The 288,358-nt window shown below is 52.2% G+C and overlaps 1 protein-coding gene across 1 annotated transcript; it reads right to left on the bottom strand.

Moving 5' to 3' along the window:
* Positions 1 to 55,212: 55,212 nt before the first annotated feature.
* On the bottom strand, positions 55,213 to 258,816 carry EPHB2 (EPH receptor B2). The gene is made up of 16 exons (XM_065421228.1): positions 258,708 to 258,816; positions 214,693 to 214,757; positions 202,706 to 203,390; positions 129,014 to 129,169; positions 125,331 to 125,666; positions 90,690 to 90,814; positions 81,085 to 81,247; positions 80,615 to 80,723; positions 80,076 to 80,191; positions 76,701 to 76,823; positions 75,775 to 76,022; positions 74,143 to 74,358; positions 67,344 to 67,493; positions 61,255 to 61,448; positions 58,742 to 58,897; positions 55,213 to 55,321 (listed from the first exon to the last, which is right to left on the bottom strand). Exons 1-16 carry the CDS (start codon positions 258,814 to 258,816, stop codon positions 55,213 to 55,215), a joined length of 3,060 nt encoding a protein of 1,019 aa, XP_065277300.1.
* Between the last annotated feature and the right edge of the window lie 29,542 nt (positions 258,817 to 288,358).

Genomic DNA, 288,358 nt, shown 5'->3' with positions numbered 1-288,358 from the left:
CATGCAAGAGTTTTAAAAGAGCTGGTTGAGGAGCTCATGGGACCATTAATGTTGATTTTTCAATAAAGCTTGGTGAACTGAAAGACTGAAATAAAGAAGACTGAAAGAAAACTAATGTAGTGGAAATTTTTAATAAGGGTAAATAAGATGACCAGGGTATAGGAGGGTAATCTAATTAATGCAAATAACATGGTTTAGGGGTTTATGGAGAATGGATCCTGTCTAACTTGATATCTTTTCTGATGAGATTATAAGTTTGATTGATAAGGTAATCGGGTTGATTTAATATACTTAGACTTCTGTAAGGCATTTCACTTGGTACTGCATGTCATTTTGATTAAAAAGCTAAAATACTATAAAATAACACAGCACACATTAAATGGATTAAAAGCTGGCTAACTGATAGGTCTCAATGTAACTGCAAATGAGGAATTGTCATCGAGTGGGTGTGTTTCCAGTGCGATCCCACAGACATTGATTCTTGGCCCTACACTATTGAATTGTTTTATCAATGACCTGGAAGAAAACATAAAATCATCCCTGATAAAGTTTGCAGATGATACAAAATTGGGGAATGGTAAATAACAAAGATAGTAGGTCACTGATTCAGAGCAATCTGGATTTCTTGGTAAACTGGACACAAGAAAACAATATGCGTTTTAATTAGCTAAATGCAAATATATGCATCTAGGAACGAAGAATGTAGACCACATTTACAGGATTGGGGCCTTTATCCTGGGGATGGATAATCTGCTGAACATGAGTTCACAAAGTGACACTGTGGTCAAAAGAGTTAATATGATCCTGAGATGCATAACAGGGGATTGTTAAGTCGGAGTAGAGATGTTATTTTACCTTTGTATTTGTCACTTCTGTGACTGCTGCTGGAATACCGCGTCCAGTTCTGGTGCCCACAATTCAAGACAAATTCAAAAGTTGGCGCAAATGATAAACTGGAGAGGGTTCAGCGGAGAGCCACGAGAATTATTAAAGGATTGGAAATCATGCCTGACAGTGATAGAGTCAAGGCATTTAATCTAGTTAACTTAACGAAGAGAAGGTTAAGGGGTGACTTGAGCAGTCTATAAGTATCTACATGGGGAACAAATATATTTGTTTACTAATGGGCTCTTCAGTCTAGCACAGAAAGATATTGTCATTCTGCCTTGTATGGGAAAAAGCTAATCTCAGGTCAGACTGCCATAACTCCGGGCATGTACCCCAAACCAGTGGTATATTCTATCATAAGATTTCACCAAGCCAATACCAAACGTGTGCTTCCAAAATACTATACTAGTTATTATGAAGCCCCAGACAGTCCCCTTCAGGCACTCTAGCCCCTCACGTACCACCCAGACAAACCACACTTCCGTGATACATGATTATTAAAACCAAGAATCACATCTATTAGGTTCTTCCAGTTCCAAAGAATGAGATGCACAGCCCAGGTCAAAATATATTAAAGAGCTTACCCAAAACCCACGTTAGTAGCCAATCCTTTAGTAACTGAAATCTAAAGGTTTATTAATATTAAAAAAGGGAAGTGTGTTATTAAGAGGTTAAAATGAATCCTATACATTACAGTTGATTTCAGAGTTTGAAAATCAGCAGTGAAGTTAAATCTGCCCGTTTGTAATAAGTCTCTCTAGATCATCCCAAATATTGGGGTTCTCAGTCCATTCTTCAAAGCTCTTTTGTTAGAAATCACAGTCCAGAAATGTGGAGCAGGAAAGAGGCAAAAAATAATGTCACAGTCTCCACTTTTATATCCTCAGCCCAGGTGCGTGGAAAGTTACTGGCACAAACATGGAGTCTTGGATCACATGTCCTTCCATGCCATTCCTGAGTCGTGGGGCATCCAGTGTCTCTCTGCTCTCTGAGACATCTTCAGGAGGGGCTCACTGAAGAGCTGATTCTCCTTAATGGGCCATCAACACATGGCCGACCAGCCTCGATGCAAATGTGTCTTGTGGGCGTTACTCAGGTGCGTAACATACTTGAGATGCAAACATATAGCAAATATTCACAACTTCATATACAATGATGATACATGGATTTAAAGAGGATGTTCATACTTAGCAGACTACCACGTTTCCATTGATACCTTACAAGGAATACAGTGTACAAGATTTATTGCAATTGTATAACAGTAATTGCCACAATAATATAGAGAGGGTCACAGCAGCACAGATATAACAGAATGCAATGGATGAAAGTGGAAACTAGACAAATTTAGCCTGGAAACATGGCATAAATTTGTAACAGTGAGAATTACTAACCACTGGAACAATTTACCAAGGGTCACGGTAGATGCGCCATCACTGGCAATTTTAAAATCAAGATGGGGTGTTTTTCTCACAGATCTTTTCTAGGAATTACTTTGGGGAAGTTCCGTGGCCTGTGTTATACAGGAGGTCAGACTAGATGGTCCCTTCTGGCCTTCGGCTCTATGAATCAGCACTACAGTGCTTCTGTCAAGGTAGCAAATGTCACTCAGGGAGGTGGTGTTCCTACACTTGCAGAAAAACTCCTTCGGTCAACATGTGTCTCTTCTACAATAGGAGGATATGCCAGCACAGCTCTACCAGCATATGCCAGCGTAGGCTCTGTATCATAGCCATAGCCGTATGGATGCCTCTTCCGGGGTCACCTACCAGGACGGAAACTGTGGCCTCTGGATGTAAAAGTGCAAGCCTCTACGCCTGCAGCTAAGGGATCCCTTCCATTGTTCTTGTGGCAGTAGCAAACTCATAAACTCTGTATGCAATCAAGCAAGACAGCCGCAGTCTGTTAGCGCAAGTGACAGAAGCACATAATTTGACAATGTTTTCGGCAAAGCAGAGTGGCAAGATGGATGAGGTGTGGGTCTGACCCATCAGGGAGCTGTTGTCTCTCTGCAGACAGTGACCCTGTGCAGTCTTTCACTTCTCTTCCTTGTAAAAGGAGCAAATGAGGAGTCCGAGGCATGGTTAGGAATAAGGGCTGTGACGTGTACAGAAACAGTCACCGCAGTTAGTAGAAGAGCAGGGACTAGAACTCACAGCTATCTTGTAGGTCTGTGACCCCTTTCTGGGGCTGTAGAATATTGGGGGAGGTGCAGTCATGTTTGTAACAATTATGTGCTAGGTCACTAGTTCTTTGGAGATTCCTGACATCACCCCCTGCAGGGCAGACCAAACCAGGGCTTTGGTGTGGTCACCTGACCTTCAATAGCCAGTCACCTCGCTCTCTATCGCTTTCCCGAACAAAGGGGTGGCTTGAGTCTGCATGTTAAATGGCAAACGCTGCAGCTTCAAGAGATGGTTCACTGAACTGGAATGAATGGCTACATGTGTGCGTGGTCAGCATTCCCCCCCCCCGCCCCCACTATGTGACGCATTGACCATGCTTATCATTAATTCCATCACAGCCACACTACTTGCTATAAGCAACCCACATGGCCGGGGTCACAGCCACGTGTGGGGAGTCTCTGTGGACCCAGGAGACCATAAACAGCCTCACCTGAGACCAAATCAGAAGAACTCAGTGGATATCAATCTGCCAGGAGTGCCCACTCTCACAATCAAAAGGGGACCAGCCACAGCTGACTTGGCTTATCCACAAAGAACGTTTTAAATGCTGCCCCAGTGATCAGCCGAATGAACTGCTAGCTGAGGGAGTCAGTCTGAAGCAATCGGATTGCTCACTGCTTGTGGTATGTCTGACTGGTGACAGGCAACATTTCTGGTTTCAGTCAAAGCTTTCCTGTGTGTCTGCATCAGCTCTCGGCACAAAAGAAGATCCAATGCCCAGCCAGCTCCTCTCCAGTCTATGCTCAGCAATTTCAAAGATCACTATTAGACCGCGGTGGCCTGCAGGTACCAAAGATGACCAAGTTACAGCAAGAAACCCGGAACTTGAAAGCCTTTTATAAGCCCTAGTGATAGCTGTCAGAGATGGGGTCAACACCAAACTGGAGGTTGGACGTATGCCTCAGCACCAGTGAGCAGACCACAGAGATCCATCGCGTTCATAAGCCTCAAGGAGTAACCCAACTCTGGCTCTGAGATGGGTGTGGGTAGCCCTGTATTTACAACAATGATGTGATGGTCAGCCCATCCCACAGGAATGACCCAAATATCTGAAACACCAAACCAGACCCAAAGGTGAGACTGTGCATATGGACATTTTCAAAGCTCTCGGCCTTCTGACCAATCCAAGCTAAGTCCTCATTCATATTAAAATGCCCAAGAACAATAATCCGTCACAACTCTAACAGCAGCACTGACACCAGCTTAGGGAAGTCAGCTGTGAAATCCTTCATGAAACCTTTTGGTCTGTACCCCAGAAGAGCTGTACACTTTTGCTCTACCTCAAGGGCACAGGAAATGGCCAGTAGTCGAATGAACCCAGGTCTTCACAAACAGATGCCAGTTCTGAACACATTACTTTTTTCCACCTGTCCCTGTGGGTCTGAACCCCCAGCTGGCATCACATAGGAGTCTGGAACAGTTAGGTGAAAGTTATACCTGGGTCCTGGAGCAGGGGACTCCCACTAAATAGTTGTGCAGTGGTCCCCAGATCTTCTTGACCTAGCTTTGACTTCTGCCATGCTCAGAGCTTTCCTTCAATACAGAGAGGGGTTCATATGGGTATCGTCAACCCAGCAGCTCAAATTCCTCATCCATCCACTTCATCAATCCCGTATCCTCTCCAGGTGGAATTATCTGCACCAACTCCAAACAGAACCAAAAACGTAAGGACTAGGAAGCCCCAAATCAAACAGCACATAGTTTGTCATATGGGTGTGGACTTCGAGCTTCCTTTAATAATTTAGTTCTACAGGCTGACTGAATGTGATAGAAAAGTCACGGAGAGAATGAATATGAAGATAGCTATAACTGCTAAGCTGCAAACGGGAGATAAGGAGGACAGAGAGAGAATACAAAGCATAGATGTCCAGAGACGCCAAAAAGAAGAATGTGAAAGCTAATCAGACTTTGGAAGCAGGAAGACTCTTGTGAACAGAGGACCTTAGGAGAAGGTGCAAGGAAAGAGAATGGTGAGATAATAATAAGCAAACACATTCATTTAATATCCCACATACTTGTTATTACTCTATGTAGGGATGGGGAAATCTTTGCTCTACAACTGCTTTTTATAGGAAAGAAGAGTGTGACCTTCAGACTAGTAGAAGTCTTTAAGAAGGAGAAAATAGTTAAGGACATTGAGTTTAATGGTAATTGGGACAAAATACAACATGGTTTTACAAAAGGTAGATTGTGCCAAACCAACCCGATCTCCTTCTTTGAGAAGGTAACAGATTTTTTAGACAAAGGAAATGCAGTGGATGTAATTTACCTCGATTTCAGTAAGGCATTTGATACGGTTCCACATGGGGAATTATTAGCTAAATTGGAAAGGATGGGGATCAATATGAAAATTGAAAGGATGAGGAATTGGTTAAAGGGGAGACTACAATGGGTCATACTGAAAGGTGAACTGTCAGGCTGGAGGGAGGTTACTAGTGGAGTTCCTCGGGGATTGGTTTTGGGACCAATCTTATTTAATCTTTTTATTACTGACCTTGGCACAAAAAGTGGGAGTGTGCTAATAAAGTTTGCAGATGACACAAAGCTGGGAGGTATTGCCAATACAGAGAAGGACCGGGATATCATACAGGAAGATCTGGATGACCTTGTAAACTGGAGTAATAGTAATAGGATCAAATTGAATAGTGAAAAGTGCAAGGTCATGCATTTAGGGATTAATAACAAGAACTATTGTTATAAGCTGGGGAGGCATCAGTTGGAAGTAACAGAGGAGGAGAAGGACCTCGGAGTATTGGTTGATCACAGGATGACTATGAGCCACCAAAGTGATATGGCCATGAAAAAAGCTAATGCGGTCTTGGGATGCATCAGGCGAGGTATTTCCAGTAAAGAGAAGGAGGTGTTAGTACCGTTATACAAGGCACTGGTGAGACCTCATCTGGAATACTGTGTGCAGTTCTGGTCTCCCATGTTTAAGAAGGATGAATTCAAACTGGAACAGGTGCAGAGAAGGGCTACTAGGATGATCAGAGGAATGGAAAACCTGTTTTATGAAAGGAGACTCAAAGAGCTCGGCTTGTTTAGCCTAACCAAAAGAAGGCTGAGGGGAGATATGATTGCACTCTATAAATATATCAGAGGGATAAATACCAGGGAGGGAGAGGAATTATTTAAGCTTAGTACCAATGTGGACACAAGAAGAAATGGATATAAACTGGCCCTCAGGAAGTTTAGACTTGAAATTAGACGAAGGTTTCTAACCATCAGAGCAGTGAAGTTCTGGAACAGCCTCCCAAGGGGAGCAGTGGGGGCAAAAGACATATCTGGCTTCAAGACTGAGCTTGATAAGTTTATGGAGGGGATGGTATGATGGGATAGCCTAATTTTGGCAATTAATTAATCTTTGACTACTAGCGGTAAATATGCCCAATGGCCTGTGATGGGATGTTAGATGGGGTGGGATCTGAGTTACTACAGAGAATTCTTTCCTGGGTGTCTGGCTGGTGAGTCTTGCCCACATGCTCAGGGTTTAGCTGATCGCCATATTTGGGGTTGGGAAGGAATTTTCCTCCAGGGCAGATTGGCAGAGGCCCTGGGGTTTTTCACCTTCCTCTGCAGTGTGGGGCACGGGTCACTTGTTGGAAGGTTCTCTGCACCTTGAGGTGTTTAAACCACGATTTGAGGACTTCAATAGCTCAGACATAGGTTAGGGGTTTGTTGCGGGAGGGTTGGGTAAGGTTCTGCATTGTGCAGGAGGTTGGACTAGACGATCATATTGGTCCCTTCTGACCTTAAAGTCTATGACTCTATGACTCTAACAAAGCTATGGAGTAACGTAAGAAACACAGAGCTCTGCTTCACCAGGACTGGAGGGGATTTCTCCATAGGTTCTAAAGGAACTAAAGACACAAAATGGCAGAGACAATGAGGAATATAAGAAATGTTTTTGAGTCTTTCCATTGACTTCCGTGGCCTTTGGATCAAGCCCTATATCCTTAATAACAGCAACTGTTCCAGGAGATTAGAAAGTTGCTCACCCAGTGTCTAAGAGAGAATAACAGTCTCAGAGAAACTGGCTAATTAAGAATAAAATAATACAGTTCTTAGATGAGTGCAGTGTAACCTGACTGGGTCAAACCAGCTCAGCTTCTGAAAGGGAAACTTGTGCCTAGCTGACCTGAAAAAGTTAATAAAACTGTAGATCAAGGTGACCGAAGTGGATGTAATTTACTTGGATTTTTGAAACACTGTTGATAAGGGTCCTCATAAAAGACTATTAAGGAAAATAAATAGCTGCAGGATAAAGAGGAAGGCCTGCTGGATTAAGAACTGATCTCATTAAGAGATAGGAAAGGAAGAACTGTAATGAAACTCTGCTCCTCAGAGTGGAGAGAGGTGAGGAGAGGGCTGCCCCAGGAAGTCAGTGTTATTTCATATATTTATTTATTACATACAAAGATGAAGTTAAAAATATTGGTATTGCAAAGTCAAGCCCTCAAAAGTTAGCAAATGGCAGTATTCAGGTTGCCCGTGCAAGCTTAATTCGGTCTCCTTGTGCATATGCATTCTGAGCGTCTTGAATTCCTGATCTCGTATTACTGTTTCCACAGAATCCCTCCTCAGTCAGTGCACAGGAGGGAGGTGTTTGGGGGAATAAGGCAGCTGCTCAATATTACTTTTTACTTTTTACTCTCATTGTTCAGCGTGTGTTCATTTCCTCCTGGGCTATTCGCTGGGACTCATCACAGTAGTATCTGAGAATCTCACAGACATGAATGAGTTTGTCTTTGTGAGACCCCTGGGCGGTAGGGAGAGTTTTCACAGTCAGGAAAATGAGGCACAGGACAATTAAAATCGACATTTGTAAAAGTCTCCACTGATGTGGGGTGCCTCAAGGATTGAGCACTCAGCTTAAGACATGTCAAGCCTGATTTTTCATTTGTTTTACAGTAGTTTACCTGTTCAAAGCCCTGTGCAGACACTAACTGATTGATCCTCACAACACTCCTGTGAGGTAAGTGGATCCATCTCAAAAAGGATACTTACAAAAAGGCAGCCAGTTGCCAACCTAGCAAGTAGCAAACAGAGGGAGTTTGCCTGGGAGATTTCCTAGGGGGGAGAGTCCACAGAGTTTTTGCCTTTCAGGCTTCTGCGAGCAATAAATACATTATCTGAAGAGTCTCTTGATACATTACAAGGGAGAAAATATGGATAGTGAGGAATCAGCTATTGTGACCCACACAGGATGTGCCATGTTTGTCTTTCTCCAGGAGGATAGGAGAGACTTTGTCTGTACGAAGTGGAAGCTGGTTTCCATGCTGGAAGAAAAAGTTAAAGGACCAGAGACTGAAGTATCAACCCTGCATTGCAGCAGGGAAAATGAAGACTTCCTGGATAGAAATCAGGATTTGGTGCTGTGGGCACAGCATGCCAAAGAATGGGCAGCGCAGGGGGGACTGAAGAACAAGGAAGAAAGTTGGCAGCATGTGTCCTCCAGAAGGAAGAGGAGGAGAACCAATATACCCACAACGCAGATAGAGGTAAGCAACCACTTTCAGGCTCTCAGCACAGGTACTACTGCTGAGAATGCCTTGGAAGAGTCATCTGAGGGAAGGGATCAGAAGGAGACCTGTTGACCAAAGGCCTGGGATACATTGTCCTAGGGATGGGGGTTCCATGACCACCGCTCCCAAGAGGCTGGTGGTAGTCGGGGACTCCCTCCTAAGGGGAACAGCGTCATCCATCTTCCGTTCGGACCAGGAATCCAGAGAGGTGTGCTGCTTGCCTGGAGCTAGAATTCAGGATGTGACTCAGAGTCTGCTGAGACTCATCCAGCGCTGGGACCGCTACCCCTTGCTACTTACCCACGGGGGCATCAGTGATACTGCCAAGAATGACCTTGAGCAGATCACTGCAGACTATTTGGTTCAGGGAAGAAGGATAAAGGAGTTTGGGGTGCAAGTGGTGGTCTCGTCCATCCTCCCTGTTGAAGGAAAAGGCCCTGGCAGGGACCGTCGAATCGTGAAAGTAAACGATTGGCTACATAGGTGGTGTCAGCAAAATGGCTTTGGCTACTTTGACAACGAACTCATGTTCCAGGAAAGAGGATTGCTCTGCTGGGATGGGCTCCATCTGTCAAATACTAGGAAGAGCATCTTTGGACATCGTCTGGCTAACCTGATAAGGAGATCTTTAAACTAGGTCCTATGGGGCATGAAGACAAAAATCTGGCCAATGCGCATATAGGCTTAAGTAAGGAGGACAAAGGGAAGGGGCTGATTTCTGGAGAAGGGACTAGAAATCACAACTGCATTAAAAAGGCAAGAAGAAAAGCAACAGGGCAGTCTGCAAAATATCTTTGATGAATATATGCAAATGCAGGGAGTATGAGGAACAAGCAGGATGAACTGGAAGTCATGGTATACAAAGAAAATTATTAATTGGTGTGACAATGTATCCCATAATGCTTTATGGGAATATGACATAATAGAGTATGTTTTATGCTACATGTGCCATGTAACTTATCTCTGTAAAGGTTATGGTCTACTGAATGTATTCATCCTATTTGTACACATATATCATTTTGTACTTGAAGTTATGAATATTGGCTATATACTTGCTTGATTTCTAAGTAAGCTTTGTAAGGCATTTGGTCAACTTCTTTAGAAAGGAATTTGCAAAGTTAAGTGCCCAATCAAGAAGCACTTAAGGAACAATGCATCTTGGAATGCTCCAATCCACATAAGAAGTCTTCCTGGAGCCATTCAAAATACCATGTGGGCAATGGCTTCTGCCTGTAAAAACTGTGAGTCATGCATGGACATGTGACTTGCCCAGGTGACTTCAGAACTCCATCTTGGAGCTGGACTTTGCATAGGAGTGAGGAGGGGGGTCTCCACCCACAAGAGAAAGTCTATTTAAGCCCGTGGGAGACCCCTCTATTTGGTCTTCAGCTGGCTAAAGAGAGAGCCTCTCCACCCCCCAAGGATACCTGAAAGAAACTGGAACAAAGGACAGTCACTACAGGGGGTGTGAGTGATTGCTGGACCCAGACTAGCAGGAGACTAATCTGTAAAAGGAAGCTTACTGGAACTAGTGAGATGTTATTAATACTTGGGGGGGCAAACAGCTGTGCATATCTCTCTATCAGTGTTATAGAGGGCAAACAATTTATGAGTTTACCCTGTATAACCTTTATACAGGATAAAACGGATTTATTTAGGGTTTGGACCCCATTGGGAGTTGGGCATCTGAGTGTTAAAGACAGGAACACTTCTGTAAGTTGCTTTCAGTCAAGCCTACAGCTGTTAGGGGACGTGGTTCAGACCCTGGGTCTGAGTTTGCAGCAGGCTAGCGGGTTTGGCTCAAACCAGGCAGGGCACTGAAGTCCCAGGCTGGCAGGGCAGGAAAGCAGGGGCAGAAGTAGTCTTGGCACATCAGGTGGCAACCCCCAGGGGGTTTCTGTGATCCAACCCATCACAATTGGCATTACAGCGACTTGGTGGGACAACTCCCATGATTGGAGTACCAGCATTGAGGGGTATCGCTTGTTCCGGAAGGATAGGTACGGGGAAAAAGGAGGCAAGGATGTGTACAGTTTCTCCAAGGTCCAAGGGGAAGTGAGCCACAGACCTACTTAGAGTGTCTGGGTGCCAAAAAGGGAAAAACAGTAGCGATGTTATGGTGGGGTCTATTATAGACCAGCAAATGAGGAAGAGGAAGTGGATGAGTCATTCTACAAGCACATCAGTACCCAATGTCTGCTAGCGATCCATGAACTGACAGAAGATCGGCGCTCCTCTGCCTAACGTGTGCAGGACCCACTCCAGTAGCTGTGCTCAGAGGTGGCCTAGCTCCACACAAACCAGCCTGGGGCGGGGCGTGGAGGGGAGGGAGATGTTCCTTACAGCCTTTAGAGGTTAGGGCACTCAGTTGGGACGTGGGAGAGCACTGGGTGCCCTAATCTCTGGGCTATAGAGTCAATCTCATGTTTTCACTGGCCCAATTAATATTAAATTAGTTCATTAAAGTGGAACAACGTCAATAGAGGACTTTGAGGGAGCTTTATATCACAGTAGCCTAGAGCCCAGTGGTTAGGGCCCTGGCCTGAACAGTGGCAGAACTCTGTTCAAATCCCTTCTCCCCATCAGGCAGAGTGGGGACTTGACTGGGGTCTCCCACACACAGGTGAGTGCCCACACCACTAGGCTATGGGGTATAAGGAAGCCCCGCTGCTGGCTCTTATGTGTGGCGTTAGGTAGCCTCTGAGCATGCCTATAGGACTGGGCCCTGCACATGAGTTAGGTGGCTGAACGCCTGTCTTCCCCTGGTTGTGGATCACTCTGGGGCTTAGGCAGCAGATAGGCATCCAGATGCCCAGAGGGAGGCAGCAGTGCACATGCCCACAGGCACCTAGGGAACTTGAACTGCAAAAACGTAGGTGCTCAGGGAGTGTAGGCAACTCCAGGGATAGGCAGCAGCTGAATGGGGGCTTCTGGATTGCAGTGAAGCCTAAATTCTTTGAGTGTGTCAACAAGCACGTGGCCCAGGGCAATCCAGCAGATACAGTGTACCTGGACTCCCAGAAAACCTTTGACAAGATTCCACACCCAAGGCTCTTAAGCAAAGTGAGCAGTCATGGGATAAACGGGGAGATCCCCTCATGGATCAGCAACGGGTTAAAAGACAGGAAACAAAGGTTAGGAATAAATGGTCGGTATTCACAGTGGTGAGAGGTAAATAGCGGTATCCCCCATGGCCCTGTACTGGGACCAGTGCTGTTCAACATATTTATAAATGATCTGGGGAAAGGGGTTAACGGTGAGGTGGCAACGTTTTGCAGATGATACAAAATTACTTAAGAAAGTTAAGTCAAAAGCAGACTGTGAAGAGTTACAAAGGGATCTCACAAAACTGGGTGACTGGGCAACAAAATGGCAGATGAAATTCAATGTTGATAAATGCAAAGTAATGCACATTGGAAAACATCATCCCAACCAAACATACAAAATGATGGGGTCTAAACTAGCTATTTCCATTCAAGAAAAAGATCTTGGAGTCACTGTGGATAGTTCTCTGAAAACATTCATTCAACGTGCAGTGGCAGTCAGAAAGGCAAACAGAATGTTAGGAACCATTAGAAAATGGATAGATAAGAAGACATAAAATATCATAATGCCACTCTATAAATCCGTGGTACAACCAAACCTTGTACATTGTGTGCGGTTCTGGTCACCCCATCTCAAAAAAGATATATTAGAATTGGAAAAGGTACAGAGAAGGGCAACAAAAATGATTAGGGATTTGGAACAGCTTCTATATGAGGAGAGATGAAAAAGATTTGGCCTGTTCAGCTTAGAAAAGAGACGACTAAGGGGAGATATGATGGAGGTCTATAAAATCATGACTGGTGTGGAGAAAGTAAATAGCCAAGTGTTATTTACACCTTCACATAACACCAGTACTGGGGTCACGCAAAGAAATTAACAGGCAGCTGGGTTAAAACAAACATAAGAAAGTACTTCCTCACACCACACACAGTCAACCTTTGCAACTCGTTGCTGGGGGTGTTTGAAGGTCAAAAGTAAAACTGGGTTCAAAAAAGAACTAGATAAGCTCATGGAGGACAGGTCCTTCAATGGCTATTAGACAAGATGGTCAGATGTGCAACCCCATGCTCTGTGCCCCTAAACCTCTGACTGTCGGAAGTTGGGATTGGACAACGGGGGGGGGGGGGGGGGTTACAGGGCAGCATACGTTTCCTTCTCCTTGTCCCTGAGCCCTGTGCTTGGGCTGGCCAAAGAAAGGGTCTCAGATGCCTCTTGCAGGTGCGTCACCTGTGTTCTTTTATTAACGGTGGCTGTGCAATCCCAATCCCCCCAAAACCTGTCCCTGCTCCGACCCCTCACTGGGTCCTCTGGCCTTTGAGGCTTGTGTCAGCCCCCCCCCCCCCCCCCCCCGAGACAGAGCCTCAACCCTCCTATCCTCCTGTCTGGCTCCCCCCACCCCCGAGCTTTTCCCTGGGTTTATATGCCAGCTGGTTCCACTAGGCTCAGCAGATCACCCTGAGCCTGCCCTTATTAGGGCCTGCAGCTGGGCTCCTGCTAAGGGTCTTGGCCCATACACCCGGCCACCCTACAGGGAAACGGGGAAGCCGGCTCTTTAGCAGGGCACCCAAAGGTTTTATACCTCTGCCCTGCGACAGGGGGATAGATCAGTCAATAATTGTCCTGTCCTGTCCTGTTAATTCCCTCTGAAGTATCTGGCACTGGCCACTGTCAGAAGACAGGATACTGGGCTGGATGGTCTGATCCACTAAGGCCATCCTTAGGTTCTAAAACAGCGACTTAGACACCTTTGCCAGACCTACTAATATAGTAGAACCTCAGAGTTATGAACACTTCGGGAATGGAGGTTGTTCGTAACTCTGAAATGTTCGTAACTCTGAACCAAACGTTATGGTTGTTCTTTCCAAAGTTTACAACTGAACATTGACTTAATACAGCTTTAAAACTTTACGATGCAAAAGAAAAAAATGCTACTTTCCCTTTCTTTTTTTAATCGTGTACGTTTAACACAGCACTGTACTGTGTTTCCTTTTTGGTCTCTGCTGCTGCCTGACTGCACATTTCCGGTTCCAAATGAGCGGTGTGGTTGACTGGCCGGTTTGTAACTCTGAGGTTCTACTGTATCTTGTTATCCAGTCACAGGCGGAAGGGGGCAGAGACACTGTGTAACTGGGTGATGTGTAACAGTTTTGTTTTTACTCCATAGTAGCAAAAAATATTTAGAAGACTTTTTGACTCCTGCAGAAAATTCTTTTTTTAGGCTATCGTAATTGAATTAAGGGATTCTTCATCCAATCCACTTCACACTTGGCAGAACAATTCTTCCTAAAATACAGATCCAAGCCCCCAAATTGAGGCCAACATTTCATTGCCTGTGGAATTCAGATGGGGTGGGGTGGGATATGTGCCAGATCTGGTTTACAAAAAAAAACCCTCAGCTACAACCTTAACTCTGGAGTCCCTGATACCAAACAATAAGTAATTATAGTAATGAGACAAAATTCAAACTGGGGAGAACAGTTCATGGTGAAATTATCAGCTCCTGAAACAAAGGGATTGTATGAAAAACTGACCCTGGTATTGAAACATCCTCTCCAGTTTTACAAGTCTATCATCACCCTCAACCTGCTAATGGAGGATGTAATGCTAGTTGGGGCCCCAAAAGAAAACACTCCAGTCTTGAACTACCCTTAATGTCCCAAAGCAGTCTGCAAATGTTTGAAAGCAACAGAACAAGGGCCCAAATGTATGCTAGGAACACTCGGTGATCAATCTGGAGGGCCCGCTACATAGTTGCGATTAAGCTCTGAAAACAGGAGATGGTTTTAAGTTTAAAGAAAAATAGAGCTAGCTGAAAACTGGGGAAATCGTTCTGCAAAAAAATTCCAAAGGTTGAAACTTTCCATGTCATCAGGTTCACAACGGAGCCACTTTCTGTATTTTACAATATTTTATAACAAGTTTTATTGAAATATTTATCAGAAAAAATTCAAAATCCTTATAAATTGTTCAGTTCACTGAAAACTGCATTTTCTTACTGACAACTGTCTTCTGTAAAGAAAACAAATCAATGATTTTGAAAATAAATTTGATAAACATGTCAATACAATTTTGATTAAAATATTGACTTAAAATATCAAACAATTCTGGAAAACAGACGATGTCAATATTATCAATGATGTTTTTCATGAAACAGTTCCATTTTTGACAAAAGAACATTCTTCAGCCACCCCCCCCTCTTTTATTTGAAGAATTCTGATCAGCTGTGTTAGCAATAAACGCAGTGCAGAAGATGCATGAGTGAGTGACCCACATAACAGGATGAAAAGGATAGGGGCGTTGGGAAGGGGACACGGTCCTAACCTATGAAATAACCCAAACTATTCAGACCAGCATGGACTGTTGGTGTTAGTGGTGTGAGCTGAACACCAGTGCACCAAGTTGGCTGTACAAGGCTCACGGGACCTTTCTACAGAATGGACAAAGATGAAGGAGCAAGGCAGGGGATGACCCAGGAACACAGCGTAGGCAACCAAACCAGTAACAGCAGCTACAGAGGAACAGGCCTGCCATTTACAGGGCTATAAAGCAAAGGAAGCACAAGCATCTCCATCCCAGTGGCGGGGACTGGGTCCATCCCAGTGGGGCATCAGGAGGCTCCAAGGCAGGAATGAATCCACATCGTAAGGGTCATAGCAGAGTAGGAGGAACCGGAGGCTCCCTGAGCAATTTCCTGTTCAAATGGAGGTTTAATTGCCCTGGGGTAATCTAAGTTGGGGAGCCCTTCTGGGAGGGGAGAAGAGGATGGATGAGATGATTGTTCTCACCCACTCCCCTGACTGTACATGGTCAGAGGCTAACCAATGCACTGCAGAGTGTGGCTGTGCCTTCCCTCCACCCTCTAAGCTGCTTCAAAAACCATCAGAGACATGATAGAAGATGAAGTACTCGAGTTAGACTCCACAGTGGGTCACTGAGAATGCCCAGGAGTTCAGCTGGGACCCCACTCTGTCATCCAGTGTCCCTACTCCTTGCCAAATTTCCAGCTGACGCAAGTGAATGTACAGCCACCAATCCCTGTATCGCCCTGCTCAGTGATCCCTGGGAATCTGCCGGACGGCATTAACGACTGAGGGCCTATGCTGTTCAGTTCCATCCACCTTCGGGTTTCTATAGCGCCCGTCACTGTAATATCTAGGTGTCATACAGCTGTGGCAGTCAGCACTATAGACATCGGAAAAGGAATAGTCAGTAATCAATTACCCAATATCTTGGGGAGAATTTCCTCTCCCTACTGTTAATATTCCCTTAAGCACAGAACTAGAGAGCCTGTGTAACGTTACACTGTCAGCTCAGAGAGGGACAGGCAGGTTTCGATGGGCTTGTTCTGATGGTTAAACAGGGCGTGAAGATGATGCTGGCAATGTCAGAGCCGACACTTTTCTCATGGTGACCTTCAGCCCCCACCAACCGTTGCCCCCGGAAAAAAACTGTGCCCCTCAGTACCGTGGTGTGAATCAGTGCCTTTCTCTGGAGCTCTCCAATTAAGATTCAGCACTGCTTAGAGGGCAGCAGTCAGCCCGCACTGGACTAATTAATTTTTCCTGCCTGAGTAATTACAGTCCAGAGGCAACCATGAAAGCCAAGCAAATCAATTTGTGTTCTACTGAGATCCCCATCAGTCACGGAGCACTAACCAAGAGGGAAAAAATGACCAGCGACAAAGCTGGCCCCCAGCACAACAAACCACAATAACTGCACTGAGCTGCTGACTTGCCCACCAGAGCCAGGGGTCCTAGCCCGCAGAACCCAACCCAGAGCAGGAGGCTGTTGTGTTCACCCGCGTGACAACTGATGCTCCAGCTTTCAATGGTGCTCCTGCCCCTTGAAACAGATTAATGTTCCAGCCAAGAACACTGCCGATAGCAGCTTAGAAGGATGAGTACGATTGTTTGTCAAGATTTGCAGCACATCACCCAGCGCTGAGAGTGACTTTTCTAGCCTCAGTGTCAGTGGGGACCTGGCTGCTCTGCTGGGGTCTAGGCACAGTGGCCAATATCTCAGTAATTATCCCCCAAACATGCTGGGGATCTCTGAGGCAGCTAGCTCCCCTCTGCCCAGGAATGTTCTGCCCAGATTTTAATAGGGGACTTCCTGAGAAAACGTTCTCCCTCACTTGGTGACACAGGAGACAACCCCTCAGTAGAGGAGTCTTCCAGACTCCCTATTCCCCTCAAATCGAATGGTTCCATGCGCTTTCCCCCCACTCCAGGCAGGGGCTGCTGGGTGAGGGACTGGTTGTCTCTTGCCGGAAGTGGGGCATAGAGAGGGAGCAGGTTTCCCCTGAGTGGTGGAGGGACATAGCAGGAGTGGGAATTCAGGTTTCTCCCAGTGGCTCCAGGACTTGAATTCAATGCACCAACACCATAGCCCTGCCTCCCTCCCTTCAGGTGCTGCTGGAACAGTTGTCAAACTGAGAGGGGAGTTCCCCTGGCACCAGCTGCCATGTCACTTGCAAGCACATCTGAGCCCTGGTCTACATTACGGAGTTAGGTCAATGTAAGGCAGCTGACGTCGACCGATCTCTGTAAGCGTCTGCGCTAACATATTGCTCCCGCCGATGTGACTCGCCCGCTACGCCGACTGTATAACTCCACCTCCGCGCGAGGCGCAGCACGTAGGCCGATGTGCTTAGGTCGACGCAGTGTCAGTGTCGATACTGCATTGCTTACATCACCTATTGCAGCCTTTCAGAAGCCGTCCCACAATGCCCCACACTGACCGTTAAATTGGTGCAAGCGCTCCTGGTGAGAACACGCACCGCCGACACGAGGAGCGTGGTGCAGACATGCAAAAGCGATTTCGTGGCTGTACGTTGAGGTAACCTAGGTCAACTTAATTTTATAGTGGCAACTTGCCCTGAGTAAGGAGCCACCAGCACACCCCCAGCCTTGGGGAGGGTTATGAAGTGGCTCCATGCAGCTTTGTTATCACTCTGTGGTTCCTACCCCAAGCGCTTGTCTACGAGGGAATGTTATACTGGTATAAGCCAAGGTGTGAATTTAAACCAGTCTAGTTATACCAATGTAACTCCCGTGTGGACACTTATTGAAGTATAAGAGGCATTTTTTTAGTTTATGTTGCTAGGGAAGGGGTTTTAGCTAAACTGAATAAAGTGGTTTGCCTTCTGGTTTCTGATTCATCAGGCTGCACTCAGGGCCGGCTCCAGGCACCAGGCAACCAAGCTGGTGCTTGGGGCGGCACCTGGAGGGGGGCGGCGCGGCGCTCGGGCCGCCGGGGAGAGCGGGGCCACAGCCGGGCTCGCCGCCCTCCCCCCCCCCGCGCCCTGCGCTCTGGCCGCCCGGGGGAGAGCCGAGCCCCAGCCGGGGCTCGCCGCCCTCTCGCCGCCCTGCCCCCGGCGCTCTGGCCGGGGGGGGAGAGCCGAGCCCCCGCCGGGGCTCGCCGCCCTGCCCCCGCCGGGGCTCGCCGCCCTGCGCTCTGGCCGCCGGGGGGAGAGCCGAGCCCCAGCCGGGGCTCGCCGCCCTCTCGCCGCCCTGCCCCCGGCGCTCTGGCCGCCGGGGGGAGAGCCAAGCCCCCGCCGGGGCTCGCCGCCCTGCCCCCGACGCTCTGGCCACCGGGGGGGCGGGGGGGAGAGCCGAGCCCCCGCCGGGACTCTGGCCGCCCTCCCCCCGGCTGCCGGGGGGAGAGCCGAGCCCCAGCCGGGGCTCGCCGCCCTGCCGCCGGGGCTCGTCGCCCTCCTCCCAGGGCTCCGGCCGCCCTCCCCTCCCCTCCGGCGCCCTCCCCCCGGCCGCCGGGGAGAGAGCGGAGCCCCCGCCGGGGCTCGCCGCCCCCCCCCCGGCTCCGCCCCCCCTCCGCGGGGGGGGGGGGGGGGGGGCGGCCGGAGGCTTTTTTGCTTGGGGCGGCAAAAAAGCCAGAGCCGGCCCTGGCTGCACTAGCTTCATGTTTCCAGATTTTCTCTCCAGACACCAAGGGCAGAAACTGACGTGGTTTAATTCTCCTCCAGTCACTTGACTCCAGGTGCTGGGCTCTACGAAATACACCAGAAATCACAAGACTCACGATAAAATTGAGGAAGATGGCAACACTGTATGTGTGCTTTAAGGCTCCAGTCCTGAAAGAACAAATAAAATGGAGAACCTCCAAGATTGGCTGTTTGCTTCTGAAAGATCTGCCTGAGTTCTGCTAAAAGTTATGGACCAGATGCAGGGATCCTGGTGACCCTTTCTGGCCAGGGCTATGCAGGAGGTTAGCCTCAGGGATCAAGGACAGAAAGGAACATCATGAACTCCATGAATATATGGTCCTGTAGGGTGTTCCACAGGGCAGACCCTCCTATACTGAAGTCAATCAGCTGCTCAGAGTCTAGCCCGCTCATTGAAAGACAGGCCTCAATTTGGACCAGGAGCAGGTGATAAAAGAGCAAGTACATCAGATGTGGATTACAGCACTGGCCCGCTGCTACCTTGGAAATACGAAGGTCAAAAGAGAGCTGGTCAGAAAAATGCAGAAGAATAAAAGTTTTACCAATGATATTAACTGAAATTTTTATTTTGAAAAAACGTTAGCCACTCCCAAAGCTGGTCAAAAATGGAAAACTTTTTGCAAAAAAAAAAAAAAAGTGTTAAAATTTTGAATAGTCAAACATTTTCATCAGCCGTAGGCTAAAGCGTGTGAGGCCACATGTGTTGAAACAAAGATTTGGCTGAGCTATAAGTAGCGCAAGTATTGATGACATTAGAATCGGTGGATCAATTAGCCAACAACTACTGCAGTCCAAATCTGACGATATGAATGTACGCCCACTGCAAAGAACAAGTGGCTTCTGCTGACGTGTATTGCTGGGAGAAAAGGCCTCCGAAGTCGGTACCAGGTTTGGAACATGCTTTGGAAAAAATAATCAAGTAAAGCAAAAAAGGAATGTCAACAACCAGAGCCGACCTGATCCGTGAAAACTATCAGCTGAACTTCCTATCAAACGTAACTGAGTGCAGCCCCCTGCAATCCCGTGGGCTTGGGAAAGGAAAATCATTCTTCTTCAAGTCACTCAGCTTCTCTGAGCAGAAGAACCTGTTGCTATAATTAATTTGGACTTTCACAAAACCCACTAACCCCCTCTTTCTGTCCTATGACTGCAGAGGTGTTAACGGGCAACTCTACCTGGACTGGTCCCTTACAATATGTGCTAACTATTTACGCTAAACATTCTGCTCCACCTGGCTGTTAGCTATCAGGGGGTAGCCGGGTTAGTCTGTATCTACAAAAACAACAAGGAGTCTGGTGGCACCTTAAAGACTTAGGCTATGTCTACACTACGAGAGTAGTTCGATTTTACTTAAATCGAATATGTGGAATCGATATTGCAAAGTCGAACGTGTGTGTCCACACTAAGGACAGTAATTCGACTTTGTGAGTCCACACTAATGGGGCAAGCGTCGACATTGGAAGCGGTGCACTGTGGGCAGCTATCCCACAGTTCCCGCAGTCCCCGCTGCCCATTGGAATTCTGGGTCGAGCCCCCAATGCCTTCTGGGGAAAAAAATGTGTCCAGGGTGGTTTTGGGTAACTGTCGTCATCCAACCGTCACTCCCGCCCTCCCTCCCTGAAAGCGCCGGCGGGAAATCAGTTCGTGCACTTTTCTGGTCAGTGACAGCGCGGACGCCACAGCACTGCGAGCATGGAGCCCGCTGCGACCATCGCTGCAGTTGTGGCCGTTGTCAACGCCTCGCAGCTTATCATCCACCTTTCCCAGAGGCAGATGCAGATAAATCAGGCGAGGAGGCTACGGCACCGCGGTGAGGGCCTGAAGTCTGAGAGTAGCACAGACCTGTCAGAAAGCACGGGACCCAGCGCCGAGGACATCACGGTGGCAATGGGTCATGTGGATGTTGTGGAACGGCGATTCTGGGCCCGGGAAACAAGCATGGACTGGTGGGACCGCATAGTGCTGCAGGTCTGGGATGAATCCCAGTGGCTGCGAAACTTTCGCATGCGGAAGGGGACTTTCCTTGAACTTTGTGAGTTGCTGTCCCCTGCCCTGAAGCGCAATGACACCCGGATGCGAGCAGCCCTGACTGTCCAGAAGCGAGTGGCCATAGCCCTCTGGAAGCTTGCAACGCCAGACAGCTACCGGTCAGTCGCGAACCACTTTGGTGTGGGCAAATCTACCGTGGGGGTTGTTGTGATGCAAGTGGCCAACGCAATCGTTGAGGTACTGCTCTCAAAGGTAGTGACCCTGGGAAACGCGCAGGCCATCATAGATGGCTTCGCCGCGATGGGATTCCCAAACTGCGGTGGGGCTATAGATGGAACTCACATCCCTATCCTGGGACCGGACCACCAGGCCAGCCAGTACATCAACCGAAAGGGCTACTTTTCAATGGTGCTGCAAGCACTGGTGGACCATAGGGGACGTTTTACAAACATCAACGTCGGATGGCCGGGCAAGGTTCATGACGCTCGTGTTTTCAGGAACTCAGGTCTGTTTAGACGGCTGCAGGAAGGTATTTACTTCCCGGACCACAAAATAACTCTTGGGGATGTGGAGATGCCTACAGTCATCCTCGGGGACCCAGCCTACCCGCTAATGCCCTGGCTCATGAAGCCCTATACTGGCGCCCTGGACACTGAAAAAGAACTGTTCAACTACAGGCTGAGCAAGTGCAGAATGGTGGTGGAGTGTGCTTTTGGCCGTCTCAAGGGGAGATGGAGAAGCTTACTGACTCGCTCTGATCTCAGCGAAACCAATATCCCCATTGTTATTGCAGCTTGCTGTGTGCTCCACAATCTCTGTGAGAGCAAGGGGGAGACCTTTATGGCGGGGTGGGAGGTTGAGGCAAGTAGCCTGGCTTCTGATTACGCCCAGCCAGACAGCCGGGCGATTAGAAGAGCCCAGCGGGACGCGCTGTGCATCCGGGAAGCTTTGAAAGCTAGGTTCCTGAGTGAGCAGGGTAACCAGTGACTTTTCAGTTTGTGTACAGAGAAGCTGAACCTGCCCCCGTTTCTTTACCCACTAAATGTTCAGTATCCTCTCCAGTTACATACCCCGTTCCCCCCCTTCCAACACACGTTTAAAAATAAAATCACTTGAATTTTGTTAATGAACACCGTTTTCTTTATTACTGTTTTCGTGGGAAAGTGTTGAACCTGGGACGCAGACTGTGGTGGGGAGCGGGTGTAGTGTAGTGATGCAAATGATGCTTCCAAACTCCAGGAATGACAGGCTCCGCGGTGGTGGACTGGTGGTTTCAACGGAGCCTGCCAGCCCTCCTGTTTGGGACTCTGTGTGTGTGGGGGCTATGTGACTTTGTGGCAGGGGGAGGATGGTTACAGATCCCCTGCTGCGTGGCTCTGTGATCCAGGATAAGGACCGCCGCATAAGATCTGTAACTGCCCTCCCCCACCACAAAGTCACAGAGCACCCCCCACCCCCCACAGAACACTAAAACCACCTCCCAGACTGACCAGGGTAACTAGTGACTGCAATGTGTGTGTGCCCTGCTGCTGAACCTGCCCCCGCCTCTGTACCCTGGTAAAGGTGACTGTTCTGTCCAATTACCAACCCCCTTCCCCCCCTTCAGACAGACTCTCCTCTAAAGATCATGATGGAAACAGTAATTAACAGAAACGTATTTTTTATTATCAACTACACATGAAACTGGGGGGTGAAACTGGGACGGGGGCTTGGGTGAGGCGGGAAGGAAAGGACTTGTCAAATTTTGGGGAATGAGAGCCTTCTAGTAGTAGAGCAGTCTGCAGGGGTGGAGTGAGAGTTTTCACGGACTCTGCCGCCCCTCCTTCTTTGGACTTTGGGTGAGGGGGGTATGGGACTTGGTGGCTGGGGAGGGCGGTTAGAGATACACTGCAGCGGGGCTCTGTCCTCCTGCCTCCGGTCCTGCAGAACATCCACAAGGCGCCGGAGCGTGTCCGTTTGCTCCCTCAGAAGTCCAAGCAGCGTTTGAGTCGCCTGCTGGTCTTCCTGCCGCCACCTCTCCTCCCGTTCCATGTGTGAACGGTGCATTTGGGACAAGTTCTCCCTCCACTGGGTCTGCTGGGCTGCCTGGGCTCGGGAGCAGCCCATAAGTTCCGAGAACATGTCCTCCCGTGTCCTCTTCTTCCTACGCCTAATCTGCGCTAGCCTCTGGGAGTGTGATGCCAGGCTGGGTTGGGAGACAGTCGCAGCTGTGGGAATGGGAAAAAGGGAGTGAATTCCTCAGAAAGATAAATTTAGTTGTGAACAAATAACATAGTCTTTCTCTGTAAAGAAGACCATGCACAGCACCTATCACATGCGCACTCAGGACAAGGTCGAATTTTCGGCCTTCGCATTCAGTGCCTGGGGTCTTGCAGCGCAGATCAGAGAAGCGGGGCAGGACACTGGAATTTGTGTAGCAGGCCGACATGGTAAGCCATAGACTTGTGGCTGCTTAAAACTTTAATAGTTGCACTGGCCTCCTTTCACATTGAAAGCAATGCCAGTCCCTGCTGCCAGCAATCCGGCAAGCATGAGCTCTGCCCCTGTCCCACCCCCTCGCGGCTGTCCCAGGGAAAGATCCCTGTATGCTGCCCCTCTCCCGCCTCCACCGCGTGGCTGTAAACCGCCGGTTACAGTTCTGTAAAGGAACGGGCAAGCAGTCCCAATACTAACATTCCCCTACCTAATTCAAAGCAGGTCACCATGAGCGACATCACCCTGATGAGGATCTCAGACACGGAAAAACAAAGAATGCTTCGGGAAAGCCTGCAAAGACCAGGGCCGTATGCCGCCATGCTCTGCAGGGCAATGATCCCGGAGTACTTGCTTGTCTCCTGGCGCGGAAATGTCTGCTATTACGGAGGACCCAATAAGGCCGCTCTCCCCAAGAACCTGATGCAAAGGCTTTCCAATTACCTCCAGGAGAGCTTCGTGGAGATGTCCCAGGAGGATTTCTGCTCTATCCCCGGACATATAGACCGGATTTTACTGTAGCTGCACTGGCAGGGACTAAACAGTAGAGCGGCTTGGGCAGAACAATCATGCAAAACCGGACATTGTTAGATTTTTTTTCAATAGTTGCACTGCCCAGGACTGAAACGTTAAGCGCCTAGGGCAAACTAATCATGAGAAACCCATTGTTGTTATTGTTAATATTCCTGTTCTGTTAAAAATAAATGTTTAGATGTTTAAAACACTTACTGGATGATCCTTCCCCTGATTCTGTGTCCGGGTTAACGGCTGGGGACGGTTGGTAGGGGATCTCTGTAAGGGTGATGAAGAGATCCTGGCTGTCGGGGAAATCAGCGTTGTAAGCGCTGTCGACTGCCTCGTCCTCCTCATCTCCTTCCTCATCTTCCCCGTCCACTAACATGTCCGAGGAACCGGCCGTTGACAATATCCCATCCTCAGAGTCCACGGTCAGTGGTGGGGTAGTGGTGGCGGCCGCACCTAGGATGGAATGCAGTGCCTCGTAGAAACGGGATGTCTGTGGCTGGGATCCGGAGCGTCCGTTTGCCACTTTGGTCTTCTGGTAGCCTTGTCTCAGCTCCTTGATTTTCACGCGGCACTGCGTTGCATCCCGGCTGTATCCTCTCTCTGCCATGGCTTTAGAGATCTTCTCGTAGATCTTTGCATTCCGTCTTTTCGATCGCAGCTCGGAAAGCACGGACTCATCGCCCCACACAGCGATCAGATCCAAGACTTCCCGATCAGTCCATGCTGGGGCCCTCTTTCTATTCTGAGATTGCATGGCCATCTCTGCTGGAGAGCTCTGCATCGTTGCCAGTGCTGCTGAGCTCGCCACGATGTCCAAACAGGAAATGAGATTCAAACTGGCCAGACAGGAAAAGGAATTCAAATTTTCCCGGGGCTTTTCCTGTGTGGCTGGTCAGAGCATCCGAGCTCGGACTGCTGTCCAGAGCGTCAACAGAGTGGTGCACTGTGGGATAGCTCCCAGAGCTATTAGCGTCGATTTCCATACACACCTAGCCTAATTCGACATAGCCATGTCGAATTTAGCGCTACTCCCCTCGTTGGGGAGGAGTACAGAAGTCGAATTTAAGGGACCTCTATGTCGAACTAAATAGCTTCGTGGTGTGGACGGGTGCAGGGTTAATTCGATGTAACGGCGCTAAATTCGACATAAACGCCTAGTGTAGACCAGGCCTAACAGATTTATTTGGGCATAAGCTTTCGTGGGACTACCTTTCCCAGACCTCAAGAAGAGCTCTGGAAGCCAATGGGGGAGAGGTATTAAAAGATATCACCTCCCCCACCTTGTCTCTCTAATATCCTGGGACCGACACGGCTACAACTACACTGCATACTATCATGTATGTGATAGGTACAAGCTACCTGTGCCCTGATAGAACTACTGGAGGGAATCATTTGAACTCTTCATACGCACGGCTGGATCCCTAACTGTAACCACTTGGACAGAAAGATGTGGATGTCACTTCAGACAGCTCAATGGAAAATTCTGCTTCCTGTGCAGCAGCAGCTGTGTATAAGGGACTGGGAGAGGAAAGTAATGCTAAAAATATTCTAATGCTGTCATACAAACCAATGGTTCATCTTCACCTGGATACCACGTGCAGTTCTGATCACCCTGTCTAAAAAAGTCAGATAGCAGAAAAGGGGGCTTCAGAGGCAGGTGGCAAAGTGATTAGGTGCAGAGAGACTGCCATGTCAGGAGAGATTGACAAGATTGTGCCTCTTTAGTTTAGAACAGAGACAAAAAAGGAATGAAATGTTAACTGATACAGGGAGGGTAAATCGGGTATTTCCATCGACTGCCTCAGAACACAGGGATCGTCAATGAAATGGAAAGGTAAATACAGTCACAAGGAATGAAATGCTGTTGAAATACTTTGTCGCATGATGTATCACCACCCTGTGAAACTCGCTGGCACAAGATACAGAATTAGAGACAAGGGGTGGGGGAGGGAATATCTTTTACTGGACCAATGTCTGTCAGTGAGAGAGACGAGCGTTCAAGCCACACAGAGCTCTTGTGCAGGTCCCACCTCGCAGGACCTAGAGCCCGGCTCAAGCCCACAGCCAGATGTCTACACCGCAATAAACAGCCCCTGAGCCCGAGCCCTGTGAGCCCAATTAGCTGCCATGGGCCAGCTATGGGCTTGCAGAATACAGGCCACCTAAAGCTCTGAACAGGGCTGGGCCACTGATTCGGAGGGCAAGCCCCATCTTAATCGAATCCTTTCATATAAAGATGGCAGGGGGTCTTCAGGCTTCCCAGTCCCAGCTTCCAGTTGCAGGTGCTGGTTCCTTTTAGCTCTCGTGGCCTTTTTACATCAGTTGTGTTTTCAAGGTTCTTGGGCCAGAAGAGTGCTAAAACGATGGTGTATTTCCGCCGACACTGATCTCTGTTCTGAGGAGCTGCACATACCCCTGCCCTACAGCGCACCCAGCCTGCTCCACACAGCACCCCCTACTCTGCTGCCTCCCCTGCTCAACAAGGCTGCTGCCAGGTGCTTGCGGGTACATTCTGGTGCACGTGAATACCACTGGCTCTGACCACGTCACTACAGAATGCCAAGGAGCTAGCGGACAGGGGCATAAGGGCTCAAACCATCCCCCTCCTTCCTTCCCCAGGTTTACAGAGACGTGGGGCGTCTGCCAGGGAAATCCAATACAGTCAAGGAGCATGAATCACCTCCATGATCATGGACCTAAACGCTGCATATGGATTTGCTTCCCCTGATCTCATTGCTATGTTGCTCACACTTGTCCCTGCATCATCCGCTGGCAGAGCCAGGCTCTCCCTCTTTCTAGCTGCTGTGAGGTTTGCTCATTTATTCGTTCTGTCTCTCACCTTTTCTTTCATAGAATCATAGAATCTCAGGGTTGGAAGGGACCTCAGGAGGTCATCTAGTCCAACCCCCTGCTCAAAGCAGGACCAATCCCCAACTAAATCATCCCATTCCTGTGTTCTACCTCCCTGTCTTCTCCTCCTTTGCTTTGCCTCCTTCATATTTTCTCCCTGTCCTCTGCTGTTCTCCTTTGATTGCCCCCACCCCCTGGGGAGTAACTGCGCCCATTGCTGTAGGAATGAGGGTGCTAGATCAGCTGTTTCTCTAGCTCCCCAAAATTGGAGGCCTGCAGCCGCAGCTTCAGGAGCCAGAGAAGCCAGCCCCACTGACACTGTCTGTGATTCGCAGCAAATAAGCTAGCTAAGCACCCGCGCAATCTGCAAGCCCTTCTGCCCTCCCGCTGAGTCCTCTGCTCCGGCCGCTCACACCGACCGGGGGCTCTGCAGTCAGGGGAGCTAAGCAGAAGGATCCTTTCAGCTCTCGAGAGACATGAGGAGTGCGGGGCAGTTTCCTGGGTCAGGGAACCCCTTAACAGGGGCACACTTAGAGATTAGCTGTCAGTGAGAAGCAAACCCCTGGAAATAGGCTAGATCAGCTCTCCAGTGGCTGGCCTGGCGGCCTGCCCAGGGCGGGCTGTTACTGAGAGGCAAGCTGCTGTGTGACGTGCATGCTGCTCTCGTCTTTCCTCTCCCTTGTTAGCAGCAAGGCCACAGGCTGTGCGCAGAGGGGAGGGGCGCTCCTAGCCAGGGCTGACAGCAAGGCGGGGAAGGGTGGGGGGCAGGACTGCTTGCCAGGGTTTATTTTGGGCTTTTCTGCCGACTCACTGTGTAACCTTGGGCAAGTCACTTAACCTTCCCTGCACCTCAGGTTACTCAACCAGAAAATGGGGAGCATTATACAAGCCTGTCTCGTGGCGGGCTGGGAGCTCTGCAGGGCTCTCCTAGGGAAGCTAAGTGAGGCAAGTTAAAGTCCTGGGAGGCACAATGGCGGAGTGTATGCGTTTCCAGGAAAGCACTGGGGACGGGAGCTCCTGGGGCTGAGGACTCAACGACCCAGGGCGGAAGGATTGAAAACTGCCGAGAGGCAAGTCAGGGACCAGGGCAGAGTAAGAGAAGAAAGTCTGTCCTTTGTCTCCGTCTCCATCTGTCCCTGCTGTGTTTTCCTGACCAGCACATGCCCCCCAGCAGCTCCAAAGCAGCATTCCCTGGGCAAACAGACGGCATCCGTTGGAAATACTCCGCAGTGCCCTGAAAACAGAGACGCTGGTGTGGAGACGAATGCCCCTCGCCCTTGGGAACTCTGCTGCAGAAAGCTGGAGTAGTTTTCCTGCTCTCCCCCTGAGGACACAGAACAGCATTAAGGAACGGCTGTGTGACAATAAAGCCGAGCCATCAGTGTTTCTCTGCCCGGTAGTCGTGTGGCTCAGTGCTCCATTTAGCCCCTTGGCCTTTCATTCTGAGACAGCCATTTACTTTAAAAAGCCTTTCTCTGTAACTAGCGAGGAGGGGGTTTTCCATGCACAGAAGTGGGTTTGGTTTTTCTTGACCACCTGACATGATGGCTCCTTTCCACAGTAGACCGGTGTTGCCAGCACACTCATTTTCAGACTTAATGGCCTTTCTGCTGCCTTGTGTGAATCTGGGTGGAAGGCAGTTGGAACTTGGGAAGGTCCCAGCCCTGAATTTTTTGTGAGAATTCCTGGAGAAGGCTGGAATTCGTGGGATTTCTCACGTCACTCTCCTTCCTTTGCCCTCCCCCCATCGCTCCCAACAAAGGCCCTTGTTTTTTGGTTCTACAAACCTCAGCAATGTGCAGACCAAGGGGACCCTGAGGCGATGCTAATGCACTGGATGAAATGATGAGAGATTCCTGCTTTCGCCATGAGCTCCTCACGGCACGGTGAGCCATCGCGGTGGGGTGCCAAGGTTGCAGCAAGTCATTTTCCAAACGCAGGGGGTCGTGAGGCTGGCCAAGGGCGAGAATTCCCAAATTTGTGTCCCAGAATAATTATCTTCCCTCAGCTATAAAGCCCGCCCTGAAAGCCCCCCGCCCTTCACGCCTCGGCGCCGAGAAGCTGATGCCTCTTGACGCGCGCTGAACTTTTGAACCCAGGGAAAAAAAACTTTCGGTTTTTTTTTAGTTATACAAGAGAGTCATCGAAAGTTCAGTGCCCTTTCTCACGTTCGCACCACCAAAGGGACAGAAGGAAAGACATCAAGTATAATATCCATCAACGTAAGCGAGGCATTCAGAACACATCACCGATGCATAAATAACCCAACCGAAACTCCAGCAGCGGGAGGAGGTTCTGGAAGAATGGACTTACACAACAATATTTCATGATAAATTGCATCAGCATGATCGCCCAGGGTTCTTGAGTCTCACCAAAGGTTTCTCTCAATCCATCCTTTGGTTCCGATGCAAGTTGGAAAATCCTGGGCACCCAAGATCCCAAAGCTCCGGATTTCTCTTGGTTCACTGGCTGCTCCTTCCTGCCAAAGCTCATAAAAATCCAGACACCAATTTACTTAACATGTGAGGGGCGTGAAATTCCCAGTCAGAGCAGGTGAAGTTAATTGGAAAAGAAAAAATAACCCCAAGCCCCTCAGAGATTTCAGTTAGCAAGCTCTGCAGTGACCTCCAATTTTTCATGAATTTTTTTCCCCAACTCCAGTTGGATGGAAAAATCTCTGCCTTAAAATACTCAGGCGTTGGATTTTTCTCTTTCCTAAGGCAAGCACTGGGCCTGGCGGCCATATCCTACTACCTTAGCAGCTGATTATTCAAATATGTGCAGAGTTATAACTCCTTAGTGCTTCACCCTGCTAATCTCCCCCCCGAAGTCCAGAGGCTAGCGGTCTGAGGAAGCTTTGATAGGTGTGTTATAGAACTGAAGAGCTGTTAGATAATGCAGCCCATGTCTCTGCTAGGGCAGGGTGGGTCTCTGCTCTGCAGTCACTAGTGTTTTCTCCAGCCTGGTTTGAATTGGTTCTAATGACAGGGATTCCACCGGGTCACAGCAGACCTGACTGTTCTGATATTTTTCCTGGCTAAGCTGTCTCAGCCCAGTTCATCCCTGGTGTAAGTATTGACTCCAGCAGAGGTGTGCCAGGGATGAATTTGGCCCTGCGACGTTGGTTTCTTTATGACGGCGTGTGGTGGACCGTTGCTTTGGAATGGGTAGAACCTGTTCTGTGAATTGTCCACAAAATGACCCTACTCTGTGGGCATCTGTATAAGAATCAAAGAAAGAGATTTTTCATGCTTCCAGACTAAACGGCCCTTCGGTCAGTTCCATCCCCAGGCACCTATCTGCACCCACCCCCTTAGCACCCCAAACCATTCCTCTCCCTGTCCGTGTTTGGCCGTGGTTATCATTGTCGCACCCATTGGCCAAGCAGTGCATCTTCCCTCCGTCTTCTCCACCTTTGTGAGGTCAATGGCTCAGCCCTGCCAATGACAGTGCAGTGACCAGACCTGCTGGGGTCAAAGGAGCTCCTCCCAGCAGTCAGCGCTACCTGCCGAGAAATGCAGTACTGAGCGTTCGCAGGATCCGAGGGGTGCAGGGAATGGAGATCAAGTTGTGATTTTGGAAACCTCGCTCCAAAGGGCCTGAGTCTGCTTCCCTTGCTCGTCCCCAGGCCTCTCTCATTGGCTACAGACAGTACCGGAAGGGGTACACACAACTCTTGCCGGTGGCCGCTCTGACACTTTTTCCTAAAATACTTTATTAACTTTAGGAAAAAACAAATAAATATGCACATAGACACATCCAGCTCATTGTAACTTATTTATGTAGGGTTTTTTGCAGAGTCAATAATAAAAACAATGCTGTGAAAAGTGATATTTGTATGTTTGTTAATATTACTTTTCACAGCAAGTCCTGGCAATTTCAGACCTGGATGGCGGGGTGGGAGATGAGGCAGAGGGGGCCAGGGGCAATGGATGGGGGGCCACTGCGTGGTCAGAGGTGGGGGTCGGTGCCCTGGGCCAGCACCCACTGGAGCCCAGGGGCGGCGCCCATGGTTGCAGACCCTGGGCTGGGGATCGGTGCCCACTGCCATGCAGCTGGGGGTCAGCACCTAGAGCTGGCACCTGCTGCTGTGCGACAGGGTCGCTGCTTGGGAGTCTTCCAGAGTCTTTCAAATGGTACCAAAGAGCAGAGCGTGACAGCTTCACTTTTCCTTTTACTTGTCCAAAGGGGGACAAGTTTTGAAAAGTTACAGAGGGGGAAAAGGAAGAAAGAAATATTGAAAAAGTGCAGCCCACAGTTCTTAGTCATTTAGTGTGGGAAATAACAGAAAAGGAGCAGCAAAAGGGAAAAAAACCAAACTCCCTTATTTGGACTGCATTTTGGTTTTTGCACACCAAAGTGAAATTGGATTGCCAAATAAAACGAAATCAGTGTGACGGGTTGGGTCAGAGAACCCCCCTTGGGAGCTGTCACCCAATGTGCCAAGATCACTTCTGCCCCTGCTTTCCCTGCCAGTTCGGGACCCCAGCACCCTGTCTTGTTGAGCCAGACACGCCCGTCTGCTTCCACAAAGATCCAGGGTCTGAATTACTTGCCCCAAAGCTGCAGGCTTGACTGAAAGCAGCTTACAGAAGTGTTCCTGTCTTTAACACTCAGATGCTCAACTCCCAATGGGGGCTAAACCCAAATAAATCTGTTTTACCCTGTATAAAGCTTATACAAGGTAAACTCATAAATTGTTCGCCCTCTATAACACTGATGGAGAGATATGCACAGCTGTTTGCCTTCCCCAGGTATTAATATATACTCTGGGTTAATTAATAAGTAAAAAGTGATTTTATTAAATACAGAAAGTAGGATTTAAGTGGTCCCAAGTAGTAACAGACAGAACAAAGTAAGTCACCAAGCAAAATAAAATAAAACATGCAAATCTATGTCTAATCAAACTGAATACAGATAAGATCCTCACCAGTTCCAGAATGCTCCCTTTTACAGGTTAATCTCCTTTTAGCCTGGGTCCAGCAATCACTCACAACCCTCGCAGTCACTGTCCTTTGTTCCAGTTTCTTTCAGGTATCCTGGGGGGTGGAGAGGCTCTCTCTTTAGCCAGCTGAAGACCAAATGGAAGGGTCTCCCATGGGCTTAAATAGACACTCTTTTGTGGGTGGAGACCCCCTCCTCTCTCCTATGCAAAGTCCAGCTCCAAGATGGAGTTTTGGAGTCACCTGGGCCAGTCACACGTCCATGCATGACTCACAGTTTTTACAGGTAGTACCCATTGTTTACATGCTACCTTGAATGTCCTCAAGTAGACTTTTTATGCAGACTGGAGCATTCCAAGATCCATTGTCCTTTAAGTGTTTCTTGATTAGGTACTTAATTTCAACATTCCTTTCTCCAGGAACTGACCAAATGCTCTACTAAGATTATTTAGAAATCAAGCCAGTACACAGCCAACATTCATAACATTCATAACTTCGAATACAGAAATGATACATTCATACAAATAGGATTAACACATTCAGTAGATCATAACCTTTACAGAGATATGTTACATGGCATATGTAGCATAAAACACATTCTAGTTATCTTATATATATAAATTCATAAGCATATTTCCATAAAGCCTTATGGGAGGTACCGTCACAATCAGTATTTGAATTTTGTTTCATTTTGCAATTTACAGTAGAAAAACTGTTAATTGAAAATGAAATTTTCTCATGAAAAAATTCATTTATGATAAAATCCCATTTTTACAGGTTTTTTTTTTTTTTTAGCAAAATGTGTCCAGCCATGCTGTTTATTAGTGCATTTTGTCTATGGTCCTTCAGGCTTCGCTCATTCCATGTGGCAACGCTCACACCTCAGCTAATTGGCAGTTACTCTCCAGGTAGTACAGGATGAGGTACATGGTGCTGTACTTTATAGCTCAGTCACACCTTGCAGCCTCTCATATTGCAATTGCCTCGAAAATGACCAGGTTTGTCAGCCGGGATTTAATAAATGGAGATATACCTATCTCATAGAGCTGGAAGGAACCCTGAAAGGTCATTGAGTCCAGCCCCCTGCCTTCACTAGCAGGACCAAGTACTGATTTTGCCCCAGATCCTCTAAGTGGCCCCCTCAAGGATTGAACTCACAACCCTGGGTTTAGCAGGCCAATGCTCAAACCACGGAGCTATCCCTCCCCATTTGTTGGGTATAATCCATGTTGCTTGTTGCTGGTTGTGCTTTTATCCTTTGGCTCTTTAGAGTTTTGTTTTCCTGTTAGTATTTGTTCCAATTTACAAGGAATTGAGATTGGATTTAGCAATGGTAATTGTTGGGATCGCTCTTTTTTTCAAAGAGGAAAAAGAGAATTTGTCCAGCTTCAGCTTCCCGCCATTGGCTCATGTGATCCCTGTCTCTGCTAGACCGAAGAGCCCATTATTAAATATTTGTTCCCCTCCAGGTACTTACAGACTGTGATCAAACCAGCCCCAACCTTCTCGTCATTAAACTAAACAAATGGAGTCTCTCGACTCTATCACTATAAGGCAGGTTTTCAAATTCTTTTATCGGTCTTGTATCAGAGGGGTAGCCGTGTTAGTCTGAATCTGTAAAAAGCAACAGAGGGTCCTGTGGCACCTTTAAGACTAACAGTCTTGTGGCTCTTCTCTGCACCAGTGCCCAAACCAGAGGTAAAATAGCCTCTTTACTCCTACTTCATCTTCCCATTTATGGATCCCAGGATCCCATTCGCTCTTTTAGCCACAGCGTCGCAGCGAGAGCTCATCTTCAGCTGATTATCCCAAGTCTCTTTCAGAGTCACTTCTTCCCAGCAGAGTATTCCCCTATCTTGTGTGGCCTGCATTCTTTGTTCCTAGGTGTATTCATTTGCATTTACCCATATTAAAATGGATATTGTTTGTTTGTGCTCAGTTTACCCACGCAATGCAGATCGCTCTGTATCAGCGATCCGTCCTCTTCAGTATTAACCATTCACCCGATTATTATATTATCTGTAAACTTTATCAGGTCATTGATAAAAATGTGAAACAGCATAGAGTCAAAAACTGATCCCTACTGTACCCCACTGGAAACACACTCACTCATTCCCTACAGTATTCTTGCCAGCAAGTTAAAGAAGTATGGGCTGGATGAATGGACTATAAGGTGGATAGAAAGCTGGCTAGATCATCGGGCTCAACGAGTAGTGATGAATGGTTCCATGTCTAGTTGGCAGCTGGTATCAAGCAGAGTCCCCCAAGGGTCGGTCCTGGGACTGGTTTTGTTCAATATCCTCATTAATGATCTGGAGGATGGCGTGGATTGCACCCTCAGCAAGTTTGCTGATGACACTAAACTGGGAGGAGTGGTAGATACGCTGGAGGGTAGGGATAGGATACAGAGGGACCTAGACAAATTAGAGGATTGGGCCAAAAGAAATCTGATGAGGTTCAACAAGGACAAGTGCAGAGTCCTGCACTTAGGATGGAAGAATCCCATGTACTGCTACAGACTAGGGACCGAATGGCTAGGCAGCAGTTCTGCAGAAAAGGACCTAGAGGTTACAGTGGACGAGAAGTTGGATATGAGTCGACAGTGTGCCCTTGTTACCAAGAAGGCTAATGGCATTTTGGGCTGTATAAGTAGGGGCATTGCCAGCAGTTCGAGGGATGTGGTCATTCCCCTCTATTCAACATTGGTGAGGCCTCATCTGCAGTACTGGGTCCAGTTTTGGGCCCCACACTACAAGAAGGATGTGGAAAAATTGGAAAGAGTCCAGCGGAGGGCAACAAAAATGATTATGGGGCTGGAGCACATGACTTATGAGAAGAGGCTGAGGGAACTGGGATTGTTTAGTATGCAGAAGAGAAGAATGAGGAGGGGGTTTGATAGCTGCTTTCAACTACCTGAAAGGGGGTTCCAAAGAGGATGGATCTGGACTGTTCTCAGTGGTAGCAGATGACAGAACAAGGAGTAATGGTCTCAAGTTGCAGTGGGGGAGGTTTAGGTTGGATATTAGGAAAAACTTTTTCACTAGGAGGGTGGTGAAGCACTGGAATGGGTTACCTATGGGGGAGGTGGTGGAATCTCCATCCTTAGAGGTTTTTAAGGCCCAGCTTGACAAAGCTCTGGCTGGGATGATTTCGTTGGGGATTGGTCCTGCTTTGAGCAGGGGGTTGGACTAGATGACCTCCTGAGGTCCCTTCCAACTCTGATATTCTATGATTCTATGATTCTATATTACATTTTGAGATCTATCAGTTAGCCAGTTATTAATCCATTTAATGTGTGTTGTGTTAATTTTATATTGTTCCAGTTTTTAATCAAAATGGCGTGTGGTACCAAGTCAAATGCCCTACAAGAGTCTAAGGCTCTTATATCAACACTAATACCTTTATTAACCAAACTTGTAATCTCATCAAAAAAAGATATTGTTATCTTGACGGGAGTCTCCCACAGGTCCCCATCTGGAAGGAGCAGAGGTCTGGGACAGGGTGGGTGCATAGCAAAGATCCTGCCCAAGGGCTTGAGTCATGGATTTACTCTGACCACCAAGGGCAGGAGGCTGCTTTTTGTGTGGCCACTCTGGCTATCTGTATCGTAGCAGCCCCCACTGAAGTGATGGACAGGCCTAAACTACTAAGAACCAGGCCCAAAAACCAATACTGCCAACTTGTCAGTCCCTATTCAGATAAATGGGGGCCAATGTGACAGGTCTTGTTGACTCAGGGTCTGGTCAGACCTTAGTGTGGGACCGCTTAGTACCAGCTAGGGACCCCTTGGTGAGACAATTTACTTAGAATGCATCCATGGAAGACTTAAGTCTTACCCTACTAAACACAGGCGAACATGTGGGGTTCCTAATTGTAGGACTAGGCCCAACAGTGGCCTCCCCCATGATTCTGAGCCAGAACTGGGAATAATCTGTGAGATGCTGGGACAATTTGGAGATCCATCAGAGGCTCCAGCTACACTGTTCTCAGACAACCCAGAGGAAGGGGTTGAATGGCCTGTGAGTTGGGTGGAGGTAGGCAAGGAGGCAGACCCAGGGGAAGGAGGGTCAGATCAGCCAGAGGCTCTCCCAGTCTCCCTCCCAGGTGAAGAGGCGGGGGCACCCCTCCTACAGGAGACAGATGTTCTGTCCAGGTTTCCTGGTTTCATTGGAGAACAACAGTCAGATGAGACCCTGGGCTGGGCCTATGACCAACTGAGTGTTGTGAATGGGGAGCAAGCCAGCCTGGGTTTGAACTCCAAGCGGAGAGACTCTATCGCTTTGAGAAAGGTGACCAGCCCAGAGAAGTTTGAACACAACTCCTGGCCCCGTGACCAGACTGGCAGGTAGTCCTGAGGCTGGCCCATGCTGTCCCCTTTGCAGGACAGCTCGGTAAGGAGAAAACCTTCACCCAAATCTGGAGCCAGTTTTTCTGGCTGGGAATATATAAAGTGGCAGTAGACTTTTGTGCCTCTTGTCCCAAATACCAACTCATTGCTCCTAAAGGAATGGCACAGGCTCCTTTAGTCCCCTTCCACTGGTGGATACCTACTTTGATAGGATAGGGGTGGACCTGTAGCGCCCTTGAGACAAGTGCAGCGAGATGCTGCTCTATACTGATCACCGTAGATTATACCATCCAGTACCCGGAGGCAATGCCTCTGTACTCAGCTAATGCAAAGACCATCTCAACTGAGCTGGTAAAAGTTTTCACTTGGGAGATCTTAATGGCTGAAGGATTAACTTCCTGCCACGGGTCATGAAGCTGCGTGGAGTGTTAAAAATTAAAGCTATTGGACCTCCGTGCACCACCCACAAACAGAAGGGCTGCCTGAGCATTTTAGTCAGGCTTGGAGAAGTATGCTGAAGAAGCTCATTGTGACGGACCTCACTGGGACAAGCTGCTCCCCCCGTTGTGTTTGCTGTGAGGGACGTTTCCCAATCATCAACTTGTAAGGGGTCTGGTGGCCCCTTACTGAAACTTAGTGGGGTGTTTGGTTGTCCCTCTCCCAGTACCAGGAGAAAGGGGAAGGGCTAAAGAGGAGCCAGGATCCTGAGGCTGACAGTCCCCAGCACTGACAGGGAAAGGCCAGTGCCCTGGCTTGAAAGGGCAGGCAGGCCAGTGAGGAAACAGAGACCCCAGGGCCCATCCTCCATGTGAGCTGGGGCTGCCAGGGCAGAGGAGGCAGAGCCAGGGAGCGAGCAACCGGCCAAAGCCTGAGAGCCCGAGTAGCAGACGGAGCCAGAGGAGCATCAGAGCAGTACTGGGGCGTGAGTCTCCCGTTCTCACAGCAGGATCGTGCGCACTGGTCTAGGAAGAGATGGGCCCTTTTCCAAAGTCTATTGAGATGGCAGCAAGTTCCAGAGCCAGAGGCGGACGAGGCCTGACAGGGAGCCAGGACTGAAGGTGGAGAACAGGTTCGGTCACATAGAGGCCAAACCCACCCTGAGACCCACGCTGGGACGCACATGTTCAAATGGCTCCCAGAGTTTCAGTATGACTTTATTATTATTAAACAGAGGGGGAAAGAGGCGCAGCGACTTGTCCAAAGTCACAGAGCAGGTGAGTGGCAGAACCAGGATCAGACCCTAGGGCTCCTGACTCCCGGCCCAGCAGCCTAGCCACTAGACCAGTCTGTCTCCCCTAATTGCTGAGGCAATTGAGAAATCCATGATACGTCGGAACCTAGCAACAAGAAGTGTGCTAGCAACAAGAAGTGTGCTAGCAACAAGAAGTGTGTTAGCAACAAGAAGAAGGTCAAGGAAAGTGTGGGCCCCTTACTGAATGAGGGAGGCAACCTAGTGACAGAGGATGTGGAAAAAGCTAATGTGCTCAATGCTTTTTTTGCCTCCGTCTTCACGAACAAGGTCAGCTCCCAGACTGCTGCACTGGGCAGCACAGTATGGGGAGGAGGTGACCAGCCCTCTGTGGAGAAAGAAGTGGTTCAGGACTATTTATAAAAGCTGGACGAGCACAAGTCCATGGGGCCGGATGCGCTGCATCTGAGGGTGCCAAAGGAGTTGGCGGATCTGATTGCAGAGCCATTGGCCATTATCTTTGAAAACTCATGGCGATCGGGGGAGGTCCTGAAAAAGGCTAATGGAGTGCCCATCTTTAAAAAAGGGAAGGAGGAGGATCCGGGGAACTACAGGCCAGTCAGCCTCACCTCAGTCCGTGAAAAAATCATGGAGCAGGTCCTCAAGGAATCAATTCTGAAGCACTTCGAGGAGAGGAAGGTGATCAGGAACAGTCAGCATGGATTCACCAAGGGCAAGTCATGCCTGACTAACCTAATTGCCTTCTATGATGAGATAACTGGCTCTGTGGATGAGGGGAAAGCAGTGGATGTGTTATTCCTTGACTTTAGCAAAGCTTTTGATACGGTCTCCCACAGTATTCTTGCCAGCAAGTTAAAGAAGTATTGGCTGGATGAATGGATTATAGGGTGGATAGAAAGCTGGCTAGATTGCCAGGCTCAACGGGTAGTGATCAATGGCTCCATGTCTAGTTAGCAGCCGGTTTCAAGCGGAGTGCCCCAAGGGTCGGTCCTGGGGCCGGTTTTGTTCAATATCTTCATTAATGATCTGGAGGATGGCGTGGACTGCACTCTCAGTTTGCAAACATCAAGTTTGCAGATGACACTAAACTGGTAGATATGCTGGAGGGTAGGGATAGAATACTGAAAGACCTAGACAAAATAGAGGATTGGGCCAAAAGAAATCTGATGAGGTTCAACAAGGGGAAGTGCAGAGTCCTGCACTAAGGATGGAAGAATCCTATGTACTGCTACAGACTAGGGACCGAATGGCTAGGCAGCAGTTCTGCAGAAAAGGACCTAGGGGTTATGGTGGATGAGAAGCTGGATATGAGTCAACAGTGTGCCCTTGTTACCAAGAAGGCTAACGGCATTTTGGGCTGTATGAGTAGGGGCATTGCCAGCAGATTGAGGGACGTGATCATTCCCCTCTATTCGGTATTGGTGAGACCTCATCTGGGACACTGTGTCCAGTTTTGGGCCCCACACTACAAGAAGGATGTGGAAAAATTGGAAAGAGTCCAGCGGAGGGCAACAAAAATGATTAGGGGGCTGGAGCACATGTTTTATGAGGAGAGGCTGAGGGAATTGGGATTGTTTAGTCTGCAGAAGAGAAGAATGAGGGGGGATTTGATAGCTGCTTTCAACTACCTGAAAGGGGGTTCCAAAGAGGATGGATCTAGACTGTTCTCAGTGATACCTGATGACAGAACAAGGAGTAATGGTCTGAAGTTGCAGTGGGGGAGGTCTAGGTTGGATATTAGGAAACACTATTTCACTAGGTGGGTGGTGAAGCACTGGAATGGGTTACCAAGGGAGGTGGTGGAATCTCCATCCTGAGAGGTTTTTAAGGCCTGGCCTGACAAAGCCCTGGCTGGGATGATTTAGTTGGGGATTGGTCCTGCTTTGAGCAGGGAGTTGGACTAGATACCTCCTGAGGTCCCTTCCAACCCTGACATTCTGTGACTCTACACTTGTCACTGTGCACCACCATCATGCACCGACAGCCCAATTCTCGGCTGTGCTAAGCATCATCTTCAATCCGAGTTGAGTGCAATTAGCACCTCCCACTGCCTACTGTACCCCTAAGGGAAATGCAGGGCAGCCCTCCCTTACTCATTCCAGCCTCTTTAACGACACTGACATGTTCACAAGAAAAATCTCCATTTTCCTCAACATTTGGGGGGGGGGGGGGTCACTGAAAAAGCAAACTCCACAAAACCAACCATTTTCCAGTTCTGCAGACTGTTCGGTGTTGAGATTTGGATGAAAAAGTGAAAATTCCATTAAAAACATTCACTGAGAGAACACGATTTCCTTTTCTTCCAAACATTTCGTGGGCAATAAAATCAATGCAGAGCAGCGCTCGTTACAATAGCCAGCGTAGAAATGGGGAGAGACACACCTCTGCCGGGGGGGGGGGGGGGGGCGAGGGGTGTTTGGGGAACCGGCGGTGGGTGGGAGGCAAAAGACCCCAACAGTCAGAAACCCGCCTTAGGATGGCAGGTGGGACATTACTGGTTTGGAATGAAATGTCTTTCCACAGGCTTCTCGCATTGTGGGCGCTGGACTGGGCCTGGTTTCTTGTATGGACTGTCGGCATCTACTGGGGCTGCGTGCGACGGGAGCTGGTCCCAGTTACCCTTCACTGACGCCGGTCTCTTTACTGGGTGGTAGGGTCCAATGCTAATTTGTGCCCCTCTTCCCTCCTCCCCTAGAGTGGCCATTGCTTTTCCTAATTGTTCTCCAAGGCACTGGGAGCAAACCTAGTCCCTGGCCCTATTTAGCGCCTTGACGTTTTCTGGTAGGAGAAGGGAAGTGGCCTGTAGCAGCCGCAGCCAGTTCAGCACGTCAGTGGCCAAAGCTTTATGTGCTGAAAGCCCCTAGCAGTACGTGCACTGATGCGTTTTAGTGGCTCAGCTGTAAGCTGATTTCCTTTTACTACGAGGAGACTTTAAGGCCTGGACTAGGGTCATGGGGGAGCTGCTTAGCCCCACAGGGCCCCTAGGTTACTTGGGTGCCCGGCGTATTGGAGAGCTGGGGGCAGGGAGAGAAGCTAGGTATCCCAGGGCACTAGGAGCTGGGGGAAGCACTGGCCCTATTTAGCTCTTAAAGGTTTGTGGTACCGGACAGAGCAGCTGATCCAGTAGCCAAACAAAGACCTTCAGCGTTAGCTGCACAGTCTGTGAGATGGAGGCTTCTTGGAGGGTGATGAGGGCAGTAACAACGCACGTCGCAAACAGCTCCAGTGCTTCAAAGCCAGCTCTCTGCTGAACGCTGTGGTGCAGGAGGGAGAGTCGAGGGTCTGGCCGTGGTGCTGTGGTGAGGGAGGCAGGGCTGTGAAATCAGGCGACACGGTTTCAAAATATTTTAAATGGTCATTTCTTGTTATTGCAAAACTCTTTACCTGGGAAATGTGCAATGCTGGGAGAACCGTTCTGCCCCAGAGCCCTGCTAACGGTATAACCAAGAAGAACGTAGTCCTTTGACATCTGAGAAGTGGGGTGACAAAAGTAGGCTGGTAATGGATATATGGCTATGAACCTAATTACTGAAAACCTTCGTTATCTCCTTTCAGTACAAGCCAATGTGTCTTTATTGCTGCTGTATGTTGGAACAGGCATTTGAACATCAGGTCACTCAATATACCTACAGCCTCTTCCTCTGCAGTATTAGCCAGTTTACTGCCCTCTCTAAATATTGTGACAGATCTGCAGAGCAGGGGCCTTGTATCAGCCACTTCCCCGCTGCACACACCTTCCCCATGCCAGGTAGGGGAGAAAGTGCTGAACGAGAAAGAGGCCGGGCTCTGTTTGAGAGCAGCAGCCGCCTGGAGAGCTGAGGGCAGCAGTGGAGGCACACCGGCCTGCAGACCCCGCTGGGACCACGTGGGGCAGGGTCTGTATGAGACGTACGGGGGAGCAGCAGGGGCTGGGAAGGGAGTCAATGGAGACGGGCCCCAGGATAGCTACTAACTGCGCCTGGCCTGGAAACCTGCAAGTGCCTGATTGCTTGGAACAGAGACTGGAGTAGAGAGGGCACCCCAGGCACTACCCTGAAGAGCCCTGACCCTTGACTGGCCTGCCCCAGGGGCCCAAATGGGAACTGAACTCACGCACTTTGAACTATAACTGGGGTACTGGCAACCTTCCCTTTCTGGCCAGCCCCAGTAAACACCCGTTCCCTGAGCCATGTGCCCGGGTGGCTATCGGGACCGACTAGGCCTAGCTGCTGAGGCACATACAGTGTTTGCCCCTGAGTCATGTGGCACATGGCCCATTACAGGCACCTGAGGGTTTGATGTACTCAGCACTGAGCGGCAGCAGTAAGTACCCTGGGGCAATGGTGGGATGCCAACTGGCAAATGTGGCGGGCAGAGTTTGTGGGGCAGGCGGCAGAGGAATGAGGGTTCTTGGTGGACAGAAATGAATAACTCTGATGAGCTAAGAGTTCCCTGAGCTCCAAAAGCAGCAATAGACAGGGCAGTGCAGGCAACGAGAGGTGGCGGCGCATCTTCATGCCCAGAGCTAAACCAGAGGAATCAACTATTGTGCACAAGCTGCCCAAAAAAGTGTCTGGGATGAGGCCATGAAGCTGGATTTTCTTGGCCGGCCACCCCATGGCTAAGCCTAGGAGGTGTTTGAAGGACACGTGATACTGCAGGGGAATATGCCTTGTCCGGGATGCCTACAGCAGTCTCTGGCTCAGACTCATAGACTTTAAGGGCAAAAGGGACCATCATGACCATCTAGTCTGACCTCCTGCACACTGCAGGCCACTGAACCTCACCCACCCACTGCTGTAACAGACCCCTGACCTCTGGCTGAGTTACTGGAGTCTTCAAATCATGATTCAAGACTTTAAGTTACAGAGAATCCACCATTTGCTGTAGTTCAAACCTGCCAGTGACCCGAGCTCCATGCTGCCGAGGAAGGTGAAAAACCTCTAGGGTTTCTGCCAATATGACCTGGGGGACAATTCCCTCCCGACCCCAAATATGGCAACCAGTTAGACCAGGGGTGGGCAAACTATGGCCCATGGGCCGGATCCGTCCCTCAGGGCTTTGGATCCAGCCCGCGGAATCGCCCCCCATGGCACCGTGGGCCCGCGCCGCTCTCAGAAGCAGCCGGCACCACGTCCCTGTGGCCCCCGGGCAGGGGGGCAGAGGGCTCCGTGCGTTGCCCTTGCCTCCAGGCACCACCCCCCACAGCTCTCATTGGCCAGGAACAGGGAACTGTGGCCAATAGGAGCTTCAGGGGAGGTACCTGGAGGAGCGGCAAGGGCAGCACACATGGAGCCCTCCGCCCCTGCCTCCCCCAGGGGCCGCAGCGCTTCCAGAAGCGGCGCGGGGCCGGGGCAGGGCAGGCAGGCAGGGAGCCTGCCCTGGCCCTGGTGCGCACCGCTGCCACCCCGGAGCCCAAACCCCTCCTGCACCCCGCCCCCCAACTCCCTGCCCTAAGCCCCTTGCCTTCACCTCGCACCCCTCCTGCACCCCAACTCCCTGCCCTGAGCCCCCTCCTGCACCCCGCACCCCTCCTGCCCCCAACCTCCTGCCCTGAGCCCCCTCCCGCACCCCTCCTGCCCCAACCCCTGCCCTGAGCCCCCCCGCACCCCTCCTGCACCCCAACCCCCTGCCCTGAGCCCCCTCCCACACTCCGCACCCCTCATGCACCCCGCACCCCTCCTCTGCCCCAATCCCTTGCCCTGAGCCCCTCTCTGCACACCGCACCCCCTCTCACACCCCGCACTCCCTCCCGCACCCCAGCCCTCTGCCCTGGCCCTGCATACAATTTCCCCACCCAGATGTGGCCCTCGGCCCAAAAAGTTTGCCCACCCCTGAGTTAGACCCTGAGCATGTGGGTGACACTCTCCAGTCAGACGTTCCGGCCGTTGGAGATATTTGCTAATAGCAGCTGCGGCTGGCTCATATGCCATTGTAGGCAGTCTCATCATACCATCCCCTCCATAAACTTATCACGCTCAGTCTTGAAACAAGTTAGTTTTTTTGCTCCCATTCTTCCCCTTGAAAGGCTGTTCCAGAATTTCACTCCTCTGTTGGTTAGAAACTTTTGTCTAATTTCAAGCCTAAACTTATTGATGTCCAGTTTAAATCCATTTGTTCTTGTGCCAACATTGGCCCTTAACTTAAATAACTCCTCCCCCTCCCTGGTTATCACTCTGATGTATTTATAGAGAGCGATCATATCACCCCATATCTTTGTTTGGTTAGGCTAAACAAGCCAAGCTCCTTAAGTCTCCTCTTATAAGCTAGGTTCTCCATTCCTCAGCTCATCCTAATAGCCCTACTCTGCACCCGCTCCAGTTTGAATTCAACTGCCTTAAACATGGGAGACCAGAATTGCACACAGTATTCCAGATGAGGTCTCACCAGTGCCTTGTATAATGGTAATAACACTTCCCTGTCTCTACTGGAAATACCACGCCTAATACATCCTAGGACTGCATTAGCCTTTTTCACAGCTGCATCACATGGACGGCTCATAGTCACCCTTTGATCAACCAATACACTGAGGTCTTTCTCCTCCTCCATTGCTTCCAAATGATAAGTCCCCAGTTTATAGCAAAAAATATTGTTATTAGTCCTTACGTGCATGACCTTGCACTTTGCATTTATTACATTTCATCCCTTTTCTATTACTCCAGTTTCCAAGATCATCCAGATCTTCTTGTATATTCCAGTCCTCCTCCATATTGGCAATACCTCCCCGCTTTGTGTCATCTGCAGATTTATTAGCACACTCAAGTTTTGTACCAAAGTCATTAATGAAAATGTTAAATAGCAGTCCTTGAGGAAATCCACTACTGACCTCCCTCCAGCCTGGCAGTTCACCTTTTAAAATGACTCTTTGTAGTTCCCCTTTAACCAGTTCCTTACCCACCTTTCAATTCTTGTATTAATTCCAACTAGTAATTCCCCATGTGGAACGGTATAACATGCTTTCCTGAAATCTAGGTAGGTTAGATCTACTGCATTTCCTTGGTCTAGAAAATCACTTATCTTCCCCAAGAAAGAGATCAGGTTGGTCTGGCACAATCTACCTTTTGTGAATCCATATTGTATTTTATCCCAGTTATTATTTACCTCTATGTCCTTAACTACTTTCTCTTCCAAAATTTGTTCTAAGACCTTGCATATAATTGAGGTTAACCTAATGGACCAGTAGTTTCCCAGATAATGTTTTCCCTTTCTTAGATATAAGAACTATATTTGCAATTCTCCAATCATAGGATACAACCACAACTCAGTGCCTGTTTCCCGAGCCCAGTACCGACAGTCCACCGTGTGCAGCTGCTCCGTGAATGCCAGCAGCAATCTTTGTTTCTTTCCATTGACACAGCAGGACAGGCAACACAGATTCACTTTCCGTTTCCTAGCTCACGAAATACTGCAGGACCAGCCGCGTTGTGGTCATAACGCTCATCACCAGACTGGCCAGCAGTTCAGGATCCATGCTTTCAGGCAGAGATGGCAGGTGCACAGTTTACAGGGACTGTTATAAAATGGTGCAAAATGAAGTCGGAAGTCCATAGAATGATGGCACGGAAAGAACTGCATCATGGGACAGTGAGTGCGCTCCCATGATGCACTGCGATCCGTTCCCAGATCTCCCAGCGGCCACAGGTGGCGAGTTGCACAGTGGGGTAGCTACCCACAATGCAACACTCTCTCTGTTGATGCAAGAGCACCGACTGTGGACTCACTCCACCGACACAAGGAGCGTTGTGTGGATGTGTACAACTGATGTAATTAAAGCAGCATATGGGTGTCGATGTAACTTAAGTCGACTTAACTCTGTAGTATAGACAAGGCCTTAGTGTGTGCATTATTTCTCCCCATGTGCATCAATTTTAGAGTTGGCTAAGCACTGCAGAGAACTATTTGTGAGCATTCATTCAAATAAAAACAGTGAATTCACTTCTGTTAAATTTGTGAACCTGTCATTAATTTACTGTGAACTTACAAGCCACTTTTGTTGATTACAGGGATGTTGATGGAAAGTGAAATCTCATGAACGCGCATGTAGCCCTTTTCATGTGGAGGTTCATGTCAGACGTGTCCGCTCAGACCTCTTGGGCTCTCCTTGATTTTCCTCCTGCTGTTTATAAATGTTTCAGTCATCCCAGCAGGAAGCAGAACCACCACGTGACTTAAATGATCAGTCACATACCAGGAATAATGAACAGTGAGCTGTCAGCTCACTAGTTTACAAACAATCCATTGACTCAAACTCTCAAAAGGGTTTGTGGCCCATTCCAGAGTAACAAACAAATTTGTGAAAATCAAAGTCTGTTTGTGGAAAAGTTGCAGCGAAAATAGTAGAATTTGTAAAATTAACAGTTTACGTCGTCACTTTACACGTAGCAGAGGGCATGGTGCTCTAATCTATCTATCTGTTGATCATATTTCCCAGGCATGTCATGTGCTGTCCTTCCGTCTGTGTCTCTCTAATGGACCAATACCTTTTGTGTTTCTCTAGTGCAGCATTTACACTGCAGCCATATTGCTGAGGAGGGAAAAGTTGGAAGAGGCAGCAAGGAAGGAAAACCACAAGCAAATGCTTCAAACGTTACAATTCACATTTATTTTGAAAAAATGTTTTGTTAAAAATACTCCTACAAAGGCATTGGAGCAGCAGGTTTCTGTTTCGTTTATAAATACATCCGATTTATTTTATTTTATCTGAGTAACATCCAAAGATGTTTGACGACGCCAGGGGAAGCCCTGGTCGGAATGGAAGACACACACCCCTGCGTTACAAGGACCTGCACGCTATCTCCCCATTCACGTTTAAAAAAATACAAATACTGTCATGAAAAGCATCACATTGTCCACAGGGCCACAGCCAATGTACAGGGCAAGACAGAGCAGGTAATCAGGATTGGGACCCTCCTTGGGCCCACCAGATAACCAGGTCAATCCATGAGGCAAATGTTGGGTGGCTAATGAGCAGATGGAACACTGATTAGTTACTTGTCTTGGGCAGTCAAAGGGTCCCTTTCCCTCCCAATGCGGGCTTCACACACCGAGCCATGAGGGTCTGTGATGAAACGAAGGCTATTAACCACCTTGTGAGCCAACAGATGAACTAGGAACACAGCAAAACGGGACTTTCAGCCACAAACACCTTATTCCGGACTAATGCCAGCACCTCTTCGTAAGCCTTTCAAACATATCACGGGTTAGAGCTACTCAGCACCTCTTTGAAAGGGAAAATCTCCAGCACAGTATGGACCATATTGAAGCATCTCCTGAAGGCAGATGCTAACAGGCAAGCAGAGGCATTGCCATTACACTCAGCCATCCTTTCCACTACTGTGTGGCTCTTCGCCTCCCTACGGTGTTATCTAGATGTGCATTGAAGGATTTCTTTATGTGAGGGCCGGTCGTTTCCCCTCTCCATTGCTGACCCTGGCTCTGGGCGCAGAAGTCCAGCAGCAGATTCTGCTGGAGTGATATTGGTTGCAATAGCTGCCTTTCTGGTAAATGGAGAGCGACGTTTGCTCTCTGCGGTTTCTCAGGCGCGCACCGAGACATGAGACTGGGTCTAGTGCTGTAGAAAAGGACGCTGAGTCGCCCAACCCAGCCTCATCTACGTTACACCGAGGTCTTGAGGCTCATAATTATTGCTCACCTTCACTGAGCCCCTCACCTGTATCCCAGAGAACAATGATGCCCTCTGGAGCCCACAATACTGGCTGGGGACCATTCAAGACAAGTCTGACGGCCTCACCCTGAGAGGCGCATTGAAACCCAGCTCTCATCGGCGTCAGCAGGAATTGTGGCTGCTCAAAGTAAGGTGCTCGTGTCTAGAAGACGGTTGCTACAAAGCAAGTCAAGGCTCTTAGTACAATATTCTGCCTTTCTAAAGCATCTAATGGAGGATGGCGAAGAACATTATTAATTAACTACGCTCAATGCACTCTTGAGGCACAGGGAGGAGAAATGACTTGCATGAGGTCACAGAGCCGAGACAAGACCCAGGGGACCTAACACCTATCCTAGGTTTAACTACTAAATCACTCTCACTCCACCCCACTCTCCTGGGCTCAGGGAACTGATTGCATCACTTCCAGAAAATACACTCAGATTGTGCTTCTTTGCTCGACCTGCAAGCTGCCCTTTCCACTGACCAATCCCACAGTAAAGAGCATGCAGGGCCTGACCCCAGGGTTGGAATTGCAGATCTCCTTCACGCTGGGACTAACCAAGTCCTGCTGCACGTTTGCTCCCCACACACTGCTCCTGACTGAGTGGTGGGGAAGCAAGAGAGCTTAACTGTGCTGTGGTCACATAGGAGAAGCCCATGTTACAGAGCTGGGAGTGCTCAAGGATTCACCCCCCGAGAACACGGGTCACTGTTTGCAAGTTGGCTGGGATAGCACTGGCTGGGAAGGGCCCACAGGTGCATATTTAAAATAATAATAAGCTGCATCAGCCCTGCTATCCCGACACCCCTTTGGGCTTCCTTGCAGACCCGTCCTCCAGGGCAACTTGCTCCCAGAGAGGATGGGCACGCAGGGAGCTGGGGCATGGACGCTACTATGGTTCAGGGGTAAAGCAACCTGGCTTCACTCTTCCATCTGCTTTCCTAGCTGTGTGCATCAACACCGGTGTGCTCTGTGGTAGCTCTAGAAAGGGAGGAGAGGCCACAAAGAGCAATGGACCAAGGCAGAGAGAAGTTTGGAGCTGGTTCCAGAGCTGCAGTGAGCTCAGTGCCAGAGGATCAGCCCCAGAGAAGCCAGACTCATGTTTAGCCTCAGACACTGGGCTGGCCAGAAAACCACTCCGCTTTGCAAGACATTTTGAGGGTTCGAATTTTGGTTTCATTCCAATTCTGACTGTAGATAAGCCCCTTCTAAAATGGCAGTTGGGGACTTGATTGGGCTGTGGAACAGCTGTTTTCAAACCCCAGTTCTGCCTGATTCTCCCGGCTGCTAGATGAGGGGTACTGGCTGCTCTGGGGTAGGTCTCTCACTCGCTTTCAGATCTAGCTACACCCTGGAGCCGAGAAATCTTCCCAACAACATTTCAATACGTTTCCTTGGAGCATTCGATTATTCAATGGAAAAAAGTTTAATTGAATGTTGTTGTCCGGCTTTACCCAGCCTGGGAGAGCACAGCAGCCCCTTGCATAGTTCGAACAGACACGTCAGAATGGCTGGGGGTGGGGAGTGCCACTCTGAATTGCTCGCCCCTTCCCTGACTGGGAGCCCACCCCCCACGCTCAGACTGGCCCTCTCGGTCCTCACCCCTTAGAAATTCTTTCCTTAAAAACATAAAATAAAAACCCTTTCCTACCAGACCCACTTTATGCCTGCTTGGGGGCCCCGGGCTACCCGCTCCCTGGGCTGGTGCCCCACCCTCCCTGCCCAAATCCCTTGGGCACTATGGTCCCAGATGGAGCTCACCTGTCCCAGTTGCTGGTGTAGCATTGCCAGTCCCAAGTGGTCAAAGTTTATGAGATGGGCCCTAAGCAATCCTGAGATTAGAATAAATGCTCAGTGCTGGGTCTGTCTCTGCCTGCTAGCAGGGCGCCTTTGAGGTCCCCTTTCACAGCTTTTTGGGGTCTCTCTCCATGGCTTTAGGGTGACCTGTCACAATGCTTCTCCACAGATAAGAGCTAGGAATTGCACCTTTGTTTTTGGTTTTGTTGTTAGGAAAGCCCAGATTCTCTCATAATCCCAGCACTCCAGAAGCTGGGGCTTTAAAAAAAAACACCCGATATTGTGAGACTCGCAATGAACTCATGAGCTGGCAACACAGTTTAAAGCTCGAGGTTTGTTCCCACCCACGGCTCCCAGCGCCAGGCCCAGCAGAGGCAGACTCCGCAGGACCTCAAAGGGCTTTGCAGCATTACTGAAGGAGGGCTCCCCACCCAGCTCTGTAGCACCTCAGGCCCCTGGCTGGCTGGAGTGACGACAGGGGCAGATGGGGACGGGGAGTTCACTCTGCCCAGCAGCAGGACCAGTCAAAGCTAAAAGGAAATGCAGGAAAGTGCCTGGGGATGTAACGCCACCAGCCTTCACCCTGGAGGAGGAGGAGGTATGCAGCACCAATTCCCTGCTCTATCGCACAGCACCTGGCAGGGTGCTGCAGATGGGATCTGGGAGAAGTGACCCCCCACGAGGAGTCCCCTAACTCCTCCTTCCCAGTCCCACTGGCTCCTCCCCCACGACACGAAGGGATGATTTGTTCTCAGGTAACCAGGAACTTTGTTCCGAGCAGTCGGCAAACCCAGGTCCAGATTGCTCTGGGGGCAGGGGTAGATCAGAGCTCACAGCTCCACCCCAGCACTCACCACCGCCCAGCATCCAGGCCTGGAGCCTTCAAATCTCCCCGGCTGGCAGGGTGAGCCTGAGGCACACTGAGCCCATCGTGTCCTGCAGGATAGCGCAGCATTGCCTGCGTGAACCAGCCAGACAGGGGCACTGCCTGCAGCTGGTTCGCTACGTGGAGCTCGCGGGACGTTGTTTGTGGGCTCTCTGATGCTCCCCCGCATGGGGTCTCTGCACAAGCACACCCAGAGCTATTCCAAAGGAAAATATTTGTGTGCAGCAATCAGAGACACAATGATAATACAACCCCCCTCCTCACCCCTCTGGTGCTTCACTCAGGAATTCCGCCAAGGCCTCACTTTGCATTTCCATGCCCTGAGCTGCAGGTTACGACAGGACAGAGGCAAACATGGGCTCATGCCACCAACCCACGCCAGGGGCTGCGCTTTGATAGTCTCTCAGGCACTGGCGATACTGTGTGATGGATGAAGGACAGGCTTTGCCTCCTCGACCATCTTTCATCCCTCCACTCCCCAGAGACGACCTAGGAAATATTCCAAATCGCTTGTCACCCTGCCCTGGAGGTTTCCTGTAGTTCTCTCCCCGCATTATTTGTTACTAAGGACAACAGCGTGAGAGAGAATCTTGCATCATCATCATTCACCCCACTCCCCCAAGTCAGCAGCAACTTTCGCGCCGCAGCACCTGCTGGTTGCTGGGGAGATGATTATGATGCCCCAGATCGGCTGATGCCCGATCTCAGGCAGGGAATCAGGAGCAGGTACAGCTACGCTCTCCAAATGCAAGGATCTGGCTCCACACAGGCGTCCTTCGGCATACAGAGCATAGGAGAGGAACGGAAAAGCTGCCCCTCCTCAGCCTCTCTGGGATGTTTCCCAGGAACGGCCAATGAAGGTAACCTCCACAGCAGACGTGATCCATTGTTGCTGGCAGAGCAGCCCAGACCCAAGAGATGGACTGCAGTATGGGTGGATGCGTTCCTGCCACATTTAGGACCAAACATTGATAAAACAGCCCCTTCCCTTCAGCTGTAAAAATGCCTCACCTTTGGAACAACCCTGTATTGGTGATTTCCTCCCTCTTCCCCGGCTCTGTTTTACACTCTAGATGGGTCCAGCCTCACGGGTGACTCCTGCCATCTCAGCTAGACTGTGATCTTCTACAATAGTTTCCCATGCAATGACTGTGTAAGTGACAAGGTGATCACTGCTTTCCTCTTTGCCTTGCACTGGTGATTATGTTATATGCTCTACTGCAAATGGTTCTCCTCTTGCTTACGCTGGTGTAAATCTGAGCTAGTCCAGTGAAGCCACCAGGACTACCCTAGTGTACAAGTGTAAGGGAGAGCGGGAACAAGCCCTTTTACTTGTGCACTACGACAATTAGCTGCTACCACTATACAATGAATTGATGCTGTTGTGAGCAACAGGCACCCAGCTCCTGGGGGTGCCCCATGTAGGCTGCACTAGTACTGAAAGTTACTGGTCACTACTTGTGGGTGAGTGCTCAGAATACATAAAAAACCTAATTGAGCAGCTCCCCAGCTGGTGTAAGTTGGCACAACCCCTTTGATTTCAATGGTGTTTGGGCTATTGATAGCAATTGAGGCCCACAGTTTCTTATCTTTGAGACATGAGACAAAAAGATGAATCCCTGAATGGCGAACCCCAACGGCCCCTATATCTCCATCCTCCACTGCGGCAGAGAGGAAGCAAGTGTTCATGGCAGAGCTATAATGAAAGAGCTTCCGAGTTTATTTTTCTTTTACTCCAAAGTAGCTCTTGGCCATTAATTCGACTTACAGGGCTGGAGGTGAAAGCTATGAGTTACTTGTTAAATATGACACCCTTAGGATTCTGGTATGCTGCCACCGACACCCTCCATCCTACTCTTTCTGGTCCTTGCTGCTCAGTCGTGGTATCTACACCACAGGTGGGTCATTGCTTGACTTTTTTATTGCTATTTTCAACATAACTTTGGAATGCCAACTTAAGTTCTCCTGCCAGACACCATCATTACTGATGCAAGGTGGGCTGTAGCAGCCGGAAGATGGACTGTAAAAAGCTGGAGGAAGAGAACCCTAGATCTGGAAGCTGGGCTGGACGGCTGGAGGGGAACAGCCAAAATTGCAACAGGCTGACTGACAAACTCAGCAAGATGAAATTGCTAAAAGACACACACACACACACAGACCCCCCACATTGTGTCACAGTGTCCACATTACTTTTTCACTTGTTACCTGCTCTCTGTATGAAGCTGATTTTTGCCACTAGAAGAATGTTTCATAAGAGTATGTTTTACACCCATGAAATGCAATTGTTTTGAAATCACCCCAGTGGCTCTCTGCTTTCCTAGGAGCAGACCCTAACTCCAGAAGCATTACCAGGCAAAGGGAGGGTGAGGAACATTGGACAGTGGCTCCTCACGTCCTCAGGAAGAGCTGGAGAGCTGCAGAGAGAAGTGGTGCATTATTAGTTCTTTCCATTTCTGTCTCATTCTCCGCTAGTCCCAGGTAAGCTGTCACAGTGACGCTTGGTATTAACAGACTAGAAAACATGCTCTTCTTGGATTGACGACGTGTGATTTTTGGTCTGGGGAAGATATGAAGATGCACCTTTGGCTGCCACAGCCCATGCCAACTACGGGATCCACTGCTCTGTACAATCCCTTCTTTCACAGTGGGTGGGGTCAGGCAGTTAGATGCGTATAACGCCAGTTGGCTGGCGAAGAGCAGGTTTAGTGCATCAAGACAGAACATTGCCCAGTGGACACGATCATAAGTTCTTCCCAGAGCCCTGTCCGAAGGTCACCGACTGTGAGGGCTGCAGCATGGCCACCACTCCTACTGAGTTCATGGAAGCATGTAATGGGTGGCACAGAACAGTCAAGCATTGTCTGGGAAAGACCATGCAAGCGCATCATGTGATCATTCCAGATGGTTGCCCCATTGGAATTTGCTGGTGGGTTTTCTACAGAGGCAGCTCTCCTCGCACTCAAAAGCTTTCCTTGTGCACAAAGCAGCTGGTTGGCTATGGCTATACGACGCAGTACAGCCCTGTGCGCCCGTCCCCTGGGGCTGGCACTGAGCAGTCTCGTCCGATACCCTTGGGCGACACTGAGGAGCTCTCCCGTGTTAAAATGTAGCACTTGCAGTGGAAGAGAGAGATGCAGCATGAAAGCATTTCTCTCTGCTGCTCTGCTCACCCATCTATTATAGACTGTCTAGGGAGGCCTCCATTTTCCCAGTACGCTCCCGGCAAACACTAGGAATGCTCCAGCTGACACCACTGTCTCTTGTGTGCCAATCCTGTACAGCTAGACCACACCATTATCAGGTACGGTGCTTGTCAAACACAGGGCCAGTTTACACACACCGCAGTGGAATACACACATAAAGACTGACTTGACTGTGCGTCAGAACGCAGTGCGGCCAGCTGACACCCCCGGGCTCCCAGGAGCCTACAGAACGCCTGGCGTTTCTCACCCCAATCATCAGAGACTGGGCCAAATTCTGCTCTCAGTGAAATCTGGAGCAGTGCCATTCATTTCAGAGTGCTTGCTCTGAATGGACACTGAGGCCACTGAGAACTATGGACCCCAGGCCACAGCACGGCCCAGTTATAGAGGTCCCCAGAATTCCAGTGACTGTTTGGCCATCAAGCCATGTAAAAACCAGGCCCAGTATCTAGACACATTTCAGACGAATGGACCCTTGAGAGGCAGACTTGGCATTTCAGGCTCCTGCTGCGGTAGCTGTGCACCGAACACACCAGAGAGAACAGAGCTAAGCAGAGGGGTGACCCAAAGCTCACCGCGACCTGTCTCTCAGCCATGTCTTGTCTCCCGGTCAAATCTTAAGGGGAAAACGTTAAGTATTTTGTACAGGGCTTGACATATTTTATAAAGACTCCGGTATAAGCCTGCGTGGCCCAGGAGGGTACGCCGCACATAGGGTTCTATCCACAGCACATGCTTTGCCCTTTTGGCGTTAGCCTCTGGAAAATAACCAACAGCAGCTCCCTGCGAACACGTCTTCAAGGCCCTGTGCCACTGCCAAGCAAAGGTGTTCCTGTTCGAATGACGTGGCGACCCTGGGTGCAGCCCGAGGAACGCCGAGTGACACCGCACATGCCCAGAAGGACACAGGGTGATGAGAGCTACAAGAGCAAATCCAAGCGTTTGCTCTCTTGCACTGCCCTCCGATTTGTCCAGTGGTATGTCCAAGTACCGGGGATTGTTCTGTAACTAAAGCCTTTATGTCAGTTCTTTATAAACCCCCTGACTGCCTGGTCGGCTGGTTTGGCCTGGGGAGGGACCTGCCTGCTGTGGCGCCCTTGGCCAGACAGCTTTTGCTGTTTTGGCCTCCCCTAGATGTGGCAGCTGAGAACGAAACCTTTGGCACATGAAGCACCTCCTGAGGCAGGGGGTGAGCATCTGAGTGCATGGCGTTAGGTATCACAGTGAATGATTTACATCCTGGCCTGGGACAGCGTCCCTACTCTGAGAAACCTTACGCAGGATACTGGCTGCTGCCCGTAGTGCATCCCCCCTCCCTTTCTCTGCTGCATGCACCACATCTTCTTTTGTCACAGCTGGTAGGACCGGTTCTCACCTCTCTAAACAGTCCTGGGTCTCCAAAGGGCTCTGATCATGACCTGTGGAATGACCCCTCTTTCTCCATCCACAAAACCTTCCATAACCCTGCCCCGCCCTGCAGCAGCAGGCCCAGCTGGGCAGGTGGTTATTTCAGCCAGACACACGGCAGTTATAAACAGCTGTCAGGCAATGGAAATTACAAAATAACAAACGAGCAAAGAGGAGGAAACATGAATATAAAAACTCTTGCCCTTGGCGTATTGTCTAGTCGGTAAGCTGCAATTCTCCTTCCACAGGGAGAAGGTTCAAGTTCTTGAGAGATCCGAAGCCTGGAAATGTCAGTTCCTTTTCATAAAAAAACCCAACCAACCAACCAAAAAACAAAATCCATCCCCCAAGCCACAAATTGTTGTAAACAAACAAGGTCAAAGGACAAATCTCCAAACAACGACAACAGAAAAATAAATGGACACGTCAGCATTTGTAATCAAAAACTACTACATACTGTACTTGGGAAGTCTTCTGAGAAAAGGTCATTGGCAACTAGTGAGGCGATCACTAAAAGTCTTGTGCATATGATATGTATGAGACAATGATGCCATTGGAGGGCTGGATGGGCAGACCCCTGGAAAACGCGTCACTCACTAAACCGTTCCATGGCAAGAGAAAATAAGAGCTCTAAAAAGGATTGTTTTCCCCATCCCCCACTCCCAAGGGGTTCAAGGTTCCTTCGCATCTGCAGGAAAAAAGACTCTTCTCGTCTCAGTTTGTTTATTTTACAAAAATCTTCAGCTTTGCAAAAGTTTGCCACTTTACAGATGCGCTTGGTCCATTACACGGCAAGAACTTAGCTCTCTCTCCCCCTGTGATTCGCCAGCTGGGGGCTTTCGGGGACGACTGCTGGCTGCAGGATGTCCCCAGAGTCACCATCCCAAGGGAGAAAAGGAGGAGCGCTTCCCGTGTCTTCACTTGGCTTTCATCTCCTTGACAAAGTCTCTTTGCTCCAGAGGTGTCTGAGGCCTGCTGAAGCAGCCTTGTGCAAGAAGGAAATGAAAGGATCTGCTCTTGTATCTCCCTTTGGAGACTCCTGTGGATCTCAGAGCCCTTTTCGAAAATGCCATTGCTTTATTATTATTATTTTTAAAAAATATTTCATAGTTTTCCCAAAATATTTGTCTTCCTTGTTCCCTTTTTTCCATTGCTTAAATTCTAGAAGCTCTTGGCAACTTTTTGTTGTCAGGATGTTGCTTCCTGTTGCCACGATCCTTAGAGCAGCTGCCTGTCTCTGGTGAATGCAGAACACTCAAGAACTGGAGCTTGGACATACAGGGGCAAAGGGGAGAAGGGCCTTGAGGAAGAGGAGTGTGAGGACGTGTGAACATCAAACCTCCACAGATTGGATCTGATTCATCTGTGCTCGCATCACTTGGATACTGTTCAGAATTTTCTTCTGATGGCCTGCTAAAGTGACCCCGACTCGCAGAATGTCCCTTTGGAATAAAAACAAACACACAAGAAAGGCCAGTAAGGAACCCTGTTCAGACACAGAACAAACCCATACGCTGAACATGCATCTGCAGCGCTTTCTTGAGGAAGCTGGGAGTCTTAGGGTTGCTTCTATTAAACTATTACTACAGAAATGTAACAGCTTAAACTGGATTTGGTCTCTCACTCAGGGCCCCAGGTCTTTGTGTGTTTCTAAGTCTCTCCCTAGCCTACTTCTCCTAGCCTCTGCACTTCCTCTTAGATAGCGGCACTATGCCCAGGATGGTCTATGCCACACAATATATTCAGAACTGACGACTAACAGCTCATTCCCATGTTCAGAACTCTGCAAATCACTGAACCGCAACAAAGGACGTGAATTTGTTGCTGATGAAAGGTGGAGGACTGACAGCCCTGGAGGATAGGTCCAGCAATGGCTATTAGCCAAGATGGTTGGGGATGTAACTCCATGCTCTGGGTGTCCCTATGCCTCCGTTTGCCAGAAGCTGGGAGTGGACAACAGGGGATGGATCACTTGATAATTGCCCTGTTCTGTTCATTCCCTCTGGGGCATCTGGCATTGGCCACTGTCGGAAGACAGGACACTGGGCTAGATGGACCATTGGTCTGAGCCAACGTGGCCGTTCTTATGTCCTCTCTCTCTCTCTCATCACATTTCTGTCCTTCAGTTTTCACATCCATAACATGGGGATCATGACACCGACCTTTCTTTGCAAGGCACTTTGAGGTCTCTGTATGGAAAGCATTACATTATTATTCATTGTTATTATCGTCCGGGTATTTTTATGGGTCCCATTGCCATACCGTGCATGAATCCGACGGAAGCTGCCTGTGCTGCCCCTATTACTGTACCTCAGCTCCATCCCCAGCTGGTCTTTTGCTCGTTCGCGTCTCTAAGGAGAGTGCCAACAAGGATGGCAAATTAGTGCCAGCGGTGGAGATCTTGTGTGTGGGCACCCAGGACCTTCCCACTAGGACTGGGGCCTGCAGCTCATTTCACACAAGCTGCTGCAACAGCAATCGGACAGTAACCACCTGGGGTCACTGCCAAGCTGCTGCATCCCGAGTCGGGCAAGGAGGCTCCTGTCCCCCGGCTAATCCTGTATATTTCTCCTGGCCAGGATTTCCACAGCCTGAACCATTGGCTATTAGGGGACTGGTTTTATCAGAAAAAGTCGTGCTTGTGAATTCGATGCCCTAGGCCCTAAACAAGTCCCAGTGACGCAGGGGGCTGGCACTACGAAGGACGTATTACTGTAGGCGGGGAATTCACCGTTGTAAATCAGAGGCTCTCCATTTGACTGTTGTCACACCACCGCCTGGACACGTAGGGGCCCAACACGAGTGACAAGGGACTGCAGGACAATTCCTCCAGCACAGGAGCCATGGAGGGCTGCTTGCATTGGCCCTTTGCTACCGCCAGTCACAAGCCAAGGGTGGGGGGGCAGGAGAGTCATGTGCCAATAGCAGAGAACGGAGCAGGCTGCCCCACGTTAAAGCAGCTCTGTGCCTTCTGAGACAGCCCTATGTGTGAGACCCCAAGGCCCCAGCAGCCCTGGTATTCCCCAGACTCTCAGGCAGCATCCTCTGTGCTAACCTCCAGAAGGAAAACTGGCTTCCGGGTGGTGGGCTCCGCATGGACCTTCCCTCCCTTCTTGCACTGACAGGTACTGATGCTCAGACTCCCAGCCCCCTTTATTGCACCACAAGACCCAAAACTGGCATCTCTAAAACCCTCAGCTCCCAGCCCCCCCAGTCTTTGCTCTCCTGCAGGAATCTGTGGGGTGGGCAGACTTGCTCAGGGAACTGTCCGCTCCCACCTCTGCTTTCCAGCTGACGTGTTGATGAGCAATCTCATTTCCTGCCGTGTTCATAGGGAGAGAAAGGGTGTCCCTCTCACAGCGCATTTTGATATTTCAACCTGTGGTTTCATTCTGATTACAAACCAAACTCCAACATTTTGAAATTCTCCACAAAAGGGAACGGAGCCACGCTTGCCGCATGGGCTGCTCTACAGCCCTGGACCCTGGGGCTCCGGCTAGGATGCAGTGGGTGTGCCAGGCTTTCCTGGAATCTGGAAGCTGCTGAGGACCCAGGAGGGGAACCTGGGGGGGAACTCGGCAGGTTTCAAAACCTGCCTGGGCAAAGTCAGAACTTTGGCAAAACTGAACCATCCCCATGAAACGTTTCAAATTCACTGCATCAGCGACCAGCTCTGTATATACGGTCACCTGCAGCTTCCCTGCCCAGAGACGTGGAGAAGGCTGAGTTTGGGTCTGTTTTTATTGGACACGCTGCAAACACCAGTCACCTGTTTGGCAGAGCTTTGGGGTCATAGTGCTGACATTGTGTTCCCTGGCTTGTGGACCAGAGCTCCTCCCCTCCCCAGAGCCTCCCTCTCGCCCTCCTTCTGCTGCTCTGATTGTCCTAGGGCACCTTTACTGTCGTTTCTAAGCTCCGCCTGGAGGCTTCATAAGCCATCTCTAGCAGCCCGTGGAGCTGCTGTGGAGACACGGACACATTCGGAACGGTCCTATGGCTATTTCCAGGCAAAGAACAAAACAAAAAAACCCCAAACAGAAAAGGTCAGTTTGGCTGGTTTTGACTGAGCTCACCTGCAGGCTGCCCTGCCCCAGACCCACAAGAAAACAAAGCATTCCCGTGCTTCCAGATGGCTTTTCCGCAAGGGTCATTCATTCCACTGTCTCCGGCAGGGCCTCCAAAGTTCAGTGCACCTAGCCACAAATCTTTTAATAGACGCATCGAGGCCCTAAGGGATTCCAGCAGCCCGCAACCCAGTGGAGCTGGCATTTCAGCAGCCTGCTCGTCCCTGGAGGGCCTGCTACATTTTTGTGACTGTTGGATGGGTGAGGAGCATACCCTTGTTTCAAATGTGTGCAGGGTTATTTGGAACGAACGGGAGACCATCCTGGCTCTCAGAGTCCTTTTTCAGGCAGCGACTTGTATGCAATGTGCAAGTGCTTGTCAGCAATGGATCCACTGGGGTCATGACATCCCAAAGTGCCCTCCAGTGGCAGGGGAACTGCCTGGTGCCCGCCTGTAATCTTTACTGTTCCCCCTTGACATTGTTGGGCTAGTTACGGGGCTTGGAGAACCTCATGCAGAACTGCATCTTCATAGGAGGGAGAAAACCATGGAGATGAATGGTGTAGAAATATCTAGTAGACAGATACTCAGCCCATGGATTAAAGAGGAAAAGCGGGACTGGAAAAGATTAGAAATGAATGGGGGGATTCTTTTCTTTTTCTGGCACAAAATTATTAATATTACCTAACGATAAGATTAATATAAAGCTCAGAAACCTCAAATCTGATAATGGCCAATTGTTGCAAGGTCCCTGAGGTCTTTGCTTCGGTTTTGTGACTACTGCTCTTGGCACTTACTCCATGGTCATCTGTGACACCACGTCAAAGGTGGCAAAGCCGGCGCTGGCAAAGCTCTCCTTGTACTGGCCCATCTTGATGGCATCCAGCCATTCATCCACTGTGTTGAAACTGGTGTAATCGGGGATTGTGCGGTCCAGTAAAGGGAGGTTAATCCTGAAAAAGAGAGACAGAAAATGAGCAGAAGTTAGTGGCAGCCTGTGAGGGGCTTTCTTTACCCTTTGCTGGCTGTGGAAGATGGGGCAAACCCTGGAATGCACCTGCAGGAAGTCCATTCACCGTCTGTCCCTGTGTAGATGACTTTACCCAAGTGTGGACTAACACTAGAGTGAGTTTGCGGGGCTGGATAAAAATTTACCCTTGCCTCCCCCTTCGCAGTTCAAATCTAGATTGATCATAGGGAACAAATATTTAACAATGGCCTCTTTAATCTAGCAGAGAAAGATATAACATGTTGGAACATAATGGCTGGAAGCTGAAGCTAGAACAATTCAGACTGGACATAAGGTGTAACAGTGAGAGTAATTAACCCCCACTGGAACAATTTACCAAGGGTTATGGTGAATTCTTCATCACTGACCCTTTTAAAATCAAAACTGGATTTTTGTCTACACAATGTGCTCTAGGAATTATTTTGGCAATGACCTATGATCTGTGTTATACAGAGGGTCAGAGAAGATGACAGAACAAGGAGCAATGGTCTCAAGTTGCAGTGGGGGAGGTCTAGGTTGGATATTAGGAAAAACTTTTTCACTAGGAGGGTGGTGAAGCACTGGAGTGGGTTACCTAGGGAGATGGTGGATTCGCCTTCCTTAGAGGTTTTTAAGGCCCGGCTTGACAAAGCCCTGTCTGGGATGATTTAGTTGGGGATTGGTCCTGCTTTGAGCAGGGGGTTGGACTAGATGACCTCCTGAGGTCCCTTCCAACCCTGATATTCTATGATTCTATGATCACAGGGGTCTCTTCGGGCCTTGAAATCAATGACTCTATTAATCTAAGCATATGATGGGGATCTGTGTGCTAGCCCCAGTTCTACCACTGATTTACTATGTGGTCGTGGGTATATTGCTTCCCTTCTCTTTCTCAATTTTCCCATCTGTGAAATGGGGACAATAGTACTGAACTCCTGGGGGGGGAGGGAGGGGTGTCGAGAGGCATGTCTGCACAGGGCTCTGGGGAGCTCAGCTCAGAGGAGCAGTAGACATGAATACAATCGTTATACCCCTAAAGGGGATCCCTAGTTTTAGTTGTAACAAAGCAGACCTGTGGGGACAACAATTCATAATGACAAGTCAGTAGCATCTGCAAAGTCACTCACAACCTACTGCCTACCCACACTTCCGTCTCCTGTCTACACAGTATCCTGTGGCTCCAGCACCCTCTTTCTAGCTCTTCACAGATGTATTTGTCAGAGCAGCACTTGACTGGATACTGGTGCCAGCCCGTAATGCTATCTGTGGGGCTGCGGCTGCGTTTAAGCGAGCTCCCCCAGGCCAATCACTAATGAGGACTGATGTTGCAGAGCTGCAGATGTCCTCAGCTCATTAAGGCCTTACTCCCTTTGTTTTGCTCTGAGAAGGGGCCAAGTGCCTGTGAAGTCCGTATTGTTACTGGCAAACAGATCTGCCTGGGAAGTGCCAAAGTCTATTTGCTCCTTCAGAGAGCCTGGTGAGGTTAAGTGGCTAGGTGGCCCTGAGCAGGGCTAGCCAAGCACTTCCTCCCAGGGACGGGAGCTGGGGGCTCTTGGGGCACAGGGAAGAAGGAAAAAACGAAAGTGAGGGAGCTGCAGAAGTCCCAAATGGCAGCTGGAACGCTCCAGCTCCTCGACTGAACCAGCTCAGGTTTCCTCCTGGTTCTTGCCCAGCTCAGACCTCCGTGCCAACCTCCCTCTCCTCCCCAAACAAGACATCCAGCCCCAATACCAGCTGCTCCCTCATGACACAAAATCGGAGTCGGGAAAGTTCTGTTATTTCTGTAAAAGAAATGAACCCTCCCTTTTCCTTTTCAGCTTTTTGCAAACCCACCCCGTTATCAAGGGCCTTTTGTCTTACACCTGGGCCGGGACAGGTTGAAAAGGCAGCACGCTGTCACGAACGGCATCTGGATTCCTGACACTGCACGTGTCTCCTCCCCAGGATATCTTCTACACATGCTCACCAGGAACTCGAGCTGTGTAATGGATCCATTGCTTGGCAAAGGCCAATGTCTGGACTAGAACCTGGGTCCTTGGTTTTCTAAGAGAGCTTAAAAATGCTGCCCAGTGAGCTGAAGCCTGTGGAAACCTCTTTCTATTCTCCCAGTTTTCTTTAACGCATGGCTCAGGACATGTTACAGAGGAGGACGCATCCGCTCCCATCACCGGAAGGCACCGCTACCCGTAGATAATGGAAATGGCCAGGCATACTTTCAGCTGAATGCCTGAGATTTCACAGTCTGGTGTGGACACACGGTACCTGCCATTGATGGAGTTCCCTTTGAAAGAGAAGCTCCAGGGTGACAGAAGAAATACCTACCCGGAGGAGAGGGGTGCCATGGCTTTCAGGCTATTGGGGTTCCGGATCATTTTGTCCAACGTGTTGACAATCTGCCCGAATTTGGGCCTGTGGTTCCGGTCCTTCTGCCAGCAGTCGAGCATTAGCTGGTGCAAGGCGTTGGGGCAGTCCATGGGAGGGGGCAGCCGATAATCCTGCTCTATTGCATTTATCACCTGCAAGACAAGCCGCAGCGACAAGGTCAGTGCAGTGGGAGTAGCTAGGAGGAGTGGGACAGCACAAATATCACGTGCCAAAGAAGTGCCCGTTGAATTGGCATTGTTCATCATCTCGGCTTCAGGGAGCATGGACAGCCTTCGACCACAGGGACCTTGTCCCTCTGTCGCACTGAATCGCCTGTGATGTACCTCTGCTGGCACATGCAGGCCAGTTATTTTCATGGTAATGACACCCAGGGTGGGACGGAAACACCTGGTTTGCTCCCTGGCCCCATCCATGGAACGGAGCCTGAGGCGCAGACCTGGGCTACTAATGGGGCAGCTCTGGCACATGGCCCCTCCCCCCCGGCAGTGTTTTCTGCTCCCTCCAGCCGAATGGTCCCCAGCCTGGGCTGTGCTGACCACTGCCTCCCACTCAGCTGGGTGCACTCAGGGTATGTCCGCACTGCAGCTAGACGCCCATGGCTGGCCCGTGCCAGCCGACTCAGGGGCTGCAGGGCTGGCTTGCGGGGCTCTTTAATTGCAGTGCAGACTTCCAGGGTCAGGTTGGATCCCGGGCTCTAGGACCCTGTGAGATGGGAGGGTCCTAGAGCAAGGGCTGCAGCCTGAGCCTGGCAGTGTACACTGCAATGAAACAGCCCTGCAGCCCAAGTCCACTGGCACGGGCCCGCCGCAGTGTAGACACACCAACGTGGGTAACAGAATGGGGAGGGGGAGGAAGCAGTGGGTCACCCATGGAGCGGAGGCTAGAAAACCTGTCACAAAAGCCTGCAAGAACACAGCTGGCATATAGGCTCGTGCTTAGGAGCTGCTGCTCGGTTGCCTCTTTGGCTTCTCCATGCGCCCATGTATGCCTGGGGGATGCTGGGCCTCTCCATGCATATACTGTACCTACATGCATCCCCAGGCCCAGCCGGCCTTCCCCTAGGGACATCCTGCCCCTTTCCTCTGCCACCATTGGCAGTGTCTGGCACCTGCAGCTGCCGCCCTGGCCAGGGTGACGCGGGTGCGCAGGAGTAAGGAGGCTGCTCTAAGACGGTATGGTCTGCTTAGAGGGCAGCCTGTTCCTCTCACAGCCGTGCAGTGAGGAAGGCTTCTGGGAAGCTCTCCTATCATCCCCCCGGGCATCCCCTGGGCTGTGCTCTGGGGCATGGCACTGGCTGGTCACCGACACGACAGGAAGAGGAGACAAAGCAGTGGGCACTACAGAGCAGGCTGTTCTGGCTCCGGACAAGAGCCCCTGGTGCTGACCAGAGACTGCAGTCAGCTACTGCACTTGCCTAGCAATGAGAGAGAAGGAAGAGCTCACCCCAGAGAAGGTGACAATGGAAAGGTCACACACCTAACGCTAAGGATTGTTTAGCTGCATGAGAATAGCAACTCACCATATGCAATGCAGCACAATACAATACAACTCATTCCCTGCTGTGGAGAGAGACCCTGAATGAGAACAACAGGGATACAGCAAGTCAGGATTCAGGCAGAGACGTGTGGGGAGCCCAGAACTGGAGTAGCAGTGGAAGGGTGGGAGATCAGGTCCAAGGTACAGGGTCAAATACGTGTGTGCATGCACTGACCTGCAAGGTGAGGCTTGGAAGAGCAGGGGGCTGCCAGTCATAACTGAGGGGCATTGGCAGAGCTGGGGGTGTGTAATGGGAATCCAGAGCTGGAGTAGCAGGCAAGCTACTGGTCAGGATGGAGGGGTACCACGGAGCTGCACATCTCTGTGTTGAGCCAAGGACTGGAATAGCAGGGGAGCTGCCAGTCAGCACTGAGGGGCATTGGCAGAGCCCCGGGCTGGGTGCAGGGTGGGGCTGAGGTGCCCGGACAGGGCTGCATGCAGGGAGAGCTCAGCACTCACTACAACGCTGCTGGGAGCCGCCTTCCATCCTCACAGGTGCTAACCTGTGTCTGGACCCACAAGCCCCTCGCCCACCAATCCAGGAAGCAGCATTGGCCAGTGGGAGGAGGTGCCTGCTCAGCCTGTCCGGGTCTAACCTGAGGAATCGCTACTGGGCTTTGTGCGGCTCTCGGCTCCTGGTCAGAAGAAAACCCTCTCCTGAGAGATGTGACCTGTCCCCTCTCCCCACGGCTGGCGGATCCAGCCGAGACAGCAAGGAGGGAAGGGGGCACACAGGGGGAGTGGGGCTGGGGACATCACACAGGCAGCAGGCATTGACCCAGCAAATCCCTAGTAAAGCACCGGCCCATCTGCCAGCCCTGAGCTCTCTGCTCAGCTCCTCTTCCTGCTCCTCCCGGCTCTCACACCCTGGACTCAGGAGGCTAATCTGCAGCGAGCAGACAGCGCGTCTGCAGCTCGCGTGAAGGACCTGGAGCAATTTGGGGCAACGTCTAAGGTTCTGAAGTTTGTTTCTATCTGCACTGGAATGAAAGCCAGGTCTTTTGACTGGAGCTGCGGAGTCTCGCTTTGGGAAGATTTTTTGGGTACAGGGCTCTGCAGTCACTTCTGACCAGATGGACACTAACTAGGGCACTGGCCTGGGATGTGGCAGACCCAGCTCCAAAGGCCTACTCGCCCTGGTTCAAAGCAGAGCTTCTGTCACGGATTATGCTGAGTCGGGCTGAGCAGGGACTCAAGCCTTGGTCTCCCACGTCCAAGGCCAGTGCCCTAACCACAAGGCTATAGCCTGGTCAGAAGTGAGCCACCTCTGACTGCCAGAAGCTGGGACTGGACGACAGGGGTTGGCTCACTCAACAATTGCCCTGTTCGGTTCATTCCCTCTGAAGCACCTGGCATTGGCCACTGTCAGAGACCAGATACTGGGTGAGATGGACCACTTGCCTGACCCAGCCTGGCCGTTCTTAAGTTCTTATAGCGCTCTGGACTGGTGAAAGCTGACACGCCTCTGAACAATGTTTTGGCTTTGCCAAAAATATTCCGACCAGCTCTGTGCCCATTGCTCAGCAGGTGAGAAGCGGGGGAGGGAGCTGGGGTCTCTCCCTGGGAAGGAGGGCTGTGGCCTCCAGACATAACGGAGTTCTTGTGAGCACCTACACTGAGGAGGAGGTTCCTACGCACTCTCCAGGCTGGTTGTGGCCCAGGGAGAGGGAAATGCTGGGCACAGAAGGATGCATTGGATCGGTGCAGTGGGACGCTGGTTACACCAGTGTTAACTAGGAAGCCATTTGCAGTGCACAACAAATACCACTTTACCAAGCCCGACTTATGAACAATGCTACGTATCCTTAAGTGCCGCTTGTTGGTGCTCTTTCTATTAGCTAATTACACGTTCCCATTCTACAGATAACCCTCCTTCCTAGAGCACTCCTGGGACACCCCAAAGGGGTAGAGTTTGAACTATTCTGTCCAGAAGAGAGGAACTGGGGGAGTGGCTGCATTTCCACGATGAGGAGGTGTAAAAAGCAGCTATGTGCCTGCACTGCAGAGCCCAGGGGAATCTCCAGGTCCCAGAGTAAGTGACACACTCACTGGGGCCTGCATCTTGCACTAATGCCCGTTTGCCCCCCAAGGATGGAAGCAGCTGACTGCATACATCAACCTTCCGTCACCAGCCAGAACCACGCCCAGCTCTTGGACAGCGCAGGGTATAGGAACGGCTCTGCGAATGGGTTCCAGCAGGGAAAGGACGGGTCTGGGGCTCTCACAGAAGGCCGGCCGAGTCCTGATGCTCGCGGTGAGGGAACGTCCCAGGCTAGAAGGCCTTTACAGTGGAGAATATTTCCATTCTCCGGTGCTCTGTGCAGGGGATCTCCTGATCTTCAGCGTCATTGCCTGGCAGTGACTGTCCCCAGCTGCAGATCCTTCACAAGGCACAGCTTTATTGCTAAGCCCATGCTAGTTCCATTGAGCTGATGGGTCTCAATAGCGGGTTAGACTTTGCTGCACCTCCCAAGAGGGAAGAAGGGGCAAGGCGGCTGTGATGGGGTTTAAGGTAAGAGGAGTGGTGGAGTAGTATGGGCCAAGAAGACCTGGCCCTCAGCAGCTGACCGGCATGTTCCCTAGGGAGGACCTGCTCACAAGGGAGCTCCGGCATGGGGGAGGAGAGTCTGCCTGCAGCTACTGAGGCAGAGCTAGCTACAGGGGAAGGATAGGGTTGCCAACTTTCTAATTGCACAAAATCGAATGCCCTCGCCCCTCCCCCTGCCCCACCCCTTCTCAGAGGCCCCGTGCCCACTCCCTCCATCGCATGTTCTCCCTCATCCTCACTCTCTTTCACTGGGCTGGGGCAGGGGGGTGGTATGCAGGAGGGGGTATGGGCTTTGGGGTGGGACTGGGGGTGAAGGCTTTGGGGTGCAGGAGAGGGTGCAGGGTGCAGGCTCCGTGAGAGAATTTGGGTGTGGGAGGGGGCTCAGGGCTGGGATTGGGGTGCAGGAGGGGATGCGGGCTCCAGGAGGGAGTCTGGGTGCGGGAGGGGCATCAGGGCTGGGGCGGGGGTTGGGGTGTGGGCTCTGAGGTGGGGCCAGGGATGAGGGGTTTGGGGTGCAGGAGAGGGTGCAGGGTGCGGGCTCCGTGAGAGAATTTGGGTGTGGGAGGGGGCTCAGGGCTGGGATTGGGGTGCAGGAGGGGATGCGGGCTCCAGGAGGGAGTTTGGGTGTGGGAGGGGCATAAGGGCTGGGGCAGGGGGTTAGGGTTCCGGAGGAGGTGAGGGGTGCAGGTTCTGGGAGGGAGTTAGGGTGCGGGAGGGGGTTCTGACCTGTGGCAAGGGTTCAGGGTGTGGGCTCCAGCTGGGTGGTGCTTACCTCAGGTGGTTCCTGGTCAGCAGTGCAGCAGGGCTAAGACTGGCTCCGCGCCTGCCCTGGCTCCGCGCGGCTCCTGGAAGCAGCCACCATGTCCAGCTCCTAGGCACAGGGCAGCCAGGGGCTCTGCGTGGTGCCCGCACCCACAAGCACCGCCCCCGCAGCTCTCATTGGCCACAGTTCCCAGCCAATGGGAGCTCAGGGCAGGGGCAGCACGCGGAGACTCCCTGGCCACTCATGCACCTAGGAACGGACATGGCGGCTGCTTCTGGTAGCTGCACAGAGCCAGGAGAGGCAGTGAGCCTGCCTTAGCCCCGCTGCACCGCCGACCGGACTTTTAACGCCCCCCCCCCCCGACTGAAGCCCCGAACTAATGAGATTGTGTAAGCAGAAGGCTGGGGCCACGCCCCACACTGAAGGGAAACTGAAGGGAGGGTAGGAAGCAGCCCAGGGGACGCTGATCTGGCGTGGCAGCCACAAGGGACGGAGCCACCTCTCTCCCCGAGGGCCCTGGGCCAGCACCTGGTGGAGGGGGAGGGCCTGGATTCCGCTTTCCTTCCCTCTTCCTCCGGCTGCCTGAGAGATCATGGAGGACACCATGGGGGCAATGAACTCTGACCTTGAGCCTGGGGGCCCAGCAGCCAAGAGGCTGTGGGCTGTAGCCTGACCACTAGGCCTGCTGGCGCCTGAGTGAAGCGTGCTATAGTATGTCACCGTGGCACCCCCCATATCCTGTGCTGCAGCAGGGACTGAAACCCTCCCCAGTGCCCTGGGGGCCACTTGAAGGATGGCAGCCTCCTTTGTACTGCCTATGGGAGATCCCCCCGCACCCAAAGTGCCCCCTCTCACCTCTGACATGCTCCCTACCCTAGAGCTTGCAAGGGGCAGCAGTTTAGGCTGCTTTTGTCAGCCCTATGCTACTTCTGAGCTGGAGGAATCCTCCTCTATGGCCCCTTCACCTAGCCCCAGAGACAAATATGGGCCTGAGTGAAGGTCAGAGCCAGCCCTATTGTCTCTACCAGAGGATTTGGCCATGAAGATAACTCTCATGGCCAGAGAACCCCCCCAGCATGCTACAGGCTGAGTTCAGCCAGAACCATGCAGGGAGCCTTTGCCTTTTCCATGCCCACGGCTGATTTCAATGTTTCCACCACATCTCTCTTGATAACTCACATCTTGATTGGTCATATCCCAGTAGGGCCGCTCCCCATAGGACATCACCTCCCACATGACTATGCCGTAGCTCCACACGTCGCTGGCTGAGGTGAATTTCCTATACTGAATTGCTTCAGGCGCCGTCCACCGGATCGGGATCTTCCCACCCTGCAGGAAAGGAACAGAGAGAAGGAGAGAGTAAGAGAGAAGGATGAGATCTGGAGTATTTGCATACAATGAACCGGTGAAATGGAGCCGCTGGGCCAGATAACTAGAATTCTGAGCAATGAAATTACTAATGTGCCAGAGGTCCTTGACCAGAATTTACCCCTCTCCACACTTACACAAATCAGTGCTTCTATGCAGGGTTAGACAAGGACTGGCCCTTTTGGAACCAGTGGACATGAATCAATGTATTCCTCCCTGTCGTGCAAGAAGGATGAAGCCCTGAGCTGCTCTGACGCTGCAGGCTGCCTACAGACTGGGTTTATATGAAGTACCCTCCTCCTACAAACTGCTGTGATCTCTGCTGTGAACTCCTGCAATACCTACGGCCTGTTGTGCCAATAGATTCATTTGAAGAAAAATTAGTATGTAAAAATATAGAACAGGGGTCGGCAACCTTTCAGAAGTGCTGTGCCGAGTCTTCATTTATTCACTCTAATTTAAGGTTTGGTGTGCCAGTGATACATTTTAAGGTTTTTAAAAGGTCTCTTTCTATAAGTCTATAATATATAACTAAACTATTGTTGTATGTAAAGTAAATAAGGTTTTTTAAATGTTTAAGAAGCTTCATTTAAAATTAAATTAAAATGCAGAGCCCCCCAGACCGGTGGCCAGGACCCGGGCAGTGTGAATGCCACTGAAAATCAGCTCACGTGCCGCCTTTGGCACACGTGCCATAGGTTGCCTACCCCTGATATAGAAAATCCTGACTCTTCTCTCTTGAGTTTCTCTCCATCCTCTTGCTGTCAGCTAGTTATCCCAGTGGAAGGATAAACGCAGAGATTTCAAAGATGTCCTGTTTAATTGTTCAAGCTTTGTGGGATGCATGATACTCCTGGGGCTAGAGTTCCCATGCTGGAAGATTTGTGGCTATCTTTTTATTATACAGGCTCATATAGGCCCCGGTTCTGCTGTTACCCTCATGTAAACAGAGTAAATGCATTGGAGTCACTATTGGTTTAAGCTGGTTGAAGTGAGACAGATCTGGCCCACGTGAAGAATTACCTATTCCCTCTTAGTAGGGATCCTGTTAGGTGAAACGGTCTCAGACCACTACAGATGCTAGACACAGTAACTGTACAATTACCCTAAATGCCCACTGTGGTCTGATCAGACCCACTGAACTTTAGATAAAATGAGAAGCTTTCCAGGTTGGGCTTGAGCAGAGAAGGTGCCCCAAGAGGGATCAGATGCAGGACCCAGACTGGGGACGAGGAAGTTCCAGAGGCCTCGACAGAGAACTTCATCCTAGCGTCTTCCAGCCATACCAGCCATACAAGGCAAATACTATTGGCCAGCACTGCGTTCCTGTAAAACATAACACTCCTCTGCAGGGCAGGTGACATTCCCAGGCTTCAGGGCTGTTGTTACCAGCAGAGTCACCCTGGGCCCAATTCATGTCCATTTCAGCACTTCTCCAATCCAGCTGTTGCTTGTGCCAGGAGGTGATGGCACACACGCGTGGGGTGTGCAGGTGCCATCTCTCTCCCTTCCGACAGGCGTGCTCCTCATGGTGCACCAGCCACACAGAGCAGGAGAGCGTGGCAGTGAACTGGGGCATGAGCCACTGTCCCAAGTGAGAGCTTTTCCCTGGTCCCTCTGCTAGCATGGCAAACACTCACCCTTAAAGGAGGCACTCGAGTTTGGGCCTGGAATTCATGATGGGGTGCAAGTCCACTTAGCCCAGGTCTGATCCGGTGCCCTGTGCTCGCATGTCTCCAGAGAGGGAAACAGGCCTTGCTTACACTACCACACCTGCTAGGAAAGAGCCCCAATCGCTGGCGGTCTTCTGAATGTCTCTGGTAATCAGACCCTTCGGCTGTGTCTCTCGCTGCATGAGAGGCATCACAGGGAGCAGTAACACTCCCCAAAATCTGGATGGATGGAATGGTTCCTGTTACAAAGGCAGACGGGGTTACAACCACGGCCACCCCCTCTAAAGGACTGTTGCTGGATCGCTCCTTGAAGAAGAGAGTGAAAGAGGAGCTGTGACTCTAAGGGCAGGTCTTCACTACCCGCCGGATCGGCGGGTAGAGATCGATCTATCGGGGATCGATTTATCGTGTCTCGTCTAGACGAGGATAAATTGATCCCCGAACGTGCTCCCCGTCGACTCCGGAACTCCAGCTCGCGAGAGGCGGAAGCGGAGTCAACGGGGGAGCGGTAGCGGTCGACTCGCCGCCTTCCTCACGGCCAGGTAAGCCGACCTAAGATATGCCAACTTCAGCTATGCTATTCGCGTAGCTGAAGACAGCGTATCTTAGGTCGACACCCCCCCAGTGTAGACTAGGGCTAAGACAGGATGGGCGCCTGAAGTCAGCGGGAAGGATCCATTCGTGATGGTGCTTATAGGTACAGTACTAACAATGCTACTTCACGCGATACTGCCCCAACTATACATGGCTTCAGGGAACTCAGCAGCATGCTGAAGGCGAGGAATGTCCAAAGAGTCTTCTCAGAGATCTTTCCTGTCCTAGGAGCGTAGGAAGACAAAAGGCAGAAGATTCTGGAAGTGAATCACTGGCTAGGTAAGTGGCGGAGGGTGGAGGGCTTGGGTTTTGTGGCACATTTTTCTACCTTCTGTGGAAGAGGGGGCTGTATAGTTTGGATGGCCTCCACCTGAGTAGAAGGGGAACCAATCCTCAAGGGGACAGGCTGGCTTGAGTAGCCAGGAGGGTGTTAAACTAGTAACAAAAGGGGAGGAACAAATGAATATTCATTTAGCACAAAACCAAGAGGTTGAGAACAAAATCAATCAAGACACCAAAGGACGCGAAGAGGAGAAATTCCTGAATTGCCTATACACCAATGCTAGGAGCCTGGGCACTAAGCAGGAAGAATCTGAATTGCTCATTTATGAGCATAAATTTGATTTAATCGGCATTACTGAAATCTGGTGGGGTGGTTCACATAAGAGGAATGTTAAAATCAATGGTTATAACCTATTTATGAAGGCTCATAGGGGATGGGGAGTGGCATTCTATATAAACAATGGCATTACACCTGTTTCGGAGTCACTGACGACTTGGAAGCAATTATTTTGAATGCTTATGGATCAATGGTCTGACAGATAAAGCACAAGACGGGGGTTCTAATTGGTGTCTGCTACAGACCACCAAAGCACAATAGAGAACAAGACAATTGCCTCCTTAATCACCTATCTATAATGTATAGGAAAAAAACCGGTGGTGTCACGGGGGACTTCAATCCGAGTGACGTCTGCTGGAGATTTCATTCTTCCAGTAGTAAAACATCCTTGGAATTTCTAAATATTATAGATGACAATTTCCTGTCCCAAAAAAGTGTTGCATCCACCATGAAGGCATCCTATATTATACCTTATTTTGACAGATAAAGAGGAACTGAACACAGAACTAAACATTAGTGGTAGCTTAGGTTCAGTCGATCATGGATTGATTATATTTGTTACGTGCAAACAGAATAAAGTCCAAATTCCTATAGTTGAGCTTTAAAAGGGCCAATTTCACAAAGCTGAAAATACTTATGAGACAAATCAAGTCGGGAGAAAAACATTAAATAGAAAAATGTGAATGATAATTGGGTATTGTTTGAAAATATTTTACTAGATGCCAAAAAGCCAACAAATCTCTCTATCTAGAAAAAAGTTCACACTAGTTAAATAAACAGCCTGGCTTAGCGGGGAAGAGAAATCAGATATAAAAATCCCATATATAACAAATGGAAGGAAAGAAAGTTGATAGTAATGAATATAAATCAGAATTTAAGAATTGTAGAAAATTGATAAGGGAAGCAAAGGATACAAGCACTCTATGGTCAACAAAGTTAAGGACAATAAGAAGTTTTTTAAGTATACTTGGAACAAAATGAATCCTGACAATGGTATAGGAAGATTACTAGATGGAAATGGTAGAATTGTCAATAATAATGCAGAAAAGGCAGAAGTGTTCAATAAATATTTCTGTTCAGAATCTGGAAAATATCCAGATGATATAGCTATAACATAGGAAGATAATGAAATACTTTCCATTCCAACAGTAACTAAGGAGGATATTAAACAGCAGTACTAAAGCTAGACATTTAAAAATCAGCAGGTCTTGATACCTTACATTCAAAAGGAGCTTTCTGAACTGTAAATGTTGATTTTCAATGTATTGGGGAAATGGGGAAGTTCCAGAGGACTGGAAAAAGCTAATGTGGGGCCAATATTTAAAAGGAATTAACAGGATAAAAGACTCAAGGAGCTCAGTCTGGTTATCTTATCAAAGAGAAGGTTAAGAGGTGATTTGATCACAGTCTATATTTAACTACACGGGGAACATAAATTTGATAATCACAGGCTTTTCACTCTAGCAGGCTAAGATATAACAAGGTTTAATGGCTCAAAGTTGAAGTTAGACAAATTCAGACTGGAAATAAGGCATACATTTTTAACAGTGAGGGTAATTAACCACTGGAATAATTTACCAAGGGCTGGGGTGGATATTCCATCACTGGAAAATTTTACATCAAGATTGGATGTTTTCTCTAAAACAGATGATTTAATTCAAACAGGAATTAATTCGGGGAAGTTCTATGGACCAACACAGGAATCAGACCAGACTGATAATCACAATGGCTCCTTCTGTCCTCATAATCCATGCATCCATGAATCTATGAAAAATGCATTTCAGCCAACAGTTGGGAGATTTACAGCACAGTAATGAATTCTGCAAACTAGCAAGGAAGAGAGCAAACATCTGCACTGCCAACTGTACCTTGTTCACTGACTTTAACAGTGCAGAGAAGTTTTAATTATTCATGACTCTCCTTCTCTGAGTCCTAGGAAATGTGCTGGAGTCTCAGACAGCAACGAGGCCGTTGTAATGTGAGATGTCAGCATCATGCTGCTGCTGCTAGTAAAGCTTTGCTGAGAAGTTGGAAGAAACTGGTGGGTTTGTGGGGAATTTTTGGTTTGCGGGTTAGTGGAGTGGAGGAACCGTTAGCGATCATCTCCAAGAACACATGGAGGACGGGTGAGGTACCAAAGGACTGGAGGAGGGCAAACATAGTACTTATCTTTAAAAAGGGGAACAAAGAGGACCCAGGAAATTACAGACCAGTCAGCATAACTTCAATTCCTGGAAAGAGACTGGAACAAATTGTTAACAATTTGTAAGCACCAAGAGGATAATAGGGTAGTAAGTGACAGCCAACATAGATTTGTCAAGAACAAATCATGCCAAACCAACCTAATTTCCTTCTTTGACAGGGTTACTCAGGCAAGTGGATGAAGCTGTAGACATGATATATCTTGATTTTAGTAAGCCTTTTGATACAGTCCCATATGAAATTCTCATCAGCACACTAGGGAAATGTGGTCTAGAGGTGCGCACAACTGGTTGAAATACTGTACTCACAGAGTAGCTATCAATGGTTCACTGTTAAACTGGAAGTGTACATCTAGTGGGGAGCAACAGGGGTCTGTCATAGATCCAGATTAATCAATATTTCCATAGTGACTCGGATGGAGAATATTCTTATACAAGCCATGCCACAGACATACCCACAGGGTTCAGATGAGTTTGTACTTGGCCATGTGCTCCCCTGGCTACACTATTGTTAGTGCTCTATCTCGATGACAGCTAGCACAAATATGTCTGTGTGAACAGGGAATCACACCCCTAGCTTATAGAGTAGAGGTAGCCTGTAAAGATAGTTAAGCGTTGGAATAGCCTTCCAAGGGAGGTTGTGGAATCCCCGTCATTGGAGGTCTGTAAGAACAGGTTGGACAAACACCTGTCAGGGATGGTCTAGGTATATTTGGCCCTGCCTCACCACAGCGGGCGGGACTAGATGCCCCCTTGAGGACCCTTCCAGCTCTCCATGTCTGTGATTCGATGGATACTCTTCTGTCATGGTTTCCCCACGTTATTTAGAAGAAGCTGTCCTTCGAAGAAGCTCATGGTTTGTTATTGCGGGATTTCTTATCGGCACTGGGTTTCATACACCGGTCTGTCATTTTAGGGCATTAGCTACTGGCAGGGATGTGAACTGACGCGTGTGGCCTCGGGAACAGTTGGGGCAGCAAGGTGGATAACCAGAAAGCAAAGACAGAAACGGAACGAGAAATTCTAGAATTCCAGAATCTTCTTACACAACTGTTACAAAGACCTCCCTGCCGCCAGCTCCACCCTGCCACTCACCCTGGCATTCCTGGGAGCCATTAGCTCTGCCCTGCAGTGCACCCTGACCATGGGGCCTGGGCCGCTCTGTCTGACAAAATGCATCGTCCCCATCTTGGGAGTGTGTGTGTGAAACAGAGGCTGCTTATCCTCAGCCCGCTATGAATGGATCCCCACCCGGTGCAGGACCCTTCCCCTTCCTGGGGCTCTGCCTGGCTCTCATTTCATGTCTGAGCCCTTCTGCCCTTTCCCTACATGCAGGACCTGTGTGCGGCGCCCTTCGGGAGTGCTCACACCGACCGCAATGAGCCGAGTCTGACCAACAGGGCAAGGGCTCGCCAACTGCCCCCCTCCCCCTCCCGTGTTCCTCTCGCTCTCTCCCTCCCCCTTGATCACCTCCTCGTCTCCTCCCCTCCCCTCCCCTCCCGCTCTGGAGATGGGAGCTTTACCAGCGCACTGGTGTAGGTGGGATCCGAGGTGTCATCCTCCAGGAAGCGGGACAGGCCGAAGTCGGACACCTTGCAGACCAGGTTGCTGTTGACGAGGATGTTGCGGGCAGCCAGGTCCCGGTGCACGTAGTTCATGTCGGCCAGGTACTTCATGCCCGCGGCGATGCCCCGCAGCATGCCCACCAGCTGGATCACCGTGAACTGCCCATCGTTTTGCTTAGGGGGAGACAGGAAAGGTCCATATGGGACGAGTGGGTTTGCACTTCACTCCGACACCAGGCCAGGGGAAGAGGCACGCAGACGCGGAATGACTTGCCTATAGCCACGCAGGAGTCAGCAGCACTCAGGACTAGGACCCAGGAGTCCTGAGTCTCTGCCCCAGAACTCAGCTGCTCTCATACAATCAAAGGAGAGTCACCAGCCGTTTCTGTTGGAATAAGAGGCCTGGTGTTGCTGCCTATGATGGGGGCCGTGGGCCTGGGGGCCCTAGTGCTCTGACACAGGAATGGGCCTGCGAGGCTCAGGGGCACCTTGTCACCCCTATTCCTGCCCAACAATCACAGCATTCTCAAGGTAAGCACCACAGATAACTTTCCACAGCCAACAGGGGGGACGCCCCCTTCAGAGCAGTGATTTCAGGGAGCTGCAGCCATACAGAGATGCACCTTGCACAGCAGGATTCGGGCACTAGGATCTCACTCAGCTACATGGGTTATTCCTTTCAGCACAATGAATGATTCACCTCAGGCTGAGGCCCACAAAGGTTTAGATCGAGCAGACTGAGGGCGATATCCTGCCCCTATACAAGTCAATGGCAAAACTTCCATTGACTTCAACAGAGCCAGGATTTCCCCTTGAACGTGTGTGTGCCCTGTGTGCGTGAGCGCATGCGCACTGGCGGGCAGTGTGTGCACGTGTGCCCTGGCCATAGTGAGTGCGTGCGCTGTGCAAGTCGTGCATTTGACCTTGTGTGCCTTGGTGTGCGGTGTGTGTGTGGACATCTGCACTTGAGTTTGGTCATGTTGTAACCCATGTCCTGATCTATGCTGCTAACACGGTGGTAAACTGCAGTGTAGACAGACCACGGGCATCTGTTCCTCGCCAAATTTAGTAGTAGGCTGCATCCTGGCACCAATGTCTGTGTCCTGGAAGATGTGTTTGTGTAGGGCCTACACTGTATTAATTGACACAGGATGTTCACAGTCGTGGCTGGGCCCCACAAGAGGCTGGGCGTCAGTGTCCCCAGGGAAGCCGCTGGGGGCTCAGAACTCCGACGTCTGACCCTGAGCGCGTTTGAAATGTGTGTCCCGCCTGTGAGCGAAGTGCTGCATGTGTATGTGTGAAACGTGTGTGCACAGCGTGCGAACAGTATTTGCTCACTGTGTGTGTGTGTGTGTGTGTGTGTGTGGGCAGTGTATGCCCTCTGCCTGTGTGCACAGCCCTGGGGCAGAGCCTTCCAGAGCACCGCGCGGCGGCTCTCAGCCTGCAGGGTGAATGCTGCTGGCCTGGAGGGGTGTAGCACTGCCATAGGAAAAGGTGAGTCAGCAAGGGCTGGGCCCCGCTTGCCGCCTCCCCCCCCCCGGTCCCAGCATCCCCTCTGCCACTGCCACTGCCCTTCCCAGCACCTCGTACCCGGAGAAAGGAGTCCAGGGAGCCATTCTCCATGAACTCGGTGATGATCATGACAGGGGCGCTCTTGGTGACCACCCCCTCCAGGTGGATAACGTTGGGGTGGTCGAACTGCCCCATGATGCTGGCCTCGCTCAGGAAGTCCCGTCTCTGCTTCTCCGTGTAACCTGACTTCAGCGTTTTGATGGCCACAAAGATCTCTCTCTTGCCAGGCAGCTTGAGGTGCCCACTGCACACTTCCCCAAACTCCCCTGAGATGGGAGAGAGCACAGGTTACAAACTGCTGGCCTCCCCAGTGCTCTGCCCTGCCACTCAGACCCTCTGCATGGGACCCTGCTGCTCCCACGCCACCAAACACACCCATCCTCCATGCACCCAGCCCCACGCACCCAGCCCCACGAACCCCCCTCCCACGCACCCAACCCCAGACACATCCTACCCGCACACACATCTCCTTGCACGCTGGCCCATGCACACCACACACACATAATACCTGCCCACCTCTTTTCTGGGGGCGGCTGAGTTCATCTGGAATCTCACCGCTGTTCCCCCTTGTTTTGTGCCAAATGCTTCTCCTCAGGCCCAGGCATCCTTCCAGCTGAGGAGCGCTAAATCCTGCTCCCTCTGGGTCAGCCAGCTGGGCGTCAGCCTTCTAGAGCGCAGTGCGGTGTCCCTGCCTTGCAGGGCTGAGTGTGCTGCCCGCAGAGCACCCAGTGCCAGCTGACACGGGCCGCTTGGTGCTGAGCTTGGGCATCCCACATAGCAGGACGTGCAGGGGCTGGCCCTATCCCTCGGTTACTGGCCACAGCTAGTTCCCCTGTCTCACTGGCGAAAGCTGCTCAGCAAGCTCCTTCCTAGCCCCTGGGCCTGGCTACCATGAGGAGGCTGTGGGGCTGATGGAGAGCCCAGCCCAACGTGGCCCAGCCTACCTGCTCCGATCACCTGCTCAATTTTGACACAAGAGATGTCGATTTCCTTTGCAAATTCCCTGACGGCCTCATTGGGGTCTTCATAGGTGAAGGGGTCAATGTAAATCTTCATTCCCGGAGTCACTGCGAATAGGTGGAGGGAGAGAGTCAGACAGACAGAGGCACCCGGGATGACAGCCAGACAGCAAGAAGAAAGGAAGAACCCGTGCATGCCTGTGTGCGTGTGTGTGTACCCGGGTCTGTGTGCGTGCGTGCGTACCCGGGTCTGTGTGCATGCGTGCGTGTGTACCCGGGTCTGTGTGCATGCGTGCGTGTGTACCCGGGTCTGTGTGCATGCGTGCGTGCGTGCAAGAGAGAGATGCTGCTGCAGCAAGGGGCAGGCTCTGAACCCTGCAGACAGCGGGAGCATGTGCAGGAGAGAGGCATGTGGACAAGCATGTGGCATTCATGGGAAGCGCACCATCCAAGCAGAGCTTCTCGCTGGCCGAGCACAGAGCCCCGTCAGCAGGCCCCTCCTGAACACAGGGGCTCATCAGCCACGGAGGAGCCTGGGTCCTAGGCCAAAGGAGCTACTTGCAAACAACGAAAATGGTTAAGTACAATTCCTCCACACTAGACGCTCCTGCAGCTCGGGCAGCAGACACATCCTGAGCCAACCCCCCGGCTTCCCCAAAGAGAGCAACAGCACTTCAGAGACTGCCTCCGTCTGCCCAGCGCACCCTCAGGGTTCAGGTATTAGGGACCTCAGGCCCAGCTGTGCTACAGCGAGACAGCCATCGCAGTGACCACAGAACCTGAGCCCGGGATCCAAACCCCCCCGGAGCACTGTCATTTTGGAGTTGAATATGGGGGAATCCAGATGTTGGCCAGCAGACCAGCCTGAGATGGAAAGCTGCCAGATTCTGCTCTCAGCCCCCCTGGGCAAACCTCCAGTAACTCAGGCAGGGGGAGCTAGAGATGCCTAGCACCTAGGACTAGCTGGGCACTTTTATGTTGCCACGTCAGTATGCACTTGGGCTCCCAACCTTACACCCCCACCTATGAAAATGCTAGTCTAAGTGACTGACTGAAGGCCACACAGCAAATCAGTGGCAGAGCCAGGGAGCTGGAGAATCCACGCTGGTGCCCTGCCCACACTGCCTCCCCACAGATAACGGTACCCCGAGGGGGAGGGACCCAACACTGGTGACCCAGACATAGCCAGGCCTGGAGGCTGAAGACACCACGGTAGGTGCAAGAGCCAAGCTCCCCCTGCCAGCCGGAGCAGCACACGCAGGCGGGAGCCGGTCTGGAACTCACCACTAGCTTTGACTGCCCCACTGCGCATTGGACTCACTGCTGGGGGCTGGGCAGCCGGCACTGAGCGCCCTGCTTCCCGCTTGTTACCAGAGACTTGGCTCTGCCCACCAGAGCCTTTCACCAGCCGTATCCTAGCCTGCCACAGAACTTGGGCTGCTCTTGGGAGCCAAGCCTTGGAACAGAGCGTGCAGTGGGGTCCAGCACGGAGCTTCATGAGCACACCAGAGCCAGAAGTGCCAGTCCTGGGGCCGTGGCAGTGGATGGGAACCGGCCAGCGAGCCAGGATGCGAGGAAGGCCATTCTCTCCAGAGTGCGAGCCGAGGGGGTTCGAAAGGCTGTATGGCGCTTCAGGGGTTTCTGACACTTCAAACAAAGCCACACTCGCCGCTAGGGCGGCACGGCTGGGACACTGAGCAGCGTCTGGGGCTCTTATCGGTCGGCAAAGTGACAACCACAGTTACAACAGCACAATAACAACAACAACATTGGAGCTCATTCAATGGCTGTGCAGACATTAAGGCCAGCCGAGCCGTGAGATGGGACAATCTTTGCTAGCGGCTAGCTGGAAATGTGAATGCAGATTTGAACACCTTATAAGGCCGGGTCAACACTAGAAAGTTATGTGGACCTAGCCCTGTTGTCAGGGGTGTAATTTTTAACTGGTGTACTGGTACAATCCCTGGGTGGGCACAATTATACCAGTAAAAAGATGCCTTATATTGGCGTAGTTTATTCCTTTCCCCCTAGAGCAGGGGTGGGCAAACTTTTTGGCCCGAGGGCCACATCAGGGAATAGAAATTGTATGGCGGGCCATGAATGCTCACAAAATTGGGGTTAGGGTGTGGGAGGGGGTGAGAGCTCTGGATGGGGGTGCGGACTCTGGGGATGAGGAGTTTGGGGTGTAGGAGGGTGCTCTGGGCTGGGACCGAGGGGTTTGGAGAGTGGGAGGGGGATCAGGGCTGGGGCAGGGGGTTGGGGCGTGGGGAGAGGCTCAGGGGTGCAGGCTCCAAGTGGCGCTTACCTCAAGCGGCTCCCGGAAGCAGTGGCATGTCCCTTATCCGGCTCCTATGCAGAGGCGCGGGCAGGTGGCTCTGCACACTGCCACATCCACAGGCACCACCCCTGCAGCTCCCACTGGAGCATGTAGGAGCCGGAGCAGGGCCATGCCGCGGCTTCCAGGAGCCGCGTGGAGCGGCCCTGACCCTGCGCACCGGCTGGTGCACTGGAGCGGGGCCAAGCCGCGTGGTGAGGCCCCCGACCCAGCGCCGCAGCTGGAGCAGCGCAAGTCCCAGACCCCGCTCCCCAGAAGGAGCTTGCGGGCCAGCTTAAAACGGCTCGCAGGCCACATCCAGCCAATGGGCCGTAGTTTGCCCACTCTAGCCCTAAAGGATGCACAGCAAGGTAGTGAATGGGGTTCTAGAGGATACACAGTGAAGCGGGGCGGGGTTCTAGAGGACGTGCAGCGAAGCAGGGCAGGGTTCTAGAGGATACAAAGTGAAGATGGGTGGGGTTCTAGAGGACACCTAGCGAGGTGGGGGGTTCTAGAGGGCACACAGTGAAGCGGGATGGGGTTCTACAGGACGTGTAGTGAGGCGGGGTGGGGTTCTAGAGGACACTCAGTGAAGTGGGGCGGGGTTCTAGAGGACGCGCAGTGAGGTGGGTGTGGGGGTCTACAATTGGGTGAGGGTGGGGTTCTAGAGGATGCTCTCTGAGGAGGTCAGAGGTTCTAGAGGATGCTCTAGATGGGGTGGGATTCTAGAGGACACGGAGCGTGCAGAGCCATTAATTTCATGCTATGAACCATAAAGTTGTCAAATAAATTCCAGATTAAGTTTGGCCCCTAAATCAAAAAGTCGGGTTCATGGTGAAGACTCCCCAAATGGCTCCTTAAAGTGACCCCCTGGCTCCATGGTGCCCCATTTCCCAGGTAACTGACCGGGAGGGAGGTGAGGGTGTTTCCAGCAGGACTAGCCACCACCAGGGGGCCTTCCTGTTCAGACTAAGGGCCCGGAGCCTGGCTGGGCCCAGTGGGTTTTTCACACTCTACACAGGGAAAGAGGGAATGAGAGAACGAACCGAAGAAGGAATGGACCCCCAGGCCAGGCACGGGTGCGCGGTACGTACTGTGGCCACTGGTATAGTGCTGCAGCTTGTCAGTGTACTCGGAGTCGGCTCGCTCGAAGCCCCGTCTTCTGAAAGGAAAGCGAGCACTGAGAGGGTCAGGGAAGGGACGGGCACAGCAGGGCAGGGTGCTCCAAGCATGGGGCATGTCAGCACCGTCCCACCGTGCCCACACAGTCCCAATAACCTCTACCCTCTCTACCCCCCGTCCCCATCTGCCCTCCCCCCACATCTTCCCTCTCCCCTCACTTCCCCCACCCCCACCTGTCCTCTTCTTTCACCTCTCCCATCCCCGCCTGCCCTCTGCCCTCACCTGGCCTCTCCCCTTAGCTCCCCCACCTCCATCTGCCCTCTGCCTCTCACCTCCCCCACCCCACATGCCCTGTCACCCTTCACCTCTCCCACCACCCCAGACCGAGCAGCGTGGGCCGTGCCAGGCCGAGCGTGGTGGGGCTGTCCCTGGACAGCGCGTGGCACGCTCACCGGTAACCCACCTGTTGCACACAATGATGATGACGACCACGGCAATGAGGAACACCAGACCCGCTGCGGAGGAGCCGATGATGAGCGGCAGCTTCTCCTGGACGCTGGTTTGGTATTCAGCTGGCACACAGGATGGAGGGAACCCGTTACTGCGCCGTGAGACCCCCCGCAGGTGTCAAGCTCACATGTGGGTGGGGGATGCAGCTCCCCAAAGTGCAGGGGGGAGAGGGAACGTGAGTCTTCTGCCCCATCCCTGGCTATGGGTGAGGGGGGAATAAAGAACCCTTTGCAGGTCCCAGCTTGGTGGGAACCCGTGGAGAACCTCTGTGCCCACCCCTCTTTGTCTGCTCACCTGAGCCCTGCCAGGTAGGGTGGGTGGGGGGATTCACAGCCCTGCAGCAGAAGGCACCAGCCCACCCTGCTAAAGCCCTGATCCTGGTCTCTGCCCCTTTACGCAGAGGGACCTGCCTGCCTGTCTCACCTTCGGTCATGGTCTGGAAGTACATCTTGCCACTGTAGCGGCCGTAGCCGGCCACGGTGCGTGCCCGCACCTGGAAGACATAGATGGTGCCGGCTTTGAGGTTCTGCACAGTCATGGTGTTGGTGGGGCTCTTCACTGCTGTGGCATTGAATTCACTCAGATCCTGCCAAGGAAACGACACCTGCTGTTAGAGAGCTGAGCCCAGGCCCTGGCCCCTCTCGGGCATGAGGAGCTTTGCATTCGCTGCACCCAGGACAGCTGCCACCAGGGCTCCAGAGAGAAGGGAGCATCTGCACGGGGGTCCTCTGGGGGGGCAACAACTCAGTGATTGGGGAAGCCATGGGGCTAAGCGGTGCTTGAGTGAAGCAGCTCCTCGCTTCTGAGGCCAGCAGCGAACCTTGGCAAACGGTGCAAAGCGACAGCTCCCAGCACGCTGTTCAATACCCGGGGATCAGGAGAGCTCTGTTGGAGGGATTGGTTGAGTGAACGCAGGGCCGGTGCAAGGAAGTTTCGCGCCCTAGGCGAAACTTCCACCTTGAGCCCCCCCCCCCCCCAGTCCTGCGGCAGCTCCCCGCCCCCCCCCCTCCGCCCTGAGGCGCCCCCCTTCCCCTCCGCGGACCCCCCCAGTCCGGGGAGCCGTGCGGCACCTCCCCACCCCAGCTCACCTCTGCTCCGCCTCCTCCCCTGAGCATGCCACCCCTGCTCTAATTCTCCTCCCAGGCTTGCGGTGCCAAACAGCTGATTGGCACCGCAAGCCTGGGCGGGAGAAGTGGAGCAGCGACGGCGTGCTCGGGGAGGGGGCATAGCAGAGGTGAGCTGGGGTGGGGAGCCCTGCGGCAGCTCCCCCCCCCCGCCCTGAGGCACCCCCGCAGCAGCTCCCCACCCCCCGGCCCGGGGAGCTGTGCGGCACCTCCCCACCCCAGCTCACCTCTGCTCCGCCTCCTCCCCGAGCACGCCGCCCCCGCTCTAATTCTCCTCCCAGGCTTGCGGCGCCAAACAGCTGATTGGCGCTGCAAGCCTGGGAGGCGGGAGAAGTGGAGCGGCGACCGCGCGCTCGGGGAGGAACGCTGTAAAAAAACAATTGGGGGCACCGCTTTTTGGCGCCCCCAAATCTTGGCGCCCTAGGCAACCGCCTAGTTCGCCTTAAGGGTAGCACCGGCCCTGAGTGAACGACAAGAGAAACAAGCATCTAAATGCTGGTCCCTCTACTGGTGGGTGGGTGGGTGGGAGGGCAGCCTGAGCTCAGTGTCGCTGTGAAAGGGAGATCTGGGGGGCAAATATGGTGCTGCAAAGTCCATGCTTCTGCAGTCAGGCCATCTGCCCCCCCCACACACACACCTCTTTGGTTTCTCTTCCTTTTCCCCATTAGCCCCTAGAACTTACAAGCAACCCTACCAAAACAACCCAGTGGAATATAGCCTGCTTAGTGAGGAAGCAAACCCCCCAGTGCCGAAGAGTGTGAATACCAAGACATACACTGGCTAATGAGACAGACAAGATGCTGTGAAGAGCACAATGGCCAGTAGTGCCTGCACAAGGCCCCAGCAGTCTCCTGCTGGAGTGGGGCCAGCTGAGGGGTTACACAGACGCCAAGTGTATGGCTCTAGCCCTTAGGCGGGTTCCCATTTAAGCCCCTTCAGTTTTCCCATTCCCCTATAGGGGAGCAATAAAGTCTCTGCTTCTGCAGGTCTCCCGCTCCAGGGGTTTGCACCAGGGTCCCACTTGGTATAGAAATGGAAACTGCCTGTTGCATGGGGGACCCACCTGTAGCAAAAGCTGAATTTGGATGGAGATAATGACTCTTCTGCTGTGAATGAACCATGCTCTTCATTCTGTACAAATGTGAAGGGTCGCCCTTCTCTGCACTTATGTCCCCATCTCCATCCCTTCCACGGCCTACCCACTCCCTGTCTCCACCCCGTTCCCATCTTACCCACTCCCATCCCCTTCCCTCCACATCCGACCCACTCCCATCCCCATCCCCATCCCCATCCCCTCCATGTGGGATCTGGGAGGATGTTTCTTGTTGGGTCCTACAGGGATCTGTACTGGGTCTCGTGCTACTCAATATTTTCATTAATGACTTGAGTAACGGAGGGAGAGGATGCTTATAAAATCTGTGGATGACACCATGCTGGGAGGGGTTGCAAGCACTTTGGAGGACAGGATTAGGATTCAAAACAGCCGTGGCAAATTGGAGAATTGATCTGAAATCAACAAGATGAAATTTTATAAAGACAAGTGCACAGTACTTCACTTAGGAAGGAAAAATCAAACGCGCAACTCCAAAACGGGGAGTAGCTGGCTAGGCAGTGGTGCTGCTGAAAAGGATCCGGGGATTATAATGGATCACAAACTGACTAGGAGTTAACAGTCTGATGCAGTTGCTAAAAAGGCGACTATCATGCTGGGGTGTATTAACAGGAGCGATGTATGTCAGATACAGGAGACAACTGTCCCACTCTAGTCAGCACTGGTGAGGCCTCAGCTGGAGTCCTGTGTCCAGCTCTGGACACCACATTTTAAGGCAGATATGGACCAGGTGTAGAAAACTTGGCCTAGGAGGGAAGATTCTGGGCTTGTCTAGTCCTGAGAAAGGAAGATTAAGGGGGGGGGACCTGATAACAGTCTTCCAATATGTTAACGGCTGTTATAAAGAGGACGGGAATTAATTGTTCTCCTTGTCCACTAACGGTAGAACAGGAAGCAATGGGCTTAATCTGCACCAAGGGAGATTTAGATTAGCTATTAGGAAAAACTTTCTAACTACAAAGATAGTTAAACTCTGGACTAAGGCTACTGGGGAGGGTGTGGAATCTCCATCATAGGAGGTTTTTAGGAAGAGGTTGAAAAAAACCTGCTGTCAGGGAAGGTCCAGGTTTACTTGGTCCTGCCTCAGCAGAGGTGGCTGCACTAGATGAGCTCCCAAGGTCCCTTCCAGCCCTACATTTCTATATCCTACCCATCCCCACTCCCTCTGTGGCCTCCCCAGCATCCCTATACATCCCCTCCCCAGCCCTTTCCCCGCCATGCCCTATCCGTCCCTTGTCCCCATTCACTTTGTTTACCCACTCTGACCTCCCTACCACCCCTTTCAGGATGTCCAAAATGTGGATGCTGAAATGATCTTCCAGGTGAATCTGACCAAGGCTCTCCCCTGTTTGAGTCTCCTCATTGGCTCCCCCTTCTCCATTGCCTCAGGCCTTACAAGAATTGACACCTCTGCCTCTCTGGATCACTTATGGCTTCACCTCTCCCTGGTACAAACTGCCTGGCCTGCCAGCTCAACCCTTTCCTCTTTCCTTCTCCCACCAGACCTATCAAATCAAACAGAACTACCTGGAGATGCTTATCATGAACTCCCTCTTCACCATCTGCCCCCAGCCCCCCGCCCCCACTGCTTGTCACCCGCAGTCACTGCATCATGGGGCAGGGACCACATCCTTCTGTGTTGTCTGGGAAGTGCCCGGCACATTTGGGACACTATAAGATTAATGAATAACAACAATATTAATAGACCTGTCCGTCCAAGTGCTCTTCCTATGGACCACTTCCTGACCCCCAAGCTCCCTCACCCAGCTCCCCAAATGCTGACCGACAGAGGCCTCCAGCAAGGTTAGCAACAAGCCCATGCCCAGAGCTTTCAGATCTGAGCTCTGAGCAGCAGACAGGGCTGGACAGTCCTCAGAAGGAAAAACAAATTCTCTAAGATACACTCTAGCTCAGCGGCCAGTTCTGGGCGGGCTGCAGGAATCGCGGGGCGAGGGTCTCTGGCCTGTAACATGCAGGAGGTCAGGCTTGGTGGGCACAATGGACCCTGGCATTGAAATCAGTGAACAATCCCCTGGCACTTCCTGATGAGCAGGGAGTTAACCCGGCCAATAGCCTCTCTTTCGATAAAGCAGATTCAAATGTTCCAAGCAGCATACAGGATTACTGTGAGCAGGGCTCCCCTCCGACCCCCTATGGGTGGGGCCAGTGTGGGGCAATCGCTCCCTTCCTACCCCCTGTGGGCGGGACAGTGGGGGGCAATCGCTCCCTTCCTACCCCCTGTGGGCGGGGCCAGTGGGGGGCAATCGCTCCCTTCCTACACCCTGTGGGCGGGGCCAGTGTGGGGCAATCGCTTCGTTCCTACCCCCTGTGGGCGGGGCCAGTGGGGGGCAATCGCTCCCTTCCTACCCCCTGTGGGTGGGGCCAGTGTGGGGCAATTGCTCCATTCCTACCCCCTGTGGGCGGGGCCAGTGGGGGACAATCGCTCCCTTCCTACCCCCCTCTGGGCGGGGCCAGTGTGGGGCAATTGCTCCGTTTCTACCCCCTGTGGGTGGGGCCAGTGTGGGGCAATTGCTCCATTCCTACCCCCTGTGGGCAGGAGGCTGTACTGGGTCTCGTGCTACTCAATATTTTCATTAATGACTTGAGTAACGGAGGGAGAGAATGCTTATAAAATCTGTGGATGACACCATGCTGGGAGGGGTTGCAAACACTTTGGAGGACAGAATTAGAAATCAAAACAGCCGTGGCAAATTGGAGAATTGATCTGAAATCAACAGGATGAAATTTTATAAAGACAAGTGCACAGTACTTCACTTAGGAAGGAAAAATCAAACGCGCAGCTCCAAAATGGGGAGTAGCTGGCTAGGCAGTGGTGCTGCTGAAAAGGATCTGGGGATTATAATGGATCACAAACTGACTAGGAGTTAACAGACTATCATGCTGGGGTGTATTAACAGGAGCGATGTATGTCAGATACAGGAGACAACTGTCCCACTCTAGTCAGCACTGGTGAGGCCTCAGCTGGAGTCCTGTGTCCAGTTCTGGGCACCACATTTTAAGGCAGATATGGACCAGGTGTAGAAAGTCTGGCCTAGGAAGGAAGATTCTGGGCATGTCTAGTCCTGAGAAAGGAAGGTTAAGCGGGGACCTGGTAACAATCTTCCAATAAGGTACAGGCTGTTATAACCCGGGTGGGGCTCTCCTAGGACATGTTGTTTACTAATGGAGTATTGAGGACTGTAGCACTGAACCTTTCCACTCCCAGGAGGTGCACCACCAGTGCGGTGGAGGTAACCTGGGGTAACTGGGCCTTTAGGGCATTGTGAGGGGTGTGCTAATCTCCACGAGTATGCGCTTCTCCTTTGTTCCACTGTGGCACTGGGATTGGTTTGGGGGTTATAAATACATTGGAGAGGCAGGTCCCTTTGATCATCAAAACCTGCCAGTGAGGCCCAAATGAAAATGTTGCAATTGCCAAGTTAATCTGCCCCTTAAGGAAATGGAGCAGCCAACCAGCCTGCGCCTGCAAGGCGAGCTGCTTTAGAACAATATTGAATCAGGTGCTCTGAGCGCATCATGCAAGACATCTGGGTGCTGGGTAGAAGCCACTCACAGCCTCAATAGGCACCTGGTCTGCAAGGAAAGAGCATCAAACCTCCCAGTCCAGAGGCAAAATCCTCCCTCTTGAACCTGCTTTACATTGGTCAGTCCAGGAGTGGTGCCTTCAGGCATTTCAGGGCACTGCGCTGCACAGAGGGTGGGATACTAACAATCTGGGGGCGGGATTGTCAGCCTGCAAGGAGGAGCTAGACCAGCTCACTTGGTAGGGGATGAAGAACATTCTTCCTAGGAGGAATCAGTCCAGCAGACAAGTAAGGAAGAATCGTCAGCTCCAAGCCCCAAGCAGGGCCAGCTAGGCCATTACTTAGGGCAGTGTCCTCTCTGTCTTATGCTGCAGGCTTTGAAACGTGGGCAGCACCGTGGAATCGCGGGCTGGATCTAGGGCCACCTCACCCCCACCCCCCACACAATGGGGGCTGGAACCGGCCCAATGTCAGTGTTTTGTCCATCACCTTTTGCAACAAGCACTTGATGAGTTTACACGGTTTTCCCCAGCCCAGCCCCGCTCCAGAGCTGCCCAGGTAACATGGAATGACTTAGAAATGCCTCCCCGTTTCTTTCCTAGCCTTGGCTCGGGGGAGATGTGGTTCTCAAGAAGCCTCATGTGTCACAGGCTGGGGCAGGCCCCACTACCCCCTGAGTCTGGACTTCCCCAGCCCTGGGGATGTTGGGATTAGTACGTGAACATACAGCAGGGCTCCCTGCCCCTCCCAGTGCTCCCCTCCCTCAGCGAACAAACGGACTGCGCCTCCGCTCTCACAGCCCTGGGCCCAGCGCTCCCATCCCGCCCAGCCCCCTCCTGCTCAGTCTCGCTTCTGCAGCCTGGTCTTACCAATGCACGTGCACACGGTATGCCAATAGCGCAAAGCTGGGCTAGTTTTAGTCCTGCCAGCAGTGAAGCCACAGCAACACTGGCTGCAAAAGGGGCTGGACGAGCCCTCCTGGACCCCTGAGAACTACTTGTGCAGCTAGCCTGGGCTTCACTGCTCTGCTACCTGTGCCAGCTGGATTACAGCTAGCCGGGAGAGCTGCAATCACATCCCCGGAGGGCAGCGCAGACACACCTACAGAGGTGTCTGTACAGGGCTGACAGCTGGCCACCAAACACCTTCCTGTGCATGCCAAGCCCAACCGTTCTTCCATTATTCTTTGTCCTTTCCCTGTGTGACACTGACAGGAAATGCAAAATAACCTGCACCAAACGCCAGCACGGTTTGGAGAAAGGCTTTCTGGCCTCTGCTTCTCTTAACTCCCTAATGAGTCCAGAGTCTGTCTATTAAGGGGCCCTAAGCTTTTCCATTGGAACCCCCCATTTTTCAGGTGCTCACAAGCTTTGGGGCTGAAATTCTCCAGGGCTGGTTACTACCCAGGAGTGAATTTGTTTGGAAACTTTGAGCAAAGACAATTCTGGGTTTTCAAGTGGAGCAAGCGCACTTTTTCCATGATGAGAACAAAGTTGCCACTTTTAAACAGCGCTGGTGTCCAAGCCGCTTGGGGTTGGGAGCTGAAATCTAGCAAGGAGAGATCCCTTAGGGAGCAAAGGGGTTTTTCTGGGTCTGGCCTAGTTACAAGGGATGAAAATCATAGTTCGGACCCACATGATGGTTTTAATGACAACTGGAGCTATTTGAAGCTCAGAATTTCTGCTCTGCGGGAAATACTGACATTCTGAAACTGGTTTCATTCCGAACTGGAACAAAACCAACAACATTTACAATTTTCTCTGAAACTAAATTTAGGGGTCAATTGAAAACATTGTGCCGTGATAAAATCCAAGTGTTTCATTCCAATTGTGACATTTTCATTTTGTACTGCATTCAAATTTAAAATAAAATCAATTTCGAAATGAAAAGCCATTTCACAATGAAAACCAGATACACTTGTTTCAGTTTTGGGGATGAAACAGAGGAAGGTGAACATAAGACCATAAGAACGGCCGTACTGGGTCAGATCAGTGGTCCATCTAGCCCAGTCTCCTGTCTTCCGACAGTGGCCAATGCCAGGTGCCCCAGAGGGAATGAACAGAACAGGGAATCATCAAGTGATCCCTCCCCTGTTGCTCATTCCCACCTTCTGGAGGGTGGAGAGCTGACAGTGGCCAGGACAAGGACCAACTTGTCCAAATGTCAAAACAAGCCCAAAGTGTCACTGTAGCATGGGCACCAGCCCCTCCCTCTGCAAGGCAAAGGAGGGCTGGGGTTAGAATATTCCCTTCTGCCCACTGCTAACGCTGGCAACAAATTCCAGCCCAGGCTCCTCTGCAGGGCCCCAGCGCCATTTGCATTGTAAGCTGTATGAACCATTACATCTTGGCATTATTTGTGCCATTTGTCAGCAAGACCATTTGCCTCTTATGCAATAATCTCTAAGAGCAAGGAGGAGAGCAGTCTCCTCCAGCAGCCAGCCACAGCCCAGCGGACAGGGGCGTAGGACACAGCTTTGGCTTTACAGACCATTTCCCTGTATTTACACCCCCACCGAGAGAGAGAGAGAACGAGCGAATAAACTCCCCGAGAGCTTCTGTTGCTGCTTAGAGTGTCTCTGGGCTGGGACCCCTCTCTGGATCTGTCTGGTTATCTCCCCATCCAACTCGCTATGTTCTCTGGGATCATTTCCAGGGGTCAAGTAAATGGCTCTGATTTATGCAATATAGGTCAGGACCTATTTTACAGCTTACAAAGCGGCTCTCCCCTCCCCCCTCTCCCTCTGGCTCTTGGTGCTGAGAAAATAGGTCACGGGCAGGGAGCAACGGGGATTAATCATTTCCTCGGGCAGCTGCTGGGAAAATATTTTCTGTTTCATTTAAATCATAAAGTGTTTTAATTAGGTGGGGATTTTTTGAGTTTATTTTTTAATGTGTAGTTTGCGGCAGAGATGTGCTCCTGGGAGGAGAAGGCTCCTGCCCCCCACTTCCCGCTCCCAGCGGGGTCCATCCTGCCAAAGCCTCAGCACCACTCACTGAGGCTGGGCCTTCTCCTGCGACCCTGCACAGACCCCCAGCATGGCAGGCCTTGGCAGCACAAAGCCAGCCCGTCAGACACCTCCCCACCATGCAAAGGAAGTTACAGTCCTGGCCCGTGAACTTCCTCCTGTTGTGCAGGGTGAGTTCCACTGAATAACACAGAATCCCTCTTCTCTTCTCTGGCTGGGCTGGTGGCACCTGGAATGGGGCGGGTTTTGGAGAGGGACAGATTCTCACTCAGAAGGGCCATTCCACCTGGATCTCTTCCAACCTCTCACATCAGCTCCCGTCCCATAGGGCATTGCACTGGGGTAGCTGCATCAGTGTAGACCCCCAGCACAGATGCACTGCACTCGTGTAAAGTGGAGCTTGCACCAGCACCACTTATCACAGTTCTATCCCCGGATAAGTCACACGGGGGAGTGCAAGACCAGTTTCCTACAGGAGCAACACATACACATTGGGGAGTGCCAGCCCTGCTTCCTACTGGTGCTACAGATATACATTGTGAAGTGCAAGCCCAGCTTCGTACTTGTACAACGCGTATACACGGGGGAGTGCAAGCCCAGCTTTTGCCAGTGCAACACATGCACACTGGAGGCTGCACTGGTGCAAACAATGCTCATGCAGAGAAGCCCTTAGGACTGGCACTGGAAGCTAAATTCATCCCTGGTGTAAAACCATTGATTCCGTGGAGTTCCAGCAAGCAGGAATTTGGCCCCAAGATACTAGTGTATCAATTCGCGAGGTTCCAGCCAGCACAGTTCCTGCTCCAGGGAAAGGGACTAACAAGTCCCTGGGACCTCGGCTTTAGCAAACTGGAGGGAAGGGCCAGCCTGCAATGGCGCTGATAGCCACTAGCTCTTGATTATTGAAGGTTGGGACACTCCTCCCACAGCCTCAAGAACTCCTCCTCAGTGACTCCTCATTCCCTTTCAAACCCAGCTATATCGCCCAACCAGAGCTAGCCGCATGGAGACTACAGCGTGTACTGCCCTACACATTCATTCCCTGGGATCCAAAGGGTTAATACACACCGCCAGACTGACTCTGTCAGCCTCGGTGCCCGTCTGTTATTCTCTTCAATTGCATCTGACACCTGTTGTGCCGTCACATACCCCCGGGGCTCATGCCATCTCTGGCTGTGATGGTCAGTCCCCCAAAGCATCTCCCCCAAGGATGGCAAAGGTCTGAGCCGCCTCTCCCCATGCCCACATTAACAGTGGGCGGCCCCAGGCTATGCTGATACCTTCTCAAAGTACTGCAGTTCATAATCCAGGATGACTCCGTTGGGCTGGTCAGGTTGAGACCACGATAAGGTAATGCTGTCCACCGTCCGGCTGACCTGGTGCATGATGGACACAGCAGAAGGGGCTGGAAGAGAGGGAGAAGAGAGAACTGTAAGTCAACTGCACAGAGCAGATGGCACTTGACGCTGGAGCGGGCAGGTCAGTAACATTACTCTGTCGTAGCCATCGCTTTCAGTTCCAGCACTGGCCACTGGTCTGTACAGCTCCCGGGGCCAGCCCCTTGCAATTCCTAGAGTCTGAGAGGAGAGCAAAATATTCCTATGAACACGGAAAGTTATTCAGGGCTTGAGATTTTTGCACTTTGTTACGAGTTTGAAATTGGGAGCAGTTCAGTGCAATATTTCAGGTGGGGATCTGGATTATTTTCAAGTGAAACAGGCCCTAATTCTCAGGCAAAATGAACTCTTGTTTGAGCAAAACCTGCCGTGTCTCCCAGCAAAGAAGCCATTGCATCAAGAACATGCAAAAATCCATTTTCCACCCCCAATATTCGTCATGCCTGGGGCCCAGGGACACACTGGAAGTGCATGTCTCCCTATCTCATAGAACTGGAAGGGACCCTGAAAGGTCATCAAGTCCAGCCCCCTGCCTTCACAAGCAGGACCAAGTACTGATTTTTGCCCCAGATCCCTAAGTGGCCCCCTCAAGGATTGAACTCACAATCCTGGGTTTAGCAGGCTAATGCTCAAACCACTGAGCTATCCCTCCCCTCTGTTGTCAGTGTGCTGGGTCTGCAGGCAGCAGATGCGAGTGCGAGAGGTTCATCCATCAGCCTGAGCATAAAGCGCAAACTGACCAGACACATGTGTAACAGTGACTCTTGCGCCCCATCACAGTCCTCCTGGAAATGACACACATGCAGACCCACTAGTTCTCCGGCACCCGACAGATCCCTCCAGCTCCGGCTCAGACTGGCCCACCAGCTGGTCACAGTGAGATTGCCCTTGATGGCCAACACGGCTCGACATGTAGCCTGCTAGGAATGATGCAGCTACAGATTCTTACCCCATTTCCACGGTCACGTGAGATTCTCTGGCACCCAGGGCTGGGCTCACAAGCAAAGCAGAGGCAGACTAATGCATTCCTCTTCACGCACAGCACGGTGCTGCTACCCCTCCCAATAAGCACCCCGGACACGTGGCTGGATTCTGCTCTCACACAGATGTAAATCAGGCATAATCCCAGTGCGTACAACTGATGAAAAACCAGTCTCAGGCAGAGCTACGTCAGGGCCGGGGAGAGAGAGAGACCCAGTGAGAATGGCTAAGAGAATGAGCTCCCCACAGCTACAGCACCAGGCTTTGAATCCTCAGCAAAGGTAATGAGGTAACACCCCCTGTATCTCAAAATAGCGCCCTGTAACCCCCATATTCATCATTCCTAGATGGTTGTGATATTTCAGACCAAGCAGGCCAGGTAAGATATCATATGAAAGGTCATGATCTGCTGAAACCCGTATAGCATCAGTGTGTATGCAGTTATGAGATTTTGCTGTATGGTTGTTACTGACATACGCTGTAAGGTTGAGATTCTCCCAGGAGGGTGTTAATCCACCATTAATCAGCAGGGGAGGTGTAATCAAGGGGTTTGCAATTCAGTGACAATTGCACAAGACCACACCGGGGGAATTGCTCAACGCTGTGACTCAGCAAAGCCCACCAGGGCACGTCTGGGTAAGCATCTTCTAGGCACATGGACTAAGATTATAAAATAGGGGACAAGGGCATCATGCTTTTACCTTTCTCCTCCCCCACCTACGCTGGAAGCAATAGGAACATTGGAAAGACAAAAGACTTCGACCGAGGAGACTGGTCCAGGCTTAAGGGAGAAGCCTGTGTATTAAGAACTGTAACATCCAGGGGGGTGAGCAAACTGCTCGATCCAAATACTGTTTAGTCTAATAAGGTTTAAGCTTTAGATTTTGCAGTTACCTTTTATTTTCTTTGGTAACTAGCTCTGACCCTTTATGCCTCCCACTTATAATCACTCAAATCGATCTTTCTGTAGTTAATAAACCTGTTTTATATTTTACCGAAAACAGTGTGTTTTGGTTGAAGTGCTTGGGAAATCTCAGCTCAGTTACAAAGGCTGGTGCGTGTCCTCTCCGCATTGAGGGAGGGGCGGACGGGTAATAACCATACACTGGTCTGGGGTGCATGGCTGGGGAGCTGGGGGAAACTGGCTGGTGCCTTTCCCTGTGTGATTTGTGAGTGGCTCAGGGAGCATTCACGCAATCTAGCTGGGTGTGGCGCTCCACATGCTGTTGTGCTGAGTGATCACAGCACCTGGAGGGGTTTGTTGGCTGTCACTAGCAAAGCACTGTGAGAGACAGCCCAGGCTGGAGCGCTAAGGGGGCACAGCGGTACCCCAGTTCAAGGTTGTACCCCGAGGATCCCATCACACCCCCGTCACTATCTCTCCAAGTCTGTTTCCACATGAAAGACAGACTCACATTCAAAGGGGAACCAGCCTTTTAACGTAATGTAATGTAAAGCCTTTAATGTAAAAGCAACTCACTAAACAATCCTGAGAAAGGGCGCTTTCGAGAGCAGCAAGGTGTTCCCCAACATACAAGGTGCAGAGCACCTCACTCGTCCCCTGTGCGGGTTCTCACCGCACCTCCACAAAGACTTCCCGACAGCCTGCTGCCCCCAGGTCTCCAGTAACAGGCGGTGCTAAGACTTTGTTACTTTGACCAGCTTGGCTACAGAACATAACAAAGTAGAATCATAAATAATTAAAATGAGGCTGCAATTGTCAAAATAAATGAACAAAGTACACTTTCATGATGCATTATCCTGGCTTTTCAGTTGATTTTCTTCATTTACTATTTTGCAACGTTCATGATGGGTTAGTCTCCAGCACAGACTGGTGCTTAGGGGCCAGGCATGGGAGTCAGGAGACCAGTAAGTTGCTGTGTCACATCCCTGCCCTGTGCCTCAGTTTCCCCATCTGTGAAACAGGGATAATGACACAGGCCAGCATTGGCAAAGCTCTGAGATCTATGGCTGTCTCAGAGATCTCCCCCTGCTGGTGTCACTGCCAGCCAATGCTCCCTCAGAAACACGGTGAGGGTAGGGAATGGAGACTGCCCATGGGATGGCAAGTTCCCATCCACTATCCAAATCACAGCTGCTAAAGTCACCTTCTCTCCCTCTGCTCCAACCCTGGTGCCCTTCACTGGATTCCTGGCTCTTCTCATGGCAAACCAGAGCTCCTCACCCTTATTATTTCAGGTCATGTGCCTGGTTTTCTGCACTCCTCCCAGTCCTCTCTCCTCACGGCTCCCTTACTCCCCTCTAGGCTTCTTACCATCACTCACTGCTGCCCCATCCACGTGGTGCAGTCTCCCTCTCTGTCAGCCCCAGTCCTGCAGGGCCCGTGCCCCACACGAAGTCCCACCGACAGCAATCCTCTTGCAGGACCAGGGCTGACCGTTGCAAAGTGCAGGCTAGAGATGTGATTTCATTCGAATGAAGTGATGACGTTTCTAACCCCGGCTGTTATTCCATTGTTACTACGGCTGATTATTTTCACCACCATCATGTATTTTAGGAAAACCGACAATCTCAGTGACAAGCGTGAGATTCACGTTGGGTTTCCCTTGCTGCAGAAAAAGGCCAGAGAGACATGGGTGTGCCCAAGCCACGGATTGCTGAGGCAGGGCCAAGGGAAGAGGATGGGGCATGCGCTGGAGCCAGCTGGTCTCTGCCAGGCTGAGAGCAGTGGGAGCAGATGGGAGCTTAGGAGAATGGGCACAAGCCCCCCCCCACCCAGAAAACAAGAACAATCCCCTGGTTGTGCTTCCTTCTTGGTGGGGAGAAGTGGATGACTCCTTTCCCAAGAGTTCTCTCCCCGCCTGAGAGACCTCACAGAGGGGATCACCATACCTAGGACAGCAAGGCAGACAGAGCAGATTCTGTTCCCATGCCGGGCCCTGAACCACCAATGCATGCTGCCTCTTGTGTGTTTAGGCCCCTTGCAAACTAAGCCATCATGAATGACTGAATCTTGCAGCTCAGTAAGTGAAGAAACACCATGTACAATATCTCTGGCCCATGCCAGTCTCTGCTTTATGAAAGTGGAACGTGCCGTGTGCCTGCTGGTGGCATGTTCTGCACCACGTGCAATAATACAGGGGACTGTAAAAGAACCATGCCCCGTGAGCGTCATCTCGCAGCCTGAGATGTGGAGAGCGTTTGATTTTCATGCAACCTGCTCTGCAGAGGAAGCGGTGACGGGGAGATAGTTTGGCCCAGAATAAACGCAGCTAGAAAAGCAACGGGAGCATTTACATCTGATAATGGGCCCCGCTGTACTGTGTCTAACGGAACCCTGCATTCCTACAGTACCAGGGGCAGGCCTAGCAGATGCTCAGCGCTGGTCTCACTCTGCTCCCAGTGAAGTCACTGGAAGCTTACAGAGTTACGCCAAGGCCGAGCACTTTTGATAACCCCACCCAGAAGGCGCTGGGGTCATACAAGCGACTTCGTGGCTAGTAAGTATCTCCCCTGGTTTTGGACCACCATGTTGATGTGGTAAGTAAAGCAATCAGCGGAAGCCACCTCTTGAGTAAGTCGTTCCGTGATTAACAAACCCAAGCCTGAGGGAGCCGTGTCCTCAATGAACCTGCCGCATTCTAGCGCAGGACAGAGGGCCAGGGAGGGTCTCAAAGCTGATCTGGAGGCGACACATTTCAGAACCATTTCCAAATGACAATGCAAATGCTACGAAAGTCTAACAATGCTTCAGCAAAGGTGCTGGGGCTTGTGACAGCCAGTGCTGTGGATGGGGGAAATCCCTTTATGCACAAGACCAAAGCACCACTTACGTGCCACTCACACTGTTTTGCACTTTAGTAACGCACGGTCCTTCTGCACAGGTGGGGTTTCATCCTATGCAGGCAAGTGTGGGGGAAAACACCTGCAAGACGTTCTCCTCGATGGAGCTCATGAAGCAGCTCAACTCACGGGAAAGGCACTTGAGGGTAACATCAGTGACCTTGCTGTAGCTGTGAAACAAGCATTCCCATCCACTCCTGGAAGGAGAGCCGGGCACAGGCTTGTCCTGCAGGCAGGAGGGGAACCCCCAACATTGCCCCCTTGACAGGAACCGCACGGGGGGGACCCTTGTTCTTGGAGAGAACAGAGCTGCATGGAACAATGCTGCAAACATTTGTCTCCACACAAACACCCACTGATGAGGCAGCAGCACATGGACTGATGTGGCCTCCGGCTCTGTTCACAGGCATGACCCCCATCGCCTGGGAATCAGGAGATCACATCTTTCTGCTAGAAGGAGGGGTTCTGATTTCCAAAGCAGCTCAGAGGATCCTAGACACATCTTTGCCATTCAGCTGAGTGGCTCTTCAGAGTCTAGCCACAGGAAAAGCCTCTAACCACAGAACTCTACAAAACACCAGGGCATCTTGTGCACAGATGCTGTGTGACTCCACGAAGCAGGACGGTAATTTTATCAGCCAGCTGCAATGTACAGTGAAGCCATGTGAGTTTTTAACCCTTCAGAGCTTCCTACACTGGGGGGGTCCAGAGAATCCCTCAGCTCCTGACCTGATGTCAGCTCTCAGCTCTGCCACAGATTTCCTACATGACCATGGGCAAGTCACAGATAATCACTCTGGGCCTCAGTTTCCCATCTGCAAAATGGAGATAATATCCCTGCCCATCTCCATCTCTCTGTTTATTGGCTAGTTAGATGGGAAGCTCCCTGGGACACAGACTGTTGCTTCTGGATACAGGGCCCAAGCCTAACACAATGGGCCCCAGCCTGGGCAGGGCCTCCTTGCCATTCCTGCAATGAAAATAAGACACAGCCAGATAAAATACTGATACTGTCTCGCATGAGCTTCTCATAAACAAACTGGGGAAATACAACCTAGATGGAGCTACTCTACGGTGGAAAACCATTCCCAGAGAGTAGTTATCAGTGGTTCACAGTTAAGCTGGAAGGGCATAATGAGTGGGATCTTGCAGGGATCAGTTCTGGGTCTGGTTCTGTTCAATATCTCTTCATCAGTGATTTAGCTAATGGCACAGAGAGTACATTTGTAAAATCTGTGGATGATACCAAGCTGGGAGGGGTTGCAAGTGCTTTGGAGGACAGGATTAAAATTCAAAATGATCTGGACAAACTGGAGAAATGGTCTGAAATAAATAGGATGAAATTCAATAAGGACAAATGCAAAGTACTCCACTTAGGAAGGAACAATCATTGCACACATACACAATGGGAAATGACTGCTTAGGAAGGAGTACTGCAGAAAGGGATCTGGGGGTCAGAGTGGCTCACAAGCTAAATATGAATCAACAGTGTAAGACTGGTGCAAGAAAAGCAAATGTCATTCTGGGATGTATTAGCAGGAGTGTTGTAAGCAAGACACGAGAAGTGATTCTTCCACTCTACTCCACGCTGATTAGGCCTCAACTGGAGTACTTTGTCCAGTTCTGGGCACCACATTTCAGGAAAGATGTGGACAAATTGGAGAAAGTCCAGAGAAGAACAACAAAAATGATTAACGGTCTAGAAAAATAACCTATGAGGGAAGATTGTAAAAATTGAGTTTGTTTAGTCTGGAGAAGAGAAGACTGAGAGAGGACATGAGAACAGTTTTCAAGTACATAAAAGGTGTTACAAGGAGGGAAAATAATTGTTCTCTTTAACCTCTGAGGCTAGAGCAAGAAGCAATGGGCTTAAATTGCAGCAACGGCGGTTTAGGTTTGTACATTAGGAAAAACGTCCTAATTGTCAGGGTAGTTAAACACTGGAATAAATTGTCTAGGGAAATTGTGGAATCTCTGTCATTGGAGATTTTTAAGACCAGGTTGGACAGATACCTGTTAGGGATGGTCTAGATAATATTTAGTCCTGCCATGAGTTCAGGGGACTGGACTAGATGACCTCTCAAGGTCCCTTCCAGTCCTAGACGTCTTTGATTCTAAAACCTGAGTTCAGCTGCAAGAACGCAGAGAACATCCTCACTCGGTCTGGGCAGGCTAGTGCTGAACATCGTCCGGCTCTGGGGGATATGGCAGGTAGTGGGCTTTGTGCGTTAGTCCACACTGGACTCGGGTGGGCACTGAGTGACAAACACAGGTCCAGAGAACCAGAGGATTTACACAATGAACTCAGCAGAGAAAAAGTTTCTGGTAGTAGAAGGTCCAGAATATTTAAGTTGAATTTACTGAAGTTCGTTACTTGTGAACACATTTTACACAGGTTCTCTCCCTTGGGTCTTGGAATGTTTCAGAGTAAAACTCCAACAAACTAAAAAGTGAGCGGACATTCGTTGTTCTTTCATTCTGCTCTGCACTGGGATATTTCTGCCACCTTCCAAAGCATTGTCTAGCTGATGCCGGCTGTTCAGATACGTTTGTAAAACGGAATGTGGTCCTGTGGGATGTGCCATTTTGCTGCAGGAAAAATGACACTTTTTTTCCCATGACAAAATAAACAGCACCGTAATTATTCTTTCCAAGGTGCACACTCTGCTCCGGAGCTAAACATTCCGTCTTTATTTCCTTAATGGATGGTTATATATCGAATATTTATATATTTTATATATAATCGAATATTTGGCTTAACTGAGGCATGTGCAAACAGTATTGTTATGATGTCTCCATGCCAGCTATAGCATGTTTTTGGCTTCTCTCCCTAATTGTACAATATATTGTTGTATATTTTCAGTTTGCCTATTGAAGATAATAAAAAAAATTAAGCTAAAAAAACGGAGAAAGTGTGTCATGCCTTTTAAATGAGGCAGGTCAATGCAAAATGCAACAATATCCTAAAGGAAACACCAAATCCCAGTACAGAGGGGAAAAAACGGTTACTTACCTTCTGTAACTGTTGTTCTTCGAGATGTGTTGTTCACGTCCATTACACATTAGGTGTGCGCGCGCTGCGTGCACGAACGTCGGAAACTTTTCCCCTCAGCGGCTCCCGTCGGTCCTGCAGGGTCTCCCCTCCCGCCAGAGCGGCGCCCCGCTCTAGCGTATATATATCCCTGCCGGCCCGACCCTCCCTCGGTTCCTTCTTGCCGGTGACTCCGACAGAGGGGAAGGAGGGTGGGAAGTGTAATGGACGTGAACAACACATCTCGAAGAACAACAGTTACAGAAGGTAAGTAACCGTTTTTTCTTCTTCGAGTGATTGTTCACGTCCATTACACATTAGGTGACTCACAAGCTTACCATTGGAGGAGGGTAGGAGTCAAGGAATAACAGATTGAAGCACAGCCCTGCCGACAACCGCATCCTCTCTGGTCTGATGATGGATCGCGTAGTGGGCTGTGAAGGTATGCACCGACAACCAGGTGGCTGCTTTGCAGATTTCCTGGAGCGGAACCTGTGCCAAGAAGGCCGCCGAGGACGCTTGGGCCCTAGTTGAGTGAGCCCTGATCTCCGGGGCTGGTACGTTGGCGAGCTCGTAGCACGTGCGTATGCAAAGCACGATCCACGCCGACAAGCGTTGCGTCGAGATAGGTTGGCCTCTCATTCGCTCCGCAACGGCAATAAACAGCTGAGTCGATTTGCGGAATGGCCTGGTGCGGTCTAGATAAAACGCCAAGGCCCGACGGACATCCAGGGTATGCAGGCTGCGGTGGCTGGGGTCCGTATGGGGCTTGGGGAAGAACACCGGTAAACAAATGTCCTGCCCCATATGAAAGTGCGTGACCACTTTTGGAAGGAATTTGGGGTGCGGCCTCAGTTGCACCTTATCCTTATAAAAAACTGTATAAGGAGGTTCCGAAGTGAGGGCTCTCAATTCTGATACCCTCCTAGCCGATGTGATGGCCACGAGAAACGCTACCTTCCATGAGAGGTGCAGGAGGGAGCAAGAGGCTAGGGGTTCAAAGGGCGGCCCCATGAGCTTAGTGAGGACCAGGTTGAGGTTCCACGCGGGGACCGGTGGGCGCGAGTAGGGAAACACCCTCTCCAACCCCTTGAGGAATCGGACTACTGTGGGGTTGGAGAACACCGAAACCCCCAACTCCCCAGGATGGAACGCCGATATGGCAGCCAGATGCACCTTAATTGAGGCGGGGGCGAGCCCTTGATGCTCGAGGTGTAGCAAGTAGTCTAGAATTGATGGGATTGAGGCCTGCAGAGGCTGGATGTGGTGAGGCTCACACCAGTGGGAGAACCGTTTCCATTTGGCAAGGTAGGTCGCTCTTGTGGAGGGCTTTCTACTACCAAGGAGGACTTGCTGGACCTCATGAGAGCACCCGTGCTCCCTATCGTTTAGCCAGAGAGAAACCACGCCGTGAGATGTAGCGACGGTAGGTTCGGGTGGAGCAGGCGACCTCGGTCTTGTGTGATGAGGTCGTGATGGAGGGGGAGGGTTATCGGAGTGGACACGGACAGTTCCAACAGGGACGTGAACCAGTGCTGACGTGGCCACGCCGGGGCAATAAGGATGACTGTCGCCTTGTCCCTGCGGGTTTTGAGGAGGACCCTGTGGATGAGCAGGAATGGGGGGAAGGCATACCCCAGGCTCCCGCCCCACGGGATTGCGAAGGCATCTGCCAATGAGCCCGGACTGCGGTTCTGGAATGAACAAAACTGGGGGCATTGGCTGTTGTCCTCGGTGGCGAAGAGATCCACCTGGGGAAACCCCCACCTCCGGAAGATTGAACGCAGGACGTCCTGCTTCAACGTCCACTCGTGCATGAGATAGGACCGGCTGAGGTGGTCCGCTAGTCCGTTTTGGACCCCCGGGAGATATGTCGCTAGTAAGTGGACTGAATGGGCTATGCAAAAGTCCCAGAGGCGGAGTGCCTCGTGACAGAGGGGAGAGGACCAGGACCCGCCCTGTTTGTTTATGTAGAACATGGCGGTAGTGTTGTCCGTCAGAACCGACACGCTGTGGCCTCTTATGGTAGCGTGAAAGGTCTGGCAGGCGAGGCGAACCGCCCTTAGCTCCTTCAGGTTGATATGAAGCAACTTTTCTTCCCTGGACCACAAGCCCTGAGTGCGCAGGTCCCCCAGGTGCGCCCCCCAACCCAGGTCCGACGCGTCTGTTACTAACGTCAGAACGGGCTGTGGGGCGGCGAAAGGGACCCCCGCGCAAACCTGCTGCCGATCGAGCCACCAACGGAGGGCGTTCGACACCCGAGCCGGGATAGTCACGACCAGGTCTAAGGGGTCTCTGTTGGGGCGATATGCTTGGGCCAGCCACAACTGCAGCGGCCTGAGTCTGAGGCGGGCGTGTCCGACTACGTGGGTGCAGGCCGCCATGTGCCCCAAGAGTTGTAAGCAACATCTGGCCGTGGTCGTGGGGAATTGCTGGATGGAGCTCACGGCCTTCTGAATGGCCAGGAACCTCGACACGGGGAGACTCGCCCGTGCCGCCACTGAGTCCAGGACTGCCCCTATGAAGTCCAGTCTCTGCGTAGGGACCAGTGATGACTTGGGTACATTGACCAGTAGACCGAGTTCGTGGAACACCTGTAGCGTCAATGCCACATGGGAGCGAACCTCGGCCTCCGACCGGCCCGCTAGGAGCCAGTCGTCCAGGTATGGGTAGACGCGCATCCTTCTTTTTCGAAGAAAAGCTGCTACCAAGGACATGCATTTCGTGAATACGCGCGGGGCTGTTGCCAGGCCGAAGGGCAAAACTGTAAATTGGAAATGGCGCTGGCTGACAGTGAAGCGCAGGAACCGCCGGTGGGCCGGTCGGATAGCGATGTGAAAATAGGCATCTTTCATATCGAAGGCAGTGTACCAATCCCCCGGATCCAGGGATGGAATGATGGTACCAAGGGAGACCATACGGAAACGTGGTTTGAGCAAGTATTTGTTTAGCTTGCGTAGGTCCAGAATAGGACGAAGGCCCCCTTTTGCTTTGGGAATGAGGAAGTATCTTGAATAGAACCCTTTCCCTTTGAGGTCCAGAGGAACCTCTTCCACCGCTCCTACTGTGAGGAGGGCCTGCACCTCTTGCAAGAGGAGTTGCTCGTGAGAGGGGTCCCTGAAGAGGGACGGGGTTGGGGGGTGGCAGGGAGGGGGCGAGGAGAACTGAAGGGTGTATCCTGCCTCCACCGTGCGTAGGACCCAGCGGTCCGATGTTATACGTGACCAAGCACGGTAAAAACGGGACAGGCGGTCCCTGAAACACAGGGGGGGATCCGGAACAGAGGTTGGTACACTGTCCTCGATCGCAGCTTCAAAACCCTTGTTTGTTTCCCGGCTGCGGTTTGTTTTGGCCCTGATTTTGGCCTTGGTTGGGCGTGTTGTTGCGTCTACGCCTGTTATCCCTGCCCCTCCTGCGGTACGGCTCCTGTCTAGGACGAGGGTGGTACTGCCTCTGCGGAGGTTGGGGCTTGAAGGGCTTCCTCTGCGTCACTGGGGTGTGCATCCCCAACGACTTGAGGGTAGCTCGAGAGTCCTTAAGGCTGTGTAGTCTGGCATCCGTTTGGTCCGAAAACAAGCCTGAACCCTCGAACGGAAGGTCTTGGAGGGTGTTTTGCACCTCTGGGGGAAGGCCGGAAGCCTGCAGCCATGCCGAGCGTCTCATTACCACTCCTGACGCAATTGTCCTAGTGGCTGCGTCAGCGGAGTCAAGTGAGGCCTGTAAGGAGGTTTTGGCCACCGCCTTCCCTTCGTCTACTAAGGCAGCAAACTCAGGTTGCGAGCCCTGAGGCAAGGCTTCCTTGAACTTGGACACCGATGCCCAGGAATTGAAATTGTGCCTGTTCAGGATCGCTTGTTGGTTCGCGATCCGCAGCTGGAGGCCTCCGGACGAGTAGACCTTTCTCCCAAATAAGTCCAAGCGTTTTGCCTCCTTGGCCTTGGGGGCCGGGGCCTGTTGGCCATGTCGCTCCCGTTCGTTGACCGCGGAGACGACCAGCGAACATGGGGTTGGGTGGGAGAATAGGAAATCAAACCCCTTGGATGGGGCGAAGTATTTCCTCTCTACGCCCTTTGCCGTAGGCGCCGCGGAGGCTGGTGTTTGCCATACGGTCTTGTAATTAGATTGGACCGTTTTTATGAGCGGGAGCGCAATCCTGGAGGGGCCTTCCGGGCTTAGAATGTCGACCATAGGGTCTTCCTGCTCTATGGTTTCCTCTGCCTGCAACCCCAAATTGAGGGCTACTCGGCGGAGCAGGTCCTGGTGTGCCCGATGGTCAATCGGGGGAGGACCGGACACTGTTGTGCCCGCCATGGCTTCGTCTGGTGAGGAGGAGGAGGTCATGGCCTTTTGTGCGTCCTCTTCCTCCTGTAACTCCTCATCAGCAGGGTGCTCCTCCGGAGTGCGTTCTCTGACGTGGGCCTGAGACGGTGCCGGGCTCGGTGCCGAGTCGGCCCTTTCCCTTTCTGGCGGCCTGGATACCGTGGACTCCCTGCGGGAGGGTGGGCGCCACCGTGGGGAGCGGGACCGGTGTCCTGAGGGGCCCGATCTCGAGGTTCTGGATGGGGGGCCTTGTTGGTGGTAGGCCCAAGGGGTCCAGAATGGCCATTGCCCTGGGTGGCCCCACTGTGGTTGCCAAGAGGCTTCGTGCTCCCTACTGGCCTGCGCTCTGTGGGCATATTTGCTGGAATGGTCCGAGTCCACCTCCGAAACTATGGACGGTGAACTAGAGGGCCACGGCGGTGCCGTGGGGCGGTGCCGGTCTGGGGTTGGAGAGCGGTGCCTTCGTGACCGGGACCGGGAGTAGCGCCGTGCCGACCTGGACCTGGATCGGTACCGGTGGCCCCGGGACCGGGAGCGGCTGCGGGAGGACGGTCTCAGGGATCGCGCGACCGAAACGTCCCGGTGCCTGCTTGAGCAGGGCTGCTGGGCCGGTGCCTCGCGTCTGCTGGGGCCCGACGGTTGTGCAGCCCACTGCGCGGAGGGAAGCCGGGAGTCCACCGAGGCGGAGCTCGACCGGGATTGGCGCCGCGAACGGTGCCGAGATGGCGACCGTGATGGGCGCATCATTGCCGGCTTGCCTTTGGACGGCAGTCTCGGCGGAATGTCCTTAGCGCGGAGGGTGCCTTCAGCGGACAATTCAATGAGGTCCTTTGCTGCCTCAAATGTGTCCGGGGTGGAGGGCTGTTCCAACAGTTCCTCCAGCCCTTCCTCCTCACTCGACGCGCCTATCCCGGGGCTCGACGGGCCTTTCGGCGCCGGAGCCACTGGCACCGGGATCTGTGTTGGGACCGCAACGGCTTTAGTGGCACTTGCGGTCTTCGCGGGCGCTACCCTCTTGTGCGGGGAACGTCCTCGGGCCTTGGGTTGGCCCTTCGGCTTAGCCGGCGAAGAGGACCGGTGCCGGGGGTGTTCCCTTCGAGCCGGTGCCGTAGGCTTAGGTTGCCCCGCCGGCATCGGATCCCGAACCGATGCCGGGGCACTCCGCACCGAGGTTGACGGTGCCGTAGAAGTGGAGGGCTGTAACGCCGACTCCATGAGCAGCTGCTTAAGGCGAAAGTCTCTCTCTTTCTTAGTCCTGGGCTTGAAAGCCTTACAGATCTTGCAGCGCTCCTTTTGGTGTGCTTCCCCCAGGCAACGGAGACACGATTCGTGTGGATCACTCAATGGCATAGGCTTGCGGCACGTGGCACAAGCCTTGAAGCCTTGGGCGTGCGGCATGCCCCGCTGCCCAGGGCCGGTGCCGGGGTTAGCCAAACACCTAACACAAAGAGTTTAAGCCTTTGTAAAGAACTGATAACTGCTAGCTTAACACTAACTACTAACTACTAACGAACGGATATCTGTAACACTAATTACTATGCTAAGGGACACTCTCAGATGAGAGACAGAGTTGTTCCAACGTCGCCACGGACGGTAAGAAGGAACTGAGGGAGGGTCGGGCCGGCAGGGATATATATACGCTAGAGCGGGGCGCCGCTCTGGCGGGAGGGGAGACCCTGCAGGCCCGACGGGAGCCGCTGAGGGAAAAAGTTTCCGACGTTCGTGCACGCGGCGCGCGCACACCTAATGTGTAATGGACGTGAACAATCACTCGAAGAAGAAAGAGAGAGTACTTAGGTTTCATAAGAAGGCCAGAAAGGACCATTATAACCCTGTAGTCTGACCTCCTGAACGACACAGGTCAGTGACTCCTGCATCTAACCCAAACACTTGTGGCCGAGCTAGTGAGGGAGAATCCACTCGCTCCTTGGGAAGTTATTCCAGTGGTTAAGTATTATCTTCCCTGTTAAAATGTATGCCTATTATTTCCAGTGTTAACTGTACTGACTTCCGCTTCCAGCCACTGGATCTCGTTCTGCCTTTGTCTGCTAGATGAGAGAGGAGTCTAGACTGAGAAATCTTTCCCGTAGATTAAACTGCCTCTTCACCTGTTCTCCAATTAGCTACTAGATTGAGCTCCATGAGTCTCCCACTATAAGGCAGATTTCCAGAATCTGAATCATTCCCGTAGCTCTTTTCTGAGCCCTTTCCAATGATTCAGCTTTTGATTTAAAGTGTGGGCACCGGGCTGGGACACAGCACCCAGGAATGGTCTCTCCAGTGCTGTCTCCAGAGGTAATACCGCCTCCCTTCTACTTCAGATTCCCCTGGCTTGTTTATCCAAGGATCAGCCCTTTTAGGAACACTATCGCTCTGGGAACGCATGTTCAAATTGTGCGAACCCACTAAAAAGCTGCAGATGTCAGGGACAGCACAGTTTGCGCTGCATGGTCTTTATCACTAGTGATGATGCATGAGCTTGGCCCACAGACCCCTGGCTGAGTCTGGAAAAGCATCTTTTGACTTGTAAGCTGAGCCCATTTGATCTGGAAATTATTAAGAGCCTATAAACGAAGAGCCCCCCAGAGCCACTTTTAGTCTCCATTTGGAAGAGAACTGCACTTGATTAATCGTGTTACTGTAGCACCTCAGAGCCCTAGTCACTGACCAGAACCCTGTGCAAACACCGAATACAAAGACGGTCCCTGCCTCCCCTCCACCTGCTTTCTGTCAGATTCCCACCGTCCGCTTCTCTAGGACCAAACCCAACTCCTGGCCCCAGCCTCAGCCGCCTGCCTGAAGTTCTGCAATATCCACCAGATGCACCACACTGTGATGTGATCTGGGGCCGAGAGATTTCGGCTGTACTGGAAATGAGGGTAATTGGGGAAGCTGCTGTGTGATGCTTAAGGCAATTCATTATGATAAAACTGACAAAAATCAGCAGGGAATCATCAGACTATGAAGAATTGCATCAGGCAAAGCAGACAAAAGAGGCCCATTGGCAGGCTCTGGGCCTCCCATAAAATCGCAGGATATGCTGAGTCTTTGCTTGGCTGGGACAGGACGGGAGGTCATCTGGGGCTGCCCTGCCCATAGGTGATCCCCGCCCCAAAGTGTCCCCTGACTCTACCGGCAGCAGGACAGGGTTTTTCTAGCAGCAGCAGGCCAGAGTCCTCAAACTAAGTGCGGGTGCGTGCCCTGCCGCCTGCCTCTAATCACGGAGAGAGCAGGAATTCCCGTGGGAGCTGTCTCTCCCCCCGGGGACTGCTGCCTACTTAGCCCCCCGAAAACAGACCCAGAGGCCACCCGCCTGCAGGGAAACATGCTCTCCCACCGGTGGTCTGCGTCTACCTTCCATGTAAACTGCAATCAGTGCTAAGGGCTTTTTGCACAGAGCCGGACAAAGGTGAGCAGACACATTACCACTGGCGAATGAGACTGCGAATGAGACTATCATGTCTGTGACTACGTATCTGAATACAGAGCCTGTCACCCTGTGACGTGACCCATTCTCCACTGGCTTCACACTGCCTTGTCCCCAACACACTTCAATACCAGAGAGCTGCTTGTCTCCAGGACCTGCCCAACTGGCAGGGACCTGCCTTGCTTTGTTAGGACTAAGTCAGACTCCCAGAGGGCTGGGGCTGGCTGGGCTCTGGCCGGTAGGAGTCCCAGCTGCAGAAACATGGTCGATAATCTCCCTGGCGATTCAGAGCCTCCACAGGCATGGCACTTACGGGAAGATGCAAAGATCCACAATTACCTTTGTGGGTCCAGGGACAACAAGGAAACGGTTGGGGGAAGAGACATGAAGGTAGCACTGGAGATTCTAGGGAGCAGCACAGAACTAACCAGAGCCTTAGACGCCCCAGCCTGGGAGTCCTCTTCATTGTCTCCTGGCTGCTGCGTGGCGGCTCACTGACTTTACCTATCGCCTTAGACTTCGGACCACGTGCCAGCGACGGAGGAAACCACAGTCCTTCTCCGATTTCTCTGTCATGAGCTGTATCTCCATTGGCAACCATGCCAGTTCCAATCCATCCATGTTACCACTGGTTCTCCACCTCCCCCAGCTGCCATAACTGCAGGGTGAACCTTTCACTCCTTGCTTGTCAGTAGGTTGGCTCCATCTAGGCCCGGTATCAAAGGCACTCCTTCCCCCTTCTGGCTTAGCTGGGAAGGTCATGTTACAGGCAGCATAACCCCCATCTCTGATCACTTTAATCCCAGCAACTCATGTCGTGTCAGACAGAGGCAACGTTTGCTCTGGGAAATGGTCATGACCGAAAGAGCAAAGCCAGGCCCCGTCCTCGCCTTTAGAGCACTTTGAAATTAACCATGGAAATGAAGGGGTGAACAGCTGGGCGCTTTCCAGCCCCTCTGACAGATCGCAGTCCCTGGAGTGTCAGCTTACCAGACTGGGAACCACTTTTATTAGGAGCTGGTCAGCAGGGAATTCTGACATTTTCAATTACCAGCATGCAGAGACGGCTGTGCTCTTGGGGTCAGGATTAACGGCATGGCCTCGGGCTGGAGACGAAGCGGCAGGGGAAGAACATACCAGGGAGATGCAGGCACTGGCTGGTCCGGAGGCCAAGGGAGGGCAGGCATGGTGGTGGGCAGGCACGGTGAAGAATGCAGTGGGAGAGCAGCCAAAAGTGGCCACTTCCCCTTCCAGCTCTGCAGGGAGCTGAACTGCCAGGGCAGGAATTGACAACCCACCTCTGGGGACTGGAGACTGCAGCCAGTCTGTTCATCACGCACTGCACCCCCTGCCTGGCCTGCTCTCACTGTTGCTCACAAAGGGCAAAACTGTGACTCCTCTACTCACTCAAGTAGCCCCAGTGAAGCTGAAGGAACTACTGACATGAGTAACGAGATCACAATTTGCATCCAAGCAGCTAACCCTTAAAAGGACAGTGCTCCTGGGAAGCTCCTACATGGTCATTTTGGGATTCAAACCCTGGACGACCAGAGGATCCCTTTCTTCTTCTAACTGTCTGGGGCAATCAGAAACTGAGCCTCACCATTCTGCAGCAAAGAGGAAGGCACCTAGGTTCACCGCACGGCAGCTGGGGGCTTCCCAGCCCATGGGCTCAAAGAAGCTGGTGACATCAAGGCTGGAATTCAGACTCTGGCAGTGCCCAATACCCAATGCTTTGGAGGACAGAGCCCCATAATGCACCTGTCCAATCATGGGTGGAATAGTCCTCTCCATAGGTGCCGACTCCATGGATGCTCTGGGGCTGGAGCACCCACCAGCAGCCCTGCGGATCAGCTCCTCACCCCTCCCTTCCCAGTGCCTCCCGCCCGCCGCAATCAGCTGTTCAGTGGTGTGCAGGAGGCGCTGGGGGGAGGAGCAGGTGGGGCAGGGGTGGGGGCTTGGAGGAAGGGGTGGAGTGGGGACAGGGCCTGGGGTGGAGCAGGAGTCGAGTGCCCCCTGGGATCTGAGTAAGTCAGCGCCTATGGTCCTGTCTGACTCCTATAGGCAACTAGCCCACTCCTGGAGCATGAGGTCTGACAAGGAGCCTTCACTGCAAACGCCAGCCATGTTCTCGGTCTTTCTGACATCCTGGGCCTCCACCTCCTGCTAGGCTCACAGCAGGGCTGGGCTGCCTCTATTTGTTCACAACTAGCTCCCCTTGAAATGGATGGAGCAGCCCCTTTTCCTTAGATGACAGGACTGGCTGCAGAGCAGGGACGGTTCATCGTCACCGCCCCTATCATTCTAAATACCTCGCCCCAAGCCGCTGTAGCTTCCTTCCTGACAGCCCGCGGTCTCTACCTACCAAGGCCCTTCCCGACGCAGCCACAAGGACTGGGCTGGGCTGCATTGCTTGACAGGGATGCCTGGTTATGTTTGTCTCCGGGTCTGCCTTCAAGTCACCCCTGCCTCACACTCACTGCCCCCACTGGGCTCAAAGCCACAGCCAACTTTCCACGGTCCTCCTGGATTTTTGTAGCCAAAACAATTGGCTGTTATTGGCAAACGTCCTCCCTTGCTTGCCCCTGCCACGCCTCCACTGCCCACGGGGAGCAGGATGCCTCCCGGACCCCGGGATCTGCCTCGGCTCCTCTCCCCTCTAACTGCCAGCACCTTGTTGTCACTAACGCTGGCGTACGCACCACCATTCGGCAGCAGGTCACACCCCCGGAGCTGGGGCATGGACAATGCTCCTCAAGCTAACACTGCCTGTGTCATTCGCCTGGGATAATCCTCATTGGCATCTGCTGCTTCTCTCCCTTTTGGTGCAGCCTTGTTTCCTCTCTGCTCTGAAGCAGCCTGTGTGTGCCACCGGGCCCCCCGGTTGATGGTGGAATCCCACACTGAGGGCACTGCGCTCTGACCAGGTGCCAGCAGAGACCATGCAGCTGCTGCAGAGGGGCCAAGCTCTGCTGGAGGCTGCAGGCAGTATCCAGCTCTGCAGTGGAAACAAGGTGAGGGCCATGGCCCTACGGAACTAAAGGGGAATATTTAACACACACACACACACCCCGGTGTGTGTGGTGAGGTCTGGGTGTCACGTGTGGCCTTTCTAGCTTCCCTCGGTGCCCCGTGGAGGGAGCTTGCACCCCAGTCCCCACTCTGGGACTCTCCAGAAGTTAGCCACAGGGCCAGTACCCACCAAACACTGGGCAGTGCTCAACTTCCTGGCCAGTTGAGTGCCACTGACCCCTCCCTCCATGATGGCAAAGCTTTGGAAATCAATTGCCTCCAAGTGGAAGTGGAGGAAGCAATGACAAGGTGCAGAGCTGATGGCACTCGGGCTAGTTTAACAAGCGGCTCATTCCTGTACTGCAGTGCAGCCTCGGGCCAGGGAATTCACTGTCGGCAGCCATAGAGGATTGGCATATTACAGCTTGCCGGATTCCATTTCACAGGCTGCCGGCCTGTGGCTGGCAAGGTAGCCCCCTCCAGCTCACACTCGCATTGTTTGTGTGCACAGAGCGTCTGGAAAATTTCCCAGCAGGCCCAGCTCTCTGGCCTCTTGCATTTGCAACTGCAAATGCTGGAGGAGCTTAAAAAAACCCCAGCAGCTGAGTCCAAAGCTGGGCCCTGGCTCTGGCCCCGCTTGAATGAACGAAAGCCCCACTGGGGTTGGATTACAGGCTTTAAAGCAGCTCCTAATGCAGCAAGGCCAGTAATTTGGCTCAGGCAGATGGAAGCTTTTGGCCGTCTCCTGTCTCTTTGTTTAACTGAGTTTACAAACCTCGCCGCCCGCCAACGGAGCAGGGGGGATTCTGCTGCTGGCGCTGGGCAGAGATGCAGGATGGGCAGCGCAGCGTGCGTGTCAGTGGACTATCCTGGGGCAGGTTTGGCATTGTCTCCTCCCCCACAACCCGAACCTGGGTGCGCCCTGCTCCAGTGCCATGTGGCTGGAGCAAAGGGGGTCCTGCTGTTAGCGCAGGGCCTGGGACAAACCATTTCAACTCCTTCTCCAGCACGGAGAATTTGTTTCGGGCCACTTTGACCTAGCCTCATGTGCCCCATGGAGTGCTCCCTCTGTTTCTGGAGCTGCCATCATGTCTGGGGAGAAACTCACCTATGGCTCAACTGGCCCTAGCCACAGGGGATGCCCAGACGCAGTTCACCCCGGCCTGTTTCTTCCTGGAGAAGGTTACAGTAGATGCTCGCTACGTTCACCCCACTTTGCAACAGCTTCACAAACTGCTCCTGACTCCTCTTCTAATCCTTGAGTTTCCTTTGTCCTGCATCCAGCTCCTTCCCTGACCTGTGTGGGTTGGCAGAGCTTAGCACATCACCCTAGGTCATGGCAGAACTGCATATGGCCTGCAGCTTTGAGAGGAGCCAGGGAGTCCGTCCCACAGTACCGCGCTGCCCTGCCAGGAACGTGGGTGGGAGATGTTGTTGGCTCATGTAGGGACCATCCAGAGGCATTTCCCAGAGCCATTTTGTGGAAGAAGAAGGGGCTAGCTTCCAAATTCAAGGGCCTAGAGTCAGACACTGGGCCTGTGTAGCTCTGACACACTGGACAAGGGGCCTTTGTAACTAGTTTCCCCAGCACCGGTAGCCACTGTATGAAGCTGAGGGATGTTTCTGCCATTCCCACGGACAGTGGGGCAATGGAGGGGAGAAGGAGGCCCTTCATTTTTAAAATCCTTGTGGATTTCTTTCGAGGTGAAGAGTTGGCCATGAATGACTGGGTCTTTGACCCCCAGCTAGCCTCTTCCTCAGCCGTGCCAGACGTCTGGCTTGTGGCCTGAGACTTGAGGCTCTCAGGATGGCCTCCAAAATGGCAGGCTCCTGGTGTGCTGGAGCCAGGGTTGGTGTGTGGGCCATGGCGACAGGCTCTGCGGGCAGAACAGTGCCACTGCTCCCTCGTGGGGATGAGGAGAGGGACAGGCCCTGCCAAGCCGGCAGAGTGAGGCTAGTGCCGTCTGGTGCCCTGTGTCAGCCCCAGACCATTCTCATTGTATGGAAAATGGTTTTCCCAATGACAGACAGAGCTGTGGCAGGCAGGCCGGAGCTGGGCGGGTCCAGGCTCCGTACCCCTCGCGGCAGGCAGGCCGGAGCTGGGCGGGTCCAGGCTCCGTACCCCCCGTGGCAGGCAGGCCGGAGCTGGGCAGGCCCAGGCTCCGTACCCCACATGGCAGGCAGGCCGGAGCTGGGCGGGTCCAGGCTCCGTACCCCCCGTGGCAGGCAGGCCGGAGCTGGGCGGGCCCAGGCTCCGTACCCCCCGTGGCAGGCAGGCCGGAGCTGGGCAGGGCCAGGCTCCGTACCCTCCATGGCAGGCAGGCCGGAGCTGGGCGGGTCCAGGCTCCGTACCCCTCGCGGCAGGCAGGCCGGAGCTGGGAGGGTCCAGGCTCCGTACCCCCCGTGGCAGGCAGGCTGGAGCTGGGCGGGGCCAGGCTCCGTACCCCCCGTGGCAGGCAGGCCGGAGCTGGGCAGGGCCAGGCTCCGTACCCTCCATGGCAGGCAGGCCGGAGCTGGGCAGGCCCAGCCTCCGTACCCCCCGTGGCAGGCAGGCTGGAGCTGGGCGGGTCCAGGCTCCGTACCCCCCGCGGCAGGCAGGCCGGAACTTGGTGGGCCCAGGCTCCATACCCCCCGTGGCAGGCAGGCCGGAGCTGGGCGGGCCCAGGCTCCGTACCCCCCATGGCAGGCAGGCCGGAGCTGGGCGGGCCCAGGCTCCGTACCCCCCATGGTGGCAGGCAGGCCGGAGCTGGGCAGGGCCAGGCTCTGTACCCCTCATGGCAGGCAGACATGCTCCCAGCGCACCACACACTATGGGACCTCTTACATCCCCCCAGCCAAGGTGCTATGCCCAGGGCCTCACACAGGAGCGAGGCAATTAGCATGCAGACTCTGTTTGCCAAGTGTAGCAGTACGGATTAGCCACATCTTACACACATTAGCCAAGGGCTAGCGCCTCAGTCACTCCGTCTGTCTCATGCACGCACACAGCGGGGACAAGCTCATCTCTGGGAGGGGGAGCCGCACTGAGCAAGCACGGGAGACGTCCACCCCTCTCTGTCAGGGACAGGTTTCTCAAGCCCCAGGCCGGTGTCGGAAACCTGAAACTCCTGGAGTCATTTCTGGAATGGGGACGCTCGGGAATCAGGAGGTGGGAGGGCCCCACAGAGCTGGTGACAGGAGGGTTACAGAATTTGCCAGGAAAGCTCTAGCGGTGTATCTCATGCCCTAGTTTGCCAACTTCCTCCAACTGCCAGCGACAGCAACAGAAAGAAGAGTCCTGAGGTGCTAGCAGCTGGCAACGCTCCTGCCATATGGGAGTCCTGGCTCGGGGCAGTCTCCAGTGGGCAAAAGAGGGAGCATGCGTCTGGCCCACTCAGATGTCTTGCATCCCCCTCTCCTCGAAGAGCAAAACCTCAGAGGGTGAATCCCAGACAAAGGGGTTCACTGCAGTCCACAGCACCCAGCCCTCAGCCAGACAATCAGACGGGGCAAGAGAAAGAAGCGGGGCCAGAGGATCATTAGGCAACAAATGTCAAGTTAACTCGTTTTGAGAGGCAATGGCTGCATGATCTCAAGAGAGAGCAGAAATGAATAGTCGGATCTGGGGGAGAAAGCCCTGAGTTACAGACAGAGGAGCCCGGAGGAGGAGAAGGGAGCTAGATGGTTTTGAGAGAAGAGGAGCTGTAGTGATGGCCTGGCCGGTGAGAGGCAGAACAAGAACTAGGGACTGAAAGCTGAAGCCAAACAAATCCATGAATTTTCAGCGGTGAGGGGGATTAATCACGAGAACAAATTGCCAAGGGGAGTGACGGATTTTCCATCTCTCAGCGTCTTCACATCCTGGCTGGCTGCCTTTCTGGACGGTAACAGACACTAGTTATTGGGCTCAGCACAGGGGTAACTTGGTGAAATTCTCTGGCCTGTGAAATACAGGAGGTCAGACTAGAGGATCTAATGGTCCCTGTTGGCCTTGGACTCTATCAGTCTATGAATCTTCTATCTCCTTGTCTCTGCAGGGAGAGACGATGGGAGATAGATTCATTCATCGCTTTAAAAGGCCAGGAGGGACCATTACAACTCTTCAGTCTGACACCTGCACACACCAGCCCCTGGATGCTGCTTCCCTCCCCGGAGACAGAGGCGTGAGCGCTAGTGATTTAGGAAGTGCTGTGGCTGACTCAGGAGAACATGAGCAGCGTCTGGGGTGCGGAATCCAAAGACTGAGGGAAAGAGAGGAGACCGTGGCTCCCTACTCGTGTCTGAAGGGAGCGGTGGGGAACGCAAACCCCTGGTGAGGGAAACCAGGCTGTGCACAGAATCTCTGCTGGTGAGAAGTCTCAGCGTCTATCAGAACCGATGTGCCCTGGGCTTGCCCACTGAACTGTGCCGGGACGGGACAAGCTCCCCACATTGTCTCCAGCCCCCTGGCTCCCAGCTCCACTCCCATTTTGATGGATGTGGCACCGTAGTCTGCATCAGAGCCATCTTGGCCTGGAGAAGGGCAGTTCTCATGGGCAGGCAGATTGCCTTGCACAGGGTTAGTTCTTTCAGGTGCATTTCCCAGCTCCTAGCACACACATGCCTTTTCAGACACTAAGTCCAGCCCTCGGCTGACCTGCTGTATGCATTTGGGCTGCCTTTCCGCCCTCAGGCGCAAACTGAAACCCTGCCTGAGTCTCTGTCCTGGATGTGCCCTCATGGTCGACGGCTGTCCAGGAACAGTAAATGCTCTAGAAATGTGATCCTGAGAAATAAACCAGAGTGGGGTGGAGGGGAGAGATAGAGAGAGAGAGAGAAACTATAAAATTCCTGTCCTACGTGGGAGAGGAGACCCCCGGGTGCTCAGTACACTTTCAGTCTCCCTGGGCAATGCTGAAGTAAGCTACGTCTACACTCCGAGCTAGGGCTGCGCTTCCCCTGCTCGTGTGCACGTGCTCGTGGGAGCTGGATGGGAGCTAGTGAGAGGACACATAGCAGTGTAGACGCGGTAGCATAGGCAGTGGCAGCAGAGCCAGGGCTGAGTCGTGTGAAGTACAAACCTGCCCGAAAAGGGTGGTATAATGCCTGCACTGCCCCCGCCCATGCGACCGTGGCTACACTAGACTCACACTAGCTCACAGGGAGCCTCGTCTGTGGGCACAAGCCGGGGAATCACACTCCTAGCTCATAGTGCAGACAAAGCCTAAGTGTTTATGCTGCCCCCATCACCATGGTATCCAGGCACGAAGGGTCTGGCTACACGGCAGCTGGGTAAACAGACATGCAAGATCCTACGAACTCTGCTGGAGCTAGCATGCTACAATAGCAGTCTGGCTGTGGCGGACTGGGTGGTGGTTCAGGCTGGCCGTCCGAGTACAATCTCAGCCGCCCCCGGGGTCTGTGTGGCAGAGGGCACAAGGGGAGTAAAGGGTTTTACAGGGATCTCCTGGGTCTGATGTCTACATAACAGTGTGCCAAAGGGTAACATGGGAGATCTCTACCAACAGCCAGTAAGACACTGGTCATTACGTATGGTGATATTTAAGGAGTTAGGCATCTATGCTGAAAATGATGTTCTGAAGGTGTGTAAGTTAAGATCCGTCACCAGAAGATGATAAGCAGGTTCTGCTCAGGCAGGGGATAGCAGATGTTTATTTCTCCCTGGCTGTTTTTTGTGTATCTTCCAAGGTAAGTCTATTTGCCTACGGAGCCACCTGCTAACCTAGACTGTGAAGTCAACAAGAGATCACAAAATCTACAGGAAAGGACACACAGCAGGAGGGTGTCCTGTTTATGACTATGATCAAAGAAGTAGTCTGGTATATCAGGAGAATGCAAAGAGCCACACAGTCTCCTTCACCTGGGGGACAAGCTGCCAGCGTGCTTGTCTTACTGACGGAGGGTCACAGAAAGCCTGGCTGTCAAACGCTGGGAGAAAGACTTTGGGTGAGCTAATTTATTAGAGAGGGAAGTGTCTTGTTAGTTCAGTGTAGGCGTGGGCAGCGTTATGATTTTATTTTACATGTAGCCATGTGTTTATTTGTTACTTCCCAAATCTCTGTTCTTTGCTAATTACACTTAGACTTATTTTCACTATAACCAAAGCTAAGTGCTGGGAGTTGAGCAGAGCTCGGGAGCGGGGAGAACAATGGATCTGGGAACTCTGACAGTGTCCAGTGGACCAGGGCTGGACACTCCAGGGGGCTGCCGGGAGGGCCCCAGGGTTGGAACGTGCCTATCACTAACCTGCAGAAGGATGGCAGGGCCTCTAGAGGCTGAGAGAGGCGTGTGCTGCCCGTGGCTGGTGGAGCCAGGGAGCTGACCCATGACAGGCACAGACCAGGCTGTGCCCTCACGGCCACACTGCTATTTTTAGCGCTCTAGCTCCAGCGTTTCCCAGGCAGGGAAGTGCGCTCCCAGTGGCCACGTACCCTATGAGAAAGCAATCTGGGATGTGCACTGGGGTGCGCTTGTGACACACTGACTGCAGTCTGGGCTGCTGCCTGTCCCAGGTCTCTTCTTGGACATCTGTTTTCAACCAAGAGCCCCTAGCCCCAGAGTTACTCCTGCCCTCTTGCTCGGAGTGACACAAGAGGGGCACATTAAAGGGATGTGTTCTGGAAGAACTAGCTGTTTTCATTCTCCCGATCATTGGGAGCTCCTGTTTCCTCCTCTGTATGCTTCACTCCGTTCCCTCACGGTACTGAGCCAGGGTCTGATATATCTCTGGCGCTACAAAGGGCTGTTTGGGACACATCCCAGAAAGGGGCCGTTCCTCCCTGGTGCTCCACAACCCACCCCAAACCGCCCAGATTGTGCACCAGGACAGAGGTTCTGCAGGTGCTAACAGAGGAAACCAGGACACGCAAAAGGGTGGCTCTTGAAATATCATGAGCAAGCAGTATGTTGTCCTGTACATCCTGGACACAGCGTCCCCGCGGCACATCACGGACACAGCATCCCCGTGGCACATCATGGATGCAGCGTCTCTGCGGCACATTACGGACACAGCGTCCCCCAGAAATAACAGTCCCCGCTGGACGTCACAGACACAGCATCCCCGCGGCACACCACAAACACAGCATTCCCGTGGCACATAATAGACACACCGTCTCCGCAGCCCATCATGGACACAGCATCCACCTGGCACATCACAGACACAGCGTCCCCAGGGCACATCACAGACACAGCGTCCCCCTGGTACATTACGGATAGAACGTCCCCACGGCAAATCACGGACACAGCGTCCATACGGCACATCACAGAGCGTGCCCGCGGCACATCACAGACATCGCTTCCCCACGGCACGGCACGCTATGGACACAGCCTTCCCGTGGCACATCACAGACACAGCGTCCCCATGGCACATCATGGAACAGCGTCCCTGCGGCACATAACAGACACAGCGTCCCCGAGAAATAATAGTCCCCGCTGGACATCACGGACACAGCACCCCCCTGGCACATCACGGACACAGCATCCCCATGGCACATGACAGACACAGCGTCCATACGGCACATCACGGACAGAGCGTATCCGTGGCAAATCACGGACATCGCTTCCCCACGGCACGGCACGCTATGGACACAGCCTTCCCATGGCACATCACAGACACAGCGTCCCCCTGGCGCATCACAGACACAGTGTGCCCACGGCACATCATGGAAACAGCGTCCCCATGGCACACCAGAAACACAGCGTCCCCGTGGCCCAACACGGACAGAGTGTCCCCCGGTACATCACAGACACGACATCCCCAAGGCACATCAAGGAAACAACGTCCCCCTGGGACATCAGACACGGCATCCCACTGGCACATCATGGAAACAGGGTCCCCGTGGCACATCACAGACACTGCATCCCCCAGCATATCACAGAAACAACATCCCCATGGAACATCACAGACACAGCATCCCCGCGACACATTATGGACCCAGCGTCCCCGCGGCACATAACAGACACAGCGTCCCCCTGGGACATCTTGGACACAGCGTCCCCGCGGCACATCATGGACACAGCTGTGATGGGTTCGGTCACAGAGATCCCCTTGGGACTGTCACCTGATGTGCTGAAATTATCTTTGAGCCCGTTTTCCCTTTCAGCTTGGGATTTCCAGAACCCTGCCTTGTTGAGCCAGACATGCTAGCCTGCTGTAACACAGACCCAGGGATAGGTCCATGCCCCCAAAGCTGCAGACTTAACTGAAAATGGCTCAGCAGGTTACCTGTCTTCAGCACCCAGACACTCAGTTCCCAGTGGGATCCAAACCCCAAATAAATCTGTTTTACACTGTATAATGCTTATATCATCAATGGAAAAGTATAAGGATTAAGATGGATTCCAGTGTCATGTGACATGGTCACATGTAATGTAAGACCCCTAGTCTCCATTCTTCCTGGGTTGGCCCAAATGTACACAGGAAGGTTTGCAGGTAAATAAACCATTTACAACCAATTGTCCTAGTCAATGGGAGCCATCAAGATTCTAAACCACCATTAATGGCCCACACTTTGCATAATTGCAATAGGACCTCAGAGTTATACTTCATATTTCTAGTTTCAGATACAAGAATGATACATGTATACAAATAGGAGGAAAAATTTCAGCCTGTTATAACCTTTGTTATGATACCTTATGAGAGACCTATTGCATAAAGCATATTCCAGTTACATCATATTCACACTCATAAGCATATTTCCATAAAACATATGGAGTGCAATGTCACAACGGCGTCCCCGTGGTACATCATAGGCACAGCATCCCCCTGGCACATCAGGGATACAGCGTCCACATGGAATATCACATACACAGCATCTCCACAGCACATCACTGATACATGGTCCCTACACCCATCAGAGATATAGCGTCCCCCTGGTACATCACAGACACAGCGTCCCAGTGGCACATCACAGACAGAGCATCCCCACCGCACATCACGGACACAGCGTCCCCGCGGCACATCACAGACACAGCATCCTCGCAGCACATCACAGAAACAGCATCCCCCAAAAATCACAGACACAGGGTTCACGCGGTATATCTCTGACACAGCGTCCCCGCAGCACATAAGGGACATAGTGTCCCCATGGTACATCACAGACACAGCACCCAGCAGCACATCAGAGACACAGCATTCCCACGGCAAATCACTGATACAGCGTCCCCTTGGCACATCATGTATACAGCGTCCTACTGGAACATCACAGACACGGCATCCCATCAGCACATCACAGACACACTGTCCCCGCGGCACATCACAGACCCAGCGTCCCCGCGGCACATCACAGACACAGTGTCCCAACGGCACGGCACAGACACAGCGTCCCTGCGGCACATCACGGACACAGCTTCCCTGTGGCATATCACAGACCCAGCGTCCCCGCGGCACATCACAGACCCAGCCCCCTGTCTAGGCTGATTCCCCACTTTGGCACTTTGAGTGCAGAAGGTGGGGGCCCCGCAAGGATTTTAAAAATTAATACTGGCCACTCCAGGCTTGTATTAAACTCCCAAGGTTACCGCTTCTTTCTGACCTTGGATGGGCAGATGCTGCCACCACCCAAGTGCAAAAACCCCTTTGGACCCAGGAAGGAGCACTTGGGAATTCCCCCCTGTGGGGTACCCTCAAGCCCTTTCACCCGCCCCCCCGGGGAAGAGCTGTGAAAGAAAACAAAGGAAATCAGCTGTTGCCACCAGCTAATTAAACCACATGTGCACAAACCTCTTAAGACATCAAACATCCAATCTGGTTCTTAAAAAGGGTAAATTTTATTAAAACCAAAAAGAAAGAAAATACATTTGGAACTTAGGCTTTTGCTAGATTAAAAAAAACCCACTTATAAAATGTAAACATCAAGAATAACCTTCTTGAGGTCCAGCTTAAAGGTTACAAGCAAAACAAAAGCATTTGGGGTCTACACAGAGGAGATCCACAAGCCAATAAGAAATAAACAGAAATAAACCTAATTGTGTCTTCCTAGACATTCCCTAAATTACGTACATATCTGGGGTTTCAGATAAGCAATCTTCAGGTATGATCTGATGGTTTTTCATACCTGACTTAAAGCTTCTCACAGCATAACTGCTGGCCTGTTCCCTGGAGAACCACAACACAGACAAAGGGAAGTTTTTCCCCAATTTTAAAAAGTTCTAGCCTCCCATTGGCTCTTTTGGTTGGGTGCCCACTCCTTTCCTTTTACCTGTGGGCTTGTTAACCCTTTACAGGTAAAGCAAGCAGAGAACAGCTAATAAGAGGAATTTTACAGCTAACTGTCTGGCTGGGTGTCCATAAAAGGGAGCTACCTCCTCCCCTTCATTTATCACACCTCGGCATGGCACGGCCACAGCGTCCCCGCGGCACATCACAGACACCGTCCCCACGACACAGCACGGCACAGACACAGCGTCCCCACGGCACATCTCGGATACAGCATCCCCACGACACATCACAGACACAGCATCCCCACGGCACATCACAGACACAGCGTCCCAGTGGCACATCACGGACACAGCGTCCCTGCTGCATATCATGGACACAGTATCCCCCAGCATATCACAGCCACAGTGTCCCTCTGGCACATCAGGGACACAGTGTCCCCGCGGCAGATCACAGAAACAGCCTCCCCACGACACAGCATGGCACAGACACAGCTTCCCCGCGACACTTCTTGGATACAGCATCCCCCTGGCACATCACAGACACAGCGTCCCAACTTCATGACACAGACACAGCGTCCGCGCGGCACATCACAGACAGAGTGTTCCCGCGGCACATCATGGACACAGCGGCCTCACGGCACGTGACAGACACAGAATCCCCCTGGCATATCACAGACACAGCGTCCGCGCAGCACATCACGGACACAGCGTCCGCGCGGCACATCACAGACACACTGTCCCCACCGTACATTATAAACAGAATGCGACCGAGCAGCAGGGCAATCCAGCATGGGAATTTCAGAAATGTTTGTTGCATGGTTCTTCCCATTGCAAAACCACTAAGAAATCCCAGGGACATTGTGACTGCGATTTTGGTTCATGTTTCAGCAGGAAATTTGCAGACCTTCTTGGATCATTAAATCTCTTTGTTTGGTCCATGTTTTTGTACCTACTTGCCATCTTGTAATGTGGCGTGAAAGTGGTGGTGAAAAGTGTGGGGTTGAGAGCCGTGCATGTACACAAGAGTACCATCTGCAATCCACCCAGGGCTGGCCAGTGCAGAAGGGGCACAGGGCCATGGTGCCACCCCAGCCACTGTAGGAGTGTGAGCCCCAAGGTTCTGGGAGCCCAAGGAGTGTTGGGGGAAAGTGCCCTCTCTTCAGCTTTCACTCCAGCAAAGAAGCAGACAGAATCTGGTCCTGGCCTCTGCAAACCTTTGCTGACAATGCAGCATCCTGTGCAAAACAGGGAACCTTGGTGGTAACAAATCTGCAGGTCCTTATAGACATCTGTGCATGCTCTTTTGGGCCCCATTTCTTCTTAAGGAAGCTGTTCCCAAACAGTAGTCTTTGGTCCATAGGCGCCAACTTGCCCTGGCGCTGGTGGGTACTCACGCCCTCCCCGCCCCTGCCCCGACTCCACCCTTTCCCCACCCCTGCCCCGCCCCCATTCCAACCCCTTCCCCAAATCCCCGCCCCGGCCCCGCCTCTTCCCCAAGCGCGCCACGTTCCCCCTCCTTCCCCCTCCCTCCCAGCCGCGCAAAACAGCTGTTTCGCAGCGCAAGCGCTGGGAGCTAGGGGGGAAAAGCGGGCACGCGGCGCGCTCAGGGGAGGAGGCGGAGGTGAGCTGGGCGGGAGGGCGGGGAGCTGCCGGTGGGTGCAGAGCACCCACCAATTTTTCCCTGTGGGTGCTCCAGCCCCAGAGCACGCACGGAGTCGGCGCCTATGCTTTGGTCCCCCGGCGGTCAGCAGGAAGTTTCCGGGTGTCCTTGCAGAGTGGGGCAGGCAGGTCACATGGTGCTGACTCACTTCTTTGCTTCAATCACCAAATTGTATTAAAAGAAGCTAATTTCCTAAAGTAGCTTTTCCATGTAAACTACTGGTGTCATTGCCCCAGGGAGGTCAGGTGAGCATGAAGGGGAGGCCATCATCATCTTCATCACGGCCAATCCTGAAGGGACATAGCCGCCTTGCAGATGGATGAAGGGAAGGTGAGTCTGTTCTCCTGAAAACGGATGGGGAGATGGGTCTGGGTGAAGGACAAATGAGCGGAGAGGTGGATCTGCATGACTGTGAGAAGTGTTCTCAAGGTAATGTCTGTCTTAACATGTGGGCCACACGATGGAGAATTTTGAGTCTGTCTCTCCAGAGACTCTGCTGGAAAAAACCTCTTGCTGTGTCATTATTTAAAGAGGGTAAATGGGATTAACTACAGGCCAGTTACTCTGACATCAATCCTGAGCAAGATCAGGGAACGGCTGATATGGGACGCAGTCAGGAAAGAATTAAGGGATGGTAACATAAGTGATGTCCACCAGCATGGTTTTATGGAAAATACATCTCGCCAAACTAACATGTATTTTTTATGAGATTACAAGTTTGGTTGATACAGGTAACTGTGTTGACATAATATAAATAAACTCTGTCTACACTGCAGCTGGAAGTGGGCTTCCCAGTGCGGATAGAAAGACATGCTCTGGCTGAGCTAGCAGTGTGCTACCCATCTGAGTACAAACCTGCCCAATCCCCTCTCTGTGTACTTGGATGGCTAGCCTGAGCCGCTGTCCGTGCTTGAGCACAGCTAGTGTGTGTCTGTGTATCCACGCTGGGAAGCACTGCTGTGTAGACATACCTGACCCCTCATTGACTCCGTACCACGCAACGTTCTTATTAAGCAATATAACACATATCAAATGGATTGAAAACGAGCTGACGGATATATCTCCAAAAGGAACTGTACCTGGGGAATCAGCATTGTGTTTCTAGTGGAATGCTCCTACAATCTATTCTTAGCCCAATGCTATTCAATACCTTCATCAATTATCTGCAAGAAAATACAATACCACTGCTGGTCACGTTGGCAGATGACACACAGATTCGTGGCCTGGTAAACAATGATGGGGACAGGAGTGTTATACAAACCAACCTAGATTGCTTGGGCTCATTCGAACATTGTGTGTTTCAACACAGCCACACAGAAGGTCATCCATCAGGAACAAAGAATGTAGGTCATACTTATAGAATGGGGAACTGTAGCAGAGGAAGGTCTGACATGATCCAGTGGCTGGAAGCTGAAACTAGACAAATTCAGACTGGAAATAAGGTGTAATTAGCCACTGGGACAATGTACCAGGGTTGTGGCCATTTTTAACTCAAGATTGGGGGGTTTTCTAAAAGCTAGGAGTTATTTTGGGGAAGTTCTCTGTGTTCTACAGGAGGGCAGACGAGATGATCACAATGGTCCTGTCTGGCCTTGGAATGACACGGAAGAGGGCTGAGGGGTTAAGATGGAAACCAAGAGAACGTGAGCTCCCAGTGTGATTCTGTGCTCAGAGGAACAGCACAATTTTGGGCTGTGTTGCCAGCACACAGAGCATTGACAAGACCATTCCTGGGACAGTGTGTCCAATTACTTCAAAAAGGATGTTTCAAAGAAGTCCCAGAAAAGAGCTACAGGAATGATTCAAGGTCTGGAAAACCTGCCTTAGACCCTTCCTCTCTCACAATCTTCTGCAGCCACAGGTGGAGCTTCAGCTGCAGCTGAATTCTCAGAATTTTTTTCCAATCCCTGCCTGTGGTTTTGCTCAGCCTGGCACCCTCCCCTCTGCCCGAAAGTCAGCCTAGGACCCAGAGCACGGCTGCTTCTCTCCCACCCCTTTCTGCCTCAACACCTTCCTGAGAGACAACAGGTGTCTCCCCTGCTCCTGGGCTACCCCTCTCGCACTACGGTCACTGTGATGTCATCTCCTTCTGCAATGCCGTTCCTCTGGCTCTGGCTCTCAGCCCACACCCTGCTTCCTCTGCAGGGGTTTCCTCCATCCCCTCTAGGGCTGTTCTCCCATCTGGGATGCTAAAGAAGCTACCGTGTCTGAAGTCAGCCAGCGCCATCTGCTTGCCCTCACAGTCTCCCTGGAGAAGGCTGGCTCTCCTTGTGCCATTCAAACCACAGCAGTTTCATGGCTTTGTCTGCCCCTGCCTGGCTGCTGTGTGAGCACCGTACTGTGCTGCCCAGCACCTGATATTATCACGTAAAGGAGCGTCAGTGAACTATCGATACAAAGGCGACAGCCGGGCTCAGTCTAGGGAAACAATCCAGCTCCCAGTCCCGCCCTCCGAGCTGCACCGTTCAATGTCCCTTGGCGTACAGCTGGGAGCAGAGAATGACTCCAAGGCCAAAGCAACCCATGGCTGGCGGTCCTTTGTCAATGCTGCTGAGGCAAGAATGAAGGCGAGCAGGTAGCTGCCGTGGTCGCTGGGAAGGGATTGTCCAGCCCCTGCAGGAGGCGGCAAATAGCCCGTCACACATTCAATCCTCCTCTTAGGCTCCCATGAAAGCGGAGAACAAGCCCCAGGTGGAGACTGAGCCTGGAGCCTCTCCTCGCAAAGCAGACACGCATCCAACCGGCGTTCTTGTCTCCATTGCTGCCCTTGAGCCAACCTCTCCCCTCCCCCATCTCTCCTCTCCCTGCCGCAGAATACCCTCCTTTTCCTGTCTTCCCCCCTTTCCCCCTCTTCCCAGCTCCCTGTTGTATCTTTGTATCTACAGCTTCTGTTACCAACTGCTAATGAGGTACATCAAGGCTGCCAGACTAGGCTGAGTGTAAGCAAAAGAATTCAGAGCCCCTAATTACAGAGGAATTAGCGAGCAGGCAGTTACTGTTTAGCGCTAATGAATGGATACATTAAGAGAGGCAACACACAGCCTGGGAAGTGTGAGCCCCGATAATAAGGGAGTGTCAAACAAGGGAAGCACAAGAGGAGGATCCAAGGCTCTGAAAGGAGGCAACTAAAAAAACTCTCAATTCGCAATTTCATCCGCCTCAGCTGCTTGTTCTGCAGAGGTGGAAATGTTCACAGTTGGGGCATTAATGTCGCGATTGCAGCGCTTAATTGCAAGGTGTGAAATCAGAGCGTTAAACAGCTTCTAAACACTGGAGGAGCCCCTCTGAGGGAAAGGGTTAGATCTCTCCCAACTAGAACAGAAATAGACACATCGCCCACATGTCCTACACACACCCCCAAAGTCCTACCCAGAAAGACCCCTGGCACAGCCAAGCCGTGCCCACGCTATTTCTCTCCCAGCACACAGACACACTGTTCACACTCAGGCCCGCTCACACGCACAGCTCAGCCAGGCACACCAGCACACAGATCTGGATGCTCACGCACGCTGACGCTGACCCGGTACCGGCCCACCAGTTGAGTTATGAGCTCAAGCCACAGTCCAACAGACCCAAACCAAAAGCCCCTGAGATCCTGGAGACTCCTGGACTCTGGCCCGAGGGAGCAGAATGGAACTGTCCTTGGAGTGGTGCTTCTTATTAGCAATTGTCTGCGGCAATGATCCCCTGCGACATCATCTTGCGAGAGCTGCTGAGTGCGGACCTGGCGCTCCCTGTGCACCCCACCCCTCCCACCAGCCCCTCCACCTTAGCGCTCCAGCTCCGGCTACCGGAGCATTGGCAGCACTCGCAGAGAGGCCAGACCAGAGAGAGCGGCAATGCAAGCTCCCCACAATGCCCTGCCAGGTGACCGCTGCAGCCCATTGTTTGGATTACTGTAGTGCCTCGGAGCCCAGGGACAGACAGGCCCCCACTGTGCTAGGCCCTGTACAAACACACACAAAAGGAGTCTCTTTGCTAGGACAAGGGATGTTTTCCCTGTGCCCGGGGAAATGGGCTGGTCACTGACCATCCCTCGGGTGGGACGGGCTTTTGGTCACCACCAATGTGACCAGGAAGCGAGAGGCTCCTGACTCCATTCCCATCCCTGAGCCTCAGCCTGGCTCAACAACAGAGAGCGCAATTCCTTACCGGCCTGGTTGGTGGTGATATTGACTGAGGCAAACTGTGGGGAGAAGGGGCTCTGGTCGGTGACCCCGTTCACGGCCTGGATCTCAAAGGTGTACTGGGTGTGGGCCAGCAGGTCGCTGATGTAGATGCGGGGCTCTGTCAGGCCCAGCTGGCGTGGGGAGAACTGCACGTTGTCCCCACAGCGGGTGCAGGCGCCGCGCCCCGAGCCGCAGCTCTTGCAGATGATATTGTACACCAGGTCCTCGCGGCCCCCGGAGTCCCGGGGTTGGGTCCACTCCAGCATCAGCGACGTCTCGTTCACACTGGAGATCACGGCCTGGGGGGCGGACGGGATGGCTGTGCGGGAGAGGGAAAGAGAGAGAGAGTGAGAGTCTGTGACTCCAGTCACCATGGGGCAGGGCGCACACAGGCTCATCAGCACGTTTCTGATGAGCCCAGACTGAGAAGGGAGATGGAAGCTGCTACCTGCTGGCCTGGCCGCTTCAGGAACATCCATGGACTACCAGCTCCACCCCCTCCACAGAGTGGTGTGCAGTTCCCACCCCTCCGCCCCTTCTGGACGAACACCAGCCCGCCTACTGAACGATTAGCGAGTCCCCAGACTGGGTTCAAGCCATCTCTGTGAACCTCCCCATTCCTCCTGCTGATAACCAAGGGGAGGCTGTGCTGCGGTGCCCGGTCGGTGCACGCCCTTAGCTCAGCGCCCCCTAGGTGCTAGGGATGTAGGAGATAGCAGGTCTTGACAGGGAAGTAGAGGAGGACAGCACTCCCAGCAGTATTTCATTGTAACTCGAGTCTGCATGGTACAGATCTGGGCACCTTTAACATAATTACTGGTCGTATGTATATCACTGCCCATTAGAGCACCACTCACCTAAGGACCAGCACTGAGTCTTTTTCAAAAGCCTTTTTGCTCCCCCTTGGACATGCATTTGGAAGGGGATTGTTCTGCTATTTGCCATAAGCCACAGTTTCCAAGCCCAGGTGGCTACAGTCAGGCCCTACCATCTAGATTCAGCCCCCGGAAGGAAGTTATTTCAGTGCCTAACCTGGCATGCAGGAACCTGTGTTTCTGCACCCTCAGCCTATGCCAGACGCACACTGGGAGATGCCCAGCTCACCCTGGGCACCCAGCAATGCTGGGAAGGGAATGCCACGTGTGGGCACGACAGCTCACAGGAGGTTAGTTCAGTGCTCTCGGGGGCTCTGAGGACACCAGCCTTTTAGCCAGTGCCTGACAGATACCTGCTCCAAATGAGATGGGTTTCATCTATGGGGCCTTACTCACTCTGGATGAAATCAGGAGCAACCCTAGAGAAGTCCACGAAGTGACCCTGGTGTAAAACCAGCCTGCACAAGAAGACAAGCAGGCTCACAGCTCCAGCACTCAAGGGCCCCACTCCAAGGGTGTGGGCAAGTGAGCAGGAGGGGAGGCTTTAAATCCCCAAAGGCCACTCTGTTAGCACCACCGCCCTCCCTGCAGCTCAGTCACTCGCAGGGGGCCTTGATTTAAATCAGCGAGCAGGAAACCTTAATTTAAATCTGTGATTTTCACCTGGTTTTGCAGTTCTATTTAGTTATTTTCCTTGAAATGGTTCTCTCTCATTGGTTGACATAACTATGAAAACTTGCTGATTTGCAAGCAAGACAGCCTATATACTAAAGGTGGTGCTTCTTTTTGCTAACCAGGATGATACGCTGCACTAACCACATTTATTTACACAACAATCGCTTATCATATATTGCTTCAGTTTCTTATGACATTTGTTAATAAGCTAGAAAATGGTGAATGACACATTTCTTATTTACTACATGCTAATTGTTTACTCGGAGTTGTGTCAAGCTGCATTTCGTTGGAAACTGGAATTCAATTAAAAATTGTTTATATTAGTGAAGTAAAACGACCTTAACTCTGCTCGATCCATTAAAAAAGGAAGGTTATCAAAGTGACAATTAAAACTTTGACCCCGCATGGCCAGTGCCTCCTAAGGCTCAGGGTGAAAGCAGCTCTGTGCATTTGCTGTTTGCCCTCTGGGTATGGGCTTGTGGGGTGTTAACCTCTTGAAAGAATCCTCGTTAGGCTAATTGGAGGCAACATCAGCCAGGGAAGAGGCTGTGTGTTGTGCTCCCAAAAATGTAAATAAAAAGTGGGGAAGAAGGAAATTTTCTCCCAGTAATAGAAGGAAAGATGAGAAAGCGTGAAGACAACTAGCGAATCCATCCTAGCAGGAAACGCTATGCAACTGCTGGAGTGGGGACAGGGCAGGACCCTAACATTTCATGGGATAAGAGGGACTGGGAAACTCCAGGAGCAGCTCGTGAAAAAAAACGTTCAGCACAATTCACCCTCACCATGTGCACACCCCTGAGCTGGGGGGCTGCCTGGCCCTCTGCAGCCTCGAGTGGAGACGCTGACTGCAGTGATTAGAGCAGGGGACAGGACAACTGGGTAAGAGCAGGCAGTCACTGGCTCCGATTCCCCCAGTGCAGGAAGAGATGATGGCACTGGCCTCCTTTAGGAAGCATGTTCAGCTCCAGGCAGGCAGGAGACGTGCACTGTGCTAATGGGATTTTCTGGACTGCGTTTTTTTGCATTGAGTCATTTAAACTGAGGAGCTTTCACCAAAGAGTTTCTAACGTGGCTCCTTCATAGACCCCCTCATCAGGAACCCAAAACCTATCCCTAATCACAGCCCAACCTAAACACAACACTAGCTCGAACTACAGCCCAGCCCTAACCCAACGCTAACCCTAACCAGAGCCTAGCCCTAACCCAACACTAACCCTAACCACAGCCTAGCCCTCACCCAACGCTAACCCTAACTAGAGACTAGCCCTCACCCAAAGCTAACCCTAACCCTAACCACAGCCTAGCCCTCACCCAACGCTAACCCTAACTGGAGACTAGCCCTCACCCAACGCTAACCCTAACTTCAGTTTAGCCCTAATCCAACGCTAACCCGAACTCTAACTACACCCTAGCCTTCACCCAATGCTAATACTATCCCTAACTACAGCCTAGCCCTCACCCAACGCTAACCCTAACTAGAGTCTAGCCCTCAGCCAACGCTAACCCTAACCAGAGCCTAGCCCTCACCGAACGCTAACCCTAACCAGAGCCTAGCCCTCACCCAACGCTAACCCTAACCAGAGCCTAGCCCTCACCCAATGCTAACCCTAACCCTAAGTATAACATATTCCTAAACAAATAGTAACCCTAATGCCGCTAACTCTAACTACAAACTAGCCCTAGCCCACCATTAACAATAACAGTAGCCCTAACTGTAACCTACCCCTAATTCTAACTACAACCTCAACTTAAGGCTGACACTATTTTTAACCAGAACCTTAGGACTAACATTGAACCAAACCCTAACTCCAACCAACTCCCTCTGCTTGAGAGCTCCAGGCATTCTAGCCCCTAATGAGATGAAGGTGTGTGTGCCAGCTGCCCACCTGATCCCACGGGGTCAGGACCCTCGGCTACAGTCTCCATAGACAGTCCCTGACTGCACCAACACCTTCACATGCAGCCACAGGGGGGGGGATGTGCAGCTCCAGTTTGGGACAGTTTGTTAGACGCCAACAGGCAATTTGAAATAGTTTCATCCCTGCTTCAGGGTCTGTACCATCCCATGGCCTTTCCCCACTCCCCCGTCCCGCCCAGCCGGGTGGTTACGTACTGGTGCATGGCATATCCAGGGGGTCAGAGTCTGCCCGGTAATATCCATTTCGGCACACGCAGTTGGTGGCCCCTTCCGAAGTTGTCCTGCTGTTAATTGGGCAGTGAATGCACCCTTCGTCCCCTTGGCTGGCCTTAAACGTCCCCGATGGGCAGCCTGGAAAAGAAGTGAGAACAACATTTGGTGAGAGGAAAGCCCAGTGGAGTGGGGAGATAGGCAGGGAGGAGGCTGCCTGGGTTCTACTGGAGCTGCTGGACAACATTCAGGGGATTTCAGGATCCAAAGCCAAAATCTGACAATTTAAAACAAACAAACAAACAAGCAGGAGAAACAGCAGCTGGTTTGAACATTTCCAGGAACCGGGCACGGCTGCTCTGTCAGATCGTGAAGACAAAGTGCCTGCTAGCCAGAGAGAAGTCCCTACCTATGATTACAGGATGGGCTCCCAGTTACTCGGCAGTACGGTTAGGACTTTAAAGAGGAGCTGACTCCATAACTCCATCTCCTTGGTTCTGCCCATTATGCCATTGTTGATGCCTGGATGTCGCAGTTATGTTCCGTGACAGCCCCCAGCTGAGACCTGAACCTGCAGCGCCCTAGGCAAGAGTTCTCCCACTGGAGCTAAAGGAGATGCACTAGGAATGGTGACGGCCTTGCATCAGGTCTCCAGCCCCCAGTGGGAGGAGTGTTACAATGGTTGCTGGGAATGCATGGCGGGCTGAAGGTTGAGACCGGGATGTGAATTATGGCAAATAATAGTTGTGATGGAAATTGAGAAATTACTGCCAAATAACTTATCCAACAAAAAGCCCTTGTAGGTCATGGAATCCCACTGGTTGATTCCTGCACCCCTGGCATCAGACTCCTAAATGTGAACTGTAGTGGTCCATCTGTATTGCTCTGTGTGTCCATTGCTGATTTTGTGCTGTTAACTTGTTGTGTAGCGAAGGGGATGGCAGACGCTGTCTGCAGTGAAATACAATAAATAAAAACATTTCCCATTTCACTTTATCAGAACGAATTCTTGAAATCAGTGATTTCTATAGAACATCTCCTTCCACTCTGCCAAGGGTCGGAAGGGTGAGAAGAAACAGCCCAAGAAGGAGGTTACAGCCTGGGACTTGTCAGAAATTTTCTGTCAAAACATTATTTCTGCGGAAAATTAGGATTTCCACTAAACAAAAGGTTTTGTGAAAGGTTTCTGCTTTCCTCAAAAAATTTCCATTTTCATCAGCAAACCAACCCCCCAAAAAACGTTAGGGTTCCAACGGTTTTCAATGAAAAATTTTCAGTTTTCATTTTTTCTTTACAAAAAGTCAAAGTTTTCCACAGAAAACCATCCCCTTTTCCAATGATCTCTGTTACCAACCCCCTTCTCTCCACTCGACTGAGCATCTCCAGTGAGAAGCGGGCTTCTCCTTCCAGGGTCTTGGATCTTCACCCCGCCCCCCAACCCCCTAGGGTGGCTCCACTGCTGACCCAACTTCCAGCACACATTTGATTGCAAACCCATCACCAAGAGGGCTGAGCTGTGGGGAGCGAGGATGGCCAAGCAGCTCTCAGCGTAATGGAGGAGCAACGCCGGCTCCATAGATAAGGTTGCTGCAGTTTCTGTGTTTAGCCCCATTTTGAAGCTGCAATCAACACGCAGAGTTTGATCGGTCTGAAATTCCAGGGCCAGGGTAGTTTGTGGTGGAAACAGGCCCCTTCCCCTGCAGACAGTATCCACAGGAGATCCAGGCCACTGACTGAGCCTGCTGAAATCTAGTCCAGCTCCAAGAGCTGAAAATGAAAACATTCCTGGAGGTTGGGTCTGGCTCTGTGGAGAAGGCAAAGGGCCCGTTCCGAGTCCTGGCTGGCTCCCAGCTGCACAGAGCCAGCTCTCCAACCCCCAAATGCCCTGGTACTTAGGGGAGGAGCATCGGCTGTGGTGAGGAACCCCCAGCTCCCTTGTAATGAGTCGAGCGAGGAGCAGGTGAGCCAAGAAACCGAGAGGCGGCAGAGAACAGACAGGGTGGGCTGTGCCCTGTGGGCAGGTCTCACCTTAACTACCACAACACACGTTGCCTCTGCCCCATCCCAGATCCCTAGAAAGGGGGGAAGCAAGGCTCTAAACACAACTTTGCTGCCTCAGGCTCTCCTGGGTTCAACTCCCAGGCCAGACCCTGCCTCACGGTCTGACCTTGGACAAGTCCCTGCCCCTCCCTGCCTCCGTTTCCCCATCTGTACCAGGAGCCCAGCGCTCAGAGAAGCTGATGCTTGCAAAGCGCTATGCAAAAGCACCCTGGCCCGCAACACACCTCCTGGAAGAGAGGGAGCTGCCCCCTCCCCTGGTTGGCTGAGCTCAGAAATGGCCAGGTTGGCAGCTCTGTCCTGCACCAGCTAACCCTGCTGGGTGACTCACAACCCCAGATGCCTTCCACCCCTCACTTGCTAAGCCACTAAGCGCCACAGGCCATGCAGCTCACGCAGCTGAGTCATTGGCATCCTGCACGGAGTCCCAGGCCTCCCGTAATGTTGCTAATCTTCACGAACAAGCCGTCATCGACTGATTCCTGCATGTGCCTAGAGATGCGGCCCAGACGGGCAGCTCAGCGCATCGCTGCCTCAAGGGGGGCGCAGCAAAGCCCGTCTCGCTGGGCGTGGAGTGAGGATTAATTGTACCTGTTATGAAAGGGAGGCCAAACCCTGGGGCCTCTGAGCCCCCGGGAGAGAGACTGGGCACCCTGGCTCCAGGGGCTCTGCACCTATCAGCCTGTGACCCAGCAGCTGCACTGGTTAGTTTAAATGTGTCCCCATTCTGTGCCGGTTCCTGGGCACAATCCCCACAGGCAGCCCCTGCAGCAGCCGCGGAAACTCACCTCCCATCGCTGCAGCCCTGCTCCTCCAAATCCCCTCGCCCAGGGCCTGAGGCCTGTAAGGATGAGGTCTCTGTGCCCCCCTCCACCTCAGCACTGTCCTATCTGGGCGGGGAGGGGGAAAGCTGCCCCCCTCCCTTCAGTCTCCCCCCCCCCCCCCATCGTCATGGGGTGAGAAAGGGGCACTATGGGTAGCCATCACAGCCAGTACTGCCTGGGCCTCGCTGTGGGAATGAAGAGGGGGCACCGAGGCTGCAGAACCCAGCGTAAGTCCCGTGGGGGGGGGATGGAGACCGGCCACCCCAAACCCCCTGCACTGAGCAGGGGCTGTGGTGGTGGGAGGCAGAGGAGGATGTTCCTGTGAGAAGCTCCCTCAGGGCCGGGGAGAGGCGGGGGCAGAGATTGTGACTAGACACCAGGATGGAGCGGGGGGAGAGCGAACGGTTGTAGCACTGAGGGCTCCAAAGGCAGAACCGATTTATTTCTAAAAACATCTGTTAGCCAGGGAGAGGGGGGAAATTACCCTGCCGGGAGGGGCTCTGACCTGCATAGCTCCCAGCCTGCGGCGCACTAACTCCAGGCTAGTCGGCGGGGCCCGCTCCTTTCCCGGGGTGGCACTGAACGGTGGCCGTTTGCTGACAGGGCCTGCCCCGCGGACACCGGGATGGCCAGGGCCCAGTTCTCAGCGCTCCCTCCCCGGCTGGGAGCAAAGCAGAGTCAGTGGGGGACAAGGGGAGGGGGCCGCAAGCCTGGCAGCCTCAGGCCTCTGACCATACACTCTTCTTCCGACTGTCCCGCTCCTGCCGTGCCGGCGCCACAGTGCCCGCGCTGACCCACGGGGGCAGGCAGCCTTCATGAGCTCCAGTGCCCGCTCCGGCCACTGTGCCTGCCACATGCAGGGAGACCCGCCAGGGGGCGGCCCCACCCTGGGGCACGTGATGCATGTGATGGGAGCGCGTGTAAATAAACAGGCGCCGGGACTCCCAGGGAGAATCCTTCCGAGGATTTCTTGACTCCTTTAGCACCAGCCTGGGGAGCACCTCTCTAGGGGCTGCCGGCCGATCTCTTTCCTTCCTGGCTAGGGGAGAGCAGAGCCGCTTGGGAAGGGAGATTCCTGCTTAGTGTTCAGTGCGGGAGCCAGGCCCCAGCAGTCTCTCCCTTCCCCTTGGCGGTGGAGAACTCTGGGCAGTTCACACTGTCGGGCCTGGACAGAGCTGGGTGGAAATCATGGTTCTGCAGCGTCTTCCTCCTGCCACCTGCCTTGCAGCTTCCCTGGCACCAGCTCCCTCCTCTCCTGGGGCATCTCCTGCCCCAAGGCTGCTGTTGGAACAGCCTGGCTGGTGCGCGCGGTTTGCTGGCTGGACTCACAGGAGAGAGAGAGATCAGAAATGCTTTGTTACATCCCATCTAGGAGGCACCACTGCCAGCATCATCCCTGCTGTCTATACCCCAGCGATGGGGCTGTCCCCGGCCATCTATACCCCAGCCGTGGGGCTGTCCTGTCCCCTGCCGTCTATACCCAGCCGTGGGGCTGTCCTGTCCCCTGCCGTCTATACCCCAGCCGTGGGGCTGTCCTGTTCCCTGCCGTCTATACCCCAGCCGTGGGGCTGTCCCGTCCCCTGCCATCTATACCCCAGCTGTGGGGCTGTCCCGTGTCCTGCCGTCTATATCCCAGCCATGGGGCTGTACTGTTTCCTGCCGTCTATACCCCAGCCATGGGGCTGTCCCGTCCCCTGCCGTCTATACCCCAGCCATGGGGCTGTCCTGTTCCCTGCCGTCTATACCCCAGCCGTGGGGCTGTCCCGTCCCCTGCCGTCTATACCCCAGCCGTGGGGCTGTCCCGTGTCCTGCCGTCTATATCCCAGCCATGGGGCTGTACTGTTTCCTGCCATCTATACCCCAGCCGTGGGGCTGTCCCGTCCCCTGCCGTCTATACCCCAGCCATGGGGCTGTACTGTTTCCCGCCGTCTATACCCCAGCCATGGGGCTGTACTGTTTCCTGCCGTCTATACCCCAGCCATGGGGCTGTCCCGTCCCCTGCCGTCTATACCCCAGCCATGGGGCTGTACTGTTCCCTGCCGTCTATACACAGCCATGGGGCTGCCCCATGTTAAACTAGCCCGTGTTAAACAGTGGAACAGCGGCAGATTGGAGAGTCGTCATCCGCTATAGAAGTTATAAATCACAGCAGAATACTGACGCAGCAGCCCAATTTTACTGTTTAAAGCTGTTAAAATCCAAGATTTTGCAGAGGTTTAATGGGCCCCTGGCAGGTCGGTTGTTTTTTAAATAGCAACATCTAGGCCCCCCCCCCCGGCCCCTAGAACCTGTCCTGCCTGCTTCCTGCACAGAGCCTGTCTCCTGAGCCAGGGCAAGGGGCTGGCGTGTGTGCCCTGGGCCAGTGCGCCAGGCTCAGAGGGAACCCAGGCACCTGCCACCAGCTTCCATCCCCTTCCACTTGAGTGGCAGAGCCTTTGAGTTGCAGCCTCTGATCTCCAGGAGGGCCTGGCCATGTTGGTTCAAACCAGCCCCTTGAGTTAATCCAGTGAGCTGCACAGAGACTGAGGGAAGCCTTGAGAGTGTCTCTTGAAAACCGCTCAAGCACAGGCCTCGGGAGCTCCCCTCCCCGCCCCCCTCCTCGCAGATCACTTCTGCAAACAACTCATGTCAAGCAGCTGGGGGGGGGGAAGCTTCCAAAATGGCAGCCCTAGCCCCGCATTCATGGCTCTGAGGAAGGGCTCTCCTCTGCCTTGTTTGCCTGCCTTTGTTTCTCCAGACAGGCCCTTTGCTGCACAAGAGAGGCTGTTCTCACTGTCTGACACAAAGCAGCCAGCCCCGGCTCTGTCAATTAAGTTTAACAGAGAACCTTTAATATCCTCCAGCCTTATCTTCCAGCTGCCCTCCTCACCTCCTTGGGAGGGGGAAGGGCAGGGGGCCACTGCAGCCTGATCCTGCCCGTGCCCAGCACCTGGCAATGCCATTGACTAGGAGGCTCCACGCTGGGCAGGACCAGCACCCACAGGGTGCAGAGACTGGGAATTAAATCAGGATCAGCCCTCCCTTGCCTCACTGTCTTTCAGCGCCTCGCATGCGCCATGGAACGCTCCCATTGTCTCTCTCCCTTGTCTCCTGCGCTCACTCTCGCCTCATGCTTTCCTGCTGAAGCTAATCCCGGAGCTGCACTGGGGACGCTCAATTCCTCGCCCACGTGAATTCCTAATTACAACAGGCACCTCAGCTCCGCTCCCTGCACCCTCGTTTCTTAGCAGACAAATGCCCTTAGCCAGCAGGAGAGGCTGTGGCTGGGAACAATGATGTGCCTCATCATTGGATCATAAGCGGATAGGAATGGCCAGGCTGGTGCCGAGCTCGGCCCATCCAGCTAAGCCTCCCGTCACCAACACTGCATGGTGCCAGCTGCCCCAGAGGACGGGGCAAATACAGCCTGCCTCCTGACCCCAAGAATTAGAGGCTGGCTCATGCAGCAGGGTTTCCCGCTTTCCAAAACCCGTCGTTATTGTTAGCATTTACTGTTATAACTGCAGATTCCTGTAATCTGCACAAGTGTCTAATGCGGTTTTGAATCCTGCTAAACTCTGGGCCTCAATGACATCTGGTGGCAATGAGTTCCACAGGGCAATTGTGCTGTGTGAAACGTATTCCCTTTGACCAGGTCTGAATTTGCCACCTTTCCATTTCATTGCATGTCCCCTACTTCTCATGCTGTGGGACAGGGAAAATATAAATTCCTGATGACCCTTCTCTAGACCAGACATTATTTTCTATTCCTTTATCAGATCAGTTCTTACCACCTCTAAAGTAACAATCCAAACCTTTTCAATCTCTCTTCACATGGGAGTTTTTCCAGGCCCTCATCACTCATCTCTGCAATCCTCTCTAATTCTGCTGTACGGAGTGACTGGGACTGCACACAGCATTCCAGCGAGGCATATTCCAGCACTGACATCATTTTCTATATTATCCTCCATCTTATTCCTCGCGCTTCCTAACGTCTTGTTGCTCTTTTGCCAACAGCTGCATATTGAGCAGAGCTCTCCTTGGAGCAGCCCGCAATCACGCCCAGGTCATTTCCCTGAGCTAACACAGTTCACTCAGAACCCAGAGAGCTGTAGGAGTAGTTCCCATTGTTCCCTCCAGTGAGCACTTACCAACACTGACCTTTCTGTGCCATAGTGTTGCCCCTTCCCCTAGCTTGGTTAGGTCCCTCTAGAGCTCCTCACGGGCTTCTCTGGACTTGCTTAACCTAAATAATTTTGTATCATCTGCAAATTTTGCCTGCTCCTTCCTCGCCCTTTTTTCAAGACCCTCACAACCTGGCTGCTCAGTTTCTTTAGTAGCCTCTGGTGAGGGGCCTTGACAAAGGCCTTTGGAAAGTCCACCCAGCTCTCCCGTAGCCATTACTGCACGGACACGTTTGCAGAGTTCTATCCAGCTGAGCCTTTTACTTGCTGCAAATACAAGTGATCCCACCCCCCCTTGGAGGGCTGAGGGCTGGGTGTGGGGAGGGGGGTCTCTGACTGGGATCTCCCACTCCCCACTCTGCTTCTACAGGAGCAACACAGTCCAGAGGCTGTGTGGAGGTGGCCTGACATCCTGGCACCAAGAGCTTTGCAGTTCAGTTGCCTCCATTAGCTGTGGCCTTGGCAATGCAAGAAAGCCATGTCCCAGTTCCCCGGCCACCTGGGGCCTGGGTGTGCACATCTGCCTAAGCTGATTGTCAGGATGCCCATTCGTGGCTGAGGAAGCCACATCCAGCAGTGGGCAGGCTGAGTCCTGCAGTCAGCTTCCTTTGCCCTTTCACCATCCACATCCAGCTCAGGGGGAAGCTTGGCTCAGGGGCAGCGTGGGGATCTCTGCAGGGATGGGCCCCCACTACCCAGTTCAGGCCCAGATCTGAACGCTCCCAAGGCGCCGGGTGCTGGGGAAGCCGGGGGAGCACTGAGCCCACCTCAAGAGCCCAGTGAGATTCCTGCTTTATGCCCAGATTGACATGTGACAACCCCGCCCCTCAATCCATCTGGCCCTGCCTCTGCATTGGACACCCGCTGTGAAATCCCGGGAGTCAGTGGGAGTTCTGCCATTCACTTCATCGTGGTCAGGATTTCACCCCAGCACAGGTAGCCTACCTGGCAGTATCCCCGAGGTATTCTATATGCAGACACGCCTGTGGCACATACAGAACACCTGGAGAGCGGCATCTCGCACAAGAATATACTGCCTCTATCTGCACCTGTGCATCTCCAGGTGGTACTGTCCTGCATTCCCTCTCTCAGGGCTGCCTGGAACCGGCAGGAGAGTGGCAGACAAGTGACAGAGTCAGGGCTTTCGGCTGTCACTGGAGGTTGGCCGGGAGGGTTGTGGGACTGTACTGAGGGAACCGACTGGATGGGTGTGGCTGTAACACCACCGGTTTCCATCAACACTACCACCACCATGAGTCCCATGGAACTGGTGGGTGTGAGGGCACTGCCAGGTGCTGGTGCAACTGGGAGCACTTGGAAATCTTTGAGTGTGCACACGTGCTTCTCAGGCCACGCACGTGCCTGAGCCAGTCCTGAGAACACCAGCATTCTCCAGGGTCAGCAGGGCTACAGTGAGCTGGCGGGTCTCTGGTGCCAGCCCTTCGCTCTAACCACTAAACCACACACTCGCCACCCTTCCTGAGAGAGGCTGAGTGAGTCGTTCCTGCCTGTTTCCACCCATTCCTCCAGTTTCCTCCCCAGTAAGCAAGCCCAGAACTTTTTAATTACCAGCCTGCAGCATCACCTGCATAAGCGACGCCAGGAATCCCACTGCCAGGTGCTGTCCCTACCAGCCGCACGGACAGCAGTGCATGGACATGCTGAGAGGAAACCAAGGTTAAACGAGATTAACTGAAGGGAAATGTGGAGATCAACTGGCTTCTTTAATGTGGATTAAAGAGCTGTCATTAAAAGAGGAGAAATCCACAATGCAAATACTCCCCGTTTAACCCAGTGATTCTCCACAGCACAGAAACAGAAGCTGATCCCACAGGACACTGGAGAGCATCCTGCAGTTTGCTAATAGGAGTTTTAACAGGATCCCTCGATTTAGGCTCCTTTGCTGCTGTTCATAATATTACCCCCCTTTTTGACCGGACCAGCGAGTTAAAGTTCAGGGCCCTGGGGATGTTCCACTTGGATGCAGAAATTGACGCAGTCTGGTATTTTCTTTGATGCAATCTTGTTTATTTACAAGGAATGTACAAAGTCCTGTGTCTCCGAACCCACACGGAACCAAGAACAAAAGAGCAATTTCTTAGCTTACAGCCCCAGGCCTCTTTAGCCAACACCAGACCCAAATGCTCTCCCTCTAGCTTTTCCCATGGTCACCCTGCGATTTCAGTGTCTTGGCTTTCACACACACACGCACGCACACACCTGCCCAAAACAATGCTCAGCTCCTGGGCAGGTTCACACATTGCTTATGCTTACAGGTATGTTAACTGAAGGGTGAGTGCACACCTATCAATCTCAATGGGGTTTTCACTCAACCCCTAACAGTCTTTCATCCGGCTCATAACAATAATAATAATACTTGGCACTTCCACAGCACCTTTCATCCCAGGATCTCAGAACCGTAATAAACCAAGACTAGCAGATCTCCCCGCCAGGCAGGCGTTTCGACTCCAGCGTTGTGGGTAGAGGAACTGAGGTGCAAAGGGGGCACGTGACTTGCCCAATGCCAGTCTGTGACAGAGCCAGGAAGAGAAGCCAGGCATTAGCTGTAAGAATAGGCCTCCCTTCCAAAGCTGGCACTCCCGGACTCAGTTACTACCTCTGGAAAGTTTCTGATACAAGCTGTTTACTTTCCCAATAGGTTTCCAGATGTCCCATGCTCTGTTTCAGGTCTATCCATTTCATATGTACGTAGCTAACAGCATGTACTGTTTAGTTCCTGGTTGGTATCACAGGCCAGGTCCTGACTGCTCTGTAAAACATTTGTCAGAACACGGGTTCCCTGCACAGATGGGATGAGGCACGTAACGCACAGCTGGGTGATTAGAACTGCAGGAATTAGCGCTAACAGAACCCTAGTAGGCCCCATCTAGTCCTTCCCCTCCAGTGGCCAGGGCAGGAGTGCTGTCTGCTGTTCATGTTCACCCCAGCAGTGCTGGCCTCACCCCTGGCCCATGGCCTCTGGTGCAATCCTAAAATGGAATATTTACCTAAAATGCAGACTTGGTATTTACTGGGCCTGGCAGGCTTGGGGGTGACATCACTGAGACCCATTCAGAACCCGCCCCCCCGCCCCCATTTGACCACAATGTGCATGTCCCTGTAGAATTGCCTGTCATGGCTCGCAAGTGTTAACCCTGGGCAGTGAACCCTCTCCCACGCCCAGCTCTCCGGCTCAGCCGGGCTCACAAGGTCATCGCTCTGCAAACATGGCTCAGAAGTTCAAGCATCTGGCGAGACGGCCCCACTTGTGGGAAAGGCACACCTGTGAGCGCCCACGGCAGCCAGCACGGAGGGCTGTGCACAGCCACTCCAGGGGAGGGGATTAGGGGGTCAGTAGGAAACATGCATGGAATTCCTTCCCTGCTCAGCAATCCCAGTTAAACCAACACGGCTGCCTAAGGGACTCACCCTACCAGCCCGTAAAGAGAAGTAACAGGCTTTCCGCCCAAGCCCCAGCCCTGAGTACACAGGGACGCGGAACCGCTCCCACATTTCACACACCGCACCCACTGACCGGATCCTACTGAGGAGCAAATGGAATAGGGGTTGCCTGGTCAGCCCACGGGCTGAGATGTCCCCCACGTCAAACTGAGGCCTTAAGTTGCATCACTCCCAGCCCCCACCCCGGCGACGTAACTTCCATCGACTTAACACGGTGTCTACACCGCACTGTCGGCGGGCGCGCGCTCTCCCCCCGACAGAGCTTCTGCCTCTCGTGGAGGTGGAGGTGGAGTAACTACATCGACGGGAGAGTGCTCTCCCGCCGACGAAGCGCGTCTTCACCAGACCTGCTAAAGCAACACTGCTGCACAGATCGCAGAGGTAGTGAAGACAAGCTCTGAGACTCTCCATTATCACAACCATCCCGCAATGTGGGTGCCCTACGTAGTCTGCAGGAGGCACTACGCAGTCTCCAGATGAAGGCGGAGGGCTGTGTGACCCTGTCTCAGCCAATGGCACCACACTAACCACGTTAGCCAGCTGAAATACCCACAAAAGGCCAAATCCTCAAGTGACGTAAACTGGCACCGCTCCCTGGAGCTCTGCCATTTACCCCATCGCCCCGTCCTGAGTGGAGCTGTGCCCAGTTACATCACCTACATCTCACACCATAACTTACTAGCAAATGCATCAATCGAGCATGTTCATTTCTTCAGCCTCTCAAGATAGAGGATGGCCTCGTCTGTTCCCCAGTTACTGGTTGCAAAAGTTTTGGGTTTTGTGTACGACAGATTCCCTACAATAGAAGGGATGATTTTTTTTTTTTTGGTACTTCAAAAAAGATTTAAAAGGGCAAATAGCATCTTGGTTTTAAGTTTTTAAAAGGATTGAGAAGTTGAGAGATGACATTCTTACAGGGTGGGTTATTTGGACAGTAAGTGCTCTGTGTCCAACTGGCCTCCAGAAGAATTTAGGACTTTCATATTTTGTTTCTTTGTTTGGTCTTGTTTAAATGTTTCCCGAACCTCCGCTCCTAAAAGCTGAATCTCCTTGGGCTGGGATGTTAACCATTAAGGAAATGACTCCCAACCTTTTAACGTACTGAAAAGAAGGCAAGCAAGCCAGTGGTGACATCAAAGTTGGATTGATGGAAAGCCCCTAATCCCATAAACCCTTCTTGCTTTAATTGGTGTTAAAACAAAGATAATCTTATCTCAGCCCTTATAAAAGAGGGGATAGGATGGACTCTCTAAAAGCCCCTCTAAAAGCCCTCATAAACTTGGCAAACATTCCATGTCCAGAGCCCCGAGGAACCAGCTTTAATCCTGAAGGAAACATAAAACTATAAAAGAAGCTTTCCTGAAACAGAGCCCTTCAAAACCGCCTGCCCCTCTTCCTGCTTCCCACCCCTCAGCCAGCGCCTTGGAAAGACAGCGACAGAATGACAGACAAAGGGGGAGACAGACAGGGTGAGGCACTGGGGGTAACTAACACACGCGAGCTATCCTGAGGTCTGAGCACAGTCAGGCCCAGGCCTGCACCCCTGCAGGGTTTCCCTCAGAGTAAAACGAAAGGCCCAGGATCCCACGGTGGTTTTAACCAGGTGAAAACACCCCTTCCTTAGACGTGAAGACAAGGCCTCAGGCAGGGTTCGATACATCGGTCTGACTGAGGGCAGAGCGTGGTCTGGCACAATGCTGCAAGACGGGGAAGAGACAGGCTGACACCAAAACCAAAATGGAGTTTGCTGCCGATTAGATACAGACACTGAAATGGTGTGAGCACAATCAGCATCAGGATCTACAGCCCCACTGATCACTGGGCTAAGCACCTGCAGCTCCCAGTGCCTTAAACTGGATTTGTGGGTGCTCAGCTATCTGACATATATCAGTCAGTCAGTCAGCCGGCCCACGCTCCCTGTCCCATTCCTGTCCCTGTGGTGTCTGAGCACGTCCCCATATGATGGTGCACACGGGGAGGATGTCTCTGGCTCTCCCCTCTCGCTGGGTGTCTGGTGGGCTGGTTCCCACGCTGGTGCCATGGGCAGATTGGCTGATGTAGGGTTTGCAGTTTGGTCTGAAGGAGCTGAGGTTCCTTCCCTCCTGATGCCCTCCAGGAGTGAGCGCCAGGTTTGTTGGCCAGTCCCCCAGGAAGTTCTGTCTCTTGCCCACACAGGTCACACGCTGGAGGCTGGTAGTGCCACTGTCCCAGTGCAACGTGGCTGCTGTGGGAGCATGTCATCTGCACGTTGCTCACATTATAGTGTCCACTGTCTCCCCCACTGACTCCACATAGATGGGACAGAGGGTACTCCACTGTTGAGGGCTTCAGAGGCAGATGAGCAGATGCTCATGACTCTCCAGGTGTGGCACCCTAAAAGTGGGGGGGAACAGGCGCCCGAACCGTGGCCTCGCCCCCATACCACCCCTTTCCCCCGAAACTCCACCCTTGCACCACCCTTTCCCCCCGAGCCCCACCCTCGCACAGCCCCTTCTCCCGAGGTCCTGCTCCCGCACCGCCTCTTCCCCCCAAGACCCTGCCCCCTGCTCGCGCCGCTCCGCCCCCTCCCGCCATCGCTCGCCCTAAGGGTTGGTAAAAAGTGGGGGGCATAGTTCTCCCACTTTTAAAAGTGGGGGGGGCCATAGCCCCCTGGCCCACCCTGTTCTGCCACCATCCCACTGACCCCACCACTCTTCTGAGTCCTCCGACCAGTCCATGGTCAGCCATATCAAAGGCCGTGGAGAGGCCCAGCTACAAGTATATGCCCATCCGGCCATGTCCAGGCAGGAGTCCATCCATCAGTGCTCCCAGTGCTAGCTTTGCTTCATGTCCTGTCCTACAGCCTGATGGAAAGGGTCCCAGGATACTGGCCACAGCTAAGTGGAGGTGCAGGTCCCCCTGGGTAAGCTCTCCGATTATCTTGCTCGGACAGGGAGGTTAGTACTGAGCCATTGCTGGGGAGGTGATTTGCAATGATTCATAGATTCATAGATTCTAGGACTGGAAGGGACCTCGAGAGGTCATCGAGTCCAGTCCCCTGCCTGCATGGCAGGACCAAATACTGTCTAGACCATCCCTGATAGACATTTATCTAACCTGCTCTTAAATATCTCCAGAGATGGAGATTCCACAACCTCCCTAGGCAATTTATTCCAGTGTTTAACCACCCTGACAGTTAGGAACTTTTTCCTAATGTCCAACCTAGACCTCCCTTGCTGCAGTTTAAGCCCATTGCTTCTTGTTCTATCCTCAGAGGCTAAGGTGAACAAGTTTTCTCCCTCCTCCTTATGACACCCTTTTAGATACCTGAAAACTGCTATCATGTCCCCTCTCAGTCTTCTCTTTTCCAAACTAAACAAACCCAATTCTTTCAGCCTTCCTTCATAGGTCATGTTCTCAAGACCTTTAATCATTCTTGTTGCTCTTCTCTGGACCCTTTCCAATTTCTCCACATCTTTCTTGAAATGCGGTGCCCAGAACTGGACACAATACTCCATTTGAGGCCTAACCAGAGCAGAGTACAGCGGAAGAATGACTTCTCGTGTCTTGCTCACAACACACCTGTTAATACATCCCAGAATCATGTTTGCTTTTTTTGCAACAGCATCACACTGTTGACTCATATTTAGCTTGTGGTCCACTATAACCCCTAGATCCCTTTCTGCCATACTCCTTCCTAGACAGTCTCTTCCCATTCTGTATGTGTGAAACTGATTTTTTCTTCCTAAGTGGAGCACTTTGCATTTGTCTTTGTTAAACTTCATCCTGTTTAACTCAGACCATTTCTCCATAATGCCCATAATGCCATGAGTGTGACCAGGCGATGGTGTGGTTTTGGGTGGCACATTGATTTTCCCCTCAGAGGGGTGCTGATGATCTCAGTTCGCAGGGCCTTGACCTTTGGCATTGGACAGGAAGGCATGGTTCACAGCAGCAGGCGAAGACTCAGTTTCCCTGAAGAGCCGTTCGGATTTCCTGCTGTGCGAAGGAGCTGAAATCAGGAAGGGAAGGTGCTGCGATGTGGTGCATGGTTCCTGTTGTCCCGAGAGGCAACTTGGATGCAGACGAAGAGGAAACTAATCGTTCTTGCAGTGGGAGGTGCTGGGCCCAGGAGCTGAGTAGAGATGTCAGGTGATGCTACGGTGGAGCCTGCTCTTCCCCCACCAGCGTCCAGGAAAGGAGTCCCACTGCCACTGTGTTATCTTCTTTCCTGCTTCACCTGCACGGGGGTGTCAGGGAAGCAGGGAGATGTGAGGACGGGACACTTCAATGCTAGAGGCTAAAGGCAGAACCACACCTGGGCTCTACCATGCATTCATAGCTGGACCAGATCTCAAGCTCCCCAGCAATCAGGGTGCAGGCTTTGGCTTGGGCCATCCCTACACAGAATTTTTCAGTACCAGGATGGAGAAGAAAGCAGAGACCCTGCTGGGAAATCTGCCCTGGGAAAAGGAGTGTGTTAACAAACATGGACACCACTAAGCACCTGTGGGAAAGATTTAAAAACCTGCCAGCTGGTTACCAGCTAATGCCCTGTAAAAACAGCTTAACTCTTTGTCTGCACTGGGTGCTAAGCAGGGCTTACCGATGTGTTCATCACATTTTTACACAGCACTCAGCTCCCAGTTCAGGAAGGGAACCCCAGAGGACAAGGGAGAACAACCTCATCCAGCCTGGAGAAAGCAACGTGAGGAGCCTGACTCACTGAGTGAATAACAATGAAAACCGCGGCCCCACCTCTTCCAGCAAGAGATGCAAGGTGAATTCCTCTCTGCTGACGCCATGTCCACATTACAAACTGTGGTCAACACCAGTTACGTCAGCGGACAGCAACCAAAGTTTGTATATCACGTGGGGTCGGCACTGTAAGTACTCACCAGTGTCAAAGTAAAGTGCAGTGCACCACAGGTGAGTAACCCAGTGCACCACACACTGCCATCAGGCGCCAAATGCCTTTTTGGAAATTTTCATAATGTGTCGTGGGATAGAAGTGACTCATCCAGGGATCTCTGGGAGCTAGGGGCCAAGTTCCCAGCATGCAACTTTCTCCAGCCCATAATGCCATCTATTTCCCATATTTTTTGTGACTTTTTAAAAAATCCCACAGACCCGTGTGGCACTTTTCTATCTCCACCATCTCTGACAGAAGCATGGTGCCCGCAGAGCTCTGCACTACTCTCATGAACATTGCAAATACAGGACACACGATTCTCCTGTCTCTGCGGACCTGCAGGAAGTCCTGCAACAACAGGGACATGAGGATTTCTTCAAGGGCAGTTTGCTGAGGGACACAGTAAAAAAAGAATTCAAGCTTGCTGGTGGCATTCATGGAGCAGTTGCAGACTGTGGAGTTCAAGAAATGAGCACGCTGACTGGTAGGATCACATCATAATGCAGGTTTGGGATGATGATCAGTGGCTGCAGAACTTTTGGATGCAAAAGGCCACATTTCTGGACCTGCATGCCACGCTCGCCCCAGCCGTCCAGCCCATGGACACCAGAATGAGAGCTGCATTGTCAGTGGAGAAGCAAGTGGCGATTGCACAGTGGAAGCTTGGAACACTGGATTGCTACTCGTCAGCGGGACATCATTTTGGAGTTGGAAAATCCACAGTAGGTGTTGTTGTCATGCAAGTGAACAGGGCCATTAATTGTCTCCTCCTACACATGCCTGCGACTCTTGGCAATGTGCAAGACCTAGTGGATGGATTTTCAGCAATGTGGTTTCTGAATTGCAGTCAGATGACAGATGACACACATATCCCCATTTTGGCACCACCTTGCCACCAAGTGCATCAACAGAAAGGGATACTGTTCTATGGTTATGCGAGCGTCGGTGGATCTCTGGGGCTGCTACTAATGTGGGTAGGTCAGGGAAGGTGCACAACACTTGCATCTTTAATGAGTTCTTTAGTCTAGCAGGGAAAGGTATAACACGATTCAAGGGCTGGAAGCTGAAGTTAGGCAAATACAGACTGGAAATAAGGTGTAAATTTTTAACGGTGAGGGTCATTAACCATTTGAACAATTTACCAAGGGTCTCGGTGGATTCTCCATCACTGACCATTTTAAAATCAAGATTAGATGTTTTTTCTAAAAGATCTGCTCTAGGAATTATTTTGGGGGAAGTTCTCCGGTCTGTGTTATCCAGGAGGTCAGACTAGATGATCACAGTGGTCCCTTCTGGCCTTGGAATCTATGAATCTTTATGAACACAGGACTGTCCAGAAAGCTGCAGGCAGGGACATTCTTTCCCAACCGGCAGGTTATCATTGGCAATGTGGAAAAGACTACAGGAATTCAGGGGGACCCAGCCTGCCGTTTGTTCCCCTGGCTCACGAAGCCATACACTGGCCATCTTGACAGGACCAAGGAAAGATTCAGCTACTGGCTCAGCAGGTGCAGACTGACAGCTGAACATGCTTTTGGTTGACTGAACGGACGGTGGCGGTGTTTAATCACTATATGGGATCACAGTAAAGAAAAAGTCCCAATGGTTAACGCTGCCTGTTGTGTCCTGCATAGTATCTGTGAGGCAAAGGGGGGAAAGCTGCCTCCAGGGTGGAGATGGAGTGGCTGTCTTTGAACAGCCAGACACAAGATCTCAGTATGTAGCTATGTGTTGAGAGAGGCTTTGAAAGAACACTTTAGTGGTCAGCCACAGTAGTGTTCTGTGCTAGAGTGTTCTCTGGGCCTGGAGCTGTGGGTACTGCTATGAACTGGGTGGTGCTAGCTATAAATATGACTGGGTGTTTTCCTGAAGCTCCGTCCCATGGTGCTTGATGTGCATTTACAAGGGCTTGTCTACACTTAAACCACTACAGCGGCACAGCTGCAGCATTGTAGTGCTTCAGTGTAGACAGACACTCCCTACACTGATGGGAGGGAGTCTTCCATTGGCGTAGGTAATCCACCTCCCTGAGAGGCAGTAGCCAGGTCGACAGAAGAATTCTTCCACTGACCTAGTGCTCCCTATGCCGGGGGTTAGGTCGGCTTAACTACACCACTCAGGGATGTGGATTTTTCACACCCCTGAGAGAAGTAGCTCTCCCAATGTAAGTTCCCCCATAGACCAGCCCCAAGTCCTGTTTGCTTTGACTACTACTATGCATTCTACAGTATTTGTTGTAAACTAATAAAGATCATTTGAGGCTCCAAAAATAGAACTTTATTGAGTGAGAAAACCAATGCAGCTCTGTTGTCTGTGAAGCTGGGGTTTTCCTGGCTGTCTGTCCCGGCGTGGAGTGGTAGGGGAAAGCATGCAGCCCATGATGCACGTGCAATGTTGTGGGGTGTAAGGAGCCGTGACCATGGAATTCTCAAACAACTGCAAAGGGTGGAGAGTTGGGGATTTCTAGACCTGTAGGTCAACCAGGGTCTTCAGCATTTGGGTTTGCTGTCTTAGAAATCCCATTACGTCCTGGTGCATTTCCATCTCCTTGTCCTGCTGGGATTCCTGGGCCTTTTTCTTGTTTTCTGTTTCCTTCTCCATACTGTTGGTCATGTTGGCCCTCCAGGCCCCTTTCTTTGTGGTTCAGGGCAGCACTGGCTTGCAGGATCTTTCAGAACATGTCCTCCCTAGTCCTTTTCTTTCTCCTCCTCAGCAGGGTCAGGTGTTCTGTGGTGGGGACACGCCTCAAGGCCATCAAACCAGAAGCTGCTGGCAGAAACGAACAGGCGTACCACTGGATTTGCAGTCACAATGGAAAGGGAAAGAGAAGTTTCAAATCTTCCTTTCCTTATTGCCAATAAGACACGCAGTGCCAATGAACAGCATCGCTCTCCAGCCCCAGCCATGGTCCACCAGGGGCAAGGGGGAGAGGGGGAATGTTCTGTTGCATGAATCTATAAAGTATCAGTCCCTGTTCCATGGATAGGAGTATGGGGCAATGGCACTGAATACTGGCACAGTTTCCCCCAGGCAGAGGTGATTTCAGCTGATATCTCACTCCTGAAAGTCACAAAGGCACAGAGAACACAGCTGCTACTGACATCCCAAAGCTGCCCAGGCCTGTATGCCACTAGTCTGTTTACTGCAATAGTGCCAGTCAAACTCACTGCAGAGTGGCATAGGAAAGTGCCCTACCACAGATGAAGAAATAAGGCAGCCATCCATAGAAAGCTTGGGAGGGGAATTGTCGAGTATCTCCATGAAAGGTTCCCCAAGATCTCACAGGAGGATATAAGGGATACCTGTGCACATAAACAGGATCTGGCTTGTGGCATGGCTGGAGCCCCCTGCTGCATCTCCCCATTCCTCCTCCTCCTCATGTTCCTTCTGCTCTTCACTTTTACCCACTGTCACCTTGAACCAGCTAGTATTTTTCCACTGGGAACAAAGGATTCTCGCCTTATGTAAAACTTATTTAAGGGTGGGAAGTGAGTCTATCAGGGTCTCCGGTTTTTCACTGAATCACTGCCCAAGGTGACTCCTGGAAAGACCTAAGTCTGAACTGGGGAAAGAACTGGACCCAGGCTAGAAGGTGTCTGGTCTGTGAAGAATAATATCTGGAACTTTAAGCTGCAAACAAAAGCAGTTTGTCTTCAGGGAACTCTGCAATCTGCTTGAGACAGCTTTGGGGTGAAAAATTACTGTGTGTGGCCTGTTTCCACTGGTGTATTGGGCTTGGTTTGTGTGTTTTGTTTTGTTTGCTCGGTGGTCTGCTTTGTTCTGTTTGCTGTCCCTTATGATCACTTAAAATTTACCTTTTGTAGTTAATAAACGTATTTCTTGTTTATAACATAACCCAGTTTGTGCAATTCGTATCTGGGGGAGGAGGGGGCAAGAAGCTGTGCATCTCTCTCTCCACATTGAGGGAGAGGGTGATTTTTATGAGCTTGCGCTGTGAAGATATTTCTGTATAGCACAAGACAATATTATTTTGGGTTTACTCCCCAAAGGGGGTGTGTACATGAGAGCTGGGTGAATCCCCAAGCTGAGTCCTCTCACACAGAGCTGATTTCAGTCTGTGTCTGCAGCTGGGTGTGGCCTTACCTGTGTGTGTGCTAGAGAAGGCTTGAGGGCTTGGCACAGCAAAGACAGGGTGAGGAAGCCCAGGCTGGTGGAACGGGCAGGCTTAGTGAGGCCTCAGCACATCAGGTGGCATCTCGGACGGGGGGGTCCAACTCATCACAAGGTCCATGAAGGGCTATTAGCCAGGATGGTCAGGGACGCAACTCCATGCTTTGGGTGTCCCTAAACCTCTAACTGCCAGAAGTTGGGACAGGGAGTGGATCACTCAATAATTGTCCTGTTCTGTTCATTCCTTCTGAAGCACCTGGCACTGGCCACTGTCAGAGACCGGATACTGTATTAGATGAGCCACTGGTCTGACCCAGCATGGCCATTCTTATGATCCCGCTACTGCTCTACTCACATAGTGTTGGGCTCCTCTCTCGGCACTCTTGGGGTCAGAACCTTCTCTGCATCTCCTGCCATTTGGAACAACCACTCTGCAGAAAACTCACTGATCATTTGCAAATCTTAGATGAAAACTTACCTTTGTATCCCTACTGTGATGGGGCCACCTAAGTGCCCAGATTAGACAGACAGAGAGATAGACCTGGCCATTAATCTCTGCCACCACTATTAATCTTGAGTAGGAGCAGAGAGGTTATTTTACCTGTATATTTGACACTGGTGCAACCGCTGCTGGACTCCTGGGTCCGGTTCTGGTGCCAACAATTCATGAAGGATGTTGATAAATTGGAGAGGGCTCAGAGAAGAGCCACGAGAATGACTAACAGATTAGAAAACCTGCCTGACAGTGACAGACTCAAGGAGCTCCATCTATTTAGCTTAACAAAGAGAAGGTGAAGGGGTGACTTGACCACAGTCTGTAAGTGTCTACATGGGGAATATTTAATAATGGGCTCTTCAGTCTAGTAGGGAAAGGTCTAACAAGATCCAACGGCTATACATTCAAACTGGAAATAAGGCATAACTTTCTAACCCTGAGGGTAATTAACCATTGGACCAATTTACCAATGGACATGGTGGATTCTCCATCACTGACAATTTTACAATTAAGATTGGAAGTTTTTCTCCAAGGTCTGTTCTAGCAATACGTTTGGGGAAGGTCCCTGACCTGTGTTATATAGGAGGTCAGATTAGATGATCACAAGGTCCTTTCTGGCCTTGGAATCTAGAAGTTATCATTGTAATAACTTTATTAAACCCTGTAAAGCATATTGGGACACGATGGGTATGACAGACACAAAGTAAAGGTATGTTGGGCTGTCTCCTTCTCAAAGCCAGTCACACGTTACAATCCAGACTGCCTCAATTGTCGCTCTCAATGGGAAGTCACGTGACAGCTCAGCAGTGTCCGAGAGGGTCCCTTCCTCAGGCAGAGGGTGCTAAGGGGGCAGATCCTGTATGTGGGCTGCTCTGTTTTCCTGCACTGTCTCCCAATGGTCCAACACACATTTTCCCATCTATCTTGTGGACGTAGTTGAATGCTGATGGTTGGAATTCCCATTTTGCAAGTGCCCTCTAATGAGCTCCCAGCTCACTCCTGCTCTCCTGAGTCCCTGGCTATTGACTCTGGACTGTGCATATGCCCATGGAGAGGTGGGTAAACATGCCCTTGGAAATGAGGTTATGCAAACATGCTGCTGCTGAACTGCTGGCCTGCATGTCAAAAGAGTCATTTATACCAGGAGTACAAAAGTCAAACAATTGTTTGTATAAACAGCCGAGGGAACAAACTGGATTTTTCTCCCACTAAATTCACTGACTGCACTAGATCAATCACACTTGACCACGACAGTCCGCTTCTCCAAAGCGCGGTCCTACTTCTTCACTTCTGCTTTGAAAGCCCGCTCTTTTCTGCCATCTTTGATTTACTTTTTATAGACAAGCCTCTGGCTCTCAAACATTTTAAAAGCTTCAATAATGACCTGACCACAAACTGCCTCAGTAGCCCTAGCTAGCAACAAACCACAGAGGAAAGGCACAGAAAGAATCATAAGGACTCGGCCACATCACCGCCGTGCAGGAGAGAGCAGCTGGCACAGACCCAGGGAGTGATACAAGCAGATCTTCACAATTGCCAGTCTCCCAGCATTCACATCTTCACCCAGGCTGCTAGCCAGCCTCCCCTTTGCCAGTGCAATGGATGCCTGCAGAATTCTGTGCCTATATGTTTGAGCCTGCAAAATGAATTTGAGACACAAATCAGAATACTTGTGCCTCCAGATACCCAATGTGTGCCAGCTGATACATGGCACAGTTTGGAGCCCATAATCCAATGAAGGTGCAATTTTACAGGCAAAAGCAGTGCTTGCTAAAGGCAGGCCAACCTTCTGAGAACATGAGGCTATGTGTAATGGTGGCCAATCTAAAATCAATGTTAGCAACATTTGGGGAAGGAATGGATGCTCCAGCTCTCAGGAGTTAAGAACATAAAAACGGCCATACTGGGTCAGACCAATGGTCCATCTAGTCCAGTATCCTGTCTTCCGACAGTGGCCAATGCCAGGTGCTTCAGAGGGAATGAACAGAACAGGTAATCAGCAAGTGATCCATCCCCGGTCATCCACTCCCAGCTTCTGTCAAACAGATGCGAGGGACACTCAGAGCATGGGTTGCAACCCTGCCCATCCTTGCTAATAGCTATTGATGGACCTATCCTCCAGGAACTTACCTAGTTCTTTTTTTAACCCAGTTATACTTTTGGCCTTCACAACATCCCCTGGCAACGATTTCCACAGGTTGACTGTGCATTGTGTGAAGAAATACTTCCTTTTGTTTGTTTTAAACCTGCTGCCTATTAATTGCATTGAGTGTCCCCTAGTTCTTGTGTTATGTGAAGGAGTAAATAACATTTCCTTAAATATATTCTCCACACCAGTCAAGATTTTATAGACCTCCATCATATCTCCCCTTAGTCATCTCTTTTCCAAGGTGAAAGATCCCAGTCTTTTTAATATCAGAGGGGTAGCCGTGTTAGTCTGGATCTGTAAAAAACAACAGAGAGTCCTGTGGCACCTTTAAGACTAACAGATGTATTGGAGCATAAGCTTTCGTGGGTGAATGCCCACTTCGTCGGATGCATGTAATGGAAATTTCCAGGGGCAGGTATAAATATGCTGGCAAGAATCAGTCTGGAGATAACGAGGTTAGTTCAATCAGGGAGGGTGAGGTCCTCTGCTAGCAGCTGAGGTGTGAACACCAAGGGAGGAGAAACTGCTTCTGTAGTTGGCTAGCCATTCACAGTCTTTGTTTAATCCTGATCTGATGGTGTCAAATTTGCAAATGAACTGAAGCTCAGCAGTTTCTCTTTGGAGTCTGGTCCTGAAGTTTTTTTGCTGTAAGATGGCTACCTTTACATCTGCTATTGTGTGGCCAGGGAGGTTGAAGTGTTCTCCTACAGGTTTTTGTATATTGCCATTCCTGATATCTGACTTGTGTCCATTTATCCTTTTACGTAGTGACTGTCCAGTTTGGCCAATGTACATAGCGGAGGGGCATTGCTGGCACATGATGGCATATATAACATTGGTGGACGTGCAGGTGAATGAACAAGGGATGTTGTAGCTGATCTGGTTAGGTCCTGTGATGGTGTTGTTGGTGTAGATATGTGGGCAGAGTTGGCATCGAGGTTTGTTGCATGGATTGGTTCCTGAGTTAGAGTTGTTACGGTGCGGTGTGTGGTTGCTGGTGAGAATATGTTTAAGGTTGGCAGGTTGTCTGTGGGCGAGGATTGGCCTGCCTCCCAAGGTCCTCCCAGGCGAAGGACATACGGAGAAGTTAAGAGCAGATACAGAGAGAGAGAGAAGGAAAAAGAGAGAGGGACGTGGGGCACAGGAGATGTTCTTGGAAGGCAGCATAAGGTGTTGACAGATACCAGGGTCAGGGTTAAGAAAACAAGGCAGTGAAAGCTGCAGAGATCCCACGGGGCTGAGGCTGACCTCACCCAGCGCTGCAGAAAGGACACACCACTCCACACATACGACATCCGCACCCACCTCTTTGCATGTGAGTCTGACCCCACTCGCTCACTGACAGTGCGCACAGCAGCTACTCAGCCCTGGAAGTTAGGGTGATGCTTGCAAATGCGCCCCCAAGCGATACATCCGACTCATTGTGCTGCCCAGCAGACCCCATCAGTCAGTTCTCAGCCTCAAGCCCAGTCTGAGATCCATTTGAGCCAATAACCCCCCCCCCCCCCCACACCAAACCCTTCTAGGCCAGTTCCTGCTCAGTGAGAGAGCCTGAGCTTCCAAATTGCAGCTCTCCTGGGATGCAGGTCATTGTTGGGAGAGGCCCTCACGGCTCCCAGACGACACTGCTGATGGGCAGAAGAGTTCTCCAGGGTCTGGAGCTGTGCTCGGAGCTCTGTGCAATGAGACACTGACCTTAAGCCTTCTGCATTCACTTGGTTCACCCTTGTCCACCACTGCTGGCATCCCCAGGGATCAGGGGTAGAGGGACTGCAGCTAAGCAACAGGTGTCCGTGTTTGCGTACGCATGAGTGGGCATGTGAGTGTTTGTATATGTGTGTGGGTTTGTATCTGTGTGTGCCGGCGCGTGTGTCTGCCCATGTGCACTATGTGTGTGGTTGGGGGAAGGGAATTCGGTTTCACAGCTGGCTGACCCACCAGCCATGCGTGAAGGGTGTCTGGGTGAACAGAAAGGGGTTGCATGGCCGAATGGCCGTCACTGAGTGTAACCCACCCAAGGTGGGAAATGCCTGTGTGGGGCGAATCCCAGACACTCACTTCGCTCGGGGACCTCAGGAGCCTCATTTCCACGAGTGCTGCTGACCCCCCTTTCTCCCAGGCCCGCAGTTCCTCTCCTCCCCAGCTCGTAACCACACCGCAGCGAGGATGGATCCGGCATAGTGGCTGTATGGCCCTCGGCCTGCAAACCTGTCCTGCCCCGTCAACCCCACTGGCATCCAGCTCCGTAACAGGTGTCTGCTCAGCTTAGGGCCAACTCCTGCAGGCCCTAGGCAGCCAGCCCTGGAAGCTGACCCTGGGGGGCAAGACCTGCCTTGGGTCAGATTCTGAACTAAGCTCATTGCTGGCCTATAGGGGTGAAGCTCCCCTGAGCTCAGCAGTGAATGTGACACTTTGTGTTCTGGGCTCATGCAAGGGACATAGGGGGCTTGGAAGGGTCAGTGTGGAGAAAACGTTCAGGGGAAATATTGCATGCCAAGCCTGGCCCTGTCTGCCTCAGCCCACTGGTTTTCCACTCATCGGTGACAGAAAAAGACGAACTGATCACTTAATGAAAATAAGTGGTTACCTAGGTTCAGGTGATCACGACCTAATGACATTTGTGATGTGCACACAGAATACAGTCCCAGCCTCTCACACAGTGGTTCTCAACCCGCCACGGGCCACTTGCAGCCCAATCAGCACACAGCTGCGGCCCATGTGACATCCTCAGGGCCATCAGGGAGTATATATATTGTGTGGATGCGGCCCACATAACACACAGAGAGTTGCATATGTGGCCCACAATGGTAAATAGGTTGAGAACCACAGCTCTAATATACAGACTTGCTGCAGAAAATGGGCCTCTTTTCCAAAGTTGAAAACAATTATGAGCAAAACTGACTGGAAGAAAAACTGTAAACCAAACAATGGAAAGGATAATTGAAAGGTCTTAAGAAGAGTTTCTAGAGCCCCCAAACCCCACAATTCCATAGTACAAAAGCAGGCTTTGTCAGTTAAAAAACAACCCTGGTCAAGAAGGGAAATGAAAGCAGCAGTAAAAAAAAAAAAAAAAAAGGCATGTATTAACTGGCAAAAGTGGGAACCTGACACCAATGACTATAAATTAGCATTATGAAATTCAGACAATTGATAAAGGAAGCTAAAGGTATCAGTGAAAAATCAATGACGTGTGGGTTTAAAGGGCAATAGGAAAGAATTCTCTCAATATATCAGGAACAAATGACATCCTAGCAATGGTGTACATCCATTATTACACCGGCACAGTCAAACTGTCCACAACAATGCAGAAGAGGCAGAAGTGTTCTGTGTTTGGAAGGAGCAGGATGATGTATTCACAATGTACAGTGATCATGAAATACTTTCTAATCCATCAGTAACTAGCAACAGCAACTGCTAAAGTTAGATATTTTTTAATCACCAGGACCAGATAACTTGCATCCAAGAGTTTTAAAATAATTAAATTATTTTAATTTAATGCCCCTCTGCCATATACATTGACCAAACCGGACAATCTCTACGCAAAAGAATAAATGGACACAAATCTGACATCAGGAATCATAACATTCAAAAACCAGTGGGAGAACACTTCAACCTCTCTAACCACTCAGTGACAGACTTGAAGGTGGCAATTTTGCAACAAAAACAGACTCCAAAGAGAGACTGCTGAACTTGAATTAATATGCAAATTAGATACAATTAACTTAGGTTTAAACAGAGACTGGGAATGGTTGGGTCATTACACTAATTGAATCTATTTCCCCATGTTAAGTTATCCTCACACTTTCTATGGGTCATCTCGATTATCACTTCAAAAGTTTTTTTTTCTCCCGCTGATGATAGCTCATCTCAGTTGATTGGCCTCTTACAGTTGGCATGGCTACTCCCACCTTTTCATGTTCTCTGTATGTATAAATATCTTCTTTCTGTGTGTTCCATTCTATGCATCCGATGAAGTGGGCTGTAGCCCACGAAAGCTTATGCTCAAATAAATTTGTTAGTCTCTAAGGTACCACAAGTACTCCTGTTCTTTTTGCGGATACAGATTAACACGGCTGCTACTCTGAAACCTGTTAAAGTAATTGGTTGAAGAACCCTCCAAGACATTGATATTTGATTTTTAACAAATCTTGGAACGCTGGGAAAGTTACAGAGACCTGGAACAAGCTAATACTGTATCAACTTCATATTTTAAAAGAGTAACTTTAGGCCAGCTAGCCTGCCATTGATCCTGGGCAAAATCATGGAAAGGCTGATACGGGATACAATCAATAAAGAATTAAATGGTGGAAGCATAATTACAAATTTGGTTGATAAAGGTAATTGTGTTGACATAGTATGCTTAGGCTTCTGTAAGACACTTTACCTAGTATTGCATAACATTCTAATTAACAAATTCTGAAAAGGATCTAGGAGTCATGGTTGACAGCTAACTGAACATCAGCTGTGCGATGCTGTAGCTAAGAAGGTGAAGCAATCCTGAGATGTCTAAGCAGGGGAATGTTGTAGGAAGTTGGTGTTACCTCTGTATATGTATTGGTAAAATCATACTGGAATGATGTGTCCAGTTCTGGTGTTCACCCTTCAAAAAGGATGTTGAAAAATCAGAAAAAACTGCAAGAATGATTAAAGATGAAAGCAGCTCAATCTACTTACTTTATCCACAAGAAGGTTAAGAGGTTACAGTCTATAAGTGGAGCGGATACAAAATGTATATCTGCGGATGCAGATATTCACGGATGTAATGTGGATCTCGGTGGAGCCGCAGGGCTCTACTGGGAACCACAGCGGTGAAAGCAGCAGCATGTTGGGCTGCCGCTCGCAGGAGCCAGCACCCAGCCCAGGCAGCTCCTCCAGCGTGGCTGTACCACCCCCAGCCCTGCCCACTGGGGCAGGCACGCTAGTGTGTGCAAGCATCTCGCACACTCCCAGACAGGAGACCCAGTGCACTAACCACCCCGCTATACACACCAGTACAATAACCATCCATACACCTCCCCCCATACACACACAGTGTGCTGACTGCCCCCCCACACCCAGTGCACTAACCATCCACACACACACCCTATACACACCCAGTGCGCTGACTGCCCCCCCACACCCAGTGCACTAACCATCCCGCTATACACACCCAGTGCACTAACCATCCACACACACCCCCTATACACACCCAGTGCGCTGACTGCCCCCCCACACCCAGTGCACTAACCATCCCGCTATACACACCAGTACAATAACCATCCACACACACCCCCTATACACACCCAGTGCGCTGACTGCCCCCCCACACCCAGTGCACTAACCATCCCGCTATACACACCAGTACAATAACCATCCATACACCTCCCCCCTATACACACACAGTGCGCTGACTGCCCCCCCACACCCAGTGCACTAACCATCCCGCTATACACACCCAGTGCACTAACCATCCACACACACCCTCTATACACACCCAGTGCGCTGACTGCCCCCCCACACCCAGTGCACTAACCATCCCGCTATACACACCCAGTACACTAACCATCCACACACACCCCCTATACACACCCAGTGCGCTGACTGCCCCCCCACACCCAGTGCACTAACCATCCCGCTATACACACCCAGTGCACTAACCATCCACACACACCCTCTATACACACCCAGTGCGCTGACTGCCCCCCCACACCCAGTGCACTAACCATCCCGCTATACACACCAGTACAATAACCATCCACACACCTCCCCCCTATACACACCCAGTGCACTAACCCCCCCCTCCACACACCCAGTGCACTAACCACCCCGCTATACACACCCAGTACAATAATCATCCACACCCCCCACTATACATACGCAGTGCGCTGACTGCCCCCACAGACACACCCAGTGCACTAACCACCCCGCTATACACACCCAGTACAATAACCATCCACACACACACCCCCTATACACACCCAGTGCACTAACCACCCCTGCACACCCAGAACACTAACTAACCCCCACACGATACATTAACCATCCCACACATACACTGCCGTGCACTATGCTTCTCCCTCTCACACCCATACCCCGTGCACCTGACTTGTTTGGTGCCACAAGTCACGCAGGGAAGCATGGGAAGGAAAAGAGGAACAGGGGCTGGGATGTGGGAGCCCAGCCACCCGACCTGTTCTGTGCATGCAGCTCCTGGAGAGTAGGGCACAGAGGAAACGCAGGCGTGGGAGCCAGGGAGAAGGCACCCAGTTAGTCAGGTGGGAGGCACTGCCAGGACTCCCTAAGCCAATCCCAGGACAAAGGGAAGGCCCCAGAGAAGCCATTCCCATAGACCAGTGGTTCTCAAACTTTTTTACTGGTGACCTCTTTCACATAGCAAGCCTCTGAGTGCGACCCCCCCCCCATAAATTAAAAACACTTTTTATATACTTAACACCATTATAAATGCTGGAGGTGGAGCGGGGTTTGGGGTGGAGGCTGACAGCACGCGACCCCCCCATGTAATAACCTCACGACCCCCTGAGGGGTCCCGACCCCCAGTTTGAGAACTCCTGCCATAGACTATCTGCAAAGGCTCCCAGAGAAAGCCCTGTCTGTGCCAACCACAGGATTACACCACGCCCCTATACCTGCACTGATGTCCATGCAAAGGAGGGAGGAGTCCTAACCCAGCTACTCACCAAACCGTCCGGTGGCTGCTCCCTGCTTGCCTGCAGCATTCCCAATTGCTGCGCATGGGGCATAAAGACGCACAGCGGGCCTTATGGGCAACGCTACACACTACACAGGCAGGCATGCCCCTGGCACAGCCGGCATCAGGGACTGGCCAGTGCAAGGCAAGTCACAGAGATGGCTCCAGTGCTAAAAAGAGTGTGTTTATGGGACAAGGTTTAGTGGAGCTTTCTGTGCCCCTGAGCATAGGCAGGCAGTGCCAGTCTGTGTGCCTAGGGCATTGCGGGGGGATCTCTGTGCCCCTGAGCCTGGGCAGGCAGTGCCAGTCTGTGTGTCCAGGGCATTGTGGGGGATCTCTGTGCCCCTGAGCCTGGGCAGGCAGTGCCAGTCTGTGTGTTCAGGGCATTGTGGGGGATCTCTGTGCCCCGAGCCTGGGCAGGCAGTGCTGGTCTGTGTGCCTGGGGCATGGGGGTGGGGGGGAGAGCCAGGGCAGTGCCAGTCTGTGTGTCCAGGGCATTGTGGGGGATCTCTGTGCCCCGAGCCTGGGCAGGCAGTGCCGGTCTGTGTGCCTAGGGCATTGCGGGGGGATCTCTGTGCCCCTGCGCGTGGGCAGGCAGTGCTGGTCTGTGTGCCTGGGGCATGGGGGCGGAGGGGAGAGCCAGGGCAGTGCTGGTCTGTGTGTCTGGGGCATTGCGGGGGATCTCTGTGCCCCTGAGCGTGGGCAGGCAGTGCCAGTCTGTGTGCCTGGGGCATGGGAATGAGGGGGAGAGTCGGGGCAGGCAGTGCCGGTCTGTGTGCCTGGGGCATTGCGGGGGATCTCTGTGCCCCTGAGCGTGGGCAGGCAGTGCTGGTCTGTGTGCCTGGGGCATGGGAATGAGGGGGAGAGTCGGGGCAGGCAGTGCCGGTCTGTGTGCCTGGGGCATGGGAATGAGGGGGAGAGCCGGGGCAGGCAGTGCCGGTCTGTGCTCGGGGCATCGGGGAGGACTGGCTGTTCTCCTGCTCCTGGGCACACACTGCATCTCTGTGACTGCCCTGCCCTGGGCTCAGTTAGCTGCGGGGTCAGTTGTGACGCCTGTTCACTCAGCCCCACCTTGAAGTCCTGTGGCCAAGTCTTTTCAGATGGTGCCTGGTGGTGTAGCCCCTCGGTGCAGCTGCTCCTCCCCCGTCTGTACCCACACTGGCACTACCATCCCCTCCCCGGGATCCCTCCCCAGGCAACCCCATCCCAGCGCCAGGGAGCTGCCACTCTGCCCAATCCGAGTGGCACCACCATACTGGGACCGAAACACTCAAAGGGCTGCCATCTCTGGTCTAGTGCTGAAAATTAAATTAAAAGCGCGACAGGGACAGTTAATTAAAGCAGATTAGTGCGAGACTAATTAGGGACACTGACACTGGAACCATCAAGCCCTGTGATGTTAATTAGCTGTTCATTAATGTCAGCTCCCTGTTCAGTACAGAAATATGAACAGCCTTTCTCCTGGGTTCACTCACGGCACAGCAAACAGCCACGTTACGCTCGCCTCTTCCAGGAGCGTGGGCTGGGATCCTGCAGCAGCCCCCCGCCCCCCGCCTCCCCCCGCAACGGCCCAGCGAGCCCCTGGCTGCTGCCTGTCCCCCTTTGTCTCCCACATTCATGTGGTGTCTGGCAGCAGGCAGACCCTGCTCTCAGTTACTTCAGTGCACATGAGGGTTACCCCTGGCTGGTCAGCGGCCTTACCCTGGATTTCCGCTGTGGCTCTGGGGCTGGATCCAAGCCTGCCGGCGGATCAATGGCTGGGACCCACCAGGGATGCAGGGAGCTGGCTGGTGTCTGTAGAGCCGCAGTGGTGATGGCCTGGAATCCACCAAGCGTCCTGCCTTGGGGCCTGGCCTCACCCGTCTCCAGACTGGACCCCGGGAGGGGTTTAGCATGGGCAGGGCAGGATCAGAGAAAGGCAGCTCCTGGCAGGCCCATGGAGTGTGCGTCAGATTGCAGCTGGCTGGGATCCAGAGCTGCCAGGAGGGGGAAGCTGCTCTCACCCAGCAGCCAGCCCCATTGACAGAGGCACAGTTTGCAGCCTCTTGTCAAAATGTTTAATTCCTGCAGCCTGCTGGAAACAACAACTGGCATCAGGGTGGGCACCCATCCAGAGCCGCTGCCCTGCAGAGGAGGCAGCAGCGCCAATCGAGTGGCACAGCAAACGGGCAGCAAGGCCCCAGCAGGCACTCACATGACAACAGGCACCCAACTCAGTCTCCTACATTCGCCAGTCCCACTTGGGCACATACCGATCCCCGTCCCAGGTGATAGCAAGGAGCCACAGTAACAGGACCTGCAGCACGAGAACAGCAGAACCTTCCCCAGCTGTGCACGGCTGCGCCGAGGGGGTCAGTCAGCCAGCACAATGAAACCTGACCCAAGAATGTGTCAATCGCAGCCACACCACGGACAGTACCACAGCACTAACCACCATTGCATGGCTACACTGGGAGCTGTGGCGCACAACAGCCGCTCCCAGCCACAGGCCCCCCATACGCCTGCATCATCCGACAGAGCTCCAGCAGACACCACCTCATCCAAGCCACAGACCCCCGATACACCCCAACACCATCCGACAGAGCTCCAGCACACAACACCCCATTCCAGCCGCAGACCCGCAATACACCCCAACACCATCCGACAGAGCTCCAGCACACAGCACCCCCTCCCAGATACAGACCCCCCATACACCCCAACACCATCCAATGGAGCTCCAGCACACACCACCTCATTCCAGCCGCAGACCCCCGATACACCCCAACACCATCCGACAGAGCTCCAGTACACAACACCCCATTCCAGCCGCAGACCCCCAATACACCCCAACACCATCCGACAGAGCTCCAGCACACAACACCCCATTCCAGACACAGACCCCCGATACACCCCAACACCATCCGACAGAGCTCCAGCACACAACACCCCATTCCAGCCGCAGACCCCCGATACACCCCAACACCATCCGACAGAGCTCCAGCACACACCACCCCATTCCAGCCGCAGACCCCCGATACACCCCAACACCATCCAATGGAGCTCCAGCACACACCACCTCATTCCAGCCGCAGACCCCCGATTCATCCCAACACCATCTGACAGAGCTCCAGTACACAGCACCCACTCCCAGACACAGACCCCTGATACACCCCAACACCATCCAACAGAGCTCCAGCACACAACACCCCATTCCAGCCGCAGACCCCCGATACACCCCAACACCATCCAATGGAGCTCCAGCACACAACACCCCATTCCAGCCGCAGACCCCCGATACACCCCAACACCATCCGACAGAGCTCAAGTACACAACACCCCATTCCAACTGCAGACCCCCGATACACCCCAACACCATCCGACAGAGCTCCAGCACACAACACCACATTCCAGCCGCAGACCCCCGATACACCTCAACACCATCCAATGGAGCTCCAGCACACAACACCCCATTCCAGCCGCAGACCCCCGATACACCCCAACACCATCCAATGGAGCTCCAGCATACAACACCTCATTCCAGCGGCAGACCCCCAATACACCCCAACACCATCCAATGGAGCTCCAGTACACAACACCTCATTCCAGCCGCAGACCCCCGACACACCCCAACACCATCCGACAGAGCTCCAGCACACAACACCCCATTCCAGCCGCAGACCCCCGATACACCCCAACACCATCCGACAGAGCTCAAGTACACAACACCCCATTCCAACTGCAGACCCCCGATACACCCCAACACTATCCGACAGAGCTCCAGCACACAACACCCCATTCCAGCCACAAACCCCCGATACACCCCAACACCATCCAATGGAGCTCCAGCATACAACACCCCATTCCAGCCGCAGACCCCCAATACACCCCAACACCATCCGAAAAAGCTCCAGCATATAGCATCCTATCCAAATATCAGACACTGTAGTGCAGTACTACACCAAGCTCACTGATCTATTACTCACACTAATTAGTATCTTTCTTCTCAGTAGCTTGGTCTTGGTCTACCCTTGAGCTTATTTTGGTACAACTGACATCACTCGGGGTGTGAATAATCCATACCCCTGAGCGATGTAAGTTACACCGACCTACGTGCCAGTGTGGACAGTGCTACGTTGGTGGGAGAGCTTCTCCCACCGCCATAGCTACTGCGTCTCTCGGCGTTGTTATGCCGACAGGAGAGCTCTCTTCTGTTGGCCTAGAGCATCTTCCCCAGATGCACCATTGGAGTGCTTCTAGCATAGACTAGCCCTTGCATCTCCTCACTCCTCATGGGGGGACGTGCTACTCACTGTGCCACAGGCCATGAGCGTCTGTCCCAATACGAGCCCAAGACATCCTGGGAAATCTCCCAGCGTCTGTACACATTGCCACCAAGGTGCGTACAGCAGCTCTCCTGCTCCACGCTTTGGCTCTTAGCACTGGCTTTCCCCGCACTGCACAGCACTCAGCTCTCCTTTCACCCCCACAAGGAAGGAAGGGCCCCAGCCACAAGGAATCCAGCCACACTAATGCAAAATGGCCGAATGTTCAGCAGATCATCCCCCAGCTCACAGCTCCTCAGTACAAATAGCCCTTGAATGTATGCCAGTTAGTCGGCGCTTGCACCACAGCTCATCTGAGCACAACCAGAATTCTGATGTATCACAAAAGAGGTTTCTAGTGTGAGCCTGCCGTGCACGTCTATGTCCCACCACAGTGCACTCCAGTGCAAAACACCACTTCCCAGCAAAATGCTCCAACGCAATGGCCTTCTGAGTATAACCCTACCCTACAGAGCTAGAGAGAACATGGCACATCCCTCTTCAGCCCCTAGTCAGCAAGGCCTTCTGCAAGCAGTGACCGGCATAGGGAACTCATCCAACAGCCGGTGCAGAAGACTGAGGTTTCCCTAGCAGGCTCTGGAGCGAGGACTCTGTATGTGTACGGTGCATGTTGGCCAGGGACAGAAGCTAAGTGAAGACAGGAAGAGATCTGACTCCGCTGCTCGTCCTGCCCCCAGAGCATATTTAGGGCTTTCAGAAGGAAACAAAACTTGCTTTTCTTAACACTAATCAATTTATAGCAATCAACATAAAACCCATTAGGAGCTGTTCCCCACTGGAGTTTCAAAGGGACGTTTGACCCCACGAGGCACTGAGCTGATTGATTAGAAATTCCTGACACTAATTTGTGTCTTAGAAGGGTCCAGTGTAGCTTTAATTGCTCTCTCCTGGGACAGTGATTGCATGTCCACATCTGTCAGTCGCACTCTGCATGGAGGGGAGGAGAATTCATGGCACAGCTGGGGAGGAGGCAGAATCTGCTGGCTTAAACAACCTCTGTAAATCCCCTGGGGCAAATCATTTGCATGATCCCTTTTTCCTTGGGCAAGAAGCTTTAATGCATCAAGAAATAAAAAGAACCATGCTATGGAATGGAGGCAGCCTGCGTAGTGGTTAGAGCAGCGGTTCTCAAACTGTGGGTCGCGGCCCCAAAGTGGGTTGCAAGTTTGTTTTAATGGGGTCGCCAGGGCTGGACTCCCTGCAACCCGACACTGAAGCCGAAGCCCGAGTTCCGCCGCCTGGGGCTGAAACTGACACCTTAGCTTTGCTTGGCCCCTTGTGGCACGGGGCCCCGGGCAATTGCCCTGCTTATCACCCCCTAACGCCAGCCCTGATTCTAGACTCTAGAGTGGCACAGGGCACTGGGGTCGAGCAGTAACTTTGGTTGTTGGAAGTGGGTTGCAGTGCAATGAAGTTTGAGAACCCCTGGGTTAGAGGACAGGGCCAGGGCCCACGATTCCTGGGTTCTCTTCTGGGCTCTGTCATTGACTCCTTGGGTAACCTCAGACAAACCACTACCCCTCTCGGTGCCTCGGTTTACCTCACATTAAAAAAACAGCATTACTGATCCTTATCTTCCTTTCGGGCCCTCAGATGAAAGCTGCTAGAAATAGGAAGAGTATGATTATATTTCTGATTAGATGCAGAGGACAGTGTAGAAAGAACTCGTCTGAAGCCTGCATCCTTCATGGACATATGTGATCTCCCTGGCTGGCTGGCTGTTTATTGATGTTGCATAGCCTGCATGCTATATATTGGTTTGCCATGCCTGGGTGCCCATCCTTTTGTATGTTCCACCAGCAGTGGAGTGCACTGGCCACTCAGCCTGTCATGTAAGTTACATAACATGGTGTTAATTGCACCTGCCCTCATCTTGCTGGCAGAGGGGAAGGGGCAGAGGTTCCAGCCTGCAATGCAGCATGACCTCTCCGATCATGCTGGGACCTGTACTCCTGGTGGGCTCGGGAATAAGATGCAGATCGGCATGGGCAGCACTCATGAGCTCCAGAGGCTGCCTGACGCTCCCCAGGCTGCATTTGGACTGTAACGTAAAAGCAAAGTCAGAAGTACAAGTCAATGGGATGGTTCGTGCTAATGGCTGTCAAGGCCTACAGGAGTATCGCACAAGGAGATCCCAACTCTTGCTACGCTAACTCTGTTCATTTGCTCCTCTCCGTTTGGATGCTGACGTGACCCACAGCCAGATCCTTCATGCTACACAAGACAGTTAAAGACCATGCCCAGGGAGATTACAGAACTTGCCCAGGGTCACACAGGCAGCTTGTGGCAGAGCTAGGCGTTGAACCTCTGAGTGCCAGGCCAGCACCTTAGCCACAAAACCACCTTCCCTCTCTGGGGTTCCCATGGGAGCAACCTTTGGGCAACAAATGAGCTACTCCCATGTCGAGTTCGGAACTAAGGGACTCCATGAAGAGACAGAGACCCACGCTGCACACATGGACTATCACTGCCGTGAGCTACATTCCTAGGCAGAAGAATCAGTCTCTTAGAAAGCCAAGTGACACACCAACCGGATGAGGGGGTGTCTGGGAAAGACAGGCAGACCCTCTCCTAGTATTTGAGAAGTGCTTCCCAAACAGCTGGGCTCTGCCAGGACGGCCCCTTCACCACCCATCGTGTGGCTAGGCCGCAGACTGGGTCACAGAAATATGCAGAAAATACCCCCTAGGTATTAGTCCATTTTCCTGACACGCACAGAGAAGCAATGATGGGTGCCTATAAAGAGAATGCAGGGGGATTGCTATAGAGCAGAGACCCAACCTCTCCTCCTACACGGCCCCATCTTCAGTGCACCCTTCCCATCTGGCCATAAACGGAGGGCACGTCATGGGAGGGGAGGGGCACAGCCGGATTGCTTGCTCTCAGGGTGAGAACACGTGCCACAGACTCGTAGGTCTCTGTGGGCGTTTGCTCTCACTGCTCTCCTTGAGCAGAGACTTTCTCTCCTTTCAAAGGGCGTTCACAGAGCAGAAAGCGGAGCTCCCCCTGTCGCCTCTTGGGAAGGGCAGCAGCTCTTCAGGAAAAATCAGCCTGGAAATGTGGTAAAGGCCCCCCTATCAGGGGCAGGATGCGGCAGGACTTTCGTTCCAGCAGAAGAGCCCTTGCACCCACTACGTGTGGCTGGGTTGGGATTGCTTGTTACCCAGGGGGCTGGTCAGGCCATGATTTTTAGCAGGACAAACCCTGTTGATGGTACCCATTCTCTTTAGCACGTGTGTGTGTGCGTGTGTGTGGAGGAGGTGCCTTGTTCTGGGTTATTCCCAAAGGGAAGCTGTATGGAAGCTGTGCACAATCCTCGCCCACCAAAACACCAGTGGCAGATGCCTCACCCTGAGCAGCGAACCCCTGCCTGGCTTGGGTATGGCAGTGCAGGCTGCTCTCGGCTGCAGCCGCAGCAATTCCGCTGACGGTGGTGGGGTGCCTGGGATGTCAGCAGTGTCACTGAGGGCAGCAGCGGCCCCTTTTCGTTACAGATTATTCGTCTGCATCGTAATGCTGCTCCCCGAAGAATAACCAGGGTTAGAAAAGCTGCTCAGAAGCTACCCAGTGAAGGCTGGGAGGCAGGTTCAGGAGACGGAGGGGGCAGGGAGGTTGAGTGTGGGACAGGAAGGTGCAGGGGTGGCTGGAAGGCTGAGGAGCAACAGGGAGGTAGAGGGAGGCGGCGTGGGGCTCTCCCTATGTGACTGGCTGGCTTCCCGGCTGCCTCAGCCCATGTCCCAGCAGAGCAGACCCCACTCCAGGGGTTCTCAGGCAGGTTCAACTAGCTTTTACTTTAACAGATTAAAGGAACTAATCTAGTTAATGAAAGCAAATCAGCCTGAATGAGCCTCTCTCATCTCCGCCGGGGCAGCAGGTCGCCGGGGGAGCTAAGCTCTCCATTGCTATTAGGTGCCTTTAGCTCCCAGCAAGGACTCAAGTACTAACTAAGTCTCCGTTGCTGAGGCAACCCCACAGCTCTTGGCCTGGCCTTTCACCTCCTGATCAGGCACGCGAGGCCAACAGCCGGTGGGAGTCGGCACCCAGCACTCGGCAGAAGCTGGCAGCTTCCTTTCTGGACACGTCCAAGAGGAAATTAGCCAGGTCCGTCATGCCTGCCAGAGTCGTGGCCCAGGGCTGAGGACACCGTGCCTGGAGGCCAGGCAGAACTGATCCAGGAGCAGCAAGGTCACTTGGTCAAATGTTCAGAGCGGGAGAGCCTGAGGCGGGAGGGAATCCAGCTCCCTTCACAGGCCGTGCGACGGGGCCACTCTGGCGGGGAGTGCGTCTACAGCCTCACGCTGGGGAGCACGGCTGCTGGCGTGCAATAAGCAAGGCAACATCTGCACCACTTCCCATCGCAGAACAATCCCGAGCCCTGCTCACACCCCATGGCAGGTCAGCATCACTACCCCCTCTGCCACGGCACAGGCCTGGGACAAGCGGCAGGGACGATTCGCAACATTTTCAGAAGTGACCATTGAATTTGGGGAACTCAGTGGGGGAGCGCGGGGGCCTGACCCGCCGACAGGCTCGAATGTCAGGAGCGCGGGGGCCCGACCCGCCGACGGGGCTCGGGTGTCGGGAGCGCGGGAGCCCAGCTCGCCGACGGGGCTCGGGTGTCGGGAGCGCGGGGGCCCGACTCGCCAACACGGCCCAATTGACAGTGGCAGCAGTGCCTGAGTCATACATTCATAGATTCCAAGGCCATAAGGGACCATTGTCTGATCTCCTGTAAATCACAGGATTTCCCCAAAATAATTTCTGGAGACAATCTGTAAGAAAAACATTCACTCTTGATTGAAAAATTGTCACTGATGGGGAATCCACCACGACCCTGGGTAAATTGTTCCAACAGTTAATTACTCTCACTGTTAAAAATGTATACCTTATTTCCAGTCTGAATGTGCCTGGCTTCTACTGTCAGCCACTGGATCATGTCAGACCTTCCTCTTCTAGACTGGAGAGCCCGTTATTAAATAGACTCATAAGAACAGCCATACTGGGTCAGACCAAAGGTCCATCCAGCCCAGTATCCTATCTACCGACAGTGGCCAATGCCAGGTGTCCCACAGGGAGTGAACCTAACAGGTAATGATCAAGTGATCTCTCTCCTGCCGTCCATCACCACCCTCTGACAAACAGAGGCTAGGGACACCATTCCTTACCCATCCTGGCTAATAGCCATTAATGGACTTGACCTCCATGAATTTAGCTAGTTCTCTTTTAAACCCTGTTATAGTCCTAGCCTTCCCAACCTCCTCAGGCAAGGAGTTCCACGGGTTGACTGTGCGCTGTGTGAAGAAGAATGTCCTTTTATTTGTTTTAAACCTGCGGCCCATTAATTTCATTTGGTGGCCCCTAGTTCTTATATTATGGGAACAAGTAAATAACTTTTCCTTAGTCACTTTCTCCACACCACTTATGCTTTTATATACCTCTATCATATCCCCCCTTAGTCTCCTCCTTTCCAAGCTGAAAAGTCCTAGCCTCTTTAATCTCCTCATATGGGACGCGTTCCAAACCTGTAATCATTTTAGTTGCCCTTCTCTGAATCTTTTCTAATGCCAGTATATCTTTTTTGAGATGAGGAGACCACATCTGTATGCAGTATTCAAGATGTGAGCGTACCATGGATTTATATAAGGGCAATAAGATATTCTCCGTCTTATTCTCTATCCCTTTTTTAATGATTCCTAACATCCTGTTTACTTTTTTGACTGCTGCTGCACACTGCATGGACGTCTTCAGAGAACTATCCACGATGACTCCAAGATCTCCTGATTAGTTGTAGCTAAATTAGCCCCCATCATATTGTATGTATAGTTGGGATTATTTTTTCCAATGTGTATTACTTTACATTTATTCACATTAAATTTCATTTACCATTTTGTTGCCCAATCACTTAGTTTTGTGAGATCTTTTTGAAGTTCTCCAGTCTGCTTTGGTCTTAACTATCTTGAGCAGTTTAGTATCATCTGCAAACTTTGCCATCTCACTGTTTACCCCTTTCTCCAGATCATTTATGAATAAGTTGAATAGGATTGGTCCTAGGACTGACCCATGAGGAACACCACTAGTTACCCCTCTCCATTCTGATAATTTACCATTTATTCCTACCCTTTGTTCCTTGTCTTTTAACCAGTTCTCAATCCATGAAAGGACCTTCCCTCTTATCCCATGACAACTTAATTTACGTAAGAGCCTTTGGTGAGGGACCTTGTCAAAGGCTTTCTGGAAATCTAAGTACACTATGTCCACTGGATCCCCCTTGTCCACATGTTTGTTGACCCCTTCAAAAAACTCTAATAGATTAGTAAGTAATAGATTACTCTGAAATCTAATAGATTAGTAAGACATGATTTCCCTTTACAGAAACCATGCTGACTTTTGCCCAACAAGTTATGTTCTTCTATGTGTCTGACAATTTTATTCTTTACTATTGTTTCAACTAATTTGCTCGGTACTGACCTTAGACTTACCCGTCTGTAATTGCCGGATCACCTCTAGAACCCTTTTTAAATATTGGCGTTACATTAGCTATCTTCCAGTCACTGGGTACAGAAGCTGATTTAAAGGACAGGTTACAAACCATAGTTAACAGTTCTGCAATTTCACATTTGAGTTCTTTCAGAACTCTTGGGTGAATGTCATCTGGTCCCGGTGACTTGTTACCGTTAAGTTTATCAATTAATTCCAAAACCTCCTCTAATGACACTTCAATCTGTGACAATTCCTCAGATTTGTCACCTACAAAGGCCAGGTCAGGTTTGGGAATCTCCCTAGCATCCTCAGCCATGAAGACTGAAGCAAAGAATTCATTTCGTTTCTCCGCAATGACTTTATCGTCTTTAAGTGCTCCTTTTGTATCTCAATCGTCCAGGGGCCCCACTGGTTGTTTAGCAGGCTTCCTTTAAATATGGGAGACCAGAATTGCACACAGTATTCCAGATGAGGTCTCACCAGTGCCTTGTATAATGATACTAACACTTCCCTGTCTCTACTGGAAATATCGTGTCTGATGCATTCTAGGACTGCATTAGCCTTTTTTTCATGGCCGCATCATCTTGACGGTTCAGTCATCCTGTGATCAACCAATATACCCAGCTCTTTCTCCTCCTCTGTCGCTTCCAATGGATAAGTCCCCAGTTTATAGCAAAAATTCTTGTTGTTAGTCCCTAAATGCATGACCTTGCACTTTGCACTATTAAATTTCATCCCATTTCTAGTACTCCAGTTTACAAGGCCATCCAGATCTTCTTATATGATATTCCGGTCCTCCTCCATATTGGCAATACCTCCCCGCTTTGTGTCATTTGCAAATTTTATTAGCACAGCCCCACTTTTGTGCTAAGGTCAGTAATAAAACTGTTAAATAAGGTTGGTTCCAAGACCAATCCCTGAGGAACTCCACTAGTAACCTCCCTCCTGCCTGACAGTTCCCCTTTCAGTATGACCTGTTGTTCTCTCTGCTTTAACCTCTGGGCATCTAATAAAGTGCTCTTACTTCCCAATTATCATTCACATTTTTCTGATAAAATTCTTCCTCCCAGATGATTTGGCTCATAATTGTTTTCAGCTTTGTGACACATATCATAGAATCATAGAATCGTAGAATATCAGGGTTGGAAGGGACCTCAGGAGGTCATCTAGTCCAACCCCCTGCTCAAAGCAGGACCAATTCCCAACTAAATCATCCCAGCCAGGGCTTTGTCAAGCCGGGCCTTAAAAAGCTCCAAGGAAGGAGATTCCACCACCTCCCTAGGTAACCCATTCCAGTGCTTCACCACCCTCCTAGTGAAATAGTGTTTCCTAATATCCAACCTAGACCTCCCCCACTGCAACTTGAGACCATTGCTGTACATGTGATATATATATCATTGTACCTAAGCTACCAGTAATTTTTAGTTCTGTGATCAGTTCCTCTATCACTGCCAAGACGAGGTCTGATATAGGACTCCCCCGTGTTGGATGCAAAACTTTTTGAGTTTGGAAATTGCCATCTATAATATTTAGAAATGACAAAGGCTGTTTTGGTACTGGCAGCACGAGACCTTCAACACGTCTCTCAGATTGAAGTCCCTCATGATCACACAGCTTTTTTCCTACAGCTCATAGGGCTTGACAGGGCCCTATTGTCAGGTGTGTCACTGCCTGAGTCACTGACAGGGCCCGATTGTCACGAGTGCTTTGTGCTCCCTGGTACAAGTCTGCTGTAGAGCCAGTAACACAACCCAAAGCCTCCTGCCACCCAGAGCTGAGCCCTAAGCAGAATACTTGCTTCCCTTCCCCGCCCCAAAGAAGCTAGAGAACTCCTGAGAAGAGGGGCAATGCCAGGGCTTTGGCCAGCACAGGGTGAGGCCCCACCTCACACCTTGAGGAGAGGTCATGGCAGCTTCCTGTGGGGGAACCGCTGGTTGCTTTCCTTGTGCAGCAGCCTAACCTTCTGTGGTCCCCCAGATGGGTCTGGCAGGCGCTGGGGTTCCCACTAACAGGCACTGAGGTTTTTATTGATTTAGGACAATTCTTTTCCTAACGAGCCCTCTCTCGGGCTCCCATTTGCCACTGGTTCCTCCCCTCTGCTGGACACCGTGGGTTTCCATGCTGGTTCCATGGAAGAGAGGTTTCTAGCCAGCTAGTTTTAGTACATAGGGAGAAGCACACACTGTAAAGGAAATCTCCGCCGTCCTGTTCACCTCTGACATGCGAATCGCATCGCCCACCAACAGTCTCTAGTCTCTGGGCTGTGTCTCACCACAGGCACTGGCCAAGTTTTCACACCTGAGCTTCCTCGTGGGACTCTGCCATTAGGTAAAACTTAAAGAACCCTCCTGGAGGGCAGGAACTGGGGAGGGGTGACCCAGCCTGACACCCACATTTCAACCTCTGACCCCAAGGGAGACACGCATTAGCTTAAAGGGTGGACTATTGAGCTGTAAAATGGGTATGCCTTGCTTTCCTGGTACACTCTGGGGACTGAGCTGTTCTGTGTTCAGTGCAGTGCAGACTGTTACAGAAGAGATGCACAGACGGTGCTCTCTCCTGGAGATTTTATCTTTGTTCCTCCTTGTTTTGTTGTTCTCTACATGAAGACGAAGGTTATTCTGACTGCAAGTGTCTGTTTAATCTTTGTCTGAGGAAGTCCAGTCCCGGTCACATCCCGCTCCAGTAGATGAGCTGGCCATTTGGAGCACAAGTAGGAGAAGGGGCTTTTTTAATGTTGGAGCAGGAGGTGGGAGCCTGGGTGTGGGACATGCCCATCTGCTCCCTGTCCCCTAGCTGGATTAGCAACCAGCACTCCTCTAATATCATAACTGTCTGGAATCAGCCCAGAGATGCCAAGCATGAGAGCCCTGGCATATGGAGCACCACTGGCAGGATTACTGCAAGACCTGCACCCCTGACAACCCACTCCCCAATGGCTGGTGCAAGCTGCTCTCTGCGAAGGCGGCTGGGAGCCTGTGGGCAGAGGGCATCACTGGTAGAGCACTTTCTCACACATGCCCTTGCAGCCAGGGAGCAGTTCATGTATGCCCCTCTGCAGCCCCCTTCCCACTCCCCACTGCATCCTGGGGCATGCTGAGGACCAGCCCAGTCCCGGGCATGAGCCCGAAAGCTGGCCTGCCAAGAACCATGCTCCTTGTGACCAGTGGGCAGCACCATTCCACTGACTTTTCACCAGCAGGGAACCCCTCCCCCAGCACAGGAGGTGTCTCCTGGTGCCAGTACAGCCAGTTTTACAGCCCCGTTACACCAGCTCTACTAGCACGAAGGGGCAGAAGGCAGGATGGGAGCCACAGCCCCCAGACACAGGCAGAGGTGGGTGCAGGGCAGGACAGGTTCTCATTGCCCTGGACAGTGTTCCCATCACTAGGAGGCGCTATGCTGTGGGGGGGACTTGGCAGGCTGCAGACATATGGACAGATGCAGGAAACTGCTGTGCTGACCTCTGGCCTTTCATTAGCCCATAATGCAAAGAAATAAACAACCTTCCCAGGCCCCTGAGACTTCAGTCCCCTGGCTGTAGGTGACCGCCTGCCTAGTGTGAGCCCCAGCCCTCCAGGGCATCCTGTGTGGGGGCAGGGGTCACAGCCAGCACACCTGGCAAGCTTTGCAACTTGGCAGCCACACCAGAGGGACCAGCCACCCAAAGCTGTTTCCATAGCAATGGGCTAGAAGCCTAGAGCTGGGCTTTTGAAGCTCATTCATAAAGCATCAAACTCTGCTCAGACAGGCTGGGGCCGTGCTCATTGGGGAGGCTGAGCAGCACGGCCCCAAATTCTACTTGGAAAGGGCTAGGCTGGGAACGTGGGGGGTCCCCTGGCCTCGCTGCCTCAGCTGAGATGCAGGGCAGCATCCGTGTACGTCCAAGCTACCCCGAGCACTCAGGCACGGAGGAGTCAGCGTCACTCAGGGCTGCTCATGGCTACTTCCTAGAAAACACATTCCACGTATCCCCGCGCTCCTGTATATATCCTGTACTGTGTGCAACCACGGCTCCCCATACATACACACAACCGTACTACATACATCAACACATTATACACCCCCATCCCAATCACCCCTTCATACAGTCAGACCTCTTCAATTTACCCCTGGCCACAGCATACACTCCCCCACGAACCCCCTGGATTTACAGCGATGCACGTGCGCGTGCACACACACATACACAGTATACCCCCAACGCAAAATATCCCTTTTATCCTCTTTACGCACACACTCTCCACACGCTGTCCTGCTCTCTAGGTGTGAAATCCTGCAGCTCGGCCAGCAGATTGCTTGGGGAAAGACAGGCTGTCCTGCTTAGCAGGATAGTGAGAAGCACTGAGGGGTTAATGCTCACAGAGTTCAAATGGAACCTGTAAGACAATAGTCTCTCCAGCCATGTGAGTAGCTTCCAGCACTGTGTGCAAGGCTTTCCCACCCGCAGTGGGCTCCACAGGAAAGGGGAGCTCCTGAAATCCACACATGGCAAACGGAGGGCTGCCCCCTCGGCACATCAGCGCTGCACAGCAGAGCCGGGTGTGAATTTGTATAGAACGATTTTCCGTCCAAAACGGTAATTTTTCATGAAATCATATTCATTGCAATCAAATTTCATTTTGAAAAAAATTGGAAACAAAAAGTTTCCATTATTTCATTTGAAAACAACTTTTTGTTTCAAAACTGACTTTGTTTTATATATTAAAATTTTTAAAAATAAAAAAAGGTTGCAACTAAATGAAATGTTTCAATTGACCCAAAACGTTGTTGTTTTCCTCTGAACCCTAAATCTTTTGTAGAGTCACTGCTTTCCAGGATACAGACCCCCATTCTGTAGGGATGGCCTGCATTCCTCCTCCTTAGCTGTATAACTGCATTTGGCTGTATTAGCACATTTTGTTTCAATGGGCCCAACTTATCAGGTGATCTGATTCTAGATCACTCTGCATGGGAGACAGCAGGGGAGTTAAGAGACTTTTAGTTACTAAAGAGCTGTGGGCTATGTTTCACTGCATAAACAGGAACCTCCCTTTCAGAGCAAGACATGAGCACAGATATAGAAAATAGAGCAGTGTGCCAACGTGTCCCCCACCAAGTTGCACGACCTGTATCTACCTCCTCTTGCCAACATGAGAGTGACATTAACAGCTGGACAGGCCATTGTCCTGAGTAGGATCCTGGCCTTGGCACTGGCTGGAACAGAGGCTGCAGACAGAGAACTAGGGTGTGTTCGCTGCAGCCTGCAGGCTAAGAGCAACTCTCACAACGGGCCAGAAAGGCCAGACAAGTTCTCCCCCGAGACACTGGCAAAGAATCCCTAGAGCAGCGCAGCTCAGGGCCGTGCCAAGAACCATGGGATGTGCCTCCGGGAGTCCAAGCAACCTACATGGGGAACACAGCACAGCACACTGTGGGGAGGGATAGCTCAGTGGTTTGAGCATTGGCCTCCTAAACCCAGGGTTGTGAGCTCAATCCTTGAGGGGGCCATTTAGGGATCTGAGGTTAAAAAAAGACAAAAATAGCTGAGGATTGGCCCCCCCTTTGAGCAGGGGGTTGGACTAGATACCTCCTGAGGTCCCTTCCAACCCTGATATTCTATGAGGGTGCAGTAATTTGAGTCCAGTTTTGCAGCGTGGCCGCTCCCCAACAGGCTCGATTGTTGGGGCCTGACTCACCAACGGGCTGGATCGTCAGGAGCGCAGACTCAGGTTAACTTTGCAGTGAAAACTGACCCTTTGTGTGCCTGGGTAGATCAGAGATTCATGCCGGGTATCAGAATTGCTTTAGCTCTTCTTCCCCCCTTCTCCAGCTGGCCTGCAAGATCCTTCTGTGGAATAAGAAACTGCCTTGAAGCAGAGCAAAGATGGCCACAGACAGGCTGTTTAAGAGGAAATAGCTCCCGGGCTTCCCATCTGTGGGGTACGTTTCCCCTCGCACAGTGATTAGTGCTCACCAGGGACTCATGGCTGCAAAATGAATATAAGACACAGCAGTGTCAGCTTTTTAGGAGCTCAGAAAGGATCTTGGCTCCCCGGAGGCCAAGCGCTGAGCTCTTACAATTCAAACCTCTGCAATGAATTTAACAACCAAACGCTTCAAAGACCTGGCCGCTGAGAACTCCTGCCTCGATTTCTCCCCGAGGAAACCATTAGCACCTGAAAACGGAGGAGCCGCAGCCTTGGACAGAGTATCTGGAGTTGGACACTTCACTTCAGAGCCACACTGGAGCACTATGAAACTCAGGGCTGAGAGACACTTTCATGCTCAGGCACATATTTTCGGAAACAATATCCCACAAGGCTGCAACGGATCCTGCTTGATCTTGCGCCAGGGCTGCTTGTTTTGGAAGGTTTGGTAAAGCTCCATTTGGCTGCCTCAGGGTTACTTGAGCACAGAAATAGGGGTTATTGGTTACAGGAGGTTTCAGGTTTTTCCGAGAGGGGTCTGACAGCTCCAGAGTGGTTTGGGTGGAAAAGCACAGCCTTGGCCTGCCTGGTACCGGGCCTGCAGCCTTGTTACACGGACAGCACAAAGGTCATGCCCAGAACGTCCCTCCCATCCCGCCTCCCTCCCCACCTACTCCAGCCGCCTCGCTGGCCCTTCACGCAACCTCACCGCACGTGGGGCAAGAGCCTTCTCCTCTGCAGCAACAGTCTCCCTGGATCTTTCATGCTCCGTCGCTCTTCATATCTCGGAGCGCTTACCCCTCTGTCCGCACTGGAGACCTGCTTGGTCCCTCAGCCGACATTCGCTATTTAACTCTGCTGAGGGCTAGGGAGAAGAGACCCAATGCAAAGCGAAGCTGGGGCTGCTCTGGGCTTCACGGGACAGTGGGTATAATCTCCCTCTTGCACTTCATAATGTCCCCAAATGGGAGGCTCCCCCGCCCCTCCTTTCCCTCTGCCGTAATGCCGACAATAAAGAAACCTCTGTGTGTCTCCAGGGAAGCGGGACTCGGAGAGGGGCACAAAGGCTCCTGCAGCTGTGTGTTTGCAAACAACCCGGCTGAGCTGTGAAGAGGGGCTGAAAGCAGTAATTGTCTTTAATTAAAGGAGGTTGGAGGCATCTCAGGCTTTGACAAAAGACATTTCCAGCCTGCTAGCAGCTCCAGCACTCAGCGCTGCCTCCCTCGGCAGGCCTGACAGTTCAGCGGCTGAACATTCGAGAGAGGGCAGGGGGACTCTGGTGCCAGGGTGCCCAGAGGGCACAGCTGCTCCTATGCCAGGGCACTCAGAAGTCATGAGTGCAGCTGCTCAGAGGGCTCCCCATGCCTGTGAGGAACTTCCACCCTTCCTGGGCCTCTAGCAAGTGAGCTAATCACAAAATAAAATAGAATGGCAACCCCAGACTTTCCACCCATCCCAGTGAATGGGACCTGGGAGTCCGTGGGTCTGTCCATACAGGGCCCAGCTATGCACAGGTCCCTTTCGGTCTCTTCCACTCCTCTCAGGCGGGTGAAGTGGGACAGCAGCATCCCAGGAGCCCATCTCAGAATGTCTGAACTCCAGAGCTGTGCTCCTGCCTGTATTTCCAGTCACATCTCTCCACTCTCCCCCACACCACGCTGTCCAGGACAAGCTCACTGCCCCACACTGTCCCACGGCTGGGAAATGCTCATCGCCTTAACCCAGAGCCACATCCCTCCCCTCCCCGGTTCATACAGAGATGAGATCAGACTGTGCCACGTGTCAGCGATGAGGTCATCCTGCCGAGGGATGCAATGCCACGAGGCAGCTCGCTGCCAGGAGTCAGTAGGCGGCAGCAGCAGAAAGGACCTGCTGCCATGCCCAAAGCTGGGCAGAGACCCCTGCTGTGACTTGCAGCCCAGCACAAGATGCACTTTGATTCTCAGGTCTGGTTTACTCTACAGACCTGAAAAACCCACACCCCGAGTGACATAATTATGCCGACCTAACCCCTGGTGTAGACAGTGCTACGTCAGCGGGATAGCTTCTCCTGCCGATGGTAGCTACAGCCTCTCGGGGAGGTGGATTAACTACACTGACAGGAGAGCTCTCTCATCAGCGTAGAGTGTCTTCAATAAAGTGCTACAGTGGGGCAGCGGCATCAGTGCAGCAGTTTCATGTAGACGTGCCCTCAGGGACAGCATGTGGAGCTCTGCACTGCAGAGACGCTGGCTGTGGACTGGAGATATTATGAATGAGTGAAAGGGGCCTGCAGCTGGGGGGTGAGCTCCGCTTCCCCTAACCACAGGCGGGGCTCACTGAGGGGCAAACTCCAGCCCCCACTGTGGCTGCAGAGGCCTCCTTGGCAGGAAATCAGTGAGGGGGTGCTGCATGCTGGGGCCGCCCTCTGTGGCAAGGAGCAGGGGAGGGGGCAGGGCTCGGGTGCGCTGAGGGAGGGCCAGCCCCAGAGGACCCAGGTCTCTCCCTATGGCAGGGCCATTTTAGGAGTGCACTGGGCTACTCCAGGCCTCCACAGAGTGCGTGTGATGTCTCCTCCGTGCATTGTCCCAGCCCAGCCACTGGGGCCAAGCACTGGTCTGGAGATCTGACCCTGACTCTAGATATCTGGATCCTCCTTGACTCGTCCTGCCCCCTCCTCCCCCCATTGTTGTGATGGCATCAGCCCAGCTGGCCTGGGATCTATAGTGCTTGCTATTGAAAGGGCTGATCACTCCTCTCCCCCCTGTTAGACATCTGTGTCTGCTCTCGATATCCTTCCTCCTGGAGCCCCTGAGCCGGCTTTGGCCTCGCTCACAGCGCTCTCACAGCCATGGGCTTCAAGGGCATGACTCCAATTTAGCCCAGCATGAGTGAGAACAGGATCAGGGCATCAGCATTTCACCCTCCTTCCCTGGGGCTGAGCGATTCCTCACTCCACCTGCCCCCAGGGCACAGGCAGGCATAGCACGGGTAAGCCTCACCGGGAAAGGTACCTTGCGTTGCCCGTGGGCACTCCGCCCCGTCTCCTCTGCTCTTGTGTTTGCAGCGCAGAGAGCCCCAGGAATGCCCCATTACACTGAGATTTTAATCACACAAGCCTCAGGAAATTCACAGTTCTTGTTCCCATAGTAACTGTAATCCAGCCCCTTTGTGTACAGAACATTCCCTATTCCTGTCTCGAGCGGTAGCTTTATTGCCTTAATACATGTGTGCACCACGGCTGGGCCAGTGCTGCTGCGAGGACTTGCATCTGATGCCTGTGCAGTTCACAGCTCAGGCTTTCTGATGCAGCAGCTTTATTTTGGCATTTAATTAGCAGGGGAAGCCTGATTCTCTTTTACATTGAGGCCCTTTACCCAAGAGTCTTCTGAGTGGTTCAAGCCAAATTAGAATGAGGGTGACCCTACCTCTAGCAGAGAAAATGTCATGGGAAGCATGGGGGGCTGTCCTCACAATCCTGGAGTCTTACTCATTTTTGTACACAGACCTAACAATCATTCTGTCATCACAGAAAAATATCAAACTACCAGGTGTCTTCTTTGGGAAGAAATGTGCAGCGAGCAGGTAGGACATGCTCGCTTTCAGTCAGCTCCCTATTCTCCTTCTGGTCATTTTAATTTTTATTGAATTCATGATTAACAACAACATAGGAACAGACAGACTGGGTCAGACCAATGGTCCATCCAGCCCAGTATCCTGTCTTCTGACAGTGGCCAGTGCCCGGTGCCCCAGAGGGAATGAACAGAACAGGCAATCATCAAGGGATCCATCCCCAGTCGCCCATTCCCAGCATCTGGCACACAGACCCTAGGGACACTTCAGAGCATGGTTTTGCATCCCTGCCCATCCTGCCTAATAGCCATTGATGGACCTATCCTCCATGAACTTATCTAGTTCTTTTTTGAACCCTGTTATAGTCTTGGCCTTCACAACATCCTCTGGCAATGAGTTCCACAGGTTGACTGTGCGTTGGGTGAAGAAATACTTCCTTTTGTTTGTTTTAAACCTGCTGCCTATTAATTTCCTGGGGTGACCCCTAGTTCTTGTGTTATGTGAAGGAGTAAACAACACTTCCTTATTCACGTTCTCCACACCAGTCATGATTTTATAGACCTCAATCATATCCCCCCTTAGTCGTCTCTTTTCCAAACTGAAAAGTGCCAACAACAGACAAGGATCAGTTCATTTCATAGTATCATAGAGAATCATAGAGTATTAGGGTTGGAAGGGACCTCAGCAGGTCATCTAGTCCAACCCCCTGCTCAAAGCAGGACCAATCCCCAATCAGAAAGTCACAGAGGTTCTATCCAGCCCACAAGTACACGGAGAACAGTTCAATATTATAAGGCCCCCAGAAGACACAAATACTTAGGAGTTTGCAAAATGAACAACCTAATATTTATAGTAGCACAGTAATTAAAAATACTAAATGATAAACTTTCCCTTCTAGCCAACTGATCTTCATTATAAATCTGAACACCAAATACTAATAATATTCTGGGCACCAGGCGGATTACCTGGAACATAACTCAGGTTTCTCTAAAGTCTAAGATGTTAGTGAATTGATTTATTGCTTTGCACAGTCCCAGGACAGATCTATGTGCCCCATCATCTGTAGAAGATGCTTCAGTGCTGCCAGTCCAATGTAGTGTTTTCAGTAGGTGAAGGTAGCATTGGACTTTTCATTGGCACATCTGGAATGAAATTGTTTGGGGCAGTTAGAAGATTTCGCTGGGCTTTTTGTTCACCATAGGAACTGTGCTCTTTACTCTTAAGTCAGTGCCAGAGAGCTGGTCCCGTGGGTCTAACCCCAGAATGTATAATAAAGAGTTAAACACCAAAATGACTGCTGACTTGTAATGTATGAAGCAGTGAATCAATGTCCAAAACTGGAGTGTAGAAGGGCAGTTCCATAACCTCTTTATGAATAAGGGTGATTGAAAACCACAGTTAGGGCATCATAGATACAGAACTGAATTTGCTTTCTTTAAAACAGAATGAAAATGGCAAATGAGAAAATACTGCGTTTATTTGTAAGCACTGCAAATAGAAACTCATAAAGGCATTCACATAATTTCTGTCATTGATTATCCTTAACAGGAATATACCTATCTCATAGAGCTGGAAGGGACCCTGAAAGGTCATTGAGTCCAGCCCCCTGCCTTCACTAGCAGGACCAAAAGGGCAGAATAAATTGAATTCTGATCTGTTCAAAGTTCAGCAGTGTTAAGCCTTGGACAAAGTCTCTAAAGGTTGATAGTCCTTTGATATCTCATCTTTTAGAGTTGGTATCTTCTCCTTCAGGAAAGCTGGGATCATGCATATCCAAGGAGTCAGATAGAATTTTGGCATTGAACCAAGATATCTGACTGTGTTTTTCCATACTTGCCGCATGGTCCCATGAAAAGGATGTTATCCGATCTCCTGAAGATGCAAAGCATCTTCTCCATAAGTCAGATTGGAAAGAATAAAAGGAAAACAATATACTGCTTCTGTGCTTGGGATGTGAGGATATTGTTGTGAGTGTTTGTAAAATATATCAGTTCCAAACCTTTCTGTCTTTGGAGCCTGAGTCTCAGTATTTTTCCGTAGCATCACACATAGCTTTTTGGTTTCATCAAGAAGTTGGGAGTACTGGGAGGGCTTGGAGGAACCATGGTGCTTGCGGGTTTGTTATCAAGTCGACTTAGCCAAACAGAGATAGTGAACATAAGAAATAAGTGTGACCATAATGGTCCATCTAGCCCAGTTTCCTGTCTTGCAACCATGGCTAGTGCCAGAAGCTTCAGAGGGAATGAACAGAACAGAGTAATTATCAAGTGATCCATCTCCTGTCATCCAATCCAGCACCTGGCAGTCAGAAACTTAGGGACACTCAATGTATGGAGTTGCCTCCCTGACCATCTTGGCTAATAGCCATTGATGGACCTACCCTCCATTAATTTATCTAATTCTTTTTTGAACCCAGTTATACTTTTGGCCTTCACAACATCCTTTGGCAATGATTTCCACAGGTTGACCGTGCATTGTTTGAAGGAGTACTTCCTTATGTCTGTTTTAAAGTTCCTATCTATTAATTGAATTGAGTGACTCTGGTTCTTGTGAAGGGGTAAATAACACTTCCCAGTTCACTTTCTCCATGCCATTCATGATTTTATAGACCTCTATCATACCCCAGTATAGTCAGCTCGTTTCTAAACTGAACAGTCCCAGTCTTTTTAATCTCCTCTCATATAGAAGCTGTTCCATACTCCCAAATATTTTTGTTGCCCTTCTCTATACCTTTTCCAATTCTAATATAGATCTTTTCTGAGTGGGGATAAGCAGAACTGCACGCAGTATTCAAGGTGTGGGCATACCATGTATTTATATAGTGGCATTATGATATTTTCTGTCTTATCTATGCCTTTCCTCATGGCTCCTAACATTCTGTAAACTTTTTTCACTGCACATTGATTTGAAATTTTCAGAGAATTATCCATGATGACTCCAAGATCTCTTTCTTGCATGGTAACCGCTAGTTTAGACCCTTAACATTTTGTATGTGTAGTTGGGATTATGTTTTCCAATGTACATTACTTTGCACTTATCCACGTTGAATGCCACCCACCATTTTGTTGCCCAGTCACCCAGTTTTATGAGATCCCTTTGCAATCGGCTTTGGACTTAACTATCTTGAGTAATTTTGTATTGTCTACAACATTGTCACCTCACTGTTCACTCCTCTTTCCAGAACATTAGTGAATATGTTGAACAGCACCGGTCCCAATACAGACGCTTCAGGAATCCTGCTGTTTGCCTCTCTCCATTGTGAAAACTGACCATACATTCATCCTGTCCTTTAACCAGTTACTGATCCACGAGAGGACCATCCCTCTTTATCTTATGACTGCTTACTTTGCTTAAGAGCCTTTGATGAGGGACCTTGTCAAAGGCTTTCTGAAAGGCCAAGAACAGCATACCAGCTGGATCATCCTTACCCACCTGCTTGTTGTCCCCCTCAAGGAATGCTAATAGATTGGTGAGGCATGATTTCCCTTTACAAAAGTTATTTTGACTCTTCCCCAACTAATCATATTTATCTATATGTCTGATAATTCTGTCCTTTACTACAGTTTCTACCAATCTGCCTGGTACTGAAGTGAAGGTTACTGGCCTCTAATTGCCAGGATCACCTCTGGAGCACTTTATAAAAATCAGCGTTACATTAGCTATTCTCCAGTCATCTGGTATAGAGGCCGACTTAAGCGATAGGTTACATATCACAGCTAGTAGTTCTGCAATTGCATATTTGAGTTCCTTCAGAACTCTTGGGTGAATACCACCTGGCCTTGATGACTTATTACTGTTTAATGTATCAATTTGTTCCAAAATCTACTCTATTGATACCTCGGGCTAGGCCAGCGCCTCAGATCTCACACCTCATAAGAACAGCTCAGGTGTAGGAATCTCCCTCACATCCTCTGCAGTGTCTTAAGACCGATGCAAAGAATCCATTTAGCTTCTCTGCAGTCAGGACCGGCGCTAGGCACCAGCAAACCAAGCAGGTGCTTGGGACGGCACAATTCCAGGGGCAGCATTCCGGGAGGTGTTTTTTTTTTTTTTTTTTTTGCTTGCGGCGGCAGAAGACCTAGAGCCGGCCCTGTCTCCAACGATCGTCTTCCTTGAGTGCTCCTTAGCTCCTCAATCGTCCAGTGGCCCCACTGTTTGTTTGGCAGCTTCCTGCTTCTGATGTGCTTAACAAATAGTGCTGTTAAGTTTTTGTGTCTTTTGCTATTTGCTCTTCAAATTCTTTTTTGGCCTGCCTAATTGTACATCTACACTGGACTTGCCAGAGTTTATGCTCCTTTCTATTTTCCTTAGTAGGATTTGACTTCCAATTTTTACAGGATGTCTTTTTGCCTCTAACCATCTCTTTTACGCTGCTGTTTAGCCATGGTGGCATTTTTTTATTTTTTTGGACCTAGGCTTAATGGTTTTATTATAATTATTTTAGTTGGAGCCTCTATTATGGTGTTTTTAAATAGTTTCCATGCAGCTTGCAGGCGTTTCATCTTGTGACTGTTCCTTTTAGCTTCCAATTAACTAGCTTCCTCATTTTCATGTGGTTCCCTTGTTGAAATTAAATGCTACTGTGGTGGGTTTCGTTGGTATTTCCCCCCTCCCTACAAGGATTTTAAATTTAATTACATTATGGTTGCTATTACTGAGCGGTTCAGGTTTATTCATCTCTTGGACCAGATCCTGTGTGCTCCTTGTGGGCTCCAGGACTAGCTGCTCCAAGATACAGTCATTTATGGTGTCAAGAAGCTTTATCTCTGCATCCCGTCCTGATGTGACATGTACCCAGTCAATGTAGGGATAGTTCAAATCCCCCATTATTACAGAGTTTTATGTTTTCGTAACCTCACTAATCTCCCTGAGCATTTCACAATCACCACCACCATCCTGGTCAGGTGGTCAGTAGTATATTCCTAATACTTTACTCTTATTATTCAAGCATGGAATTTCTATCCATAGAGATTCTCAGATATTGTTGAGTCATTTAAGATTTTTACTATATTTCACTCTATGCTTTCTTTCGCATATAGTGCCACTCCCTAACCTGCACAACCTACTCTGTCCTGCCTATATGTCTTGCATCCTGGTATTACCCATTGATTATCATCATTCCACCAAGTTACTATGATGCCTATTATATCAGTATCTTCATTTTATACCAGGCACTCAAGTTCACCCATCTTAGTATTTAGACTTCTTGCATTTGTATACAAGTACTTATAACATTTGCCTTTATGTGATGTAACTGAATGGGGACTCTTTTTCGTTTGACTTTCTCTCCAGTTCCTACCTGTGCTTTATCAACTTCTATCCGCTCCTCTTTACGGGGATATCGAGTATCCCCTTTAATAAATCCTCCTTTAAGGCAGTGTTTTTTTCATTTCCAGACCCCTACACAATTTCAAATGGAGGTGTGGACCCTTTTGGAAATCTACTGTCTGTAAAGATAGTTGAATTCTATTCAGTCAGTTTTCAGTCTAAGTCTTTCTCGGACCCCTTAAACATAGTCCGTGGATCCTCTGGGATCCGCGGAGCACAGGTTGAGAACCACTGCTCTAAGGAACGTCTCTGTCCGAACCGTGTGCTCTTCAGCCACAGCCCTTAGTTTACAAACTCCTCTATGACCTTTTTAATTGTGTGTGTCAGCAGTCTGGTCCCGTTTTGGTTTACGTGGAGCCCGCCCATCCTTCCTGTATAGACTTCTCCTTTCCCAAAAGGCTCTCCAGTTCCTAGTAGTGGTAGATCTCTGAAAGCCATGATGTAAGGTGTATGGAAAGGGCTGCAGATTCATATCTCCAAGCATGTGAATTCCTCAGGGGATCACAGATATGAAAATGGAAATGGGGAGTCTTGTTGGACGGGTGCCTAAGCCTCTTACTTGGCCATAGTTAAATGAAAGCTGGCTACAATGCTGTAGGCCTCGCGGCTGTCTGGAGGCTTCAATTTCACTGAGTTAACATAGGATTCATCTGCCAAGATACCATTTTATGTTCTTTATTGTGGTTGTGATGCACTGTCTGGAGACAGGAGATGGAGATGGATACACAATGGACACAGGAAACCCGGCCGCCCTTGCTTTGCACTGCTCTTTAAGGAGAAAAGGCTAGATTTTCAAAGGTACTGAGGTGCCAGAAGATGCAAATAGGCAACAATGGGATTTTCAGAAGAACCGAAGTAGGTTTGGCCGCTAATGCGCATTGATTTTAAGCACCTTGTTGCATTAACCAATGGGAGTTAGGCACCTAAACTGCTTAGACACTTTTGAAAATCCCACTTGGTGCCTATCAGCATCGTTATTCACGTAAATGCCTTTAAAAACCTGGCCCTTCATCTCTGCTCTGCAGCTATTCAAATAAAGGAAGGCATGTGGCGAGCCGTGGAACAGTTTGATGGAGGTAATTGGTTGATGTCTGAAACTAAATATCTCCAGTTCTACAAAGAGATCGCCCCAGAGCACTCTATAGCATGCCTTCTCCACATCTGATGCCAGAAAAAGGCGGTGATGTTTGCATTTCTTTAATGATATTTGCCATTTGACAAATGTGATTTGTAGCTCGGCCTTAAATAAAGCGAGAGCGCTCGGTGAAAATCAGCAGTGACAGGGCTAGAGGCAGCTGGTTCCTGAGGCTTTTTCAGTGCGTTATTGTCTAGTTTAATTGATAAAATTAGCCTGTGTGAGATTCAGTCTTCTGGATTTTTATCATTTTTCAGGAGTTCAGTTACATTGGCTTCCAAACAGGAATTGGACAATTTTCCTTGTCCAAGGGAGTGACCGAATGTTTATAAAGTATTCAAGGCACTATTAAGCAATGGTCTCAAGTTGCAGTGGGGGAGGTCTAGGTTGGATATTAGGAAACACTATTTCACTAGGAGAGTGGTGAAGCACTGGAATGGGTTCCCTAGGGAGGTGGTGGAATCTCCATTCTTAGAGGTTTTTAAGGCCCGGCTTGACAAAGCCTTGGCTGGGATGATTTAGTTGGTGTTGGTCCTGCTTTGAGCAGGGGGTTGGACTAGATGACCTCCTGAGGTCTCTTCCAACCCTAATCTTCTATGATTCTAACTCCTGAACAGATTTCTAGAATTCACTGCTAAAGCCAACCAGCCCTGGAGAATTACCCTTTGGAACAGCATTGTGTAGTTTCTCTGTTGATATCTTTGCTTCAAATTGCACTTTCTGTTCTTCAGTAATCTCCAAGATTTGGGTGGTTTCGATACCACAATGTATTTCTATTGTAGCAGGAGTTCATTTAGGGTGAATACATGTACAACATGCATCTGTTACTGCTATTTAACTGTTGCCCTTTTATTGTCTCAGGTCTGGTCTACACTACTGACCTATATCGGTATAACGACGTCACTCGGGTGTGAAAAACCCACACCTCTGAGCGATATCGTTTATAACCCCCCATGTAGACAGCACCATGTCGGTAGGAGAGCTTCTCCCCCCATCGACAAAGCTACCGCTTCTCAGGGGGTGGATTGGCTACAGCGACAGGACAGCTCTCTCCTATCTCCATACAGCAGTGTATGAGGTGTAGAAGTGCCCTCGGTTACAGATGCAGGTATAACGGACAGGGCAAGAGTGAGATGGCGTGGTTTTGAAAGCTAGGCGATTAACTTTATTGCCCAATTCCAAACATTGGCCACATGATTGAGTTTCTTGAGCCTTAGATGTGATAACGTTCTCGAGTTGCAACTAAATTTCTTCACCTTGAGCTTGTGTTTCTTAGGCAATGCCAGTGATCAGCTGTTGAAGAGGTTTGAGTTGCTTTGCTAAGATCAGCCACTCTTCTAAAAGAGCTCTTTGGGTTTGCATCTAAGGGAATGGTTATTCCCAACTGCCTCCCCCAAAGCCTGTGGGCAGACTGTCCCAGTGTCAGTCATCTCAAAATCCTTCTGCATCTGTTCATTGATCAACTGCGCAAATGCTTTCTTCTTAGTATATCAGAGGGGAACCCCCATCTGGACACGGACACCATTGTTTGGGGGCAAAGCTGTACTGGAGTATGACTGCACTTATCTCAAAAGCTGCTTCAGTCTCAATGAAAGTCAAATATTCAGAGTCAGGAATCATACATACACTGTGGAGGGGAAAGTAAAGTCTCTCTCATTTGTGCTTAGCAGCCTCTATCCTGTGGTGAGTTCAACAGGGCTAAGACCGAAGGGTTTTGATTATTTATGTTTTTATTTGAGCTAAGTACACACCATCGACTGTATTATTTTTATTACAGCAGCGCCTCATAGACCAGAATCACAGTGCAGAAAATGATTGAAATAATCTTCATTTAACTAACAGCTTTTCCAGTCTGATTATATGCCCGCATTCATTTACCCCCCAAAAAAGTACCGTTTTCTGTTCTTGAATCCTTGCACATTTCAGAGTTTTTCCCGTGGTTTTAAACATAAAGCTTTCAAGGAACCCAACCTTACTCCCTTCCCCAGACTTTGGTGAAATTTGGACGCATCTTTAGATCCAAGTTTGTGGCCCTTTAATCACACTTAATTTCCCCCAATATTCTAAAATTAATGCAGTGAGCTGTTTGTCTCGGAGAGATTAGAAGCTCTGAAAACAGGCTAATGAAAAATGGCCTCAATGAAGATATGTTCTCACATACATCTGGCAGGGAGCCGCCCAGCCCAGATCCACAGACTTGTGCGTTAAAAACAGCAGTGCAGATGGGGCAGTTTGGGCTGAAGTTTGGTCTCACAAGTCCACCCCCAGGCTTGGGAGCCTGAGCTCCAGCCCAAACGGCAACGTCTTCATAGCTATTTTAGCGTGCTAGCACGAGCCCTGCTAGTACAAGTCTGCCGACCCGCACTGGGAGACTCGCTCCCAGCTGCAGTGTAGACGTACCTTAAAGGACTTTAGTTCAACATTTTAGCAATAGGAGGCGCACAGCTTACTGAGAGTTTCAGCTAGAAGCTATGAGAATGTACAGCTATTAAATTAGCTTCAGGGAAGCTCCTCTATTGTTTCTTGGATGCAATAGAAGCATATTGAATCACTGGAAAATATTAATACTCATCCAAACAGGATTAGGAAGCTGAATCAAAGCCGGTTCCTTAGGTCATTCCAGAATCTGCCGCAAATGCAGACAGTATTTCTGGCAAACTGGACTTGGTTTACTGTGCATTTGCTTGTTCGTTTTCAACAAGTGATAGAGAAAGCGATGCACTGCAGCAGCTAAGCAATAGATCAGTGAGCTTGTGATTGAATCTAGAGATGGCTGGAGAATTTGCAATGAAACAGAGCTTCACTGGAAAATGCCAATTCCTCGAACCTGAAATGTTTCACGAAAACAGGTCAGGTTGAACAAATTTTTGTTGAGCTCCAAAAGATCAGCCTGGTTCACTGCCAGCTCGCCTGGGGACCTACGAGGGAGGTGGTCTTCCAGGGTCCATGGCTCCAGGACAGCCCCACCATGCAAACTGCTGGGGGCTGGGATGCCCCCTGCCATGGAAGTCCTGGGACAGGCTTCCAGGGGCTCTGACTCCAGAGTGCCTCAGTCCAGAGATCCCACTCGGTAGTTGGGCAGCCCGCGGAGCCAAGCTGGCCTGGAAGCCTTGGGGTCCCCAGCCCGAGGCAGACTGCAAGATGGAGTTGCAGGCCCTTCTAGCCCCAGTCGCTGTTGACAAGAATGGAGTCCTGGGGAGCAATTTTTGTTTTAGAAACATCATGTGTCAGGGTTTCCAGAACTGGCCTGTGTAGGCACTCTGGTTGCTGGGAATAACAGTGTAGGCAGGGAACTAAACAGCAAAGTAATGGAGGTCATTAGAGGGAAAAAGGCATCCTTTAAAATTTGGAAATCGAAACCTAGTGAGGATAAGAAGAAGGAGCACAAAGCCTGGAAGCTTAAGTGTAAAAGAATAGTCAGGCAGGCCAAGAAAGAATTTGATAAGCAACTTGCTAAAGATGCAAAAACTTAACAGTAAGAATTTTTTTAAGGACACCAGAAGCAGGAAACCTGCCAAACAGGCAGTGGGGCCACTACTTGACCAACATGTTAAAGGAGCACTCAGCGAAGACAAGGCCATTGTAGAGAAGCTAAATGAAGTCTTTGCATCAGTCTTTGTTGCAGAGGATGTGGGGGAGACACCCACAGCAGAGCTATTCTTTTTGGACAAGAAATCTAAACAACTGTCCCACATTGATGTGTCAACAGAGGAGGTTTTGGAACTAACTGATAAATGAAACAGTAACAAGTCACGAGGACCAGATGGATTCACCTAAGAGTTCTGAAGGAACTCAAATATGAAATTGCAGAACTACTAACTATAGTATGTAACTATCACTGAAACCACCCTGCGTACCAGGTGACTGGAGGATAGTAATGTAATGCCAATTTTTAAAATGAGCTCCAGAGCCGATCCTGGCAATTACAGGCCAGTAAACTCAAATTCAGTACAAGGCTAATTGGTATAAACTATAGTAAAAAACAGAATTATCAGACTTATAAATAAACATGATTTGTTGTGGAAGAGTCAACACGGCTTTTTGAAAGAGAAGTCATGCCTCATCCATCTATTACAATTCTTTGATGGAATCACCAAGCATATGGATGAGGGTGATCCAGCTGCTGTAGTGTACTTGGACTTTCAGAAAACTTTTGACAAGGTCCCACAGCAAAGGCTCTTAAAGAAACTAAGTAATCAGGGAATAACAGGGAAGATTCTCTCATGGATCAGTAAAGGGTTAAAAATAGGAAACAAAGGAATTAATAAATGATCAGTTTTCACAATAGAGACAGGTAAACAACAGGCTCTCCCAAGGATCTGTACTGGGACCGGTGCTATTCAACATATTCATTAATGATCTGGAAAAGGAAGTGAACAATGAAGCGGCAAAGTTTGCAGATGATACACAATTATTCAAGATAGTTAAGTCCAAAGCAGACTGCAAAGAGTTACAAAGGTATCTCATAAAACTGGATGACTGGGAAACAAAATGGCAGATGACATTCAACATTGGTAAGTGCAAAGTAATGCACATTGGAAAAAATCATCCCAATGACACATACATAATGCTGGGGTCTAAATGAGCTGTCACCACTCAAGAAAGAGATCTTGGAGTCATTGTGGATCGTTCTCTGGAAACATCAGCTCAATGCTCAGCAGCTGTCAAAAAGGCTAACGGACTGTTAAGAACGATTAGGAAAGGGATAGGAAATAAGATGGAAAATATCATCATGTCCCTATATAAATCATGATGCATCCACACATTGAATATTGTGTTCCGTTCTGGTCGCCCCATTTTAAAAAAGGAGATAGTGGAACTGTAAACGGTTTTAACAAGGGCAACAAAGATGATCAGGGGTGTGGAACAGCTTCCATATGAGGAGAAACTAAAAAATTAGGCTGTTCAGCTTAGAAAAGAGACAATTAAGGGGGGATATGATAGAGATCTATAAAATCATAAGTGGCTTGGAAATAGTGAATAGAGAAATGTTATTTACACTTTCCCACAATATAAAAAACAGGGGTCACCTGACGAAATTAATAGGCAGCAGGCTGAATACAAACAAGAGGAAGTACTTTTTCACACAGTACACAATTAACCTCTGGAACTCATTGCCACAGGATGTTGTAATGGCCAAAAGTATAACAGGGTTCAAAAAATAATTAGATAAATTAATGGGGGGGGGGGTAGGTCCATCAAAGGCTATTAAGTCAAGATGGTCGGGGGACAACCCCATGCTTGGGGCATCCCTAAATCTTTGGCTGCCAAAAGTCAGGAGCTGAGGGGTGGATCTCTCCAACATTAAACGGTTCTGTACACTCTCTCTGAAGCTCTGGTACTGGCCTCTGTTGGAGAGAAGATACTGGGCTACACGGACCATTGGTCTGACCCAGTATGGCAGTTCTTATGGTGCAGCCTGGAAAAACCAAGAGGGGAGAGGGACGTGGGTCTATGCCAAAGAAGGGCAATGGCTGAAGAGACAGGAGTCTGGAATGAGTGCCCTTGGGGAAGAATTCAGAGGAAATACAGGTGGCAACTGCCATGAACTGTGACACCCACCACCAGTACATGCCTACCCCATTCCCTCTGACTCCTGTTAGAGAGGGATGGGACTGCACCTATCTTGGGCCTTTGGCTGTCCTCTGTGCGGTAGTCTCCAGGTCCTGGCTTAGATGGGTAAAAACGAACCCGCCCCCCTTGATTTGTTTTTAATTCAGTCTCCTTTCTTAGCCGTGGTCCTTCCTCCATTGCTGAAAGTGACAGAATGGGCCCCTTGAGCATCACCATGGGCACCCCTCCTTAGACCTACCTGGGGCAGCACCACATAGTCATCTTCAGAGCTTCCTCAAAGCCACTTCCCCCACGAGCACACCATAAAATTAGCCCCCATGGAGGACTAGCCAAGCTGTGGGGTTTCCTATTTCCACAAATCTGGTGCTGTCCATTTCCGGGGGAATACATCTGGCAGAAGAGAACACTGCACCTTCCATCTGAGGATCTCAGAGTGCTTCAACGCAGTGATGAATTACAACAAACAAGCCCACACCCCGGTGTCTGGGAAGTATCATCATCTCCATTTTACAGACGGGAAGTTAGAAGATAAACAATTAGTCTGAGATCAGTCAGTGGCAGAACCCAAAGGCATGGCACCCAGTCAGTCCCCTGCTCTAGCCATCTTTACGTTCACATTCTCTCTTTCCTAGTGATTGTATGGACCCTGTTCTGGGTTTGATTTCCAGGTCCAGGTTTCTCCTCTTGTGATGCAGCAGGAGGAGGGCAGAGCTTAGTGGTGCTAGAACAGGTAACGAGAAGAGCTCTCTCCAGAACTCATCAGGAAGATGGGCAGGGATGTAAAGCTCTAGAAGTATTCCAGAGTAAGTGTCCGCATGGGGAGATATTCCAGAACAGCTATTCCGGGCCATTTCCCCCTGCAGACAAGCCTTGCTGGAAAAACTCTGACCACAAACTGCGTCTTAAAGGCAAACCGACAGAGCAGTTCCCTGCAGAGTCCCTGCTTTCCCTGGCTCTTTGGGAAGGTCAGCGTAACCTCTGGGGAAGAGCCTCCGCTCCCGAGAGAGCTCTGTTCCTCACTGAGCAGCCTCCCTAAGGTGACCAGACAGCAAGTGTGAAAAATCGGGACGGGGGTGGGGGGTAATAGAAGCCTATACAAGAAAAAGACCCAAAAATCGGGACTGTCCCTATAAAATCGGGAGATCTGGTCACCCTACCCCCACCGAAAAGGACCAAGCCCCTCCAGGAAAGTGGATCCTCCCCTCCCCCACCAGAGCACACAGTGGGTGCGGGGGGCGACCTGCATCCTCGCCGGGGAACGCACTCACTATTCAGGGACATCTCCATCGCAGGCTTGGCTAGGAGCTGAACTTACAGGGGACATATGCCACCTAACTCATGTGTCTGCCCCTCCCCCAGCCCCTTTCCCATCGCCGGGAGCCCGAGCGCTGTCCCAGAATTACAAGCAGAACAGGCTGGCACCTCCCGGGGCTCTGAGGCACTGAGCATGCTCAGTGTCGTTAATAGCCTGATGCTGTGCAGCTGTGATCCCCATGGCGGTGCTAATTGGATTCACAACACGCAGGGGTCAGCGAGAAACAGGAGGGAAAAGAATGCAGGAGGAGGAAAGAAAGGAGCAGCATTCTGCCTGCACAGACCAAGAGGGGCGCCCAGAGAATGGGACCCACATCAGCAGGGTCCAGCAGCACCAGAGCCCAAGAACCAGCACACACCGGGAGTCACGTAGCCAAAAACGCACCCCACGCAGATGGGACCATGCTAGGACGGGGCTAATATCCGCAGGGCACACCACTTCCTGTGCACGGCGAATGTTTTCCATGTCCCGATGCCATTCACATCCAATGCCCTGGAATGAATCCCATTCTGGTGTGTGGCTCCCCAGAACAGCCTGAAGGCAAAGTGATAAAACCTGCCCACAGGCCTCTGTGTCACAGGGGCACACAGCTGTACCCAGCAGCACCACGGGTCCCTGGGCGTGTCAGGAAGTTCACACCGACACGGGAGAAACGCTCACCCTTTCGCGGCGTTGTCCCTCCCTCAGGAGGGCAATGGGAGCTTCGTGCACGCAGACAATGCTCTGCATACGGCTCTCAAGGAAGCAACAGCAGCCACGTAGCCTGGCACAGCAATTCGTGTCTGTGTGGATCAGCCGCAGCCATGCAGCAACCACAACTGGCCGGTGTCTGGCTAAGCCGCTAATCACTCAGTCGGGGGGTTAAAGAACACGGTTCTGACACGAAACTCTGGGAGTGAGGCTTGTCCCGCGTGCAGCATCCCTCTCTGGAGAGCCCAGAGTACCGAGCCACCAGGGACAGTCAAAGGAGAGTTCTTGCCTTTCTCTAGAAACGCCTCGGAGAGCCATGGAAACAGCCTGTGGAGCGCGGGTGAAATCCTCGCCCTACGGAACTTGCGGGGAATGTCCCGTTGACTCCAATGGGGCAAGGAGTGTTACTGCAGTGGTGCTGGGCTAGGACCCACTGTGCTGTATGTACAAGACACATCAGGCCTATACACCGAGACACACCACGCAAATCCAAAGGGGAGGCCACGGGACCCTGCCACTGCGGGTCCATGGGCAGCTGCTTCTCACCTACCACCTGGCTTTAGCGTTTAGCCAGAAGCCTTCGCAAGCAGGCAGAGGGACACCGCTATCAAAGGGAGCGCTTGATTTCAGAGTCTGGTACAAACAGACCTAGCAGAGCGCACGACAATAGCTCTGCCTCTGACACCCCAGCACAGAGCCAATGAACGAGAGAGGCAGAGCCAGAGACTACAGTGCATGGGGTGGGGAGGGAGTCCAGACAAAGGGACGGGGCACGGAGAAAAACCGCAGAGGCAGAGGGAAGGAGAAAGTGAGGAAGAAGGAGAAGCCAGGAGGCTGTGTCTCTGGAGGGAAGGCCTGGGGGAGGGGCGTTCGGCTGCAGCATGTTAATGAGACCCTGGCAAACACAAGGGAAAGAAGCAGGGAAGGGATTGTGTCTGGGCAGAGGACAAGCAGTGCTACTCACTCAGTCTCCCCTGTGGGGCCCTGTGGGATTGGGCAGCAGGGCCCAGGGGAATGGAAATCTCTTAACCACACAGAATTGTTAACTGCTCCCAAATCCTTTTGTGCCATGGCTGCAAGCTTAGAAGAGCTTAAGCTGTGAGATGCATGAACTTCCTCAATAAATCTCTCTTGTGCGGTGCCTCAAGCAGGTTTGCATTGTATTACCCAGATGAAAAGCCCTGCAGAGAAAGCTTGCAACTTTCCCAGCTCTTTAGCAGCGTTTGGGGCCTTTTAATCACTCGGGATGCATCTTCCAAATGAAATGCATTAATAATACAGCTCAGGCAAGCGGAGTGCTCCACCTCTGCGGGCCGGGTGCCGTGCAAGCTGCCCGGGCCATCTGATAGTACTTCACACTGAAGGCCGGCTTTTATATGCTTGTGTTTTGCTGTTGGAAAGAGGCCCAGACTTCCTCCCACCTCTGGAAACACGAGAAAACCTGCCAGCCACATGTACGGGTTAGCGCTCTGGGCCAGGCTGCTGAGGGATGGGGCAAGGCTAAGGAGGGATCTGGAGGGAAGAGGAAAGGGAGGTCACAGCTCCCCAGATCCCTATAAGAGAAGCAGGTTGGGAACCAAAGGCCCTTTCACGGTGCCATCACCGATCCTTTCCCTCTCCCCTGCTGTGGGGGCCCAGCAATGGGGCTGCCAGGGCTGGGCTGAGCCCCACAGGGAGGGAGCCCCCCCAAAGGGCTCTCCCTGCAGCCCTTCCACAGCTCAGGTGTGACTAAGCCCAGGGACAGCTGCGCTGCCCGGCTCTCTCAGCAGCGGGCTTTGGCAAACAGGCCTGGAGGCTCCCACGTTCACAGACCCAGCGCCCCACAGCCCGGGGTGGGGGTGGCTGGCGAGCGGGCAGCACTCAGCACCTTCCTGCAGAAGGCCTGCTCCTGGGGAAGGCTACAGCCACAGGAAAGGCCTGTGAGCTCTCCCAGGCCCTCTCTGCCTTGCACTGTGCCTGGGCGCCCAGCACTGGCAGGCCAGGCTCTGCCCCAGGGATTCCTGGGAAAGGCTCTGGTGTGCTGTCATGCAGGAGAGAAGGGATCCCGTATCCCATATTCTCCACAGGGGCTGTGCCGTGGAAGAGATCTGAGACAGGGACACCAGGCAAACAGACTCCCAGGACATCTCAGCCGGACACACACAGCCCCTCCCCAAGAGGGGTCAGATCCCACTGACCCCAGCCACCGACTCTCCCTCCCTCTCTCCTCCAGCCCCATTCTTTCAGGGGGCCATACTCCTCCATCCTCCACTTCCCATGAGGTCTCACAGCCCCCTCCACAGGGGGCCATATGCCTCTCCCTCCATCTTCACCACTGTACCCTGTATCCTTCCCTCCCAAACCCCCACATGGCACCCCACCCACCTCACACCCCTCCGTCCCTGACCCCTGCCCCCCATGCCCTTTTCGTTCAGTGAGCCAGTTTAGAGACCAGGCCCATCTCTGTAGACGCAAGCAGTGCTGGGCCCCAGCTCTCATTGGTGTCTAGGCCAAATGTTACCCTGCCCACAGGCTACTCTGCTCAGCCCCATGGGGATGGGGCAGTCCTGGGTCTCAGACTCTGGTGGGGATGGTTATTATCCCTGCAAACGCACTCTCTCTCCGTGGATGGCCCCTCTCCTGTTCCCATTCTCCCTGGACTTTCCAGGAGCCCAGCCAGCCGTGGGAATCCAAAGCTGGGCCGTCAGGCCTGGCACCTTCCCCAAACACCTTCCAGCTCCAACCCCTCCATCCCGCCTGTCACTGAGTCCCACCGGGCTGCCTCTGCCAGCGTGGCACCCAAGGGTGCTCCCCCACTTGCTGTGGTGCAGGTCTTGAGCCAGCTGCCCCAAGAAGACTGGATTGCAGGCCACTGTGTTATTAACCAGCATGTGGAGTTCAGAGCCGCACACGGCCTGAGTCACTGCACCTCCCCCAGTCCTGCTGCTAGGAAAACAAAGAGAAGACACAGCCCGGCTCTCCCCCACCTCACTCGCCTTCCCCCTCCTCTGTTCACTCACTTTCTAGACCACTTTCAAATTCCCTCCTCTCCTCTCAGCCCGGTCAGACTGGGCCACAGCCGGAGGCTGCCATGCCAAGCCATAGGCTTCATGAGTCTCCCAGGCAAGTGGCGGAAGCCCGAGCACCTGACTGGCTACGGTCACTGCACCAAGGCGCCGGCAGCCCCGGCTGGCGAGAGCTGCTTGGGCCAGCACTGACATCGGGAACTGCAGCTCCGTCAAACCCGAAACATTTCCCGGAAGCCGGTCGATTCTCACACAATTCTTTATGAGAGAAAGTCAAAAGGAATCATTCCAACTTTCTCCTTTCCATTGGATAGCAGCGAAACATTTCACTCTGATCAGGCCAAAATGTCTGGGTTTGATATCATCCGACTTTCCTTCATTTTGACTTTTATATTACATTGAAATATCACATTTCATCCTATTTCTGTTTCATTAGTTTAGTTAATAATACATAGAATGTATTATATTTAATAGGCTTGCATAATATAAAAGTCAAAATAAAAAGAATCAACTTGAAATGAAGCATTTCAATGGTTCTCAACAGAATTTTTTTAAATTTTCATTCCATGGGAAATTTTGTTTTTTTGTTTCGATTCAGATTGAAGAATTTTTTCAGAATTTCCCGAGAACAGACACAACAATGTCCAGGTGCTCTCTGGAGCGGGATGGACAGGACTAGCGCGGCTTTTCCATCTCTGTAGTATTATTTGTGTTACCAGCGCACATAGGAGCCCATCATGGGCCAGGACCCCACCATGGTAGGAACTGTATAAACACAGTATGTGTCACTGCTTGCAGCAGCCAGTCCAGCTCTGTGCTCATCAGTCGCTTGGGAATCTCGTTAACAACCCACCTCCTTACAAGAGAGAGGACTGAGTGGTTCATCCTGGAGAACCTGCCCATTCTTCTGTCCTCAGAGCCTCTATGTCTGACCCTTGGAGGACACTGGTCCCCATGACCACTAGCACGGACCCCGAGACACCCAGAGCGCGTTGGTCCCTGTGATCACAAGCACCTACCGTACTACACCTGGCATGCATGGCGGGCCATGTTCTGCTCCAAGCAGGACTCCCTCTGGGCTTCCTTCAGCCCCTACTCCCTGGACGTTCCTCCTTGGAAGGTCCATTTCCCAACACCTTTCATATCTACCGGGATCTCCCTCTGCTATTCCTCCCTCCTTGTCTGTCTGTCCGTCCTCGCTGAGACGCGGGGTTGTACAAATGCCTCTGAATCTGCCTGCATGTCCCCTTCAACCCTTCCATCTCCTCCTGGCTTCTGCCCACACTGTAGGCGCTCCAGCAAATCCCATCGTATCTGTCCAAGGCTGGCACAGAAAGCTTTACCCCGCTGTCCCGCCCAAAGCCAGGGACCTGGGAGAAGTATAATGTCCTAGAGAGGCTGGCACAGCCTTGAGGTTTCAGGTCCCCTGCCCGGCCCCTACAAGATGTTGTGGTAGGGTACAGAGGCTGTAAACAGACACAAGGGATTGATGGAGAATTCCCCAGTGACGGCACTTCACTGGTATGTCCCAGGCCACCCTATACTGATGCCCCCCCCATCCCCTCCATGCAAGTCCCAACACCAGGACATGTCAGGTGAGGCCACGCTACAGGGCAGTCTGTACTGTTGTGGAGCAACCTACAGGCACTCGCAGGAGGCTGCTGTATATTAGAGGTCCTGGCTGCACTGATCTCTGCCAAGGGCACCAGCCGCCTCTATGACAGCCCCAAATCGCCAGGTGCCTGGGGGCCTTACAGTGCAACACTGCCTGGGGCCCCTGAGACTCTCCCCAGTGTTCTGCTCTGGCCCTGCCCCACGCTTGCCTGGCCCCTGCCCTGGGGCGTGTGGGGGCCTATGACCCAACACAGCACCTGCCCCGGGAGTACTCCAGGGACTGGCCTTTCCTGTTCAAAGATGGAGGCTGATCACGCAGACCCAAAAGGGCCCGTTCTGATCTCAGGCCAGTTCGTCCCTTTAGTTGTCGCAGAGATTCAGGGAGTTTAAGGCCTGCCCGCTGCCCCTCCCCTCCCTTCCCCGCTGGGAGGACACGCAACCCCCACCCCGCAGCGAGCGCATTAGGATGCGCCTTTCCCTTCACAAGCCCCTCCGCCATATCTATAATTGATCTCGGAGAAACTCCGTCCTGACACCCATTGCCACGATGCTATCGGGGCTGTAATGGGATTTTTACATTTAGCTTGGACAAGGGACGGCTCTGTTGGCTGCAATGAAATGTTTCAATAACTGTGTCTGCCCAGGAGCCAATCCGAGCCCCCTGGCTGCGCTGGCTCTTTTCACTGGCTCGCCCGCTGGTCTTCCTCCCTCCCGTTATCTCAACCGCTTCCCTGGCTCGCTCTCCCCCACCATCCATCCTGCTCCTGGGCCTGGGAGTTCCCTTGTCAGTGTATTACACAGCTGCAAAACTTTACTTCTCTCTCCAACCACACTGCCACGTTCCCTTCCCACACCTCCACCCTGGCCTGGCGCTCAGCTGCCTCCTGTTAACACCCCAGCTACTACCATCATCTCCAAGCCTGCCAGAGAGAAGCATTCCCTTTCCAGCAGCCTCTGAGCCGGCACTAGGGTGACCAGACGAGAGGAAGAAAATATTGGGACACATTGGGGGAAGGGGGTGTCTGCCGGCGGAGCAAAAAAAAAAAAAAAAAAATAAGCCGGCGGAGGAAGGAAAAGAAAAGAAAAAAAAGCCGAGTGCTGCCGGTGGAGCGAAATATCGGGACAAACACCTAAATATCGGGATGTCTGGTCACCCTAGCCGGCACCGTGGTGGCTGACCCTGGGACATGTCTACACTACAGCCACATCAGCGGCACAGCTACGGCACTGCTGCAGTGTCGCTGGAGCACAGACACTTCCTACATCAGCAGAAGCGGGGGTTCCATTGATGTAGGTAATCTACCTCCCCAAGAGGCAGTACCTACGTTGATAGAAGAATCCTTCTGTTGACCTAGCCACATCTACACCGAGGGTTAGGTCGACCCAACTACAGCACGTAGCTAGGTTGGTCTAATTTTTGAGTGTAGAGCAGGCCTGAATGTGGGTAGGAGAGAGCAAGGACATGGGCGTGCAGAAGGAGGAGAGAAAAGCCTCATTTCTCCAGGTGCACAGACAGTATCACAGAGACGTTGTGCCCCAGTCACTGTGCCCGGCAGAACCTTCGTGCTGGCATAGCCAGTACAAACGGGCTATATGGCAGCTGCATTGCCCTGAGGGCACCTTCTAGAGGAACATCCCTGTACCTGGTCCCCCTGCACGGGGCACTGTGGGGTGGGCAAAGAGCAGGCAGGAGGGGACAGGCCAGAAAGTTATGACATCCTAGAGATTCTGCAGACACTACAATGGCTCACAGATGGCTGCCCTACCCTGCACCAGGACTGAAATGAGCCCCGGAGCAGGGGGCATAATTGCCTCTCCTCTGGCTTAGGCAGGGCTGAATTCTCCTGACCGTCCCTTTTCTAAGGGGAATATTGGTCTCCAGGCCCTGCTCCATTGGTAAGTCACCGTGTCCCTTCGGCACAGCCCTGGGACCAATTTCTTTCATAGTGCCAGCTAGCTTTAGTGAGTCAGACGTTCATAGATTCCCAGGCCAGAAGGGACCACTGTGATCATCTATAACACCGGCCAGAGACCTGCCTCAAAGTAATTCCTAGAGCAGATCTGTGAGAAAAACATCCACTCTTCAATTTCAGTGATGGAAAATCTACCACAGCCCCTGATAAATTGTTCCAATAGCTAATTACCCTCACTGTCAAAAATCTACGCTAGGAGGGTGGTGAAGCACTGGAATGGGTTCCCTAGGGAGGTGGGAGAATCTCCATCCTTAGAGGTTTTTAAGGCCCAGCTTGACAAAGCCCTGGCTGGGATGATTTAGTTGGGGTTGGTCCTGCTTTGAGCAGGGGGTTGGACTAGATGACCTCCCTAAGGTCCCTTCCAACCCCAATCTTCTATGATGATTCTATGATACGCCTTATTTCCAGTCTGAATTTGCCTAGTTTCAAACTTCCAGTCATTGGATCATGTCAGACCTTCCTCTGCAAGACTGAGGAGCCCAGTATTAAATATTTGTTCCCCAGGTAGCTACTTATAGACTGTGATCAAGTCACCCCTCAACATTATTTTTGTTAAGCTAAATAGATTGAGCTCCTTGAGTCTATCAGGATGAGGCAGGTTTTCTAATCCTTTAATCATTCTCTTGCCTCTCCTCTGAACCCTCTCCAGTTTATCTTCATCCTTCTTCAACTGAGGACACCAGAACTGGGCACAGGATTCCTGCAGCGGTCGCAGCAGTGCCATGTACAGAGGTGAAATAACCTCTCTGCTCCTACTCGAGATTCCCCTGTTTATGCATCCCCGGGATCTCATTAGCCCTTCTGGCCACAGTGTCACACCGGGCGCTCGTGTTCGGCTGATTATCCACCGCCTGCAAAAGCTTTTTCAGAGACACTGCTGCCCAGGCTAGAGTCCCTCAGCGCGTATGTACAGCCTACCCACTTTGTTCCTAGATGTAACATTTACATGTAGCGTCAGGCTAATTTACCAAGCGATCCAGATCACTCTGAATCAGTGACCTGTCCTCTTCGGTATTTAACACACACACACACACACACACACCCCGCCTCCAATTTTTGTGTCATCTGCAGACTTTATCAGTGATGATTTTGTTTTCTTCCAGACCCCTGATAAAAATGTTAAGTAATGTAGGACTAAGAACCGATCCCCAGGGATCCCACGAGAAACCCACCTGTTCAATGACGATTCACCACTGACAATCACATTTTGAGACCAATCAGTTAGCCCGCTTTTAACCCCTTTAATGTACGCCAAGATACTCTTCTCTCTCTCTAGTTTTGAAATCAAAATGTCACGCGGTACCAAGTCAAACACCTCACAGAAGCCTAAGTCTATTACGTCAGCACTGTCCCCTTTTACTCCCTGCCTGGGCTGCAGGCAGCACTCTGGAGGGGCTGGTGGAAACAGACAAGGGAGCACCCAGCGGGGTGACCCTCCGTGGTTCCACCTGGTCACCAAAGCAATCGGCTGGAGGTTGGCACAGTACAATGACACTCTGCACTCTTCCCCTGTACATCTGCTCCTCCCCCAAAGCCCCTCACCCTGCCCTGTAGCTGCCCACCCAGCTCCACGCACAACTCTGCTGATGCCTCAGTCCTCAGCTGCAGACAAAGGGGGGTTCTGCACTGAGGACCAGGATGTAGAATGTTCCCATTAACTGATGATTTAATCCAGACATGCCCACAGTGATTAACCCGAGAACCAGCCCGCAGATCTTTGGGCCCTTCAATGACCACAGCCGACAGAGAACAGAAAAAATGTGACTCACACTTAATCTGTTACAGCAGAAAAACCACCAGATCCAAATCCCTGACGCCTCCAGCCAGGTGTCACAGCACACCCACCCCTACCTGCAGCACATGACTCGGGTTCCTTTAGAAGGAGCTGTGAACAGCAAGACACCGGGCTCTGTCTGACCACTGGGAAGACCAAAGTGACCCCCTGAGCCCATTTCTGGGCCCTTCCTGCCACCCCCCAGGACTGTGGAGGGCAGAGCTGCTCCAGCCAGTTCCCTCAGCAAAGCCCAGTGGAAATCACGCTGATTGAGCTGTACTCCAGTCGCAGTGCAGCCCCTCTCCAGTGCCCGGCAGAAGGGGCTAATCATGGAGTTCTCGGGGATAAACAAAGTGCCAGCGGAGAGCGAGGGAGGGTCATGCGAGCTGGGACCTTGAGGGAGAGCTCTCCTCGCTGCTGAGCAGTGAGTGGGACTGGCAGACCTTGACTTTCTGTGCCTGCAGGAGGCTCTGGTCCTGGTGGTCTCTCCTGTGCTTGTATCTCTCTGGTTCGCCCAGGGCCTGCCTATCTGCTGAGGAATTTGTGATTCCCTCGAGAGTCTCCAGGCAATTGCAAGTGAAACTTTATCTCCAAGAAGCAGCAGCTAAGATGGGAGCTGGCACGAGTGTGAGTGGGCCTGAAGAGATGGGAGGAGGGGGGCAGTGGAACTGGGGGAGGAGGCTGGAAGGCCAGATGAGTTGCAGGGGAGCAAATGAAAGTTATTCATTCCTGGGAGACCCTCTTCTGCTGCTCTCCCCTCCCTGCCACAGTAAGAGACCAGATTGCAGCCACTCCTAGCAGTACCTCGGTTAGACATTGCTCCCTAATTTGGACGTCCTGTTACAGTCTAAAAATAATCCCTTTGGATCACAATTCTCCCTAAGAATGGACTCCCCTTCAGACCTTGCTGGTGCAGGGAGGGACTCTGCCCACCTATCCTTTCGCCACCTGTTCTGATTGGCTAGTGCAATCCTGCCCTGCAAAGCTAAGGGCTGCTGGCATCCTTGAGTTGCCTGACCCACAGGTGCCGAAATCAGGCAATGCTGGGACCCCCTAGCCAGTCGGGGGTGAGCCTGCCACTTGGCATTTCCCAGGTGAAGTGCAGATTGGCTGGGAGATCAGCATGCATGGCCGGCACTGAACATGGAACATGCCCTGTCTGTGTGTGCTCGGGAGTGCAAGGGTGGGTCAGCCTGGCCACGGCACACACCCGCGGGCACCCAGACCCGGGCCCAAATGGGCAGACTGGCTCAGAAAGACAGGAGCGCACATGTATGAGCAGAAGCTTAGCTAGAAGGAGCATGCGTTCACGGTGCCCCCAGGCACATGGACAGGCAGTCCAAGCAGGCTATGAACAGGGACCATGGTGATGGGAAATCAGCAAACGACAGAGAGAGGCGTATGGAGATCAGCCAGCCAGATCCATGTTTAGAACCAATGGCAGCTCTCAGAGCTGAGCCTGCAGAATGCATGGAAGGGACTGGATCGTGCTGCCCAGTGCAGGCAAAGCTCCCCATAGGAAGAACGACGGGGCAGTGACTAGCCGCACACACACACACACACACACACACAGCAAGGCCCATCTGTTGATCTAGGCAGAGTGCGCTCCCTCGGGCCTTTGTTTGGGCTGGTCTCCTATTGTTCCCCTCCCTGGCTGCGGAGGGCACGGTCAGGTTGACAGAGCTGCAGATTAAAGCTACGAATCCTAATTCCTCACCCTGAGCAATGCCCACAGAGCCCAGGTTCCCCCGCCCGCCTCCAGTGCCAGGAACCGGGGCCCAAAACATCTCCTCCAAATCCTAATCACCGAGAGTTTGCCAAAGAGTCACTGCCCGGCAGGCAGGTGCTGGGAACGGCTGATGCAGCAACGGAGCAGGAAGCTGGGGAGGGAGCAGCCAAAGGATACGTGGTGCCCTCAGACTTGCTACCACTGCAGGGACAGGACAAAGCCACTGCGCAGGGTAGGTTTGCTAACAGCATGTGAAAGAATCTGTGCCAGCCAACCTCCCTCTGCCTGCAGGAGAAGCAGCATTCTGAGGCACCTCCAAGAGCCAGGGGGCTGTGCCCTACGTGCCCTGGCCTAATACAATCACAGGTTCCCACGCTAAGGACGCAGCATCGTAACAAAAGCAAAGAGAAATGGTTACCTCTGCAGACGGTCCCGTTCTCCACCGATTCATAGCCAGCCTTGCACATGCACCGTCCAATGGGCACCAGCCACTCCCCATCCCCATTGCAGTACAGCTTGATGGGGACATCCACCTCCTCTGCGTTGGTAATGCACGACCCCCTGGCCGCCACCAGCGAAGTGCTCTCTGCTCCCGAGAGCGTCTCCTGAAACACGGCCCCGTTCTGGATCACTCGGGGGCACTTGCGGTAGAAGACCCGGACAGCGATTAAGGACATGCAGCCCCCATAGTCCTGGAACGCCAGATAGAATCCGTTCTTGGAGACCGGCCCGAAGCTGCGCACCTCGGTGTTGATCTTCATCACGCGGCCACCCAGGTCCACCTGGGAGAAGCTCTCATCAGCCGCAATGGTGTCCACCTTTGCCCAGGGGTTCTCCATCCAGTTGGGAAAAGTCTTGGTGGCCGAGTCAAAGTCAGATTCGAAGTAGTAGAGATTGAAGGTCTCCTTGCAGGAGCCGGGAACGTTTGGGATGCTGCTGCAGTCCCGGACAGAAAATTTCATCTCCACGTGGATGCGGTGAGCTCCTCTCCTCCGTATGTATTTGGTCCGCAGCCAGTTGTTCTGATTGGATTCAAAGACGTTACACACCTGGTACGTCCGGATCGTGTTCATGTTCTCGTCGTATCCGCTCACCTCTTCCCACTGCGGATGGGACACAAAGAGTCAGTGGGCTGCATTGCATTTACATTCACTGGCAGTCAGCTTGGGCCCGTTTATGTACCTGGTGGGGGCACAGCTCTGCCTCCCCCCCCATCCCCTGACAGGCAAAGGCTCAGGCTGCCTGGGGGGGAGGAGAAGCCAGTTTCAATGTGGGGTCAGCTGCATCGGTACAAACTGCACTGCACCAGGGTCAATTGTATCGACACTAGGGCTCTGCCTAGGTGCAGCCACCCCAGGGTCTAATGCCAACGTACACTGAGTCCCTCCCACTCTCCGGGCTCCCTGAGCCAGGGCACACGCCTCAAACACTTCATGCTCCTCTAATGCGCCACGCAGGCCGGTGCTGGGAATGGCTGATGCAGCGAAGGAGGGAACAGCCGAAGGATACACGGTGGTGCACTACCCTGCCACTGCCGGGCCAGGACAAAGCCACCACACAGGCCAGAGGCTCTATTCTCCCGGGTGGTTACTTGGTTTCCACTCGCGTTAGTGGGAGATACGTGCACTGACTGGCAGAGGAGACAAATTACAACATGGGTTTACGAAAGGCAGATCGTGCCAAACCAACCTGATCTCCTTCTTTGAGAAAGTAACAGACCTTCTAGATAAAGGAAATGCGGTGGATCTAATATACCTCGATTTTAGTAAAGCGTTTGATACTGTGCCGCACGAGGAATTATTGGTTAAATTAGAAAAGATGGGGATCGATATGAAAATCCAGAGGTGGATAAAGAACTGGTTAAAGGGGAGACTGCAGCGGGTAGTACTGAAAGGTGAACTGTCAGGTTGGAGGGAGGTCACCAGTGGGGTTCCTCAAGGTTCGGTTTTGGGTCCTATTTTATTTAATCTATTCATTACTGACCTCGGAACCGAATGTAGGAGTGGGCTGATAAAGTTTGCGGATGACACAAAGTTGGGAGGTATTGCCAATTCGGAGAAGGATCGGGATATTCTGCAGGGAGACTTGGATGACCTTGTAAATTGGAGTAACAATAATAGGATGAGATTTAATAGTGGGAAGTGTAAGGTGATGCATTTAGGGATGACTAACAAGAATTTTAGTTATAAGTTAGGGACGCATAGGTTGGAAGTGACGGAGGAGGAGAAGGACCTCGGAGTCCTGGTTGATCGCAGGATGACTATGAGTCGGCAATGTGACGTGGCTGTGAAAAAAGCTAATGCGATCTTGGGATGCGTTAGGCGAGGTATTTCTAGTAGGGACAGGGAGGTGCTGCTTCCCTTATACAAGGCGCTGGTGAGACCTCATTTGGAGTACTGTGTGCAGTTCTGGTCTCCTATGTTTAAAAAGGATGAACTCAAACTGGAACGGGTACAGAGAAGGGCCACTAGGATGATCCGAGGAATGGAAAACCTTTCCTATGAAAGGAGACTCGAGGAGCTCGGTTTGTTTAGCCTAACCAAAAGAAGGCTGAGGGGGGATATGATTGCTCTCTTTAAATATATCAAAGGGATTAATACCAAGGAGGGAGAGGAATTATTTCAGCTCAGTAGTAATGTGGACACGAGAACAAATGGATATAAACTGGCCGTGGGGAAGTTTAGGCTTGAAATTAGACGAAGGTTTCTAACCGTCAGAGGGGTGAAATTTTGGAAAAGCCTTCCGAGGGAAACGGTGGGGGCGAAAGACCTCTCTGGCTTCAAGATTAGGCTTGATAAGTTTATGGAGGGAATGGTTTGATGGGATAACGTGATTTTAGTCAATTAGGCATTAACGTGCCATCGCTGGTAAAATGAGGGTCCGGCTGTAGAATCTTGCCTGTATGCTCGGGGTTCTACTGATCGCCATATTTGGGGTCGGGAAGGAATTTTCCTCCAGGGTAGATTGGCAGAGGCCCTGGAGGTTTTTCGCCTTCCTCCGCAGCATAGGGCAGGGGTCGCAGGCTGGAGGATTCTGTTGTGGGTGGGTCAGCTTTTGTGGCCTGCATCATGCGGGAGGTCAGACTAGATGACCATATTGGTCCCTTCTGACCTTAAAGTCTATGAGTCTATGAGACTCTCCAAGGGTCATTAAAGTACCTACATGTGTCTAGCACAGCCTGGGCTCTGGTGGAAGGGCTCTCCCCTCCCGGCCCATTCCACTATCACAGGGGAAAGGGTTACTTGAGATTTTAAAAAGTAAATTGCAAAGAAACCCATGAAGGGCCAGAGTCTCCATCACCCTCCCCCAGAGCCATCACTCACAGCTGGGCAAAGGGAGTGAATGGCAGCGGTTCACCATTGCACTGGTACAACTGACAGCCCGAAGAAGGGCAATGGAGTCAGACTCCAGGGGTGAAATCCTGGCTACACGGCAGTGAATGGCAAAACTCCCATTGTGCCTTTCAACGCTCCTTTACGATGGAGGCAGAGGTCTTGGGAATTTACTGGGCGTTTCCATATTTTTTCTCCAAGTAAAATGCCGTCTCAGCCCTGCATCTCCCTGTCTGTGCTGGGGGCCCGGTGAATAACCTCATCCGGAGCTCTGCCTCCTCTCCCCACCCTGAGATGGGACGATGTGGAGTTGTAGAGGCCGCTGCACCAACCCAGCACTGCGCTCTGCATGGTCCAGAGAGAAAACTGGGGCTGTAACATCATCGTCTACTTTCCTTTTCTGACGCTGAGTGCGAGAACGTGCCTGCGCTGTGCCAGGTGCTGCAGCAGCAGGAACCGTGCAGCCCAAAGGCCTCTGTTCCACACAGAGCAGACACCACGGGGGCAGTGCAAGCTCCCACTCCGCCCACAAGCTTGGCCTGAAGCCTGGGGTCGACCGTGGAATTTGGGCTCTGGGACCCATTGCTTCCATGAAAGGTTCCGTTAGTGCCACGTGTGACCGCTCCTCATAGAACGGGGATGCCAGGAACTAGCCTGAGATCTGTCGGCTCATTTTACACAAGGCATCAGCCTGGGCTGGACTCAACCAGCAGCCAAGACATGAGACACTCCAGAGCCCCTGACTGATCCCTGGCCCAACAGTGCAGCATGTGATGGCTGCTCCCTTGGCCAGCACCCAACTAAAGAGCCAAGCTTCCTGGCTCGGGCTGTCACAGACTCCTGTCCTCTGGGGACTCCCCGAGGGGACCCTGGAAGACACCCCCCAGCGGGTTACAAGGACACGTTTTCGGAGGCCCCGGGCCCCCAGGAGGTGGGCTCTGCTAAAGGAAGGAGCTGCCCCGCCAGCCCCTCTTTGCCATTAGCGTATCGGTGCAGTATTTCCTTCTCGCTCGCAGCCCCGCTCTGCCAGGAAAGGCAGCCTGAGCCTTTGCAGGATCTACCCAGGGTGGGGCAGGGGGCACCTTACACCCCAGCCTTCCCTGAACATCCTGCACAACTCTGGGTGGGCGAGAGCAGGCCTCCACCCCACTCTGCTGAGACAAAAACTCGTGAGCCTCGCAGAGCGCATCCCATTCCTGACGAGGAGAGGGGGCCGCCCTGCTCACCTCCAAGGGGCACGGCCAGCCGGGCCAGGCCTTTGTTTGCTGTAGCTTCGCTCTCCGCTGACTGGGAGACTATCATCTGGGAAGCTGAAACAGATCCCACCCTGCCCCACGCCCGCCATCTACCTGCCCCCCACCTGGGCTTTGGCCTTGTCAGGATGGTGAACCTCCCTCACTCTCCCCTTCCAAGCTGCCCTGCCCCTGCGCTAGCATTCCTGGGGCGCTTGCACGGCTCCCCGGGACGTGCCGCTCCCGCGGCACCCGAGGAAAGCTCTGGCCTAGGCAGTGTGGGTCCAACCCAAACAGGGACTAGCGTTTTGACTGCTCAGTGCCAGGCTGGGCAGGGTTCACACACATCGCTCAGGGCATTCGCCACCCAGATTAGACCCGTGTTAAGGTGCTGAAGGAGAACGATTCACTCCAAACTACTTGTCAGGGCTCCTTTCACTGCCCGAAATGGAGCAGAAACCCCAGTTAACCACTTAGCCCCTGGGCTGAGGCCTGGCCTCCGCCTTGTCTGCAGGGAGCTGCTCTGGTTTGTGAACAGGGTTTGCTGCCCAGCACCCTGCTCTGTTCCCAGGAGATGGAAGGGGGGGGTGTGCCTGGCATTCTGGGGGCTGTGTGGTGGGGCTGAGGCAGGGACGTGAATCCCATCTGCGAGCAGGTCACGTCTTTCCCAGGGATCCTCTCCAGCAGAGACCCGTTAACGGCCCAGCCTCGCAGTAAAGTAACACGATGCCTTTCGCAGATCCTCCCACTGGTCCCACCGTGGTTACAAATGGGGCAGACGCTCCACGGGAACCCGCTCCCTCAGGAGTTCCTAACTTGGAGGTAAAATCCTTTTCCAGGCTGAACCTTGGCCGAGAGGCCAGGGACATCAGCACTGGTGGAAGGTGCCGATTAGCAGCCCAGGAAATGGAAAGTGTCCGGTTGGCTGCCGAGCAGCAGCAGCATGAGCAGTGGGGCAGCCAAGCTTCCCGCAGTGCGAGCACCTGGCTGAGGCCCAGGGGCCCCTCAGAGAGGAGAGGGGAGCTCAGTCACTCCTCGGCCTCTGTCCTGAGACTGCCAGCAAGGAACGGAGTCAGGGCCCCTGCGGTGGCAGGGCCTGTGCAGAGGGCACTAAGCCCTTACCCAGCAGCGCCCAAACCCAAACTTCTCCTCTCGCCCCCCCCCCCAGGAATGGAATGTGTCCACCCCCCCACCTCCCTCCCCCCGGCTGGGAGCAGAGTTGCAGCCGGCTGGGGACAGAGCTGCGTCCAGGAGCAGGGACCAGGAGCAGGGGCAGGGGCAGGGGCCGGGAGTGGAGCAGGGGCCACAGCTGCGGCTGGGGGCAGGGCCGGAGTGGCGCTGGGCACAGAGCGGGACTGGGTGGTGCTCCCTCCCGCGGGGGCTGGCATGAGTCCCACCATGCGCCCCACACAGTTTGGGGACCACTGCCCTGACTGAGAGCCACAAACTCACCTCACGTCAGACATGGAACGAACCTACAGGGAAAACAACCTCTCTAGACATTTGGCGTGTGTGACCGGGAGGGTCCCTCTTGTTTTATGGCTGCTTCCTACCCCCCTCCCCTAATCTCCCCACCTCTCATGCCCCACACCTAAACCCACCAAGCTCATCTAGACAGGCAGCTCTTTGAGCTGGGGACCCTGTTGGCATTCTACGTTCGTACAGCCCTTGGCTCCATGAGGGCCTGGGCCAGGACTGTCCTCGGCATGACGGTAACAAATAAATTACAGCAATACCCCGAGCGAGACGGACTGCCCACCGACCTCACCGCCCTGTGTCCCTGCTCCCTTTTTCCACGGCCCCCCAGGTCAGTCTGGGTGACACGCTACACTGACACACATAAAAACAGTTCCTGGATGTTCTCTGTCCCTAGTTTTCAAGGCCACGGGGGCAGATTGTCAAGACTTTCTGTGCCCAGCAGGTTCCACGGGATGTTCTCAAGGGGAGAGACTGGCTGCTGGAACTCTGACCCCAACTGCCAGCGGAGCCGGCTGGTTTGACGAGCACCCCAGCACCTCCCAGCTCACTCCAGGGGCTGAGAGAGGAGACCCAGGTAACACCCAGGAAATACACATGGACGCCCTGGGGCTGGGAAGGGCTCCTAGTGACTGACTCGATCCATCGCTCAGGGCACGGGTGCAGGGCTAATCACATGCTTTCTAGAGCTCCCCCAAGGGGCTGGGACCTGCTCCCTGCCTTGGTGGTGGAGCTGACACCACGGCCTCCCTATGCAGTCACATTTGGGATGTTTCCCCTGGGCTTTCCCTGTGGCAGGCTCATCCACGTGCTGCGGTGCCGTCCTGGTGACTAATGGCAATAGCTGAGCCTGTCTGCTGCGGAAGGTCTCCTGGCCGATCTGAAGGCCATTATTACATCTCCCATAGCTGCCTCTTCTCCAGACTGACCCTGCCCAGTCCCCTGAGCCTTCCACACCTGGCAGGGTTGGGTTTGCCAACCTCTCCAAGCTCTCTCCAGCCTCTGGTTCCCAATGCTGTCAGCTCCGTGCCATGTGGGGCGCTGGGAAAGGCACTGATCTGACACAGCTGAGCACCGCAGACAATGTTCCCCAGGCTGTGCTGATGGCCTCCCTGTGGGGGCTCCCACTCCCCCACAGAACCCAGTACGGCCAGAGAGGGCAAAAGAAAGGTTCTCTTTGCCTTGGATGTGGCAAAACTCAGCCCCAGTGATGACTGTCCAGGCTGCTGCTGAAGATCCAATCAATGGAGCCCAGGTGGAAGGCAAGCGAGTCTCCTTTCCACAGAGCGAATGGACACGCCCCAAATCCACGTGCTTGCCAAATAAAGCCCTTTGCCCCTCTTCTGCTCCTGGCTCCTTGCAGAGGCCTGAAGGCTCCTTCTCAGGGGAGAAACCGGTTAACATTTGGGGACGTCTCCCTTCGGCACAGATGGCGCGGAGCACACCCTGGAGCAGGAATGCATGGCTACCCAGCAGGCAGGGGCAGGGCCAGGCACAAGAGTTGTTCATTTGTGGTGTGCACAGATGTGATAGGGACACTGGCTGGGAGGAGGCTTAGCAACCAACTGAGCTTTCCCAAGAAAGCAGAGCTCCTCCCATGGCTTTGCCCAGGCCAGGGAAGGTGCAGCATCCGGGGCTGGCCCCACCCCTCCCACGACACCTAAAGCCAGCATCTTTCCCATGGCGCAGGCAGCAACCAGCATCTTTGGTTGTAGCAGCAGTCAAGTTTGCCGATGACACTAAACTAGGAGGCGTGGTAGATACACTAGAGGGTAGGGATCGGATACAGAGGGACCTAGACAAATTAGAGGATTGGGCCAAAAGAAACCTGATGAGGTTCAACAAGGACAAGTGCAGAGTCCTGCACCTAGGACGGAAGAATCCCATGCACTGCTACAGACTAGGGACCGAATGGCTAGGTAGCAGTTCTGCAGAAAAGGACCTAGGGGTCACAGTGGACGAGAAGCTGGATATGAGTCAACAGTGTGCTCTTGTTGCCAAGAAGGCTAACGGCATTTTGGGCTGTATAAGTAGGGGCATTGCCAGCAGATCGAGGGACGTGATCGTTCCCCTTTATTCAACATTGGTGAGGCCTCATCTGGAGTACTGTGTCCAATTTTGGGCCCCACACTACAAGAAGGATGTGGAAAAATTGGAAAGAGTCCAGCGGAGGGCAACAAAAATGATTAGGGGTCTGGAGCGCATGACTTATGAGGAGAGGCTGAGGGAACTGGGATTGTTTAGTCTCCAGAAGAGAAGAATGAGGGGGGATTTGATAGCAGCCTTCAACTACCTGAAGAGGTAGTTCCAAAGAGGATGGAACTCGGCTGTTCTCAATGGTGGCAGATGACAGAACAAGGAGCAATGGTCTCAAGTTGCAGTGGGGGAGGTTTGGGTTGGATATTAGGAAACACTATTTCACTAGGAGGGTGGTGAAGCACTGGAATGGGTTACCTAGGGAGGTGGTGGAGTCTCCTTCCTTGGAGGTTTTTAAGGCCCGGCTTGACAAAGCCCTGGCTGGGATGATTTAGTTGGGAATTGGTCCTGCTTTGAGCAGGGGGTTGGACTAGATGACCTCCTGAGGTCTCTTCCAACCCTGATATTCTATGATTCTATGAAGCAGCGGTGTCCAGGGCTGCCAGGTTCCTGCTGCAAGCCGGGAGCAGCACGAGGCAGCGAGTGTCTTTGGAAATGCTAAGCAGCACACTCCGCTTGGAGGGCGGCAAGAGGGGGAATCCGGTAGGAACTGGTGACAAAATCCCAGCCGGCTGGAATGGTGTAGCCATAAGCCTGCTCACTGAGAAGCCAAACAGTTTCCCATGGACATGAAACCCGATGTGTTGGGCAGAAGTCCTCCCTGCAAACAGGACTGCCTTACCCAGCACAAGGCACTAGCCAGAGCTCCCAGGGTGCCTCTCATCATTCCCAGAGCAGACCCCTCTGCCGCTTACCGCCAGCGTCAATGCTAACTCTCAGAGAGCTGCCAGAGCACGCCTGCACTACGGCCCTGGCCCTTCAGGCTGTGAAAAGCCTCACGAGAGACCCCGAGGCCCTGCAGTGCTAGGCACTGAGATTGCTCCGCGCACGTTTAGGCTAAATACCCAGCGGAGGCACTCACATAAAGGCAGCTACATATTCCTCACATGGTTCCAATTTTCCTCATTTGCACGGTCCACAAATCTGCAAGGGTCAAAGCAGGAGACCCTTTGGACAGGCACGGGGGGGAACCTTGTTTTATTTCTCGCTATCATCTATATTGCAATGGAAAACTGCAGCAGGTTTTGCCCCACATTTTGGTCACTGGTTGTTAGCAACGTTGAGTGGCCAGAAGGGATGAGGAGGAAGCAAATGAACATTCAGTCACAAAATCTATTGACGGGAACTTCCCTGCTCTGCATGAAACAGAGCTCTTCCAGCACGATCATCCAGAAGACGACTGTCTTACAAAGGCAGTGGCACCAAATTACAGGGGCAAGTAGCACGGAAAAGCAACCAAAACATCACAACAAATACAGGTGGGTTCTGCAGGGGAGTGTACTGGTCCGGTCCCCGTCCCCGTGCCCTCCCACGTGCAGGGTGTGTACTGGCCCGGTCCCCGTCCCCGTGCCCTCCCACATGCAGGGTGTGTACTGGCCCGGTCCCCGTCCCCGTGCCCTCCCACATGCAGGGTGTGTACTGGCCCGGTCCCCGTCCCCGTGCCCTCCCACGTGCAGGGTGTGTACTGGCCCGGTCCCCGTCCCCGTGCCCTCCCACATGCAGGGTGTGTACTGGCCCGGTCCCCGTCCCCGTGCCCTCCCACATGCAGGGTGTGTACTGGCCCGGTCCCCGTCCCCGTGCCCTCCCACATGCAGGGTGTGTACTGGCCCGGTCCCCGTCCCCGTGCCCTCCCACGTGCAGGGTGTGTATTGGCCCCGGCCCCTCACACGGTCACCGTGTGTATTGGCCTGGTCCCCTGTGATCGAACATGTCAGGTTAGGGCGAAAGGCCAGCGAGAAGCCAAGCGGCCTGCGTCTGTGGGGCTCTGCCAAGCTCTCTGTGCCTCTTGTGTTCCCCAGGCCGTCCCCAGTCCCTGGTGATCCCAGAGCTGCGGGGGAGCGGGGACGCGGGGCTGGAGAGCCCAGAGTGCGGGTTGTCTGCTCCTTCAGAAAGAATCCCTAGTGAGGAATGGCCTGGCGACGCCCCAGCTGTGGCTGCAAACCAGGCCCCTGGCTCTAGGGCAGGTCCTCCTGCCCCCTGAGCTGGGAGGGGAGGAGGAAGAGTGAGGAGTGTCAGGGCTCCGTTCTAACACCTCAGAGAGCCCCGTCAGTGCCATGGCGGGTGGGAGACTGCAGTGCATGCTGGGCAATAACTCTGTGCCCTGGTACAGCACCCCCGTGGCAGCCTCCCGCACCAGGCGGCAGGGCAGTGCGGCTGGGGCGGGAGCTGAGGTGCCGAGAGGGGACACGCCTTTCCCCAGTCTGTGGCGTCGCCCCACCTTGCACCCCACCAGCATGCTCCCTGCTGCCAGCGCCAGGACCTTCCGCACTGCAGAAGGGGAATTCAGTCTGGGCGGGGCAGGGTTTCTGGCCCTCAGCACAGCCACAGGAGCTGGGATGGTCAAGTAACAACATCTCAGACCTGGATCTTCTCCCGAGTCACAGCCCAGTGCTTTCCTGACTGCCTGTCACAACCCTCTGCACTGAGCTGAATGGTTCCAATTGAGGCTTTTGGTCCAGCTGAGAAACCACAGCACCGGCAACCCACGTGCCAGGCTAGACACGCCAGCCGGGGAGTCCCCTTACGCGGCTTGGGTGTGAGCAGGCAGGAGCAGCTGGGCAGGTGGGAATATGAGCCTTAGTCGCAGCTCTCCTCCAAAGTGCTCTGCCAGGACAGCTGAGCCAACAGCCAACACGGGGGTGTTGTAGTTTGCTGCTGCTACAGGACAGGAAACTCCTCCTCCCCCAAGCCAGGGGAGATGGACGAGGGACCTAGGCTCCGGCCTGGTGTCTCTGTGGCGAGCCCTGGGGCGGGTACACAGCTTCTGCCCTTGCCCTGCAGACACAGCATGGCCTCCGTGTGCCTGTCACACTTCTCCTGGAGCCTGCCAGCTCAGCCCCACAGACCCGACGGAATAGAGTCTCACCGCGCACACACAGTCACCTGTCTGCGCAGCCCAGAATCCAGGGCCCTCCGCTGAGAACACCTCGCCCCAGCCCCGGAGAGTCAGCTGCCGTGAGCATGGGCTGCTCCCTGCTGCCGGGCAGGGACAAGGGAACACGGTGCTCGAACCCCGCAGGCCCACCCGCGCTGCCGTATTTCTCTTCATTTCTTCAAATGGATCTTTGTGTTATGGGAGAGCACAGAACAGACCCAGCGCTTCTCTGGTGTCCTTCACAACCGCCAGGCCAGGCCCGAGGCCCGAGTCACACCCCCCCGGAAGTTGGATGGAGTTTGTCTGAGTAAGGCCCCCGGGATCTGGCTCACAGTGAGAGTGGTCTGGTTGGAGCGAAGTGTAGGGAGAGTCCAAATTACCTCACTGAACTTCCTCGGACGTGCGCGCCACTTAGAGACCCAAGTGCCCAGGCCGTTACTGGGTGTTACTCAGTGCTTCCTCCAGCAAGCTCCCATTGCTGCGAGTGGACAGGGCGGCACCACTGGCAGATCTGACCCACAGTGACTGGCTTCCTCGGTGCTAATTCCCTGGGACCGCAGCTCTTCTTGCCAGGAGAAGATGCCACTATCCCTTATGGCGAGGGGAAAGGCGGGACCCCTCTGCCACGCTACTTCCAGGAGCTGAGCTGCTCCCCAACCAGACAGAAGCCAGGCCAGCTTCACTTGCTAATCTCAGCCAGTTCACGACGGGCGCTGGGCCCACAGCGGGTGTGTTTGGGGTCAGCGTTCCTGGCCTTTTCCAACCCGAATAACTGACATTTCTCACATTTTGACAATTAAAAAAAAAAAAAAAAAAAATCTGGGAAATTTTGTGATGAAGCATTTGCTGAATCTCCCACCCCCCTCCGAGCGTTCCAGCGACTATGGAGAGGGGGCTACAGCTTCAAAAGCACCTGACTGCCGTTTTCAAAAGGGACTTAACCCCGTAGGCGTTTCAGTCCGATTGACAGCCAATGAGAATTCGGCTCCTAATCACATAGATGCTTTTAAAAATGTTACCCCATGTCAAACATTTTCAAAATCTCAGAATTCAGGAAGGGGGGGGGGGGGGGTGCCATCTGCTTGTTTTGGTTTTGGCCCTGTTTCGGTGAATCACTTTTTGTAAACAGTAACATCTGGGATCGCTTATCAGCCCCAATCTGGGTCCTACACCACTGGTCCCTTAAATCCCATGGATGCAGGGGCCCACGTCCCGAGGAGAACAGAGAACTCACCCCTGAGGGAGGATGCACTGTCCAGCCCAGCTCTGCCGTCGCCGTGGTGGAGTCCATTAGCGTTTCTGCGGGGAGATTACAAAAAAGAGCCGTCAAGGGGAGGCAGGTCCGAGTGAGCAGCACAGCAGAGCCATTCACCCACCCCAGGAAGGCCTCCAGGCACGGCTCAGGGCAAGAGCCTGAACAAGCAGATTGGTGCAGAAACCAGCTCTGAGCCTGGGCAGCGAGCAGCCTCCGCCCCAGGTTAGCATCTTGTCTCTTCACATACCACTGATGACACACTCCAGAGCTGGGTGCCGCCTGCTCTCCACAAGGAGGGGGGCCCATGGTCAGCTAGGGCACGATCCACGGAGAGCCTGCCCTTCACCTCCAGTGGGCTCTGGATCTGGCCCTTGGCGCCAAGCCCAGCCCCGGCTCCGCTCGTGCACTGGGGATCTCCCTCCGGACCACGGGCTGGGGAGAATTCTCCAGTCCCTCCCGCAGGCTGATAACGGGCTGATCCACGGAGGGGCAGACAGAGGCCACTCAAGACAATCTGGCGCGTTAGTGTGCTGCACCCCTCCGCCTAGCCTAGGGCAGCTGGTCATGATGGAGGGGGAGCCAGGCCAAATTAGAGTGAGTGGTGTTGTGACTTGGCACACAGGGTCGCAATACCACACAGATTTGGCCTAGCCGCTCTCTGTCATGACAGAGGGGCAGCCGGGCCAAATCTGCAGCCCATGGCAGCTGCCTAGTCTACCTATGGTGAGAGCAGCCCCTGGTGGTAGCTCCCCCTGCCCCACCCCTTCCCTGGTCTGCCTTGCCCCAAGCAGGAGCTAAGCTCCATGTAGGAAGCGCTGAAGTAGCTGGGTTCAGCCGTGTTATCGTGCTGCCAATCCCGCCCGTCTGCGTAGAGGAACAGGTCCATTCTGCGCTGGGGGTCGGCATTTGTCCCTACGTGCCACGTGTGCACAAGCAGCGGCAGCAGTCTGAGCCGTCGTGGTGCTCAGGCTCGGCCTTGGAAAGCCCTGGCATTGGTCCATCTCCGAGCACGGCCCTGCCAACCTTGCTTCACCCACAATCTGTACCTACAGGGGGCTGCAGCCCAGCCGTTTCACACCGTCCACGGGTGAAATCTGCTCCTCCACGGGCGGGTTTCCCCCTTTACAAATATAGAATCCTAACGAAATACGTGGCAGCAGCTCGGAAACGGCAGTTCAGGACCTGCAGCCCAGCGAGCGGTAATAGAGGCTCTTCTGCTTAGAGAGCTGCTTAGATGTAAAGAATACGACGTTTTGCCACCACTTTGCATGGTAAGAATAATGGTCAGCAGCGGTGCCAAAAAGCACCTTGTATTGCACAGGGAAAAACCCTGATTTAAGGATTTAAACGACATTAAACTTTAAACTAACTTTAAGGCTGATTTTCCAGTCAATATGGGTCCAAAGGCTTTAGGTCAGATGATGTTTCAGCCAGTCAGGACTGAGAATAAAATAGACAACGTTTTATAGACAGCGCAGGTAGCAATGACAACTGTTGAGGCTGCCAGATACTTTCCATTATAAGATCCTTCTTTCGATTTCTTATACATTTGCCAAAATGTAACCATTCCGTCTGAAATTTTCCTTGCCAAGTGTCTGCCTCAGGTGGAGATGTTCTGGAAAGTTTCAGATAAAACGGTCCAGCCTTTTCTCTGAACAAAATTAGGAAAAATATGTTGTTTTCCCCATGTTAACCCGCCCACAGCGCACAACGTGGGACGGGGAGACCCAAAGGCAAGGGCAGGGGATGGGCTGGCAGCGCAAACACTGCCAGGTGTGCTGGGCACCTTCCGACGCAGTGGTCCTGGCAGGGAAGACAGAGGAAGGGACCCTGGAGGGACCCCGCTGGAGAGATGCTCCCGGTTAGCAGTGTGGAAGTACGCAGGGTCCCTCCAGGCAGCCTCCTGAGGACACATGCAGGCAGGCCCAGTGAGGCTGAGTGGGGGCGACACAGCAAGGGCCCAGGCCCACAGAGCTAGGCTAACTGGTCTGCACTGGGGGATCCAGATACACGCTCCTGCCATTTGCCTCTGGAAGCGTTACCAGATGAGCATGCCACATACCATAGGCACCAACTCCATGGGTGCTCCAGCCCTGGAGCATCCACAGAAAAAAAATCGTGGGTGCTCAGTACCCACCAGCCACAGCTGTTTGGCAACTTGGGGTAGGACAGAGAGCAACGAGCAGAGGCCTCACGGGGGGGCGGAATGGGGGCAGGAAGAGGCAGGGCAAGTGTTGGGCCTCGGGGGAGGGGATGGAGTGGGGGCAGGGCCTCGGGCATACCCCTGTGGGGAAAAGTAAAATGCAGGGCCTATGCCACATACACTATATAATCTTATACCTTTTGTAGGCGAGAGCTAGCAATCCTCACACACCGCTGTATTAGCGCTGACAAGATACCTTACAATACTGGCAACGTAACAGCATCTAGTCACCCCAGCGTATAAGCAGGACTTAAAACCCACGATGAGATAGGTTCCTGATGAGACAGTACTGACAATGACTTCTCCTTTGGAGGAGTCCTCTCATTAGCATAGATATGAGTCGCTGTGTTTGCTCTTGGCCTGTGTGCTTAGGGTTTACGTTGTCTTTCTGTGTTGTGCTCGACTTTCATGCTAAAATGTATTGGAAAAAATATTTTAACTGTTATTTCTAAACAAATTTCCTCCAACTTCAAAGCCCACACGGAAGGCTGGGTTCGGGGAAAGTCTGATGCTTCCACAGAAGACCGTATCTTAACTAGCGAGCAGCCTTCTCTGAAACGGCTGCCCAAAGGGGACTTGTTTGCAGAAAGCTCTAATTGCCTGAAAACAGGCTTGGGATGAAAATACCTCCTGACCCCAATGAGAGCATCCCAGTCAGTCCCAGGTGAGAGTGTGTGATGGAGAGTCTATGGCTAGGGCTGCACTGAGGTTTGCGGTTATAGCAGGGCTTAGATCCCTTTCCTAGGTCCGAGTAACGTGCAGCGCACACGCAGGGTGAAGAGTGCATTTTCAGGGACGCTCGAAGTCAGGCTGTTGAGGCGTTTAGGAGTTGGATGCAGTTCCACATGAAACGTAGCCTGGGATCTCACCTTTCCTCCACTCCCTCCGGCTACCAAAGGGCTGGGACGGGACACTTCAGACTTTAGGCCCACGCAGCTCCAGACTAAGGCCCCAACCCAGCAAAGCACTTTACCATGTGCTTGAAGTTTTGTAAGTGCTTTGAAACGGTGCTAGACCAGGGTCTGAGTCCCAGATACCAGCTCGTTTTATATTAAAAAGGAGACACGTTATGTGACTTTTGCCAAAGGAAGCCGACAGAGATTGCCGCCTCCGTCATTCCACAGCCAGCAAAGGGCTGGAGTAGGAGTGAGCCTTCACTCCCCTGTCCTACTGCCCAGCCTACCTCCCCTAGCCCCATGCAGCCCCTCTCGCTAGCTCCCCCATGTGTCCCTTGGTTATGTCAGGTCACAGGAAGGCCTAGTCTGGCACACCTAGCCAGGTTCACTGGCGTAGGGCTGCTCTCCTGGGCAGCACAGGAAATCTGCCATTTGTACTTCTTGGGGAACCTTTGCTGGAAGGGAAGCCGCCCCCTTCCTGCTCTGTCCAGGGGGTCGGGGGGGGGCAAGGAGGAGGCACCCGGAGGAGGAGGCATTCAGCAGCTGTCCGCCAGGAAGCAGAGGTGGTAGCTCGCTAGGGAGGTGCTTCCTGCTCTGGGCTTACACAAAGCACTGCTTAACCTGTGGAAGTGGCAGCTGACTTTGCAGGGACACAATGTGTTAGAGAGCAAGGGAGTGACCCTGAAAGTAAGGTACTAGGATAGAGAATGAGAGTGGCCAGGCTAAGCCTCTGAGCATGCCCTGTGTGAGCTGGATAGTTGCAGTGCCAGAGCAGACTCAGGCTGGGCTGAATGCTAGCGCAGGCAGAGGTGACGCGTGGGGGGCGGGGCATACGGCGGGGCTTTCCCCCCCAAATCTGCCTCCTGAATGCTCACCGTTCCAGCATTCAGCGAGCTTCAGAGGTGGGTGGGGAAGTCTTCACAATCAGTCCTCAGGCTGGGCATCTGCCAAGCACGTTAGCCCTGGGCACTGCTCGTGAGGATAGGATGCAGTAGAAGCATGTGGACATGTGATGGTCAGTCCTAACCAGCCTTGTGAGCTTTAGCTCCCCCTGCTAGGGCAGTCACTGGCTTCCGGGTCGGGGAGGGGCGCGCCAACCCAGCCCGGTCTCTGGCGAGTGAAGTGCAGGCAGCAGACTGGCCTGGATTTAGGACGGGGCATTCCTGCAGTGCATGACCCAGGGCTCCCGGCCGCTGCATTGTCCTCCCAGGTGGTTAGTTTTTAATGACGCCGCGGTGCTGAGTGGATGTCGCATTGCCAACACAGCAGGGAGAGCAGCTGAGGCACATGGGCCCAAAGAGATTCGAAATGGGGAAACAGGCGGAACTTTTCTTTCTGCGGGTTCTGAAGCGTCTGTAGTGTAATTTCTGTTCTTCCACTGTGCCATAACTGGGTCCATGGTGACTTCATGGAACCACCTTGAGGAGCTGCTGGTTTTACTGGCTATAATGGGAAACCTATTCTGCTTGGAAACTGGCACGTTGCCTTTCCTGCTTGCACTGCCTACACACAGCAGAGGAAGGGCAAACACTCGACAGAGAGCCCCCAGCATTCATTAGCACCGTGGCCTTTGGAGTCACTTTTTGTTCAGCTCTAGTTACGTTGATAATCTCCATATCTGCAGAACATAACAGGGACTCCTCCCTCCGCAGCCGCCCATTCGGCATCACAAGTCCCTAGCCCCTGCCCTGGTCTGGCTAGCAAACGAAAGCTTAAAAACCAGAGAGAGGAGGCGATATGACAGGATAGACGGGGAAGAGGGCAGGAAATTAAAAACATGTCCAGCTAGACAGAGCGACTGCCTTAGCAGCCCATCTACACTAAGGTTGAAACCATGCTAGCAGCAGCCATATGGCTGACATCTCTGTCCTGCTCTATCAGTGATTTCAGGCCATTATCTGACTCATGGGTGGCTGCACATGGAAACGCAGCACTGTTGTGCCAGAGACACCAATCAATCATTATTTCACCCACCGTCAGCTCCCGGTTGGATGACTCTCGACGTGTTCTAGATCGCAGACTGCCACTCTACAGCATCAGCAGATGGCACTGACTTCCTCGCAGCGTCTGAGCCAATCACAATGGGAACCACAATCCAGCAGCCCTGGGAGGCATCCCAGAGATGCTGCCTCCTACTGATGGGTCCTGACAAGTGAAGAATCAAAGCACCCTGCAGCAAACACCAACAATGGGATTCCTCTCTGCTTTTAGCGCCCAGCATGAGGAGCAGGGGGAAGGTAGCCAGAGGGTCTCATTGTGCGCAGCAAAAAGGTGAAAAGATCAGAGGCTTGCACAGATACAGCCCCGAAGGTGCACTGTCTCCTCGTCCTCTCCAGCACCTGTCCTCTGGACATCTCCAACGCTCCTTAATGTAACCCCCCAGCTAGTCAGAGGTTGCAAGGCCAGATGGGACCATTGTGATCATCTACTCTGACCTCCGGTAGGGCACAGGCCAGAGAGGATTGGGCCAAAAGAAACCTGATGAGGTTCAACAAGGACAAGTGCAGAGTCCTGCACTTAGGACAGAAGAATCCCATGCACTGCTACAGACTAGGGACCGAGTGGCTAGGCAGCAGTTCTGCAGAAAAGGACCTAGGGGTTACAGTGGACGAGAAGCTGGATATGAATCAACAGTGTGCCCTTGTTGCCAAGAAGGCTAACGGCATTTTGGGCTGTATAAGAAGGGGCATTGCCAGCACATCGAGGGACGTGATCATTCCCCTCTATTTGGCATTGGTGAGGCCTCATCTGGAGTACTGTGTCCAGTTTTGGGCCCCACACTACAAGAAGGATGTGGAAAAATTGGAAAGAGTCCAGCGGAGGGCAACAAAAATGATTAGGGGGCAGGAGCACATGACTTATGAGGAGAGGCTGAGGGAACTGGGATTGTTTAGTCTGCAGAAGAGAAGAATGGGGGGGGGATTTGATAACTGCTTTGAACTACCTGAAAGGGGGTTCCGAAGAGGATGGATCTAGACTGTTCTCAGTGGTACCAGATGACAGAACAAGGAGTAATGGTCTCAAGTTGCAGTGGGGGAGGTTTGGGTTGGATATTAGGAAAAACTTTTTCACTAGGAGGGTGGTGAAGCACTGGAATGGGTTACCTAGGGAGGTGGTAGAATCTCCTTCCTTAGAGGTTTTTAAGGTCAGGCTTGACAAAGCCCTGGCTGGGATGATTTAGTTGGGAATTGGTCCTGCTTTGAGCAGGGGGTGGGACTAGATACCTCCTGAGGTCTCTTCCAACCCTGATATTCTATGATTCTATGACCTGCCCCACAATCATTCCTAGAGCGGATCGGTGAGGAAAACATCCACTCTGGATTTTTAAATGGTCAGCAATGGAGACTCCACCACATCCCTTGGTAAATTGTTCCAAAGTTTCACTGTTCAAAATGTAGACCTTATTTCCAGTCTGAACTTGCCTCGCTTCAACTTCCTAGATCTTTCTCTGCTAGAATGAAGAGCCCAGGCTAGCCTACACTACCGCGCTACATCGGCACAGCTGCATCGATGCAGATGTGTCACGGTAGCGCATCCGGTGAAGGCGTGCTAAGCCGACGGGACAGCGCTCTCCCATAGGCATAATTACTCCACCTCAACGAGAGGCGGAAGCTGCGTCGGTGGGGGATCGTCTCCCACCGACACAGCGCAGTGTGGACAGCGCTGTAAGTCGATGTAACTTGCGTTGCTCGGGGGTGACTTTTTCATACCCCTGAGTGACACAAGTTACATCAACTTAAGCGGTCGTGTAGGCAAGCCCCCCAGGATTAAATATTTGTTCCCTGTGTAGATACCTACCGACAGTAATTAAGTCACCCCTTTGTGATGGGGTTTATAAACCCTACACCAGTGACGAAGGGGTGTGGGCAAGGCTGGCCCCACCCCTCTGGCCCTGTCAATCATGTCAGGGGTGGAATAAGGGCTGAAAAGGAGGAAGTTCCCAGCAGTTGCCAGGCAGCTCTTGGAGAGAGCAGATGGTGGCTTTACAGCTCCAAAGGAGACTTCTGGATGTCTTCGGGGAACTTCCCTCAGGAAGGCCATTTACCAGATCCCCACCACCAGGCCTACAGGGAGAAAAGGACCCTGGTCTACTGGCCGGGTAGGACAGGTTTGGCAAGCTCCACACTAAAGGGACTCGGGGCATGGGAGCTTATACATGGGCAAGGGACTCTAACTCAGTGCGTATTCGATACCCCTACTGAGGCAAATGGAGGTGCCCTAAGGATTTCTCGGTGTCCCTACAGTAGAACGCACCCATCAGCAGCCCAAGAACTGTGACCCCACTAAATCTTCCATGTATTAAATAGTGATAGACTCAAGGAGCTCCATCTATCAGGCAGGTTTTCTAATCCTTTAATCATTGTCATTAAATTAATCATTTAATCTTCTCTGAACCTTCTCTAATTTATCAACCTCTTTCTAGAATTGCGGGCACCAGAACTGGACACAGGATTCCAGCAGCAGTCACACCAGGGCCAAATGCAGAGGTAAAATAACCTCTCTGCTCCTACTCGAGAGTCCCCTGTTTATACATCCCGGGATCCCATTAGCTCTTTTGGCCACAGCGTCGCACCAGGAGCTTGTGTTCAGCTGATTATCCCCCATAACGCCCCAAATCTTTTTCAGAGTCACGGCTTCCCAGGATAGAGTCCCCCGTCCTGGGACTGTGGGCTACATTCTTTGTTCCTAGATGTACACACTTACATTTAGCCATATTAAAATGTACAGTTTGCTTGTGCCCAGTTTATCGAGTGATCCAGATCGCTCTGTATCAGTGACTTGTCTTCTTCACTATTTACCATTCCCCCAAGTTTTGTGTTATCTGCACACTTTATCAGTGATGATTTTATGTCTTCTTCCAGGTCACTGATAAAAATGTTAATAGTGCAGGGCCAAGAACCGACTTAGTAACACACCTGCTTGATGACGATTCCCTGTTCACGGTTACATTTTGAGACCTATCAGTTAGCCAGTTTTTAATCCATGGTGTGCCATGTTAACGTTCTATCTTTGTAGTTTTTTAATCAAAATGTCACGCGGTACCAAGTCAAACACCTCACTGGGAAGACACTGGCTCTAGAGGGCCCAGGAAGAACTGTTTGGAAGCGTTACCTCATTGCTAGGCAATCCGAGCCTTCCATTGCAACAGCAGAACATTAGACCAATCAACAGCTCGGGAAGGCAACCTTGAGGGAGGCTCTTTACTGGCTGAAATGCTGCTCTCCCCTTCTCCTCTCTGGCATGTGAATCAACAACGGAACCATAAATTACTAGTTCGCTCCAAGCCTCTGATTTTCCCGTTTGTTGCCTTGCTCTTGCTGAGCACTGCCTGGAAGGTATTCCCTACCTGGGATCAGCGAGCACTCGCTCTTTTCTATTTCCTGCTGCCCACAGCTCTGGAGTGAGGTGTACAGCCTGCTGTGCATTCCTGCTCCGCTCCCTGGATCAGCGTCACTCATCTGAGCACTCCAGGGCAGCATGCTTGACTCTTTCCTAACGCATTGTTTACTTCCAAACCCAGTGCTGGTTAATTCTCTGGTTTCCAGCAAACGAAACCAGGAGCGATTGGCAATCCATTCATGCATCCCTAGGCTGCAGGGGGCTTAGCAGGGTTCCACATCGGATCCACTCCGGTACCCTTGGTGAGAGGCTAGCAGGGCCAGATTGCTCCAGAGAGGAGACTCCACATGCCAGCACAGAGCTAGTTAAAGGCACAGTGACCCCTGTTTTCACAGTCTCTTCTTGAAATGCTGGCATGGAGTCTAAACTAGTGACCAACAAAACGGTGAAGGTTTGAAAAAGCGTAACTTGGCCCCACCCCATCTCCCCAGCCAGCCACCCTGAATGTCCCCCAGGGTCTGTTCTTCTTTAAATTGGACAGGTCTTATTGCTGCACGGGGGCAGAGGAAGCTTATCAAATAGGAGGTTAAGAGGTGACTTATCACTGTCTGTAAGTACCTGCACAGAGAGCAAGTATCTGAGAGCAGAGGGCTCTGCAGCCTAGCAGGGAAAGGCAGAACAAGAGGCAACGTCTGGACGTTGAAAGTGGCAAACTTCCAATTGGAAGGCAGACCCAGTTTTTTACAGGCAGAGTAATGAACCCGTGCAGAGATGTACCCAGGGAGATGGTGGATCCCCCAGCACTCGGAGAGTTCAGCTCGCGAATGGACGTCTCTTTCTCACAGAGAAAGCAGTTCTGGGCTGGATGCAGAAAGCCCTGGGCAAGGTTGCCTGGCCTGTGCTCTGCAGCAGAACGGATTAGATGGTCCTAGAGGTCCCCCTTGTCCTGGAAAGTCTGAATCTATTAATAATCCTCTAACTGCACCAGAAAACTGTCCGCCCTCCAAGCGAGTCCACTCCCCCATGCTCTGCGCCTGTCTGCTGTGACGGCTTGTCAGGCTGAGCCCGGGGCTAATGATCTCTGCCACAAAGCTACACTCCCAACCTGCTCCTTAATCTGTTTGTGAAGGGGGCAGATTTCTCTCTGTACCATAGTGATAATGCTCTTCTCCATAAAAAAATCTGCATCAGTAGCCAAGTGCTTTAGAGAACTCTCTAATAACAAACCATTGTGCAACCCAGCACTCATCTGCAACCCTGAATAACTACAGGCTGCTGTGTATTTGTCACACTCCTGCGCTGGCCAGTGGAAGAGTCTGACCCCACGCCAGTGAATGCTACAGCACAGAGCTCTGTCCTTTTGCCTACAGGAGCAACTAACAGGAAAGGGTGGGGGGGAGGAGTACATGCTGCTGTCATATATGAAGCCTGACCCCTACAGGAGGTGCAACAAACACACGGCCAACAGGTTACACGGTGACTTGTGAGCCACGGTGCAATATTAGACATCAGGATTCCTGGTCTCCGTTCCTCGCTCTGGGAGTAGATTGTGGTCTAATGAATGTAACACCAGCCCTGTTTGGGGCATGTGGGTGTGACACTCTGTACCCCAAAGCAACACCCTGGCACCCCCATATTCACTAAGGTGCTATAATTATAATATGTTTTGTACGAAGTATACCTTGTGAGGGATCATTTTAAACATCTTGATCTACTGAACATTAATACCCTGTCGGATTGCGTATGCTGTCACTGTACGGGAAGTTATGAAGTTTTGCTATGTGTGCGTTACTGAAATGTGTTGTAAGGTTGGAAGCACCCACAACCAACCTTTCAGGAGCAACAATGGAGGAGCGAGACGTATTGAAGGCTCATTAAGGGGAATCCGCGCTCACAAGGACTACCCCAGAAACTACATACAATGGAGACCTCTCCGAGATAGCACATAGACACTGGTGACTGCTTGACTCACGTCATAGCAAAGGATCTTTCCAGCAAGCTGGAAGAAGCTATAAAAGGGGCAAGTGACATCATCGCTTGTCCTCCCTCCCCTCACAACTCAACACCTGGAAACACGTCTGGAGAACAAAGACTGAACGGGGGAGGGGGTCCCAGGCTGAGAAGAGGACTCCCAGCCTGTGTCTGAAGGAGCTACACCATCAGGGTGAGACACTGCTTGATTCAAACCCTGTCTCGTTATAGAACTCAGACTGAGATTCGACTTTTATTTCTTAGGTGACCGACTTTGATCTGTGCGCTTGCTACTTATAATCATTTAAAATCGATCTTTCTGTAGTTAATAAATCTGTATTATATTCTACCTAAACCAGTGGGTTTTGCTTGAAGTGCTTGGGGAATCTGCTCAGGAACAAGAGCTGGTGGCACGTCCTCTCCACATTGAGTGAGGGGTAGACTAGGTTATAAACGTCCACTGCTCAGGCTTCTGACCAGGGCAAGACGGTACAGTTCTGCAATGCCAGGCTGGGGAGCTGGGGGGAATTGGCTGGAGCGTCTATATTGTTGGTTCATGAGTGGCTGGCGAAAGCATTCATGTAACTCAGTTGGGGGTGTCCCTGCCCGTGGATGGCTGTGTGAGTGCAGGACCCGGAGGGGTTTGCAGCTTGCCACAACGTCACAGTGTGAGAGGGAGCCCACGCTGGCTGGCAAGACAGGGCTCACCAGTACCCCAGTTCCAGGTTGCACCCCAGCAAACCATCCCAGTTGGGGAACCAACCTGAGGACATAAATGCCTGAGCGTTTGCCACTTGACCTGAAGACCCCACCCTCTTAGCCAGGAAGCAGTACCTGAGTCAATGCAATATAGTCTAGCTGCTAGCTGGTAACACAGACCACCACCAGGCTCAGGTGGGTTACACCAGCACCTAATTTGACATTCTTCTCCTAAAAGACAATGGCAAAGTGGAAGAGACGTGGAGACATCAGCAATTTCCAGCTCTGTCTGGTGATCTTGGGTAAGCTCTCAGTGACCCGCTCTGTGGAATGGGTGACTGACGGTTACTAGCGTGCGACGCTGATGCACGAGAGGGGCTGGCAAGCCACAGCCCCGTTAGCGGCACTCAGTTGCAGAGCAGTGTGTCTCCTGCTAGGCTACCGCATGCAGGGCTCCTGCCCCTCCCTTTGGGTTTTTCTGCCCCCAAACCACAGAGAGGCTGCACAAGCCATCCTGCAGCAGGGATGCAGAACATGTGACCAGCGCACAAGAGCTGGTACACTGCCCATCCTAGTGACATGGACCTTTCCCCACAGTCACCCTGACTGGGCTCCTGTAAACACCCCAGCCCCACTGGGGCTCCCACCTTCCTGCTGACCCCATGCTCACTCCCAGATGCAGGCTGACGCCACACTCCCACCCCAAAACCAAGCTGGCCCCCTGCCCATCCCATGGTGGGATCAGCGCTCAGACAGTACCAGAAAACGCACAGCAGTTCTGTGCCCTGACCAGCCCAGACCTGTCAGGTCCTGAGGAGCCGCTGGCAGCCCTGCTGGCCCCAGGTCCCCACCGCTTGCCATGAGGAGGCCAGGTCAGGCTGCCTGCCCCTACACACGCTCCTGCTCGGGGGACCTGGGCTCAAGCCTATAAATTAACGTTTAAAACTGTGATTCTTTAACCCTGGTGGGGGACTCCCCACCCCCCGACTCTGGACCAGCATCAGTGGAGCACTGGCAGGAAACAATGGCAAAAGGTAAGGCTGAGGACAGGGAGTGAATCAACGGGGGTGGAGGGGCAGGGAGACCGGCTCTGCCGGGAAACAGGGAACAGCAGCAGCATGGGCACCCCTGTAACATCACATGGGACTGATCCTGCCACCACTGCAGTCAGTGCAAGACACCCCTTGATTTCCTGGGGGCAGGCGGCTTGTCTGCCCGTGCAGTGCCAAGCGCAGAGCAGCAGTAGCATGGGCACAGTGCTGCAGAGGGCTCCCTTCCTCGGGACAGGGAGACCCCATCAGGCAGGGCCCCAGACAGCGTCTCCATTCCCCCTGCCTCCCCAGGGCACTCCCCACCATCGACCCTGGTGCTCCGGGAAGGGCAGCCGCTAGCACTGTGCAGACTCCCATGCACCAAACAAGCTGTCACGCCAAGCGATCTCAATGGGGAGGCAGCCGGCTCAGACGAGCAGCCCCCTCCTCTCTCGCCAGGCAAGGCACACTTCCCGCAGGGGCGTGCTGCAGGTTGCTGCACCCAGCTCTCTCTCCAGTTCACATGCAGTCGTGCCGAGAGGCCCCACTGTGCTAGGTGCTGCGCAGACATATGGGCACCGCAGACACAGTGAGCGCCAGCAAGAAACCAGAGGTTATCTGAAAAGAATCCACTGGACCCCACTCAAACCCAGCATTGCTTGCCCTGGCCTCTCGCGCTCCTCGGGGCTCGCTGCTCTTCGCGCCGCTGGACAGAGGTCAAACGCCACAGCTGCCAACGGCAAGGTTTTAGAGGCGACTCGAGGACGGTCCTGAAGGCAGGAATTGCCAGATGAGATCAGACCAGCAGCCTATGAGCCCAGCAGGGAGGAAGGCAGGGGCCTGATCCAGAGGACGCTTCCCCCCCGAGCCCAGCTGGTCAGCGGTTGCTCATCCCCTGAAGCACATGGGGTTATGCCCTTTCAGACCACTGACCTGGGTGTTTGTGTCCTGGGAACTGGACTGAGATCTCAGCTCCTTTCTCAAGGGGACCGCCGAGCAGCCGCAAACCACTGGCAATCACTCCTACCCTCAGCAGGATTTGAACTCGCAAGACAACAGCAAACATTCCCATCCCCCCCACCCCCAGGCATCAATCCCTGCTAATACCACACCATTGCCTCCTGGGCATAGGCTGACTGCCAACTTCACGGGCACCGTGCCAGAGAGAGCCCCACACCTGACGTGCCGCTGCATGCCACCCACACCGAAGGGCCGCGGCCTCCTGCAGCCCAGCCCAGCAGCACTGCCTGCCGACTCCGCCGCCCACCCAGGACACCCCCCCTCCCCGCCCTGCACAGCTGGTGAACTGCTAGTGGCTCCAAGAGGCCCTGAGTGGGAAGGAGACGGCCGAGCGGGGCTGGGGACGAAGGAGTGGCGGTACCTGGAACGCTGGTTTAGCGCCCGATCAGACCGGCAGGGAGGAAAGCCGAGTGGTGCCCAGAGACAGACCAGATTCAGGACTCCTGGGTTCTAGTCCTAGCTCTGCCACTCAGTTGCTGTGCGATTTTCAGCATCTTCCCCTGCCTCCCAAGGAGTTCAAGGCCTAATTGGTTGTCAAGTGCTTTGAGGCCCTTTCCTCTGGGGATCTCAAAGCAAGGGAGGTGGTAGGTGTAGTGCAGGGGTGGGCAAACTACGGCCCGCGGGACACATCCGGCCCGCCAGCCATTTTAATCTGGCCCTCGAGCTCCTGCTGGGGAGTGGGGTCTGGGACTTGCTCCACTCCGGCGCTTCTGGGAGCCGCTTGAGGTAAGCGCCGCCCGGAGCCTGCACCCCTGAGCCTCGCCTTGCGCCCTAACCCTCTGCCCCAGCCCTGATCCCCCTCCCGCTCTCCAAACCCCTCAGTCCCAGCCCAGAGCACCCTCCTACACCCCAAACTCCTCATCCCCAGCCCCACCCCAGAGCCCTCCAGCCCCCCCCCGCACCCTGAACTCATTTCTGGCCCCACCCCAGAGCCCACCCCCCCAACCAGAGCCCTCACTCCCTCCCACACCCCAACCCCAGTTTTGTGAGCATTTATGGCCCGACATACAATTTCTATTTCCAGATGTGGCCCTCGGGGCAAAAAATTTGCTCACCCCGGTCTAGTGGCTAGAGCAGCGAATAAGGGTGCCAGCCCGGCCATTTCTTTGCTGTGTGCTTCGGGCCAGTCGCGTCCCTTCCCTGGGTCTCAATGCCACGGCCTGGCTTTGTCAGCTGGTTTGAGGCGCTAGATGAGCGTGAACGCTGGTTATCTGCACAGCATACGGAGGAAGGGCAGTGTCGAGGCAGACGACTGGCTGCCTCAGCAGAGGGGCTGGTCGGGTAGAGTTCTACCCACCCAGGAGCGAGACTGGCTGCTTTTCTCCTCCTTCCCCAAAGCCTCGTGTGGTGGCGGCAGCCTGGCAGGTGCTGTCACGCGGCTCCCAGAAGAACAAGGGAGCTACCAGGGAAGGCCCATGGCACAGGGGCAGCTCAGCAGCTTTGATGCCACCTGAATGCCATGGCAAGTGCTGGATGCGTCGCAATGCCTTGGCAGGCCCGGAAGCGCCTGCCTCATGCAGAGCCCAGACCTGCATCCTGGCCGAAGTGGTGCTCTGCCAATGCCAGGTACAAAGCAGGCCCGCGGGGAGCAGGAGGGAGTGGGTGTCTGGCTGCTGGCCCATCGCTGGTGGCTGGCGATAGCTGCAGCTCAGTGAGATCCTCTCGCAGAAGCAGCATTTTATCAGTGTTGTTGTTTGTGTTATTCCCTCCCGTGTGTTTATCTGCAGACTCACACACTACACCCGGCATTATAAATAAATCTGCAGCTGTTCAGAACTCGCAGACACAACTCTGGACTCCTTCCCACCATAAACCGCACAGCTCCCCACGGCACAGTTACGGTAAGTGCCTGTTCTTTTCACTTTGAAGATGCTTTCAATGAGCAACTTTCTGCCCACCACTGGCGGGGCTGGCCCTGGAAGGACATCCACAGCATTACAGCCACTCTGCCACTCCAGCCTGTGCTCGGTCAGTCCCAGATCAGAGCACGCTGCAGGTAGCACCATCGGAACACAGCCACCAGCTGATTCAGAACCTACCCTGGACCATGCGGAAATCTTATCACACCTGTGTCGATACCCTGCGGGGGGGGGGGGGGGGGACCTGGCTTTGCGCACTAGCCTCTTGCTACTTAAGTCACAAGTGAAAAGAGTTTGGGGACCTGAGCCCCAGTCACTTTTCCCCAGCTGGCTGGTTCAGGATTGAGGTTCATTGGCCGAGCTGGGAGGAGAAGGCAGGACAGGACTAGTAGAGGATGCTAAAGGTCAAAATTAAGGGGCATTGGCAAGGGGGGAAGTGGGGAAGGGGATCATCACAGGATCTGTGTGCACTGTGGCCTAGTTCACAGACATTGAGGCTCTGGCCCCGTGTTTCTCACCAGTTGTGCCATCACTTCTCATTCACAAGCACTAGGGTCCAGCTGCAAAGTGCTCCAAACAGCTGGAGTCCACCCCTTTATTTCTCCTCTCCCATCTCCAATCCCTTCTTCCCCTCCAGCCCCTCCTCCCTGCAGCCTCTGCCTCACTCTGCTTCTCTAGTTAGTTCTCAGGGTAGGGAATAAAACCAAAGTTTCTCCCACTTCAGTGTAACTGACTCACTAGACCTCTGCATGGACACTGGAAGGGACTCCCTCCTGGGCTAGTGCTGGATGGTAATTGCCTATATAATTAAATGCCACGTTTTAAGATATCAAAGCTCTCAACTGCAGTCGATGGTAACTCAGCCCTTGGAGTATAAAGCTCATTAGGGGCATTGCCCAAGAGTTGCAGGCAGCAAAATGGATCTCCCGGTTAGCAGTGTGGAAGTACACAGGGTCCCTCCAGGCAGCCTCCTGAGGACACATGCAGGCAGGCCCAGTGAGGCTGAGTGGGGGCGACACAGCAAGGGCCCAGGCCCACAGAGCTAGGCTAACTGGTCTGCACTGGGGGATCCAGATACACGCTCCTGCCATTTGCCTCTGGAAGCGTTACCAGATGAGCATGCCACATACCATAGGCACCGACTCCATGGGTGCTCCAGGGCTGGAGCACCCACAGAAAAAAAATCGTGGGTGCTCAGTACCCACCAGCCACAGCTGTTTGGCAACTTGGGGTAGGACAGAGAGCAACGAGCGGAGGCCTCACGGGGGGGCGGAATGGGGGCAGGAAGAGGCAGGGCAAGTGTTGGGCCTCGGGGGAGGGGATGGAGTGGGGGCAGGGCCTCGGGCATACCCCCGTGGGGAAAAGTAAAATGCAGGGCCTATGCCACATACACTATATAATCTTATACCTTTTGTAGGCGAGAGCTAGCAATCCTCACACACCGCTGTATTAGCGCTGACAAGATACCTTACAATACTGGCAACGTAACAGCATCTAGTCACCCCAGCGTATAAGCAGGACTTAAAACCCACGATGAGATAGGTTCCTGATGAGACAGTACTGACAATGACTTCTCCTTTGCCCAAGAGTTGCAGGCAGCAAAATGGATCTAAACTGGACCTACAGCATCTCCTTGGGTCAGGGCACGCAGCGCAGAAAGGGCAGCCAAGGAGCTGCATCTGTCCTGCCAGTTCCAGGCTGCTCTCCTGGCAGTGCGGACAGCTCCCCGCACCCAACGCCAAGACCTCGGTGCAGACGAACCGGGCTCAAAGGTTGGCTCTGACTTGTACTGGGACGGCCTTGCAGTGATGCTCCCACCTCAGCAAGGCCCCGTCCAAGGGAGCAGCGACCCCACACTCCATGCTTTGCCCTGACACAGGGCAGTTTGGCCTTGGGTGGGCCTGAGCATATTCAAATCCGGAGCACGTTAGCGGGAGCTGTAACCCCCAGGAAGGGATGCACGTGGCGGGGAAAGGGACGCCGCCGCTCCCAGGAGGGGCATCTCCAAACGCCCCTTGGCCCCGCCAGTGCCAGGCTGCCAACACCCAGCGCTCGCTATCACTGCCCCCAATGTCACGAGGTCAGCTTAGAGCTCAGGAGATCTTTGAAACAATACGTCTGGGGCTCTCGCTGTTTGCTTTCTGGTTCGGGGTGGGAGGGGGAGGGGGGACGTTTTCAAGCTTTTCTCCGCAGTCAGCAGGGCTGGGAACTTCCTTTAAAAAAAGAAATGAAAGGCAAGGCTCTCTCGGAGTGCCAGGACTCCAAGAGCTGGGGCTTTAAGGGATGTACCAAATATCACGAGACTCGTATTAAAATGGCGAGAGTTGGCAACGCTGTAAGTGACCAAAGAAAAACAGCGACAAGAATGCAGGCCTCAGCCCTGGGCACAGACATAGGCAGGGCAGGGTTCCCGGTTCCTTCCCCATTGTGACGCGCGGAGCCAAGGGACGGCCCTTGGCACAGCTGTCGATGGGGCTCAGGCATTTCCCTCTCAGCAGAGCGCTGGGATCTCCCGCAGCGTGGCAAGCCCGGGGCTCCGTGACGTGCAGACGCACAAATGTGCTGACGTGGCACAAAATCCCTCATCAAAACGGGAACGCGCGCTCCAGGCCAGCCTGTGCACAGCCACGAACTCCTGCCCAGGAGGGGTAGCTAATGAGGAATCCATCTGGGCCTGGCCAAGGAGCTTTGCTGCAGATCTATTTATCCTCCTTGCAGTTGAAAGGCCCCCTATCTGCCTCCGGCTCTTTACTGGGGCCTAGTATAATATTTTCACCAGGCAGAGCTAAGAGGGTCTTGCAAACGCAACGGCAGCTGCTTGTCCTTCACTACAACACCCCGCTTTGCTTTGCCTGGCCGGGGGCCAGCGGAACAAACTGAAACCCAATCCCCCCGGCCGACCCGCCTGCACAGTAACAGCACACTGCACTGGGAACCGGGTACTCGGGATACTTTGCTCAGGGATCCACTTAACCTCCAAGAGGGAGTGAGTGATTGATAGGGAGAGGGAATGAACGATGACTGATCTGGAATGGGATCCCCCCACACACACACACACCCTAAGGGAACAAGGAAAGCCAAGGGCATGGTGTGGCAGTGCCAGGGAGCACTGGGGCAACAGGGAGCAGGCAGCCAGGGGCAGGACAATTTCTCCGCACTGGCCCTTGAAAGCACCGAGTACAGAACGACGCCCATGGCTCTGGCCTCACGCCCATGCAGCAATACTCCACGTACCCCAGGAACTGTCGGGCCCCGGCCTGACCCCGCAGTGGGATGTGCGTGGCCAGCCCCACAGCTCAGAGCATAGGAGTGGGGTCCTTGTCAGCAATAACAATGCACAGGGGAGGGGCAGTCCTACGCCCCGCTGGCATCCCTGGATCGAGGACTGAGTCCAGGCTGCAGGGTATCAGGAGAAGAGCCCATGTTCCCAGCCCTGGGGAGGATGAGGCACACATGGCAGCTGCCTGTGGCGGGCCAGGGGCCCAGCAGGAAGGGAAGGGGAAGCCATCTGGTCACACACTGGGTGGATGGAAAAGGGCCCCGGATGGTGCTGATATCCTTAACCAGTAAACATCACCCACCCTCTGGCTTTGTGACTCCCGTGGGCTCCCCCAGCCCCACCCGGCTAGCTGGGCTCTTTATGGCTTCAGAGTGACGCCCACCTGTCCTTGGCCTCGGGTCCCAGGTCTGCTCCTCCTGCCTCGGAAGTCAGTGGAAGGCTGGCCGTGGGGACAGGAGCAGGCCCCAGGTGCTGAGGACTGCCTTGTGTAGGGCACCGTGCTAGGCTGGGGAGCAAATCGAGGGGCTGCTGCACTTGTGCGGCGGATGATTTCACTGGGGGGGTCTTGCTCTGCCTACGCCCACCAGCTCGGGGCTCTATTGCACCTTGGCTTCATCTCTCCCGCTAGCGTCTGAATCTTTCCCGGGAGTCCTGAGCCCCTGGAGGGGTGTCTGCACAGAGCAGAGCTGGGCTGGGCTGCTCACCCTCCCTTCCCCCCCCCCCCCCCCCCCCCCCCAGGACTGTAATGCTTCCTTCTCCACAACACAACTCCTGTCCCGCTGCACAGGGACTGGCCGAATGACGTGGCAGGTTTCCGCGCCTTCTCACTGCCAGCTGGGAACAGCCGTTCACAGAGGAGGGCGAGTCCCCCGTACAGCTCTGCCCCTCCCTGCGCACAGCACCCTGCATCTGCACCGCCCTCCACGACAGAGAGCGAGTCATTCGAGCCAGTTTGCTCCCCAGAATCAATGCCCTCCTATGGCTTTTCGATGCACACAACTCGATCGTTCCCGCCGGCTGCCTGCGGACTGAGAGCAGCCCCGAGCAAACCCAGGCTACATAGACGGCACTAACACAGCCAGCTGGGCCTCGCGCACGGAGCACGGGAGTGAGCGCCAAGGAGTCCAGAGCCCTGGTCCCAGCTCTGCCATGCACTCACTGGATGATGTAGAACGAGCCCCAGCCTCACCCCTTGTGCCTCAGTTTCCCCATCTGTACTAGCAGTGACAAAAACCTTGGCCACCACCCAGGTGGATTAATTAGTTAGGCTAATTAGGTTACACTCCCGGTAACCTAATTAGTTAGGCCAATGATTTCAGAGGCCGGATGGGCAAGGGCAGCAGGGACACTCATCTCTCCCTGGGCATGCAGGACCCTTTCCCAGCACCAATGTTCACGTGCAGCTCTGAGCGAGCTCCCCCACCCGCAGCCCTCCGTGGCAGGAGCACTTCGCAGGCAGGCTGCAGGTCGGCCAAGCCCCATCCCAGGGCCATGTGCCAAGCAGCTGTGTCTGGTCAATGCCCAGGGAGGGGACTCGGCAGCACCCAATGCCTGTGCCTGGCTGCCCTGAAACCACGAGCATCCCGAGAGGGGAGGTGCCGGACCATACTGAGCTGTGCCCATCCTGCAGCTCGCACCCCCCTCAGCTGCCCTCGGGCTGCAGGAGCTGCTGAGAATTGGGGACAGTAGGGTGTGTCCTGTCTGAGCTCCTCCGCCACCAGGGGGCGGAAACGCATCCACCCCTCCCACGCTACACACACGGAACATACACACACACCCCATACGCTATACGCATAGCGCACACCGCTACACTCCATATACACAGCACCCCCACACGTTATCCACACAGCACACCACATACACACACACACACACACACACACACACACACCTACCTGCATGGACATTTCCCACATACACACATTGTCAGGAGTCAAGGAGTGCAGCTGGCCGGTGGTACACCACCTGACTGGCTGGAGGGGACAGCCGACCAGCTATTAAACAGCAGCAGTTCAGTGGCCGCTCTCAACACTCACCCACGGCTGTGACAGCTCCTGGCCTGCAGGTTCCTGGCCCTGCACCTGCCTTGCCACACTCCCGGTAACCTGGTTCTGACCCTCAGCTCTGCTTCCTGACCTCTGGCTCTACCCTAGCCTCCAAGTCCTAGCTATCGATGCCTGCTCTGACCACTAGGCCTAAGTACCATGCGGGGAACTGACAGTTTGAGCAGCCCAAACACAGACAATAAGGGAACTAGAGAGGATATAGCAAGCCTGGTCCACAAAGGCCAATAGCTCTGCCAGAGAGTGGGAGCCCTACAGACTTTGCAGAGCCAAGGTGCCTCGCTCTGCGTGCCCAGAATGCACTCCTGCAAGCTCCAGCCGCTCCGCCTTCCCCTCCCCGAGCCCAAATTCCCCCGCCTGAGAATTCAATGGCAATCGGGACAAATTTTGTGGGTTCCTAAATAAGTGTTGGCTCCTATTTCTGCCATGACCACAGTCCTATCCTACTGACCAAGCCAAAGGGGACTGATTATCAGCCCAGTTACTGGAAAGGCCTTGGCTTGAGCGTCTACACTCCTGGGAAAATCAAGCCCACTTCCAGGACAATTTGAGGACTTGGTTCGAGCTATGTACCGACTGCTGACGACTCAACTCGGGAGCATGTGGACAAAGCTGCCCGTCAGTTGTGGCAGAAGGGACACTGGCCAGTGGCTACATATGCAGCCTAGTTCCAACGCCTGGTGCATTCATCAAATGGAGTGAGGACACCCAGTGTTATCAAATCCAGTTCAGCCTCAACAAGGATACTGAAGATGAACTGGCCCAGGTGGAATCCCCAGCCGGCCTGGAGGCTTAGTCAACCGCCTGGCTGATCACCTCCAGCTCCGGCCCCTCATCATCAGTACTTCCTCCATTGCCTGAACCCATGCAAGTCAATCAGGTCTGGCCCCACCTCTGACGTAGAGAAGAGGCGACACTGGGCATCAGGCTTATGCCTATGCCGCAGGGAACCAGGACACTTTACATCAAGATGCCCCACGAAGGTCCAAGCAGGAAAAAAAACCCTAAACTATTTGGGACAAGGAGCTACTGGCCATCAAGGCAGCTTTTGAGGGGTGGTGCCACGTCCAAAAAGGAGCCCAGTTCTGATTCAAGTCCTGCCAGAGCACAAGAACCTGGAGTACGTACAGACTGCCAGACGCCTTAGCCGACGCCAGATCTGCTGGTCTCTTTTGTTTGCACACTTCAGCTTTGTTGTAGCCGATCACCCAGGGACAAGAAACGGGACGGCAGAGGCCCTATCCCCCAAAGACGAATTTCTCGAATCTCAAATCTAGTGGTGAGCCTTCTGCCACTGTCAACGGGATGGTCAACAGCAGTCTGATGTTCTGCATCCCCTGCTGCGCCCAATTCGCATATAACAATGCAATCCACACCTCGCCCCAACACAGCAAACTTTCTCCCCTGCTTCCATCTGGACTTACCCTGGAGTTCCCCAGTACCAGCCACTGCGGATTTAGCCTCCCACCTACACCAGTGCACCAGGACCTCAAAGAACACCTGCCGTCCGTCAGAGAAACCTACTAACACCATGCAGACCAAGGCTGTCAGGGTGCCCCCAATCTGGCCATAAGGGACAGGGTGTGGCTCTCTGCCCCGAATCCCACATCGAGCCGCCCATCTGCCACACTAGACTACCAATACTGGGCCCCTTGAAGACCATAGAATAGGTAAACCCAGTGGCCTTCAGGTTATAGCTGCCTGAGTCCTTGAAGATCCACCCCGTCTTTCACATCTCACTTTTAAAGCCCTACACCAAGAACCCAAACCCAAACTTCTCCAATCTGCCACTGCCACCCACAACAGTCCGGGGACAGGAGGAGCACTTGGTCTCAGGGAGTTAGGGGAAGGCTGCAGCGCCTGTGGACTGGGAAGGCTATGGGCCAGACGAGCAGTCTTGGGACCTGGTAGAGAACATCTGTACCCCAGACCCATTGCGAGAATTCCATCAGAAGTACTCCAAGAAACCAGTCCCCGAGGTCCCTAGGAAGTGCCCTTGAAGAGGGGATGCTGTCAAGAATCAGGGCCTGCATCAGAGCCAGTCTCCAAGCAAGCTAACGAGTAGTAGGATGTCTGACGGGTCGGAAGAGTCAACAGACTGGCTCTTACGCCCAGCAGCAGTTCAGCGGCTGCACAAAGATTGGCCCATGGCTGCGATAGCTCCTATGCCGGCTTGTTCCCAGCCCCGCCTCTGCCTTGGCTCCAGCCTTGCCCCTGCCTTGCCTCACTCCAGGGAGCTGGTTCTGACCCTGGGCTCTGGCTCCAGCTCTGCCCCTCAATTCCTGGTTACCAACTCCAGTTCTAACCACTAGGCCTGACTGCCCACACCCCAGTCACGCAATACAGACCCCACACACAGATATGCCAGTGCCCGTGTCAGTGCACACACACACGGTCTCCCAGCATCTGATCTGGAAGGGGAGGCCTGGCATTTCTGTGTGCCCTGTGGTTGCTCTGGCTGGGAGATGAGTAGCTCTGGCTGGATACCAGATAGCCCCGTATCTGGGTAGCAGTGTCTCTGCCTGCTTGCCTTCCTCAGCCTGTTAGCCATTACAGCCCCTCCCACTGATCTGGCTGGGATGTAAAGGCAGTACTAGCCACGCAGTGGGATGGCTGGGGCCACAGCTCCTGCAGACCCAACACAACAGACACTTCCTGGGCGTGCTCCAGACACCCAGTCCTTTGGGGCACCCACTGATGGCCCAATGGACTCTGACAGGAACAAGCAACAAGAGCAGAGGAATTATCCCTCCTGCATTGATATACCCAGCAGCCGCCGGGCTGGGCCCGTCTGCTCTACTCGGGGGACAGCTCTGATATGCCAGGACACCCTTCGTCCAAGAGGCTCAAAGCACGGACTTCAGCCCTGGGGCAATGCTACCAAAGGGAGTGGAGTTTCACCAGGAACGAACCTGGCCCAACCTGTAGTTAGTGCTCCGCACTCAACTCTCCTTCTGCCTGACGGGCAGGGACAAGAGGGAGGGTGTCTGCCTGGGAGCCTTCGGGGCCCGGCAGAGATGGCTCATTTCTTCCCCCTCGCAGGACTGCGCCCAGACTCCATGGCCCAAAGCTCCCGCCGGCTCATTGTCCCCATAATCACGGCAAGGAACCAGCCTGCTGTGGCAGACCCTCCAGTGCCGCGAGCAAAGGCAGAAATTCCAGCTCGAATTGAGAAATTGGAGCTGGAACCTCAGGAATCCAAGACGGCCGACTTTTTACCCACTGGGAAAGTAACACAATTTCTCTGATGTGCAGAGCGTGCCAGGGCTCTGTCCTGTCCCTCCACCTCCTGTAGGACATGGCTGCGGGGAGGGAGGTTCTGGGGAAAGCGGTTCAGGGAGCGTTTCTGCTCCTGCCCTGGTATCCTGCCCCTTGATCAAGGAACAGACACTTGGAACAGCTGCTTCTCAGCACGGCACAGGCGGGGCAGGAGCGACAAATCTCAGGCCCACCACGACTCTGGGACAGAAAACACACGACTGCCGAGGCTGCAGGGAGGCTCCCGCCTGCAATCTCCACTCACTGAATCCTTTCATATCTGAGCCGCCTGCACAGTCCCTGCTCCCGTCCTGCAAGGTGCAGGGGAGTCTCGAAGAACCACGAGAGATCCCAGTCTGCCCCTCAGGGGGCCTGGAAGCTGCCCCCATTGCTACCATCAGCACGTGCACTCCGTAAAGCTAGCGACTGCCAGCCCCCATCAAACCTGGCGCCCACCCAGCCCGGTCTCCTGCCTCCGAAAGCGGCCAGCCCCGGCTGCCTCCAAGGCAGGTGCAAGAACACCCCCGGGCAGGCAATGGCGGGCGCATGCCCTGCTGCAGAAAGGGTTCCAGCTCTGTGATGCTAGCGAATGCCACCCGTCTGGCCGACAAAAAACCTAAGAACGATCAGAGCCATATAAATGGCTAAACCTTTCTGCAACTCTGGGAAACACTCGGTCTCCAAGATCTCTTGTGGCAGGAAGTTCCACAGGTTGCCTAAGTGTTGGGTGGGTCTCTCAGTGCCCCAGCCTAAGCTGAATAACTTGTCCCCTTGAGGACAGTCCTGGCCGAGAGGCTGAAACTCCAGCCCCAGCGTTTCCGTGCTCTGGCCCATCTCCAGGGTCCTACCTTCCCCCCTCACGACAGAACGGGGCAGGAGGGACACCGTGAAGCCAGGAAGGGCTGATCTTCCTCTCCACGCCCGTGGGCTCCAGGGACCCGATCCTCAGCCCAGCTGCACTGGTGACATCGCTCATTTCTGCGCCAACAATGCAGCCGCTCGAGACAGTGGGTTGTGGCGGCGCTGCGGGGTCCAGGGCACCGATTCCCACACAGACCCTGGGGGACTGCAACAGCCACCAGGGGGAGGCAAAAAATTAACAGCTAAGTCAATTGCTTGTGGCGCAGACACACAGCGGTTGCCCCTCAGCACGAGCGCTCCTATGGGAGCTCAAACGGGCCGGGTTCAGTGCTGGCTCAGCAGCCCGGGGGGGGAGACGCAGGTCCCTGGATTCCCCTGGAGGTGCCACACTCACTCAGTACCCTGGGCCAACCCCCTTTGCCCCTCTGCCCGGGGGGCAAGTGCAGCAGCTCTGGGCTCGGGAAGCACTCGGATCTGCTGTTCACTCCTCACCACAGCCAGAGGCCTGGAGCAGTGACTGGAACCGAAGCTGCGCCTGCCACCCCAGGGGCTTGGCCGGCACCATGACGAGGCCGTGCCCCCCTCAGTCGCGCTGACCCAGGGTGCGTTTCCCTCGCTGGGACGGGGCGGAGGCTGCCAAGCCCCGACCCGACGGAAGAGCTGTGCCCTGTAGATTAGATTCTCTGGGAGCACCAAGGGGCTGAGCTGTGGCCAGGGTCCACGAGTAACCGTACCCATGGGGATGTGCTGAACCCCCGCCTGAACGCGCTCTGGTGCTGCACGTCGCACGCTGGCACGGCACTCTTACCCCCGTGCAATCCCTTAGAGCTCAGTGCCCGGCCTTAAAGGGACAGTCCTGATTTCAAACCATCTCCTGAGCTACGGCACTGGGCAGACGGGTTTCCAATGCGCTCCTTGTCACGTTCTCGTTCCGCACTATCGTGCGTGTTCCGGTGACCCCCATAGTCCCCAGCGGAGACCCAGCCGGGCCCCAAGAGTTCACAGTCTCAATAGCCAAGCACTGGCGAGAGAAAGGAAGAATCAGCAGCCCGTTGTACAGATGGGAACTGAGGCCCAGAGAGACAGTGGCTTGCCCAGCATCACCCAGAGAGTCTAGGGCAGGGCCTCCTGAGTCCTGTCCAGTGCCCGAGCCACAAGCCGCCCTAGTAGGATGTGTCGGCCCAGTGAGCTACCTGGGTTCTGCCACTCGATTGCTACCGGGGGGGGGGGGGTCACTTTGCTTTTGTCTCTTTTCCTTAACACAAACCCTGCATGTAGAGGCAGCTGACCAGACAGTCCCCAGCGGCTCCCCTGGGCAGGGATGGGGCTCGGCCCTTAAGGAACGAGACAGGTCTGGCTGCCAAGTTGCAGCGCGCAGCCGCTACCTGGAGGTGAGCGGGCCTGAGCCAGGTGCACCGTGCCAGGCCTGATCTGTCCAGGAGCAGCCTCCCAGGCACAGTGGCTTCCCCAGCCCCTCCTGGGGAGGGCCATGGACTGAGGAGGGCTCTGAGGAGGTCTTGCTTTAGCAGCTGCCCTGCACAGCCTCTCCCTGAGCTCTGAGCAAAGTCCAGTCGGCCTCCTCTGAGCTCAGCAGGGGCCAGGCCGCCCCTGACAGGCTGTCACTGTGGGAACCAGCCAGGAGGTAAAGCCAGTCACCTGAGCTGCCAGTCTCATCCCGTCACTGCCCACCCAGCTCTCCCACGCTGGCCTCCCCATGCTGGTTCCTTTCCACCAGGGCCTGCTCCCCCCTGCCCAGCCCCTGGGGCACACTGCAAATCAGCCTGATGATCTAGCTACAGCGCTGGCAGAGGTGTGAGTGCAGCGTGGGTAGGCAGCCCCGGGCTAGCTTTAACCTCGCTACCGCAGGTGAAGGCACAGCAGCCTGGACCCACACTCCAAGAACAAGGCTGCCAGGGGAGCTGGGGACATACTCAGGGTGCCGCGCTACCTCGCATCGCTGCTATTGTTCCCTGTACTAGCTCGGTTAAAGCTCGCACGGGATGGCTACTGACACGGCAAGCGCACCTTCAACTGCAGTGCAGCGGTCCCCGAGCCTGGGTTTACATGGCCGCCCCCGAGCGATGCAGTTACACCACCCACACTCCCGGTGCGGACAGCGCGGTGTCAACTGGGGGGGGGGGGAGGGAGATGGGGGCTTCTGTCCACAGAGCTCCTGCCTCTCGGGGAGCGGGATTCACTCGGAGCAGCTTCACCAAGCTCTGCGGCGCTGTAGCGCGGTGAGTGTAGCCACGCCCTTAGCACTGGTATAGGGGGGGCTGGCCAAGCCCCGTGGCTCACCCTGTGCCCCAGCCCAGAAGCTCTCTGTTCAGGGCACCACCATGTAAGTGACAAGGGGGCTCTTGCCAAGATGGGGAGGGCTTTGGGGCTGGGAGGACCCCCCTTTCCCCACTGAGCACAGCCATGGAGGCCCAGTGGAGCTCTGCTCAGTGATCCAGCAGCGGCCATACGCCCACCAAATCCCCACCCATCATCCTGCAGGATCTGTGAGAGGGGCTCCGAGTAGGGCCAGTCACGTCTGCAAACACAGGCATGGAAACAGCCTCCCTGCCCCCTCCCAGCTTCGGGCCCCCGGGGGCGCGTGCTGGTGAGCAGAGCCACCCCCAGCTGCCCACTCCATGGGCGGTGCCAAGGGCAAGGCCTGCAGCGGGACCAGCAAATCCAGCAGCTGCGCTCTCAGCGCAGGCAAGGCCCAGCCCAGGGCTGTCTGTGCAGCCCATCCCAGCGGCCAGCTGACCGTGCCGGTGGGCAGCAAACCACAGCCCCCTGGGATGGGATGAGCAGGGCTCCACTGCCCAGCCGGATACATAGGGAACATTGGGACCTGCCCTCAGCCCCTTGTCCCATCTGACCCAGGGGTCGAGCAGATGGGCAGAGGGCTCTTCCCAGTGGCTGGCTGGCAGGCTGGCAGGCAGGCAGGCAGGCAGGCAGGGCCACCCCCCCCCGGGGCTGGGCTAGCCCTTGCCGGCGCTGGGGTTGGTGGGACTCCAGGTGTGCACGGGGCGCCGCAGCCTGCTTGCCAGAGAGGCCTGGGCTCCGTGAGATTCGTCGCCCTGCCTGGTGGGGTCATTTGGAAGCAGCTCCTCGCTCTCAGCAGGCTCTGGAGGCCTGCTCAGAATCCCAATCAACTCCTCCTTAATGGGCTTCCATTTTAATTTCCTTTTATTGGAAAACACAGATGGTGACCCACCTCCCCCCCCCCGTGCCCCTCCCCTTGTATGCACACAATGTAATAACATTTCTAAAGGAAAACATATTATCTACAAGTACGGCCAACCCCCCCGATGGAAACCCAGAGCCGGCAGCACCGTGCAGCTGCCCCACGGACAGCAACGTCTGGCCGGACCACACGGGCGCTGCAGGGCCAGGGAGCACGAGGCCCCTGGGCTCTCTGAGCAGGAGAGCTAAATGCAATCCAAGGGCCCAGCAAGCACAGGGGCAGCCGCTTTGCTTCCCCTTCCCCTCACAGCACCAAACCCCATTGTGCTGGGCACGGGCAGGGAGCCACAGCAGCAGTGGGGCTGGGCAGGGCAGGCTGGTGCTGCCACCTAAGGCCATCTATCTTCTGCCTCCTAAACAGCCGCAGCAAGGGGCCTTTCTGCCTGGCCCCCCTCCCCGCCCACCCCCCGAGGCAGCAGTGGCAACCCCGTCCCCTTTGCTCTCTCTCAGACACACACCTCATTAGTTCTCCGCTGGGCATGGAGCTGTCGCCCCAAGCAGAGAAGAGCCGTGCTGGGTGATCAATCCCATAAGCCTTTGAGGTTGACACTTGTTCTTAAAAATGCATCTAATTAAAATGGCTGGTGACTGAGCTGGGGATGGGGCGGGGGAAGGGGAGGAAATCAGAGCGCAGATCTGGCTCCATTGCAGGCCGAGTGGCTCCCTGTACCTGAATCAAGGGTCTCAGCCAGCAGCCTGAGCAGCGGGATGGGTCCACAGCAGCTCCCGGGAGCTGGGGAGGGGGATGGATCGGGCCGGGCTGCACTCAGCAGGGGCAGAGACATGTAAACACTGGCCCTGGCACGATACCGCACGGTCCCCTGACAGAGCCCAGGCTCCCAACCCGCAGGAGGTGCTGTGCAGTCACACCCCCCGGCAGGCAGCACTCAGCAGCCCCCATGTGCTGCAGACACATCCATGCGAGGGGGGCAGGGTCACTGCCCTGGCACAGAGACCAGATGAACTGCCCAGGATCACGGAGTTGGGAATAGAAGCCGGTTCCTCTGGCTCCCAGGCCCGAGAACACTACGTGGGATGCACCCAGAGCCCGCTGGGGTTCCCTGACCGCGGCAGCTCCCCACGGGGCCTGACGGAACAGCCCAGAGAGGGGTCAGGCTGGGGCAGGAGCACAGGACAGCTTTGTGGAGCTGCTGAGAGCAAGTGGGGAGCCTTCCCCCCAGGAAGCCGTGTTGGGCATAGTGTGGCAAGCTGCATTCAGCACTACGGCCCTGCTACTTCCTAGCGCTCCCCACTGCAGGCTGGCAGCCGGCGTGGAATCCCAGCGGCACCGCCTCTCCCAGCTAGGCTGCTGGGCGATGGGGCTGCAGGTGGGGGGCCGTGCTGGTGAAGGACACTAGGCAGCCCCTGCCTGTACCATGGACTCAGTGAGTTTGGTTCCCAGCGTCTCTGGTGGGAGCGGCACATTCAGTGCCCCCCAGTGGAGAGAGAGGGAAGTTCAGGGCAAAGTGCAGGGAGGTCACAGGCACCAACAAACCAGTCATTGCTCATGTCCTTTTGTTTGCATCAGAATTCAGGCTGCCCAAGGGAACATTTCCATCTTCCAAGTTGTCACTCCACTAACTGAGGTGGGCACCAGTGACCGGTAGATCCAAGACCCTGACAGCCAAGTGTCAGAGCTGCCAACCCCACGGGGAGAAATGTAGCGGCACGTTACGTACCCGCACTACAGCCCTTGCCTGGCAAGCTTTCAGCCCAGACAAGCTGATCACGGCAAAGCACAGAAACCGTCCTGCACAGGGGCTCGCAGGATGAAAGGAGAATCCCACAGCATCATGGAAGCAATCTGCCCTGCGCAGCATCAGCTTCGGGACCTAGGTGTCAATATTCATAGGTGCCACTACGCCCTGGGTTAGGGCTCAGGTCCTTTCACTAAGGGAGCCCACGCAGGAGTCCTGGAAATACACAGCACCTGGCTGGAGCAGGGACAGATTCTCCCCAGCTGAAGAAGTGGGTTTTTTACCCACAAAAGCTTATGCCCAAATAAATCTGTTAGTCTTTAAGGTGCCACCGGACTCCTCATTGTTTTTCCCCATTTTACTGACCGTGATGTTTGGCTTTGAACATTTTGCCGACAGCCACATGGTCCTGCGTTTCCATATTTTTACGGCTGGTCTGTACCTCTGCTGCTGGTTGGCAGCTCCACCAGGATCAACGTCTGAGGAACCGAAGAGCCAGCTGCACGTTTGAAAATGCAGAGATTTGGGCTTCTTACCTCAGAAACGCTCCGCGCCCTGACTAGGCAGGGCAATGGCGGAAGTCCAGGACTAGATCTCAGGGCCACAGGAGTGACTCCACAGTACAAATGCTGCAAGGATCTAAATTCCCAGCACAGAGCATGCAGGACTCCACCCCCTGAGAGTTCCTCAGCTGGGCAGTTTCTAAGGGCTCCTCCACCGGATCCTGAGCCAGACTGTGAGGAGCGCTTTACACTCCAGATCACTCCATCTACCCAAGCTGCCTGCACTTCTAATGGGCCTGGTGCTAAAGTGCTCAGGACAGTAGTCTTGGGAGACCTGCGTTCAGTTCCATGCTCTGCCCCAGGTTCCCGGTGTGATCTCAAGCAAGTCACTGATCCTCAGTTCCTCACCTGCCCCGTGGGGATAACAGCACCGCCCTGGCTCCCAGGGTGTTGGGTTGTGAGGCTAAGCATGCTAGAATCAGAGACCCAGAGGGTTGGAAGGGAACACAAGGGTCATCTAGTCTAGGCCCCTGCTGAGATGCAGGATTTGTTGTGTCTACACCATCCAAGACAGATGGCTCCAGCCTCCTCTTGAAAGCCTCCAATGAAGGAGCTTCCACAACCTCCATAGGTGTCTGGACCGTTGTCCTACTGGTCTCTTCCAGTTAGTAAGTTCTTCCTGACATTTACTCTGCTCTGCTGTAGTTTGAACCTATTGCCTCTCATCCTGCCCTCTGCGGCAAGAGAGGACAACTTGTCTCCATTTTTTATGGCAGCTTTTCAAGCATTTGAAGGCCTCTATCATGTCCCCCCTCAACCTCCTCTTTTCCAAACTAAACAGACCCATGTTAAAGATTCCAAAGGGCTGTCAGATCTATGGAGGGAAAGCACCATATGAGAGTTAGGTTCTGCTACTACTATGCTCTGTAAGCGCCAAGCTGTATGAATGTACGGGGTCCCCCTAGGTGTGCTGCACAGAAGGCTACGGTGCACATGCCAGCTGGGAGCTACAGGTGCTTCCTGTGTAGTTGCAGAAGTTTGCTCCTCTGGGAGCTATGGATGAATTCTCTCTTCCACACCTGGTGTATGAGAGGGCAACCTCTCCCCGCCCCCCACACATGGGTATTCCTTACTGATCAATGTAACACTCCTGTAAAGGTTGGTGGTGGGGGTAGAACCTTGGATGTTCACCCCAGGTCTTCCTACTTGAGCTAAAGGAGTAATTCCATTAGCTGGTAGTAGTAGTAGGCTAGAATTCTGTGTGCGTGCTGGCCACTAGAGGAAGACATGACACCTGAGCCAGCATGTTACATAAACTAGGTGCAGTGTTGCTGACCTGGCAATGTGCTACCGCCCCGCAGGATATGTGCCTTTAAACAGCGCTCCCTTCCTACCATCAGAGGCTTGGTGCATGGGAATTTCACCCCCATCCCTATATTATTGAGAACACCGGGGGAGGGGTGATTTTCTACAGGGCTCAGCATTGGCCTACCTCTGCTCCCATTGAAATCAGTGACCTCACCTGTGCCCTGAAAGCCCAGCTGTGCACATGTGGGGAGGGGACCCTGAATGCCAAGCACAGCTGCAGTCCTTCCACTCACCAGCGGTTAGCATGACCTATGGGGCGGGTTCACGCGGTCCCCTCCACATCAGTGGCAGCTAGGGGAGCTGGCCACCTGCACAGAGCAGCATACCCTGGCACCTGGGGGCAGCATGCCCAGTGCACCCTCTTGTATGAGCAGTGAGGAAGAGGGGGTCCAGCTGGTAACATGGAAACCAGAGAGGATGCGAATTTATTCTTCCCTGGTGATGCTGCTGGTTTACTTTTTAGAGTGTGCAGCACTGCTGGCCCCAAGCCATGAGGCAGGCCCCCAACATTTTAAAAATATTTTAAAAGCTAAAACTGTGGGGCTGTCTTTGCCTTCTGGTTCCTGAGCCCTTAGGGGTCAGGCTTTCCAACCTTCCGTCACACCTGGGAGGGTCAGACCACTACTTTGTCTGTCATGAAAGCTGACCACACTCACTGGCTGCCCAGAGACTTCCCCAACGTGGAGTGGGTAGAGTTTTACAGCAATGTGCAATCGGAGAGCAAGGAAAGGGGGAGTCTGGGTCCATGTCTACACGACGGGGAAAACAGCGGCACAGCAGAAGGGGCTTTTCCATTGCTGTAGGAACACCACCACTCTGAACACCACAGAACCATTTTTCAATCCACTACCTGGCTGGTCTGGTCCACACAGGAGTTAGGGCAGCACAGTACTGCCTGTATATAGATTTTTCATAGCCCCGAGAGCTGTAGCGATGTCACGCTAACAGGCCTGGCTGTGCGTGGGTGGAATTTGGGCAAGTGGGAGGGCTACCGTTCCTCCCGGGGCAGAGTTGGGGTGTAGGGCACAGCCGTTGTGCGAGTGACAAGGTTTCTCTCCAGGCAGGGCTACAGGGAGTCTATGCTGCTGGCTGCCTTTACATGTCGTTTCCTTGCGGTGTAGGCGTGTGTGAGGGGCTTACATACAGAACCTCAGCGGGCACACCCAAAACAGCGCTTACACGCAACCACAGTTAGACAGCATTTCAAAAAAACAAAGGAGGGGCTTCCTGAGATGAACGCTCCGGTACACAGAATCCCGCCACCTGGGCAGGGGTGGGGGGCTCATGCAATGGCGAAGGGGAGCAGATCTGCCCTTGTGATGGCGAACGGGGAAAGGGAAACCAGGTCCACCACTGCGGAGGGGAGGAAAGCGTTCTACACAGTGGCACACGGAAAGGGACATGTAAACCTGGCTGGTAAGATGTGGTCTGCACGGTGACAAACAAACAGAGCCTGGTCCAGCTCCTTGCTGAACAGCCCGAACAACTCAGCCTCTTATCCTCCTGCACCCCCAGGAGAACGCCTCAACCTGCTTTGAGGCCCTTCTCCGCACTGCCCCCAGGGACGGAGCAGATAGGCTCCTCTGTGGCTGACCCAGGCCCTGCTGGCCCCACGCCGAGAACCAGCCCTGGGAGCAGGAAGCCAGGGCTCACCATGAAAGGAACCTGCATCCTGTGTGCCACGTGGAACGGCCTCGTCGGCATGCAGTGAAACCGTACTATGCAAAGCAGCAGCGTGGGGGACTGATCAATAATAAATGACTCGGGGGAAGACAGAAATAGAAGAAGAAAATGATCCTTTAGTTGGGCTGGAAACATGGAGTATCCCACTCTGCTTTCCTGCAATCCTTTCCTGGCAGACAGGACCATTCATGTGCTAATGTGGATGTGTAGAACTTTCCCTGCTCTCAGCGCAGCTCAGAAGGGGGGGTCAGTCACGCTGGGGCGGTGGCCCAGTGACTCGTTTCTGCCTTTCCAGCTTTCAGTCACTCAGGTCCAAGTGGATTCCAGGCTCTGTGTGCCCAGTGTGCTCCGCCGAAGGGAGGGGCACTCTCCCCCGCGATCAAACACCGTGTGCATCTTCCCGTACGTGCGTATGGAGAGAAGAGTCATGTCTGCACAGGAGGGTGGGTGGGGCACGATGCTGCCTGGGCCCCACTGATGGACAGCTAAGAACCAGCACATTTTTTAGCGACAAAAATATTTTATGAGGGATGATTAAGAGCTAATCCTTCCCGGTGTGTCTAAGCCAGGGGCAAGGCAGCCACAACAACAGGCTGCAAATGCCAAGGAGGGAGGGGAACGGTGTGGGCTACCACACGAGGCAGAGCTGGGAGTAATGAGGACAGAATTCAGAAGGGGACACTGGGGCAGACAGCAAGCTGTGGTGTGGCATGGCGTGGGTCTGTCCCCCAGCAATGGGGGGGAGGCCCAATTCCTGGGGCTCCAGCAAAAACTCTTAAAAAAAAAAAAAAAAAAAGTTCAAAAAAGGACCACCACAAAGATTGCCAAGGAAATGGGCCGGGCGATCTAGTGATGTCACAGGAAGTGGGCCAGGCAATCCAGTGATGTCACAGGCAATGCTCATCTTTAGCTCTGTAGTGCTGTGCTAGTTCTCTTTAAACTCACAAACTCGGCACTATGTGATCCAGCCTCCTCCCGGCCTCCCTGCAAACCAAGATGCTCTTCTCCACCCAACTTGGTCACAGAAACAATGGCCAGCCCCTGTAGGAGCAGAGCCACCCAGCAGCACCCAGTTGTGAGGACCAGGCAGGAATCACCGGACACACACATGAAGTCATTGGGCCAGCACTTTTGCATTTAAAATGTGCTCCTTAACCTCTGTAAGCCTCGGGGAATTGAGTTTCATGCATCAGTGCTACAGCGTAGTCTGCGGAAGGCACACACACGAACGCACACCTCCGCACGCACGCACGTACGCACCCCCCCAGGCCGGCCAGCCACTCAGACTTCCTCCTAGTGAGCTGCAGCGTGTGAGCAAAGCTCTCGCTCTCTCTGCCAGAGAGCCCTGGGATGCCAATTCTTGTAAACAGCAACTCAAATGAAATTTCACTGGGACAAGGTCATTCAGCCTCGCTTCCCATGGGAGCTGCTGCCACAAGAAATTCTGCTGCCAACCCCCAGCAGAGACTCGCAGTGCTGGGGAGAGAATCGGCCTTGGAGAGACAGGCAGCTCGCTCACACCCTGGCCTTATTTTGAACGGCAGAGACACTGACACATCTCAGCCTGTTCTCAGGGCAGCCACCCTCACACACACTGCGCTAGACCGGCAGGAAGAATTTCACCTGTATATAAGGAGTGGGAAGTGGAGGCCTCTGTGCTGCTCTGGGCCTGGGCCAGTTGCACGGTTGTGCTCACGCACACTGCTGTGGGGTCAGAGTGCCTGCAGGAACTGGATGGGTTTGCTCAGTCCACAGAACTGAAGAGCTACACAGAGAAACTGCAGAGCTACGATTCATTTGCAAATTTAACACCATTAATTTGGGCTTGAACAGGGACTGGGAGTGGCTGGCTCACTATAAAAGCAATTTTCCCTCTCTTGGTATGGACACCTCCTCATCAGTTATTGGGAGTGGACCACATCCACCCTGACTGAATTGGCCTTGTCAACACTGGTTCTCCCCTTGTGTGGTAACTCCCTTCTCTTCATGTGCCAGTATATTTATGCCTGTATCTGTAATTTTCACTCCATGCATCTGAAGAAGTGGATTTTTTACCCACAAAAGGTTATAAATCTGTTAGTTTTTAAGGTGCCACCGGACTCCTCTTTGTTTTTGTGGGTACAGACTAACATGGCTACCCCTCTGATACAGAAGTGCAGCGTTTACCTCACAGAAAATAGCTGGGTTTCTCCTCAACAAAGGAATCTGGTTGTCACTGCCGTGACCTTGCTACATATAACACCCCGTTGCATTTCTCTCCGCCCCGGTCACCCCACAGCACTGTACTAAGGCGGACGGGCCCATGGCCCCCACTGAGTGGTGGGGAAGCTGAGGCAGAGAGGCCTCTGTTCCTAAAGAAACTAGGTGTAAGGTACTTCACAGGCAGACAGGCCCTGCTCTCCCCATCTTTCTCTTCCTTCCTTCCGGCTGGCTGCTTTGGGGAGTACTCGCTACCCACCCCGAGCCATGAAATGAAGGCCTGAGACGGGTCCACTCGGTGTCTGGGTCTGGCATACAGAACTGTGGCTGAAATGAACCCCAAGGAATTCCCTGTGCACCCAGGAAGGGCAGAGCCTGCAGCCTCAGGCCTGTGCCACCACAGCGAGTGAAGGTAGAGGCCAGAGGAGAGCGGAGGTCAGGACAATACGGACAGAGCAGAGGTCAGTGTCTAGCACAGGGGTGATGGCAGGGTGATCGCACAGGTCAACAGCGTAGCACGGTTGTGCACAATGGCAGAAAACAATGAGCCGACGTGTGACGGGGTGTCTACCCCACACAAAGCCTGAGGGGTTACGATTGCTAAGTGGGCCAATTAGCTGCCCAGGCTGCACCTGGAGGAGCAGCCAGCCAGGGAGCAGGGAACTGACTGAAAGCAGGCTCAGCTATATAAGCCAGGAAACTGGCAAGAGAAGCAGGCTGCAGTCACTCCCTGGGAGAAGGGAGGTGCAACAGGGGTTAGAGGTAGTCCACAGTTACTCCCTGAGAAGAGGGAGGCAGGCGAACCCAGAGAGGGGGGGAAGCCAGGAAGAGAGGAGAAGACTCCGGGGAAAAGCAGCAAGGAACAGGGCTGCAAACCTTGGCTGCTGTTGAGAGGGTCCCTGAGCCAGGACCCAGGGTAGAGGGCAGGTCCGGGTCCCCCTACCAGCCATTGATGAAGTGGCACTGGTGGGGCAGTGAGCAGGAAGACTGCCTGAGCCACTCATTGAGAAGACAAGTCACGAAGAGCAAGCTCCAGCTCCTGAAGCAAGAGCGGCCGCAGGGTGAGGCAAGACGGGTGGAGAAACCACCAGAGGAGAGTGCAACACCTGGAAGAGCTAATCCCCAGAGTGACTGGCAGGAGGCGCCACCTGCAGTGAGTGGACCCTGTGACATGATGGGACAAGGGTAGAGCACCTCCTCAGGTCGGAGTTCAAGGAAAGAACGATGCCTAGAACGTGGGGTTAGAAGGGACCATGAGAGTCATCTAGTCTAATGAACCCCCTGCCAGGATGCAGGATTTGTGGTTCTAAACCATCCAAGGCAGATGACTGTCCAGTCTTCTTTTGAAAACCTCCAGTGAAGGAGCTTCCACGACCTCCCAAGGCGTCTGCTCCATTGGCCGCCTGTTCTTATAGTTAGGAAGATTTTCCTGAGATTTAATCTAAATCTGCTCTGCTGGAGTTTGCGCCCAGGGCCTCTTGTCCTGCCCTCTGTGGCAAGACAGAACAACTTTTCTTCATCTTTTTTTAATGGCAGCCTTTCAAGTATCTGAAGACCGCTATCATATCCCCATTTATCTCCTCTTTTCTAAACTAAACATACCCAGTTCCTTTAGTCTTTGCTCGTATGGTTTGCATTCCATCCCTTTGATCACCTGTCACTTGCCTCTGGATCCTTTCCAGTTTCTCTACATCCTTTCTATGCATTAGTGACCAAAATTGGACACAGTACTCCAGCTGAGGACTACCCAGCGCTCATTAGAGCGGTACTATCACCTCCTGTGACTTGCATGCGATGCCTCTGTTAACGCAACTTAAAATTGCATTTGCTTTTTTTTTTTTTGCAATAGCAGCGCATTGCTGACTCATGTTGAGGTTGTGATCCACCACAACTCCCGGATCCTTCTCAGCAGGGCTGCTGCCAAGCCAGTTATCCCCCATTGTGTATTTGTGCATTTGGTTTTTCTTCCCTAAGTGTAGCACCTTACATTTGTCTTTGTTGAATTCCATTTTATTGTCTATAGCCCAGTTCTCCAATTTAATCAGATCCCTCTGAATTTTAGCTCTATCCTCCAAAGTGTTGGCAACCCCCACAGCTTTGTCTAATCTGCAAACCTGATCAGTGTGCTCTCTAGTCCTACACCCAGGTCATTAATAAAGATGTTAAACAACACCGGACCCAGAACAGATCCTTGTGGAACCCCACTTGAGACCTCCCTCCAATCCGACATCATTCCATTAATAGTTACTCTTTGTTTGTGGTTGTTCAACCAATTATGTATCCATTTAATGGTAGTTCTGCCGAGCCTGCATTTCTCCAACTAACTTATCAGACTGTCACGTGGGAAGGGGTGAAGCAGAGCTCTGTGGGGGGGGGGGGGGGGCTGGGAGTGTCAGGGACAGGGGCAGAGCTTTGAAAGATGCCCACATATTCTTCAAACTGTCCCAGACAGAGAGATCCTAGGGAAGATGAAGTGACATCTCCTCACAGATAACACCCTCCACCAGGTCAGAACAAGCTCCACCAGCCATAAACTGGCCAACCTATACATACTGATCTGCCCCTGTGCCTGTCTGCTCCACTGGTCTGTCAATGGCAGGCACTCCCTCCGTGCTGTGAGTAATAACAGCAATAAATTATCATTTGAGATAATCCTCAAATGCCTTTGCATGACCCTCCCACAACAGCTAACCCACCTCAGTGCAAATAAACCCCCAGCACACAGCGTAACACATACCTACGTGTACCGACCCAACAACAATTACTGAAGCACACCTAGAGACACACAGACAATGCCCTTCTCCAGAACAGAGAGCAATGCAGCAGCAGGTGGGGAGGGATAGCTCAGTGGTTTGAGCATTGGCCTGCTAAACCCAGGGTTATGAGTTCAATCCTTGAGGGGGTCATTTAGGGATCTGGGGCAAAAATCTGATCTGTCTGGGGATTGGTCTTGCTTTGAGCAGGGGGTTGGACTAGATGACCTCCCTTCCAACCCTCATCTTCTATGATCCTCTACCTGCAAGAGAGAAATGTGTCCCTTCCCCGGAGCCAGCAACCAGTCTGGCAGCTCCACTTTCCCACCCCTCCCCCTTTTCCAAGCTCAGATCATAGAAGACCAGTGAAAAGTCACAGCTCCCCAGAGCACAAAGCAATGGTTAAGAGGGCAGGCCCAAAAACTACAGTTCCGTTTTGTGACAAAGTCTGAGATCCCAACATTTGTTTTCATCCCCATGCTGAACAAAAATGAGATTTTTGAAATGTTGTGTGTAAAGGTGTAATATATATATAAAAAAAGCACAAGCGCGTCCCCAGAAGAGCCAATAGCCCAGTGGTCTGGGCACTCACCTAGGATGGGAGAGACCCAGGTTCAAGTCTTTGCTCTGGGGCAGTGACTTGAGGCACATCTACACTAGGAACTTAAGTCGACCTACGACCTAACATAGTCCTGTCCACACTGCCCTTCTTCTGTCGGGGGTGCGAATCCTCACCAGGAACGCTTCCACGGACTTAAAAGGGGCAGCATGAGCGGGGCCACATGCCTGGCCCACAGCTCCACCGCTGGGAGCCCAGTGGGCTGGGGGAGCCAGGACCTGGGGGGCAGCCTGGATCCAAGTGGGGAGCGGGGCAGGTGCAGCTGCACTGTGGGGTGTGACCTTTAAAACTTCAGCCGTGACTCTGGAACCAGCTGTAAATCTGACAAAGACGGAAAGAGTTTATGCTCTCAGAGCCTGCCAGAGAATGCACCTCACATACAATTCCCTTCACTGACACCATCCACAATCTCAGTGCGAACCAGACTCTGCAAATCAAGTTCTGCACTAAAAAAACCGATGTGAAAGCACCACGCTGTTTGTCCACACCCTGCAGGTGTGTGCCAGGTGCTGCATTTGAGCACCTAGTTGTTCTCCTTGGACATGCTGAGCTCCATACCAGACAGCCAGGGAAACAAGACTTCACACTACGTTAGTACTTTCCACTATTTCATTCTGTTCTATTCAGGCTCCTTATACTGCACCCATCGCCATGATATCCAGTGCCAAATCCCTCTGGGAGAAAACACAGAAAACATCCACCCCTGAAATGCAGCCACCTCTGGAGTGGAGCGTGATAGCAGTTTTATCGGGCATGCCAAGACTCCACGAGAAGTAAAGAGCACTAGACCCAACTGAAACTGCAGACCAGGAGAGTGCACTTGGCCAGAGGGAAGCTTGGCCAGAATACTGGGGTAAACCGACTGAATGAGAGTCCTGCTGAGCACAGAGTCTGGGCTCTGCACAGGTGCACAAAGCGATTGTGTGTTTCTATGGGAGCTAGGCTGACTTGATGCCAGTTACCATCTTCAAAGCGTGGAGCTCACACTCCACGACGCTCCACCACAGCTGGCTCCGCCGCTTTGCACCTGAGCTGATGAAAGAGTCAGTCTCAGAAGGCCCACAGCCCACCTGAATGGAGAAATGTGGCTCTCTCACCCGGAGAGTGGCCAGACTGCAGCTGCCACGGATTCCCCGAGTGAGGGTCCATCCCACGTACACCCTGCCCCTGGCTCCCGGAGCTTCCCCCTACAGCTTTGTAGGGCAAGAGCTAGGAGCCCTCATGTTCTGCAGACCTGCCTGCCCATGGCTTATTCCTGGCAGTGCATTGGGAGCGTCTCCAGAACAGCTTACTGGTTCCCGCTCAGCAGCAGGAACTCAAAGGGGGGAGGGAGAGGGAATACCACTGCCCACACCTGGGAGATGTGGGTGGGCTGTGACAGGAACGTCTCTTTCCCTGTCATCCACATCAGAAGTGTGGGAACACTTGGAGTCAGGTGGAGGGAAGAGTTCAGAGCCAACAAACCCACTGCAAGAGCCACACAACCACCGGCAGCTTTTTACTCCATGATTTACTAGGACTGCGTGTTGCTCCTTCCCAGAGCAGGCGGGATCTGTCTGCACACAGAGCGAACTGTCTCTGGAATGCGGCTGCTGCCGCGCTAAGAATGGGGCTCCCCGGGGAGACGGCTTTGCTGAGTTATGCCAAGCCAGCTGCACCGAGCAGCTACAGCCGGGAACGTAATTTCCCAGGTGGCTTTACAGTGCAGTGGAGATCAGGGTGCCTGCATCACACCCTTGTTACAAGGCCCTAATGGAGAGATTTACAGGCGAAGTTGCTTGGGCAGCTCCCTGGTTCATTAAGTACCATAATAAACCCTCTTGTCATAACACATACCTGGCTAGTCACTGAGAACACCTGGGCCCTGAAAGCTGCTCTCAGGGAGGAGGGGGAAAAGGGGTCATAGCCCCACCTCCTCCCACAGATCTCTCCACACACACTTGCTTCTAGCTGAGCAGGGAGGGGAGAATCCCTCAGATATAGGAGCCAGCGGGAAGATCCAAGGAAAGGGCACGTCCATGCAGAGAAACATACACCGCATGCACTCTCACTTACACACACACACACACACACACACACACACACTCGGGCAGGAGTACTTGCACAGCACCAACGCACACACTACCACAAGTACGTGCACATATGCACTGATGTGTACAAACACACGTATGCAATATGCTTGTGTGTATATATATACACACACACACACACACACACACACACACACACACACACTCCATGGCTGGGCATCAAGGCCAGAATATTTGACTATGTTTATTTTTAATTAATACAAACGTGTGAATGCATTCGGTGAACCTCTGCTACTGAAATAATTCCTCTGCCTTTGGAGGCTGCACCACGGTACTGTACTGACCACTCACTTCCTCGCATCTAGTGGAACAAGTAAACAGACGTTGGGTGGCTGGGGCGGGTTAATCACGTCACCTGTTTGTTACACATTGTCACAGCTTTATAGATCATAAAAAATCCACTAGCTGAATACTCCTAAAGGGTGACTCTTCGTGCCTAGAGAGAGTTGGTATTTAAGCAGGTCGGGTTTGCAATTTGTGGTTATAAAAATAATCCAGTTAAACTGGAGCAGGGGTGAAACTGGACCGGTGACCCCCAACTCATGATTCCAAGTGGAGGGCTGCACAGAGCACAGGCCGGCCACTGACCAGCTGTCCCACAAGACAAGGCTAGAGGGGCACACCACAGATGGCTCTGGTGGACAAATCCCCAAACCAGAGCCAATCTGCACATGGATCCAGACTCCCTGGGACTGTGTAGATAGAGATCCTGGAAGTATGTGAGCCTCGGAAGGTACCTTGCACATTAATCCACCTTCCCAGCTAGCAGTGGGCCCTGTTCAAGCAGAGGCAGAGATATCCAGCTATGAGAAAGCACATTCACAACAGGCACCTGGGAGCTTGGGAAAGCCGCATGGGAAGGGCTATTGGGGGGCAGCACTGTGTGTGCAGAGTTCAGTCCAGTCACCAAGCCATGCAGGGATCTCTGGGGGAGGCTGTGGAGAGACAAGTCTCCTAAGGTAAGATCCATATTGCCCTGGAGAATGACAACCACCGACAGCCAGCTGACCGCGCCCTGGCAGCTAACAAGGCTTTCAACTTCAGCTACAGCTTCCCTCCAATAACTTCCCAGCCAAACATAGCACGTTTGCCTGACGGGGACACTGGTGCTAACGCAGACCACAGACCACTAGTTGTGGCAGAAATGTGTTCCCAGAGGAAACCGCCCAGGCTTGCTTCTCCGAGATCTCCGCAGCACATCCACAAGCTTGGTGCGAGGACGTGCTGGGGGAATGGCCAGGTGCCAGACATCGCATGGGTGTGGCTCTCTGAGAAGGTGCATTAGCGGTGGCTTATTAAACCCAGGCTCTGTGCAATGCACACATGGGCACTCAGAAGCTGGTCAGCAATTATAAGCATCCTGCTGCTGGCCACTGCCGGCAATCTGCACGAGTCACACCCAGCAACGGCCTTCCCATTGACCAGCTCTCCCACCAGACAGGGACAGAGGGGTGAGGCGCTGGGGAACAAACAGGCTCTCATCACTTGCTGCTCCGAGGAGGTGCACGAAGCATAGCAGAGCCTGGGATCCAGCTTCAGAGGCCCGGACACGCAAGGATAAGCTGCAGCAGCGCAGGCGTATCTGGGGTCATGCCAGCTGTCAAGACTCTGACTCGCCACCTGGGCATGGAGGTGCCCAACCAAGAGATCAAAGGTCAATCTGCAGATTTATAGCTTTTAAGGCCAGAAGGGACCATTCACTGGGCTCTTCGATCTAGCAGAGAAAGCTGTGACACGATCCAGTGGCTGGAAGTCGAAGCTAGACAAAAAAATCAGACTTATTTCCATAAGGCAGAACTTTTTAACAGTGAGGTTAAGTAACCATTGGAACAATTTACCAAGGGCTGCAGTGGATTCTCCATCACTGGCTGTTTTTAAATCAAGACCAGACTTTTTCCCTCCCAGCTCTGCTCTAGGAATTGTTATGGGGCAGGTCCCTGGCCGGTGTTATACAGCAGTGCAGACTAGAGGATCACAGTGGTCCCTTCTGGCCTGGGACTCTGCAAATCTAGGAATTGCAATCACCTTGTCCGACCTCCTGCCTAGCACAGACCACAGGACTTCCCTGAATTAACTCCTGCTTCCAGTCCAATAGCTTTGCTTGAACTAGAACGGCTCCTTTTGAGAAAGATTTAAACATTCCTAGGGTCAGAGACTCCACTACAGCCCTTTTTGCTTCTCTCTCAGAGTGCAGGGGGGCTGGAACTAGGGGGTCCCAATGGTTTCCGTCATAGACTGGGTTTACGGTTCGGTTCAATGGCTCTCAGCACCCCCACTATACAAACTGTTCCACCACCACTGGCCGAGTTCTTCACGGACACAGAGCCCGAAGCAGCCCCAGTTCCAACCCTTCCCCCTTCAGCGCTGCTCCTTACAAACGCGTCGCCAGAGGCTTTCCACGCAGCCCGGCCAAAGACCAATACAGCCGCCAGAGATGGAGACGCAAAGCGTGCGACCCAGCTCAGTCTAGAAATCCAAGCACACAGAGCTGCTGGAAAAGACGGCTCCCGACTCCTGACCATAAACCCACGGCGATCAAGCCAGCAGTGCACCTCGCTTCGCGCAACATGCCACGGAAGCGGCGAAGCCCTCTGGAGTGGTGGCAGCATAATGACGTCCTGCTTCCGCATCTTGCAAACTTGGCTGGCTCTGCCTCTCTGCAGAGCCCCACCCTGCATGCTAGGCATGCCAGCTTTTCAAACACCCTTACCCCGCCCCTTTGAGGCCCTGCCCCCACTCCCTCAAGCCCCCCTCCCTCTATCGCTCACTCTACCCCACCCTCACTCATTTTCACTGGGCTGGGGCAGGGGGTTGGGTTGGGGTGCAGGCTCTGGGGAGGGGTTGGGGATGAAGGAGGGGGCTCTGGGAGGGAGTTTGGGTGCGGGAGCAGGTTCCAACCTGAGCGGGCGGGGGGTCATCGAGGTGCAGGCTCCAGCCGGGCAGGTGCGGGAGGGGATTCCAACCTGGGACAGGGGGTTTGGGGTGCGGGCTGCGGCCGGGCGGCACTTACCTCAGGCTGGTGGCGCAGCGGGGCTAAGGCAGGCTCCCTGCCTGCCCTGGCTCCACGCTGCTCCCAGAAGCAGCCGGCATGTCCGGCCCCTAGGCACAGGCACAGCCAGGTGGTGCCGCCCCCGCAGCTCCGTTTGGCCACAGTTCCCAACCAATGGGAGATGCGGAGCCAACGCTGGGGGCGGAGGTAGCACGTAGTGCTTCCCTGATCGTCCCTGCGCCTAGGGGCCGGACATGCCGGCCAGCTGCACAGAGCCAGGGCAGGCAGGGAGCCTGCCTTAGCCCCGCTGCACTGCCGACCAGACTTTTAACAGCCCAGTTTTCCGATTAAAAACCACAAGCCTGGCAACCCTACCTGCATCATCAGCCGCAAATAGGAAGTAGCATCCGATAGCAGACGCTGGAGGGCTTGTTCTGAAATGGAATCTGGCCACACTGGGCAACGTGCACCAATGACCCTCCATGAGGATTATAGTGTTGGCTGGGCAAATAACTGACTGGGTTCAGCCCTCGAACTGACCAAACAGGGAAAAAGTTCCTCCCACCCACCCCCCTCCCCCACATCTAGCTACATTTCAAAAACAAACATTGACTTTTCCAGAAACCTCCCCCCTCCTTTTTTCCAGCCAAAACGGTTTGCCAAATTCATGAACGCCTTCAGCTGACCCGAACGTGTAAACTAGTCACAGAAAAATTTCACCCAGCCCTAGTCAGCAGTTTTACAAGCACTTAAGATATGCTACAATAGTTTTATTAGTGAACACTTTAAACCAAAATATCTTGTTTAAGATGCGTATTTCTGCTGAAAAATTTGTTCTACAAGACACTCCTCCCAGCAAGAACATGCACAGCTGAAATGCAGCAAATTAAATTCAACTCAGAATTCTTTTCCCAGTAAATTCATTATGTTAGGCAATTTGAGTGATGTGTCATCACTTGGAATTATATTTGATACCAAAAAAAAACAAAAACAAAAAACCAGAGATTCTCATATTTTAAATCCAAAAGGAACCACTCTGATCATCTAGTCTGACCTCCTGTATAACACAGGCCCTAGATCTTCCCCAGATAATTCCTAAAGCAGATCTTTTAGAAAAAAAATCCACTTTTCGTTCAAAAAATGCGTTATGGAGAATCCAGCGCAACCCTTGGAAAATTACTCCACTGCTTAATTGCTCTCATTGTTTAAAAACGGAGGCCTCATTTCCAGTCTGAATTTGTCTAGCTTCAACTTCCAGCCATTGAATCGTGTTCTACCTTTCTCTGCCAGACTACAGAGCCCATTTGGAATATTTGTTCCCTGTGAAGGTACTTGGTCTAGGATTTATTTTGGGGCAGGTCTCTCTGGCCAATGATATACAGGGGGTCAGACTAAGTGATCACAATGATCCCGTCTGGCCTTGGAATCTGTGTTCAAGTCACCTCTTAACTGCCTCTTTGTTAAACTAATAGATGGAGCTCCTTGAGTCTATCACAATCAGGCAGGTTTTCTAATCCTTTAATCGTTGTTGTGGCTCTTCGCTAAACCCTCTCCAATTTAGCAACATCCTTCTTGAGCTGTGGACCCCAGAACGGGATTCAGTATCCCAGCAGCAAATGCACTAGTGCCAAATACAACGATCACTTTCCGCCTCGGTTTTCCCCTGTTTACACATCCCAGGCTGGCAGTAGCCCCTTTGGCCACAGTGATGCACTGAGAACTCATGCTCAGCTGATTATCCACCGTGATCCCTATTTTTTTTTCTTGGCAGAGTCACTGCTGTGCCAGATAGAGCATGGCCTACAGGCTTTGTCCCTAGCAGCATAACTTGACATTTGACTGTATTCAAACACACGTTGTTTGCTTGCCACCCAGCTTACCAGGCCATCAGATCACTCTGGAGCAATGACTTGTCCTCTTCCTTATTTACCACTCCTCCAATCTCGGTGTCCTCTGCAAACTTTATCAGCGATGATTTAACATTCTTCCAGGGCATCGATAAATATGTTGAATGGTGTAGGGCACAGGCGCCGACTCCGTGGGCAGCTCCCCATGACCCCACCCCACCCCCCTGTCCAGCTCACCTCCTCTTCCTCCTCAAGCGCGCTGCCGCGTCCTGCTTCTCCCCCCTCTCTCCCAGCGCTTGCGCCGTGAAACAGCTGATTCGCGGGGCAGGGAGGGAGGGGAGAGGAGGGGGGATGCGGCGTGCTGGGGGAAGAGGCGGGGCTGGGGAAGGGATCCAATAGGGCAGGGAGGGGCGGAGTTGGGGCAGGGACTTTGGGGATGGGGTTGGAATGGGGGCAGGGCAAGGGGCAGGGATGGGGCGGAGAAAGGAGCGGGGGGGCGTAGGCACCCACTGGCGCCAGAGAAAGTTGGTGCCTATGGTATAGGGCCAAGAACCAAACCCTTTGGCAGCCCACTACAAGTCCCCCTGCCCCCTCCAATGATGATTCCGTTTACAAATTATATTGAGACCTACCAGCTAGCCAGTTACCAATCCATTTAACAATCAAAATGTTGTTTGACTAGGCAACCACACATCTGAAAGAATTATATCAACACTAGGACCTTATCAATCGAACCTGTCATCTTGTCAAAAAATGGTATCAAGTTAGTTTGATAGGATCTATTTCCCATAAATCCATGGCATTAATTATATTACCCCCTCCTTTAATTCTTTATTAAATGAGTCCCATATCAGCTGCTCCATACTCTCACTCAGGGTCGTAATCAGGCTGGCAAACCCATGATTACCCAGGTCATCCCATTTACTCTTTTTTAAACACTGGCCCATCTAGCCTTCTTCCAATCTCCGGGACCTTCCTCAGTGTTCCAAGATTTATTGAAAAGGTTCCAGTGGTTAATTATCCACACTGTTAAAAAGTGTGCCTTTTTTTACTTGCCCAAATTCGTCTAGCTTCTGCCTCCAGCCACTCAATCTTGTTCTGCCTTTGTATACTAAATTAAAGAACCCTCTACCATCAGCAACCTTCTTCCCCTGTAGGTATTTATAAACCATGATCACGTCATCACTTAACCTTCTGGAGAAGCTACTTCAGTATGTCATTTTAAGGCAGTTTGCAGTGTTGTTTCCAGGATATTAGACAGACAAAGTGGATGAGGTAATCTCTTTTACTGGATCAACTTCTGTTAGTGAAAGAGACCAGCTGACCTGAAGAAGAGCTCTATATAAGCTCAGAAGCGTGTCTCTTTCATCTGCAGAAGTTGGTCCAATAAAAGATATTACCTCACCCACATTATAAGGCAGGATTTCCAGACTTTGAATAATTCTTGTAGCTCTTTTCTGAATCTTTTCCAATTTTTTCAACATCCCTTTTGAAGTGTGGACACCAGAATTGGCCGTGGTCTCCAGCAATGGTCACATTAATGTCTCATACAATGGTAATGCCATCTCCCCGCTTCTACTCAGTATTTTCCTGCTTATAGATCAGGAACGCATTAGCCCTCTTGGCCTCCACTAGGAGCTCACGTTCAGCTGGTTACCCACCATGACCTAAGTCCCTTTCAGAGTCACTGCTTTCCAGGATACAGCCCCCACCCAGTAAGCGTGAGCCACCTCCTTTATTCCTAGCTGAAGGACATTCCATTTGGCTGTATTAACACACATGTTGCTAAAGTGAGCTCAACTTACCAAGTGACCCTGGTCATCCTGTATAAACGACCTGCCCTCACGCTGCCAGTTTTTGTACTGCCTGCAAATTCAGGCCAAATTAGAAACATACCTGTTGAATGAGGAGTCCCCATTTACAGTAAGTTCTTAAGATCTGTCAGTTATTAATCCATTTAATACATGCTGCATTTATTTTATGTTAACTCTTCATCAGAACGCTCGTGGCAGTCTAGTGCCTTGCTGAAGTACTAGTACGTCAACATGTTCCCTTTATCGATTAAACCTGTGATTTCATCAAAGTAGATTTCAAATTTGTCTGTCGAGACCTATTTTCCATAAAACCACACTGATTGGCATTAGTACTTCTACCATCCTTTACTAACTGCATCCTGCACCAGCTGTTCCATGATTCTGCATAGGATCTATGCCAGGTTAACCGGCCTATAGTTACCTGGGACATCCCATTTATGCTTGTTAAATATTGGGACAGAATTCGTTTTTTCCTTGTCCTCTGGAACTTCCTCAGAATTCCAAGATTTATTAAATATCAACATCAATGGCTCAAAGAGGTCCTCTGCCAATTCTTATCAAACTCTTAGATGCAAGTTATCTGGGTCCTGCCAATTGAAAAACGTTTAGTAGTCGCTGTTTCACATCCTCCTTAGTTACTGTCAGAAAATAAAGTATTTCATTATTACTGCAAGATGTGTACACTCCATCCAGGTTCTTTATGAATATATAAAGAATTTATTGAGCACGTCTAGCTTTTCTGCATCATTATTGACAATTTGACCATTTCTAGTGAGTAACAGACCTACCCCCTTGCTAGAATTATTTTTTTTGTTCCTGATATACACCCAAAAAAAAAAAAAAATCCTTCTTATTGTCCTTTACTCCACTGCCCATGTTTTTCATTGGTACAAAGGGGGCTGCAGGGGAAGTAGTCTGCAGTCACTTCTGGGGAGCAGGGAGTTTGGATGGGTAAATCCAGCGGTAGGGGAACAGAAAACAGAGCAGGGAAGTAGGATGGAGTCCCGGGAAATAGCGACAGGATCTGTAGTTGCTGGACACAGGAGTCCCTGGGCTGGAACCCAGAGTAGTGCGTGGGCCCGGATTCCCCTACCAGCCACTGGGAAAGTGACAAGACCTGGCCTTGGGCTGGAGGACTGTCCGGAATGGCATGCAGACCGCAGACCCAGTGGCACTTGGATACCCCGCAAGGGGAGGACTATATAGTGACCTGGCCAGCTGGCTGAGTCACGAAGGAGCACTGCAAGTTCTGGGGGAAAAGGGGGGGGAGGTTACGATGTGAGCAACTGTTGGAGGGCGGGGGGGCTTCTGACCTGAAAGGAGCTAATCCCTAAACGGAGCCGCAAGGAAGCACTCCAAGGGTAAGTGAATGTTACACATCAGTATCAATTTTACCCGTCCCTCCGCCCCCCCCACCCCCCCAGCCCCGTAAAGTGTTTAGCATTTGATGATTCCAAACAGGAATCAAATCCACCCAAATCCATGGGCCTGGCTGCTTTACCAGTGGCCAGTTCTTATGAGAGCTCCTGCTGCCTTTATCGCAAGGACTTTATTAAAGGACTGGCCAGCAAGGGTACAGGGCATCACACACACTGGCCACGGTATGCAACATTTGCTATTTACCACTGGGCCTGCCCGCTGTCACATGCATTTCCCCTGTAGACAGATTTATTTCAGTAGTAACAAACAACAGTGTGATCACAAGCCAGAGTGGAATCCATTGCACACTATCCAGTATGTGCCATGTATATTTTATCCACAACCACCCTTCTGATTTTACAGTTGAAAAAGTCCACTAAAGCAGCTGTCACAGCCAAGGCATCTGGATTGCTCCATTAGGTAAAGCCATGAGGCGGAGGGGAGCATCTTTAATTATTTTTGCAATTTTGGAAGCTCCTGTTCTTGCTAAAACGTACAACCCTGCGGTGGGCATTTCTGGGTAGACGTCATACCTGCAGCTAATGGTGTGGCTGCCTTCTCAGCTTAGCAAGATGCAATCCTTCCTCTCCCACAAACCACTCCAGCCATGATGCTGGGCTGCAGGAGGAGACATTACTCTGGCGACAACAGTCATTCCCATTAGGCTTAGACGGTTTGTCTTTCAAAGCTGATATGGGAATGCAAACGATCACTCCAAAGGGAGAGCAGCTTTGAAATACAGGATTGTTTAGTTTAGAGTAGTTCCTGCAACAGCCTCCTAAACCAATGGCTCTCAACCTTTCCTGACTACTAACGGCCAATGGGAGCAGCTGGAGGCAGTGCCTGAAGCAACAGCCACACACCCCTGCGCCCCTCCTCGCCCAGGTTCCGTCCAGCTTCCCGGGGCAGCGCAGGGGCAGGGCGGGGCAGGCAGGCAGCCTGCCCTGCCCCCAGTGCGCGTCGGGCCGGAGCCCACCCCCCGAGCCCCCTCCTGCAGCCGAACCCCCTGCTGCACCCTGCACTGAGCCCCCCTGCCCTGAACCCCCTGCTGCACCCTGCACCCCAACCCCCTGCCCTGAACCCCCTGCTGCACCCTGACCCCCTGCCGCACCCTGCCCCCCTGCCCTGAACCCCCTGCCGCACCCCGCCCCCCGACCCTGCACCCCCTGCCACACCCCGCACCCCTCCTGCACCCCAACCCCCTGCCGCACCCCGCACCCCGACCCCCTGCCCTGAACCCCCTGCTGCACCCTGCACCCCAACCCCCTGCCCTGACCCCCCCGCCGCACCCCTCCTGCACCCCAACCCCCTGCCGCACCCCGACCCCCTGCCCTGAACCCCCTGCAGCACCGACCCCGTCGCACCCTGCCCCCCTGCCCTGAACCCCCTGCTGCACCCTGCACCACGACGCCCTGCCCTGAACCCCCCGCCGCACCCCGCACCCCAACCCCCTGCTGCACCCTGCACCCCGACCCCCTGCCCTGAACCCCCCGCCACACCCCTCCTGCACCCCAACCCCCTGCCCTGAACCCCCCGTTGCACCCCGCACTCCAACCCCCTGCCCTGAGCCCCCGCTGCACCCTGCACCCTGACCCCCTGCCGCACCCCTTACCCCTCCTGTACCCCACATCCCAACTCCCTGCCCTTAGCCCCCCCGCCACACCCCACACCCCTCCTGCACCCCCTGGGGGCAGGGAGGGGATTTCAGGGAAGGGGTTGGAATGGGGGCAGGGAAGGGGTGGGAAGAGGCAGGGCAGGGACGGGGCCTCATGGAAGGGGTAGAGTGGGGGCGGGGCTGAGGGCAGAGGTGTCAGTAAATGCAGCCCTCGGGCCAATGTACTACTCCTCATGTGGCCCTCGTGGTCATTTGAGTTTGAGACTCCTGCTCTACACTGAGTAACCAGGTAAATAAGAGCCATCCCAGCAGCAAACCCGCCCAGCACTGACTGCTCAGGGGACTGCGCTTCACAGATTAAACCAGAACACTAAATAATTGGAAATTGTTCTCTCTGATGCATTTCCCCTGCAGGCACATTTACTTCAATAGTAACAAATAACAGTGTGAAATCAAGCTTGAGTGGAATCCATTGCACAATTTAGCCACGTACACAAGGACACCAAGCCAGGGGGAAAAGCAGGATCAGCTCTGTCCATTCATGGAGCAGGATACAGGGGGTCAAGACCGAGCTCATGTCAGTAACCTATATAATGAACTTGGGGCTACAACAGGGCTAGTGTCCCAAAACTGAGGAAAATTATGTGCGAAATTTAGAAAGTTGTGAATGAAAAGTGGGAGTGCTTTAAGAAGAGTTTATTAGAGGGCCAAAAAGCCACGATTCCACAATCAAAAAAAGAGAACTTTGGATAAAAGCCCATCCTGGATCAGAGTGAAATGAAGGCAGCAATTAGAAACAAATAAGCAATATATAAGAAATGGTGGAAAAGGGGTAATGATACAAATTAGGAGTTATGAAGTGCTGAAAATTGATAAGGGAAGCTAAAGGCATGGGGAAAAATAAGGGAAGAGTTAAGGACAATAAGCAAGAGTTTAAGTATATTAGGAAAAAAAGAAATCCCAGCAATGATATAGAGCTATTACTAGATGGAGATGGTAAAATTGTTAATAATGATGCAGCAGCAGTCAATACATATTTCTGTTCTGTACTTGGAAAGAAGCAGGATGATGGACTTGTACTGTAAAGTATTTCATCATCCTCATGTGGTACATTAGTAACTCAGGAGGATGCTAGATGACATATGCTAGGGGATACAGATTTTTAAAATCATCAGGCCTGGGTAACTTGCACTGAGGAGTCCTAAAAAGTTGGCTAAGGAGATCTCTGGTATGCAGATAACTTTTCATACATCTTGGAATACCAGGGAAATTCCAGAAGACTGATAAAGTGCTAATGCAGTACTGTGCCAATAGACAAAAAGGGCAAGCGGAATGACCCATTAACTATATGGGCTTGTTAGCCTGACATCTGTCCTAGGCAAAATAATGGAAATGCTGATACAGGATTCAACTCATAGCAAATTGAAGGATAGGAATGTAATTAATGCCAGTCAACAAGCCTTTACAGAAAATAGGTCTTCTCAAACAAAGCTGGTTTCATTCTTTTATGAGATTAAAAGTTTGGTTGATAAAAGGTTACTACTTAGGGTTTTGTGAAGCCTTTTGAGTTAGTACCATACAACATTCTGATTAAATAATTAGCTCTACTCAATATCAATAGAGAACTGGCTAACTGACAGATCACAAGAAATAGTTGTCAATGGGGAGTCATCATTGAGGTGTTTCTAATGGGGTTCTGCAGGTACCTGGGGTACCTGATGCTCTTCAACGATCTGGAAGTAAATATACAATCATTGCTGATAAAAATCCGTGGACGAAGATTGGTGTAGTGGTGAATAATGATATGGGCAGGGCAGCCTTCTAGAGTGAACGGATTTGCTCGGTAACTGGGGCCATTGAAACAAAATGTAATTTAAGACCACCAAATGCAAAGTTACATATCTAGGAATAGAGAATACAGGCCATCCCGACAGACTGGGGAACTATACCCTGGAAAGCAGCGACTCTGAAAAGGATTTAGCAGTTACAGTGGACAAGCATTGAACGTGATCTCTCAGGGCGATGATGTGGCAAGAAGCGCCAGTGTGATTCTTGGATGTATAGAACTCTTCATTAGGGGTGTACAGCCCCTACCAAAATGGGGGCAACTGGGGCCTCTAGGGGCTACAACAAATATTTAATAATAATAATAGGGCTATAGAAATATGACAACAGAGTGGAGCGAATACTGAGACAAATAGACTGATCATTCTTCACTGAAGAAAAAGATTGGTCTTGTGGTTTATGAACTTGAATTTCAAATACTTACAACAGTCTCCACACTAACAAGCTACAAACCAAGAATAATTTGCTGACATTATATGATGCATAACTTTGCATAATGCTGACATTTTTTAAACCACCTAGAGGATCTGGACAACGAGTTCCCATTAAAACTAAATTTGGAATGAGGTATCCAAATCCCCTTTATCCGGTGAAACAAGCAGCCTAATTCAAGAAAATTGCAATCTGTTTTTGGTCTATTCTCATGAGAGGAAAAGAAAACTTCTGCAGGTAAACAGTTTGTCCCAACCTACACCAGAATTATGTGCAAGGTGCAACACCGCAGAAGGGGGAAAGTAGCTAGGAGAAATGGGACTGAAATTGAAAAAAGGAAAATGTAGAATGCATATTAAGAAAGATATCCTAACAATTAGATCTACCAGACCATGGCACGGTCTCCAAAAAGAGGTGGTAGAAGCCCCACAATCCTTGAGATATTTAAACTAGACAATGGTATAGTCCATTAATAGATGGAAATAGTAGAATTGCCAATAATAATGCAGAAAGGCTGAATAATTCAATACATATTTTGTATTTGGGGAAGAATAAAACAGATGATGTAGTCATACATACAATGATGAAACATTTTCCATTCCAATATATCTCTGGAGGATGTTAACAACAGCTACTAAACCTAGACATTTTTAAATCCTCAGGTCCAGATAACTTGCATCCAAGATTTTGAAAAAGCTGGCCAAGGTACTCTCTAGAGTAGACCATTAATGGGATTTCAATAACTCTTGGAACACTGAAGAAGTTCCAGAAGAAAACTAATGTTCTGCTAATATTTAAGTCAGGTAAATGGGACACCTGGATAATAATAGGCCTATCATCCTGACACAGATCCTGGGCAAAGTAATGGATCAGATGATACAAGACTCGATTAATAAACAATTAAAGATTAGTCTGATTAATGCCAGTCAACAAGGGTTTATGGAAAGTAGATCCTATCCTATCAAACTAACTTGAGATACTTTTTGATGAGATTACAAGTTTGGCTGATTAAGATAACAGTGTTGATGTAACATACTTAGACACCTGTAAGGCATTTGACTTTGTACCACACCAGACAAACTGATTGTACTGAGATAAGGTGGCCAAGTGGCTAAGCAATGGACTGCTAATCCATTGTGCTCTGCACTTGTGGGTTCGAATACCATTTTCATCGATTCTTCGTCTTTGGGCTCAACAGAGGGGTAACATGGGTGAAATTGAATAGCCTCTGATATACAGTAGGTCAGACTCGATCATTTATGGCCTTAAAATGTATGAAACAACATTCTGATTAAAAACTAAAACAATACAAAATTAACACAGCATGCACTAACTGGCTAACAGGTCTCAAAATGTATCCATCAAGGGGTAATCATAATTGAAAGGGTATATTTCTTCTGGAATCCCACAGGGATCAGTTCTTGGCCCAATGCTAGTTAATATTTTTTATCAATGACCTGGAAAAAACACCACATCACTGATAAAATTTGCAGATGACAGAAAGATTGGGGGAATAATAAAAATGGAAAGGACAGGTCACTGGTACAGAGTGATCTGGATCACTTGGTAAGTTGGGCACAAGCAAACAATATGCATTTTAAAAACAGCCAAATGTAAAGTCAAACTTCTAGGAACAAATAACGTAGGCCATGCTTACAGAAGGGGTCACTCTGCGAAGGAGTGACTGCAAAATATATATATTGATAGATAGATTAGATAGATAGAGATCATGGTGAATAATCAGCTGAACTTTGAACTCCCAGCTCATGGGATCCTTGGAGGTACACATGGGAATCTCAAGTAGGAGTAGGGAGGCAATATCTCTGCATTTGGCACCAGTACATCAGGGCGCTTGGACCCAGGTCGACTCAATTCTTGGGAAGCAGTCTTGGCTGCCGCACCACACCAACTCATTGAGTTAGCAGGGAATTCAGAGACTTGGGTGGCCCAGCTTCAAGGCACTTCACTCTAGCACAGAAAGGTCTAACACAATCCAATGGCTGGAAGCTAAAGCTAGAGAAATTCAGACTGGAAATAAAGTGTAAATTTTTAACAGTGAGGGTTAATGAACCATTTGAACAACTGATCCAGGGTTGTGGTGGGTTGTCTGGCACCAGCAAGTTAAGTCAAGATTGGATGTTTTTTCCTAAAATATGTGCTCTAGTACAAGCTGGACTTTGGGGAAGTTATGGCCTGTGTTATGCAGGAGTCAGACTACATAGACTCATAGAATCTCAGGGTTGGAAGGGACCTCAGGAGGTATCTAGTCCCACCCCCTGCTCAAAGCAGGACCAATCCCCAACTAAATCATCCCAGCCAGGGCTTTGTCAAGCCGGGCCTTAAAAACATCTAAGGATGGAGATTCCACCACCTCCCTAGGTAACCCATTCCAGTGCTTCACCACCCTCCTAGTGAAATAGTGTTTCCTAATATCCAGCCTAGACCTCCCCCACTGCAACTTGAGACCATTACTCCTTGTTCTGTCATCTGCCATCACTAAGAACAGCCGAGCTCCATCCTCTCTGGAACCCCCCTTCAGGTAGTTGAAGGCTGCTATCAAATCCACCCTCATTCTTCTCTTCTGCAGACTAAACCCCAGTTCCCTCAGCCTCTCCTCGTAAGTCATGTGCCCCAGCCCCCTGATCATTTTTGTTGCCCTCCACTGGGCTCTCTCCAATTTGTCCACATCCTTTCTGTAGTGGGGGGCCCAAAACTGGGCACACTACTCCAGATGTGGCCGCACCAGTGCCAAATAGAGGGGGAATAAGCACTTCCCTCGATCTGTTGGCAACGCTCCTACTAATACAGCCCTATATGCTGTTAGCCTTCTTGGCAACAAGGGCACATGATTACAGTGGTCCCCTTCTGGCTTTATAAGCTTTGTCCAGTCATAGAACTAGAAAATATTCTGTCCTACAGAGATTAGCTCTGGAGACCAGTTAAATGGAACCTAATGCACATTTTCCACCTAAGAAACAAGGAGAAAAGTACAAACACGAGCCAAATAGAAACTCAAAACAAGCAAAACATCATTATCAACCTGAAGTAGATGAGAAACCTAAATCGTTACCCTCTCCCATCACAGCCACCTGCCCTGGTTAATAATGAATAGACAGGTTCCCATCTGACAGCTGTCCACTGATATACTGTATATAAAACAACTGGATGGTTTCAACCTCTTTCCAAATTGGCAGGTTGCCCTCACAACTGGTGCCCTTGAAGCAGTGAGGCACATGGGGGGGTACGAGGATCAGATTGTGAATGCCGTTTGGTTTTCAGGGCTCCATTTTGTATTCCAGTTTTCATGGGGGAGCATGATCCATGTTGTATTGCAACCTCCACTGTGGATCAGAGCATCCAGCTCATAGTAGGGGCTGGACATCTTGGCGACAGACTGTCTGATACACTGGCACAAAGCAATCTAGGGCAACCCTGCTCAACCCTCTGGGTATGTACTCGGGCAGCTAGCTTTGAAGACACTGCCCGTGCTGCCACAGTTAACCGTCTACCTGAGCAGAGGTTTACATCTCCCAGCTGCGGTGCAGACACACCCTGAATGCCTCTCAGCTACCAGCCCATCACAACAAGGTGACTCCCTACACAGAAGCAGATGGGGGAGGACGGTGGAGCTCAGAAGTCGCCCTGCTGAAGCACATGGACAAAAGGGGGATAGAGGCTGCCTGGCCTTAGGACAGAGGCTAAACCCAGGACTCACAATAGGCACGAGACCTCCCTGTGGGGACTGCATTCAGCGCTGTGTGTTATTTTTCAAACAGCTGTAATTCTAGTGTGCTTTGCTTAGAGTAAAGTGTCTCTGGATAAGAAATTCCTTGGCTAAGCCTGTGTTCCTTGTTGGCCTGACACGTTGCCCCTGAAAAGGAGCTCCGAGTGCCCACAGTGAGGTCTGAGGGAGCATGTTCAGACAACTGAGGGTAGACTACGGCAGTGGCTCGGAGGTCTAAGGCAGCCAGACTGCAGGGTCCCACTGCCCAAGAAGGGTGTCAGACATGGGGCCTGCACCTGGGAGTGCACCACAGACCCCAAGCAGGGGTCATAATCCAGCCCCCAGGAATTTAGCAGGATATGGGATCCAGCAGATGGGCCCACTCACAACAGACTGGTGCCAGTCCAGAGATGGGGACTGGGCTGCGCTGTGACTAGGAATCTCGGCAGAGGCTGACAAGGGAACGTGAGGTGTGTTAGCAGGACAGGAGGGCAGGGCAATATGCACTGAGTCCCAGCACTGCCCCAGTCCTAAGGTCAAACAAGAGACTCCAAAACTCACTCCAGCACCTTTCACAAGCTGTAAATTCATAGTTAAGAATCCCTTCGAAATGGAGACAAAGCAGCTGCTGTTGTCAGTGTCTCTGAGCTTTGCTGCTGGAGCCTCTTACCCCCTGCCCTCCCCAGCCAGCTCTACTGACATTCAACACCATCTCCCCCAAGCCAGCCCGCAGTTGGGTTCCCTCTGCTAATCCACGAAAAATGCCATCCTTTGGGGATCACTTTAAAGTGGAGCATCCCCTTCCCCCTCAAGACTTAGTCAAAGCAAACACCAGCTCCATTAAGGGCAAAGGACCTCACAGCCAACAGAGGAATTCTTGGGCTTGATGGACTGTTTATAGAGTCTTTTATAGGGAGGATGGGTAACCTAATCCCAACTACAACATTTTTTATGCTACTCTCGGAGAGTTCAGCTGTGATTAAGTTGTTGGCAAAGTCCCATGGCACATAAAACGTGGAGTCCAGCGAGTCTCAACCCCATCGGAGAGCCCTGAGAATAGCAGCGGTGTAACGACTCCAGCAGGATCAGCCAGATCAGTGACATGTCTGCGCTTACAGCGGGACCCGCTGCAGGCGTTGGTTAGTGCCACCAGTTGGGAGGCTGCTAGAAGTCCGTGCGTGAGACACGCCGGAAGGCAGCCTCCTGGTAACAGAGTTGCATACGTTTAGTGCTTTTCATCCACAAAACACAGGGATCACTGCTCCAACCCCTTGAGAGCAGCCACCTCTGGGGTGAGCCATGGCAGCTGCTTAACAGTCCGCAGCAACAAGTGAAGAATCCTGTATCTATCTGGAATGGCAGAGGGGTTTGGGTAATGTAGAGAGAAGGAAGCTACCGGAGCTGGAATTCAATAAGCAGGTATACATCACTGCTCTTACAGAAAGTGCTATAGGAACTTTAATGGCCACAGAGCCTCAATCTCTCGTCTCATTCAAAACACAGCACCTCCAGCCACATAGAAGAGGGGTAGGGGGTGCTAAGGCATAGAGCAGAGCTGATCAAAAATAGGAATTTCTGTCTCATGGAAAATTCCAATATTTAGACATATGTTTTCATGGCAAGTCTGGGCAAAAGGCAACATATTGAAACTTTTCACAGAATGACAAGTTCCAAAAAAATTCCATTTGGAAAGGTCAGAAAATTTAGTGTCGAACAGACTTAAAAATTAAACAGAGTCTACGTGACCCGCCGTGGTATCACTTGGGAGTTGTCGTTTGAGTGCCTCCTGCTCCCACTCTCCCTGATAAGCTGGGCTCCCTGGCTGAACTACATGTCCCATGATGCATCATGACACCTCACCGAAAGTGAAGCGTGTAGTGCATCATGGGCGATGAAGTCCAGCCAAGGAGCCTGACTCCTAGAGGAGACTGGGAGCAGGAGGTACCCAAACTAACTCCATACCAAAAGTTTCAATTCAGAATGACCTGCCCCGAATAAAGTCTTTTGATTTGATTTGCCAGAGGGAGAATTGAAGCATTTGGGGAAATCATTCCGTGGAAGCCGTATGTCCCTTCACAACCACATTCAGACAGAAAGTTCCCGCCCAGCTCTAGCACAGCCTCTGATAGAGGAGCACCAGTCACTGATTCGCCAGCCCCACTCCAGGGCTCCTCGAGGCGACTTCACCCATAGACGTACTGACCCAGCATGGCCCTGCTTAGCTTCTAATAGCTGAAAGGCCCAAGTGTATTGATCTGTTTCCTTCCTAAATGCTCCATGTTACATAGCTGGAAGCTCTTTCTAAAAGGATCTCTAAAGAGCACTGGGACACCAAGGTTGCAACAGCCCTAACGGCTGGTCGTCAGTAACGTACGGAGCAGGGCTGTTTGAAAACAAACATTTCATACAACCAGGAGACCTTACAACAGCCACGTCCTGTCTCTTAGCAGCACGTGAGCCTGCCCGGCCTGCGGCAGAACATGTCGATCACAAATGGACTCCTAAGCTATAGAAATGTCATTGTAAAGCTCTAACGCAGTGGGTCTCTAACTGTTTTTACTGATGACCCCTTTCACATCGCAAGCCTCTGAGTGCAACCCCCCTAAGACATTGAACACCCTTTTTAATATATTTAACACCATTATAAATGCTGGAGGCAAGCAGGGTTTGGGGGGGAGGTTGACAGCTCGCGACCCCCCCCATGTAATGACCTCGCAACCCCCCGTTTGAGAACCCCTGCTCTAACGCACTAGATATCATGGCAAGGAGTGCAGTATCGGAACCAAGGCAGAGGAGAACCAACATCCTCATCAGACGCTCACACGACACCTGAACCACAGTTCTTCCTCTGCATCACAGCCATCGTGACAGATGCGCGCATCCCAGGCCTAAGCAGCCTCAGAAGGTGTGTTCTCTCTCACGCGCACGCACACACACAGCATAGCTGGACTCTGGGTTGTGCGCATGATGAAACTTTGCCAACAATTTACTACAGCTGAATCTGGGCCATGCAAAATCCTGCCGCGTGCTCCAGCCTCACATGGGAGAAAAGGATGTAGACTCAGCAGGGTGTTCAGATTCTCCTAGAACTTGTGCAGGGGCCAGATTCAGATTAACATTCATGCAGTTTGCTCTGCCCTCCCATCAGGCAGATGTAGGAATCCAGACACTTTATTGGGATCTGCATGTGCGCTGTCAAGAGACTGAACCCCTAGGCTCAGTGTGTGTGAAAATCAATGTTTGGACTAAAAACTTACCAATAAATTTGACCCTGTGGCTAGATATGAAAGACGACAAGGAACCATCTATGAGCTACAAAGTGCTGCATTACTGCTCAGAGGATACAACTCAGACAAGAACCTGCCGTTCAGTCCTGCCAAAGATACGGTGGTGAGGAGCTGGAATATCTAGTGACAGAGATTAGAGGGGGGCGGGGAGGATGGGATGGGAAGAGCGTGGGCACTAGAAGATTAGATAGACAATCAACTTTTAAAAGGAAGATTGTAAATGAAGACAGACATTTTCTGCTCAGCTCAGCGCCTAGGGCCTTTATTCCTGATGCACCACACTGAGGAGCAGATACTGTATATTTCTGTCTAGACCAGCTCTGGGACCCTTAGGGATCTCCTCGGACTCTACTGGCAGTGCTCCTCAGAGACACGAGCTACGGCCATGGATTTTGCAGGATAGACAGTACCCAAGGATTTGAATCCAGTCCCATATTGCCTAGGTGTGGTGTCCTGTGGGGACGGGTCGTGGGTGAGGACACAGCTCGGAGGACAGACACTGCGAGGTGGAGAACGAACCCCGGGCAGGCACTGCGGTCTGTGCTCTGGGACGCAAGGCACGATACAGGGCTCTGATTGCTTTGCAGACAGAGGGAGCTGCTCACGTGAGGTCTCTGGGAAAGTGCCAGAGGTCTGAGCAGGGCTCAGAATCCCCAGCTGCGGACAGGTCAGTCCTGCCAGTGGATGGGACAGCTCACTGTTCTCCTCCTCAAAGTAAAGCCTCAGATGAGGCTTCCCAAGCAGTACATTTAACCATCTGAACCAGCTTCTCATAGGAAACGAGGAGCTGCACCGGCTCAGTGAGGACCCTTACTGAGTCTTCAACTTTTTAGAACTCTCCGCCTGATGGTGAGCTCCCCGGGGCATGGCCTGTCTTTACACGGTGTCTCTCTGCCGTGCCCAGCCCAGCCCAGCCGCACCCTGATCCCGGCTTGGTGCCGCTAGCCGCTCCTGCAGTACAACGATGCATCATAACCCTGACAGCGCTGCATGCTGCTAGAGGGGGCCTGATCTGCTGGAGAAGAATCTGAAGAAAGAAAAATTAACAAGATCTACATCTCCGTCTGCTTCTGCTTCTTCTACTAGACCAGCCCAGACCCTGGCGACCTCCCAAACGCAGGTCAAAATACAGGGCCAGATTCTCAAGAGCTCAGCGCCCACAGTTGAGAGCTCAGTGCCCATTTAGGCACCTAAATGCCAGGGCATGGTTTGTGCTCAATGATGTCTTGCAGAATCCTTCTTCCAGAGACCCAATGGGTTGCTACCCCAGCCAGAGGGCCAGTGACGGCATGCGCACCTTTTAATTCTCACCTCGGGTCTGCCTTTCTTTAGATGTGTTGCCCAAAGCTGACTACAGAGCAGCAGCCAAGGCCTCGCCCAGTGGAAGAGATTAAACACCCACCTCTATGAATTTACGTAAGGGTAGGACCCTGCCAGAGCTCACAGGGATCCTCTCTCTCTCTGTCTCTAATTCTGCTTTTTTCCCAAATTTCAGTTTAGAAAACACTGGGACAAATCCATCTCTGGCGCTGCTCTGTGGACTCTGGGCAGGGAGGAGTATCGGAGATGCTATGGGCTGGCCTTCAGCCCATGTCTCCTCAGACATGCCTATTCTCCGCCAACGTTTTATAGTCATGTAATCCACTAGTCTTAATAATCAGTCATTGCTAGTAACTTAACAACAGTCTTTATTAGATAGGTAGTTAACATAGAAAGAGAGTATCTGAACTCCAGTCTGTCAGTCGAACTTAAAACCAGCTGCCTCCTTCTACTGTCAGCTCAGAATCCTGGAGATCCTAGTCAGTCTCTTAAAGCCACAATAATACCACATCTCCTTTCTTGTAATGTTTTTCAGCATTTTCTGTACGTATAAATGCATATAATTCTGATTTTATCTTAACAGATTCATATAAGTCTTTTAACAGGTCTCCTTGGATGCAATGACAGTCTAACTTCTATATTTGCCATATTAATGAAATTCTCTTATTACTTAGGCCAGGTCTACACTACCTCGGTAGTTCGACAGCTGGCAATCGAACTTCCGGGTTCGATTTATCGCGTCTGGTCTGGACGCGATAAATCGATCCCGGAAGCGCTCGCCGTCGACTGCGGTACTCCAGCTCGGCGAGAGGAGTACCGCGGAGTCGACGGGGAGCCTGCCTGCCGCGTGTGGACCGCGTCTGAACCGCGGTAAGTTCGAACTAAGGTATGTCGACTTCAGCTACGTTATTCACGTAGCTGAAGTTGCGTACCTTAGTTCGAATTTGGGGGTTAGTGTAGACCAGGCCTAAGAGGACTGATGTCATGTTCTTGCTATATCATTTCTTCTTTCAGCTGAGGCCTGGTCTGCACTACAGAATTAGGTCAGTTTAATTACCTTGGTCAGGGGCATGTTAAGCTGACCTAAATTCCTGTGTAGACTGTGCTAGGTCAGTGGAAGAATTCTTGTCAGCCTAGCTACCAGCTCTTGGAGAGGTGAATTACCAAGGCTGATGAGAGAACCGCTCCTATCAGCATAGGTAGCATCTACACTGAAGAGATACAGCAGCCCAGCTGTGCCAATGTAGCATTTTAAGGGTAGACAAACCCAGAGTCTGGTCTTGCAGGTAACAACTGCAAATCCCTCTGATTTCAGCTGTACACTTGACTATTACTAGTCATGACATCATAAGACTGAGGAGCTACCTCCTTTGCTACAGTAGCTTTCCGAGCCCAACTTCTCCCATTACAGACACGTACTCGATCATTCAGTTTCAAATCAAGTAGTTTATTCTATCATAATTATTATTTTAATACAAACTCAACTGATATTGATACTTATTCCTTTCCTTATATCCTCCTTGGGGGGGGAGGAGGGGGGGCGAAATACATACGTTATCTGTTTCTAAGCTTTCTGTTAAATAAACTGTGCAGATGATAAACCTTGTGGTAATGGCGATATTCTGTAATTTAATAATGCCAAATATAAACCAGAATGCACTTCTTCAGCTTCTGTTAGTAATCTTTTTACTATTTTAACACCATTTTCAACTAGTCCATTAGATTGAGGATAAACCTGGACTTGATGCAATGTTTGAAATCATACACACTCTGACAAAAACTTTTAAACTCTTGACTATGTAACTGAGGTCCATCATCAGTAATTGCTATGTTGGGAATGCAACGCCTCGCAAAAACTAATTTAATTTTATAAATTGATTGGCATATGTGTTTTATAGTATACATATTTCAGGAAAAAATAATCAAGAACTAGAACATAGGGATAGGGAATAGCCAGCATGGATTTGTAAAGAACAAATCATGTCAAACTAATCTGATCGCTTTCTTTGATAGGATAACGAGTCTTGTGGATAAGGGAGAAGCGGTGGATGTGGTATACCTAGACTTTAGTAAGGCATTTGATAAGGTCTCGCATGATATTCTTATCGATAAACTAAGCAAATACAACTTAGATGGGGCTACTATAAGGTGGGTGCATAACTGGCTGGATAACCGTACTCAGAGAGTTGTTATTAATGGTTCCCAATCCTGCTGGAAAGGTATAATGAGTGGAGTTCCACAGGGGGTCTGTTTTGGGACCAGCTCTGTTCAATATCTTCATCAACGACTTAGATATTGGCATAGAAAGTACGCTTATTAAGTTTGCAGATGATATCAAACTGGGAAGGATTGCAACTGCTTTGGAGGACAGGGTCAAAATTCAAAATGATCTGGACAAATTGGAGAAATGGTCTGAGGTAAACAGGATGAAGTTTAATAAAGACAAATGTAAAGTGCTCCACTTAGGAAGGAACAATCAGTTTCACACATACAGAATGGGAAGAGACTGTCTAGGAAGGAGTACGGCAGAAAGGGATCTAGGGGTTATAGTGGACCACAAGCTAAATACGAGTCAACAGTGTGATGCTGTTGCAAAAAAAAAAAGCAAACGTGATTCTGGGATGCATTAACAGGTGTGTTGTGAGCAAGACATGAGAAGTCATTCTTCCGCTTTACTCTGCGCTGGTTAGGCCTCAGCTGGAGTATTGTGTCCAGTTCTGGGCACCGCATTTCAAGAAAGATGTGGAGAAATTGGAGAGGGTCCAGAGAAGAGCAACAAGAATGATTAAAGGTCTAGAGAACATGACCTATGAAGGAAGCCTGAAAGAACTGGATTTGTTTAGTTTGGAAAAGAGAAGACTGAGAGGGGACATGATAGCAGTTTTCAGGTATCTAAAAGGGTGTCATAAGGAGGTGGGAGAAAACTTGTTCATCTTAGCCTCTAAGGATAGAACAAGAAGCAATGGGCTTAAACTGCAGCAAGGGAGGTTTAGGTTGGACATTAGGAAAAAGTTCCTAACTGTCAGGGTGGTTAAACATTGGAATAAACTGCCTAGGGAGGTTGTGGAATCTCCATCTCTGGAGATATTTAAGAGTAGGTTAGATAAATGTCTATCAGGGATGGTCTAGACAGTATTTGGTCCTGCCATGAGGGCAGGGGACTGGACTCGATGACCTCTCGAGGTCCCTTCCAGTCCTAGAGTCTATGAATCTATAAGCATTTCCTTTATATTCAAATAGATCTAAGCCTACTTTAGGCCAAGGTCTTAAGTTTTCATGAATATGTGTCACAGGTTGTTTAGACTGAGCATTTCTAGATCTTTGACATATGTCACATTCTTTATATTTCTCTGTCTTTTGGGGCCAGTACAGAACCTCTCTTGCTCTACATTTCATTTGTCTATGCCTACATGTCCCTCATGTAAGCACTGCAACATCTCTGCTGTTTACCCTAAAGGAATTACTACTCTATTGCCTTTAAACAGAATTCCTTCAATTACTGATAAGTCTTGAATAAATTGATTATATGGCTTTGGTATAATTTATTATATCCTTTTTCAACAACTGTAATAACTGTTTGCAAATTCTCAACCTGTCTACTTGTACAATTTCTTTCCATACTCTTTCTGATACAGAAAACTATTTAAGTACATCTACATGTATCTCATCATCTTCTTCAATTACATTGGTTACATCATAAACTCTAGAAGGAATATCATCAACAATTAATGATTTGCCTGGCTGATACTCTACTAGTAAATCATATACATAAAATTGAAAAAATAATCTTTGTAACCAAGGCGGTATAACTGTCATGTTCCTTTTCGAAATATTAACTAATGGCTTATGAACTACTCCTGCAAGTACAGATCTATCACATACAAACATGTGACTTTTGCATGCAAAAACCAATGCCAAAGCCTCTTTCTCTATTTGAGCATACTGACATTCAGTTTGACATAGCTCTAGATGCATAAGCAGCTGGTTTCCATAGTGCACCACACTTCTGTAATAAAATTGCTCTGAGGCCTTGTTTGGATGCTTCTGAAGATAATTTTGTAAGGCTGTTACTATCAAATAATTTTAATACTGGAGCTGTTTTTTATTAGTTGCTCAAATTCTTGTTGTGTTCATAGTCCCATTTCCACTGATTATTTTTTACAAAGTTAAAGCCCTTCAATTTGTTGGTTGTTTTTTTCCTGCTAGGTTAGGTTTGCATTTTCCTACCAAATTAACCACACCCAAAAATGTCTGTAATGACTCCTTATCTTTTAGGTAAGCAATATCAATGGCTTGTATTCACTGTGGATCAACTCCTGACTGGACAGTTCTTCTCCTGGAAATGTTAATTGTTGCACAATAAATTTACATGTATTTTTGTTAAGTTTCAATCCCCCTTTTGCTCTAGATAATGCTTTAGTTAATCTTGTATCATGCTCTTCTAAAGTTCTTCCCCATATTACTGTATCTATATTTTCAAACATCTTTTGCATTGCTCTATGAAATACCTCAGGAGCATTAAAACAGTAACATCCAAAAGCTGTGTTAAATGTACATGGCAACTGACCTTCTTGCTCCAAAGATATCTGCCCAAATCCATTTGAAGCATCGAAAGAAGAAATGTATTTTGGTCCTGCTATCTGTCCAAATATTTCTTCCCTGGTAGGTATTTTAAAATGTTCCCTTTCGGATCTAAACAAATGTAAGGATCCATCTTTCTTTTCTGCTATTACAGCTGAATTCACCCAGTCAGTTCTTCTACTCTTTAATTATATCTAAATTAGCTAACCTTTCCAATTCCTTTTGTACCCTACTTCTTAAAGCAGTGGTTTTCAATCTTTTTTCATTTGTGGACCACTAGAAACATTTGAAATGGATGTGTGGACCCTTTTGGAAATCTTAGTCAGTCTGCGGAGACCACAAGTTGAAAACCACTATTCTGTAGTAATGACAACCTTTCACGGACCCCTTAGACGGTCTGCAGACCCCCACGGGTCAGCGGATCACAAGGTGAAAACCACGGTCTTAAAGCAAAGGGTATTTTTCTAGTTGCACGTATAACTGATTTCTTGGTTTCATTTAAAATCTGTTTTATACATTGTATCTAATTTACCAATGCCAGTGAATACTTCATAAAGTTTTCCGGCATTTCAGAATCCTGAATAGTCTGAATTCTACCAATTAGAATTAGTGCTAAACATGTTTCTAAACCTAAACTTTGTCCTTTAACTACTACAAATCTTATGTTTTCCAAATTATCTTTAACTATGACCTGTAATTCACAAATACCATAACAGGAATTTTTTCACCACTATAAGACTGTAAAGTAATCTGCATTTGTTCTCTTACTACAGGTTTTACTTTTAGACATTTTGGAATTTCAGAAGAAATTACATTAGCCTGTGCACCTGTATCTATTACATACAAAATGCATGTTCCATTAGTAGATAGTGTAACCATCCAATCCTGCTTGTAGTTCACAGATTGGCTCTGTTTCAAAATACCCAGAAACACAATTTCCTTCCTCTGTAACGTCAGCTCTGCATTCCTTACTTGGCATCTTCTCTGAGACTTTTGAATTTGGAATTAAATGTATATTTAAGTTTTTTCAGACTTCTCTGTTTACCAGCTTTGGAGAATAATTCTGTTTCTTTCAGATGTGACAGGTTTGACCATCTGCTGGACATTGTCTAGGTTGGTGCCTCCCTCCACATTCTAGAATATTCTTTCATATGCTCGTATGTTTTAACTTCAATACTTCAACTCTGTTTTCCTCCATAGGCTTTTTTTATATACACTTTTTCTTATTAAGTTTATATTCACATCAGTTGGTTTTCTTTCTAAAATGCACAGTTGTTGTTGATTAAACTCAAATGAATTATATAAACAAATTGCTTCAGCACCTGTAGTTTTCAAAAAGGTGGCAATCTTTTGTTTATCTTCCCTCAGAATAGACCCTGATGCCCTCAAACATAAATCCAATTCTCATTTAAATCTTTTCCAGGTTTCTGCAGCACTTATTTTTAGAAACGTGGGAACTCTGAATTGATCCATCTTATTTCATTCAAAACTGTTTTTCACTCCTGAGTGACTTTTACTTCAGGGTTTTTTTGTTCATTTGTTTTTAAATGAAAAACAAAAACACACACACCACCACCCAACTTCCAGTTCTTTTTATCACTTCCCACAATCCTGGTACCATGTGTCATTTTAAGTCATTCCTTGCTAGTAACTTAACCACAGTCTTTATTAAGTGCTTTGCTACCGCACATAGAGAGCATCTGAACTCTGGTCAGTCTAACCTAAAACCAGGTGCCTGCTCCCCATGTCAGCTCCCACACCCTGGAGATTAAAAACAATGAGAAGTACTTGTGGCCCCGTAGAGACTAACAAATTTATTTGGGCATAAGCTTTTGTGGGCTAAAACCCACTGCATCAGATGCATGGAGTGGAAAATACAGTAGGAAGATATATGTAACAGTACATGAAAACATGGGAGTTGCCTTACCCAGTGGGGGGGGTCAGGTAAGGCAACCGCCATCATTTCATGTTCTGTGTGTGTAATACTGGCTAAGAGAGGTGAAAACATTATCTCTATATAATCTTCCTTCTGTATTTTCCACTCCATGCATCTGATGCAGTGGGTTTTTTACCCACAAAAGCTTATGCCCAAATAAATTTGTTAGTCTCTAAAGTGCCACAAGGACTCCTTGTTGTTTTTGCTGATACAGACTAACACGGCTACCCCTCTGAAACCTGTCACCCTGGAGATTGTTCATCCTCTTAAAGCCACAGTAACATCACCCCACCTGCACTCTGCCATGTTAGTGCTCTGGGCTCCTGCCAGAAAGGGAACTGGCACTCATGGTGCTTGCGACTCACCAGTGCTCAGTCCAGAGGAAGCGGCCTTCCCCTTAGCGCCTGCGCTCCTCTGTTAGCGTAGGTAGCCTCCCCTGGCCAGGGGCGGCTCTAGCTTTTTTGCCGCCCCAAGCACGGCAGGCAGGCTGCGTTCGGCGGCATGCCTGCGGGAGGTCCGCCGGTCCCGTGGGACCGGCGGACCTCCCGCAGGCATGCCGCCGAACGCAGCCTGCCTGCCGCCCTCGCAGGGACTGGCAGGGCGCCCCCCGCGGCTTGCCGCCCCAGGCATGCACTTGGAGTGCTGGTGCCTGGAGCCGCCGCTGCCCCGGCACTGGTGTTGCCTCAACACTTCCGGACCCTACCACAGAAGGGCTGGCAGCCCCCCAGGCCACCGCCATGCATAGCGGAGTAACATCACAGCCTTTCTAAGCTGTTCAGGCTCCATATTAGCAGAAACACAGGTGACAAGTGGAAGCAGCTGACAGTCAATTCAGCATTTCCAGGAGATCTGTATTTATCGAAAGCTGTCAATCTGCAGCCAGAACAGGTGTCAGTCACAGTGAAATCTCCTGGCAAACATTCAGTCAGAAAGCAAAGAGTTTGACATCAGGTCAGAATGAGCTTTTAGCTCCTTCTCTCATGGGAGAACCTCCTTCTCTGCTTCCCGAGTTTGAAGAGAGCTATCGATAGAGGAAAGCAAAGAAACAGAGGCAGAATGAAAAGTGGGTAAATAATAGGAAATACAGACAGGCCCCGCTCTGGGGAATTTTCTCCTGCCCCGAGCACCAGGGATCAGCCACTAGCAGACACAGGACCCCAGACTGCACCCCGAGAGCGATCTGGGGATGGGGAGTGACCCTTTTATTAAAACCCACAGCAACATCTGCCCTTCTAGTGACAGCAACAACTGACTGAGTCACATTCAATTTTCTGTCCATTGTGAGCCCGGGGCCTGTGTCTGCCTGGCCAGCACTCCGCAGGTTGGAGGAGTGACATTCGTGTTGCACCACTCCTTCCCCGGGGCTGAAGACCCTTTCCCTGAGGTCAGCCTTTGCTCCACACCAGGAAGACCACGCTGGACAGCAGTGATGTCTCTGGAGGCTGCACCTGATGACCCAGGACTGATGGCTTTGGGTTTCTTTGCCCACCATGCATGGAGGCAGCTCAGATGACAGTCACTGGAAGCCGAGGGGGAGGGAGCAGCCACTCCTCTCTCTCCAAAGCAGCAGAACCATCACTTACAGCAATGATACAGACCAGCAAGCGCTAGAGTAAAACACAACAGCCTAAAACAGGGGCAGGACAGCACAGGTTTGGGGGCAGACCAGCCGACCTGACATCTCAGAGAAAAGAAGCTGACAGGTCAGGACAACTTATCTCCCTTCTGAAGTGCTGTCATTGCTCCTGGCTTGTGCCATCAATGAACCCCATTTACTGACCATCAGCCAGTGCGTTCATGACAATACTGGATACAGAACAGACCCCTGCAGTGCCCACCTGATGCTTCCCACCAGCCAGACACCAACCCCTTCATTACTCCAGGAACACCACAAGTCGCTCCTTCCAGCACTGTTATCCAGCGGCGTGTCCATCCCTACCCAGACGGCTCCAGTTTACAAATGAAAATGTCGCTCAGGACCTGTATCAAAGGCCTCCCCAAAGTCGGGGAGCCACAGTCACTGCCCGCTTCTGATCCACTAGCCTGTGTCCCTCAGCACAGAAACAATTATGCAGATCTGGCACAAGCTGCTGCCAGCCTGCTCTCCCTTTACTCACTGGCGGGGGCTTTCCCAGCCCACCGCTCTTCACCAGGGAGCTGATCCCACTGCTTCATAAAGCCCTGGGCTTCCCACATACCCACTCAAAATACTTTCCACGTTTGTCCACGCTGGGCTGGGGGAGAGGAGACAGGCCCAGCCTCAGCTGCATAGGGGCTGGCTGTGTGCCTGCTGAGGGCACAAAGCCACAGCCACTCCAAGCAAGAGAGGCTGCCCGGGTGGGGAAAAGCATTCATCTCCCTGTCCCACCTGGTGGCACTGGCTCTCATGGCCCTGCAGCGGCGTCACTGGCTCCCACAAGCAGAATTAGGCCAGGTTCAAAAACGGATTCCCTGACCCCCAGCACCCACCAGAGCAGAGTTCACTGAGCGCCTGCATGGAGCAGCCCTCCAGAGGAAGGGAGTCGCCGTGGTTCCTGACCCTGTTCACACTGCCTGAGCACAGCATGGACTCAACTTCTGCCTTGAGTACAGCCTGTAGTAGGGGCCCGGCACAGCTGAATACCCCAGCTGGAGCTCCGTGCGTGGGGACGCAGGACACCCAGCTGTTGGGCTGCCTTGCCCAGGATGCAGCATGCAGTCTCCCACAGCTCAGCAGAGCCGCACGGAGACAGTGTGGGCATGGCAGGGGTTCAGAAAATGGAGCTAGGACATGGCCTCCCCGCTGAGACGTCAGGTAAGCTAGAGGTGCAGAGAGCCACGGGTGCAGGCAAGGCTGAGAACGCAGGCAGCTCTCCTGCACCCCAAAGAGGATTTACACATAGCCCCAAGCAAGCAGAATGCAGACGCAGCCAGCAGTACCAAGGTGTGTGTGTCTGTACACGTACACATGCCTTGGGGAAAGGACCAGGTCTGGGATCAGCTGGGCGATGTAAATGCAGAGGGACTGCCCTGGAGTTACTCCAGGTTTACTCTGATGTAGCAGGATGAGAATCGGCCCCGATTTCTCTGTGTGTTACCCACTCATCTCCCCTAAGAAAAAAGGCGCACTCTTAACTGGAGTTAGCAAACACGTGCGGACTAACACAAGGCCAAACCATAGTGTAGACAAGGCCTGGGCCGCATGCAGGAGCGAAGAGGAACTAACTGTGTGGGACAAGCTGCATTTCCCATATCCCCACCCTCAGCCTGCAGCCACTCACTGAGGCTGGGCGAGACGCTTAGGCGCGCTCTGCTCTCCTGGGGCAACAGCCCACTCCTCTGCAGCGATTTCAGCCCCTCGAGCGCTCTCCTTCCACACCTGCCGGTGTGGGCAAGCCCAGCTCCACAGGCTGCCTTCGCTGCCACGCCTCAGGTTGGCTGCAAGCAGCACCTCGCCAGCCAGCAGCAGTTCCTAGGCTCCACTGATGCAGCATGGCCCAGCTGCTTTGCCCTGCTGCGAGCCCAAATCCTCTTCCCACACTCCCTCACCACACCACACACACAGGCTGAAGGGCAGACATGGCCCATTCATCTCCCTGGGCACTCGAGCCCTACCGACCTAGGCTCCAGTCAGATAAAGAGAACGGCATACCAGTCATTCCCAAACATCTCCCCTCCCCCCCCACCTCTGCACATGCACAGCTCCCCAGACACACACACTGCCCCTGCTCTCACACTTCTCCCATCACCGCCTGTGCCCCCAGACACCACCTCGAACCATCAGAGCAACTGTCCAACCAAGCTGCACTCTAGAGAGTAAAAAACAAACAATACAGCCCCCCGGCACGCTCTGACATCACAGCACACGCTGACCCCCCCCCCATACCCATACAGCCCCCCCAGGGCGCTCTGACAGCACGGCACACACTGACCCCCCCTCCCCCTGTACCCAATACAGCCCCCGGGGGCACTCCGACATCACAGCACACGCTGACCCCCCCCACCCCAGTACCCAATACAGCCCCCCAGGGCGTTCTGACAGCACGGCACACACTGACTCCCCCCACCCAATACAGCCCCCCCAGGGCGCTCTGACAGCACGGCACACACTGACCCACCCTCCCCCTGTACCCAATACAGCCCCCGGGGGCACTCCGACATCACAGCACACGCTGACCCCCCCCCACCCCAGTACCCAATACAGCCCCCCAGGGTGCTCTGACAGCACGGCACACGCTGACCCCCCCTCCCCCTGTACCCAATACAGCCCCCGGGGGCACTCCGACATCACAGCACACGCTGACCCCCCCCACCCCAGTACCCAATACAGCCCCCCAGGGCGTTCTGACAGCACGGCACACACTGACTCCCCCCACCCAATACAGCCCCCCCAGGGCGCTCTGACAGCACGGCACACACTGACCCACCCTCCCCCTGTACCCAATACAGCCCCCGGGGGCACTCCGACATCACAGCACACGCTGACCCCCCCCCCACCCCAGTACCCAATACAGCCCCCCAGGGTGCTCTGACAGCACGGCACACGCTGACACCACCAGCCCCCGTACCCAATACAGCCCCCCAGGGCGCTCTGACAGCACGGCACACACTGACCCCCCTCCCCCTGTACCCAATACAGCCCCCGGGGGCACTCCGACATCACAGCACACGCTGACCCCCCCCACCCCAGTACCCAATACAGCCCCCCAGGGTGCTCTGACAGCACGGCACACACTGACACCACCAGCCCCCGTACCCAATACAGTCCCTGGGCGCTCTGGCAGCAGGGGGCACCCAGACCTGGACTGGGATGAGGAGCAGATTCGGCAGGGGGGCAGGTTGCAGGGAGAGCGGGTTGGGAGGGGGAAGGGCAGCATTTCAATCCCCTGCTCCAGGACCATCAAGCACTTGGCCCTCTCTGCAGTGGCTGTTTCACTGCTGGGCTGAAATCGAAGCCCAGGGACCTCTGGTCACAGGACCCCAGCTCTGGCTACAAGCTGGACCTGGCCAGGCCCCAGGGTGAGTCCCTCCAACCTCACCACAGCTCTGCAGAACGGAGACGTGCTCCGTCCGTCCCGGCTCTTCAGTGCCAGAGCTTGGAGCTTGCACTGCTAAGCCCAGAGCTCCTGCGTGGAGTCCAGGCTCTAGCAAAGAGCAAGCTGTTCCCCGTAGCAGCCGCCTGGCGCTGGCAGCGGGCTCTGCTCCATCTGCATGGGCACCTCACCGCCGTGACACAGGTGGGCACAGCAACAGCCATGAAACAGCTGGTGGACAGAGCACCCTTTTCCCGGTCCAGGTGTTCCCCCAGCCCTGCCAACAGAGCAGAGCCGGGCACACAACGCTTTGTGCAAAGGAGAGAAGCTGCAGCAGGTAGAGGGACCAGGACAGCAACCGCCTGGCTTCAGCCTGTTCTCTTGCCTCAGGGAAGTTGCTAGAAAGCAGATGTCTCCCCAGAGATGTTTCCTGGCAGCCAAGTGCTGCTCCTAGAGGAAGTGCTGAACGCAAGCCAGCAACAGCGTTGGTTGACGCAGCCGGCTGCTCTCCAGGAACCAGGCTGGCAGCACGGGCCAGCTGGAAGGGTGGGAGTGGGGGAGTCCCCATCCGGAACCACCCTGATCCCCCAGGATCGCCATACGGGGAGAGGCTGAACAGGCCAGGGCCTTGCTCCATTTACTAGCAGGCACTTTAAACACCTTGAGGATCTGGGCCAGACTCCTAACTCCCAGTGAAGTGCCTAAATCCCAGGGAGGGTGTGGGCCTCCGAGCCCAGCCAAAGCTCACCGAAGGCAATGCAGAGACTCGGGTGACGCCGTGGCTTTGGATCAGGTGCTGTGTGTATTTGCTGGTGAGATTCAGAGATGAAGGGGCGGGGGGGGAGGGGGAGGGGGAGGCTGGGGCTCCAGGCCCAGCTTCCCAGTCCCTTCTCTGGGGACCTGAGCAGTACCAAGGGCAGGGCAAAGGGGGGAGCGGGATCACTGCTTCGGCCTCACCCCTTGCCTAGCTCCAGAGCAGGCCAGCACTGGTTCCTCACACTGGGCCTGTAGTGGACGCAGAACTGCCCAGGAACTGGGTGGTGGCCAGGAGAGGCAGCAAGGCCCAGGGACAGACATTGGGCTGGGCCCCAGGAGCTCCCGGCTTTTACTCCTGTCTGCCATTGATAACGGTGGTAACTGGGCAGTCTGGGGACCACAGAATGCCCCCGTCCTTCCGCTCCTATGGGGAAGCCA

Source organism: Emys orbicularis, chromosome 22 (genome assembly GCF_028017835.1).
Source record: "Emys orbicularis isolate rEmyOrb1 chromosome 22, rEmyOrb1.hap1, whole genome shotgun sequence".
Lineage (NCBI taxonomy): Eukaryota > Metazoa > Chordata > Testudines > Emydidae > Emys > Emys orbicularis.
Note: the sequence above shows the minus strand (reverse complement) of the source record. Positions and strands in the feature narration are given on the sequence as shown.

What these genes read in the sequence shown, in the direction of transcription:
- EPHB2 (XM_065421228.1), bottom strand. Translation starts at nt 258,816, where the DNA reads ATGGAGGGTCATTGGTGCACGTTGCCCAGTGTGGCCAGATTCCATTTC. An exon ending in CAGTGCATCCTCCCTCAGGG is followed by an intron (nt 203,391 to 214,692) that starts GTGAGTTCTCTG and finishes TCCCATCCGCAG; the next exon opens with TGGGAAGAGGTGAGCGGATA. An exon ending in TGAGCAGGTGATCGGAGCAG is followed by an intron (nt 76,023 to 76,700) that starts GTAGGCTGGGCC and finishes CTCCCATCTCAG; the next exon opens with GGGAGTTTGGGGAAGTGTGC.